General features: G+C 50.5%; 3 protein-coding genes across 19 annotated transcripts; 2 read left to right on the top strand and 1 right to left on the bottom strand.

The window, feature by feature from the left end:
* Positions 1 to 52343: 52343 nt before the first annotated feature.
* NOS1AP (nitric oxide synthase 1 adaptor protein) lies at positions 52344 to 227703 on the top strand. 15 transcript variants are annotated; one of them, XM_073356237.2, is made up of 13 exons: positions 52507 to 52590; positions 64023 to 64129; positions 94518 to 94589; positions 153023 to 153115; positions 170036 to 170109; positions 170969 to 171077; positions 172494 to 172623; positions 181206 to 181369; positions 185207 to 185374; positions 187703 to 187868; positions 189089 to 189238; positions 223935 to 224250; positions 225941 to 227703. In XM_073356237.2, the coding sequence occupies exons 3-13, from the start codon at positions 94575 to 94577 to the stop codon at positions 226452 to 226454; spliced, it is 1899 nt and encodes a 632-aa protein (XP_073212338.2). In that variant the 5' UTR covers positions 52507 to 52590; positions 64023 to 64129; positions 94518 to 94574; the 3' UTR covers positions 226455 to 227703. The 15 variants fall into 15 exon arrangements, with proteins under 15 accessions (XP_073212332.2, XP_073212337.2, XP_073212343.1 ...); XM_073356230.2 differs by lacking the exon at positions 52507 to 52590 and adding an exon at positions 63281 to 63344 and having other exon boundaries at positions 170051 to 170109; XM_073356229.2 differs by lacking the exon at positions 52507 to 52590 and adding an exon at positions 63281 to 63344 and having other exon boundaries at positions 189092 to 189238.
* SPATA46 (spermatogenesis associated 46) lies at positions 202698 to 205648 on the bottom strand. The gene is made up of 2 exons (XM_073358065.1): positions 205543 to 205648; positions 202698 to 203221 (listed from the first exon to the last, which is right to left on the bottom strand). Exons 1-2 carry the CDS (start codon positions 205646 to 205648, stop codon positions 202698 to 202700), a joined length of 630 nt encoding a protein of 209 aa, XP_073214166.1.
* A 9225-nt stretch (positions 227704 to 236928) lies between the features above and the next one.
* UHMK1 (U2AF homology motif kinase 1) lies at positions 236929 to 274579 on the top strand. Of its 3 annotated transcripts, none has more exons than XM_073356226.2 (9): positions 236929 to 237207; positions 241691 to 241983; positions 245513 to 245704; positions 247952 to 248046; positions 249279 to 249355; positions 259091 to 259189; positions 261661 to 261749; positions 262301 to 262373; positions 274045 to 274579. In XM_073356226.2, exons 1-9 carry the CDS (start codon positions 236964 to 236966, stop codon positions 274083 to 274085), a joined length of 1203 nt encoding a protein of 400 aa, XP_073212327.1. In that variant the 5' UTR covers positions 236929 to 236963; the 3' UTR covers positions 274086 to 274579. The 3 variants fall into 3 exon arrangements, with proteins under 3 accessions (XP_073212327.1, XP_073212328.1, XP_073212325.1); XM_073356227.2 differs by lacking the exon at positions 274045 to 274579 and adding an exon at positions 263828 to 270950; XM_073356224.2 differs by lacking the exon at positions 274045 to 274579 and having other exon boundaries at positions 262301 to 270950.
* The last annotated feature ends 11866 nt before the right edge of the window (positions 274580 to 286445 follow it).

Below are 286445 nucleotides of genomic sequence, written 5' to 3'. Positions count from 1 at the left end.
AACCTGTCACCGCAGGAGCTGGGAAGAGTGGAAGTGGCTAGGGCCCAGCTGTGAGGGGAGGGCTGAGGCTGGGACTATTACTTAGCCATCCTGCGGGTTTTGCAGAATACACTTACTGTATCAGCCAAGTTTATTCCATTGTCCTCCCTTCTTCTCCCCCTCCACCCCCAGGGAATTTCTTGGTTTGAAACCCCAGACTTAGTGCTTGTGCATGGGGATTTGTTGCCCATCAAGGGTGCCATAGGGGTATTTCACTAGGAGGGTGGTAAAGCACTGGAATGGGTTACCTAGGGAGGTGGTAGAATATCCATCCTTAGAGGTTTTTAAGGCCCAGCTTGACAAAGCCCTGGCTGGGATGATTTAGTTGGTGTTGGTCCTGCTTTGAGCAGGAGATTGGACTAGATGACCTCCTGAGGTCTCTTCCAACCTTAATTTTCTATTATTCTATTATTAGTTTTCCAGGTTTCTGGGGAGGGTTTGAGCCAGTATTGTCATCAGAAGGAACAGCTCAAAATCAAACCCAGCCCTTTGGGCTGTTGAGAGCACCTGGCAGAAGATTCCAAAAGGACAGGTCTTCTTAGTAAGTCTGTTCCTGCCAGTCCAGACTCTGACTCCCAAGAGGCTGGCAATCTGTGGAGACCCCGTCATGGCCTGCAGTGTAGCCAGCAGCCTAACCACCCGCAGACAGACTCCAAATGAAGTGTGCAATTTGCTTTAAACTCATGAGATTGATGAATATAACCTCCTGATTGGGGATCTAGCTCCGAATTCTCTGCTCCTCCCTGAACCATCCTCGCTCCCCCCCCCCCCCAAAAATGCACGCGACACAGGAACCACCCTCCCCTCAAGCAAGTGTACACATGACACAGAAACTGCCCTCTCCCGAGGCAAGTGCATGCATGACACAGGATGCAAACAGCCTAAAATAGACAAGATGCACTCATGCAAATGGGGCAAGGGGCCCCTAGCTTCCTCCTGATGTGGACTTTCCCGCTCCCTTTTAAACACCTGTGGTGGGCCCTTTCTTTTGCAGGACCCTTCACCAGGCTTTCCTGGAGCTCCCCTCAGTTTTAGGGCTGGCCTATACCACGTTAGGTCAGTGTAACTATCACCCAGAGCTGTGAAAATGTCATGCCCCAAGCGACGTAGTTAAGCCAAGCTAGGCACTGGACTAGACAACGCTAGGTTGATGGAAGAATTCTTCCCTTGACCTAGCTACAGCCTCTCGGCGTGGTAAAGTTACCGCAGTGACAGAAGAGCCCGTTCTGTCACTGGAGTAAGTACCTACACTGTCATGCTACATGCTGCAGCTGTGCTCCTGTAGCATTGCTAGCGTAGACATACCCTTACTTCCCTTCCTGTGAGCAGTGCAGATACTCACACCTCCCTTGCCAGCCCCAGCTCCAAAGGTACCCACATCCTCAGCCAACTCCACTTCCCCCAGCCCCCTCCCAGCAGGCTGCTCCAGCCCCCATTACCTGCTCCAACCCCTACTCCTCCCACAGCTGGCTCTAGCAGCTGCCCTTGTTTCCATTCTGCAGGGCCTGCCCATGTTCTTTCCTAGGCGCCCACCTCCTTCACTTCACTGTGACAGGGTGGGGTGGCTGCAGCCCAAGGCCAGGAGAGGGGGTGGGGAGAGAAGGAGTTCCAGGGCTCTGCCCTGTTCAGGATGCACAGGGCCTTTAGCAGCCAAACCGAGCTCTTGCAGGCAGCTCAGGCAGGATTCTAGACCTGCCGTTTCAGGTCCCAAGGTTGTGATTATCCACCAAACGCAGGCCCATCTGGCAAGAGTGGGGATGTTTCCCTGCGTTTGCATGATGCTGTGTCCATTCACACAGCACATCCCTGGTGGGGCAGCAGTTCTGTGAGCCCAGCCGCCTCCAGGAAGGAACCCAGACCTCCCACAGCTGTGGAGGACACCTAAATTGCTCTGACTGGAGCCACTGTTGTTCGCAGCCTGGATCATTGCTCGTGGGCTGCAAGAACGCCTTTTGCACCAGCACTGCAGTCAATTTAATAACAGGCAGTTCAGGGCCACGGAAACCAAACAAAGCAAAGGCCAGGCTCCATGCCGGAAATGTAGCTTTATAATCAGGGGACAATTGCCCTAGGCACAGCTGTAATTGGTACCAGAGTTCAAGGTGAACAATGCAGCTTTTCAAAGGTAGCATCTAGTACCCTAGAGCACTAGCAAGATGATCTGGGCAGTCCAAAAGGGTCTGAGTAGCAGCGGACCCTGGAAGTCCTACAGCAAACAGCTGCACCCTTCATTCCTAAACAGAACCCACGATCAGCACAGACATGCCAGTGTCACCTCTTGTGGGACACCCAGGCATTTTACTGGCTTATCACACATTCCTGAACAACTCGTGAGATGCCCCACCTATGGTCCCTGCCTGGCGCAGGACCTTGGAACAGAGGGAAAGGTGCACTGAGCTACTGGCCATGCTTTTCTGCTGACTGTCCTTAATACTGCAGTGCCCTTTACTACTCTAAATAGGCCTCATACCCCTCCCTAGCCAGGAGGCAACTATCATTCACTCATCATTAGCACTGGCTGCAAAATGTTGTTCTCCCTCCCCCCTATTGAAAATTTTGACTTTGTGCCTCACCCTCCAACCAGATCACTTAAGTCCTCCCCTTCTGGTGAAATCACAGTCTTTCCAGACCCTGCTGTCTATCTAACATCTCCCACACCCTTAGCCACACCCCCAGTGGCTGGTGGGGGGACCCAGGCCTGCCCAGGGACCCTCCAAACCACAGTCACCTACTGCGTTCCTTTGCCTCACCTACTGCTGCCTGGCACCCTGGACCACTTCCCCACTTCCCCACAGCCCCAGCACCCTACTCAGTCCCAGCAGCCCATCTGTTACCTGCACAAAATTCTCTGTTGGTGCCCTAGAGTGTGACTAACCCTTTCCCAGTTCCTAGGGCTCCAGGCAAAAGGCACCTAACTTTACCCCTCCACAGGCTGTGGGCAAACACCCTTTCCCTGTGGAGTCTGGGCTCTTTTGTGAGTTTACAGGGTCTTTTACCAGGGAAAGAGCCTTACTTATGTAACCCTTCTGCCCGTCAGAGTTGGCAGCAACAAGGGCCGGGTTCAATATCTAGGGGATCCATTCCAATAACACAATGCAAACCGGCTCGAGCCCCCACCCAGTGACCTGGGACAAATATATACCACCCCCGCTGGGCGCCTCCAAGAGGCAATACTTCCCCTCTCGCAAGCACAGAGTCTGAGTGTAGCAAAAGTCTTTTAATAACAGAGAGAAACAATGTGGCATTATGTTGGGGAAACACCACCAACAGGATTCATAACACAACCCATGAGCAAAAACAACCCCACCCCAGGCAAATTGGGGCATGCCCTTTTCCCTTTGGTTCTTGAGTCCAGCAACCCCAAAAGTCCAATGCCCCAAAAGTCTCTGTCCCTGGTCAGGGCAGCCCCAGAGTTCGAAAGTTTATCGGCGGAGCTTTACCTCCCAACCTGGGTGGAAATGGGACGGGGGTAAGAGGCACCTTACGTGATCTGAAGCTAACCGCCCCATAGCTCCATAGCGGCGCTCCGCTCCGCTCCGCCAGCCGCCCCACAAAACTCCTTCGCGCAGCTGCACTCCGCTCCACCAGCCGCCCCACGAACTCCTTCGCTCAGCTGCGCTCCGCTCCGCCAGCCGCCCCACGAACTCCTTCGCTCAGCTGCGCTCCGCTCCGCCAGCCGCCCCACGAACTCCTTCGCTCAGCTCCACGGCCCACAAGCAACTCCTGCCATCCACACACTGCTCCGTGTCGAACTGCTTCGCCAGCCGTCCCGCAAACTGCTCCACAATATATCTTCAGGCTCCCCCACTACTTAACACAACACTCAGTGATTTCAGCGCTTAGGTGAATTCAGCTTATAATAGGGGAGCCCCAGTGCTGGTGCACTGTCAGCCCAAAGTGAGCTCAGCAGCCTATAACTAGACTTCTAATGAAATCAAAATTAGCTCTGATATTCCACAGTGGAGAGAGGAGGAAGTGCAATTAGCATGTAAGGCCCTCACCAAGGGGCCCATGCCACCAAGTATTAATACTTGTCCCCAGCCTCTCTCCCTTCACACAGTTTTGGAACCCATGACCCTTGCCTAGCAAGTGCTACTTAGATGATGGTGAATCCCTCCATCGTAACAAAAGGCCACGTACAGTTCCAAGCACAGTTCCCATAATCAGGGTAATAACAATTTATTCTTCCTGCCCCAATAACAGAGACACTGGGGATCCCACAGCAGCCAAAGTGACCATTTGGGCAGCTATGGTCTCATTCTAGGCGTGGTGGGTGTGCCTATGCAAATGAGATCGGCCCCTGAAGTTCTTTTCCACAACTTGCCACACCTCACCACCAGATGTCAGGGTGGAGCTCATCCTGACACTGCTTACACTTAGTAATATCCTACATAACCTCGATTTATTATCGCCAAAAACCAGAATGGACATGCTACACATAAAATGCTCACCACTTCCAATGAGACAGACTAACTTTTCTGGATGGCCAGTCAGGATCAGGTCCATGTGGGGGACTCCAGTTTCTGCACAGCGTCAGTGTTGATGTTTGGCAACTCTGTTTAAGGCTGTGTCCTGGAGTTGGTTCCCATAGAACTTTCTTTTGGACCCATTTATATAGTGAAACTTGAGCCCTGCTTAGCTATACCTTAACCAATCATTATACTAAAATTTTTACTAACTAAGCCTAGTAAAATTCTCTAACCAATTATATCCCATCCCCTTAATTAATTTACACCTAGCAAAATTACATAATAGGCAGAAACAATCAAAGAACCAGACAGAGCTCATACAAACAACAGAGAATTGGAGACCGTAATGACAAGACAATAAGGAAATGAGGGTTTCACAACCACAACTATTGATAAGTGATTTCTTGCCCGACAGAATGCTATCAAACCAAGTTTTCTTTAACCATCTTAAGATCTGTTTCTTTATCTGGTGATAGTGGGTGCCATTTGGACGGGGTCTCCTTCGTAACAGCCAGATATTACATTGTTTTAATGTAATTTAGATAGAATGTGAGGATGTGACTTCCTGCTTCTCAGCTAATGGCTGCTGCTCTTTTAATCTGGCCACAGACAAAGGCTTTAAGCTTACACATCCAGAGCTCCTAGTCTACTCCCTAGGTCCCTGCCTGCCCAAGATACTACAAAGGGAGGGGTATCACCTACTAAAAACACCATCTTCTCTCCTCCAGCAGCCACTGACCCTACTCTGTCCTGCGGCTCTTCTTATATGGGCCTGCTGGGCCCAGACTGGCTGCTCCTCACAGCCTCTCTCCTATTGGCTGTTTTCCTGTGCAGCCTCCTTAAGCCGCTTTTAACTCCTTACACAACAGTGTGGGGCAGTTGCCCCATCACACATGCCAAAGGGATCTTAGTCATCTGGGGAAATTTCCTCCTGGTCAGGGTCTGTGCTTGCCAGTGTAGTTCTGAAGCTGTGTCTGCCCCATTATGGATCATGGCCAAACTGTCTACAGTGCTCTGGGGTGGCCTCTCAGTGAAAAACCCTGCCCACCTCCTCCTAGCACACACAGGTCCTGTGAGAGTTTCTGCCTTTGATAATTTTGTAATTCTGCAGCCACTCATTGGCTTTGGTGGGGCACTGCCATGTGCCCCGGGAGCACCTTTTCTCCAGCAGTTGCTCTGCTAGCTGCTGGTAGATTCTTGCACTCTAACAACTACTAGGAGTAAACTGAATCTGCTCATCTCCCCAGGGGACAAGGAAGTCCAGGATCTCCTGGCACAACCATGTGGAAGTGTAACCCACAGGCCTAATAGGGAGATATCTCTTTAGGACATCTCTTGGGTGGGCTGGGTAGGAGTGAGTTGTGTCTGAGTCACTGTTGCTAGGCGGATTGAGCACTCCACATACAGAAGCTTCTGGAATTGGGTGTGGTAGATTTGAGTCTGCTCCAATAGGTTCCCTGTTGCTGGGGTCAGAGTCCTGGAGGGCAAGCAGTCAGGGTAGCTGCCTTACTAAGAGCCATGTGCCCTGTGTGAGTTGGGAGAAGCTGCCCAGGAGCAGAAAGCGTGCTGTTGTCCCTAACTCTGAAGCATTTTGCAGCAGTGATTTCAGCAGAGGAAGAGTCTGCATGGATTCCAGTTGAAGATTCCTACAAGCAAGTGGAGGGAAGATGTTTTAGACTCAGCAAACTGTATAGATTTGGTGATCAAAGACTTTAACTGATACTTAGGTGAACTAAACCTAAGCTTTTGGGAACTCTGAATTTCTTCTCACTGTGTTTCTGTGGGGACTGAACTGTTCAGATTTTAATTTGTTTTCTTTATTTGTGTTTCTGTATAACTGTGAAGGTAATGTCTGGGGGTTATAAAATAGCCATGTTATGCTGTAAAAATTAAATTATTATTTGTTTCTCTCTCATAAGATTTTATAAAGTTATTTAATTAAATTCATTCCTTTAGTTCCTTTTGGGACTTGGAAGTAGGGAGGTTGACCCTGTGCAATCCTAGCTGAAACTCCTCAGAAGCTGAATTCTGGGTCTCCAGCTGCTTTTCTATGGGAGCTGGGGGTTTTTAGGCACTAAATAAGGGCAATGAAGCATTCTCTTGCCCACCCAAAGGCTACAGAAGCACTGGAGATGGTGGCTGTAGTGGGCCCACGGTCTGTGAATTTGCCACGTGCTGGAGTCACAAACAGCTATGCTTGAATATGTGCCAGCATTGGGTGTGTTACAGACAGGAAGCATGGTATAGTGGTTAGGATAACCTGGACCTTTGGAAATCTGTATGTTGGTCCCCAGTGTGCTAGAGACTAAGGCTGCCCCTACACTAGGAGCCAGGGGGTGTTTCCCAGCTGGTGTAGACATACACCCAGGGGTGAGCTGGAGCTGGTTGTTAAATTTAGAAGCCCTTTTACAACTGGTTGTTCCGCGAGGGACAGCCAGTTCTAAAAGGGCTTCTAAATTTAATCTGCCAAAAGTGGTGCCTTAGGCGCCGACTCCATGGGTGCAGCACCCAAGGGGAAAATTTGGTGGGTGCCGAGCACCCACCGGCAGCTCCCCGCCCCACCCCTGGCATGGCCCCAGCTCACCTCCGCTCCGCCTCCTCCCCTGTATGCGCCGCCCTGCTCTGCTTCTCCGCCCCCCCACCCCAGACTTCCCGTGAATCAGCTGTTCGTGTGGGAAACCGGGGCGAGCTGAGAAGCAAGCGGTGGCTTCCCGCTCAGGCCCAGGGAGGCGGAGGTGAGCTTGTGCCGGGGGGGCGGCGCGAGGAGGGCTGCCCGCGCTGCAGCAGGTAACCTGGGCGGGGGCACATGCAGGGGAACTGCTCCCCGCCCCAGCTCCCCGCCCCAGCTCACCTCTGCCACCCTGGGCCTGCGCAGGAAGCCGCCATTTGCTTCTCAGCCCTCCCCGGCTTCCCGCCGAACAGCTGATTCGCGGGAAGCCGGAGGGCGGAGAAGCAGAGCAGATGGTGCGTTCAGGGGAGGAGGCGGAGCGGAGGTGAGATGAGCTGGGGCCGGGCGTGGGGCGGGGAGCTGCCGGTGGGGGCTCTGCACCCACCAAATTCTCCCCGTGGGTGCTCCAGCCCCGGAGCACCCAGGGAGTCAGCGCCTAAGGCGCCACTTTTGATGTGATCAGTGGGGGAGCAGCCGCTCCCCCTGCTCCCCCCAAGCTACGCTTCCCCACCCCTAGGAGCCAGAGGGACCTGCCAGATGCTTCCTGGGAGCTGCCCCAGGTAAGCACCTCCGGGACGCCCCACCTCGCCCCCGGCAGGTTCTTCTGGCTCTTAGGGGTGGGCACCCACTATGGTGGCCCAAGAGACTCTCCTGCCTGGTTCTGGGGGCAGACAGGGGAGGAGGGTGGATGGGGCTGGGGAGGGCGTCAAGGAACGCGGGGGGGTGAATGGGGCAGGAGTCCCGAGGGTGGGCAACGACCCCCTCGTGGGGTGAGGAGGGAACCCGTTGTTAAGATTTTGGCAGCTCATCACTGCATACACCTTTCAGCTGAGCTAGGATGCTAAACAAACAATGTACCTGTGGTAGCACAAGCAATGGTGGGATGGGCTAGCAGCTATAAGTACGTTACCCTGGGGCCCAAGTGGGTTGCTACATCGGGTGGCTAACCCATGCTACCATGGCTACACTATTAGTTTTAGCACGCTAGCTTGCTGGAAGCTAGAATGAGTATGTGTGTGCAAGCTGCAAATCACACCCCTAGCTTGTAGTGTAGGCAGAGCCGAACCATGCTTCAGGCAAATCACTTAATCTCTCTGTGCCTCAGTTCCCCATCTGCACAATGGAGCTATAGCCCTGCCTCCCAGGGGTGTTTTGGGGATGGGTCGTGGAAGATTGTGAGGTGCCCAGAGACTATGGTGATAGGGGCCAGATAAGTACCGAGGGGAGCATTTAAACAGTGAAAACGTGGTCAAGATGAACCCAGATCAGTGGAGAGCACATGGGTACCCAGACAGGCCAGGCTAGATGTGAAGAAGGGCAGTGTGGGTAGTGGAGGGAGGAATACCTGAAGCAGTATAGCTCATTTGAAACCACACACCTCTTATAGCACTATACCACCTTCTGACACAGAGTGATGTTACAGCTGGCTAATTACAGTGGACGGGTATCGTATGTAGGCACGAGGCAGTGTAAGCAGAAAACCCTGTCCTGGGCAGGGATGGCCTGAGACATCTAGCACCCTTGGCCCCAGGCTGTTCTGAGCCATATGATTCCAAAGCTCTTAGCACACACATTGGTGCAAGTACTTGGGCTGTGCAAACTGCTCAGGAAGGGGCTGCCATGGCTTTTATGCTCCATGAAATGGAGGCAGGAAGTGATCCAAAATCAACCTGATTTATCACAGTTTCAATAATAATAATGAGCAGCGAGGAAGGGGCACCTATTAGTTTTGGTGCCAGGCAATTATCTGAGTTCCGATTATACACTAATTGCTGCATGTAGCCATCACACTTCTCGCACTGACAAATAATTGCCGCGTCCTGGACGCTTAGCGCAAGATGAAAATGCAGCTCACTGCTCTCAAGACATCTTATTGCTCAGCTCTTAAAACACAAGGAGAGGGACGGGGGTGAGACATTATTTCCCGCACTCTCTCTCAAGTGAAACGCTGTAGCTAATTGGAATCACTATTGATATGTCTGTAATTTGCCAAGGCTTATTTGCTGTATAATCAGACACATAACCCTGTCCTTTAATTGCCTTGTAAACTGACAGCCTGATTCATTCTGACTTCTGAATATTTGCTGCAGGGTGAAATGTGGTGGCTTCTCGTGGCATTGTGCTGAGATGTCCGAAGAAGCCCAGCTGAGAAAGGGCATGTGGTCCGCACTCAAGACTGGGAGCCAGGCTGTTGAGAAATATCTGGTTTTAGAGTAACAGCCGTGTTAGTCTGTCTTCGCAAAAAGAAAAGGAGTACTTGTGGCACCTTAGAGACTAACCAATTTATTTGAGCATGAGCTTTCGTGAGCTACAGCTCACTTCTCGGATGCATACCGATGAAGTGAGCTGTAGCTCACGAAAGCTCATGCTCAAATAAATTGGTTAGTCTCTAAGGTGCCACAAGTACTCCTTTTCTTTTTGAGAAATATCTGCTCCAACCTCCATTGGGGCTGGGCCGCTAAAGATGAGGGAGCTGCAATTAGTTCCCTGCAGCTGCCCCCTCCAGGGCAGCTCAGATGTGGTGGAGAATCAGGGCCGGTAGCTGTACATTGGTTCTCCCTCAGCACAGGCAGCTGGACTAGGTGACCTCTTGAAGTCCCTCCAGCCCAACGTTTCTCTGGCGGTATGACTCTAAGCAGCCCAGGCACACGTGGCTCCGTGTCTTTTGCCCTTTGTGTGAATATGTTACTGTGAGCTTTGTTAAACATCGAATCATCCTCAGCCCCTGCTTTTGGATTTCCCTTACCAATGCTTAGAAGCAGAGAGATGCTTGCAGGAGGGAGAAAAGGAAAGCAGCAGCACCACTCCTGCTCAGGCTCCTCACAGGGCCCAGGGCCCATCACTGCCTAGGGCACAGGCTGCCATTGAATCAGACATTCTCTCATCAGGGCTCAGTGTGACCCTCGCACTCTGTTAGGGAAGACAATTGGGCTCATGCCCTTTTGTGTTTTTATGGGCTACAGAGAGAGCCCGAAGGGGGTTTCAAACCACCTTGTTTTTTCCATTAGAAATAACAGACCTTGACTTCTCTGTTGTTGAAGGACGACTCCATGGAGGAGTGGAGAGCTGGAGCAGGAGCTCTCTCAGCTTTAGTGCAAGATGCAATGGAGGGCTGGGGAAGAGTGGGCGTGGAATCTCACTCCAAGAGCTTTTCTCTCTAGGGTTACTAAGGAAACATGAGAACAAAAATCTTGTAAACAGTCTCACTAAAATCTCTCTATTGCTTCAGTGTCTTGCAATGACATCCTAGCCGTGGACCCTCTCCTAGCAGTTTGTGGGCACATTCTGTTGAATTTTGGGTTATTTTTAACACAGATCTCATTAATCAAGATGTTGAATCTGATTCCCTCATATTCCTCACCCATGTGATAAATACACATGAGATAATGAACAAAAAGAGAAAGAATGTTGTAAGAAGACAACAACAAAACGGTGGGAGAACCTGAGGCTTGGATTAGCATAAAGGGTGTTTCCTGGCACCGCACTACACCCCAGATATCTGAGAAGATACCATGGTGACAGGCACATAAAAAAATCTCTGCAGGCAATTTAAACTGCACATGCTGCCCATCCCACTGGTGCAGGGAATTTTCCTATTTTTAAATAGAATTTGGAAAAACAAAAACAAGTGCTAAGGCAGGATGAGTGGTTGAGCCTCCAGGGATCACAGACACTGTAAATGTCTGCAGCAGCAGAAGCATCTAAAGTGCCTGAAATCTTTTCAGGGGACAGGCAGGTGTACAGGCAATATTTAGGCGCCCTATATTGCAAGATGCAGAGTGCTTCCTGGGAGCTGCTGACGTCAGTGGAAAATGTGGGTGCATGGGGCATGCTGCACAGCACTCAGTGCCTTGCCAGAGGAGCCCATGGGGAAGCATAACATTTAAGCTGCCTCAGATTCCAGAGCCATAAAACCCAGCATGCTAGGTGGGGGGCTGCCTAAGTCAGCCAATGGGGGATTCATAGATGCATAGATTCCAAGGCCAGAAGGGACCATTGTGATCTTCTAGTCTTAGCTCCTGTATAGCACCCGCCAGAGAACTGTCCCAAATAATTCCTAGACCCGATCGGTTAGAAAAACAACCAGTCTTGATTTTAAAATTGTCAATGACGGCGAATCCACCACAACCCTTGGTAAATTGGTCCAGTGGTTAATACTCTCACCATTAAAAATGCATGCCTTATTTCCAGTCTGAATTTGTCTAGCTTCAGCTTCCAGCCAATTGGACTGTGTTAGAACTTTCTCTGCTAGAGTGTAGAGCCATTTATCAAATATTTGTTCCCCATGCAGGTGCTTACAGACTGATCAAGTCACCTCTTATCCTATTCTTTGTTCAGCTAAATACACTGAGCTTCTTGAGTCTATCACTATAAGGCAGATTTTCTAATCCTTTCATCATTCTCATGACTCTTCTCTGAACCCTCTCCAATTTATCAACATTCTTGAATTGTGGGCACCAGAACTGTGCACAGGATTCCAGCAGCACTTTCATCAGAGCCACGTACAGAGGTAAAAATCACCTCTCTGCTCCTACTCAAGATTCCCCTGTTTCTGCATCCCAGGATCACATTTGCTCTTTTGGCCACAGCATCGCATTGGGAGCTCATGTTCAGCTGATTATCCACCCTGACCCCCAAATCTTTTTTTAGAATCACTGCTTCCCAGAGTCACCTATCCTCTAAGCATGGCCTACATGCTTTGTTCCTGGATGTATACATTTACATGTAGTCATGTTAAAATGCATATTGTTTGCTTGCCCCCAGTTTACAAAGGGATCCAGATTGCTCTGAACAGTGACCTGTCCGCTTCATTATTTACCATTCTAATTTTTGTGTTATCAGCAAACTTTATCATCCGAAAAATCATCTGCAAACTTTATCATCTGAAAAATACAGTAACTCCTCACTTAACATTGTAGTTATGTTCCTGAAAAATGCAACTTTAAGCAAAACGATGTTAAGTGAATCCAATTTCCACATAAGAATTAATGTAAATAGGGGAGATTAGGTTACAGGGAATTTTTTTTTTTGCCAGACAAAAGACATATATATATAAACACACATACATATATATATATATATATATATATATATATATATATATATATATACACACACACACACACACACTATAAATTTTAAACAATTTAATACTGTACACCGCGATGATGATTGTGAAGCTTGGTTGAGGTGGTAGAGTCAGAGGGTGGGATATTTCCCAGGGAATGCCTTACTACTAAATGATGAACTAGCAATTGGCTGAGCCCTCAAGGGTTAACTCATTGTTGTTAATGTAGCCTCACACTCTACAAAGCAGCACGAATGGAGGGAGTGGAGACGGCATGACAGACGGAGACAGTGTGTGAGAGAGAGATGAGCATTTCCCTTTTAAGTACGCAGACACCACTCTTAAGTACACTACCTGGTTAAGTTAATCAGCAAGCTGAAACCCCAGCAGCAGCTGCCAGGAAGCTCCCTCCAACCTGAGCCCTGTCGTGTGTTCCCCCCTGCTCTATGGAGATGGGGTAAGCAGGGTGCAGGAGCGGGGGGAGGGGGACACCCTGACATTAGCCCCTCTTTTCTTCCCCCCCACCAGCAAGCAGGAGGTTCTGGAGAACAGCTCCAAGCAGAGGGCAGGAGCAGCACATGGCAGTGGGGGGAGGGACAGCTGAACTGCTGGCAATTGATAGCTTGCTGGGCAGCTGCTGCACAGAGAACTTAGGGCAGCGGGGAGCTATTGGGGGGCTGCTGGTCCACCCTGGTTCCAAGCCCCCACCAGCTGCAATGGGATGCTCTTCCTGCAAGCAGTGGACAAAGCAGGCGGCTGCCAAACGACATTATAAGGGAGTGTGGCAGGTTTTGTACCTTGTCAACCCCTTTGATTCCGGGGCGGGGTGGGCGAGGTTAACCCCACCTCCTGGCTTCTACACCGGTTCTACAACCTCCCCGGTAGTCAGGGCTGTATGCCCCAATGGCCTGAGTCCCTCTAAATCTTTTTCCCCTGATGAGATAGCACGGCCTAGCGGCCAGAGTCCCTATAGTGCACTCCTCAAGCAGTGTGGCCTGAGGGCCAGAATCCCTCTAAGTCCTCTTCCCCTCGTAGGCTAGTGCGGCGTAGTGGCCGGAGTTCATCTATCTCCTTTGAGGTAAGAGAGGGGCCAGTGAACTATGTCATCACAAAAAGGGGTGGGGGGAGTTAGAGACCCCCTGTAGGGGAGCCCGGGCCCACCTGCTTTCACCGGGCTCCAACCCAGGACCCTGTCATTGACGGCGTGATCCACCCAGGGTCAGTGGGGAATCCTACTGCAACACGCTGCCCTCAGATTGGTGGGAGATACCACTCCCTTCCCTGGGTCACTTCCTACCAGTTCTCCAAACATAGCAGTCCCTGTGGCAGGTTCCTCAGCCCCTGGGTCTCCCTGGGGTTCCCACAGCTGCCAGTCTCTGGTCCCACTTCCTGGCCCCTCAGCTCCCTCCTATATGAGTCGCCACTGCTCCTGGGCTGGAGCCTCCACTCGGTGTCCTCCTTCCTCAGCTGCCAGCCCTGACTGAGCAGCTCTGCAGGCTTTTATACTTGACTCTCTGTTGGAGCATGCCCAGCAGAGCCTCAGGGGCGTGGCTTCCTCTGACAGCAGGGAAGGGTTGACCCTCTCATTCCCAGTGCGGGGCCAGTCTGTCCCATCAAAGGGAGCATTGCACAACTTTAAACGAGCATGTTCCCTAATTGATCAGCAACATAACAATGAAACAACGTTAACCAGGACGACTTTAAGTGAGGAGTTACTGTATTATGTTTTCATCCAGGTGTGATGGGTTGAGTCACAGAAAGCCCTTTGGGACTGCCACCTGATGTGCTGAGACTACCTCTGAGCCCGTTTTCCCTGCCAGCGTGGGACTTCAGTACCTTGCCTGGTTGTGCCAGACACACTAGCCTGCTACAAACACAGACCCAGGTCTGAACCACATCCCCCAAAAGATCCATGATTAACTGAAAACAGCTAAAGAAGTGCTCCTGTCTCCAACACACAGATGTCCAGTTCCCAATGGGATCCAAACTGCAAATAAATCCGTTTTACTATGTATAAAGCTTATAAAGGGTAAACTCATAAATTGTTCGCCCTCTATAACAATGATAGAGAGATATGCACAGCTGTTTGCTCCCCCAGGTATTAATTACTTGCTCTGGGTTAATTAATAAGTAAAAACTGATTTTATTAAATATAAAAAGTAGGATTTAAGTAGTTCCAAGTAATAACAGACAGAACAAAGTAAATTACCAAGCAAAATAAAACAAAAACATGCAAGTCTAAGCCTAATACAGTAGGAAACTAAATGCAGGTAAATCTCACCCTCAAAGATATTCCAATAAGCTTCTTTGACAGACTAAACTCCTTCCTAGTCTGGGTCCAGCAATCACTCACACCCCTATAATTAGTGTCCTTTGTTCCAGTTTCTTTCAGGCATCTCTTTGGGGTGGAGAGGCTATCTCTTGAGCCAGCTGAAGACAAAACTGAAGGGTTTCCCAGAGCCTTATATAGTCTATCTCTTGTGGAGAATCACAGCTACAAGATGGAGTTTTGGACTCACATGGGCAAATCACATGTCCATGCATGACTCAGTTCTTTACAGGCCGATGCCATTGTATACATGTTAGTTTGAACGTTCCCAGGAAAGCTCAGATGTGGATTGGTGTCTCTCAAGGTCCATTGTTAGCTAAGTGCTCCCAATTACTTGAATAACCCCTTCAGACTATGTTGACTAAATCTGCCTTATGTGCTTCCTACAGCAAACACTTTACATACAAGCATAGAGCCAATGCTCATAACTTCAGATATAAAAATGATACATGCATACGAATAGGATGAATACACCTTTGCAAAGATACGTTACATGGCATATCTAGCATAAAACATATTCCAGGTATGGCATATTTACACTCATAAGCATATTTCTATAAAGCATTATCGGGTGCAATTTCACACCAGGTCATTCATAAAAATGTTAAATAACATAGGGCAAAGACCCCACTAGAAACACACCTTCTTGATGATGATTCCCTATTTACAGTTGCATTTTGAGACTTCGGTTAGCCAGCTTTTAATCCATTTAATATGTACTTTGTTAATTTTATATCATTCTAGGTTTTTTAATCAAAATGCTATGCAGTACCAAGTCAAATGCCTTACAGAAGCCTAAGTATATTACACCAATACTATTAAGTTTATCAACCAAACTTATCGCCTCATCAGAAAAGGATATCAAATTAGTTTGACAGGATCTGTTTTACATAAACCCATGTTGATTTTCATTAACTACATTACCCTCCTTTAGTTAATTATTAAACGAGTCCCATATCAGCTACACCATTATCTTGCCCAAGATTGATGTCAGACTGCTAGGCCTATAATTCCTTGGGTCATCCCCTTTACCCTTTTAAAATATTGGGACAAAATTAGTTTCCTTCAAGTCTACAGGAACTTCTGCACTGTTCCAAGACTTACTCACAATCAATATTTATGGTCCAGCAAGCTCCTCAGCTGGCTCTTAAAACTCTTGGGTGCAAATTATCTGTACCTGCTGATTTCAAAATGTCTAATAACTTCTGTTTAACATCCTCTAGAGATACTAGTGGAATGGAAAAAGTGTTACCATCACCATATGATAAGACTATATCCTCTGTTTTTCCCCCAAATACTGAAAAGAATTATCTATGGAACATGTTTGCTTTTTTACATTATTATTGATAATTCTACAATTTCCATCTAATAATGAACCAATCATAGAATCATAGAAATGGAAGGGACCTTGAGAGGTCATCTAGTCTAGTTCCCTGCAGGACTAATTATCTAGGCCATTCCTGACAGGTGTTTGTCTAACCTACTCTTAAAAATCTCCAATGATGGAGATTTCACAATCTCCCTAGGCAATTTATTCCAGTGCTTAACCACCCTGACAGTTAGGAATTTTTTCCTAATATCCAACCTAAACCTCCATTGCTCCAATTTAAGCCCATTGCTTCTTGTCCTATTCTCAGAGGTTAAGAAAAACAGTTTTTCTTCCTTCTCCTTGTAACAACCATTTACATACTTGAAAACTCTTATCGTGTCCCCTGTCAGTCTTCTCTTTTCCAGACTAAACAAACCCAATTTTTTCAATCTTCCCTCACAGGTCATGTTTTCTAGACCTTTAATCATTTTTGTTGCTCTTTCTCTGGACTCTCTCCAATTTGTCCACATCCTTCCTGAAATGTGCCATCCAGAACTGGACACAATACTCCAGTTGAGGCCTAATCAGAGTGGAGTAGAGCAGAAGAATTACTTCTCGTGTCTTGCTTACAACACTCCTGCTAATACCATATCATGGTCAGGATTCTTTTTGTTCCCAATGTATTTTAAAAAGACTCCTTATTGTTCTTAACTCTGCTGGCCATAGAGTTCTTCTTTTGTCCCTTTGCTTCCCTTATCAATTTTCTACAATTTCTAACTTCTGATTTGTATTCATTACTGTCAACTTCCTTTTCCTTCCATTTGTTATATAGTTCTTATTTTTTTATAGCTGCCTTCAATTCCCCTCTAAAACGGGTAATTTTTTTTTAACCAATACAACCTTCTTCCTCAGTTGTGGCTTTTGGGGCATCCAGTAAGGTATTCTCAAATGGTTCGTAATTGTCATTCATATTTTTCTGATTTGGCTCACTATTGTTTTCAGCTTTGTAAAATTGGCCCTCTTGAAGTACCAAGTATATATATTACTGATCAGTACTTTATTCTGCTTGCACATTATAAATGTGACCAAATCATAATCACTTGTACCTAACCTACTATTAATTTTTAGTTCTGTGATCAGTTCCTTTTTATGTGTTAGGGCAAGGTCTTATAAAGATTTCCCCCGTGTTGGATGCAACACTTTTTGAGTTAGGAAGTTGTCATCTACAATGTTTAGAAATTCCAAGGATGTTTTAGTACTGGCAGCATGAGACCTCCAGTGTATGTCACTCAGATTGAAGTCCCCCATAGTCACACAGGTGTTTTTTTTCCTGCATGTTAGTGACAGGTGCATAAGAAGGAGGTCATCCTGTTCCTAACGTGATTTGGTGGATGGTAGAAGACACCAACATGTAGTACCCCATGTGCTTTATCTGATAGGACACTGATCCATAAGCATTCAAAACCATTTTCTTCTGAGTTTTCAGTGCCTCGGAAACAGTTGATGCCACTCACCCTCCACTTTTGCACACTCAATCCTTCCTAAATAGGAACCATTGATATTAACATTCCAGTCATGTGAATCATCCCACCATGTTTCAGTAATACCAACTTGATCACATTTATGTTCCTAAATGAACAATTACAATTCCTCTTGTTTGTTACCCACAAGTCTAGCATTAGTGTATAGGCAATTAAATAATTTTTTCTCTTCATGTCTGTGATGTGGTGTACCGGGACACTGGATAAGAAGGAGTTAACCCCAGTCTGGGCTGACCACTGAGGAAGGAAGACACACAATGCAGGCTGCTGGAGCCCCAGACGTTGGAAGCCAGGTGTGCTGAGACCCAGGCAGATACATGGCTGCCCACCGAAGCCCAAGAGGAGTCACAGCCATCAGGAGTTTCACCAGCCAATGACCCCAGAAACCCAAGAGAGCTGTGGATGGCAGCGCTGGAAAACAGGGTAGGATCCTGTTGTGGAACCAGGAAAAAGGCAGCATGTTTTTGACGGATCTCTGCCAACCTAGTGGCAAATCCATTCACTGCTACCAGGGCCCTGGGTTGGGACCGGTTCAGGTGGCAGCCCACTTCCCCCTGGCCACAGCCCTCCAGAGGAGGGCAGCCATTTTGACCCTGGCCGCTAAGCCTCACAGCCCTGTTGAGGAGGACTGCCTTATTGACACGGGTCATTAGGCCATGAAGCCCTGCGGAGGAGAGCAGCCATATTGACACCAGTCATTAGGCCATACTGCCCTGAGGCTAAGGGCGGTCATTTGGACAGTTGGAGAACTCTTTGCAGGCAAGCCTGATTTTCTTACAGTTTGGGTTGAGCTGCCCTCCACACGTGTGTCCCATACATCTCTCCTTTCCTTTGGAGCTGCTGGATCTTTGGAGGTCTCTTTCATAGTTTCCGTGTTGAGGACTTTGTACTGATTTGACGGTTCTAGTTGTGTGGAATTCCTCTGCTTCTTCTCTCTCTGGGGGCCACAGCCTGCCCATCCTCATCTGTATCTAGCTGTGTAGAATGCTGCCGTGATATCTTGCAGTTTCAAGCCAACGGCCTTCTCTCTGACTTTGTCTGACTCTGATACCTTCGTGGCAAGCTCCATTCTTCCTTGAACCTGGGGTACTTGTGTTTTCTGAACCTGGTTGTCTAGGAACTCCTCAACTTCTCTGATTCTCAGTAGCAACTCAATTGCCTCTCCAATCCAAGAATCTTTCCCTCCAGCATAGCCACCAGTTCGCGCATGGAATCCCTTCTGGCTTTAAGCAGGAAAGAGAACAGGACACATCCATTGCAGGTTCCTACCACTGCTGTAAACGCTCATGTTCCATAATCTTAACTTCCTCACTCTCCTGTCCCACCCCGACACCAAGTGGCAGGATCTCCTATCCCCTGAGGAGGGTGAGAAGCCCCGGCGGGCCAGTCTGTATTCCACCCTGGGCTTGCGGCCTGCCGGGGATATTAGCTGGCGGCTCCTTCACTAAGCCGTGAGCATGGGCATGTGTCTGGCGTGGGTCACTCCCCTCCCTGACACCTGCCATGTCTGCAGCGAGAGGGAGACCCTGGTGCACATCTACCTGGAGTGCACCAGGCTGCAGCCCCTTTTCCATCTCCTCTAGAATCTTCTCCTCAGGTTCTGGCTGCACTTCTCCCTGCACCTCCTGCTCTATGCACACCCCATCCATAGCCCCAGGAAGTCACGAGACCTCCTTGCCAACTACCTCCTGGCGCTGGCCAAGGTGGCCGTCCATTGCACCAGGAGGAGGCTGTTGGATGAGGAGGTGCTCTGCACCTGTGGAGCCTATTTCCGATCCTCTCTCTCAGCTCACATCTCCGGGCAGAGTTTCTCTGGGCCACGTCCACTGGCTCTCTGGATGCCTTTGAGGAGCAGTGGGCTCTGTCCGGGGTTCTCTACTCTGTGTCCCCCTCTGGCTCCCTGCTTATCATCTTGTGACCCTCGCTCCCATCATTGGTTTTCATTAGTTGTCCCTCGCATTCACTTGAGTCCTGGATTCAGTAGCTCCTCTCCTTAGGCTGGGGGCGGGTGGTCTTTAGATTCAATAGGAACAATGGCTCACTCCTGCAGTGATGCATTTCTCAGGCATGCTGCAGCAACTCAGCTGCACTGGCTCACCTCTCCAGCAGAGCCTGCAGTGGCTCAGCCCTCAGGCCTACTGCAGCAGCCTGTCCTTGGGCAGGGCCTGGATCAGATGACCCCAGGCACGGATTTCACTCTTACCACCAGAGCCACAAGTTAGTCTGTGTAGCTGCACCGCTCTGCTAGGAACCCTCCTGCTGCCTTACAGTGGTACAGATGTGCTAGGCTTCCAGCCTGCCCTCAATCCTGGCTCTGTCCTGCCTGTGCCCCAGCCTTGCCAAAGTCTTGTTCCAGCCCACTGCGGCCTGTTCCATGCCATATTATGACCTGACTCCAGCCTTGCATCCACCTCCTGACTCCTTGACCCTTGGACTGACTCAAACCCCACTTTGGCTTTTGGCCTGCTTCCAGACTCCTACTATGATCCTGATTTGGCTTGTCCAAAGACTTTGATCCTGGTTCTGACCCACAGCCTGTCCCTGGACCTTGGTTTCAGTGCTACCCTTGGCTCAGTCCTGACTGTACATCCAGCTTTGACCCTTGGTGCTTGTTCTTGACCACTGCTCTAACCATTGGGCATGACCAGTATAACCCAGAGCCTGACACCCCATGTTCTTAGTAACTAACATTTCTTTATTACCCACTGTACTCTCCTGCCTAGTGGAGTGTGACTATCAAAAATCAGTAACTCAGAATATCAAGAGGAGGATTAAAATACCATTATGAACTGTTTGGTCTTTCACAATTAAAGAGACTGTGTATTGTAATATTTCCCCCATGATTAAATGTCAGTACAACAATGGAAATGTCACCTAGGCAGAAGCCCAGGAACCAATGGCAGTTTCTGACACTCAGCTCTCTCCATAACACTAGGTATGGCTTGAAGTTTTTTATCTGTTCCTGAGGACAGTGTGAATCCTGAGTCTCTCTGTGACAAAGAAGTCACTAGATTGACACCTGTCAAAATTGAGCCCTCTGTCTCTCTTCTCTGCAGACAGCTCTGGCTTCTTTTTCCTCCTCACATAGCTCCCCTTTTGCTTGGTGTGCTGTGGCCATTGGCAGGCTGTGTACGTTTCCTTTGCTGGTATGACATGACAGGCATATTCCCACATGGATCCTGCTCCCTTTGAAGTCAATGGCAAAGCTCCCATTTGGTTCCACGGGAGTGGGATGAGGTCTAGTCTAAGCAGGGATCCAGGCGGGCCAGAAGGTGGCATTTTCAAAAGCACCAGGGTGACTTGGAGCAGGAGTCTCATTGACAGTCACTAGGACACAGGCTCCTGAGTCAGTTAGCGGCTTCTGAATCCCAACCAGAAGCTTTAGCTGCCCCCTTAATACAAGCACAACACCTGCAAACATCATGACGCAGTTCTGTCATGCTCCTCTCTGTCAGCGGGGTGCGTTGTGACCATTGGTGGGGTGGGCATGGTCCGGTGGTCTATAGCAGACTCAATGCTTTTTTTGCCTCTGTCTTCACGAACAAGGTCAGCTCCCAGACTACTGCACTGGACAGCACAGCATGGGTAGGAGGTGACCAGCCCTCTGTGAAGAAAGAAGTGGTTCGGGACTATTTAGAAAAGCTGGACGAGCACAAGTCCATGGGGCCAGATGCGCTGCATCCAAGAGTGCTAAAGGAGTTGGCGGATGTGGTTGCAGAGCCATTGGCCATTATCTTTGAAAACTCATGGCACGCGGGGGAGGTCCCAGATGACTGGAAAAAGGCTAATGTAGTGCCCATCTTCAAAAAAGGGAAGAAGGGGAATCCTGGGAACTACAGGCCAGTCAGCCTCACCTCAGTCCCTGGAAAAATCATGGAGCAGGTCCTCAAGGAATCAATTCTGAAGCACTTAGAGGAGAGGAAAGTGATCAGAAACTGTCAGCATGGATTCACCAAGGGCAAGTCATGCCTGACTGATCTAATTGCCTTCTATGATGAGATAACTGGCTCTGTGGATGAGGGGAAAACAGTGGATGTGTTGTTCCTTGACTTTAGCAAAGCTTTTGACACAGTCTCCCACAGTATTCTTGCCAGCAAGTTAAAGAAGTAAGGGCTGGATGAATGGACTATAAGGTGTATAGAAAGTTGGCTAGATTGTCGGGATCAATGGCTCCATGTCTAGTTGGCAGCCGGTATCAAGTGGAGCGCCCCAAGGGTCGGTCCTGGGGCCGGTTTTGTTGAATATCTTCATTAATGAGCTGGAGGATGGTGTGGCGTGTGGATTGCACCCTCAGCAAGTTTGCAGATGACACTAAACTGGGAGGAGAGTAGGGATACACTGGAGGGTAGGGATAGGATACAGAGGGACCTAGACAAATTAGAGGATTGGGCCAAAAGAAATCTGATGAGGTTCAACAAGGACAAGTGCAGAGTCCTGCACTTAAGACAGAAGAATCCCATGCACCGCTACAGACTAGGGACCAAATGGCTTGGCAGCAGTTCTGCAGAAAAGGACCTAGGGGTTACAGTGGACGAGAAGCTGGATATGAGTCAACAGTGTGCCCTTGTTGCCAAGAAGGCCAATGGCATTTTGGGATGTATACGTAGGGGCATTGCCAGCAGATCGAGGGACGTGATCGTTCCACTCTATTCGACATTGGTGAGGCCTCATCTGGAGTACTGTGTGCAGTTTTGTGCCCCACACTACAAGAAGGATGTGGAAAAATTGGAAAACATCCAGCGGAGGGCAACAAAAATGATTAGGGGACTGGAACACATGACTTATGAGGAGAAGCTGAGGGAACTGGGATTGTTATAGTCTGCAGAAGAGAAGAATGAGGGGGGATTTGATAGCTGCTTTCAACTACCTGAAAGGGGGTTCCAAAGAGGATGGATCTAGACTGTTCTCAGTGGTAGCAGATGACAGAACAAGGAGTAATGGTCTCAAGTTGCTGTGGGGGAGGTTTAGGTTGGATATTAGGGAAAACTTTTTCACTAGGAAGGTGGTGAAACACTGGAATGCGTTACCTAGGGAGGTGGTGGAATCTCCTTCCTTAGAAGTTTTTAAGGTCAGGCTTGACAAAGCCCTGGCTGAGATGATTTAGTTGGGGATTAAACTTTGAGCAGGGGGTTGGACTAGATGACCTCATGAGGTCCCTTCCAACCCTGATATTCTATGATTCTATTCTATGAAAGGCAGTGGTGGGAGGGGGCACAAGGCACTAAAAATGTTGGATTAATCTAAATCAAAGAAAATCTTCTCCATGCTGCCTGGCCCTTCAAGGTGAAGCTCTGTCAGCCTCCGAAGCACACTGGCGTCAGCTGTCTCAGCTTAGCGCTGTTAGCAGTGAGACTCTTTGACTTGTAGAGCGCGACTGTGACAGAGTGCAGCAAGTTAAGAGATGAGCCTGCACTCTGACCACTCTGACGTTCATTAGCCCCCCTATTATGATATAGCTAGTAGCTAATAATAAGGAGCTGCCCCCCACCATGATTAGGCATGTAAATTCTCCTGCTTCAGGGAATAAGCCAGCCAGGACCTGCCTTGGGAATTCAGCATCTCAACAGCTCAGGCCGACAGGATGCTGTGGTAGATGGTGAACTGGCATTCAGTGTTCTTACATCATTCTTACTGGTGAACCAGAGGGGCTGCTTAACAGTTGGTAACAGCCCATTATGGGGGTTGTGATAGCGTGCTGAGAGCACACCCCATCTCCACCCTCAGTCTCTCTCTCAGGGGGTGGGCAGTGGGACCTAATTCCTGACTCCAGGCCAGGAGTGTTTAGACATCCCCTCTACATCTGGGCCTTTGCCTGAAGTGGGGCATGGAGCGGACTCAGGCCCTCCCTCTCCACCTGGGCCCTGTGGGAAATAGCACCAGCAGACTCCTCCCTGTTGAGGTTCCAAATCTGCCCCCTTGGCTACTTCCTACCTCTGTGCTCCCTCATTTAACATCTTTATTAATGACCTGGATGTAGAACTAGGGAGCATATTGATAAAATTTGCAGATGACCCTAAAATTCAGAGGGATCTTGATAAATTGGAGAACTGGGCTATAGACAACAAAATGAAATTCAACAAAGACAAATGTAAAGTGCTTCACTTCAGGAAGAAAAACCAAATGCACAAATACAGAATGGGGGATAACTGGCTTTGCAGCAGCACTGCTGAGAAGGATCTGGGAGTTGTGGTGGAACATGACCTCAGTATGAGTCGTCAATGCAATGGTCTTGCAAAAAAAGCTAATGCAATTTTGGGTTACATTAACAGAAGCATAGCATGCAAGTCATGGGAGGTGACAGTATCGCTCTACTCAGCGATGGCTAGGTCTCAGCAGGAGTACTGTGTCCAATTTTGGTCACCAATGTATGGAAAGGATGTGGGGAAACTAGAAAGGATCCAGCAGTGAGTGACAAAGATGATTCAAGAGATAGAATGCAAGCCATATGAGCAAAGGCTGAAGGAACTGGATATGTTTAGTTTGGAAAAGAAGAGATGCGGGGGGGCCATTGACTGCAGGGGGGGGGACACATGACAGCAGTCTTCAAATGCTTGAAAAGCTGCCATAAAAAAAGATGGAAAAAAGGTGTTCTCTCTTACCAAAAGGCAGGACAAGAGTCAATGGGTTCAAAGTACAGCACAGATTTAGCTTAAATCTCAGGAAAAACTTCCTAATTGTAAAAACAGTAGGACAATGGAACAGACTGCCTAGGGAGGTTGTGGAAACGCCTTCACTGGCGGTTTTCAAAAGGAGGCTGGACAGCCATCTGTCTTGGATGGTTTAGACACAACAAATCCTCCATCTTGGCAGGGGGGTAGACTATCTGACCCGTGCAGTCCCCACAACCCTGGATGAACCAGATGATTTAGTTTGGGGCATGGCCCCTATGTCCAAATAGTCAATAGCTTCACAGAAAGTCTAAAGGAGCAGGGCCAGACCTGCTGGATCTGAGACGGGTGCTGGTTGGAGAAGGCCCAGCCTGAGGACCTGATGTGCTCTGTAGTCCCTTCTCAGGCTCCACCTTCTGTCTGGCTTCCTGAAGAAGGATTCCTCTCCTGCAACCTGGTCACCACACTTTGCCTGGGCTTCTGAGTTCCTTTTAACCCAATCCTCCAGCTACAGCATGCTCAGCGGGTCCAGAGGGGTAGGGCTTCCTGGCCCAGTATTGCCCACTGCGGAGTTGTGTATCCCTCCACACACCATCCCCTCAACCCTTGAGTCAGTGTGCCTGGGGCTGCTCCAGGTCTCCTCCTTCCTGTGAAATAAAGGAATAAAGGATGTCCGATGAAGTGGGTATTCACCCACGAAAGCTCATGCTCCAATACGTCTGTTAGTCTATAAGGTGCGACAGGACTCTTTGCCGCTTTTACAGATCCAGACTAACACGGCTACCCCTCTGATGCTATTCACCTTATGGAAATTGATACAGAACTGCACTGACCCATCCTGCTTTGGCACAAGCCCAGCGGGGCTCCTCTAGTCACTGTGCAATTCTTCCACAACCCCTAGATTTAACATGGCCTGGTGGTCCTCGTGCACTGTCTCCCACATCTTCTTCTGAAGTGGCTGCTGGCTCTCGCCCCCCATTCCAGCCCCGTTAGAATGTCCTCAGTCAGGAGAATATTTGCATTGATTTCCATGGGTGGCGACTTCTATAGGCCCGTGGTGCCTGGGCACCAGCACTGTCTGAGGCCGGGTCTCTCCATCGGCCCCGCCCTCCACCCCGGGAGCCCCCAACCCGCACCATTTAAAACAGCCCGGGGCCCCCCACTCACCACTGATAGCGCAGCAGAGCTGAGCGGCTTCCTGCCTACTCGCTCCCCTTGGATGCCGGCCCCTCCCTGCAGCCCCTGGGCAGGGTGGGTCTGTGTCCCTCCCCAAGCACCCCTGCGGCCAATGGGAAGCTGCGGGGGTAGTGCCTGGGGGTAGCAGTACATGGAGACTCGCGGCCCACCCTGCCTAGGAGCCCCAGGTAAGCGCCGCACCCCCCAACCCCTCCCATAGCCTGCATTCCCCCCCTTTGGCCCCCAAACTCCCTCGCAGAGCCTGCACCCCCTCCTTCCACACCCCCTCCCATCCCCAGACTCACTCCCAGAGCCTGCACGCCCCACCTCCAGCCCAGAGCCAGCACCCAAACTCTGTCCCAGAGCCTGCACCCCTCACCCCCTGCCCTAGCCTGGAGCCTGCACTCAGCACCCAGACTCCCTCCCAGAGCCTGCACCCCCCACCCCCAGCCCAGAGCCAGCACCCAAACTCCCTCCCAGAGCCTGCACCCCCACCCCTTGCCCAAGCCCAGAGCCGACACCTTCTCCAGCCTGAACTACAACCGCTATTTTGTTCCCACACCTATAAGCTGCTTTGATGGATGTGGGGCAAGCACCTCCAGAGGAAGCAGCAGCAGGGTTTGGGGAGGCAGAACATCACTACCTGGAGCTGGAGTCTGGCCAAGCTATCAGGGCAATCACTCCCACACTTGCAAAAAATGCCACCGGCTATTTCAAGAGCCATGACCTGACCTGCTCCACCCCGCAGTTCACCCGTGCTCCAAGGTACAGCACCTCCAGAAGCACAGTGCCCCTAGTACTCCCCTGAGACCACCAGAGGAAGAGTGTCCCCTACCACAGTGTTTCCCAGTGGGCAGTCCTGACCCACCAGCAGGTCGTGGGAACGTTCTAGATAGGTCACCACATCCAGGGCCAGATTAGCCCATCACTGACCCTGGCCTAGGCAAACACCACTTCTTCCAGCGCAGCGTGGAGGAGAGGCTGCGGGGGATCGGGATGCTGAAGAGCAAGCCTACCCACCTCACACTCATCTCACAATGGCAGCTCCTGTCCTTAGCAATCTGATGCATGGGTCACAGCATCACTCACTCCAGTTTGGCCCAACTGCGGCTCCATCATGCTAGCGGGGCCCAACCTGAGTGGCATCGCGACCCCATGTGCCAGGCTGCAGCATGCGGAGTGTGGAGCTGGGCCCAGCTTCACTGCAGGGTGAGTGCAAGGCAAGATCATTTTCCATCACCCCTCTCCTCAGGGCTTCCCCCCACACCAGGCAGGGATTAGGAATCCGGTGCTGGGGCAGAGAGTACACATGTAATGGTGGGTTGCAAAAAAGGACAAAAGCCTTAGCAAAAAGTTTGGGGACCACTACCCAACCAGTACTCGTCCTGCAGTGTTTGTGCTCCAGGGACGTCTCCTGGGCAGGTTCTGATCGCTCCCAGCCCCACTTTGCACCGGAGCCCAAGAGACTTACAAGGTTTAGCTATTTGTAAATCAGGCTGATGATGAAAAGCCCTTTACTTGCCAGTGGTAAATATTAATTGTTATTAATAATTTATCATCGTTGCTATTTAACAAGCCAGTGGGATCAGAACAGGATCAATAAACGAACATCTGTGTCACAAAGTGTTCTCCAGACTGACCCAGCAACTTCCTTTTCCCCAGGAACCTTCTGGCCTCTGCAAACTACTTTGAAAATGGGCCCTCACCATGTGTCTACAAAAAATAATAACTTGAACAAAACAAGAGCAAATTGACCCTGGCTGAGCTTCTTTGTCTCAGCAGAATACTGTAAATTAGAAAATGCCAGCAAATTCCTGATTCAACCCAGCTCAACTCGCCACTGTCCTGTTCCTGGGGCTTTTGCTTCTTGTCTGACATTTTCTAGTTAGTTACTAATCATGAGCTTTTATTAGATAGAACAGGCACTGGCTTACCGATGCCTGGCTAACCGATGCCTGGCTAATTATCTTGCATTAGGCCCTTGTAGGTGACTGGGGTAGATGGCATTCATTGCCCCGCTACACTAATAAATGCTGAGGAGATTACTTTGAAAGGAAACAATTTTCATAGAGACATTAAGACTTTGGTTGCCACTTTCCTACCAGACCCCTGTAATAGATCAGGATACGGTGTGCTCTTTAATTTCAGTCTGTGGAAGTATAACATTGTATAAGTATAATGTTGTATAAGGGGACATGCTGGATACATTGTATATGAGAGGGCATGCCAAAACATGTTACAAAGTATCTGAGGGAGCACACATAGGGACAGTTAGCTTTTGAATGGAGAAGCAATTAAGATAGAGCCAGCACGTCTAAGAAGCAGGCATCAGAATGGAAGGTGTGAAGGGCAATTAGTTAAGTTAACTGGAAGCTGTTAAAGAAGATTGTTAAGGGTGGCAGGTAACTGAAGATACGTGACTGGTCTCAGGGATCTCGAAGGGTGGTGACTAAAATCTTTTCTTCTTTTGTCTGTAACTTCTCTGTAACTTGTTCTCCAAAAAACTGTATAAATTAAAAGACACAAGCCCCACTCGGGGGGCTCACTTCTAAATGTATTAGCAGCGCAGCTTTGCTAATAAAACAGAGTGGTCTGATAAATTGTGAGTCTGAGTCAAACTTTGACAAGTCCTTAGACTCCTGCCACCCTGTCAGGCACCATCAAAGGGCTCATTGCTATTAGAAATAATGTCAAGTATTTACAGCAAAGAATGGTAATTGGCTCGCATCTTTCCTATCTCAGGGCTGGAGCGAGAATCAATTTGCTTTACAATTTATTACTTAGAACTGTAAAATCACCCATCTGTTCATTTCCTTGCACAATTGTGGTCTAACATGTTTCACACATGCACCAATATCATAAAAATGTTTCCATCCCTGTATGAAAGCCTTCTTTTTATTCTTGCTTTTTGGAGCATTAGACCTTCAGAGTACATGAAATCTGCAATGTGTTTTCACATAACTATTTGTACCATGCTATTGTGTATATGTGGCAAGTATATTAGAGATGCACTGGGAAATAACTAACTGTGAATAATTTGGATGATTTGCTTTGAGTGCCTTAGCATTAGGAAGAGAGGGTTATTGGTTTCATTGTCTGATGGTAAGCAATTACTGTTGTTTCATTTATGGATCCTGATGAAAATAAATCTAATGTAGCACTTTCTCTCCCACTGCAGATTGTGTGTTGTAAGAGGAATCGGTATCAGATGGAGCAGTGCTTCTCAGAATAATTAATACTTTGAGATCCCTGCATGAAAGGTGCAAGAAGTACAAAATGCTACACAAACATGAGGGGCTAGATTCACAAAGGGTCTTAGGCCCTGTTGTGACGGGTTCGGTCACAGAGACTCCCTTGGTACTGTCACCTGATGTGCTAAAATTACCTCTGAGCCTGTTTTCCCTGCCAGCTTGGGACTTCCAGACTTGTTGAGCCAGACATGCTAGCCTGCTGCAACACAGACCCAGGGTCAGGTCCACGCCCCCAAAGCTGCAGACTTAACTGAAAACAGCTCAGCAGGTTACCTCTCCAGCACGCAGACACCCGGTTCTCAATGGGATCCAAACCCCTAAATAAATCCGTTTTACTCTGTATAAAGCTTATACGGGATACATTCATAAATGGTCCACTCTCTATAACACTGATAGAGAGATATGCACAGCTGTTTTCTCCCCCAGGTATTAATCCCTTACTCTGGGTTCAATAATAAATAAAAGTGATTTTATTAAGTTTAAAAAGTAGGATTTAAGTGGTTTCAAGTAATAACAGACAGAACAAAGTAAGTCACCAAGCAAAATAAAGTAAAAACACGCAAGTCTAAGCCTAATACATTAAGAAACTGTTTACAGGTAATATATCACCCCCAGAGATGTTCCAATACACTTCTTTCACAGACTAGACTCCTTCCTAGTCTGGGCCCAGCCCTTTCCCCAGTACAGTCCTTGTTAGCTCCAGCAGACATCTCAGGTGGTAAGCAGGGGTTTTCTCATGACTGGCCACCCCTTTGTCCTGCTTCATTCCCTTTTATAGCTTTGGCACAAGGTGGGAATCTTTTGTCTCTCTGGTCCCCACCCCTCCTTCTAAATGGAAAAGTACCAGATTTAAGATGGATTCCAGTATCATGTGACATGATCACATGTCCTGTGAGACCCCAGCCTCCATTCTTCCTGGGCTGGCCCACATGTACACAGGAAGGTTAGCAAGTAAACAGAGCCATTTACTGTTCATTGATTCTAAAGCACACTTAATGGCTTCCATTTAATGTTTACATCAATAATACAAGTGTATATCTTATTCTCTTAACTCCAGACATAGAAATAATACATGCAAACAAATAGGATGAACACACTCAGGAGAGTATAAGCTTTATAATGATACCTTACAAGAGACCTTTTACATAAAGTATATTCCAGTTACATCATATTCACATTCATAAGCATATTTTCATAAAGCATATGGAGTGCAACATCACACCTGTGTCCCAGACTTAGGCTATGTCTACACTACCGTGGTAAGTCGACTAAGTTATGCAACTCAGCTACGTGAATAACGACGTAGCTTAGGTCAACTTACCGCAGTGTCTACAGTGCGCTGGATTGATGGGAGATGCTCTCCTGTCGACTTAGCTTACTTTTCTCATTCCCAGTGGAATACCAGGGTCGACCAGAGAGCACTCTGCCGTTGATTTAGCGGGTCTTCACTCGACGCGCTAAATCGACCCTTGCTGCATCGATCGTTGATCCGGCAGTAGTGTAGACATAGCCTCAGCTGTTGCTGGTATTCACAAAACCCCTGCTCTGCTGCAGTCAAACCCTGTAGGTGCATTAATTAAATAAAGAGTCATTGGGCCAGAGAGAGAGAATGACTCTGTAACCTTTCTAGGTAGGACTTCCACCTGGAAGGCCCAGGAATCAATCCCCCTGCTCCAATGACTCTTTCATTTAAATATCCACAATGGAACAGGTTCCACAGGAGAGACTGAGGGAGCCCCCTCCCCCCCCCCCATTAGAATGTCCCATAGCCCAGTGGTTAGGGCACTCTCTGAAGAGATAGCAGATCCCTGTTGAAATCCCTTCTCCTCATCAGGCAGATGGGGGACTAGAAGCAGGCATCTCCTACATCCTGAGTGTGTCACCTTGCCACTTGGCTGTACGTTAACTGCTACAGCTGTGCTGCTTCTTACAAGCAATGCCTTAGACACCTGATTGCAGGAGCGGGTTCACAGCTGTGAATTGCAAACAGATTTAGGCACCTCACTCACTCCTATGGCTTGAGTAGGCCAAAGGACAGTGTGGGAAACTGAGGCAGACTTGCTGCATCAGTATATCTGGCCACAAGGGGGTGTGCTGAAGAGGCAACTTTGTTACAGAGAGTTTTGCTATTGACTAGATAGGCCAAAGCCAAACACTTTTAAACCCCCACTCCCTGTGCCCAGGAAAAGTGGGATTTCTTGGTAACTGTTTATTACAGCTAGAAGGAAACCCATTCTTTTCTTTGGAGATGTGTCCAGGATTTTGTTGCACCAATTTGTGGTTTGAGATGGATTCTGGGGTTAAAGCGCAAGCTGTCTGGGGCACAGAGTGTATTTGGTTCCTAATGCATGCAGCACCCAGCACCATAGGCCCCAATTCCTGTTTGGCACCTGTCATAAATATAAAGGGAAGGGTAAACCCCTTTGAAATCCCTCCTGGCCAGGGGAAAGCTCCTCTCACCTGTAAAGGGTTAAGAAGCTAAAGGTAACCTCGCTGGCACCTGACCAAAATGACCAATGAGAAGACAAGATACTTTCAAAAGCTGGGAGGAGGGAGAGAAACAAAGGGTCTGTGTATCTGTCTATATTCTGTCTTTGCTGGGGATAGACCAGGAATGGAGTCTTAGAACTTTTAGTAAGTAATCTAGCTAGGTACGTGTTAGATTATGATTTCTTTAAATGGCTGAGAAAAGAACTGTGCTGAATAGAATAACTATTTCTGTCTGTGTATCTTTTTTGTAACTTAAGGTTTTGCCTAGAGGGGTTCTCTATGTTTTGAATCTAATTACCCTGTAAGGTATCTACCATCCTGATTTTACAGGGGGGGTTTCTTTATTTCTATTTACTTCTATTTTTATTAAAAGTCTTCTTGTAAGAAAACTGAATGCTTTTTCGTTGTTCTCAGATCCAAGGGTTTGGGTCTGTGGTCACCTATACAAATTGGTGAGGCTTTTTTATCCAACATTTCCCAGGAAAGGGGGGGTGCAAGTGTTGGGAGGATTGTTCATTGTTCTTAAGATCCAAGGGTCTGGGTCTGTAGTCACCTAGGCAAATTGGTGAGGCTTTTTACCAAACCTTGTCCAGGAAGTGGGGTGCAAGGTTTTGGGAAGTATTTTGGGGGGAAAGACGTGTCCAAACAGCTCTTCCCCAATAACCAGTATTAGTTTGGTGGTGGTAGCAGCCAATCCAAGGACAAAGGGTGGAATATTTTGTACCTTGGGGAAGTTTTGACCTAAGCTGGTAAAGATAAGCTTAGGAGGTTTTTCATGCAGGTCCCCACATCTGTACCCTAGAGTTCAGAGTCGGGGAGGAACCTTGACAGCGCCTATGGGTGCTCCTGCAATACAGATATTACAAGGTGATAAATAACAATTAGAAATGAGTCCCACTGTCTCTGCTCCTTTTGCGGTGTTTCTTCAGCCATTTGAGTAGTGAGGCTCAGTAGCCACATCTAGACGTCATTTAAACAAGGCTTTAGAGGAGAGTCACAGCTTCCCACAAGCCCACCTGTTTCCCACTCTCCATTGCTTTCCCCTTTTACAATGGGATACCCTGCTCTCTGCAGCACAGGTGGCCTGGTCCAGCTAGCCTGCCATGAAGGCAATGCTGATGGCAAGTATCATTCTTGTATTAGCCCCACACTGTCGTTTTTCCTTCTCCGCCATCTCTTCCTTTCACCTTCTGCCCTGGAGGCAGCAGGTGCAGAGGTAACTGGGGTGGTGTCCTCTACATCCTCAGACTTACCAGGTCATGCATTGCTTTGGTTCTCTTCCAAACTTGCTAAAAGGAAAATGAAAATTGATTGTTTCATAAAGATTTGATCCTCTCTGTTTCCTGGGCATCAGTAAATAACACTGGTGCTGACAGGATCCCACAATGGGCTTGTCCCAGGGGAACTAGCCCACTAAAAGAGCTGGGACCAGCCCCACCTGTTGCATACTTAGCTCCCTCTCCCAGGGGGACACAATGAGCAGTGTTGAATGACAGGAAGGTCATGTCTCAGGGGTGGAGACAAGAGAAGCCTGTAGCCAGGCAGATGGAGGTTCAGGTAGGAAGCTGCAGAAATTGCTGCTTGATGGAGGCCAGGAAGATGCTCAGCAGAGTGGAGGCTGCATGAGATGTGCTCCCCAGCGAGACTCCCAGGCAGAGGGTCGGGGGGTGCAAGCCTGTAGGAACCTGGTAGGAAGGCTGGAATGTGGGGAAAGCCTCAGCAGGACATGGCTTAGAACCCTGGCCCAAGGGCTGGTAGCCAGCTAGGATGGCTGGTGGGGAGTGCGTGTGTCCCTGTGAACTTTGTGAATAAACCCAGCCCCCAAGAAGGGATGTCACTCAACACTGGAAAGTCTACATCACTGAGCTGTTGGGGGACCCAAGAGGAAGAGGCTGAGCCAGCGGCTAGCCCAAAGCCAGACTGCTTAGGCAGTACTGCTATAGGGATGCATTACCCGGGGGGAACATTTATGTGCACAGGGGCCTCGCATCTCAATGTGACCTAGCAGCTGGAGAAGAGTCGAAGGGGACAGCACCACCTGCCCCTCCAGCTCTCCACACACCACCCATAAGTGCTTGAGAGGGCACAGCTTGGGAACCTCAGGAATAAAGGACATGTCCATGCTGCTGCCCATCCAGCCTGGACACTGGGATAGTGTTCAGTGCCTGGCCAAAAGGTGAGTGTCTCTGGCAGAAGCAAAGACCTTGCTCCCATGATCTATGCCTTTGTCACCTCGAGACTGGATAACTGCAGTGCCCTCTGCATGGGGCGGCCCCTGAACCCTATCTGGGGCAGAGCGCTGGGCCTGCTCGGTAAAAGGTTCTCTTTGCGGGGAGAACATGGCTCTGGGATCTGCTGTGGCTGCCTCTTAGTTTCTGGGTGCAGTTGAAGGAGTTGGGTTTGACCTCTGAAGCTCTAAAGGGCCCTGCACATTGGTCAGACCCCTTCTGTCCCTGGCTGATGCTACCACAGCTGTGCTCAGCTATGGCCCTCAGCTGGATTCTCCTTGATGTGATGGAGAGGGAACTGGTGGCAGAGTGTTCTCCATGGGGGACCTCCACTGCAAAGCCAGCTTCTGCCCTTGGCCTCTGATATCCTGGGACTGCTGGCCTTCAGGGTGGGCTGCCCAAGTGGCAGAATTGGCTGGGCCCTGGCATGCGTTGATCTTCAGGAGTGGGAGGAGGTTTGGTGGGGAAAGGCCCCCCAGTGGGGCTGTGGTGAGGGTGAAGTTTGCTGCTTGGTTTGTTCTTTGAATAATGGCTAAAGCAGACAGGGTGCCAGCTGGGATCTGCTGTTAGAAACCATATTAAACAACAAAGTGGTTATCTCAGCAGGAGATCTGCTCTGGATCTGACAGGGATCTGCCTCTCTTGCTCTGGTAAGTTCCTCCCTCCAGGATCAAAGAGTGGGATCTGATGCTGACTTCAGGCTTCCCCTGCTGTTTGCTAGAGGCAGACAGTGATAGGCTAGAGAAGTAGCTATCAGCTACTGATCAGTCATGGCTAGGCCCCTAGCCCAGGGGAGATGGCCTAAGCCCTGGGATAGTAACCAGCTCTCCACAGCAGGATTGTGCCCTCAGATCTTGCACCCTGCTCTGCTGCCTGGTCCAACAAGGTTTGTCTGTCATCTGGGGGTTCTCTCTTTCAGCTGGGAATGTGCTAGTCTCCATGGCAAGAGAAAGGGTGGAACCCCCACATGAAGGTGACCCCCACTACACTGGCTTCGCCGCTGTGTTGGGTAGGACTCCCAAGCAATGCTGGGTTTTGGCACACGTCCTGCACTTCAGCTGATGTGAGCTCCCTGTTCCACCGGGTCAGGCAAACCTTCTGTGAGCATGAGGAAGAGGCTCCCTATCAAATATACTGAAGCCAGTGGGATGTTGCTCGGGGTTTGGAGCCAGGAGGCCATGAGTTCTGGCCTCACGTCTCCTCATGCTGTTTGCATTGCTGTGCACTTCAACCCTTGCCACTGAGCATGGTCTCATACCTCAGCAGCAGACAGGTGAGTTAACTGAGAGGTTGCACAAGGTCACTTCAGACAGAGCTGAGAAGAGAACCCCAGTTCCTAAGTCTTATCCATGCTGCCTTTCAGAATAAATGTACCAGCTCTATGTGCTTTGCAACCCTGACTTCAACAACCTGCTCCACCACACTTCTCTCCAGGAGCCGAGAACAGAACCCAGGAAAGCTGCTTTCCAATGTGCTCTCCAGCTGTCTAAGAAACTGGGGTGCAGCCCACTGGAACAACATGTGTTGTGTTCCCTTACAGTGGCTTGCCCAAAGGAAGGCTACCAGGTAGCCCTTTAGCTCCAGTGACAGAGGTCTATCCTGAGAAGCTGAAGGCCCTGGATTCAGCTGCTGCTGCTGAGTCCTGTAGGCTCGTTAGGGTTTGCATAGGGTGGAATTTTGTTTCATTTCCTTTTTTGAATTCACACCATGAGAAAGCACCCTTAAAACACTGCACCATTTAAAAAAAAATATTCAAATCTCCAAATTACTATGCGACTCTCGACAAAGCACTGGTGTCCTATCTTGTAGTCATTTGCCGCACATTTCATCTTTGGCTCTTTTTTCTATGGATTCGCAGTTCTGACTTTGGGGGTTCTGTTTCAGGTTCAGAATGCACTGCAGACTCCCTGACCACAACAAATCTTCTGGGCTCAGATGGGGGCAATTTTAAAAGCCTCTTCAGGCTTTTGGAGTGCTGGAGAAGGGAGATAGCCATAGCTATTTTCAGGAAGCAGATTTTGAGTTCTTTTCTATGCTGCATTTGGTTCAATTCCCAGCAGGTGGTGCTGATGTATCACAAACACATTTCCAAATCCGTAGCTAGCAAGAGGTGCACCTCTGCCAAAAAACGCTGGAGGTGTTAGCCGGAGGTGGGTTATGTGGGTTAGGATGACCAGATAGAAAATGTGAAAAATCAGGATGAGGATGTGTTAGAGGGAAAAGAAAGACTGGAAGGCAAAGGAGGAGTGTGTGTGGGGGGGATAAGGCAAGAAACCCCCATACTTTCTGTCTCCCTAGGCTCGGCCTCCCTGTCCAACGTCTGTCATCTGGTGGGTTCCCTTCTCCTGCAAGGAGGGCCCCTCCCACCCCAAATAATGAGGAGTCAATCAGTAAAGGTAAAATCAAATAAAAGGTATTGAAGGGTTTACAACAAAGAATGAGACAAATAAGGAGGGAATAAACGGCAAAATTGTGCAATACAGTGATTACCCCCAAACTCAACCCTATAAAAACAGATATAAAAACCTTCTTCATAGATCAAAGTGACAGCGGCTGCTTGGGACCTCAATCCTCCGGCTAATGGCAAGCCTTTGGAGAGGAGCTCCAAGGAGTCCCTTGATGTTCCTTTGGGACCATGGGAATAAAACTCTCAGGAGAACAGCAACAGATGACAAGAGTAAGTGTTGTCTCTTCTCCTTCTCCCTTTTCTTTACAGGTGAGGAAGCTGTTGGAGGAAAATCTCTAGTTCTTCTATCACTAGAATGGATAGATGTCTGCAAATAAGACCTGGGATTGTCCCTGGCTGCCACACAAATGGACAGCCCTGAGGCCATGTTCGCATCAGCTTTTTATACACTCGCCTGGGAAACTCCTCAGAAAGGGCGTGAAACTCCTTCTGGGAAACCCCATAGGAAAGAAAAAAAAAAACCAGTTCTGACTGGAAGTTGTTTACAACTCCAGGAGAAATTAAAGAGCGGGAAAATTAACCTATAGCTCACGTGGGCACAAAACTCCATTTTGAAACCAACATGGATTCCTGTAGTCACAAAACATACATGAAAGTGGACCCAACCTAACAATCCCCTTCTTGGGGATGTTATAGCCTAATAAGGCATAGCAGCTCTAAATAACATCACTATTGAGCTATTAAAATATCAAACTAGTAACCCTAGAGCATTAATATCAAAAGGTAACACCTTCTTTTTCTTACTCTTATGCTTCAGTCAATACAGGCTAACGTTAAGGCCTATTACATAGATTAGCAAAATACCCTCAATGATTAACAAAACCACAATTGGATGTAAAAGGATGTACCATGCTGACCTTATGTTTCCCATGTCAGTGCTGAAAATTGTTCCCACCAATAGGCAGGGGTAGTCTCATCCCTAATTCTCTTTGAGATACGTTTTATCTCCGAGATAGAATGTTGAACTGTGAGAAGGGTTTTTTCCCTTCAATCTTCAGGTTATTTAGGTACTGAGCTACCTTCTGGTGATGTAAAAGCTCGCAAATGGCTTCTAAATTTGCCCCAATATGAATTGGTGTTAACTCATTATACAGTTTATATACATCATACATGTCATCGATATATACATTATGTACCATTACAGTGATGTCACAACCAGTAATCTGCATAGCTTGACATATACACAAAAGTTTCCTATCCCTAGGTTACTGACTATATAGAAACCATTCACCAAGAAGTGTGAACACAAACTTCGAATACAAAAACAATGAGTGTCTAGACTATTTCTGAGGCTTTGCTGAGGGAATAATGAAATACCTCATAATGACAGGCTCCCTCAATGGGATTTAGACAAGTAGAGTCTTCTTCCCACACCTGAGTAGTACAGGTGTATCCCAAATTGGGTTGATCTACACACGCTTGGAGGTTAATGGGGACATAGAAATTGTTGGCATTTACATGCACCCATTTGTGTTCCTCCACAGGAACCAATAGAGATTGATTGGTATATATCCCTAAAGCAACCAAAGGATGTATCATTTCCTGGTTGGCTGATTTTAAGGTAAGTACCAATGCCATGATGGTATCATTATGCTGGTAGTAGGTAAATGTTAGTAACTGCCACCATTGATGATGAGCTCTGTCAAAGTCATTGGCATCTTCATAGATAATCTTGTTCAATTCCAAAGGCAATTGCTGATTAAAGCCATCCCTAATGATAGATTTAGCTACTGTAATTAACCACTGTTGGGCTTCTGTACAGGCCAGAGCTTTGGAAAGATTTGACTGAAGAATACCCAATGCGCCTACTATCTGCATATGATCCTGTTCTTGGACCTGGAGCCAATAGGGAAGGATCTTGGTGATGTTGAATGTAGTAGTCCCCAGGGCTTGAAATGCAGATGTTAACGGCTCAGAAAGAAAGAGAGGTAGCATCATGTCCTAAATGTCCAATTCGCTGTGCCAAGAGCTGTTGATCCACTGCATTCAATATACCTAGCCTGGCTCTGACCCCTCCTAGGATCTTTGCGGCTAAGTCGCATTTTTCCCTTTGGGAGGAACTGGAGGAAGGAAGTAGCACTCCTTGCACCCATGCCCTCCACTCCACTAACAGTGGCTCAGTATATTGTGCACATTGGTGTAATTGATCACTGCAAGGGCATGATGATTCTTGTGCTAGAGTACTGAGGGCCTATCATTAAGATTCTTGCCACATCCCTTTTCACTGTCAGTGGTCCCACGCAATGAATAGAAGGTGGTGTCACCACTTGTATCTCTATGTTCAAATTCTAGTGGGCCTCGTATAGTCCATAGTCCAGAGTGTATCAAGGTAACATTTATGGTAAAAACACTCATACACAATTCTTTAAACTCATTATTTTCATTATCTGAGATACCAAAATTTGAATTAATGTGATCCTTCAAGGAGATATTATAACCAGATGTGAGAGAGTTACAGGTCAACCTTCGCACAATGTCATTGCAATTAGGAGGTTTTATATAGCTATCTACAAAATTCGTGTGAGTTTGTTGATGATACATTCGAACGCATAAGCTCATTTCTCCAGGCATGGAGGGAGAGGAGATATTTAATAAAGTGCACCTAGTGAGGTCCCTAAAACTGTTCGAAAAAGTCTTTGTGGGGACCTGCCATACACGTTCTGGGAGAGATTTGCATATAGGGCCAAAAACCTGGGTTGAATTCTGCAGCTGTTTGGTGACAGCTAGATAGCACAATCCCTTTGATTTATATGCGGATAACGTGGCCCATTGCCTTTCCTCATCTCTTATTTCTCTTTCAAATCTCATCTCTTTTCTTAGCCCTATATCCTCTATTTTTCTTGGTTTTGCTGTAGCTTTCCATCCACGTCTCCAATCCCTTAGGGGTGTGGTAGTAGGAGGGGAATTTGTTGCGATGGAGATGCTTTCTTCCATGGTTTTTCCAGATTTTGGAGTCCTGCTTCATTATAATTGATCTGACACATCCAGTCTTCATTTTCCCTAATCGAAAAGTGCATCTCTTCAAGGAGTATAATGGGAATTCTTAAAAGAACTATGTACACTGTTACGGTTGAGAGGGTCATTCTTCTTCTTTATAACCTTAGCCTGAAAGAAGAAGAAGAAAAAAATATCACCTCCTCTTATGGAGGCTTCAGATCATTCGCTTTTCCTGCTTCCAGGGGCTTTACTCCTTTCCAAACTTTTAACTGAGAACTATGGAACCATTTAGTTGGCTTGCTCTTTTTCCTATTATTGATCTCAATTTGGTACATAGTGGGTCCAGCCTTTTGCACAATGACTCAGAGGACTCAGAGCATGGTCCTTTTCCGAATAAGATTTTAAAAGTACATAGTCTCCTCTGTTCCACTCCTGGAATTTCAAGTTATTGTTTAAACAGTCATCTACTGCCTTAATGTTGCCTTTTAAGTGAACTGCAGCCACCTTTTGAGTTTCGGTAATAGTTTTAAGGAGGTCTTTGATATATTCATCTGTTGTCTGTCTTGGCTTAAACTCATCTGGGGGAACCCCTCCTGGCATCCACCATGCCTCTGGAGTTCTCATTGGCCTTCCAAAAAGCACTTCATGGGGTGTAAATCCATGAGCCCCTATGGTCGATCTTATAGCCATTAAAATCATGGGCAGATGCCTGTCCCAATCTCATCTGGATGATTCTATCACCTTCCAAGTAGGGCAGTTTTCAGGGTTCTTTGTTCATTCAACAAGCCCAGATGACTGTGGGTAGCCTGCAATGTGAAATCTTTGCTTGATCCCAAGGCCTATACATGGTTGTTTCATTACCTCTCTGGTGAAGTAACTCTCTTGGTCCGAATCAACAATGTTGGGAATCCTGAACCGACTGAAAGCATGTTCTACCAGCAACTTAACAGTATTTAATGCAGTACACCTTCTGGTGGGATACGCCTCTCTCCATTTACTAAACGAATCCACCACAACTAGGCAATGAATATTTCCGTTTCTTATGCGAGGAAGAGACCCTATGTAATCTATTTGAATACAGTGCCAAGGACCTCCTGTAGTTTGATGTAGCAGAGGGCCTTTTCTGATACAGGGGTTGGCGTTATTTGTGGCACATTGAAGACAGTTATTAATATGATATTCTGTGTCCCGTATGATACTAGGCCACCATGCTACTGAAGATAGACGATGTAGGGTCTTCTGTAACCTGAAATGTCCCTGGGCATGCGCCAGTTGAATCAATTCTCCCCTCTGTACTGATGGGATGACCAATACAGGAAGTTGCATTTCATTATCTTTATCGCCTCCTTTTTCTGCCATCACTAGACCTGAACTATGTTGATTAATAGTCCACAGCTTACTTTTGCCATTCTTGAGGAGTTGTTCTATGTCTGGGTCCTTTTGTTGCAGCTTGATGATGTCGCTACAGTCTGGTGGAATGGAATTCGTCAAGGCCTGAATGGTAGATCCTACTTTGTCCCATAGCGATTCAGGACCCATTTTAGCAGCTTGCTTGGCTAATTTGTCTACTTGGTTGTTAAGTATGGCTATCTGCGCCAAGTTTCTCCAATGTGCTCGAACCTTGAACAGGTAAGTATCTCCTGATCTTTGCTCCGCCAATTGCCAGGCATAGTGAAGACACCTGGCACAGACCACTGCGTGATCATTGCTAGTCTTCATGTCCCTTGTTTTCCATACAGGCATCCAGTCGACGAACACTCTGGTAACCCAATCCGAGTCTGTACAGATGGTAATGTTGACAGGGGGATCTGCATTTTCCAGTGCTGATATTAGTGCCACCACTTCTGCAGCTTGAGGTGAATGTTGTTTGATGGTGCCTTAAAACACCTTGCCCGACGCAACATGCATGGCTGTGAATCCCGTGGCTGCCAAGTGCAATACAGTGATTACCCCCAAACTCAACCCTATAAAACAGATATAAAAACCTTCTTCATAGATCAAAGTGACAGCAGGTGCTTGGGACCTCAATCCTCTGGCTAATGGCAAGCCTTTAGAGAGGAACTCCAAGGAGTCCCTTGATGTTCCTTTGGGACCATGAGAATAAGATGCTCAGGAGAACAGCAACAGATGATGACAAGAGTAAGTGTTGTCTCTTCTCCTTCCCCCTTTTCTCTCGGGTGAGGAAGCGGTTGGAGGAAAATCCCTAGCCCTTCTAACACTAGGATGGCTAGATGTCTGCAAGTAAGACCCATGACTGTCTCTGGCTGCCGCTCAAATGGACAGCCCTGAGGCCGTGTTTGGGACAGCTTTTTATACACTTGCCCGGGAAACCCCTTAGAAAGAGTGGGAAACCCCTTCTGAGAAACCCCATAGGAAAGAAAAATAACAGTTCTGACTGGAAGTTGTTTACAACTCCAGGAGAAATTAAAGAGCAGGAAAATTAACCTATAGCTCACATGGGCACAAAACTCCATTTTGGAACCAACATGGATTCCTGTATATGAAAGGCACAAAGCTCACATGGGCACAAAACATATATGAAAGTGGACCCAACCTAACAGATGTGGGGTAATAGGCAACTCTAAAAGACAAAGGCCTGAATATCGAGGCTGTCCCAATAAAATCGGGACATCTGATCACCCTAATGTGGGTTGACATGTGGAACATTACCATGGACAAGCTTGGCCCGTTGATACCATTCAGGTTGCTAAAAAGTCTCATCTTTTATGGAACATCCTTCAAGAACGTCCTTGTAGTTCTTTTAGGGTTGCACAGGCCATTTCTTAATCTCTTGTGCATGGGGATATCTGGACATAGCAGGCCTTTGGCTCTGCATGCAGCAGACAGGTGAGGCAGCCCAATGTTCATACAGCATCATACCCTAGTGTTTACGCCAGAGTAAACTATATGGAGTTAAAACCAATGAGACCAGATGTATGGAGTTAAAAACCAGTCAGATTGGTTACACCACTTCAAAGCAGCCCTGCTAGTGCTTTGAAGTATTGATTATAGGGACAAAAGGCTTCTGACCTGAAATGAAAGGTCTGAGTATAAGAAGCCAAATTTCTCCTGGAGGAATGGTGGATTTGCTAGAAGCCCTGCAGCAAGCAAGAAGAGACAGGCATGAGCCACCTGTGGGGCCTGGGCTATGCTAGGAAAATTAACAGTGATTTGGGTTCATGAAAATCCACCTCATGTCCGGATTTCAGCCTGATTGCTGCCTGCTAGACCATCTCCAGAAGCAGGCTCAGTAAGCTGCCTGCAGTACTACCTGTGGCCCCTGCAGGCTGCTCTTCCTCATGCTGAGCTTGTAGCAGCTGCTGAAACATTGGAGTCATGCACCTAAGAGATCAAAAGTCAATCTAAAAAGGTGACTCGGGCTGGTTATTTAGTTAAACAACATCATTTTAAAGTCAGTCTCGCTATTTGCCAGGGCCTATCTCATGGTTTTTGAGTTCAGCTTGGAAACCACTGAGCAGTGCTGGGTTAATGAGAACACCCACCATCACAGTTGTGAGGAGCCAAAGGAGCAGACTAAGAATCCTTATGCCTCCGGGCATCAGCTGACCCTGAAAGCTGGGGTCAGGAAGAAACTTCCCCATGACCAGGCTAGTCCATAATTACCCACTGAGGGGCTCTCATAGCATCTTCTGACACAGCCAGCCTCAGGCCTACTGCAGCAGCCTGTCTCTGGGCAGGGCCTGGATCAGATGACCCCAGGCACAGATTTCACTCTCACCACCAGAGCCACAAGTTATTCTGTGTAACAGCACTGCTCAGCTAGGAACCCTCCTGCTGCCTTACGGTGTTACAGATGCGCTAGGCTTCCAGCCTACCTTCGACGCTGCCCTGCGTTAGATCGGTCCATGCTTGGAGTCTACTGGGCAAGGATGCAACCCCATGCTCTAAAGAGTCACTAGCCTCTGTTTGCCAGAAGCTGGGAAATGGGTGACAGGGGGTGGATGACTTGATGATACCCGTTCTGTTCTTTCCCTCTGGGACACCTGGCATTGGCCAGGTGTCCCAGAGGGAAAGACAGAATACTGGGCTAGATGGACCATGGGTCTGATCCAGTATGGCTGTTCTTGTGTTCCTTATAGGTCTGATTTGCGCTGGCAGGTCCTGGGTTTGTCGCTAGGGGCTTCGTTGGTTTGCTGGACACCACAAACCAGGGAATTCTCTTTATTAAAGACACACCAAGAAAGTCAAGAAAAAAGTAAAACAGGCACAGACATTTGAAAACTCATGAGTCACATCAACTCATGCCATAAACTCCCTCTCCTTCCTGCACCCCTGGGCTATCAGTTTAGATGGCAGCTCTCAGCTGCTCAGATCCCTCTGTTCCTTGAGGAAAAGGAGCTGAGAGACTGGAAAATACAAAGTCTATCTCTGCTACTGGCAGTTCAGTTGCTAGAAGGTCCCAGGCATGGCAATGGCACGCAACCCAGTTAGCCCCTCCTGGACCCCAGCCTCTCTCACCTTGCCTCAGCAAAACATCTCAACCCCCAAACTTACTCTGATTTTTCATCATGGTCACGGCAAATCTCTCCTCAGCGTTGCCCTTAGCTTGCCATGAATGGTCACAGTTGGCAAGGTTCAGTCTGTGCTGGCTGGCTAAACTGGACACTTACTAAACCAGGGGTCTCAAACTCAAATGACCACAAGGGCCACATGAGGACTAGTACATTAGCCCGAGGGCCACATCACTGACCCCCCAGCTGCCCCAGCCTCACCCCCACTCCATCCCTTCCATGAGGCCCCACCTCTTCCCACCAATCCCAACCTTTTCCCCCGGTGCGCCCCGGGCCAGGCCAGAGCCCCTCTAGGTAAATGGTGGGGGAGCGGAGAAAATAATCCCACAGGCTGCCCCATGTGTTTGAGACCCCTGTACTAAACAGAGGGAGTTTGGGAAGGGCAGGATGGGATGTAGGCATCCAGCTGAGAACACAGCGAGGTCACCTGGTTCCCTCTCTGGTCATACAGTATCAGGGTTGGAAGGGACCTTATCTAGTCCAATCCCCTGCTCAAAGCAGGGCCAATCCCCAATTTTTAGCCCAGATCCCTAAATGGTCCCCTTAAGGATTGAACTCACAACCCTGGGTTTAACAGGCCAATGCTCAAACCAGTGAGCTCTCTCTCCCACCATGGTCTGTTTGGAGCATCCTTGAAGATCAGGAAGAAGGAGCCAGGTGGAGATGGGTGTGAATCCCCATCATGTGATCATTGTAGTAAGTTGGTCGGTGGGATGAAACGCTGGCATGGCCTCTGCAGAAGTACCCAATCCTTACTCGCTCAAGACTGAGACACTTAGGAAGGAGCCAGTCAGCCCCTCTGGGATGGTGCCCAGTGCCGTGTGTCTGTGTGTTGACAGACCTTCAGCCTGAGGAGATAAGGTGAGGACAAGAGCAGGATGCCTGCTCAGAACAGGGACAGGAATTTGCTTGTCCGTGCCTGCTGCATTCATCTCCACATTGAGCTCCACAGCACAAATGTTCATGGGAACCTAAGGTGAAACTCTCAAAGCAGCTCAGATTAGAGGAGTTCTGCTCCTCCACTATCCAACCAGCCCCAGGCCTGGAGCCATGAGCTGGCACCAGGGGAACCTGCACAAGTGATTTCCCCTGAGGAGCCACCTCAGTCGAAACAAGATGGCTAATCCAAGCCACCATCCTGTACTGTGCAGAACTGTCTCGACTCACCACCCCCACCATTACTGTCAACTCCTTGGGGACTGCTGCTCTCTGCCCTGCCCTGAACTGGAGATCCCTCTGAGCTGGGACAACTCCACACAGAACTGGGGGAGATGGGGAGGGACTTGCCACTGCCATTCAGCCTGGACACAGAGTATCTTGGATACACAAGCCCCCTGCACCCCAGCTGTAACCACCCTGTGACACACAGTGGGCCTGTATCCAGCTGGCCCCTGCAGCATCCCATTGACTCTGGGCACTGTGACCTCTCTGGAGCTCTCATTCACTTAAAAGTGTCTACAATCTTCTTCCACTTGGGAGAGCTGTTCCCAAACAAAGCCGTATGTTAGACTGGAATGGCCTAGGAAGCGGCCCCATTTGTACCAATATCCCTGTTCCGTAGCCAAGGAATGGTGCCTTCAGTATTCCAAACCGGCTCTTTCAGTGGAGCTCCCACTGCTGAGAATCCAGCCACAAAAGCCAGTGAGGCTGTGGGAACATCAGGTAGACATGGCATGGCTCAGACAGGTAGACATGGCATGGCTCTTTGCAGCTTTCTCTTCAGAAAGGAAGTTTCCATCTTTTCTCCTGGTGTAGATCCTTGAAAATGTCACAAAAATGCCATGGGTGTGAGGGCTGAAAGCAAACACTCCTGGGCTAGTCCCAGTTCCCAACTGGCACCCACATCTGGTCTTTGGGACCCAGGACACTCACAGAAAGGGTTTCTCATTTGGGGGAGAAAAGGATGCTTCCTGAGCTCCTGCTCCTGACATTCAGTAAGATCAGCCTGGCCTTTGGCCATACAGCAGGCTAGTTTAACAGCATGAGAAACAGCATCGTCAGTGGACTAAGCCCAGCACAGAGAACAAGGGATTCCTGTTTGCTACTGCCAGATGAGTCACTTAATTCCAGAGCAGCCCTGATCATGTTGATTAATCTTTCTGTTCTAGTTTCCTCGTCTGTAAAAGGGGGGACAATACTATTGAGCCTCTGGCCTCTCCCTCCTATGTGGGTTTTGATGAGTAGCTGAGGTTTGGAAAATGCTAGTGTGATGTTATTGACATAAACTGTGACCATATAGATCATTGTTGCAACCACTGTTATATATTTGCTGCAACTATTGTACAAAGGTCGTCATGTGATGTGTCTATAAAAAGGTTATGATTTGCTGGTTATGATTATGCTATCTGTATGTGTATCATTTTGTATTTGAAGTTATAAATATTGGTTATGTACTTGTATCTCAATATGTTTGATGTGTTTTGATTCTAAGTAGCCTCAGTGAAGCATTTGATCAGCTTCTTGAGAAAGGACTATTCTCAATAAGAGCCCAATCAAGAAACATTTAACTGACAATGAACTTTGGGAGACACCAATCCACATCTGAGCTTTCCTGGGAACTTTCAAACTAACATGTAAACAATGGCATTGACCTGTAAAGAACTGAATCATGCATGGACATGTGACTTGCCCATGTGACTCCAAACTCCATCTTGTCGCTGTGATTTTGCACAGGAGAACCAAAAGGTTTCTGCCCACAAGAGTATAAAAGGCCCTGAAAACCCCTCCATTTTGTCTTCAATCCTGCTTCTTACTTCTGGAGGAACCTTGCTACAAACTGAAGCTCTGAACAAAGGACTGAATGACCCATCCCAGCTGTGGATGTACTCCAGAGACTTGATTTGAACCTGCAGTTTATTCTATCACTGCTACTAGCCTGAACCAAGAACTTTGCCATTACTGTATGTAATTGATTCCATTTAACCAATTCTAGCTCTCATCCGTATTTCTTTCTTTTTATGAATAAACCTTTAGATTTTAAAGGATTGGCAACAGCGTGATTTGTGAGTAAGATCTAAGTTGTATATTGACCTGGGTCTGGGGCTTGGTCCTTTGGGATCGGGAGAACCTTTTTTCTTTTACTGGGGTATTGGTTTTCATAACCATTCATCCCCATAATGAGTGGCACTGGCGGTAATACTGGGAAACTGGAGTGTCTGAGGGAATTGATTGTATGACTTATGGTTAGCCAGTGGGGTGAGACCAAAGTCCTCTCTTTTTGGCTGGTTTGGTGTGCAAGAGACCCCAGACTTGGGCTGTGACTGCCATGCTTTAAACAATTTGTCCTGAATTGATTCTCTCTTTTGTGTTCCGCCAGAGGCAGCATCATTACAGCTAGTAGATGGGCTAAGACTCCCAGAATGCCATACAACCCTTCAGTGGTGGGGTCCCAGCAACCCACGACTCCCTGTTTTATATTTGAAAATTGTCTCTTGAAAATGCTACCACAAGCCAGCGCAAGCAACTGGGCTCCAATTCTCTGCACTGGGATGTCATCAAATCCAGCACCCTGTGCTGAGGCAGGACCAAATAAACCTAAATTACCCCAACAGGTGTTTGTTAACCTGTTCTTAAACCTCTAGTGATAGGGATTCCACCACCTCCATTGGAAGCCTGATCCAGAGCTTAACTACCCTCATCGTTAAAAAGTTTGTCCTAATATCTAACCTAAATCTCCCTTGCTGCAGATTAAGCCCATTACTTCTTGTCCTTGCCTACATTTAATGGATAGGAGAACAATTGATCACCTGTCCCAGATACCCTCTTTACATAACTGAAGACTTATCAGGTCACCTCTCAGTCTTCTTTTCTCAAGACTAAACATTCCAGTTTTTTTAAACCTTTCCTCAGAGGTCAGGTTTTTTAACTCTTATCATTTTTGTTCCCCTCCTCTGGGCTCTCTCCAATTTGTCCACATCTTTCCTAAAGTGCAACACGCAGAACTGGACACAGTACTCCAGCAGGGGCCTCAGCAGGCCCAAGCAGAGTGGGACAATTACCTCTCATGTCTTACATATGACCCTCCTGTTAACACACCCCAGAATTACATTTGTGACAAAGCTCTGTCCTTGTCTCCATGGGTCCCACATTTCCTGGCAGATTTCACTAGCCTCAGAGGCTCACTGTGACTCTCCACATAACTCTTCTCTCTCTAGGGACAGGGGTCAGTCTACTGAGCCATTTTCATCATAAGCCAGCAAGGGAGGTGAAGAGAAGCTATCCTTCCTTGCACAGTCTCTGTTGTCTCCCAGTCTCAGTGATTAATCAAGGGGGGGGGGCAAAGGGGGAGCTCAGGCCCACCCCCTACTCCAGGTTCCAGCCCAGGGACCCTAATAGTATCAGCTATGGTAGCTGACCTTTTAGAAACATGACACATACAATTCCCTGGGCTACTTCCCCACAGCAGCCCCCACTTCCGCAAGCTCCACATCACCCTTACCTCAGGGCCTCCTTCCTTGTGCCTGATATGGTGTGTATTGCCTAATCTCTTCAACAGCCCAACTTCCTCCCACAGCTCCTGACCTCCACACCTATCTGACTAACTGGGAGGCTTTTAACTAGTTTCAGCCAGTCCCTGATTGGCTTCAGGTGTCCCAATCAACCTAGCATTCTCCCTGCCTTCTGGAAAGTTGTTAATTGGCCCCAGCTGTCTTAACTGAACTGGAGCAGCTGCCATTTAACTTATCCTGGTACCAGGGATTTGTTTAGCCTGGAGCTAAGATATCTATCTCCCACTACTTTTCTATAGCCATCTGACCTTGCCCCGTTACACATTGTTGACTCATATGCAGTTTGTGATCTTCTATAACCCCAGGTCCTTTTCAGCTGTACCACCTAGCCAGTTATTCCCCATTTTGTAGCTGTGCATTTGATTTTTCCATTGTAAGTGAAGGACTTTTCACTTGTCTTTATTGAATTGAATCTTCCTGATTTTGGACCAATTCTCCAATTTGTCAAGGACCAGCCTGGTACCTGAGAGACAATATTTTGCTAAGTAGTATTCAAGCTATTTATAAAACTGCATTCCTGGGGCATAGAAAAAATTGTGGCTTTTTTCTGGTAGATGGGGTACCCAAATATAATATGTAACAGGATCCAATGAGGAGCCAATCGGAAACGTATGACTTGTAGAGAGATTAAGGAGCATTATGGCCTGGGAAAGACTCATTGAAGATGCTACAGACACATTAAGCAGTCAGCAACAATCATGAGAGCCTTGCCTTGCTTTGCCCTGGCACCTCAGTGACATTACAATTTAAAAAGAAAAGAATAGTCTATTTTGTATCCTAGTTTTACTCCTATGGTGGAGCCCCTGCAGTTGTTAAACACTGTGGGAAGGAGGGTAGAGTGGAGGAACAATACATGAATATTGGTGAGCTATGGAGTCCAATAACTCCCTTATCCTACAACTGGATCAATGCAAATAGATTCCATCACGTGTGGGAATCCTAATGGGGCTCTGACTACATGGACTGGGTCTAACAACAGAATAAAAGCCCCCATCCCTGGTGCATGACTGAGATCTGGCCAGTTCAAAATCTTCAGCACAGGTTACTTTTCCCTTTGCAGACTGTCAAGGCAAAAATCATGAATTTTCACAAATACTGGAGATGTAATAACAGTTCTGGAATCTGAATCATTGGTTTTAAGGCCAAAAGGGACTATTACAATTATCTAGTCCGATCTCCTACATAACACAGGCCAGAGATTTTCATCCACAAATTCTTGCATTAAGTCTATAACTTCTGGTTGCGCTTGAGCATCTATTTTAGAAAAATATCTAATCTTGATTTAAAGACTTCAAGCAATAGAAAATCCACTATCTACCTATGTAAATTGTTCCTTTGGTTAATCACCTCCACTATGAAAAAATTGCACTTTATTTCTCATCTGAATTTGTCTAGATTCAACTTCCAACCACTGGAAATGGTTAGAGTACTTTAGAGTTCTCTACCATGAAAAATTTTCTCCCCAAGAAGAAGATACTAATAGACCATGACCAAGTTGCCTCTTAGGCTTCTCTTTAATAAACTAAATGGATTGTGCTCCTTTAGTCTCTCACTGTAAGGCAGGTTCCTCTTTGAGTGCTTGCTCATGTTGATTCCAAGTAGGCATGTGTGTGCCGCGTGCACAATCATCAGTCGTCAGGTCGGCTCTGGAGCCCCCTGGAGTCACTCCTTCGTGGCGATGTATATAGGTCCCTGCTGATCCGCCAACTCTTCAGTTCCTTCTTACCACTTGTGATGTTCGTTGGAGCTGCTTCTTCTCTCCCTTGCTACAGCAAGCAATCCCCTAGTGGACTTTTCCTATTTGTACCTGTAAAGAGTTTTTACTTAGAGTTAGTGTTTAAGTATTTTTATAGTTAGGTAAGTTTCTGCTGGGGTTTCTCCCTACCACGTTCTTCCCCTCCCAGGGACCGGGGCATGCCTTGGTCTCAAGGCTTCAAACCGTGTGGGTCCTGGCAGAAGCCTATGCCCAGGGGAGACCCTCATGACTCCTTTTTAAAGTGTTTGGGAGAAGCCCACCAGACTGACAAGTGTAAGATCTGCAGAGACTTCCACCCAAGAACCAGTGCCACACAAGGAGCAGAAGACTAGTACATCCCAAAATGCCATTGGCCTTCTTGGCAACAAGGGCACACTGTTGGCTCCTATCCAGCTTCTCATCCACTGTAACCCATAGGTCCTTTTCTGCAGAACTGCTGCTGAGCCATTAGGTCCCTAGTCTGTAGCGGTGCATGGGATTCTTCCATCCTAAGTGCAGGACTCTGCACTTGTCCTAGTTGAACCTCATCAGATTTTTTTTCGCCCAATCCCCTAAATTGTCTAGTTACCTCTGTATCCTATCACTACCCTACAGTGTATCTACCTCTCCTCCCAGTTTAGTGTCATCTGCAAACTTGCTGAGCGTGCAATCCACGTCTCCTGATCATTAATGAAGATATTGAACAAAACCGGCCCCAGGACCGACCCTTGGGGCACTCCACTTGATACCAGCTGCCAACTAGACATGGAGCCATTGATCACTACCCGTTGAGCCCGTCAATCTAGTCAACTTTCTATCCACCTTATAGTCCATTCATCCAGCCCATACTTCAACTTGCTGGCAAGAATACTGTGGGAGACCATGTCAAAAGCTTTGCTAAAGTCAAGGAACAACACATCCACTGCTTTCCCCTCATCCACAGAGCCAGTTATCTCGTCATAGAAGGCAATTAGATTAGTCAGGCCTGACTTGCCCTTGGTGAATCCATGCTGACTGTTCCTGATCACTTTCCTCTCCTCTAAGTGCTTCAGAATTGATTCCTTGAGGACCTGCTCCATGATTTTTCCAGGGACTGAGGTGAGGCTGACTGGCCTGTAGTTCCCAGGATCCTCCTTCTTCCCTTTTTAAAAGATGGGCACTACATTAGCCTTTTTCCAGTTGTCTGGGACTTCCCTGGATCGCCATGAGTTTTCAAAGATAATGGCCAATGGCTCTGCAATCACATCCGTCAACTCCTTTAGCACTCTCAGATGCAGCACATCCGGCCACATGGACTTGTGCTCGTCCAGCTTTTCTAAATAGTCCCGAACCACTTCTTTCTCCACAGAGGGCTGATCACCTCCTCCCCATGCTGTGCTGTCCAGTGCAGTAGTCTGGGAGCTGACCTTGTTCGTGAAGACAGAGGCAAAAAAAGCATTGAGTCCATTAGCTTTTTCCACATCCTCTGTCACTAGGTTGCCTCCCTCATTCAGTAAGGGGCCCACGCTTTCCTTGACTTTCTTCTTGTTGCTAACATACCTGAAGAAACCCTTCTTGTTACTCTTAACATCTCTTGCTAGCTGCAACTCCAGGTGTGATTTGGCCTTCCTGATTTCACTCCTGCATGTCCGAGCAATATCTTTATACTCTTCCCTGGTCATTTGTCCAATCTTCCAATTCTCGTAAGCTTCTTTTTTATGCTGTTTAGCCAGAAATGTCAAAAGCTTTCTCAAGAGAAATAGACACTTTGGGTGGCTGAAAGGGAGAGGTTGATGACTCTGTCCAGACATATGATACTGCCAGAATCAAGCGTTCAAAAGCACAAGTTGGGATCATGAGACTGGCTTAAAAATCAAGAGATTTTAAAAAAACAGATGTAGGGTTCCTTTTATTTGCCTGCTGTTTTCTGACCCTGTAGGAATCACTTGGATCATATTTTCTAACTTCTTATGTAACCCCATGGGCTAGAAAGTCACATTTTTTACATGAAAGCTGAGATTCTCTCATAATCACAGGGTCCTCAACTTGTCATAAAATCATGAGTTGCCAAAACTGTAGGCAGCATTTTCAGCAAGTGGGTGTAAGTGGTATAAAGGTGCCAGGTGAGAGAGAGCAGAAGGGCAGAGTAGTTAAAAGAATGACAGGGTCAGGTGAAAGCAGAGGTACTCTTGGTCCATGCCTAGAGCCCCAGCTCCTGGAGTCATGTAATCGCAGCTTTAATTGAAAGTAAGTGTGTAACCATGGCTGAGCCTATGCGTTTTGTTGCTCAGGGCAGAAAACGTTTCGGGTGACCCCTGAACGGCCAAAGGGTGCACAGGCAAGACGGGACTAAACCACTCCTCAACTCTGATCTGATGCCTCCCGAGGGTGATGTGGTGCTTCGAGGCTGGGGGGGCAGCGTGGCTGCCCCAAGGCTGACCCTGTTTCTGGCCTTAAGAGGCGCTGAGAGTGTCACTGGTCCCGGGACATTCACTGGGAGATACTGGGAGCCCCACGCATCGCAGTGGGGGCTAAGCCTAACTCCCTGCTCTGGGCCCCCCGTCCCCGTCCCGAGAGGATTCTGGGCATTCCCTGGCTGCTGGGGGGCGCTCCTGCCCCGCGGGGCTGGGGAGAGGCGATCGCTGCCGCCGCCCGCACCAACGCTCCGCTCCGGGGCCAGAGAGCCGGCTGGGGCGGGCCTTAGGCTGCTTTCCACTCCCCGCGCGGGGCCCGCCATGCACCCCCCACCCCCGGCTGCAGGGCCCGGGGCAGCCGGCAGCGCCTCGCAGCGCCCGGCCCCGGCTGACCGCAACGGAACGGGCCGGTAGCAGCCTTGCCGGGGCAAGCGGTTCGCCACTGCCCGCTGGGCCCATTGCCATGGCAACCGCCACCCCAGCAACACCAGTGACGCAGGCCCGTGGGGGAAGGGGCTTCCTGGCCGATCCTGCAACGGCCCCTCCCCACGTTCCGGCCCAGGTGCCCGTCCGGCCGGGCTGGTACTGCGCATGCGCCCCGCCCCAGCCCTCCGCCGCCGGCCACTGGCTGCCGGGGCCGGGCGGGGGCTGCGGTCGCCCCGCCCGGGGGAGGAGGGAGCGCGGCGCCGGGCGCGCTGAACAGGGAGCCGGGCGCTCCCGGCCCCACCGCCGCCACTATGCCCGGCAAGTCTCGCTACAACCTGGTCGACGACAGGCACGACCTGCGCGTGCCGCTGCACAATGAAGACGCTTTCCAGCACGGCATCTGCTTCGAGGCCAAGGTGAGGGGCTGGGCGCTGTGCGGTGCCTGGAGCGGCTCGGCGCGGGGCGGGCTGATGCACGTCCAGAACCTAGCTGAGGGAAAAGCCCGTTTCCTGGTCCCGTGCCGCTGCGCCTCCCCAGGCGGGGCCGGGAGCCGCCCTCAGGTGGCGGGGTGCTGCGGCGGCGGCGCCCTGTCCGGAGCCGTGTGCGGCCCGCACCCTTCCCGGCAGGCTGGCGGGTTGCCTTCCCTCCAGCGCAGAGCGCGGCTGGGGGCCGAGCCCGCAGCGCCCTGCGCCTTTCTCCTGGAACGGGCTGGTGCCGCGGGCCGGCGGTCGGCAGGCGGGGAGCGGCGGGCCGGGCACGGCGAACTTCAGCAGGTCGCCAGCGCAGCCATGATCGTAGGACTCGGGCTCTGGCTTATGGTTGATATCAGGTGGAAATGTGCCCTGCTTTGCCTCTCCTAAGCCAGGAGCTCGGCCTGCATTAGGGGCTCGTAGCACGGTGTGACCTGCCACTTCCACTGAAATGTAAAAGGCATTGGAGGATAAGGCTATCTCGGGAAAGGTCAACACCCTAGCCTGGCCTAGCCAGGATGGTTTGCTATGGAACAGTATTAGTCTACTTTTTTAAAAAAGAAAAGGAGTCCTTGTGGCACCTTAGAAACTAACCAATTTATTTGTCTCTAAGGTGCCACAAGGACTCCTTTTCTTTTTACTCTGAAATCTACTTTTTAAGTGACTCAAGAAGCTGGGCTTCCACCACTTCTCTCCGGAGTTTATTCCTCAGTCGAGCTCACACCTTAGGGTAACTTGTACTTCCCTTTGTCCTTGTGTCTAGACACTGAAATGTGTTAATATTCCTCTTTCTTATTAAGCTGTTGGCCCAGAACATCTATGGTCTGGCTCAGGTTTGGAGTAGGTGCAAAGTAACAGCTGAATTGGACAGTGACCATAGAAACATCAGTTTTGCTGCCCCTGTTTAGACTATTGGTTCATTTAGTTTTGGATGCTGTTTCTGGCAATGGCCAGTGCTTGATCTGAATGTTTTCAGAGGAAACCAAACTTTCCCTTTGCTCCATTATGTACCTGGCCAATTTGTATTAACTTTATACAAGGTTGAATGGGGGTGGGGGTTGAAAGATTATCATTTCAGCCCTGTTTTTTGCCTCAGTGGCCAGTGACACTGCCCTCCGCATCACGGGAAGGACTGGCCATTTAAAAAATATAATGCATTTATATAGTGTCTTTTCTTCTCAAGGAATCCCAAAGTGCCTTGCAAACTTAACCCAAACATGTAGGAATTGTTCCTTCCACCTCTGGCTTAGAACATGGCAGGAATACATAGTAAAGCATACTGTATCGACTTGGAGCTGCAAGGTGGATTCTTGAGAAGGCAGAATGGAACTGCCTGGATTGAAATTTTACTAAAACAACTAGGTGAAAATGGCAACAGGAGATTTCACAAGTGATCAGGATCTCTGCTGTCTCTCTTATCTAGATGACCCTGCTGAGGACAGGACAGTTGTTCCTCACCCCACACACTGTTGGCATTTGTTCCATCTGGACTCGGAGCAGAGTGCTTCCTGCAGCATCCATGCCTGCTTCTAGATCAGGGGCGGCCAACCTGACCCTGAGAAGGAGCCAGAATTTACCAATGTACATTGCCAAAGAGTAAAAGTAATATGTCAGCAGCCCCCCACCCATTCCCCAGCACCTCCCGCCTGCTGGCAGCCCCCACCAGTCAGCGCCTACTCCCCCCTCCCCACCACAATCTGCTGTTTCACCTGTTTCACCTGCACAGGAGGCTATGGGGGGGGGGGAAGGAGCATGGGCATGCAAGGCTCGGGGGAAGGGGTGGAGTGGGAGCAGGGCTTGGAGCAGAGCAAGGGGTTGAGTAGTGAGCACATTGGAAAGTTAGCATCTATAACTCCAGCCCCGGAATCAGTGCCTAGGTAAGGAGCTGTATATTAACCTCTGAAGAGCTGCATGCAGCTCTGGAGCCACAGGTTGGCCACCCCTGTTCTAAATACTCCATCCAAGTGCTGCTGACCAACTTGGCTCAAGAGCTGGCAACAACACCACAGCTCTTCATGATTCTGAACTTCTCTGCCCCATTTCCACTCTCTCCCACTCTGAACAGGCCTATGGCAATTTGTAACTTGTATCTATCCTGCTCTAACTACTTTCATTGCCCTCTTCTGGATTAATTCTGTCTCTGCTACACTCATGGAACTAAAGCTTAAGCGTGTTCTTCAAATAAAGGTGCACAATTGGTTTGCAGCAATGTGGTTACAACAGTTTTAGTTCTTCTCCCTTTTTCATGCATCACTTTATGCTCTTTGGTTTTTAATTGCTGCTGCATTGTAAGTGTATGTTTTCACTGATAAAGGACTTGCCTCCATATGCATAGCTCCGGCTGACAGTGGGCTTTGGATCAGGACCCATATATTTTTCCCATGGGTTCCTTCAAGTTCCAAGCTCCTTGGTGCAGAAGGGAAATTTAGTTTGTTTTGGCAAATGAGCTCTGCCCGAATTTCATCTTCTGTCCTGCTCTTTTAACATCCATAGCTGCCTAATCAAAACTGCTTAGTGAAATCTGCCATGGATACTGCCTTGTTCATTCTCTTAATCAATAAAATGTCCCATCGTGCTGAGTGCTGTACAAACTCAGAGTAAGACTTTTCAAAAACACCCAAGTTCCATTTACAAAATCATGTAGGTGCTCAATCTAAGCCCTGTGGAAATTAGGAGCCTAAGGACATAAGTGGTTTTCACTGTAGAATTTAGGCTCCTATGTCACTTAAGTGCTTTTGCAAATTGTACTTCCATCCCTGTCTCAAAGCTGAGATTCTAAAACTCTTGCAGTCTAATTTCTAAGACAAGGCATAAGTGGATTTAAAAATAGAGAGGATGAGGGTAAACAGTGGTAAGTGGTTACACAGGTTGCCTAATACACAATTTAAGGAGTCTGATTCAGTTTCTCTGCCTTTCACTGGTCCCCATTTTTAAACACTTTATTTACTAGTGAATTAATCCCCTGCCTATTTCCACTGTTACTAACTTCCTCCTTTGCTTAGCTTTACTGATTTTTAAACCTTTCTGCTCTCCATTTTTAAAACACTTCTTATAAAAATATTTTCATGTCTTTCATTTAAAAAAATATTGCCTCTACCTTCTTTCCCCTGTTCTCAACCATCCCAAAGTCCAGCTGCATCCCTCTGCGAGTTCAAGTCCCTTTTACCAGATACAGTTTCCCACTGTAACGTAGTGATGTCGGTGGGGCTTTTGAGACGCTGAAACTGGGTACGCAGGGCTCACGGCTGGATTAAGGCATAGTGACTGCAGTCCCATGATATGCTGGGACCTGTGTTGTGGTGTATCTAGGACACTGAATTGCCTTAATCTGATGGTGGGAGAACTCTTCTGGCCTTAACTCACTCTCCCTCCTGGGCAGAACTGGGAGCTGTTATAGACCACTTTTGGAAGGGGTAGGGTCCTGGTCCCATGTGATTGGAGGCAGAGGAGTGCTTTAGTCCTGCTCCCCCACCCCATATTCCCTCTTTGTTGAGGCACCTTTTCTGCTGCCACTGGACAGCCCAGAGGAGAGGTGGGGCCTTCTGCCAGCTTCCTCTGTTCCCAGGGAGGGGCCTAGTGGACTCCTCCCAGGAAGTGTGGGGAACAGTGGGAGCCTTTCTGGCTGGGACTCCTTGCTACTGGTGATAAGATCCTTGCCTCCCTAGCCTTCTCAGCTGCCTCCATAGTGCACTGCCAATCTATCTGTCCTTGTACCTCCTTTCTGTAAAGGTTCAAACATTTGTTATTTGGCAGGTCCGCTGGGCTGTGCATTTTGTGGTGTAGTGTGGGAGGGCAGGGATGCTAGACTTGTGCATTCTTGTTAGTGAATCTGGCAGCAAAAGACCCCTCTGTGTTGGATATTTTTCAGTCTCTTGGCAGATGTGGTCAGTGTTTCACACATTCTCCCTGATTCCCTCCCAGATTGAGAAAAATTTGGTGATTCCTCCCCCATGACCTCTGACCCTGAGCAGGTGGTATTTGGTGACAGTGTCCATAATAGGTATAGCTGATCATGGAGTTTGAAAGGCAAAGGTACGAAATTTTGTCTGCTTCCCAATTCAGTGTGGTGGACAGGGCTGTCATGCCAACAACAGAGGCTCCATCTGAGGCTACTTTCCTTCAGACAGTGTTTCCCCAAGGTTTGATTGATGGGCAGCCGTGACATTTGACTTGTGTTGTCAGTTGGTGGGAGCTAACCTGCAGAGGGACAAAGAGGGTGATGGGATGAGAACTCTCAAGGCTTCTGCAGCTGAAGGTGTTTGCCTTCTTCAGAGGCAAGCCTCTGCTTTGCTGTGCATGGCACAGTCACCCTGCAGCCTGGCCCAGCATGGGCAATTGGCTGACTGAGGACACTGCTGTGGGGGGTGCTGAGCCACAGAAGAATTGGTCTTGGAACCAATCTATAATCTGCTTCTTGACTGTGTGCTGGGGATTGCTGATCATCGTCCACCGGAATTGCCCAGGAACTGAATTCATTCTTCTTTCCCCCACTCCATGGCCATGGTGCTGATTGTTATCCTACTCCCGCATTGAACATCCTGGTCCGCCCCCCCGCCCCCCACAAGAGGTACTAGAGATTGTCTTCCACTCTAGCTCCTGCCCCCACTGAGTGTTCTGCCTTCTCCAAACATCCATGTTGACCTGGGGCGTGGCAGCCTGGGAGCCAACTGTCTCATGCGCAGGGTGATGCAGAGCATAGTACTGGGTCAGCCCATGTTCTTTTGTCTGTCTCTGGATTTCTCCACTTACTCTGCCCCAGCTGTCTGTTGACTCAGTTTCTCCTTGTCACCAGCCTGTCTGTTTCTTCAGAGTGGTGCATATTAACCTTGCTCTCTACAGATATTCTCATTTGCTTCTCTTTCCTTGAAGTATTTTGGGTGCTGTGATTTGCATTTACACCAAGGAGCATCCATTTGACCCTGTCTTCCCAAATTTGTGTGCTGCTCAAGAAACTCCTACTGCCATATTGCCTGAGCCATCTGTGTTCTGCATTTCTCCATCCTCTTATTAGATTGGCAGAGATTAATTAAGTACTTATGCTCCTCTAATTGTTATCCTGAAGGATCCCAAAGCACTTAAATAGCATGGCTCATCCACCTCTTAGGGGAATACAGAAGGTGTTCTGCAGTAGCTTCCCTGCCCAGGAGGGGTGAGAATATCTCTGAATAGAACGGCAGGGAGAATATTAGTGTGCTGGAATGTAATTACCCATGTAGGAGTTTAGCCTGGAGGCCAGGGTTAACATGCCTCTCTTTCTGAGGAGTGTCCGGGGCTGGTTGTTAATTGCTAGCAGTCAGGATCTGTGATTTACAGCCCCTAGGAGGGCAGAAATGGCTCTCGGTGCTTCTGTAGATTAGAATTCTTAACCAGCTTGCTTGGGACTTTGTAGGAGGTGAGCGCAGGCCTGAGTCTGTATTGATTTTTACACTCAGACTAGTGCTATCTGCAGCTGCCTGCAAACAGCACTTGTGTTAAGATACATCTCTTACCTGAAGTAATCAGTACTCTGTTGTACGCTGTTACACTCTATTTTTAATACTGATCAGTAAGCTCTGCCTGAGCGAGGGCCTAGCTGGGCCATTGGGGTGGGGGATTTGAACCCCGGCCTTAGGTCACCATTGAAAACCAGTTTTTTTCGCTCATCCAAGTCCCAGTTTGTCTCCTTTGTGAGCCCACTGCAGGGCCTGATGTATCGGCTGCTGGGGGTCCCACAGCTGGACCAGCAAGAGGTGCCGCAGGCCGCTCTGGCTGCTGGTATTGACTGGCCAATGGGCAGAGCCCCACCTTGCCTTTCTTTAATAGTACTGCTTAGCTCTGGTGTAGCACTCTTTGTCACGAAGGCCATCAGTAGACAGCTTCTGCCCCCCCCCCTTTGAGATGGGGCCTTTCTTTTCCCCTTCTCTCCAGCAGCACCCTGGGGAGAGCAGCAGGTGGTGGGTGAGGAAAGGGGAAGGGCTGGCAGATTGCAGCACCATGGGGCACATTTATGGGCCTCTAGCTCCTGGGGGGAAAAAATGAGGAGTACTTGTGGCACCTTCAAGACTAACAAATTTATTTGGGCATAAGCTTTCGTGGGCTAAAACCCACTTCATCAGATGCATGCAATGGAAAATACAGTAGGAAATTATATATACACAGAGAACATGAAAAAATGGTGTTGCCATACCAACCGTAACAAGACTAATCAATTAAGGTGGGCTATTATCAGCAGGAGAAAAAATAACCTTTTGTAGTGATAATCAGGATGGTCGATTTCAAACAGTTGACAAGAAGGTGTGAGTAACAATGGGGGGAAAAATTAGCATGGGGAAATAGTTTTTACTTTGAGAGTGGATGGGTCATTACACAGTCTTTATCCAAGCCTAATTTAAAGGTGTCCAGTTTGCAAATTAATTCCAATTCTGCAGTTTCTCATTGGAGTCTGTTTTTGAAGTTTTTTTTGTTGGAGAATAGCAACTTTTAGGTCTGAAATTGTGTGACCAGGGAGGTTGAAGTGTTCTCAGACTGGTTTTTGAATGTTATAATTCTTGGTGCCTGATTTGGTCCATTTATTCTTTTGCATAGAGATTGTCCAGTTTGGCCAATGTACGTGGCAGAGGGGCATTGTTGGCACATGATGGCATATATCACATTGGTAGATGTGCAGGTGAATGAGCCTCTGATGGTGTGGCTGATGTGATTAGGTCCTATGATGGTGTCCCTTGAATAGATATGTGGACAGAGTTGGCAACGGGCTTTGTTGCAAGGATAGGTTCCTGGGTTTCCGTCCTACCATCAACCTCACCCTGGACCAGTCCACAGAAGAGATCCACTTCCTGGACACTACAGTGCTAATAAGCAATGGCCACATAAAAGCCACCCTATACCGGAAACCTACTGACCGCTGTACTTACCTACATGCCTCCAGCTTTCATCCAGACCACATCACATGATCCATTGTCTACAGCCAAGCTCTAAGATACAACTGCACAACTGCATTTGCTCCAATCCCTCAGACAAACACCTACAAGATCTCTATCAAGCGTTCTTAAAACTACACTCCCCCCTGCAGAAGTGAAGAAACAGATTGACAGAGCCAGAAGAATACCCAGAAGTCACCTACTCCAGGACCAGCCCAACAAAGAAAGTAATAGAACGCCACTAACCATCACCTTCAGCCCCCAACATAAACCTCGCCAGAGCATCATCAAGTATCTACAACCCATCCTGAAGGATGATCCCTTACCCTCACAGATCTTGGGAGACAGGCCAGTCCTTGCTTACAGACAGCCCCCCAACCTGAAGCAAATACTCATCAGCAACCACACGGCAAAAACACTAACCCAGGAACCTATCCTTGCAACAAAGCCCATTGCCAACTCTGGAATTAATTTGCAAACTGGACACCATTAAATTAGGCTTGAATAAAGACTGGGAGTGGATGTGTCATTACACGAAGTAAAAACTATTTCCACATGCTAACTCCCCCCCCCCCCCCCCCCCCGTTACTCGCACCTTCTTGTCAACTGCTGGAAATGGACCATCCTGATTATCACTACAAAAGGTGTTTTTGTTTTTCTCCTGCAGCCCACCTTAATTAATTGGTCTCGTTACAGTTGGTATGGTAACACCCATTTTTTCATGTTGGGGGTGGGTGTGTGTGTGTGTGTGTATAATCTTCCTACTGTATTTTCCACTGCATGCATCCGATGAAGTGGGTTTTAGCCCACAAAAGTTTATGCCCAAATAAATTTGTTCGTCTCTAAGGTGCCACAAGTACTCCTGTGTGTGGTGTGGGGTGTGTTTTTTTTTTTTTTTTTCTGATACAGACTAACACAGCTACCCTCTGAAACCTAGCTCCTGGGAGAGCTGCTCCCTCCTTTGCCAGTGTGCAGTAGTGCTGAGAACTGCACGTGCTCACAGGGTGCCCTTTCAGTCCTCCTGGGGGCAGAATCAGGCTGGCCCCAGAGCTAGTGCACCGGTGTGGAATTCACCCCCACCTCCCAAGCAGTACTGGGGCCCAAGCAGGGAAGAGGAGGTGGAGGGAGTGAGGAGCTGGCCATCCTGTGATTGCCATGAGGCAGCAGGTGGCCTGGGAGGGCAGGGGCTGCTGGTGCTGGTTGTCAGAAGGAGCAGTGGTGGGAGAGCAGTGGGTTCACAGGAGCTGTTGGGAGAGGGAGAAGAGCCTCAAACTCATTGAGTAGTTGATCTTACTTGGGAGAGCAGAAGTATGTGGGGCGTCCCCAACTGCCAGCTGTAGCTCCACCACTTATTCTGGGCACCAGCTGCTACTGATAGGTAGAACTGTGGGTGGGGGGAGCAGGCTGGAATATCAGCAGGTCAGGACTGAGTTGCATTGGCACAATGATGAGAATGCCTGCCTGCATTTCAGCCCCTTACTATTGTTCTGTTTGTCAGAAGCACCCACAGATTGATCCACCGATTGTGATAACTTGCTGCTCCCACCCAAAACCAAACACAGTACTAGTACACCAGCTCCAAAGCAAACTGCAGCGTCGGAATGTGGCATAGTCAGGGCAGAGCTAAAGAGATTTAATTTGAGTTCCTTGCATCTTCTGAAGCTGCTTGCAACCATATGGTCTGGTTTGGGAAGTCAAACTAGAGTTAAGTATCTTCCAGGGATTATGCTAATCTATTTTCTAGAGATAAATCCAATAGTTGACTAATCCTGCTCCATCTTCTCAAGGACAGCAATACATTTCACACCTTTTGATATGTTTTTATTGTCCATGTCCCCTAGCATCACAGCTCTTAGTGCCTCTGAATTTTTCTTGATCAGGCTGATGGGAAGCAGAAAAGTTGGCTCCAGGGAAAACCTTGTGAGTTTTTAGTTTTGATCTGCACACTGTGGTTTGCATTCTTAGCATGAAATCAAAAGCCAGACCTTTTAAACTGCTGAAGCCTTGAGATAAAAGAACCCTGACCTGCACTTTGTCATGGGGGAGCTGGCGCAGATTCCCCACTCTTAAAGATTCCTTGTTACTCTTTAAATATCCATTTATTTATTTAACAGTGTCTTCTCTGCTTCTCCTTCCTCTTTCTAGCTCCCACAGTTCCTCTAGAGCAGTGGTTTTCGAACTTTTTTGCCTCCAGGCAAAAGGCTCTGTGTCCCGAGGCATCAAACCCACCTATATGTGACAGTGTGACATCTTTCGGAGGGAGGCTACTTTCTGGAAAGAGATGTTTATTAAATCCAGTTCTGACCTTTGTGGAGCTGACACAGACAGGATCTCGACCCTTTCTGCACATGCTGCTGGGAGTGGCAAAATATCCCCCTCCAATGCGCCTCTCAGTCTGGCAAGCCCTTGATTAAATGGACAATTCCCGTTAAAGAAATACAAGTGAATATGCAATAGTAAAACAGATGCCTTCTAAATTGGTGGTCTGCAATGTAAAGTCCTTGTAATAATACTCCAAGGCCCCTGTGCTAACTTATATACCTAGATGTAATTTTTTTCATTCTCACGTGGGTTATTAGCAGGGTTTGAACCAACAGCCTTTAGATGCCCAGCCCTCTTCTACTCTAGCCACAGCAGGGGGAGCATGCTTTTATCCTCTATCCAGGCAGCCCATACAGGGAGACCCAGTATGGACAATGCCAAGTGGATAACACCAGTGCATAACAGCAGTGAGACACTGGGTAGCAGGGTTCTTGATTTTTCTTCCTGGCTCTGGGAGCATTTTGTGGTCTTGTGGTGACAGGCAGCATAGCCAGTGTAACAATGCCCCTCTTTGGGACAGCTGTGGGGTCTGAACCTAGAACCTCTGGATATAAAAGCAAAGACCTGTATCACCTGAGCTAAAGAACTAGCTTCCTAGTATGATTATGGGCTGACCACAGTTTGTAGGGACTAATTGCTGTTGATATTTGGTGGCCTGTGTTTTGTGTAGACCGTTGTGTGAGGAAACCACATACTGCCAGTGCTGAGCCTGTTCTGCAGAGAGGACTGCAGGCTTCAGTGCTGCCACCGAGAGGGATGGAGGCTTCCTACTGGCAGGAAAGAGATGCCTGGCTGAGAAGCAGCAGTACAGTTGGCAAAAGGCATGCCAAGTTGGGCCCCAGGTTACCAGGTGAATGGTGGAAATGGCTTTTTGGAGTAGGACATGAATTTATTCAGAGGTTAGTATTATTTATTGTGAGGCTGGAGTGCATAGGAGTCCTAGTGCCCTGCTGGACCAAGGCCCTGTTGTGCTAGGTGCTGTACGAACACATAAGTTGATGGTCACTGTCCTAGAGAGCTTAGATTTGTGAGAGTGGTGTTGGCTGGGCAGCGGGAGAGGGATTCGTGTGATAAGGGGACCTGGTAGCGTCTCTGTGTGGCAGTGAGCAGGTCTGCCTAGTATGTGGGACTTTCAGAGACATCGAACATGGGTGTCGGCTGTATGTTCTCAGCCGTGGCTCTTTGGTTAGCAAGGGTCTTTGGCGACACGACTCAAGTAAAATGTGCTTTTTAAAGCCACCCCCAAGGTTTATGTGGGACTTCCATGGCCCCCGCCTCCCCAAGACTTAGCTCCCCCCCACTAAAGTGAGCGGATCTGGGGGTGGGATGGTTATACTGCATGGGCTATGGGGTGGTGGAGGAGAAAGGGAGGGGTTTTTTGTATGGGAGATGTTAAGCTCTCTGTCTCCCCAGGTGACATGCACGCTCCTTGTAAGCAGGACCCACTTCCCTGCTGTCTCCTCCTGGCCCCCATTCCAGGTACACTTCTTGCTCCTGGGGTTCCCTGCACTCTCCATGCTTTGCTAGTGTCCTGCCACCCCTAGAAACCTCAACTTTCTGAGAGTGCTGCTCTTTCATCTGCCCCTGTCTCTCCCATGCCCCATTCCTCGCTGCAGATTCCTCCCTCTCAAATCTCTGGGCTGAGCCCAGAAGCCAGGTTACAAACATACAGAAATTCATAATGAGGAGACAGGACAAGAAGAAATGTTATCTCTTAGCTCCCTCATTAACTCTGCCTCAAGTACTGAGATCTGCTCCAGGAGTCCTATGGAACGTAGCAAGTGTGGGGCTTCAGGCCTGGCTGCTAGAGACCAGGAGCCCAAAGCGTGTAACGTGTAAACTACAGCTCCATCTTCCAAACATCTGTATCTTCCCAGGAAGACTCAGGCCTGGGAGGAGATGCAACAGGCAAAACCTCCAGAAAGCTGGATTATTTTTGGAGCGGATGCAGGGAGGGGGGTTTGAAAAATCGGGCTTATAAAGGAGAGCTAACTGCTATCTCAGCTGTGGGGGGAGAGCTCTACACCTAATGCAGGCATTGTGCTTCAGCACTAATCAAAATATAGTGCAAACCCCTAGAAGCTGCTCTATGCCGGTACAGAGAAGTGCATAGACATGTTCTACTTCAGCGTGTGCCCTTCCTGTGCCCCTTTGTAGGTTTCTCTCTTTTCCCCACCTCTCGGCTCAGCCCTGAAGCAGGGGTCAGAAGGGGTCCGAGGAACCCAGGAAGGGAAGGGGAATGGAGCGGGACCTGGGAGGGGCAGGTGAGTAGATAGGTACCTTCGAGACCGAGTCTATTACAGTCTAATGAACAGGGATTAAACTCATATTGAACTCGGGGACTCCTTTGTCTACCTAGGTTTGTTCGGGCTCTTGTATTATGCCTATCTCTGTGTATAGCGAGACATAGTGACCGAGGGAGCCTCTGCCACTTCTGGTCCTCGTTTCTTTTTCTTCTTCGCCCTTCCACTCCCAGGGGGAAAACAGGGTGTGGATTTACAAACCAGCCCTGTTTGTATTAGAGGAAGTAGATGGAAGAAGTGTGATGTGCTAAGGGCAACTCATATTGCCGAGGAGATGCAATGCTAGTTGGAGTTTCCTTAGATGTGATGGTTGTACGCCCAGATACATTGCAGTGGTGTAGCCCAGGTGCGTGGGGACCAAGGCCTGTGTCACTGAGGCCAGCCAGGATAGCACATGCTCTCCTAGCCAACCAGAGATGACCCAGCGCATTGCTCATGGATGCTGCTATGTGGGAGTCTTGCATCAGCAGGGAGTCTGGGAGCTGCCTAAATTGCAGACTGGCTTGTCCATGTGTGACTGTCTTAACTCAGCAACTGGACCATGGCCACAAGCTGCTCCAAGTGCTTTCCTCTGACACCCAGCATCTCCTCTAACTCCAGCCAGCTGTTCTTCATCTATGAGCTGACCTGGCCAAGTTTGAGACCAGCTTGTGGTGGGTGGTGTCACAGGACGGGAAGGATAGATAGACTGGTGGGCATTTGAGCCTCTGATGTCTCCTGAGTTCTCACAGCTGTTGCATATAGGCGGTGGATAAGACCAGAGAGAATTTATCCTTGTCGGATTCTGCAAGTGAGGGCTCCTATAGCAAACTCTGCATCCATTGTAAGGACCCTCCCCACCCTTAAAATGGGCACTATAGAGCAGTCTAATGTAACTTGGCAAGTAGTATGTGACTGAAACTCTTCTCTGTTTTGTACTGGGTGTGCATAGATAATGGGATGCCCTAATATTAAGCCGTTAACAATCTTTCAGCCATCGCTCTATCTTTCCAACAGATGCTGCCCATGTGGATCTGAAGATTTAAGGGGAGATGTAGGATATGTGAGAAATAACATGTAGCCATGTAATAAGCCCCTCAATCCATAATGCACATACAGAGGGTGACTTGGGATTGCAGCTGTACCCAAGCCAGTTTGTGGCTTCAGAGAGCTTCCCCGTGGAACCTTAGTGTTCCTTTTAGTGTTGTTTTTTAATAGTGGCCTGTTGACCATTACATGTTATAATACAGAGGGACAACTACACCTTTCTGTTTTGGGCCTTGCTTCTTGAATCTCCTCACCACCACCACGTCCACAACAAATACTAATTGTCCGTACTTCATCCTGTGTTGACTTCAGGTGGAGCTGTCTGACGTTAGGGTTATTCCCATGGTGCGTCCCGTGGCTGTGCCATAGGGCTGAGCTGATACCCCACTGAAGCTACCAGCCTGGGTTATACAGTCCATGCAGAACTGGATATGCCATTCACACCATCTGATGGGGCAGAGCTTTCACCCATCAGCTGAGCCTGGGGCCCACCACAGCCATGTGGCTAGGCCAGGCTGAAAACCGAAGGACATTTCCATTACCATTCAGCTAGCTGAGGTCCGACTTCCTATTTCTACGAGTTCTGACCGTGCGCCATGTGATCTGACTCAACTTCCCCTCTCCTTCCTCTTTAAACAATCGCTGTATTACTGGGTAGCTAGTCCCTGAGGAAGAGCAAGAGGGTGGCTCAGAGGAATGCACAAATGCAGGGGGCTGGAGTGCTATATAAGCTGCATTGTGCATGTTCCAGCCCAAGGCCATAAATCTGCTGTGGAAGAGGGATCTGTGTGGGGAGGGAGTCCCACCCCTGCTCTATTCTGGAGCAGTGCAATTCAAGGGGCTGCTGTTGGAAGCTGTGCACCTCTTCCTGCAGTACAGCTCTGGAGCTCAGAACAGCTGGGGCAGGGGCTCAGAATACAGCAATTCCTGCGGATCCTGTGACAGCCACAAGCTTCCCTGACTCATACCACCAGCCTGCAGGGGGGGACTGGGGTCAGCTTCTCTCCTTCCTCCTCCCTGCCCTGGCGCGTGCTCTCTCTCTCTGCCCCCTGGGATTTCCTGGTGACCCCATTGGAGCTGGAGCATTAGGCTGACAGTGATGATGGAGTAGGAATGAGAAACATTCCCCTACTGCTGGCTTAGTGACTTCCCAGCTTGCACACCAGAGGAAATCCAGATGACATCACACCTGTGCTCTCCACATGACTGTCAGGTCCCAAAAGCTAAGCAGTGTGGGGTCTGTCCCCCCCCCCCACACACACACACAGCTGGGAGAGCCCCTTGGGCATGGCAGAAAATGCTGGTGATAGAATAGCTGGCTCTCCCTTCTGTGCGGTGGTTCTGAGCCAGTGCCTGAGCTGGGTCTAGGTGGTATTTGTGTTGCTTTTCAGGTGACTTAACCCTGCCATTGTGACCCCTTGTACTAAAAAGCAGGGAACATCTGGAGAACCAGCCTCCTTCAGCACTATGAGTAGCAGTTGCAGTGTGGTTGGGAAGAGTGGGCTGGCACCTGCTTTGCAGTCATGGGGTGGAGGGGAGCAGCGAGGGGAACAGGATTTGCCTCAGGGGTGTGTGAACAGGATGTAAATCTGCAGGCTCTGGTGAAGTTGTGTGTGCAGTGGAAGGCTGGAGCATCTATTTGCTAATCCAGTTATCAAGTCCAGGAGCCCCAAGGCATCAGGAATAGGCTCTCCCTCCTCCCCCACCCATGGCATTGTGTTCGTGGCAAGTTCCCCCAGGCACAGCACACCTGCCCTTCCCACCAGTGGAGCTGTGGGGGAGTCAAGCAGGCACTCGGCAGAGCCACTGGGGCCCACTTTTGGGTGCTCAGGAAACAGGAGTTTTTGCAGCTCAATGTGGAGGGAACATGTTGTTTGGGGACAGAGCAGCCACTGGGGGACTGGTACATGGTATCCTTAACCTGGTGAGTGCTGGCTAAGCCCTGCCTCTCTTGACCAATGTCTGAGCACCTGAAGTGGCCCTTGGACTCTTCTGAAAACACTGGGCCTGAGCTTCACATCTTTGATTTGCTCCATGGAGGGGAGCTACTGAGAGCTTGGACAGACCCAGCTTTGCAAGTCCCTTGTGCATCCAGCCCCTAGATGTGTGATCAAATGACTGCTTGCTCCTGCCCAAAGCCTTAGTGTCCCTTCTAATGGCTCTGTGTGGCACCTGGCATCTCCCAGTGTGCACTGGCAACAGGAGGGGGCTCAGGCTGACCCCCAGGCTCAGGCTGAGGCCACGAGCTCTGGCTTCTTGTTCCTCTCAGGATTGCTCCTTCCTATAGCTTCTTGGTCCTGGGTTCGCAGATGCTTTTCTGCCAGGGTGCTCTTGGATGGGCAGGCCTCCAGCAGGCTGATGTAAACTGGCAGTGTTCCAGGTCTGATCTCTGCACACCGTGCCTGGCTGGTAGGTAGGCAGAGTGCCTCTTTGGTCTGGATTGCCATACTACAGGCTCATGCTGCGCTCCTTCGTGTGACCTCAAGGCTGACTGGGTGAGGTTCTGATGCCTGAAAAGTGAAGAAAAAACTTTCTCTTCACAAAGAATGTCAGAATCTGGAAATTGTTTCCAGTTTGCAGGAATCCAAATGGAACCATTATTTTGGGGGGTGTTCTGACAATGGCTTACAGCAAAATTGGATTTACCAAAAATTTCTGTTTTTGGGAAATGAAATGTTCCAATAACTATTTCAGTAACAGTTTTCTGAAAACAAAAACTTTCTGAAAGTCATTTGCAAAATACCTTGTCTTTTGAAGTTGCTTTTTTGTGGGGACCAGATCAGTGGTTGGGGTCACTAGTGTGGTTAGATGTTCATAGATGTTTGGCTGCGTGTGTGTGTTCCCTCTGTGTGCTGCCCCAGTCCTGCGCAGACAGCACGGCAGACCTTGAGCAAACCTCCCAATGACCACAAGATATGTTAAGGGACGAAGGCACCCAGCCAGGTTTATTGTCGATGGAGCATGGTACTAGTATCCCGCAGACTCTACTAGACCACTAATACATGTATGCCCATAACAATGGACCATCTTAGTGAATGGTGGGACTTTCCATTCCTCCCTAGGGTAGACAAAGATACTTTCTCTGAGATACATCTTTATATCCCAAAACAAACAAGTTAGTACTGCCCCTCTGACATAGTTACTGCCCCTCAACATGGCTAGTTATCACCCATCACCTTTTACATGTTGATTCCATCAAAACATCTCTATTACGGACTGTCATCTTGACCTTATCTTTTAGGAGGGGTCAGTGTGTTCCTGGTTTCCTTGGGGAATGTTTTTGTATCATCCTTGATATTGGGATGTTTTGGTACCACTTGATATCGGGATGTTTGCGTGAGTACTCTGTGCTTGGCACTTCTTAGGAATATATATTTCTGCAATATGAGCCCTGTTCTTGCCAGATTCTCTGAGCAGATCCTGCCTCACACCAGGCCTCTGATACAAGGACTTATGTCTCAGGCTCTCTTCCTACTACAAGGGGGGAAAGTATTTTGAGTAGCTTGAAGTCCCAGTGATCCATGCTGCTTCTGGGAGTCGTTGGCAAGTCTACCCATCTTCCAAATGGTGGTGTCAGGAGACCTACCTGGGCCTAGCTTGCCCTGTGGAGCAACGCAAGGGGGTTGTGCTTTGAATGTGTGGGTTGCTAATTGGCAGCCGTCCATCTCTGGGAGCTAGGAGCTGTGTTGTCTGTTCTCTCCAGCTGCTGTACCTCTCCTTCTCTGGCACTCTCTATGGCCTAATGGACCACCTCAAGAGCCAGACTGTAGGAGAAGGCCCACCCACTCACTTGGCTGGGAGGAGGACATGCTTTGGTTCTAGCATCAGGGAATGGGGTTTGCCAGATGGGCATGTGTGACGAAGTGGGACTGTTCTTAATGTTTTCTCTGAATACTGTAGGGGTGCCTCTGTTTCCCCTATGCATTTCCTAAGTCTCTAGGTGGTGGGATAAGGGAGTGTAATTGTTGCAGAGCAAAGGGCCAGTGTACATAAATGGCAGATACTCTATCTCTTGGCAACTGATGGCCTGGGTTCTTCCCCCCTGCAAGGTGATAGCTAAAGGTGTTGGAAAACAAAGGAATCAGGTGACCTCCTGGCCCGGGAAAGGGACAAAGCCCAGAGGAGGAGGGGCTAGAGGGTGAGTCAGTTTGGGCTGTCTGGGGATATGGAGTGCAATGCAGAGGTGGTTGTCTGGCTCACTGCCCCCCAAAATGGACCCAACTGAGGGGTCCTGTTCTCTGTACATACAAGCTCTGTTCTAGACAGTGTTCCTGTCATCTAATAAACCTCTGTTTTACTGGCTGGCTAAGAGTCATGTCTGACTGCGAAGTTGGGGTGCAGGACCCTCTGGCTTCCCCAGGACCTCGGCTGGGCGGACTCACTATGGGAAGCACACAGGGGGCAAAAAATGCTGAGTGCTCCAAGGTCAGACCCAGGAAGATGGAAGCCATGTGACCTTCTTGCCCTGAGAACAGTCTGCTCACAGAGAGGAGACTTCACCAGAGTCCTGACTGGCTTCACAGGGAGCAGTTCCAGAGCATCGCCCGGGGACTCCGTGACAGCATGTGCCTGCACTTCACTAAGCTAGCTGCGTTCTTCCCCGCTGCGAATATGTACACTCTGCTGTTAGTCCAATTTAATTCCTCTGAGGCCTGGAGTCCTGCCCTTGGCTGGACATCAGCAAGGGGTGCAGCAGGGGTACTCAGCCAGGCCATTCTGGTAGCAAGCACAGTGGTGATGTCAGCAGCAAGTGGGGCTGCAAGTACACCCTGCAGAATTGGTGCTTTGTGTTTGCTTGTCCGTGTCTCTCGGTGATATAGCCCAAAGCAGCTCCTGGGGTTTGCAATGTGACTGCTGCCTTTGTAGCATTGCCAGAGTGCCTCATTATAGAAAAGATTCCCCCCACGGCCCATTCATATGGGGCTTCCTTCTAATTGGAATGAGGGGACGGCTGAACCAGGCGAGGCCTGTGTGGAGAATGTCGCTGCTGGAGACCGAACAGGAGTGCTTGAACATGCCTGGCACTGTGCAGATGAACCCATTGATGCGGCCTCTCTTGGCAGCGCAGGCTGCCAGCTAAATGTGCCTGGTGGCCCTGGCTGCTGTTTTGGTCCAGCAGAATTGCTGCCTGGGGAAAAGCCAAGTACTGCAATAGCAGGTGTGACTCTGGGTTGGGATTGAGCATTGTTGGCAAAGCTGTGTGCAAAAAGTCCTGCTATGCCAGAGTGCCCCAAACTCCCTGCCAACATTTTGAGTGCCTTTTCTGCCTTTTCACTTCCTGTCTCCCACAGCGAGCAGCTTAGAGCTTGGCCTCTGCACCATGCTCCTGGGCAGGGATTAAATTTCAAAGCCTGGTGTCTGTGCTGACTGACAGGAGGTGCCACGCTCTGGGAGCATTGCATGGGCACAGACCTGCCCCATAGTGTGCTGGAGGTAGAGTAGGCCTAGGGGGCAGGGACGCTACTTGGATGCCCCAGCATTGTCCAAGTGACAGCTGCTGCCTGGAGAGATGAGCATGAGGAGTGCTGATGGAGAAGGAGAGTTGGTAGGCTGCCAGCTGGAGGTGGAGCTCATCCAGCCATCTCTGTCCTCTCAGCACCTGGGTACCTGCTTGTCTTGCCGTAGCCACAGGGGCTGCTCTGACCGAACTGGGAAGGCTTGTGTTTGCCCTCTGTTCTCCTCACGCGGGGCTGAGATGTCACCGTGAAGGATCATTTGTTCACAACACATGAAAGGCGTGCCGCCACTTGGCTTTTGCTCCCTCTTGAAATGGGGCTGCGGATTTTAAGGTGATTATTACTAAAAGCCCAGATGTTGGCAAGCCACATCCTGAACCTTCTCTGTGTGCTGTGCACATATGGCTCCTCTTAATGCCCTGCAGGCTTTGCAGAGGGCTGGTTCTTTGCTGGTTCGCTTTGTCAAACCACTTACACACAGAGCTTTATGGTCCTACCTTTCTTCCTGAGCTGCTCCTCTCCTCCTCCTCTTCCTCCCCCAGCCCACTAAGTCCCAGTTCTTCACAGCTCCCTATCTAGCCAGGTCCCTGAAGTCTACAGCTCCAACACTCTGCACACAGTGCTGACGGAGACCAACCAGAAGAGGATCAGGGTCACTGTGAGCTTGTTGAGCCCATTCTTGTCCTGTGTTTACATGACTGAAAGCAACAAGGCATCCCTGGGAGCTCCAGAGCCCCGGGTCAAGGTTCATGAGTGTCAAAGGGCAGGGGCCTCCCATCTTGTAATCTAGCACTAAGATAGAGTGAGCTCTTCACCGGCCCAACCCCACTTTCCGTGGTGGGGCCAGCTAAACCCGCATCCCAGGTGCACCTGTGGCTAGGATATGGACTTTCCTGCATGACCTGGAGCAATGGTTCCTTTTATGGCAGAAGGCAACTGAGAAATTAAGACTGCTACTTTGATTGTCCCATATGGTACTCTGCGTGCCACCAACCCAAAGTCAAAGCGTTGTACAAACACTAGTGTTCTGTCTCAAGCACCCTGTGTGGTAGATGAATTAGCAACAAAAAATGTCGACCATAGTTACAGGACAGAGGATTCTATCCTGGGAAGCAGGGACTCTGACAAAGATTTGGGCATCGTGGTGCTTAATGAACTGAAGACAAGCTCCCAGTGTGACATTGTGGCCAAAAGAGCTAATGCAATCCTGGGATGCATCAACAGGGAATTTCGAGTAGGAGGAGAGAGGTTATTTTACATCTTTGGTTCTGGTGCTACTGCTGCTGGGAATCCTGTGTCCAGCTCTGGTTTCCACAGTTCAAGAAGAATGTTGATAAACGTGGGGAAGGCTCAGAGAAGAGCCATGAGAATGATTAAAGGATTAGAAAACCTGCCTTATAGTGATAGGCTCAAAGAGCTCAATCTATTTAGTTTATAGAGAAAGCTAAGGGGTGACTTGTTCACAGTCTACAAATACCTGCCTGGGGGACAAATATGAAATAACTGGCTCTCCAGTCTAGCAGAAAAAGGTATAACAATCTGATGGCTGGAAGTTGAAGCTAGACAAATTCAGATTGGAAAAAAGGCATACATTTTTAATAGTGAGAGTAATTAACCACTGGAACAATTTACCAAGGGTTGTGGTGGATTCTCCATCACTGACCATGCTTAAATCAAGAAGGGATGTTTGTCCACAAGATCTGCTCTAGGAATTATTTTGGGCAGTTGTCTAGCCTGTTCAATACAGGAGCTCAGACTAGGTAATCGGAATGGTCCCTTCTGGCCTTGGAATCTATGAATCGGTGAATTACACATTACAGATGGGGAGGAAAGTGTCAATCACACAGTATGAACATGAACAAATCAGAGCTGGGAATAGAACTGGAGAGTCCTGACTTGCAGTCCTGTGTTTCAACCACTAGACAGGCGGTATTGCTATGTATGTACATCTCCTGCTTTGGGACATCTGTCTCCAATTTCAGGGAGGGAGATCAGATTTAAAAATGAGAAGCCTCGTTTTATTTTTTTTGCTGCTCGTTATGTTCCCATGTCTCTCCTTTCTGCCCCAGCCACGTTCCTGGCTCCTCACTTCAGTCCTTATGCTTGTGTCTTCCACACCACTTGCTCCCTCTGTGCTGCCACACCTCTTTCCAGCTTTGAGATTCACTGTGGCCAGCGTGAAACCTAAGGGAGCAAAGAGCTGGAGCAGCTGTGTGTATATGATTATCAAATGCAATTTGCTAGTAAACACAGGTGGTTCCTCAGGTGCCCCTCCCCCTTCTCCCAATGATATCTTTTGTGAGTAAATATCAGTTTGGATCTCCCCTTGTTGCATTTCTCACCTTGTGCATTTCTCTGGTCCTTGCTTATGATGAGGCATCCATGGCCAATAAGAAGTAGCCCGTGTTTGTAAGCCTATTAACACCCATCCTCGTTGTAGCTCTAGTTTGCTGGTGGAGGCGAAAGAAGAGGTCACAGAACACTTTCCATTATAAGCTTCTGTTTTCAGAGGACTCCTAACTTTCTGAAACATTCTTTATCGGAGATGAAATTTCTGTGTTTGTTCTCTGTCCTAAAGGCCTTTTCTTTGTTTAAAAATACTTGGGAAATTTAGTTCAGTAGCTGGAGTTTATGGAGCGCAAAAGATAACCTCTTCTTATTTTCTAAGTTCTAACATGGTTGTGTGCAGGTGTTCTGGGCCATGGGGGCAGAGGAAGAGGCATAGGTAGGCTTGCAGGCAGGTGGTGATGCTGCCTCGCTGTAAGTTAATTCCCAGGATGACCGGGGGGGGGGGCGGGTCTGTGAGCAAGAATCATAGAATCTTAGACTTTAAGGTCAGAAGGGGACCATTATGATCATCTAGTCTGACTTTCTGCATAGCGCAGACCAGAGAATCTCACCCGCCCACTCCTGTAACAAACTCCTAACCTATGTCTGAGCTACTAAAGTCCTCAAGTTGTGGTTTAAAGACGTCAGAGTACAGAGAATCCTCCAGCAAGTGACCCGTGCCCCACGCTGCAGAGGAAGGCAAAAAACCCCCAGGGCCTCTGCCAATCTGCCCTGGAGGAAAATTCCTTCCCGACCCCAAATATGGCGATCTGCTAAACCCTGCGCATGTGGGCAAAACTCATCAGCCAGACACCTGGGAAAGAATTCTCTGTAGTAACTCAGATCCCACCCCATCTAACATCCCACCACAGGCCATTGGGCATATCTACTGCTAATAGTTGAAGATGAATTAATTGCCAAAATTAGGCTATCCCATCATATCATATCCCTTCCATAAATTTATCAAGCTTGGTCTTGAAGCCAGATATGCCTTTTGCCCCCACTGCTTCCCTTGGAAGGCTGTTCCAGAACTTTACTCCTCTGATGGTTAGAAACCTTCGTCTAATTTCATGTCTAAACTTCCTGATGGACACAAGAACAAATGGATATAAACTGGCCATGTTGGTACTAAGCTTAAATAATTCTTCTCCTTCCATGGTATTTATCCCTCTGATATATATATATCAGAGGGATAAATAACATGGAGGGAGAAGATATGGTTGCGTGCGCTGTCTCTGTGTCTCTCATTTGTATTAGAGAGTGCACACGCAATCATATCTCCTCTCAGCCTTCTTTTGGTTAGGCTAAACAAGCCAAGCTCTTTGTCTCCTTTCATAAGACAGGTTTTCCATTCCTCGGATCATCCTAGTAGCCCTTCTCTGTACCTGTTCCAGTTTGAATTCATCTTTCTTAAGCATGGGAGACCAGAACTGCACAGAATATTCCAGATGAAGTCTCACGGTACTAACACCTCCTTATCTCTACTGGAAATACCTCGCCTGGTGCATCCCAAGACCACATTAGCTTTCTTCATGGCCATATCACATTGGCGGCTCATAGTCATCCTATGATCAACCAATGCTCCGAGGTCCTTCTCCTCCTCTGTTACTTCCAAGTAATGCGTCCCCAGTTTATAACAAAAATTCTTGTTGTTAATCCCTAAAAATGCATGACCTTGCACTTTTCACTATTAATTTTCATCCTATTACTAATTTACAAGGTCATCCAGATCTTCCTGTATGATATCCTTGTCCTTCTCTGTATTGGCAATACCTCCCAGCTTTGTGTCCTCCACAAACTTTATTATCACATTCCCACTTCTTGTGCCAAGGTCAGTAATAAAAAGATTAAAGAAGATTTGGTCCCAAAACAGATCCCTGAGGAACTCTACTAGTAACCTCCTTCTAGCCTGACAGTTCACCTTTCAGTGTGACCTGTTGCAGTCACCTCTTTAACCAGTTCCTTATCCACTTTTCAATTTTCATATTGATCCCCATCTTTTCCAATTTAGCTAATAATTCCCCATGTGGAACCGTATCAAATGCCGTACTGAAATTGAGGTAAATTAGATCCACTACATTTTCTTTGTCTAAAAAATCTGTTACCTTCTCAAAGAAGGAGATCAGGTTGGTTTGACTCCAGGCCTCCTCCGCCTTTAGATCCACAAGTTCTTCAGTCCAATCCACTTCCCTAACTAACTTCCTTTAATTTTTTTAAGTTAGCCCTTTTGAAATCAAAAACCCTAGACACGGATCCATTTTTGTTTATCCTTCCATTTAGTTTGAACTGAATTAGCTCATGATTGCTCGAACCAAGGTTGTCCCCTACAACCATTTCTTCTATGAGGTCCTTACTGCTCACCAAACCCAAATCTAAAATGGCATCCCCTCTTGTTGGTTCAGCAACTACTTGGTGAAGAAATCCATCAGCTATCGCATCCAGGAAAATCTGAGCCCTATTATTATTACTGGCCCCTGTCCTTCAGTCTATATCTGGGAAGTTACAGACTCCCATAATCCCACAATTCCCATTAGTATTTACTTAATTAAAAACATTACAGAGGTCTCTATCCATATCCAAATCAGATCCCGATGGTCTATAGAACACCCCAAGCACTATCCCAGGGGAGACTCTAGTAGCTTTCTTCCCCAATGTGATATTTGCCCAGACTGTCTTATCCATTCCATCACTTCTTATTTCTTTACAGTCTACCTCACCATTGATATACAATGCTACTCCACCACCTTTGCTTCTATTTGTCTTTCCTAAACAGCACATACCCTTCAATACCTGTAGTCCAGTTATGACGACTATTCCACCATGTTTCTGTCATCCCTATAATACCTGGTTTCACTTCCTGCACCAGTAGCTGTAGTTCCTCCATTTTGTTACCCAGACTCCTCGCATTAGTGTACAAACATCTTAATTTTTGCTGTTTGGCCTCGCTCACATTCTTTACCTAATTAGGCACAGACATTCTACCACCAGTATCATCTATTAGACTGGTATGTACACTGCCCTTCCTCCTTATGTCCATTCTCCGACCCACAGCTGTATTCTTTCTTACTTCGTTTTCTTCCCTCTCAATGTTAAAATCTGGCGTGGAGATTACCTGGACATCTCCAACTATCTCCCCCAGATTCCTAGTTTAAAACTCTCTTGATGAGTTGTGCCATCCTAGAAGTCTGTTTCCCTCTTTACTCAGGTGAAGTCCATCCCGAGAGAACAGTCCTCTGTCCATGAATGCCTCCCAGTGGCCATACATGCCAAAGCCCTCCTTATAGCACCAGTGCCTGAGCCATCTGAGCATCATAATCTTGTCACACCTTTGTTGCCCTTCTCTAGGAACAGGCAGAATCCCACTGAAGATCACCTGAGCCTCCATTTCCTTAAGCGTCTTCCCCAGCCTGGCATAGTCTCCCTTGATATGTTCCAGCAAGAATCTAGCCGTATCATTTGTTCCCACATGAAGGATAATTAGGGGATTCTTTCCTGCTCCCTTTAGGATCTTTTCAACCTCAGGTCTACATCCCGTATCTTAGCACCTGGAAGACAGCATACCCTTCTATTCTCTGGATCAGCTCTGGTTACAGTCCTGTCTATTCTTCTTAATAAGGAGTTCCCAATCATGTAGACCTGCCTTTTCCTGGTGATGGTGTGATTCTCCAGTCTATTCCCCTGTTCCCTCTGGCTGCAAGTCCTCCGATTCCTATTGTCCCTTGCAATCCTCTGCAACCCATCCCGTATCCTCCTGGGGCTCATATTTGGTGTTATCTCCATTGACTCTTGCCCTCTTCCTATAGGACTAGCTGCTCTTCTCTTCTTCCTTGCCCTCTCACCTTCAGTGACCACCTACTGTGCCTCTTCATTTTCCAACTCTGCAAACCTGTTCCTGAGCTTTTTCTCCTTCACTAGCCCGTCTTTTCCTCTGCCTGGTTCTCTTAGTCACATGCTTCCACTGTCCACATTCCTCACCCAGCAGTCTCCACTCAGAGTTCTTTGGTCCTGCTTCCATCTGCAAATCTGAGCTTTTCCCTTCAACCTCCTCATGTCTTTGCTCCATCATCTGCTCAAGCTCCCTTCTAAACCAACCAGAGTTTCCACCTGTATCTCCAATCCTCAGATCTTTTCTTCCATCAGCTCTATCAGGCGGCACTTCATGCAGACGAAACTCTTTTCAGGCACCCCCTCCAGGATCGTGTAAATGCCGCAGCTTCTACATCCAGTATTTTCCACTACTTGAGTTGCTACCACTGTTGTCTTTGTATCTGTCACAGCCTTCCCACCTAAGTCCTGTTAGTCTGGGAAACACAAACCAAACCAAACCCCAAATGAGCACCAAAACGCTGCTAGACCACCACACACTCCCTTCACTAGCATGTCTGTTTCTGTGCCTGGCTCTCTTAGTCTTCCCCCAAAATCCCCTTACAAACTCCCACTCAAACTCCCACGTTTACAGCTCTGTGTGCTGGCTCCTGTGCCGCTGCAGCTGCCGCCTCTTTGGTCCATGCTGGTTAATGCAAGGTTGGTCTTTAACAGAATATCTACCACCCAGGATCTGGTTAAGGGGGAGACCCGGACTTGCATATATAGCTGCAAATCTGATTGGATGGCCCTGCTGACCTACCTTGGTGTAACCATGTCCAGTTTGGGATTCAATGCAGCTTGAGCAAAGGTGGGACAGAATGGGCAGTGGTGTGGCTGTGCTGCTCACATCCACCCTGAAGTGGAGGAGACCTCCTGTTCCAAAGCTAAATCTTATTGTGTCTGTGGTGCATTGGAATTCAGGCCTGGGGTTGAGAGTGATGAAGTTTTACGAGTTCTGGTGCACAGTTCTCCCGGCTGTGCTGCATGCACAGTCCCAAGCCTGTTGTTTAAGTTCCTCTCCACGATGGCTCTTGAGTCACCAAGATGATCTGCACTTGGTGATGTAATGGTCACGCTGCTGGCAGTAGTTTTTAAGTGAGCTTCTGCTTCCATGGCTGCCATGGGATATCCCATATGGTTGCAGGTTCAGCTCCTATAGCAGCTCGTGCATGAGGTAGGTATCAGGAACTGTACTGCTGTCATGTCCTGATCTCTCCCACCTCTGTTCTGAGGTCAGGGCACCCTTCCCTTGGTTGGGTGAGAGACCTGTTCTGGATGGCTTTGAGAAGAGTGGTGTTCTCCCGCTAGGTTGCTCAGAGGCTTGGATGAAGCTTTCCAACAATCTTTTATCTATCACTACTGATAGTATGGTCGCTAGAGGCCCTTATCCCTGGCTCCATTCTCACCAGGCGCTGTAACTCAGGGATGGCCTATGACAGAGGAAGCAGAGGGGAGGAGGTGGTGGTACAACCAGGGTGGAAGACTGTTACTGAAGCAGACAGAGTACACCATAGTGATATTCCACGTTCTGTGCCATGGCTATGTGGGAGGCATAGGAGAGACTGAAACAGGCAGGGCCATCGGAGTGACCTGTGGGCTGGGAATGCCAGTCTCTGAGGCTCTGTGTCTTTTCCCAGCACAACATTCACTCAGCAAAAGGAGAGACCATTCAAATATTACAAAGATCCTTCTTAAAGCCAAGCGTGGGAAATGATGTGGGCCAGGCATCGTGGGAGGAGGTGGATTCTCAGGGCCGTTCTGCCCCTAATCCATGCTTGCATATGCACCTGCTGTCAGTATCAAAGGCAGACTGTGGCCCTACAGGTCACACTGTCACATGTTAGAAGCAACACAAGCGGCTTCTGTGCATAAGAACTGACTGTGATAAAACCTCCAGGACTTGGATTCTAGCAGGGTGGATTTGATTTAAATCATGATTTAAATCACTAGTCAGGAAGGCTTGATTTCATCATGGATTTCTACATTAGTGCATTCTTGTTATAACCTTAATACATATTCTTCACAACTCAGAGATAGATGTAGGTTTCATTTTTAGAAGGTACACTATACATTTTTAAGTGATTTATTTAAAAATTTTCAGATTAGTTTTACAGCTATATCAGAAAATGAAGAACTGATTATTTCATTTACCAAAGGTAATTGAAGCAGATATTTATGAAGTCTTTGGGAGGTGAACTATCTCCAATTCAACAGGTTAATCATTAATATTTGGGGGATTTTCTGGCCATGCTGTATTAGGAGGAGAACATCACCAGGCAGACATTTACATTGTTTTATTTAACTAAAACAACAACGTTGTGTATTCTGGATATTTTTCTTCAACAGCAAACATAGAATATTTTAACAAAACAAGCATATGAATTTTTGAATTAAGTTAAATGTTCAAGTTTTTTGAAATCAGGTTTGTTTTTGTTAAAATTGTTTTTGCCTAAAATAGTTAAATGAAATATTTAAAAAAAAATAATAAAAATTAAGTTGAGACTGTCAGCCAGGTCAACACAAGAAACTTAAAATATTGGCTTCTGCAGCTCACTAAGTCGTCTTCAACTTCATTTTCCTGTTTGTTCATAATCTGGAAAAGAAAAACAAGCTTTCCTGCTTTTTCAGGTCCCAAACGATTTCTCAATTTGGAATGAGTTAGTCCAAAGGAAGAAAATATTCTTTTTACACCGGTAGAAGAAACTACTTCCGTTAAAAGTGAGATTCTCTCTACAACAGTCTCTGAATCCAAGTGCTTAAATGACTTCCACCAGTTCACTGGTGTGACTTTCTTTAAAACATCATCAGCAAACATATTTCTTGAATGGTTCTTATTCCCAAACTGGGTCTCTTTTATGGCCTGCTGCCATTTATAGGTTTTCCCTTCTAGTGAGAGAATGGCATGGTAGATCTCAAATCAGTGAAGGCCACACTCAGAAAGACCTCAAGACTTCTGGAGTATGCTGCTCAAACAGTTTCACTTTTGTTTCTACTGCCTGTCCCTTCCTTCTCACATTTATCTCCAGACATCTTCTTGTCCAGATCTATTCCGCCCCCGACAATCTTCTGTTCATTGAACTTTCTGAAACTTTGCACTTTTAGTGAGAGGTAAGGGATTGACCCTGTGTACACAAATTTGCAGCAGGACAGTAGGGTTGAGGTCTGTTGTTTCTCATCTCTCTCTATATATAATTTATTTATTTCAAAACATTTTTGCTCTTAACCAGCATGCTACCTCTGGAGACACACATCCACAGTTTGAGAACTGCAAAAGTAAGCATCTCTGATGGTATCTTCTAGACTGAGCACTGAGTCCCATTGGGTAGATAGAAAGATTAACCTAAATAATCTATCCAGAAGCCCCTGGAACCCCATAAGCTTGGGTCCCTAATCCATGAACTATTGGAACTCATTTAGAAAACTTTTGTTATACATTACATGAATATGTTGTCTAATACTATAGAATTAGAATTTATAATCCTTATTCCATGATGAGATATCTTTGAGCTATAATGTATCTTAATTAAAACTATCTTTAGATTGGATTTTTTTGATAAAATGCTTTGAGAAAAAAAACCTATTTTAAATAAAAAATAGATTTTTATCCAGCCTGGATTCTGGCAGATCTAATAGGCAGGGCTGGAGTTAGGGGATAACAAAGCTAAACCCTTGGGGAAAAAACATATATTGAAACAGAAGGCCTCTTCTCTGGTGGCTTTGTTTAATATTGCAATCGTATTTTACAATGCTAGGCCACTATTCTGGCACTGCAAGGGAATAGCTTCAATGTTCACTGGCTGGCTGCCTTGCTACTTGAACTCTGGCTACTTTGATTTCAATTAAGAATTCCACTTTCAGGGGAAAACCCCTCTGTGATGCTTTCTTGGGGTGCCCAGGACTGCTTCGCCTTGTTACCCCACTGCCTCCCACAAGAGAGAGAGACAGATTTGCCAATGCTTAGCTGGGTCTCCATTCCCTGATTCTACCAGCCTGTTAGCCACCCATCTCATAGACTTTAAGGCCAGGAAGGACCATCATGATCATCTAGTCTGACCTCCTGCAATAGGTCCATAACCTCTGGCTGAGTTACTGAACTCCTCAAATCATGATTTGCCAACTTTCAGTTAGAGAATCCACTATTTACTCTAGTTCAAACCTCGCAAGTAATCCATGCTGCCGATGAAGGCAAAAATTCCTCCCCCACGGGTCTCTGCCAATATAACCTGGGGGGAAATTCCTTCCTGACCTGAAATATGGTGATCAGTTAGACCCTGAGCATGTGGTCGAGACCCAGTAGCCAGACATCTTGGAAAGAATTCTCTGCCATAACTCAGAGCCCTCTCCATCTAGTGTCCCATGACCGGCTGTTGGAGATATTTGCTAGTAGCAGTCACAAATGGGCCATATGCCATTGTCCAAACAATCTCCTCAGGGCAATGCTAGCCCTCACTTTGCTTTGTAGCAGTCCTTGAGCCCCTGTGAGATCCAACCCCTGTGACTAACTACTCAGTGATATCAGGTAAGGTATCCCCAGGGGGAAGGTATACACACCAGCTTGTTTGATTCAACGGAGGATCAGCTCCTATGTAACATTACAGCACTGAAATATATTTATAGTGAAAACAATTATCAGTTTATCAAAGGTTAAGATTTAAGAATTAGGAAGTAAGGGTATGGGAAAAGGAAAGGTTACACGCAGTACAAAACCAATACCTCCTTTTTGGAGATTAACCTTAACTTTCACAGGCTACCCATTTGTGTAAACCAGTCTGATCTCTCTGAAACCTGATCTCACTCAGTGTCCTCTTGCAGCATTTCCAACCAAGCCTGCTTGGGATCCTGTTTTCATGGATGTAATCACACTGCCCGATTATGTCCTCAGGCACAGGTGTTATACCAATAAAATAAAAACCAACAGGATCTTATTAAAGGGGAAAAGGCAAAATGCCTCTTTTATTGTGAATACAGAAAGAATCATAGTAAGCAGTTAGTTATAGCTATAACATTCTCTCTCTCTCACACTCACACACACACACACAGGTTCTGCAAGGTGGTTGTCATAGTTACCAGCCTTAGAGTTGCTCATGCCAAGCCACTGGCCAGGTGGCCTGGACATGGGGAGGGAGCAGGGCCTTGTCAGATGCACATCTGATGCTCCTGGACGTGGGTTTGCAGAATCAGACCCCAAAGTTCTCACTTTCTAGAGTCCCTTTTTATAGGAATTTATTCCTATGCCAGGTTATGGGAATTGCTTCATCATGCTGTTGCTGAATCAATCAGCAGATGGCACATTCCTGACAGCTCCGTGCTGCCAGATGTTATCTTGTTCTTTGGTTCGCCCATCCTTGAGGCTGTTGGGTGGATTCCAGTCTGCCTTCCAGGGGTCCTCTGGTTATTTCCACTTGACGCCTTCTTCAGCTGATGGACACTGGATTCTTAGGCTGGCACCTCCCTGATCATTCAGTTATTATCCACACCAAGCATCCATCCACATACATCTTCTATCTCTATTTTAATCACAATTGTTAACAAAGCGAGATAAATACAACAAAAGGTCAGGGATTCTCTGTGTGCTGTTTCTCTTGTTACAAAGTATCGCTTTGAGTCTCTGAGTAGTTGTTACAAAGTATTGCTTTGAGAAGAGACTCTGTTTTAGGATGTACTAACATAATTAGCAGCTTGCAAGTTTCACACAGGGAGGGAAACCGTAAAAATAAGAGACCAAGAGAACTCTTAATTAGTAATACCCTGGAATTTAAACTATGGGGAATCAAACTCATTTGTGATTTTAATACACAACTTCTTTAATATGATCCAACACAGGCTGCTTGCTTGTATGTGTTACAATGCAGTCGCTAATTACATAACATTTTTTACAGAAAAACAAACAACAAAACAGGAGTCTGGTGGCACCTTAAAGACTAACAGATTTATTTGGGCATAAGCTTTCGTGGATAAAAAAACACTTCAGATGCATGGAGTGAAAATTACAGGATCCCTGTCTTGTTAAAGCACAGTTGAATGGAGTGCAGTGAATAGAACAGCTGTTGGATATGTATTTATATCCACAGGTTCAATGTGTGTTCACTGTATGCCAGCCAATCTCCACAGCGAGTGAGACATTCTCCATCCAACCCTGCAGAAAAAGCAGCATGTGACCTTGTAATTCAGGCCTGCTTTTTAATGCATATGCACAAGGACACAGAGTTCAGGCTGCCTGTGTATTTCCTGGGTTGGAGTGCTCCCGGTTGTATACGTTTTATCTGGAGATTGTTGGTGGGTAGGGTTTTTAACAAAATTATAGAACAATGGAGTCCCACCCTGTGGAACTATCTGCTAGAGAGAAATGGAAAGGGTTTGTCCTGCAGAGCATGAGCACTTAGTGATGCAAGGACTCCTGCAGTCTCCTGAAGTGCAACATCTGAGCACTGATCATATCTGCTCACCTTCACTACTGTGAAGAATGGTACATGGCCCTGCCTGTTTCAAACACATCTTCAGATACATTCCAAAGGTCTGCATGCCGCTCACCTGCATCTGCGTGAGTCCCCTCAGCTGTAGATGTGTACGGAACCAATAGTATGTTGAGAGAACATATATTGAACCTGAATTTCCACATGGCTTACATACCACACACAGGCACTGCCAACAGTAAGAAATAAAACAACGCTTCTTCAACCACCCCCCGTATAACACACTCACTAGTGCGCATGCATGCACAGTACACTTCTGAACCCTCCTAACCTTAGCAAATTAAAGTAGCTTTTCACTAGGACACTAGAGGTTGCAGCTATGATCTAAGGGCTGCCAAATGGCAAGCGACAACCATGCATTACTGAGATGCTTGAGCTGTTGCCCAAAAGGTCAAGCAAGCATTACTGTGATGGCAGAGGTTTGTCAAAACCAGTTTTCAGTTAGACAAGTTGTTTTGCAGAAAACTTTGACTTTTAATTGTAAAACCAAAATCTTCTTGGATTTCAGGTTTTCAGTTTTTTGATGAAAAGTCTCTACTTTTCATGAACCTGCCTCCCCTTCTCCCCCAGTCTTCTGACCAGTTGTCTCCTCCCTTCCCACCCCCATGCTCAACCACAGCCAAGTTTAAAAACAAAACTCTGTTTCAGGAGTTTAGACTGAATAAGCAAAATTTTAGCAAAAACAGTAACTTTTTGAGAAAGTTGTTATCAAATAGAAATGGGGCTGTTAGGATGGGAATGCACTAGAGCTGTTGCTACACGCTCTGCTGATAAAACACCTGTAATGCATACATTGTCCTTTATAACCAGCTTTTAGAAGGAAATTAACCTAGACACATTGTTGATGTCTCAGATTATATCTGTTGACTTTGAGCACAAGATGGTAGGGTGGGTGAATGGTTCCTGGTGGAAGGATAATTTTAATTAATAATAAAATCTAATTTTAGTGAGGGCTGCCAGAACATTTGAAATATTGTGGTAAGCCGATTCATAGCTGTAGGTACTGTGGTGGCATGAGGCCAAGCCCGACAGTGTGAAAGAGTCATTGCTCCATATTTCATGCCCTGTTGTCTTATTGCTTAATTTCAGCATTATGATTCATACACCAGGAAATATTGTAACATAGTTCAGGCTTTGGGACTTAATCTCTCTAAATCCAGGATAGTAACAAAGGGGGTAAGGGGAGCTGTGCAAATCAGAAGTTTACTGTATGTTACTCAAAGTTCATTTATTTGCTCTTGCCTATGATAAACCAAGTCCAGATAACATCATTCCAGCACCGCCATACTTCTTGGGGACAAGAAGCAGCATCTGCCCAGAATATTCTTGGTTCTCTGTCTTTCAAATGTTTTCTTCCAGTTTGGGAAGAACTCTCTTACCAAAAGTCCGTGCCAGCTTTTGGCTATGGTGCAAAACTAACATCCTGATTTCTTGGGTTACTAAAGTTCCCGTGGCACTTTTCTGAAGAGTTAAGGAGCTAAGTTCAGTATCTCAGCCAGGTTTCCTCCCCAGTGATTGCATTCTGCCCCGTACGTTCCCCATCAAATGGCTTTTCACTTCTGTCCAAAAGTGTTGTATCATGTTGCTATGCCCTGTTAGTCAGCTGACATGCAGAGCCCCCAGAGATGGCTGCATTTCACTGCTGACTAAAGTGATAGGATGGTTTAGGCGGTGTTTTAGGATCCTTCAGGATGCAATTTGCTATAGCAATATACTGTAAGACCATTTTCCTTCTTGGAGTTGTGGAGGGTGGGGGATAGAGGTGAAAGGGTATTGCTTATGAATGCACAGTGTTCCCCATGGATTTTAGCCAGCCAGCTGAGGCTGCCAGGTGCCCAATAACCAGGCACGTAGGCCTGTGCAGGCCTCTGTTGTCTAACTTTGTCGAAAGCAATCTGTATGGCTCTTTTCATCAGCTTGGGGTGGGGGGACCCACCAAAGCAGGGCAGGGCTCCAGGGTGCTTCCTGAAAAAGAGGGGAGAAAATTAGAGCTCCCTGGGAGATACACATCAAGCTTTGTCCAGGGGCAAGACAGTGCACAGAAAGTCATGGACAGCACCACTGCTGAGCTAATGGTGCAAGGGTTTTGAAAGGGTTACCTAGGTTAGGAAAGTCTAAGGCAGCTTCTTGCGGAGATGGTGAAGTCCTCTTATCTGTCCCAATCCCTAAATCAAAGGGTAAATCCTCCCAGGGAGATATGGGAAGGAAGTGCCCTTTGTACTACATGGGAGTGGCAGGCTAGTTCCAGACCATTAGTGGGATGACGAAAATGATTGCCCAGCTCAGGAGAGGGAGCAGAGCCCCTGGGGCAGGGGATGGAATCTGGCTGCCTGTGGCGAAGGCCTGTGCACTCTAATTCGGCAGGCGTGTTGCAGGGACAGGCTTGGTCTCTGTAACCCAGCCCTGCAGGGAATTCTGGAGCCTGCCAGAGTCCCACAGAAGCACCCTGAGAGAGGCTGCCAGGTGGTGTGGTTGGGAGACTGCATCAACCATCTTGGGGTCAGAGGCCAAAACATCCTGCCTGGACACACAAGCCCTCTATAGAGAGGGAAGAGATGCCTGTGGCGGCTCCCAGTGGCTGATTTGAGGGAAGGCAAAGCTCCAAAGGGACAGGAGAGTGATGCCATGGCACAGGATTGGTTCAGGGTGGATATGGTTCAGCCTTGGAGCAGACAGTTGGCTGGGGGAGTCTCTGTTGATCTCGCAGGGAACCCAGGAGCAGCAGTGGGGGCCCAGGGTCAGGGAGGAGCAGTGCCACCCCCTCTGAGGAGGGGACCTCTGTGCACAGAGTAACATTGCGCTTCCAGACAGGAGTGATCTGTGGTGTGAGGCATTGAAGTGGGAGGGATGCGTGCAATGCACCCAGCATCTCAACTCCCACCCCTGGGTTCTGTGTGCATTGGGTTGGGAGGAGGAGGAGGGCAGTGCTATATTGGGGAAGCATTGCCATGGATACGGGGGCGCCCACACCCTCAAAACAGGGGCCTGTGTGAGTAATTCCTCACCCCTTCCCCCTCATCCCCAGAGCAGCATTCCCTCACCTTGTTTCCATGCCCTCAACAAGAGAATAGGATGGGACAAGGGGGCATGCATCTGTGGCCTGAGCAGCTGTTACTGTATTTAATCTCTAGCCTGATGCCAGGCTGCAGACACTGAGATACAGCTGCAGGCATCATCCCCCAGTCTCGCAGCTGGAGACATTTGGACTGGCCACTGAACCGGGGCTTTCCTTCTTCCAGGGTGGCTGCATCGTCATAGCACAGAGCCATAAAAGCAGCCATTGTTTGTTTGGCTTCTTCTTTCATCCCTCAGTGAGAAAAGCAGGCAAGGAAGGGTTAGTCAAAGGCAGTGTGAGGTCCCTAGTACTACCTGGTTAGTGCTATCTGTGCGGTGCTGGACTCAGCATTGGTAGCCGAGGAGACTCGGCTTCTACACATACCGAGATGGACAAGCCACTTAGTCTCTGTGCCGTCGTTCCACCTGTGTGATGTGTAATAGCACTGCCTTCCCCCCCAGGAGGTTGTCAAGTGCTCAAATACTACGGTGATGGGAGTTGAATAGCCGACTGCTGCATCTTCCCAGATAATACAGGTCACCCCCTGGATAAGGAAAAGCCAAGGCCACCAGACCATCTCTTCGCTCTTCAGATCCAAATCTCTGCCTGAGTTTCCAAGATCAATCCAAGTTACAGAGGGAAGTACTTAGGAGTTGGCAGTGCCAGAGTTATGGGCTCTGTGCTCCCCGTGTGTGTGTGTGCAATGCAGGCTGTGACCACATACTGTTTCTCTTTCAGGACCCCAGTCTGGGCCGGGGCTGAGCTATTTCAAAGCTGTCCAGTGGCTCATAGACATTTTAATGGGACTTCGGTGCCCAAATCCCTGAGGTGGCTGGAAAAATCTCAGCTTCCATGTGTGTCTCTAGTTTCGGATCCCTGCCCCTCAGCTCACTGTTGCTTTGTAATGTAACTGGTCCCATTTACCTCCCTCTGTGCCCAGCCCTGGTGAGCATCTGTGTCCAGCTGTATCTGTTGGATAGCTGCACTGGCAACTTAGGCCTGGTCTACACTACAGGGTTAGGTCGAATTTAGCCACGTTAGGTCGATTTTAAAATGAATGTGTCCACACAACCAACCCCATTCCGTCAACTTAAAGGGCCCTTAAAATTGGCTTCTGTACTCCCCAGCGAGGGGAGTAGTGCTAAAATCGACCTTGCTGGGTCAAATTTGGGGTAGCGTGGATGCAAATTGATGGTATTGGCCTCTGGGAACTATCCTAGAATGTTCAATTGTGACCACTCTGGACAGCACTTTGAACTCCGATGCACTACCCAGATACACAGGAAAAGCCCCAGGAACTTTTGAATTTTATTTCCTGTTTGGTCAGTGTGGCGAACTCAGCAGCACAGGTGACCATGCAGTCCCCCCAGAATTCCAAACGAGCTCCAGCATGGACTGAAAGGGAGACACTGGATCTGATTGGTGTATGGGGAGAAGCATCTGTGCAGGCAGAACGCCGATCAAAAAGAAGAAATGCTAATATATTTGCCAAAATCTCATAGGGTGTGTTGGAGAGAGGCTACAACAGGGACACACGGCAGTGCCACGTGAAAGTTAAGGAGCTGAGGCAAGCCTAGCAAAAGACAAAGGAGGCAAGTGACCTCTCCGGGTCAGAGCCCCATACATGCCACTTCTATGATCAGCTGCATGCCATTCTAGGAGGGGACCCTATCACTACCCCACCACTGTCTGTGGACACCTGCAAGGGGGGGATTTCGCACAACAGGGAGGAGGATTTTGTGGATGAGGAGGAGGAGGAGGAGAATGCTCCTGTATTCCGAGAATGTAGATTGTGAGCTCTTCTGGTCTGGTGCTCTGTGTGGATGCTACTAGAATGCAAGTAGTAATAGCACCTGACCAGAAAACAGTGCTCAAGTGGGAGCACTGTGCTCAAGGGCTGAGGGGAAGGAGAAGGATCACAATACTGCTATTAGCCTCCCCTCAGTCCTTGAGCACTGTTTTCCCATGCCATGCAAATGCCAGTTCTTCTGTGTTGTAGGGCATGTCTACACTGGCAGAGTTACAGTGCCGCTCAGAGAGCGCTGAAGGGAAACCACTGTTGTGTGTTCACACTGTCAGTTTGACTGTGCATTAGTGTGTTCACGCTTGCGGCACTTTCAGTGATATTTGAAGAGGTGCGCTTTGGGCAGCTATCCCACAGAGCATCTCTTCCTCTTCTGCCGCTAACCAGTTTGGTGTGGGAAAGTCAATCGTTGGACTCGTGTTGATGGAAGTGTGCAGGGCCATTAATCGCACCCTGCTCCAAAAGACCGTGACTCTGGGCAACATGCATGACATTTTGAATCGCTTTGCAGAAATGGGCTTCCCTAACTGGGTAAGGGTGATAGATGGCACGCATATTCCAATTTTAGCACCAGACCACCTAGCCACAGAGTACATTAATCGCAAGGGGTATTTCTCAATGGTTCTTCAGGTGCTTGTAGATCACCGTGGGTGTTTCACAGACATTAATGCAGGCTGGTCCATAAAGGTGCATGATGTACGCATCTTTCGGAACACTGGCCTGTTCAGGAAGCTGCAAGCAGGGACTTTCGTCCAGGACCAGAAAATCACTGTAGCGGAAGTCGAAATGCCCATTGTGATCCTGGGAGACCCCCCACCTACCCCTTAATGCCGTGACTTATGAAACCATACATGAGGCAACTTGCTCAGCCTGTTGTTGAACCATTCCTTGCTGCTGTCAAGTGCAGAATGACTGAGTGTGCTTTTGGTCGTTTAAAGGCCCGCTGACGCTGCCTCTCTGTGAAGCTGGACCTGGCCGATTACAATATTCCTATGCTTATAGCGTGTACTAAACGCTCCATTATATTTGTGAAGGAAAGGGTGAAAGCTTCATTCAAGGCTGGACCACTGAGTCTCAGTGCCTAGAGGCTGATTTCGAACAGCCAGAGACCAGGGCTATTAGAGGGGCGCAGAGCCTTAAGGATCAGGGATGCCTTGAGGCAGCAATTTGAAGCTGAAAGCCACTAATATTTGTTGCTGTGCTCAGGAGTGCAGTGTTTGTAATGCTAGGAGGTGATTGTGATTGGTGCGGACGATGCAATATGAAGGTCTGTTGCTTTGCAGGACTCTGTTTGCTTTCAAGTAATAGAATAAAGATTGCTTTCAACCCAACACAATTGTTTTATTCAACAACAACTGGAGGGGAGAGTCAAACAAAAAAACACATCCCCAGTGAGAGGTTGGGGGAAGGGAAGGTCCCAGGAGGAGGTGGAGTCCCAGTATGGCTAAAGATTTGTGTATGTCCAGGGATCGTATCCAGCCTTCTCCTTTGGAGTACAATGCAGCAGGTTTTGTACTTCAGCAGGGCCAAACTGCAGAGGGATGGGTGTTGAGTGCAGTAGGTAGTGGGAGTCCACAGTGCTGAACTGTGAGGAGGGAGGAGTGGAATGCTGAGGGTAGAGAGTGGAGCCAGGAGGTTGATAACAGTGTGGTGGTGGTGTGCATGGGGCGCATGGGAAAGAGTTTTGCGACAGTGACTGCAGGGGAGGGCGGGCACGGAGCTGCTCGGTTTGAAGAGCTAGTATTGCCTGGAGCATGTCCACTTGGTGCTCCATAATGTTTAAGAACCGTTTCGTGGCTTCATTCTGGCGTGCCACATTCTCCTTTCATTCCGTCTTCTCTCTGTCCTGCCACTCCTTCAATTCCTGTTTCTCGGCAGCGGAGAGCATCATAACCTCACACAGAAAGTCCTCCTTAGTTCTTCGTGGCTGCTTTCTAATTCTGTGCAGCCGTTCTGCTGCCGATAACAAAGAGGAGGCTGGGCTCCCAAGGTCATCTCTGTGAAGTTTAAACACAACATTGTACAGAAGCAGTATTGTTTGCAACACAGAGACCACTGATTCAGCGATTTAAAACACAGCCAGTACTCTCACACCTGTTACTAACTGGCTGACCCCAGGCAAGCACACATGAGCTACAAGACCCCCAAAATGGTGAGTAGCCACAGGGGCAGGGGCAATCGCTCTTCCTGGACCCTTCTGTACACTGGGCACGTGGCTTTTGGGAGAGCCAGCACTGTAGGGGGGGCTTGATAATCATTCCTGTCCCCACATTTTCCACAGGATGTGATCATTATGGAAGATATCTCACTGATGAGGGTGAGCAGGGAATCAAGAGAGGGTCTCCTCCAAGACGGCGGCTTCTGCCCTGACCCTTATACAGCTCTCCTGTGTGCAGCAATGGCTTTTCCCTCCACTTCACCCCCATGGTGGCACAGGAAAGTTACCATTAGTGGGGCAAGAAACAAAGCAGCTCTGCCCAAGAACCTGTGGCAGCGGATTGCCCAGTATCTCCACGAGAGTTTCCTGGAGATCTCTGAGGCAGATTCCCATAAAGTGAGAGAGTCAATCAACACCCTGTTCCATCGCTCAGACTAGGCATGTGGTGGGAGACCAGCCTGCTTTCTGCAACCCTCCTGCTGCCAACAACATGCTTCAGCGATTTCCAAAATCAAATCCACTTACCAGGGGCCTCCTCTCCTGTTTGCGTTTCGCCAACATCCAACAGCTGTGACTGGCTGGCCTCCCCCAGAGTAGAAAAGAGCTCCTGGCTGCATGCATCTCTGACCTCCAAGTCATCCTCTGCCTCTGGGTCCCCCTCCCTTGCCACATCCTCTTCCAAGATTTCCTCCTCCTGGCTTGGTCTACTCTCGACTGGAATGTGAGCCACCGAAGTATCCACAGTGGTCTTCGCAGTGCAGGTGGGGTCACCGCTGAGTATCACGTCCAGCTCTTTGTAGAACTGGCAGCTTGTGGGCACAGCATCGGAGTGGCGGTTTGCCTTGTGGTAGGCATTCCACAGCTCCTTCACTTTGACCCTGCACTGCAGTGTGTCCCGGTCATGGCCTCTTTCTGTCATACATCATGAAATCTGTCCATAGGTATCATAATTCCTACGGCTGGAGTGCAGCTGGGACTGCACAGCCTCCTCTCCCCAAATGCTGATGAGGTCCAGCAGCTTGGCATTGCTCCAAGCGGGGGATTGCCTGGTGCATGGAGCAGGCATGGCCATCTGGAAAGATGCGCTGAGACCACTGCACACATCGCCAAGCAAACAGGAAGGGGACTTTCAAAATTCCAAAGGAATGTACGGGGTCCAAAGGAATGTACAGTTGGTCACCTGAGGGCAGGGCAGTAGAGTTCAAACTAGAGAGATAACAGGCATTGTGGGACACCTTTATCCCCTTGGCAGCCAGAGGTCTAAGGGCACCCAGATCATGGGGTTGCATCCCTGATCATCTTGGCTAATAGCCATCAACCTATCTAGTTCTTTTTTGAATTCTGTTATAGTCTTGGCCTTCACAACATCCTCTTGGAAAGAGTTCCACAGGTTGACTGTTATGTGAAAAAAATAGTTTCTTTTGTTTGTTTTTTAAACCTGCTGCTTATTAATTTCATTGGGTGACCCCTAGCTCTTGTGTTATGAGAAGGAGTAAATAACACTTCCTTATTTACTTTCTCCACACTAGTAATGGTTTTATAGACTTCTTTCACATCCCCCCTTAGTCGCCTCTTTTCCAAACTGAGAAGTCCCAGTCTTATTAATCTCTCTCATATGGAATCTGTTCCATACCCCTAATCATTTTTGTTGCCCTTTTCTGTTCCTTTTCCAATTCCAGTATATCTTTTTTGAGATGCGGCACCCAGATTTACATGCAGTACTCAAGGTGTGGGTGTATCATGAATTTATATAGAGCCCATATGATATTTTCTGTCTTCTTATTTACCCCTTTCTTAATGATTCCCAGCATTTTCTTAGTTTTTTGTTTGTTTGGTTTTTTTACTTGCTTGCACACTGAGCGGATATTTTCAGAGAACTATCCACAATGACTCCAAGATCTTTCTTGAGTGGTAACAGCTAATTTATACCCCATCATTTTATATGTGTAATTGGATTATGTTTTCCAATGTGCATTACTTTGCATTTGTCAACATTGAATTTCATCTGCTATTTTATTGCCCAGTCACCCAGTTTTGTGAGATCCCTTTGTAACTCTTCACAGTCTGCTTTGGACTTCACTATCTTGAGTAGTTTTGCATTGTCTGCAAATTTTGCCACCTCACTGTTTACCCCTTTTTTCAAGATCATTTATGAATAGTACTGGTCTCCATTCAGATCCCTGGGGGATACTGCTATTTACCTCTCTGTTCTGAAAACTGACCATTTAATCCTACCCTATCTTTTAACCAGTTACTGATACATGAGGGGACCTTCCCTCTTATTCAATGACAGCTTAATTTGTTTAAGAGCCTTTGGTAAGGGATCTTGTCAAAGGCTTTCTGAAAATCTAAGTACACTATATCCACTGGATCCACCTTGTCCACATGCTTGTTGACCCCCCTCAGAGAATTCTTGTGTATTGGTGAGGCATGATTTCCCTTTACAAAAGCCATGTTGACTCTTCCCCAACAACTTATGTTTATCTCTGTGTCTGATAATTCTGTTCTTTACTATAGTTTCAACATTTACCTGGTACTGAAGTCAGGCTTGTAATTGCCGGGATCACCTCTGAAGCCTTTTTTTCAAAAATTTGGTGTCACATTAGCTGTCCTCCAGTCATCTGGTTCAGAAGCTGATTTAAATGATAGGTTACAAACCACAATCAGTACTAGTTCAGCAATTTCACATTTGAGTTCCTTCAGAACTTCTTTCAATGGAAGACTAAAAAATTAACACTATACAAAATGACATTGGCTTATAGTAAAGGAATTAAAAACTGTCTGCTGAAAGATCTCATCAAACCATAATTTTACTTGGGAAATCCTCATCCCATGGGGTGATGGAGTAGTCTGTTCTTGACATAATAATACTCAGTCTTTATCAATGATCTTGAAGAAAATGATTTCAGGTAAAGTTTATAGAGGATATATGTTGATGAAGTAGTAAATACTGAGGACCGGCCGGTTTTAGAGTGGTCCGGATCTCTTTATAAGCTGGATGCAATCAGGTAATGTGTTTTAATACTGCCACCTGCAAGGAACGATATCTAGGAACAGAAAAGGCCACTTACAGGACAGAGGACCACATCCTGGAAAGCAGGGACTCTGAGAGACCTAGAGGTCATGATGGAAACCAGATGAACATGAGATCCCAGTGGGATGTTGTGGTTAAAAGGGCTTATGCAATGCTTGGCTATCTAAGTGGATGACTATCGAACTGTATATAGCACTGGTGAGATCATTATTGGATACTGAGTCCAATTCTGGTGTCCAAATTTCAAAAACAATGTTATAAAATTGGAAGGAGCTCAGTAAAGAGTTATAAGGACGATTTGAGGTCTGGAAGGCCTTATAGCGAGAGACTAAATAAGTCAAATATGGTTTATACAAGGGAAGTTTTAAGGGGTGACTAGATAATCTCCTATAAGTACCTATATGAGGAAGACATTTCTGAGAGCAAAGGGCTCTTGAATCTAGCAGGCAAAAGTATAACAGGATCCAGTGACAGGAAGCTGATGCTTAGCACATTCAGAATCAAAATAAGGCACACTTTTTTAGCAGCAAGGGTAATTAACCATTGGAACAACTTAGCTAAGGACATGGGAGGGGGGGCTCTCCGCACTGGGGATCTTACGGTGAGAAGTCTTTCCAAAAGACCTGCCGGACGATATGGGTTTGATGCAGGAATCACTGGGTGGAGTCTCTGTCCTGTGCTATGCAGGAGGTCAGACTAGGTTGTCATAATGGTCCCTGCTGGTCTTAAAACCAAAAATGAAGACCGTTAACTATGTGGTTTGATGAAATGCCTTGCATGGTAGGGAGAACGAATAATCTGCAGATATGTGAAAGATGAAAACATCAGGCCAATAGATGGGGGGGGGGATTTAGGATGACAGCCTAGGAATAATGGGATGAAATTAAGAAATGGAAAATTTAGGATGAATATCAAGGAAAATTTCCTGACAGATGGATTAGACTGTGGAATAGTTTCCCAGGGAAAGTGACAGAACTGTCATTGTCTAGGACACGTAAAATAGACTGGACAAAGTGCTGTGATGTCTAAGGAGAAATGCTCCTGCATTGGCAGGGGGTGGTTTAGCTGCTTGGTGGAAAAGTCCCTGCATGTCTGTGCTATTTTACAGACATTGGAGCTGTACTAATCCTATATTCTTCTTTTTGCAGTACATTGGAAGCCTTGATGTGCCTCGGCCAAACAGCAGGGTGGAGATTGTGACTGCAATGCGGAGAATCAGGGTAAGTGTTGCAAAGGGTGTATGTTTCCTTGTGTGTGCCACATGGTTAAAGAGCCCAAGAAGGGGCACTGGAGGGCATGGCTGCCTGATGGATTCTGTGCTCTTGACGAAACATTAATGTTTCTCGTAAGTTGGCTTCTTTGATGATCTTTCTGACTCCACATGTTCTCACTGTAGGTTTCATGTCTTTGTCTATGTTGTCTTGGATGTTGGAAGACTCCCATAAAATACGGGTTTTTTTTCTTGGTGGGGTATTGACTGGCATGGAGGCATCCAGTGCCTACCATGTGCCAGTGTCTTGACTTGGGTTTGGTGGGGTTTGAGTGGCTGTCTCAGAAGCTGTCAGCTGATAGGGAGGGAAGTGTAGAAGGAGAGCGTGGTTGTGCATGTCTGTCTTGGTTCCTGAAGCACAGACAGATGCATGCGCAACTCTTAGATGAAGCCGGGCATGTGTTGTGCAGAAGGCTCTCCATGAAGCATATGTGAATGGTTGAGCCCATTGCATTTCCAGAGTTGTTGTGCTATTGCACCACTTCATTATCAGAGAGGAGTGGTGGCCCTGGAATCACAAGTGGGTCTGTTCTGGGTACCTGTGTTGTTATCCCTGTGATTTGTGCCTAGTTTTTTTTTTATCATTGAAGGCCAATTTTAACCGTGTAGTCGGCTGGCCAGTGGCAGTAAGGTGGTGAGTGGTATTTACTCTTACAATTATGACACTGTCATGTTTGGAGATTTCCCTGGGATCTGCAGGAATGACACCTAAGTTATACCCCAGAACCACAGCCTGGCACTGCTCTGAATTTCTCCAAGGGTGGATTTGATTGAAATCATGATTTAGATCACTAGTGAGGAAGACTCGATTTAATCATGGATTTCTACATAAAAGTGCATTCTTGTTGGTTGTTATAACCTTAATACATATTCTTCACAACTCAGATAGATGTAGGTTTCATTTTTAGAAGGTACACACTATACATTTTTAAGTGATTTATTTAAAACTTTTCAGATTAGTTTTATAGCTATATCAGAAAATGAATGAATGATTGTTTGGTTATTTCATTTACCAAAGGTAATTGAAGCAGATATTTATGAAGTCATTGGGAGGTGAAATTCAACAGGTTAATCCTTAGTATTTGTGGGATTTTCTGGCCATGCTGTATTAGGAGGAGAACATCACCAGACAGACATTTAAATTGTTTTATTTAACTAAAACAACAACGTTGTGTATTCTGGATATTTTTCTTCAACAACAAACATAGAATATTTTAACAAAACAAGCATATGAATTTTTGAATTTAAACATTCAAGTTTTTTAAAATCAGGTTTGTTTTTGTTAAAATTGTTTTTAACTAAAATAGTTAAATGAAATATTTTTAAAAACAAAACAAAAATTAAATTGACTGTCAGCCAGGTCAACACAAGAAACTTAAAATATTGGCTTCTGCAGCTAACTCAGTCGTCTTCACCTTCATTTTCCTGTTTGTTCATAATCTGGAAAAGAAAAACAAGCTTTCCTGCTTTTTCAGGTCCCAAACGATTTTTCAATTTGGAATGAATTAGTCCAAAGGAAGAAAATATTCTTTCTACACTGGCAGAAGAAGCTACTGCTGTTAAAAGTGAGATTCTTCTTTGAGTGATTGCTCATGTGTGCGTGCTTGCCACGTGCACTGGTGCTGGAAGTTTTTCCCCTAGCAGTACAGGTAGGGGGGAGCGCCCTCCCCGTGACCCCTGGAGCGGCGCCTGCCTGGTGCGGTATAAGGAGGGCTGTGTTCCCCCCACCCTCAGTTCCTTCTTGCTGCCAGTCAAGGTGCATCGGAACTGCTCAGCTCCAGCTTTGCTGCAGCTCGTCCCCAGAACTCTTCATTTGTTCAGTAGTACCTGTAGTTAGCTAATTCAGTTAGTTTAGCCATTCAGTTAGTCATTGAGCCTGGGCCAGGGTATGCCCCACGCCCCAGGCTTTAAGTCATGTGGCTCTTGTAGGCGTTCTGTGCCAAGGAGCGACCCGCACGCAGATTGTCCGTGCTGCTTGGGAGAAACCCATGTCAGCGAAAGGTGCAAGATCTGCAAGTCTTTCAAGCCCCGGACTAAAAAATAAAGGGACTTTAGGCTCCAGGCTATCCTAATGGAGTTGGCGCTGGCCCCAACCGTGGCACACTGCTCCGAACCGGGACCTGGCACCGCGGCATTGGTATGTGGAGACCCTCTGGTACCATCGTCCAGTCGGCACCGCTCCCTGTCCACCGGGCACGCCAAGAGGACCGGAAAGACTCCCTCTTTGTAATGGCACCGAGGGAAGTCTGGGACAGAGGCTAGGCCTATGTCGGGTAGTCCTTGATCCCCATCGGGCCCGAGGCCTCCGACTCATGTTGAGCGGAGTAGCCTGGCCCCTTCAGAGCAGACCTCTCTGGATGCCATCTACGTCCGAAGCCCTCCAGGCAGCCTGGGACGTCATGTCCATGCCGGTGCCCAGAGCTCTGCCAATGTTGGCCCCGTGCTCCAGAGGCAAGCTGCCACTGGGATCGCCGCAGTCGCCACCGGCCCAGTACCAGTCTCGGTCAAGGGAACGTTCCCGACACCGCCCAGCGACGTTCAGGGCTCAGTCTATGTGGATCGCCCTCGACACCGGCCAGACTGTCTGGATGGGTGCCGTCCAACCGGGACTCCCAGCATTGCTCGTCTTCGCAATGAAAATATCGACGGAACCATGGTGGATGTCGCCAACAGTCCTAGTCTCGCAGGAGATACTGCAGTCAGTCGTGGCACGATTGTTGACACCATTCCCGCTTGGACTCCCGTTCCAATCTCCTTCCTTAGATATTTTTAAGGTCAGGCTTGACAAAGCCCTGGCTGGGATGATTTAGTTGGGGATTGGTCCTGCTTTGAGCAGGGGGTTGGACTAGATGACCTCCTGAGGTCCCTTCCAACCCTGAGATTCTATGACTCTATGATTCCAAGTCTCCACCAAGGCACCGTAGCCCCGGGCATCGATCGCTGGCATCCCGCAGATGCGGGTCCGCCCATCGAGGCCGTTCGCGGAGCAGCTACTACTGTCAGTGCCGCTCCTCCACGTCAAGATCGTGGTCCCGTGGCCTACGTTGATCCCGGCACCGCAGATACTCTCGGTTCAGAGGCAGCTGTGGATCATATGCCAGCCCGGCCTCCCCTCACAGCCGTCCATCTACAGGCCAAGCTAGTCAGCCCAAACAGCCGGCTCCGCCGGTGCCTCAGCAAGCGCAATGGCACCAAGCATCGTGGCCAGCCCAGTGGTACCAGTGGGCACCATGGCCTCCAGTGCAGCCCCCAGTGGGGGCTCGCTCGGTGGCCGGGACCTCAGAAGCACCATTGGCGTCCATCTTTAGACCGCCAGAAAAAAGGTGCCTGGTCTCGCCCCGTCCGGAGGAGCTGATTGTGGCCCCATCCCCCTCTGTCCCGCAGGAGGACTACACCAAGACTTTCTAAAAAGCGTGGCAGCGAGCCTCCACCTCCAGGCTGAGGAGATGGAAGAGCCCTCAGACTCCCTGTTCAATGTGCTGTCACCGTTCAGCACTGGTCAGGGTGGCCTTGCCACTCCATGAAGGGGTGGCAAGAATTTTGAATGCCCTGTGGCAAACTCCAGCCTTGTTAGCTCCCATCTCTAAAAAGGCGGAGTGCAAGTACTTTGTACACATGACGGGACACCAGTATCTGTATACCCACCTGACGCTCAACTCCTTGGTGGTCGAGTCAGTCAACTACAGGGAGCGGCAGGGGCAACCAGCCCCGACCCCCAAGAAGAAAGACTCTCGGGGGCTGGATGCTTTCGGGAGAAAAGTTTATTCATTGTCAAGCTTTTAGCTACAAGTAGCAAACCATCAGGCTCTCCTGGGTCGCTATGAGTTTAACGTCTGGGAATCTCTCCCCAAGTTTGAGAACTCTCTCTGGGAGCTCAATAAGGAGTTCAAGGCGCTCGTGGAGGAAGGGGCGGTGGCTGCAAGGTATCCCTGCAAGCCGCTTCGGATGCAGTGGCCTCGACCACACGGTCCATGGCCTCAGCAGTGTCCATGAGATGGGTGTCATGGCTTCTGCTCTCTGGGCTCTCCAGTGAAGCACAGTCATCAATGCAAGATCTCCCTTTCGACAGGAAGGCTGTTTGCTGAAGAAACGGACACAAGGCTGCATGGCATGAAAGACTCCCACTCGACCCTCCAGACCATGGGCCTCTATGTCCCTCCTCCGGCAAAACCCAAGTTCAAGCCACAGCAGGCTCCTACCCAGGCCACCCTCCGGAAGTACAAGGCCACCCACAAAAATCAGCGGGACTGTAGAAAGCGCCCGCAATGGCAATCCCAGCCTGCCCCCCAGCCTGGATCTTCTAAGGTCAAGCAGGTGGGCAAAAGACGTTTTTGACGGGATGCTTGGGGGTACCTTGCCAGTTCTCAGCAGGGACCTACCCACAATAAAACTCCCTTTCTCCAATCGGTTGTGTGCTTTCCTTCCAGAATGGTCGCAGCTCACCTCAGACCAATGGGTCCTCAACACCATCTCCCGAGGTTACACCCTTGAGATTACCTCCTCCCCACCCAACCGCCCTCCGCCCCCGTCCCTCCTGGGGGACCCCCCTCACGATGCTCTGCTCGAGCAGGAGGTGGGGCGGCTCCTGGACCTAGGAGCGATAGAGGCAGTGCCCAAGGAGTTCCTGGGCAAGGGGTATTACTCCCGGTATTTCCTTATCCCTAAGGCCAAAGGGGGGCTCAGGCCCATCATGGACCTGCGGGATCTGAACCAATACATGGTGAAACTCAAGTTCCACATGGTTTCCCTGACCTCCATCATCCCCTCCCTGGATCCCGGGGACTGATCCCTTGATCTGCAGGACGCGTACTTCCACATCCACATATTGGAGGGGCACAGACGCTTCCTCGGTTTCATGGTGGGACAGAGTCACTACCAATTCACGGTCCTACCATTTGGTCTGTCCACTGCCCCCAGGGTCTTTACAAAGTGTATGGCGGTGGTAGCAGCCTACCTCAGACGCCAGAGGGTCCAGATATTCCCATATCTGGATGACTGGGTCAAAGGCACCTCTCAGTCACAGGTGAGGGATCATGTGGCGCTCCTCCTGTCCACATGTACTGCCCTGGGCCTGTAGATAAACAATGCCAAGTCCACGTTAGTCCCGGTCCAATGCATACAGTTTATCGGGGCACTACAGGACGCAACGTCGGCCAGGGCCTCTCTCGCACCAGACAGGTTTGAGACCCTGAAAGGGCTCATCGACTCTGTCACAAGGTTCCCGGTGACGACAGCCAGGGCTTGCCTGTAACTGCTGGGTCACATGTCTGCGTGCACATATGTGGTCCGTCATGCCAGACTCAGAATGAGGCCCCTCCAGCTCTGGCTGGCCTCGCAGTTCTCCCAGGCCACAGACAGAATGGACAAAGTCCTCACTGTGCTGAACACAATGATCACCTCCCCGCAGTGGTGGTCCACCCCAAACAACATGCTCCAAGCGGTTCAGGGACAGGGCCCCGTCGTTGGAGCTGGTGTCCGACATGTCAGACCTGGGTTGGGGGGCACATGTGGTGAACTTTCAGACCCAAAGCCTGTGGTCTCTACAAGACCTACCCCTCAATATAAACCTCAAGGAACTCAGGGCGGGTGTGACTGGCATTGTATGGCCTTCCGCTCGCACCTGGAGGGCAAGGTGATCCGGGTGCTCACGGACAACATGACCTCGATGTTCTATATCAACAGGGCCTCTGCCACGAAGCCCTCAGTCTGTGGGACTTCTGTAGAGCCCCCAACATCTACCTAAAAACCTTCCACCTGCTGGGCACCTGGAATGTGAGGGCAGATCTCTTGAGCAGGGATTTTTCCTCTCAGCACAAGTGGTCTCTACACCCGGAAGTGGCTCACCAGCTCTTCCGAAGGTGGGGTACTCCCAAGGTGGACCTATTTGCGACTGGGCAGAACCAACAATGTCCCCGGTTCTGCTCCGGGGGGGGCTTAGGGAGGGGCGCTATCTCGGATGCCTTTCCCCTGTCCTGGTCAGGCCAGCTCCTCTACGCCTTTTCCCCCTGTTCCATCTGATCAGCAGGGCCCTGGAGAGAATAAAGATGGACAAGGCCAGGGTCCTCCTCATTCTGCCAGCTTGGCCCAGGCAGCACTGGTACGGGACCCTCTCAGGGCTGGTGGTAGCTCCACCCGGACCTGCTCTCTCAGGACCAGGGCCGCCGCCTCCATCTCAACCTAGCAACGCTTCACCTCACGGCATGGCTGCTCAGTGGCTAGGTGGCAAGGAAAGGACATGCTCGAAAGTAGACTACCCTCCACTTGCCGCTCCAGCTTATTCTTGATTACCTCCTCCACCTGAGGGCCCAGGGACTGGCGCCCTCGTCAGTCAGGGTACACTTGGCGCCCATATCGGCCTTTCCCATGCTGTGACCGGCCGGTTCCTTAAGGATTTGGATCATGTCTAGCCATATTCCAAGCTTCTGGTTCCACAGTGGGACCTAAACCTGGTGCTGGATCATCTCACTGGCCATGTGTTCCTGGTCGCACCTCTTGTGGAAGGTGGCCTTCCTGGTAGCTATCATGTTGGCCAGGCAGGTCTCGGAGCTCAGGGCCCTAACCTCCGAACCACCGTATACGGTTTTTCATAAGGACATGGTGCAGCTCCGCCCACACCCCATGTTCCTCCCGAAGGTGGTCTCCGCCTAGCATATGGGTCAGGACATTTTTCTGTCAGTCCTCTGCCCCAAGCCTCACGCAACTGGTGAGGAATGCCATCTCCATGCGCTCGACGTGCGGCGAGCTCTGGCTTTCTACCTCGAGCGGACCAAGCAGTTCAGAAAGTCTTCGCAATTGATCATCACTTCGGCTGAGTGCGTGAAGGGTCAGCCGATTTCCACTCAGCAGCTTTCTAAGTGGATCACTTCGTGCATCCATTCCTGTTTATGAGCTGGTGGAGGTTCCCACACCGCCCATTGTGAGGGCACACTCGACTCGGGCTCAGGCCTCGTCGGCTGCCTTCGTGGCCCACGTCCCCATCCAGGACATTTGCAGGGCCGCCACGTAGTCTTCGGTTCACACGTTCACCTCGCACTTTGCGATCATCTCCCAGGCCAGGGATGATGCCGGGTTCGGCAGGGTGGTACTCCGTCCCGAGAACTTGTGAACGCCTACTGACCTCCAACAGATATAGCTTGGAATCACCTATTGTGGAATAAACACAAGCAATCACTTGAAGAAAAGACAGTTACCTTTTCTGTAACTGGTGTTTTTCAAGGTGTGTTGCTCATGTCTATTCCACATCCCACCCTCCTTCCTCTCTGTCGGAGTTGTCTAGCAAGAAGGAACTGAGGATGGGGGGAGCGCAGCCCTCCTTATACCGTGCCAGGCAGGCGCCACTCCAGTGGTCGAGGGTGGGGGGGCACTCCCCCCTACGGGCACTGCTTGGGGAAAAACTTCCAGAACCAGTGCACGTGGCGAGCACGCACACCTATTGTGGAATAGACATGAGCAACACATCTTGAAGAACACCACTTACGGAAAAGGTAACTGTCTTTTATCACTTCAGCAGTCTCTGAATCCAAGTGCTTAAGTCACTTCCACCTGGTGTGACTTTCTTTAAAACATCATCAGCAAACATTTCTTGAATGGTTCTTATTCCCAAACTGGGTCTCTCTTACTGCCTGCTGTCATTTATAGGTTTTCCCGTCTAGTGAGAGAATGGTATGGTAGATCTCAAATCAATGAAGGCCACACTCAGAAAGACCTCAAGACTTCTGGAATATGCTGCTCAAACAGTTTCACTTTTGTTTCTACTGCCTGTCCCTCCCTTCTCACATTTATCTCCAGACATCATCTTCTTGTCCAGATCTATTCCGCCCCCAACAATCTTCTGTTCATTGAACTTTCTGAAACTTTGCGCTTTTAGTGAGAGGTAAGGGATTGACTCGTGTACACAAATTTGCAGCAGGACAGTAGGGTTGAGGTCTGTTATTTCTCATCTCTCTCTATATATAATTTATTTATTTCAAAACATTTTTGCTCTTAACCAGCATGCTACCTCTGGAGACACAAATCCACAGTTTGAGAACTGCAAAAGTGAGCATCTCTGATGGTATCTTCTAGACTGAGCACTGAGTCCCATTGGGTAGATAGAAAGATTAACCTAAATAATCTATACAGAAGCCCCTGGAACCCCATAAACTTGGGTCCCTAATCCATGAACTATTAGAACTCATTTAGAAAACTTTTGTTAAACATTACATGAATATATTGTCTAATACTATAGAATTAGAATTTATAATCCCTATTCCATGATGAGATACATTATAGCTCAAAGATATCTTAATTAAAACTATCTTTAGATAAGTTTTTTTTCTCAAAGCATTTTATCAAAAAAATCTGATTTAAATAAAAAAAATGTGATTTATGTATTTATTACATTGATTTTTCTCCACCCTGATTTCTCCCAAGAGTAGTTGTTCCCGGTGCATTGCTAGCCAGTGCCAGGGGGTTGGGGATTGCTGCCTTTGTGTTAACGTTCTGTCGTGCTATACAAGGGGGGCTGTGCTGCGCAGACAAGGATGTACGCAGAAGCTAGGTGTAGTAGAGAGAGTGAGCCTGGAACATAGGGCCTGGTGCAAAGCCTGAGGCCTAAATCAAAGTTAAAAAAAAGTCAGGCCCTGTCATAATGCAAACACCTACTTACAGCTTCACTACCTGGTATGTGAACTTGGCAAAAGCCTGGCTGGCATTGGTAAAACACAGGCATTCTAAGTACTACTAGGCGCTGGGTATTCATGTAAACACATTCTGGAAGGCTAGCACAGGTCCACCCCAACGTGGAGTTATGGCATAACCCCAATCATGGGTGATGGCACAGGAACACACCGACCCCAAGTAACACAGGGATGGGAGGATGATGGTGGGGGATGTTTTGTTTGAATGAGCTGGTCCAAGGTGTGGGGTCAGTAACTGACCACGTCAGGAGTGTGGTACGTAACCCGTTCCCATCCATGTATACAAGAGAAATCCTTGGAGGGGCACCTTTGTCCAGCCGAAAGTGCCATTGCTGAGTGAGCTGAGCCCATTATGACGGGCATACCTGTTAGTGTCCCTGTAGCTCCTGCGGGGCACTAGGACCATGCTCTGTTGACAATAAATCTGGCTGAGCGCCTTTGCCACAGAACTCAGATTGTGGTCTTTCTGGGCAATGCTGTCGGGTTTGCTGAGCCAGCTGTCTGCGCAGCTTGGTACAGCTTACTGAGAGAGCATGTGCGCACACCAGCTGCCAACAGTAGGCACCTGAGGGTAGACGTATTGGACCTGTATATTGGGTATATGTAATACTGAGTGCTGTTTGACTCCCCTTTAAATAGGAAATTAGTCAAAGGAAATGAGCAGTGCACAGGAGAAGGCTGATTACTACTTCCCTGCTGGATGAGCGTTTTAGCTACACAAAAGACACGGTCTTGATGTTGTGCTTATGGGTGTGGGAATATGCCTGTGCAATGACTGGTAATGTGCTAGTTACTGTATCCAATTGGAGAATGCACAGCAGGGGGGTCTGTAGGGACCCTACTGGGGTTTTGAGGGTGTTCCAGTTTTCCTGATGTTAGTAGTGACTGGGGATAGGTTCAGACATCTTCTGGGTTACCCTGGCCGAAGATGTTTGGGTATTTGTCCAAAGATCTCATGTTCTGTTCTGGCTGAATTAGAATGGCCATGAGAGAAGTCCACCTTCTGGCGGCTCTGCTGTCTGCCTCACTTGAAACCAGAAAGTGCAGAGGGGCATGTACGTGGAAGTGGGGTAGGGTGGGTGGGGGCTAGGAAGCAAATGACTCAGCCCTTTGGGTTTGGTTTGATTCTGCCATATCCAGCCTGCCCTCTAAGCTGGCAGCTCAACATCTCCCGCAGCCTTCATGGGATGTGGTGCTAGGACTTGGAGTGGTTCAGTCCAGCTGTTACTTCAGATGTTGATGTTTCAGAATTACCACAACTGGCAGTAACCACCACCCCCTCTTGTTGGCAGCCTGAGCCTAGAAACCAAGGACTAGAGAACGCTTGGGAGGGAGGCATCCTATCTCCCCTGGAACAGTGCTATCTCCCCGGCTCCTTGAAGTACCAGTTCCGTCAGTCTCTGTGCGTGTGGTTCATACTGAGAACTTGCTCTGTTGGCAAACAAGCAAGCTCCTCTCACCATCCGGGAGCATTACCCAGTGGCAAGAATCCTTCTAATTAAAACACAGTGGACACATCTCACATCACTGACTTATTGGATTCTAAGCAAAGTTATACGTAGTACCCTGGCTTTTGGTTTGTTCCCAGTAGTACCTGCAGCGTGCTTAGTGCTATACAAGCATAAAGGAAGGGCTGGTCACTGGCCAGAACAACTTAAGACTAGAATGTACTCCCCACTGGGGACTGATTTAAAACTTGTCCTGTCCACTGATCAGTGAGATGAACGCTGATGAGAGCCCACCTCCCCTGGGAGAACCACAGAGGGAACAGCGCTGCGATTCCAAAGAGCTAATAGATCTCCCCCGAACCTCTGCTTTGTCTGCATTAATCTTGCAGTGGAGTCCTCAAGTCTTCCTTCATTTAGTTTATTTCAAAATGTCCCAAAGTCCATCTCTGATGGCCTAAGCCAGTGAAGCTTCTCATTGAAACCTGACAGATAAAACACATGCCCCTTCCAGAATGTTGCACAACAGGTGAATCCTCTGTACTTCACAGATCAGTCGTGTGTAAATACCCTGTGGTGAGGTGTGGAAGGGTGCTGGTTGAGAAGCCCCTAATCAGCTCCTGCCAGTCCAAATCAAGGGGAATGGCTTGGGGCTGGGTGAATTGCCCTATGTTTGCCTGGTAACTGACCACATCTGTCAGCCTCATTAGCAGGCGCTATAAGGCTTGAAAGAAGTGAGAGAAGGGGAGCGGGGAGACTAAGAGTGGGAGGTTAGGCTCATAGGGAGTAGGAGCCTCCTAGTCTGTTGCTAACCAGGTCTGTGGTAGGCCAAGCAGTTGTAAATAGTCAGAAACTGATGGTGGGGAACTGATCACAAATAAAGAACACGGGTGTTGCACCAGATTGAAGTGTCCCTGATTCACAGAGGAGTGGGGCCAAGGGGCCGAATACCCAGGGGTGCAGCGTGAACCCCATTACATGAGGGTCTGCTTCTATCCTGATCAAATATAATCTTATGCAGTGCTGGACTTTGCCATTTTCTCCTGTACTAAAAGGCCAGGTTGCCTGCTCACTACAAACCCCAACCATAAACAATGAGCAAAGAAGAAGAATTTAATGCCCTTTAGACACTGATTTTGTGGGCACTTCATTGACGTTTCCATCTTCAGCAAGACAAAAGTGGTGGAGGACTGACTTTCGTCAAGAAGGCTTCTTTTCACAGCTCTCTTCAGTCCATTAACAATTGACACCCCGACCCAGCCACAACTTGCAAAATCATTTTAATGTGAAATTTGTTCTCCTTTTTCAGTATGTCTGTGCAGCACTGAATGAATGGTTGTTTACTGCTGGAGGAATTTTGCATCACTGCGCATGCACAGAATTCATGGCCCCCCACAGATTTCTTTGCTTCCCCACAGAAAAATGACTTCTGACCAGGAAGTAAAGGGAACCCACAAGAGTAGTCACCACCCCTCCCCAGCAGTGCAGGCAGGTTGGTTTGGGCATCTGGAGCAGCCGGTAGAGATGTAAATCACCGTCAGAGCTGGGGGGCTGGGCAGTCATTCCTTGCTATTGTGGCACGCTCAGGGTGGAAGATCAGGGCTTTGGGGTGTTTCTGAGGAGGTAGGAGTGGGGCAGGCTCTGTCCCCTCAGGCAGAGCAGAATGTAGCAGCCTGTTGGCTTAGTGAATTGTTCCCGTTGTCCTTAGTGAATTCCCCAGGAGTTTAAAACGTGTAAAAAATTTTAAGGCTCCTTTACATTGCCAGAGTGGTGTAAAGGAGCCTTATTGTAAAGGACAGTATGGCCTTATAAATGCTTATGGTGCTTTAGTGATTAGAACCGGTCTAAATTTTTGGATTGAAAAAAATTCTTATCAAAATGTGCTTCGTGAACTGTTTGTTACTGACCTTTCTGGAGATGGTCAGAAGGTCCAGGGACATCTATATTGAACACATCACCGGCCACCGACAGTACCAGGAGGAGTGAGCCGGTACGACATTGTGCACACACTGTGGGAAAGAGACTGAGAGGCCTTCCCCCTCGTACCGTATGAACTGGAACCGTAAACCCGCTGAACATTAAACCCCACCAAATGAGGGTAGACCCATCCCCACCCCCGTATTCGCTCACTATACCCAGCATACTGAACATAGCTGTTGTGTGGATAACTTACCCCATATCTCGATGTCTGTACTCTGACCGGTTAAACTTTTCCCCCAGGCGGGGAGATTGCAGATTATTATGTGATCCTTGCTCCACCAGCTCCTAAATCGAGTTTTGCACCCCTTGATAATCTGTACCTTATCCCCTGACAACCAGAAACTTCTATGCTTGAACTCTGTACTGTTCCTTATTTCAACATTACCTCAATAAAATTATTAAGTTGTGAGTTTGAGTCCCCAGCCCTCGCTTGCTCCTCAGTTACCTATGATGTAACACTGAGCGTATGGCTGCATATATTTGTTGACTGATAACTAGAAATAAAGGGTCAAACCTAGCTACATTACTATTAGAGGGAGCTTGGGGATTTCCTCCAATGCTCCCCACTTCCATTCTCCACGCATTGTACTGTAGTTGAAATAAATTACCAAAGTAATTGAAACCAGCGTGATTATATTGCATTATTTTAACAAATAAAATATGCAGAATTTTAAAATATTGTGTGCAGATTTTAATCTTTTTTTTATGCAGAATTCCCCCAGGAATAACTGTTATAACTTGTTTCAGAGTAACAGCCATGTTAGTCTGTATTCAGAAAAAGAAAAGGAGTACTGGTGGCACCTTAGAGACTAACCAATTTATTTGAGCATAAGCTTTCGTGAGTTACAGCTCACTTCATCTGTAGCTCACGAAAGCTTATGCTCAAATAAATTGGTTAGTCTCTAAGGTGCCACAAGTACTCCTTTCCTTATTGTAAGGAGAGTGATCACTTTACATAAGCTATTACCAGCAGGAGAGTGGGGTGGGGGAGAGAGAAAACCTTTTGTAGTGATAATCACCCATTTTTTCATGGTTTGTGTGTATAAAAACATCTTCTGTATTTTCCACAGTATGCATCCGATGAAGTGAGCTGTAGCTCACGAAAGCTTATGCTCAAATAAATTGGTTACTCTCTAAGGTGCCACAAGTACTCCTTTTTTCTTTTTGTTATAACTTGTTAGATCCTGCAGTGGTATGTGTTCATGGAAAGATATCTCTACTTCTCTCTTTTCAAATACTCTGATCCTTAGCCTTCTTTCTAAATGATCTCCCACAAAGAAACCCTTAATGAAAAGTGTTCTGAAAGGAGTATGGACACCAACCTAAAAGAGACCATGAAATGTTCATAATTATGAGGGGGTGAGTGCAGGTGTTTGATTATGAAAATTAATAAACTAAAACACAATAAAAAATACAAAAAGGTAAATGACTTACAGGAGAGTTTCTCAAACTGAGGGTTGTGACCCCTTAGGTGGGTTGCAGGTGGTTACATGGGGGTTGCAAGTTGTCAGCTCCATGGGGCTGACAGCCCCAATCTCCCATTAAATTACTCGCTCCCATTTTTAATTTATATGGGGAGGTGTCCTATTCAGAGACTTGCTATGTGAAAGAGGTCACCAATACAAAAGTTGAAAAACTGACTTACAGCCTGTATGTGTTTCCACGTACTATGTGCCTCTCCAATGGAATTACGTGATTACAGTTGTTCAGCTTGTCAAAGCTGCAAGACCAGACAATACAAAACCAGACAAAACTCCATTGATGTAGCACGTTAGGGTGGGGGTTACAGTAATAAAGAGAGGTTTCAGAGTAGCAGCCGTGTTAGTCTGTATTCACAAAAAGAAAAGGAGTACTTGTGGCATCTTAGAGACTAACAAATATATTTGAGCATAAGCTTTTGTGAGCTACAGCTCACTTTATCGGATGCATTCAGTGGAAAATACAGTGGGGAGATTTATATACATAGAGAACATGAAACAATGGGTGTTACCATACACATTGTAACAAGAGAGAGTGATCACTTAAGGTGAGCTGTTACCAGCGGCGGGGGGGGGGGGGGGGGTGGAACGGGACGGGGACCTTTTGTCATGATAATCAAGGTGGGCCATTTCCAGCAGTTGACAAGAATGTCTGAGGAACAGTGGGGATTGGAGGGGGGGAATAAACATGGGGAAATAATTTTACTTTGTGTAATGACCCATCCACTCCCAGTCTCTATTCAAGCCTAAATTAATTGTATCCAGTTTACAAATTAATTCCAATTCAGCAGTCTCTCGTTGGAGTCTGTTTTTGAAGTTTTTTTGTTGAAGAATTGCAACTTTTAGGTCTGTAATCGAGTGACCAAAGAGATTGAAGTGTTCTCCAACTGGTTTCTTATTGTTATAATTCTTGACATCTGATTTGTGTAATAAAGAGGAGGCAATACATGTGAATAGAGAAGGAGGGGGTTGGGACAGGAGAGCAATGGGGTTAGGTGGGATGGCAATCTGGCATTCTTTGAGTAGTCTCAACATTTTAATCCAAATGTGGCTAGAAATGGAGGGCAAATGTCTTTAAATTCATATAATTGCTCTCTACAGCAGCAAGTCATCCTTTATTTGGGTGATAACTCGGACAGATCTTGAATACCACTGTCTGGGCATGATCCTACTCTTCCATTTTTGTAAAATCACACGCTTGGTGATGATTGCAGCTTTCAAGAAACAAAGTTTTCCCATGGAGCTAAACCCAGGTTAGCAGTTAAATAACCGTTATCTAGGATATAATCTCTGGCTGAGGTTTGGATACTGAAATAAAGCACCACTTTAACTCTTGTTTGGTGCTGTAACAAATTAAAAGGAACCCTGATGCATATGCGATATCTGTCCAACACTAGGGCAGCTGTGGAAAGAGGAGGACATAGATTTTAGAGGACTAAATCAAAAAGGAATATGCTTAAATCCTCCTTGAACAATATAAATGGACTGGCGAACCAGTTTGGCTGTCCACGGGCAAATTTTGAAGTGTAGAACAGCCCGAGAGATCACAGTAAAGAATAATAGGGATTTCTGGTGAAAGGTGTGAAATTTAAACGAGAAAGGGTCATGTACCTATGGTCTAGTACAGCCTGGGAAAAGAAGAAAGATATTAAGGTGATATCTTCAGCTTACAGATCACAGTTCTGCCAGCGATGCATTTACTTTTCATTGCTACAAGTTAACACTCAGATGGCAATTGCTGAAAGAGGTCCGAGAAAGCAAATATTAATCGAGTTTTTTTCAGTTTGTGGCTTTGGCAGCACAGTATATATAGCCCTTTTCCTGTTTCCCCGTGCTCTTTGTGGGTCTTTCACACAGCAATAGTGGAGAGAGAAATTCTAACATGTAGGATAACCACAAAAGTTAGCAAGAGGACTCTAGGGGCCAGCATAATGCCTAAGACTGCTTACAACTGGATAGATGTCAAGGTGACTTGTGTCCCTTTAGAAAGGGCAGCGTAGTCATGTGCTGTGCTTTAAAGAATTCAGACTTTTCTTTTCCAAAGACTCTTGTCAATGAGCAAAGGACTATGTGGAAAATTATGGAGCAGCTTGGGGATCTCAAATGCAAGGAATCATGCCGGCAGGTGCTCTGGTGTGTGGGCTCCAGAAGAGATGGCAGCTAGTCTAGTGAGACTGTGTACAGTATCTGAACACAGTAGCTGGGCTTGAAGCCTGGAAAGTTCTTAATGTGACACTTCGTTTAGAGGAGTGCTTTGGAATTGGACCAATGAGACAGGAAGCTCTACAAGCCTGCAGAACAGCCTCCTAAGGGAAGCACTGGGAGCCCATCCCTGGCCCCAAAGTACTGGTCTCCTGTACCAAAATACGCTGCACTTGCTGCCCAGGCTGGGCTCAAGCAGCTGACAGGCCTCTATTCCCAGGATCCTATTGTGAGGTCTCTCATAAGAGACTAGTGAGGTGCTGTGCACAGTGATGTCTCCTGCCGGGCTGCTGGGCGTAGCTCTGCTGCTGTCATCACTAGGAAGGGGAATGGTCACAGGTGAGCTGTGCTGCGACCTGTTAGGAATCCCCCTTTGATAGGGAGCAGAAGTCATGTTCCAGTGGAATTCTTGGGAAACATGGGCACTATCTTTAAAGTCAGGACCCAGAGAGGGAGAGTGGAGAGACTGCACCAAGTAGGGCCTTGGGCTAAGCCACTGAGATCCTAAGGGTACATATTCACTACCCGCCGGATTGGCGGGTAGTGATCGATCCATCGGGGATCGATTTATCGCGTCTCATCTAGATGCGATAAATTGATCCCCGAATCGACGCCTGTACTCCACCTCTGCAGGAGGAGTAATCGGAGTTGATGGGGTAGCTGCCATGGTCAACTCGCCGCTATGAAGACGGCCAGGTAAGTCGAACTAAGATATGCAACTTCAGCTATGCTGTTCGCGTAGCTGAAGTCAAAGTATCTTAGTTCGAACCACCCCCACCCCCACCCCCCGTGTAGCCCAGGCCTAAGTAACATGCCAAAGGAGGCCAGGAAGGAGCATATGAACTTCAGTGGGGACCAGACATATGGCTCCTCCAGAAAAACAGGTAGGCTGTGCTTTGGTCTGGCATCTTCTGGGAAATGTTCTGTGCCATGCTGAATGCAGTTGGGAGCTCTATATGAGGACGGCACATTGGAGTGAGGCAGGGAACAGTCCACACCTGAGCCAATGCAGTTGTGTTAGAGGTTTTCTTAGGCCTGCCTGCTGGCTCTGGTATTGAGCGGGGTCGCACCTTGAGCATCGGAAAGGGCACCGAAGATCGAAGGAGGCAGGAACCTGGAGGTGAAGGGGTTGTTGAGCTGGAAGTGTTGGATTCCAGCATGCGTTTTGGTTTAACAGGACTCTCGGAAGTCTGACAAGGTTTTTGCCATGAAGTTACTGGGATGGGTTCCTGAATGGAAAGCTGCTTCCTGGGCTCTGCTGAGAGGCAGTGGGGAGCTCAGCACAAGTCAAGGGCCCCAGGAGAGGAAATGCAGCCCTGGACGCTGGCTGCCCTTGGGAAAAGCTGTGTGGCTGTGAGGAGCACTGGGAACGGGGGACTGGAGAAATTTGCTGTCTGTCTTACTCTCCTGTTGGATGGGAGAGTGAGAGTGGAGACTCCAGCTTGCTCTGGAGGAGAGGAGAGCGCAGCCTGCGGCTCTACCTGTGTGTGCTGCTCCAGTGGCAGAGGAGCCCTCTGGGCTGGGTGGCAATGCCCTTTTCCCTGTGGAACATAGGGAGGGTTTCTAGTTGCCAGGTGTTAGTTGGGGGCTGTGGCCTGTGGAATAGGGAGATTTCCAGACACTAGGAGGTGAGTCACACAGGGGTACCACTCCAGGGAGCAACACTCCTCTCCTGGCCCTGGAACACAGCTTGACTGGCTCCCAGCAGGCCGGCAACCCCAGAAGGCATGGGCAGAATGGGGAAGGCTTTTCCTTAATGGAGGCTCCCCATTCAGCTGCTCAGCACAGCCAGGGGCACACTACCCTCTTCTGCTGCTTCCAGCGATTGCATGACTGTGACCAGGTCACAGGAGCCTATGGGGCTATCCCTGTCCGTCAGGTGCTTTGCTGATCCCTGATTGGTTCCTGACTAATCCCTGCTGTAGCTGCCGGTAGGGATGAACAAGACAGAGGGGGTGAGACCATGGTGGGATGCAGTATATGCGTGACAGGGCCATGGTCCACTCAGCCTCCTAGCCAGCAGGACTGATGAGCAATCTCCAGCTCCCACTGTCTGGGAACAGTCATTCAAACAGAAACCTGACCCACTGCGGGGCAAAGAGAAAACAACACAGCAGGCATTGCGGGGATTCCTGCCTGCTGCCCTGGATGCCAACCTCGCATCCCCTGGCTGCAGGGGGAGCCTCCAGGGCAATGGGCTGTGGGCAGCAGATATCTACATCTAAACAGGAGAAGAACTGGACAAATGTTAGAAAAAGTAGACTTGCAGTCTATTGTGTGGATCAGGATTGAAGGGCCCCGGCAGAGCTGTATGTACCCACACATGGTGGTGGGATTGGACTTCAGCCATGGGGTGGTGGGCAACAGGCTCCAGCCGGGGTTTGGGCTCCGTCTGCTCAATGGCAGACTGTCCCTGGCTGCAGGGCTTGGGTCGCGGGCTCTGTCCCCCGGACATGGGGCTTTGGGGTCTGGCTTCAGGCTCCAGCCCCGGACTCACCACACCCCCGCATTGCCCCTAGCTCCTGTTGCCTCCCTACCCACCTCCACATCCAGGGCTTAATTTGTCTCCCTGCTTGCCGGGGCTGAGTAAATCTGCTATGAAAAGTGATGTGTGTTTGTTAATATCCCCTTTCACAGCAGACTTAGTAGCTAGCTGGGAGGCTAGCAGAGCTATGAATTTAAGCTCCCAGGCTCATCTTCTGAAAGTGTCATGCAGATTTCCTTTGAGGATGAGGACTGATAGGTCAGAGATAGTGATTGAGTTGTGAGGCTGTTCACTCACAGGGCTTTTATTTTTACCATTTTGATGTGTGAGTTCATTCCAGAGCCTAGTCAGTTAGTCAACAGTTCAGGTAACATGGTGATATCTGAGAAAACTCAACCAATCACCTCTACAGATAATTTGCATGCATCATTTACATTGACTGTGATGTCTTAGCAGTATGAGGAGACTGAATGCCTGTCTGGCATTTCTCACTGACAGACTACATGGCCCACGCGTCCCTGGGGCCCCATGCTGGCATGGGCACCAGTGCCTAAAAGGCTTCCCATGGCACTGTTGCCTCGGCTCCACTGCGGTGAGGTGCACTGCCAGGGATCTAGGCAGGAGCACAGGGCGCCCTTAGATTGCAGGGACTGGGCTTCCTCTGCCCTTCCTTCCACCGAGCACTAACACAGCTCTCTAAGCCAACTGCTACCAGAGTCATCAGTGCACTTAGTGGCTGTGCACTGCTCTGTGACGCAAAGCAGCTGTAATCACAGTTAACTTGGCAGTGCTCCAACTGTCCGCCTTGTTCTGGTGGGCCAGGCCACCTGCCCTTAAAAGGTTAACACTGAAAAAATTACATGGTGTAAGTTCTCCTTTCTGTCTTTTTCCAATGTGTCCTGTGTTACGGGGCAGGAATGACTGTTCCCGAAGTGGGAAGTGTTTAACTTGGTGGCTTCTGAAGAAATGAGGAACTAGGCAGAAGCTGGCTCCTGGACTAGGGGGGAGGCTGTAAATGCTCTAGTTTTCAGCTCTTCCATGCTTTCTCTGCAAATCTCTTTTCCATCCTCCCCATTATGAAGAGAAGACCCTTCATTATGTATTTCTGTTCTCACATCCTGAACTCCAGCTCCTACTTCACCTCTACCACATGCCCAAGGAGAGTCTAAATCTGTCAGGTCAGTTGGAAGAACATAGGAATTGCCCTGCCAGATCAGACTAGTGGCCTATCTGGTCCAGTATCCTGTATCTGACGGGTCAGTATTTGCCGCGTCAGAGGGATATTCAAGAACCCCCCCGGGGGCAGCTCTGACCACCTTGGCTGGCTGGCTTAGGTGCCTAGAAGCCTACCTGGCACTGAGCGGGCATAGTGGAGTCTCCCACCTGCTTACCCTTCCGATGAAAGCAATTCCTGTCTCCCCATTCCTGTGGGGAAGCCTGGCCCTGCTCTTGCTCTTGCTCTGCGTACATGCCTGGGAGGCTGGGGTAAGTTGTGCTGTGGGGGAGTCACAGGAGCCGCCATTTTGTTCTGTGCCAGGTACCTAAGCACACGCTGCACTGTGTCTCATGGGTTAGGTGGCCCTGCTGCCTAATGAACGCATCCACAGCCTGTAGGCTTAGGCGCCGCTCTTAGACACAGCCCCCCAGGTGAGTGCTATGAGTGCTGAGCCACAGGCAGGAGTTGGAGAAGGAACAGCCAGGCACCCCATGCCCTACTGCCTGGTACCCCATAACTCTGCTTCCCAGCTGCTTTGAGGCCTTTTCTGTTCTCTGGGGAGCCTCTCTAAGTGGGATGAGTTCTCCCAGTGCCTGGGAAGCAGAGTGATCCCTTCTGCCCCCAGCAGCTGGATTCAGGGCTGTCATTCTTCAGCATTAAGGGTTAGTATCATTCTCCCTGAGCTTGTGATCACTGTCTGCTGGGAGCTGCCACCCACTGGAGTATGGGAGACATGTCAAACACTTCTGCCCTGCCCCTTTCCTTCCCTGGGAATCCACGTGGTTCCCAGCTCTGCCACTCACACTAAACTCGGGCAACTTATAGAACAAATCAGCAGCCACCTGTCCCTGCTGCTGCTGCTCGTCCCTCAGCACTCCTGGCCCTGCTGCTTCTCTGCCCTGACACTGTTCTTCCTGGTACCTGCTTTCCTTCCTGCTATTGAAAACACTGCTGGGAAGGGCTAGCTTACCACTGGGCTGAGCACTGCATGGGGAGGGGCAGCAGTACCTGTTGGAAACTACTCCTTTGGCAGGGTCCTGGGGCTGCCAGGCTGAAATCAAGGGCTAATAGCACTGCACCTGGCATAGGTGTCGAAGCAATACCTTGCTGCTCTCAGAACACAGCAGCAGCCCCAGACTGGGCCCTGCGTGATGTTGTCTCCTCCAGGCATGAGGAAGAACCTGGAGGAGCAGCAGCCAGGCTGCTTCACGTAGACCAGGAGCCGTAGAGTGGAGCTGGCAGCCAGCTGGGGTGCGACCAGAGAGACAGGACTGAGGCAGCATGGAAGCCCTGAGTGGGGGAGAGGGGTGTGGGAGCAGGACAGCACCACTGAGCATGAGGAGCAGGGCCTGGAAAGCAGCCCAGTCTCTGTGTGATTAGCTCTCTGAGAAGGACATGGCACATCACCTCAGGTAGTCACAGATGAGCACCTCCCAGGCGGGGATTTTCCATGTAGCACAAGCTGTGACTGTTATGGCAGGTGGTGTGACTGGAATGGGCGGAGATGGTGCCTGCTGTTGTGAGGAAGAGGGGACCGGCTCCAGCAGACTTTCTGATTACTAGCCAGAGCATGAACTGGAAATCTAGTCAGTGTTTTACGGTGCTAACACGCTCTGCCTGCCTGATGTACTTAACTAACTTCCCTTATGGTCACTCTGCAAGGTACCAATCCTCCCCACAGTCCGGCTGGGCAGGGCTGTTAGCCCCTTGTGCAGAGGGGAATGGAGGTACAGACTGAGTGACTTGCTCCACAGGGAGACTGCTGACAAGCAGAGACTTGAGTCCAGGTCTCCCTATCCCAAGCTAGTACCTTGCCCGCTGGGTCAGCCTTCCTCTGATCCTGTGGCTGTGAGGCCTGCCCTGGGCTTCCTCTGCCGGCTTTGAGGCCTTACAATCACATTTCTTTATCTCGTGCTGTTTGGACTTCGCACCTGAACAGAAGAGGAAACTGACTTAGGGACCCACCCCTGCCACAACCTGAGCAGGAGCTGTCACATTGATGTCAGTGAGGCTGTGCACAGGGTGCCTGTGGGTTGGCAGAATTGTGGGATAAGTGCCTAATGGGGGCAGTGAGCAGGATTGCTCCCGAAGCACTGTCACACGTGCAAAATAACAAACCCACATGCCAGAGGCAGGGTTTTCTCTGACACCTTTCAGGTATAGGCATGACAGGGTTTCTTGTAAGGACAGTAGGACAGAGGTTCCCAAACTATGGGGCACACACCCCTAGGGGGTCGTGGAGAAATGTTTGGGGGTCATGGCTGGGGCCTGGGCCAGCCCTCATGTGGGGTTTAGAGGAAGTGCCACCCAGCTCCGCTCCTGGCCCCAGCCCCAGCTGCTGGCCCCAACTGCCAGCTCCACTCCTGGGGCCCCAGCTGCTGGCGTCAGCCCCCGTCTGAGGCTCTGCCCCTTTCCCCAGCCTTGGCCCCCTTACCCCTGTCTGAGCCCCCCCTCCCAGAGCTGCAGCCCCGCTCTTGGCCCCAGCTCTCACAGGTAGTAAAGGTAAAAAGTTTGGGGACCACTATAGTAGGAGGTAATTGGCCAGAAAAAAGGCAATTTTTGAGGTGAGGGTGAAGTCTGTCACGTGACCAAAATTTCTTTAGGTTAGTCAAGAGCAACCAGTGCCACCCCTCGGATGAACCGTGATATCTGTGTAATAGTCTCCTGAAACGCTGCCCAGTCATGGACAGGAGGAGTTAATTTGTGGAGCACAATGTAAGGCTCTGATCTGGGCAGGGGATGCGGGCAAACACCCTTTCTGGAGGAGTAGCACCACCAGATCTTTAATATGAGCAGGAGTTGAGATTCAATGCCTCATGGGGGCCATGGCCCATCTCCTTGCAATGTCCATCCCTCTATGTCCAGGAATCTTGGGTTCCATTCTGGGCTGTAGAGGGGAGTGTGGTCTAGTGGTCACAGACGTTTCTGCCTGTTCCTTGCCTCCAAGCTTGATCCTTTCTGCTCCAACCTGTCCCAGGTCTGTCTTTTCCCCAGCCCAGCCCCTTATCCCTGTTCCATTCTTGCTTCCCCAGACCCATTCTCTACTCCTGTCTTCTCATCCCCATCCTCTTGCCCAGCCAATGCCCCTTCCTCCTTCTATCTGGCTCTCTCCTCCCCATGGCCTCCAATCATCCTCTCACCCCCCACTGGCTCCCAGTCCCACCCGCTGCTCCTTGTCCTTGTTTCTTTGCCCAGCTGTCCTTGTCTCCCTCCATGCCCCCAGCTCCTAGTCTAATCAGTGTCACCCCCCAGCCAACTGGCTTCCAGTCCCCCTCCTGTTTCCTTTACTGGCTCCCAAATCGCCTTTTTTCATTATATTTTTTTATTCTTCAAGTGATTGCTCATATCCATTCTAAGTGGATAGCAGCAGGAAGTCCTTCACTAAAGCCACGTATCTGGCAAAGTGGAAAAGATTTTTATGTTGGTGTGACCAGCGTAGCACACTCCCCCTCCAGGCACCGGTATCACTCATCTTGGAGTACCTCCTGTGCCTGAAACAGCAAGGCCTGGCGGCACCCTCCACAAGTGTTCACCTCACTGTCATCTTGGCCTTCCACCTGGATGTGTCTGGCCGCTCGGTCTTCGCCAACCCTATGTTTGGTCGCTTTCTCAAAGGCTTGGACCGTTTATATCCTCAGCTCTGTCAGCCTGTCTCTGCGTGGGACCTTAACCTGGTCCTTTCGAGGCTCATGGGGCCCCCGTTCGAACCATTGGCCACATGCTCCCTCTTGTCTCTCCCCCTTGTCTCCCTCTTGTCAGCATCATTCCTGACCTAGGTACCGATCCAAGAAATCTGCAGGGCAGCGACTTGGTCCTCAATGCATACCTTCACCTCGCACTACGCCATCGTCCAGCATGCCAGGGACGACACTGCTTTCAGTAGAGCAGTGCTACAATCAGCATTCCTTAACTCCCAACCCCACCGCCTAGGTAAGGCTTGGGAGTCACCTACTTGGAATCGATATGAGCAATCGCTCAAAGAAGAAAAAAGGTTACTTACCTCTCGTAACTGTTCTTCGAGATGTGTTGCTCATATCCATTCCAAACCCACCCTCCTTCCCCTTTGTCAGAGTAGCCGGCAAGAAGGAACTGAGGGGGCACCGGGTCAGCAGGGTCATATATTGAGCAACATGAAGGTGCCACTCCAGGGGGCTCCACAGCTGACCCGACGGATGCTGCTAGGGGAAAAAACTTTCCGACGGCCGTGCACGTGACGTGCGCACGCCTACTTGGAATGGATATGAACAACACATCTCAAAGAACAACAGTTACGAGAAGTGAGTAACTGTTCTTTCTCTTTGGCTGCTTTCATTCCCCCTCTAAACCAGGATTATTTTTTAACCAATATAGCTGTCTTATGTGATTGTGGAATGGTAGCTTTTGGGATATCTAATAAAAGTTCTTAAACAATTCCTGATTATCCTTCATATTTTTCTGTTTTAAGTTTTTCTGCCCTGTCAGTTTTACTCATAATTATTTAGCTGTGGTAAATTGGCTTTTTTAAAGCACCAAGTATAGGTATTGTCACAGTTCCTGCGCTAACTATACCTCTGACCCCTTCTTGCTCCCCACATGTGCATCCTCCCTGCTCAGGCTTCTAGGCATCACGTGAGCTGGTGCTGGGGGGAATTGCATGATTCTCCTCTCTGACCTGGTCTTGGGCTGCAGTCTCCTGATACTAACCGTGATTGGCTCAGCAGGTCTGACTTTTGACCAGACCCTGTAATTATGTTCCTTGGGGCTGGGACAGTGGTAACCAGTGACCAGACAGCCTTCTTCAAGCAAAGAATTATTAGAACCAAATATTTTTAAAAACAGATCTTAAAAACCATAAAACATGCTCTGGGCATGTCGAACCTACCAGCAGTTAAACTGTCTCCCTAACTCCCCATAGACTCCTTTGCAGAGCCTCACCCTGTCAGAGCTCAGTCACATTCTCTAAGCTGCCCCTGGTGAGACTCGGCCCCTGTCAGGATTCCCTCCCCACTCTGAACTCTGGGGTTCAGATGTGGGGACCCACATGAAAGACCCCCTAATCTTGTATTCTACCAGCTTAGGTTAAAAACTTCCCCAAGGCACAAATTCCTTTTCTTGTCCTTGGATAGTATTGCTACCACTACCAAGTGATTTAAACAAAAATTCAGGGACAGGTCACTTGGAATCCCTATTCCCCCAAAATATCCCCCCAAGTCCCTTCACCTCCTTTCCTGGGTAGGCTTGAGAATCATATACCAACCAATTACTTACATTAAAGTAAGTACAGACCAGACCCTTTATCTTTAGGACACTAAAATCAATCAGGTTCTTAAAAGAAGAACTTTATTATAAAGAAAAAAGTAAAAGAATCACACCTGCAAAATCAGGATGGAAGATAACTTTACAAGGTAATAAAAAGATTTAAAACACAGAGGACTCCCTTCTGGACTCATCTTCACAGTTACAAAAACAGGAATAAAACTCCCTCTTAGGGAAAATTCACAAGCTAAAATAAAAAATAACCTAATGCATTTCCTTGCCTTACTTACAATTTTTGTAATCTTAGATGGTTCATTTCAGGTATGTTTTCAGGAGATGTTGTACCTGCCTGGTATCTCTCTCCGTCTGGAGAGGGAACAAACAAAGAGAGCACAAACAAAACCTACCCCCCCTGAAGATTTGAAAGTATCTTCTTTCCTTCTGGTCAGGTGCCAACCAGGTTATTTGAACTTCTTAACCCCTTACAGTTAAAGTGGTTCAGTACAGCTGCCAAGGAGGGATTTTATGCTACTCTTTCCTTTATATTTATGACAGCCCCCCATCTCAGGAATCAGGCTACCGTTTAACCCAGTGGCTCTCAACTTTTCCAAACTACTGTACCCCTTTCAGGAGTCTGATTTGTCTTGCATATCCCCAAGTTTCACCTCACTTAAAAATGACTTGCTTACAAAATCAGACATAAAAATACACAAGTGTCACAGCACACTATTACTAAACAATTGCTTCCATTCTCATTTTTACCATAGAATTATAAAGTGAATCAATTGGAATGTAAATTTTGTACTTACATTTCAGTTTATAGTATATAGAGCAGTAGAAACAAGTCATTGTCTGTATGATGTTTTAGTTTATATTTACCTCACTAGTGCTATTTATGTAGCCTTTTGTAAAACTAGTCAAATATCTAGACGAGTTGATGTACCCCCGGAAGACCTCTGTGTACCCCTGGTTGAGAACTACTGGTTTAACCATTCAGAGCCCTTTGATCTGGGAAAACAAGGTTTGCAACTTGTTGGAGACAGAATCTTTGAATATAAGAGCTTACCCCATTGTGGTGTGCAGTGTAGTTGTAGCTGCATCGGTCCCAGGATATTAGAGAGACAAGATGGGTTTACTGGACCAACTTCTGCTACTGAGAGAGGCAAGCTATGGAGCCACACGGAGCTTTTCCTCAGGGCTGGGAAAGGTACTCAGAGCATCCCAGCTAAATGCAAGGTGGAACAGATTGTTTAGCATAAGTAGTTAGCACATATTCTAAGGCAGTGTTTTTCAAAGTTCGGGTTGTGAACCAGTACTGGGTCTCGACATGTAAGGCACTGGGTTGCCTTGCTCAGCACCCAGGGATCCCAGGGGCTCTGGTCAGCATCACCGACCAGGAGGTTAAAAGTCCCATCAGTGGTGCTGCCCATCTAAGGCAGGCTAGTGCCTACTTGTTCTGACACTGCGCTGCGCCCCAGAAGTGGCCAGCAGTGGGTCTGGCTTCTAGGCAGGAGGGCAACAGGACTCTGTGCGCTGACCCCACCCCAAGCACCAGCTCTGCACTCCCATTGGCTAGGAACCAGCCAACGGGAGCGGGGCGGGGGGGAAGGGTGGTGCCTGAGGGCGAGAGCTGTGCGGAGCCACCTGTGTACGTCTGCCTAGGAGCCGGACCTTCTGCTGGCCAATTCTGGGGTGCAGCGCGATCCACAGTGCCAAGACAGGCAGGAAGCCTGCCTCTGCACCCCGGCTGCACCACTGACTGGGAGCCACTGGAGGTAAGCTCGCACCCCAACCCCCTGCCCCAGCCCTGGGCCCCCCCCCAAACCCCTCATCCCCAGCCCCACCCCAGAGCCTGCATTCCCAGCCAAGAGCCCTGACCCCCTCCCGCACCCCAACCTCCTGCCCCAGCCCTGAGCCCCCCAAACCAGAGCCCCTCCTGCACCCCAAACCCCTCATCCCCAGCCCCACCCCAGAGTCTGCAGCCCCAGCTCAAAGCCCTGACCCCATCCCACGCCCCAACCCAGAGCCCCCTCTCACACCCTGGACTCCTCATTCCCAGCTCCGCTGAGTCGCGGGCATCAACAATTTTCTTCAACTGGGTCCCCAGAAAAAAAGTTTGAAAACCATTGTTCTAAGGAACCATTCAAGGTAAAGTTACCCATTAACACCCCTGCAGTCATAGGACAAAAAGAGGAGGTTAATGGGTAGTAGATTGTTGTAATGAGCCATAAATCCAGTGTCTCTGTTCAGTCCATGGTTTTTAGCATCTAGCAGAGTTATGAATTTAAGCTCCCAGACTCGTCTTTTGAAAGTGTTGTGCAGGTTTCCTTTGACTTGAGGATGAGGACTGAGAGATGTTCACCCACAGGTGTTGTGGTGTCTTTGTCTTTTATCACTTTCCTGTGTGAGTTCATTTGAGGGCGGAGTGACTGACTGGTTTCATATACATAGTTTTATTGGGGTGTTTAGGGCACAGGATGAGGTATACCACCTGTTGTGATAGGCATGTGTAGGACCTATGGATTTTGAAAGGTGCGTTGTGAGGGTGTTGATCATCCTAGAAGTGGAGATATGTCTGCAGGTTTTGCATCTCTTGTTCTGGCAGGATTTGGTGCCGCTTTAAGTTGGTGTGTCCTAGTCTGTGGGGGGCTTGCTTCCGAAGCTGAGCTTGGAAAGGTTGGGTGGTTGTTTGAAAGCCAGAAGTGGGGGTTCAGGAAAGGTTTCTTTCAGGATGGGGTAGTAGTCGATGTGCAGAGGGAAGGCCTGGGGGGAAGGTTGGAGTGTGAGCCCACCTCACACTCACCCTGCAGTGGCAGCTCCTGTGTCCTGCGGGGCTGGGCTTGGCTCCCTGCTCCAGATGTGGCAACCTGGTGCATGGGGTCGCAGTGCCGCTCACTCAGATTTGGCCCAACCCCCCCACCCATCATAGTGCTGGGGCAGCAGGGCTAAAACTGAGCGATGCTATGACCCTGTGTGCCAGGTCACAGTGCCCAGAGGGGGGAGCTGGACACAGCCCTGTGGGACACAGAAGTCACCACTGCCCATGCCTGGGACAAGTGAGGGATGAGTTTGGTCTCTGGCCCTCCCCTCACTGGGCAAGGATTGAGGGCAAGGCCAGGGCAGAGAGTCGGGTGGTTGATGGCCTCTCATTTGTCAGGACATTTTTATCAAAAATCACAGAGAAATCACCAAATCTGGACTTTCTCCTAACTTCACCATCGTGCTGTGTGATTTTGATTTAAAAAAAGTTGTGACAAACCTGCAGCCCTACTTGTAACCCACCCTAGTTATGCAGTAACTTCACCCCACTGGCCAGGTGATGTACAGTGATCATAAAGACAGGTTTCAGAGTAACAGCCGTGTTAGTCTGTATTCGCAAAAAGAAAAGGAGTACTTGTGGCACCTTAGAGACTAACCAATTTATTTGAGCATGAGCTTTCGTGAGCTACAGCTCACTTCATCGGATCCGATGAGCTGTAGCTCACGAAAGCTCATGCTCAAATAAATTGGTTAGTCTCTAAGGTGCCACAAGTACTCCTTTTCTTTTAGTGATCATAAAAGGGTTAAATCTCTGTATTTAGAACATGACCTGTTGCCATGTCTGTCACACATATAGTATTGGCCAGGGCTTCTCTGTTCACACATAACAGTTGTAACCAGGTCATGACCATTTGCACCTAGGCATCCACTAATCTGTAACTCCATGCTCAGTCCACCTCTGTCAGGCGGAATGAAATAGAAGTAGAATTACCCCAAGTTGAGTGCAACATTTTTTTGTGTTAGGAAATTATTTATCTTTCAGTTTTAGACACTCTAGACTGCTTTACTGCTGGCAATATCAAGCCTCCAGCACACTCTCCCCTGCATGCCTCCCCTCCCGTTTCCAATCATAAAGTTTTTTTTTTAAGTTGTAGATAGAGGCTTAAGGAGCTATTTTCGACTCTCCTTTTCGCTTGCTGGTCTGTGATGAACCTCGGCTCCTGCCCCTTCTTGTGCTTTCTCACTTAAACATTGATCCATTAGCATCCCTGACCCTGTGTTGTCATTAACTCCAAAGCAGGGAATGGGATCTGTGATAGAATGTGCCTCCTCCCTTCCCCCATTGGCTCATCTATGCTCCCCAAGTAGAGTGTCCCAGTCATTTTCACGTTCTAGTCATGTGATTCCTCCCACCACAGTAATGTCAAGTAGGTCAGATTTCTTCTCAAACATGGTTATTTCCGGTTCTTCCTGTTTATTACCCCAGCAACTGCTATTGCTGTGTGGATAGCTAAAGGATGTATTCCTTTCCACCCCTGACACCTTGATTTGTTACTCTCTGGACACCAGGAGTCTGAGTTGTCTGGGCATTTGTCCAGTGCTTTCCATGTGTAGCTGGTCTAATGCTCTCCCTTCTCATCTAGCTAGGTGTGACCCAGAAGACTGGTTCTCCTACTGTTAAGATGGAGGCTGCCTGAACTGTACAGCCCCTCTTCCAATAAAACCAACCTGCTCTGTTGGGCACCACTTCCCAGGCCTCTGGGTCACCTCTGGTGTCCTCTGTGCTCCCTCACTTGTGGAACTGGAGAAGGAAGTGCAGAAACCTGGCGCCCAGCCCAGCCAGCAGACCCAAGCTTCTGTAGAGGGTTGCTTACAGCTGTCTGCAGTGAGGATGCTGGTGTGATTGAAGGCTGCTGGGAAAGCTAGCTTACAGGCTTAGGTCATAGATTCCAAAGCCAGAAGGGACCATTGTGACCTGCATAGCACAGGCCAGAGACCTGCCCCGTGTCGTCAGATGTTGGCTGTGTGCATGTGTTCTTTCTGCGTGCTGCACTGGCTTCTGGCCAGATAGCCCGTACAGCAGGCTCCAATCGAACTGCTCAATAAGCCCATAAGACTTGGTTTAGTAGCAAAGGCACCCGGGCTGGTTTATTGCCAACGAATCATGGTGCTAATGCCCCAGCTCAATGGTTACAGGTCACACTAACACATGTATGCCTGTGACAATAGACCAGCTCAGTCAGTGGCGGGACTTTCCACCGCTCCCTAGGCCAGTCGAAGGGTTAAAGCAATGTATCCCAACATTTATAGACTGAGACAAACAATCTGGGATAAACAACTTACCTATCACTTTATACGTTTCATGACATGTTTGTTATCTCCTCATGTACTTTCCTCCTGATCTTTCAGACAAAACATCCCTATTCACCACGTCTTTGTACCTTTAATCCTGATGTTTCAGACAAAATATCACTATTCATCACTTTTGTCAAACCATGCTAGGCTTGGGGGTGCTTGTGCTGGCCTGCTGGAATGTGTTTACACAGTCAGTGTGTTTTAGCACTGCTAGCAATACCAGTGCCGAGTTCGTGTACCAGACACTGACTTGCTGGCAAGCACCCGCATTTGACAGGGCCTGGCAGTTGCTCATAGCATAACTTTTGCTGACTTTGTTCAGGCTCAGGCTTTGCACCAGGCCCATGCTCCAGGCTTTCTCTTTCTACACCCCAAAATAATTCCTCGAGCAGAAAGAAATCCAATCATATCTTTAAAATCCCCAATGCCAGGGAGTCAAGCACATCCCTTGGCAGGTTGTGCCAGTGGTTGGTTGCTCTCACTGTTAAAAATTCATGCCTCATTTCCTGTCTGAATTTGTCCAGCTTCAGCTTCCCACCCTTGGACCACGCTATTGCAGGGCTTGCAAAGCACCATGTAGCTCAGAGCCTGTGCCAGCTCCCTCTGTGTAGTCTGTCGATCCCATAGATGTCCCTGGGCTCTAAGATAGGAGAGCTCTCATTAGCCTCCCCTGTCTGGGAGGGCTACCCTGCAGGCTTGTCCCTGGAACGGGGTCTAGCCCCCACGCTCTGTCCATGTGTGCTGAGGCAGTGCTCCGATGCACCAAAACAGTCATGCTGCTTCTGAAGGCTAGTGACACTGTGCCAGCAAAGCTCACCAGAGGGGTGCTCTAACTGCCCTGTGGAGACCCTGCCGGTGCTCGCTGAAAGATACCGAGTTTGGGATGCATAGGCCTCTTTCAGACAGGACTCGGTACCTTTTAGAAAGTGCTGGTGGGTCTGCATAGGGCAGGGAGAGGACAGCAGGGCCCAGACCCCACCCCTGTGGCGCACTTTGCAGCTGTGTAGACAAGCCCTGATGTCGGGTGCTGGTGGCTCCCAGCGCACCTTGACTGCCACTGCTGGGTGTCACTGAGCCCTATGGGCTGGGGGCATTGAGCAGGGTGGGAACGGCTTGTGGGGAGAAAGCCTCGCTGGAGCTCTCCTGGAACATGGGGCTTGCAGGAGAGACCAAAGGGCAGTTCTAGCCATACTGTCTGTGCTGGGAAGTGCCCCCGTGTGAGGGATCCAAACCAGACTGTGGTGAGAGCCCTCACCAGTATGAGGACAGCTGTGCCGTGAGGGCCCGTTGCTGCCCTTCTCCGATGGAAGTATTGCTGTGCATTTGGATCTTTCCTCTCCTCGGTTCTCTATTCCTGAGGCCGTGCTCTGTGAGTGACCTGAGCCATATTTCACTCCCTGTCTCTATTCCACGTTGTGCAGCTGCTACAGCTCTGGGTCCCTCATGGCATTTCAGAGCCATGCTTTCACTGCCCTCACGGAGCCCCTGGGATCCCACAGGAGCAGAACATGGTGCTGTCAGTGCCCAGGGCTACTCACCAGAAGTGTCAGAAAGCAAAAGGCCCTTGCCCCAGGGTGGGGTCCTACTGGCCTGGGCAGGGCATGTGGCATACTGCCATGGTTTGGCAGGGAGTGTGCTTTGGATTCTTAGGCTGGGATTTTCAAAGCTGCCTAAGGGTTAGATGCTCAGTTCCCACTAATTGGCATCCAGATCTCCAAGGCAGCTTTGGCCATGATGTTAGGGAGAATGTTTCCAAGTGGCGGGCAGTTCTATGCTCCTGAGCCCCTCGAGCAGGCTGGGGGCAGGGCTGGGACCTGGGTCCTTGCGAGCAGAGCACTGAGCCAGGTTACAATGCAGCAGTACTCCCATCAGCAAGCCTTTGGGAAGGAAGCGGCTTGTACTTGTGAATGTGTTTTGACGACTCCTTTGTTGGAAGCACCGGGGCCAGTGTGTCCCTGGTCATGAGGGAGAGTGTCAGGGTGGGGTGTTGCCAGGGCCAGGCACCCAGCAGCACCTACTCATTTACTCCCCTTCTTGTACCAGCTCTAGCCCCGTGCTGCCACCCCTGCAGTGAGAGGTGGCTTGGCTGGGTCCAGGCCACTGGGAGCGCCTGGCTCTGTGGGAGAGGCTGAGCTTTGCCAATGGAATGTCCCAGGATGCAGTGGGGGGGGGGGGCACGCATCACTTTCCTAAGCCCTTCCTTACCATGCTGCAGAGCGCAGCTCCAGTGTCAGGAGAGCCAGCCCCTCCTCTTCCAACCAGGAAAAGCACTTGCCTCCCCTTCCTGTTCCCTGCCATCTGTCTCTCCTCCTGGCCCCAGCTCCAGCCCCTACTGGTCCTGGCAGAGCAGGAAACATGCTCCCTGCCTGCTGCTGAGCAGTGCTCATTCTGCTGGAATGTCTCCATCCCCGCTGTGTACACAATCAGACCTTTCACCTTCACCTGCGTCAGGAGCCTCTCCACCTCCGCTTCCGCTTCCAAGCCACTCTCATGTTCCCTGGGGCTGCATGGCCCAAGACAGTTCCTGGATTTTCTGGCTTCTGCCAATTCCCCCTCCCCCCATCCCCGCCCCGCCCCTGCTTTGCCTCAAGGGAATTTTACTATTCCTGATAAGTCATAGTGATGCCTAGAGGCAGGAGCCGTGCCACTCAGTCCTAACACACTGCCCTGGGATTCCAGACCAGGGAATGGGATCCTCACAAACAGCTCCCCACCTTCCCCTCCATCCTGCCCCAACCCCTGCTATTCCAGGCCCAAGGTCCCCTTCCCCACAGCTCTGCCAGTGCCCCTATACCCTGCCCCACCCCCCTGCTATTCCAGACCTGGGGTCCCCTTCCACCCAGCTCTGCCAGTGCCCCTGCATCCTGCCTCAAACCCCTGCTATTCCAGGCCTGGGGTCATTTCCACACAGCTCTGTCATTTGCCATCAGTCCTGCCAAACCCGCTGCTATTCCAGGTCTGGGGTTCTTCCACACAGCTCTGCCAGTGCCCCTCAGTCCTGCTGCACCCCCCTCTGCTATTCTAGGCCTGGGGTCACTTCCACACATCTCTGCCAGTACCCTCCATCCTGCCCCAACCCCCAGCTATTTCAGACCTGGGGTCCCTGCCACACAGCTCTGCCAGTGCCCCTCCATCCTACCCCACGCACCTGCTATTCCAGACCTGGGGTTCCCTTCTACACAACTCTGCCAGTGCCCCTACCCCCTGCCATGCTAGGGGCTCTGTAACCTCCATTCCCCCCCAAATACTCCCCACTGCTATTAGGGCCTCTTTTTATCCTCCTCCTCTCCCCGCTCCATGTCAGGGGCTCTCTAAACTTCATCTCCCCCGCATGCCTGGGCCTTTGTGTAACCACCATCTCTCCCCCCACATGCCAGGAGCTCTGTAACCTCCCACTCCTCCCCCATGCCAGGGACTCTGTGTAACCTCCAACTCCTCCCAATACCAGGGGCTTTGTGTGACCTGAATCTCTCCTCCCCCACGCCAGGGGCTATGTGTAATCTTCCCCCTCCCTCCATGCATTGGGCTCTGTGTAACCTCCATCTCCCCTGCATGCCAGGGCTTCTGTGCATCCTCCATCTCCCCCCCCCCCATGCCAGTGGCTCTATAACCTCCATCTCCCCTGACCCTCCTCCATCCCAGGGCTTCTGTGTAACCTCCATCTCCCTCACCATGCCAGGGGCTCTGTAAGCTCCATCTCCTTCCCACGCCAACGGCTCCATCCTCCCCCTGTGTACCAGGGGCTCTGTATAATCTCCTTCTGCCCCATGCCAGGAGCTCTGTGAAACCTCCATCTCCTCCCCCCTTTCCTATGCCAGGGGCTCTGTGTATCCTCCGTCTCTCCACCCATGCCATCGGCTCTGTGTATCCTCCATCTCTCCACCCATGCCATCGGCTCTGTGTATCCTCCATCTCCCCCCCACTTCCCCCCGCCGTGCCAGTGACTCTATAACTTCTGTCTCCCCTCCCCCGATGCCAGGGGCTCTGTGTAACCTCCATCTCCCCCACCATGCCAGGGGCTCTGTAAGCTCCATCTCACTCCCATGCCAGCGGCTCAGTATAGCCTCTATCCTCCCCCGCATACCAGGGCTCTGTGTAATCACCCATCGTCCCATGCCAGGGGCTCTGTGTAACCTCCAACTCCTCCTGATACCAGGGACTTTCTGTAACCTCCCTCTCCCCCATGCCAGGGGCTCTGTGTAACCTCCATCTCCCTCTCCCCCATGCCAGGGGCTCTGTGTAACCTCCATCTCTTCCCCTCCCCCCCCCCCCCCCATGCTCGGGGCTCTGTGTAACTTCCATCTCCCCCGCGCCTCCCCCGTGCTAGGACCTCTGTGTAACCTCCATCTCCCCCACCATGTCAGGGGCTCTGTGTAGCCTCCATCCTCTCCGCGCATGCCAGGGGCTCTGTGTAATCTCCCCCCACCCTATGCCAGAGGATTTGTGAAACCTCCATATTCGCCCACCCCCACATGCTAGGGGCTCTGTGTAATCTCGCCCCATGCCAGTGGCTGTGTGTAATCTGCATCTTCCACACATGCCAGCAGCTCTGTGTATCCTCCATTTCCTCCCCCTCCCCCCGCCATGCCAGGGTCTCTGTGTAACCTCCAACTCCCCCACATAACAGGGGCTCTGTGTAAGCTCCATCTCCCCCCCATGCAAGGGGTTCTGTGTAACCTTCATCTCCTCCCCCCTCCTGATGCCAGGGGCTCTGTGTAAATCTCCCCTATATGCCAGGGGCTCTGTGTGAACCCCTATCTCCCCACCCCATGCCAAGGATTCTGTGTAACCTCCATCTCCCCTTCTCTCCCCCCTACCCCCCCATGCCAGGGGCTCTGTAACCTCCATCTCCTCCTACTCCCGTGCCTGGTGTTCTGTGTAACCTCCATCTCTTCCCCCCTCCCCGCCATTGGCTCTGTGTAACCTCCACCTTCCCCCCCCATTCCAGGGGTTCTGTGTAACCTTCATCTCCTCCCCGCTGCCCCGTGCCAAGGTTGCTGTGTAACCTCCATCTCCTCCCCCATGCCAGGGGCTCTATGTAATCTCCCCCTCCCTCCATGCCACGGGCTGTGTGTAATCTCCCATTGGATCTGGCTGTGTTCTGAAGGTGGCTGTGCTGTGGGTTCTTGTATCTACAGGGTGTCTACACTGTCACCGTGGCACTATAGCCCTGGCGCAGAAAGCCGTACGCCTCTCGATGGGGTGGTATTTTTACAGTGCTGCAACTAAGCAGTTTCTGCACACTAAGTGGCTTGGCAGTGTGTATGCCTCAGGAGTTACAATGGAGAATGCTGCTTTACTGCGCAGAAACTTGCCAGTGTAGACAAGGCCTAATTATACACACCTTCAGCTCTCATTTTATAATAATGTTTAATTCATCACATAGATAAAGTATCTTTTCAAAGAGCTGGAAGAATCTCTTCAGATCTATGTCCTCCTATATCTCAAAATGACCTCATCTTGAGTTAGGGTTAAAGTCTAAATTTCTCTCTGTGGCATCTTTGGGAATGGAAAGAAGTTACACTTACTGGATGTCTCATCAAAAATGTTCAAGTTGTACTGATCCATGCTCTGGTGAAGCAATATAAACATTAGCATCCATCGGTTTTACTTAGCCACATGGCCAGAGGACTGTTTTAGTCGGGGCCATTCTACCTGGGACTGGGACATTCATTCCCCTGTTTATATGGGTTTCTTTGTAATCAGTCAGTTACTGATTAATGAGGCACCTCTGTCTGGTAAAGCCATCCCCTCCTTGTCTTTATGTCTAAATAACATTAAGCTGTTTCCCTAATGGTGTTCCTTTTCCCATATAAAATCTAGTAGTGTATTTTGTATGTCATTGAGATGAATATTGATAAAATCTGGGCAGCATGATAATCTCAGGAGAGATATGCCTCCCAGCCAACATTTTGTATAATTTTCCCCAGTTTTCTTTTGAGACTATGATGCATAATGTGTGTGCATGTGATTTGAATAATTAGCTGTTATATAATAATTTATAATTACATAATATATAATATAATCTGAACAATAATTCAAAAATTGTTTTTTATTATTTTTTATTTAAAATATCCCTAAATATTTTACTACAATTTTGCAGCCATCAAAATCTGAATGTTTCACTCATATCTTGTCCATGTCGTTCAGTTAAATTTGCCCTTAGCATTTCTGATTTAACGTAGTTGGCATTAAAAGCTAGAGACTTTTCCAAAGCAGTGAATGTCCTCCATCAGTGATGGGAAAGTTTGGTGTGGGTTACATTTATATGCATTCAGGTATGATACAGGAAAGTATCAAGTATTAAGCTTTTGCTTAATTTTAAGTATGTGCTTAAATGCTTTGCTGAATCAGGGCCCAGTTCCTTGGCTAGGATCCTTACAACTGAGTTTATTGATGCAGAGAATGGCTTTCATGATGAACATCCTATAAGGTCCTTTCCAGGTCTAGAACTAATGATGGTCAGAGCCTAGGACCTAAGTTCCCTCTAAGCTGTGCGGTCGCACAGCAGCTCATTTAAGTGCCGCACAGGCACTCAGGGGTGCGATTAGGAGAGGCAACCCTCCCCCAGCCCCAGCCCAGTCCAGCGCAGACAGTACCGGGTTTACAATGGTGTCATGACACCAGGCCCACGCTCAGCAGCAACCCCGACGGCCTGGCTTGGCACTTCACTTCACTTTCATATTGGTGCACATAACAAAATTCAATCCACATATGTGTGTGAAAAATTAGAGGGAACATTGCCTAGGACTGGTATTTTTCTCTGTTAAATTTATTTATGAGAGGACCATGGAAAGCTTCTTAGAATATCATTAAACATTTAAACAGTAATCTGCCCAGGTCTAGAGCTTTGCTATTTTTCATACCATTTACAGCTGATAAAACTTTGGATTGTTCAAGCATATCTATGGTTAATTGAAACATGGAGAGTTCGCTCTATTTAAGTAAAGTGTAATTATTTTTTTACTAATGCTGGGTAATCCACTCTGAGTTTTATAACAGGCTGAGAAATACCTTCTGCTTCTCTGTAATGTATAACCATTTACCTTTCTGCTTTCCGAATTTGGGGGTTGATAGAACCAGGTTGCATTCCTTTACATTTCTGTAGTGCAGGGGTGGGCAAACTTTTTGGCCCGAGGGCCATATCAGGGAATAGAAATTTAATGGCGGGCCATGAATGCTCATAAAATTTGGGTTGGGGGGCAGGATGGGATGTGAGCTCTGGCTGGGGATGAGGAGTTCGGGGTGTAGGAGGGTGGTCTGGGCTGGGACAAAGGGGTTCGGAGGGCAGGAGGGGGATCAGGGCTGGGCCAGGGGTAAGGAAAGAGGTGCAGGTTCCGGCTGGGGGTGCAGGCTCTGGGGTAGGGCTGGGGATGAGAGGTTTGGGGTACAGGAGGGTGCTCTGGGCTGAGATTGAGGTGTTTGGAGAGACTAAGGGGGATCGGGGCTGGGGCAGGGGGTTGGGGCATGGGGAGAGGCTTAGGGGTGCAGGCTCTGAGTGGCGTTTACCTCAAGCAACTCCCGGAAGCAGTGGCATGACCCTTCTCTAGCTCCTATGCAGAGGCGCGGCCAGGCAGCTCTACATGCTGCCCCATCCGCAGGTGCTGCCCCTGCAGCTCCCATTGGAGCAGGGCCCAGCCACGTAGTGCAGCCCTGACCCAGCGCCCCGGATGGCATGCCGGAGCAGGGCCGAGCTGTGTGGTGTGGCCCCTGATCCAGCGCCCCAGCTGGAGCGGGGCCAAGCCGCATGATCCGGCCCCCGACCCAGCGTCCCGGCCGGAGTGCCGGACCAGGGCCAAGCCGCTGGTGCGACCCTGACCAAGCGCCCAGCCAGTACCAGATTTACCATGGTGCCTTAGCACCTGGCCCAAACTCAGAAGGGGACCCATAGCACTCGCTTCCTCCCCTCTCCCAACGCTGCAGAAGCGGAGCAGCAGGGATCCAGCATGGGAGCTGAGAACCCAAGGGGCCCTGGGAGCTGTAGTTCCTTGGCCAGCTCCCTGCCTAGAGAGCCAGCCTTGGAGCAGGGACGGAACTACATTTCCTAGCATTCCCTTGGCTGCTATCAACAGGAAAGGGGAGCTGGCTGCTAGAAGGGGGTGGCACTGTGAATGGGGAACAAGTATGCCCAAGGAGTAGAAGGCTTTGGCCCAGATAGCACCCTTAGAAGACTTCCTCAGATTGGCTTAAGGATGCTGGTGTGACTTCACCTGGCAGCCCCCAAAGAAATAACTAGGTGGAATGAATGGACAGTGCACCTCTCTATCTGAAGCCTAGCAGGCGAGGTATGGGGACCCCACCAGGAGAAGTTAAAATGAAAAGTAAGGGAGGGGAGGCTCTACTAGAGGACCTGGGCAGCTTTAGGTACAGTACCAGGCACGCAGGAGGATTTCCACTTCTGAGCCATGGAAGCAGAAATTGACTTCTCTTTTCCAGATTTATCCAATATTCAGAAAGGGAATCTAGCATATGCCTTCCAGATTTGAACACCCTCAAAATTCAGGAGTGCTCAAGCTCAATTTGAGCAGCTGTTACTTCATTTCTCCCAAATCAAATGTACTGATCCACTGTAATTTGCTGTAGAAAAGGTAGGATAAAATTGAGCAACAAATGCTCGGGTCTTCCCAGTGCTAACTAGGACTGGAATTGCTATCTTCAATAGCCATTGCCATTTTTTTTTTTTTTAGTTTTGTTTGTTTAAAAAGAAGACCATGATGAAGACCATGATATTGCATTAGCAAATTCCCCACGGAAATGAAGAGTGGAAGAAAAGAATAACAAAGGCACCTCAACTTTTCCTCATTTATGTAGGACAGTCTTAGAATACGGATCAGATATCCTCCAGTCACATAAGCTGAAAATTGTTCCACTTGACTGCAGTTCTGTAACCGTGCTGGAACCAGTCCTGTCTGTGTTCTGTGCACATCCAAAATTCTTGCTGAATTCAAAAGTGCCTTGCTTTTGTAACCATACTACCTGATATTTTCAGCCCTGGTAAGCTAAGCAGGAGGCCTCTCAGAAAAAGTTAGGTGCTGTAGGAAGTGTTGCTTATTCACTAGGTAATGTGAGACCTTCCTGTTACAATAGTAAACCAGTGGAGCATAGAATGCACTTTGCTCCTGGAGTCTAGAACGGGGTCCTTTACTTCTATACGCAGCCCATTAAAGACAATGAAAAGACTCCCATTTACTTCAACAGGCTTTGGACAGAACTGGTTATACACGGAGTAACTCCACTGTCTTCACAGGGTCCTGGTCCCACAGCGGAGGGGGGGGGGGGGGCATGTGAGCTTGTTGCAGAGCTGCTGCTCAGGGATGGGAACCTCCTGGCACTCCAGCCTCCAAAATCATTCTGGCTGCACTTTCTGCATGACTATGTGCTAGCTGAGGGGTGTGTGGGAATTGGTGGCCTCTGCTGCAGGTGATGGGCATCTCAGGTACTTTAAGCCATGGCCTAGAGAAGGGAAGTGCCTAACTCCAGAGTCTGCAGCTGCCTAGGGCCAGAGCTGAGAATTTAGAACCCCCTAATGCTGCCATTGCAAGGTTCAAGCATGCTCAGCCTTGGAATTGCCACCCCTCTCTTGCTAGCAGCTGTAGCTGTCTAAGGCTGGCCTCTGGCAATTGGCCACATGGCTGTAGCCAGAGAAGCTGCAGGTGGCTCTGTGACTACTGGGGGCCATTAAGCTAGGAGCGGATAAAGAAACTGGAGTTAACCTCAAGGAACAGAGGTCACCAGTAGGAAAGGAATGTCAAGGGGATCAGGGAAAAAGGAAGCAGATCAGGCTTGCAGGGGGAGAATAGCCCCAGATGGCTAGGGAGCATGTCCAAGGTAGCAAGGAAACAAGCATAGGGAGAGGTGGTGGTGACCAAGTAGTAGACTAGTATGTAGATGGGAGCAGAGGGAGAAAAGCTGGTGACTTCAGGTTCCCAGGGGTTAAGTCCTCACTTTGGGGAAATGGTGTTTGCAAGTGGCTTGCGCAAATGGCAGGATGAGCGTTGAGGGAGGGATTTGTCAGAATTGATCAGGTATCTGCTGACTATGAAACTTTATTGAGCTGAGGCCAGAACCACATACAGTGACAGGAGACATAGGGTGGTACTGGAGACATGGCTATAGAAGGTCTGAATGAGGAAGGAGATAAATCTGTGGGGAGTTTCCCCTGATCACTGTGAAATTACTGCTCATTGTGGACACTGGTAAACCCACATATACAGCTTAATGGGAAAAACTGGGGGCTGAGGGAGCTGTGTATAGCAATGCATATAGTCATGCAGAGGTGTGTGATCAAAATGAAAAATGTCTCTGAGATTCTGTACCGGGTATACACCAGGCCCACACTTGGAGCCCACAACGACTACATGGGGGCCCACAAATATGTTTGGCGCCAGGGCCCACAAAAGGTTTATCCACCCCTGGCCCCAGCCGGTGGTGCAGCTCGCAGGCCAGCTTAAAACGGCTCTGGGCCGTGGTTTGCGCACCCCTGCTGTAGTGCATGAGAATAAGATTTTGTCCCTTTAATTGAGAGCCCTCTAGTGACGTTCGCCATGTTCCATATTTTAGACGTCACCAAAGCCCAGTCATATCTAGGACTTGCACATTTATGTATATTGGGCTCCAGTTATGCATCTCTGATTTCTTCACATTGTTTTGTTGGGTGAAGAGCAAAATAGAGAACAATGTCCTGGTCAGAAGTTTATCCCCTTTATTTCCTTTCCATAAATTGTTAGATTGTCTCCCATGCTAGTAAGCTGGCAAAGGATTGTATTGGAATCATTTGTTTGTAACGATGGAATTCTCATTCTGAATCTCCTTTTCCAGCTTCAGTCTGTCTTGTAGACTCTGTTTTTTAATTGGGAGGCTCTGATAATAAAGTGATCTCCCATTATTAATAATTTGTATCATTTATTTGTATTTCATTAGTGTCAGAGGCCCCCAACAAGCTTGGTACCCCATTATGCTAAGTGCTGTGCAAACACACCACTTTTCTTTGACTCCTTTTGCATAGTGTCATTGTGTTCAAAATATTGGGTAATATTTTTTTAAAATAGCTATGTTCTATCTGGATCCTAGATCACCTGCAAAGTTTAAGTAAAGGGAGTTTTTCACCCAAATGAAGAATCGGTGCTGTTGGAGCATGGTCTGACATATTTCTAATGTTTGTTTGTGCTTATAATTTATTGAGGGAGAGCATTCATGATTAGAATGAAATCTCCCTTTCTACATTTTATATGGAGGAGAATAAGATGAGATCATTTTTATTCCGGTGAAACTTTTTTCAACTGTCTGTAAACACATGACAATGAATCTAAAATAGATGCTGTCCTACATTGTCATCTCTTTTGTTAGTGTCTTATCTACCCAATCTAGGATTTACAGTAGTAAAATCTCTGTCTAAAATTATTTCTTCTTCACAGAAGGAGTCCAGAAACAGTCACAGAAGGGGAACACATTTTTAAGTGTGTCGATTTTGCATAGTTTTGACACGTACTGTTCAGTCCCAGATGCATACGTAATTTTAATATAAATTGCCACTCTTATATACTTTCTTTATTAAACTACATATGTAACTGTATGCTTACCAGAATATTGTGCTGTTAATTGATATACAGTCAAATCTGCCTTAGCAACCACCTGTCACGAGCGACTACTTGCAGAGGCCACAGAACTTTTCCCCCTATAATTTAACTGTGAAGAGCGATGACCTGTCATCTGCAACCAGTGACCACATTTTCTTACACCCTTCAGAGCTGGGTACCTAGCCAGCAGCTGCCACGCTTGGCTCTGCCCAGCTCTGAAGGCAGCGCCGCTGCCAGCAGCAGTGCAGAAGTAAGCGTGGCAATATCATACCTTTGAAAAAAGACCACCTCTCACAAGCGACCACTTTTGCTAACTCCCATAAGTGGTCTCTCTTGGCAGGTTTTTCTGTATGTATCAAATGAGAATAGTTCCTACTTAACAGTTTCCCTTTAAAGAAAAATATTTAAACCCTAAACTCAAGATACAAATGATACATTAAAAAAAAAAACAACCAATCCCTGAGTCAGAGTTCAGGTGCTTGTGTTTTGATGAAATATACACTTCCTTCTACTTCATATGGATAATGTATTTATTATGTGGGTTGTGTAGGCTATAAGGTACACTTAACAATTCATTTCCTTGCTTTTAAGTGCTTGGATTTTGTAAGTGATCAGATGGGTGAGTATACTTTTGTCCCTGAGGCCTGGTCTACACTTAAAAGTTAGGTCGACCCAGCTGTATTGCTCCGGGGTGTGAAGAGTCCACCTGACCTAACCTTTCCCATCAGCGTAGGTAATGTCTACACTGAAGTTCTCCAGCGGCACTGTGTCTCCAGAGACAAGCCCTGAGACAGCCTTAAGTCTTCTTTGAACCAAGAAGTTTGAGCTTGGAATAATCAAATTCTTCCTATAAACCATCAGTCAAAGATTTTAACTCGTTCTGGTTTGTGGGAGCTTCACCCTGAGATGATAAAGATGTAGTGGCCCTGGGAACAAATAAATTGGATTTTTCTTCCTTGATTTGGCCTCTTTTTAGTGTCTCTTGCTAATATTTTTGGTGCAGTTGTATTTCTGTCAAGACTGAATCCCCACTCTGTCACTCCAAGTGCAGAAGTGGGGGCCTGCAAGGATTTTAAAAATTAATACTTGACACTCCAAACACTCCCAAGGTTACAGCTTTTCTCTGACCTTGGCTTAGTAAACTCTGCCACCACCCAAATGCAAAACCCGCCCCTTTGAACCCAGGAAGGAGCACTTGGGAATTCCTCCCTGTGGGGTACCCATAAGCCTCCCCCCCGCCACTCCCCTGGGGAAGAGCTCAGAAATAAAACAAAGGAAATTAACTGTGGCTACCAGCTAATCAAAGAACATGCACAAACCTCTTAGGACACCAAAAATCCAATCCTGTTCCTAAAAAAGCTAAATTTTATTAAAAACAAAAAGGAAAAAATTACATCTGAAACTTAGCCTTTTGCTAAATTTTAAAAGAGCAATTCCAAAAATTAAGCACCCAAAATAGTTTTCTTGGGGGTTCAGCTTAAAGGTTACAAGCAAACGAGCATCTGGGGTTAGTACAGAGGAGATCCACAAACCAAAATAAAAAAGAAACCTGATTTGTGTCTGTCTAAACATTTCTTATCCAAATAATTTTTTCTAGGTATGAAAGATGAATGTTCATACCTGGCTCAAGCCTTACACAGCATTGCTGCTCTGTCTCTGCAGCCCAGAGAACAACAGACAAAGGGAAAGTTTCTTTCCCAATTTTAAAAAGTTCTACCTTCCCATTGGCTCTTTTGGTCAGGTGCCCTCTCCTTTTCTTTTACCTGTTGGCTTGTTAACCCTTTACAGGTAAAGCAAGCAGAGAACAGACCAAGAGGGATTTTACAGCTAACCGGCTGGTTGGGTGTCCATCAAAGGGAGCTACCCCCCACCCCCATCACAATTCCGTTGAGTTTATTGTACAATTTTACACAGAAATTGATATGATGGTGCTTTCTGTAGTATCATCAACCTCAGGTATTCAGGAATCTTGCCTCAGAAAGTCATGAGATTGGTTTAAATAGCATGAGATTAAAAAAAAACTTACCTTTTGGGTTCTATGTATTTGGGCGTCTGGGTTTTGAGCCTTTAGGATCACACTCAGATTACATTTTCAAGCTTTTCTCTCCAATTAGGAGGGCTAGGAGTTGATTTCTTATAAAATGAATGTGGAGATTCTCCTGCAGTCACCGGACTCCAGGAGCCAAAGTTTTAAAAAAAAAGCACCAGATGGTGTGAGATTTGCTTTAAAATAGCGAGATTGGTGGCACGCAGGATTTCAGTATTGCATCAGGGGTGCAGGAGGGGGCTCCAGACTGGGGTAGAGTGTTGGGGTGCAGGAGGGGGTACAGGGTGCTGGCTCTGAGAGGGGGCTCAGTGATGGGGGTTGGGGTGTGGCCTGTTAGGATATCGATATTCAGGCCTCTCTGCAAAGCCTGTACTTTAAGAATTTAGGTACGTGTTTATCATTTAGCTAGTTATAGAGGTATAAAGGAAAGAATCAAAATCACTGTCTGCCTGTATAAGGCCTTTTCTCACTATGACAGTCTGAGGCCCTGTTCTTAGGCTAAGGCCTCTGGCTAAGCAGCAAGGCAGCCATAAACTGGGAAGCATATGGTCACATCCTTATATTCCAAACTGGGCACATTGAAATAAGGTGCTATTGGGCTGTTAGGCATTATCAGGACAGGACTGTATTCCTATCACCTCCAGAGAAAGGGAAGTGCCTAGAAGATGTAAAAGGAAACTTAGTTTAATAACATCCTGTCTGGCAAGAACTCGCTTATCAATAGCTGGGATGTGAAATCCTCATTTCTTTTTCTATCACTGTAGTCCCCATTTCCCCATTGTTTGTCTGTATAATCTCTGTCTGGTTCTGTGATTGTTTCTGTCTGCTGTATAATTAATTTTGCTGGGTGTAAACTAATTAAGGTGGTGGGATATAATTGGTTACATAATCATGTTACAATATGTTAGGATTGGTTAGTTAAATTTCAGTAAAATAACTGGTTAAGGTATAGCTAAGCAGAACTCAAGTTTTACTATATAGTCTGCAGTCAATCAAGAAGAAAAGGGGGGAATGGGAACAGGGAATTGGAATCATATTTTGCTAACGGGGGGGAATGAGACCAGGGACACAGGCAAGGTTCTGTGGTGTCAGAGCTGGGAAGGGGGACACTAAGGAAGGAAACTGGAATCATGCTTGCTGGAAGTTCACCCCAGTAAACATCGAATTGTTTGCACCTTTGGACTTCGGGTATTGTTGCTCTCTGTTCATGCGAGAAGGACCAGGGAAGTGAGTGGGTGAAGGAATAAGCACCCTAACACGGCCTCCCACTGGGCAGCACTTACCTCTGGCGGCTCCCGGTCGACAGCGGATGCAGCGAGGCTAAGGCAGGCTCCCTGCCTAGTCGGGCACCACACGGCTCCCAGAAGGGGCCAATACGCCCCTGGGAGGGGCAGTGGGCACATGGCCCTCTCTGCAAGCACTGCCCCCGCAGCTCTCTCTGCTAATGGGAACTGCAGGAGCGGTGCTCGCAGGCAGGAGCAGTGTGGGGAGGGAGACCCCTGGCCACAGGGCTGTGCTGTCCACTTCTGGGAACAGTGTGGGACCTGGGTAGGCAGGGAGTCTGCCTTAGCTGCAGCCACACTGCATCACTGGAGATCACGATCGATGAGTTGATCGCGATCAATCGTTTGGTGACCACTGCTTTAGAGTGGTAAGAGTGGGGAGCTTCTGCTTGCTGCTCTCTCCACCCCATCCCACTGACTGCCCCCCTTTCACAAGTCTGTCCCTCCTTGTGGATTTCTCCTGCAAACATCTCTGGTGCAAGCTGAAGAGGAAGCAACAGTTGCCATGGTAACTGCATCTGCATAGTCTCCTTGGCTCCTGAACAAAGTTTTCTCCTCTCTGGACTGGCTGAGGCTGATTTTGCTGGGTTTGCTCCCAGGCAGCCTGAACAAGGAGTGTGAGCCTCGCACATGGCCAGCCCCGGGCTTGCTTTCCACTGGGTGCTGACGTAGGCACAGCATTAGTGGAGGCATCTTCGCCCAGGACAGTGCTTGCCTGGCATCTCTCTGGCCCACCAGCTGAGTGTGACTGGCTTGAGCCATTGACTCAACCACCCTGCCTGCACAAGCGTGGCCTGGCCTGGCCCTGATAGTGTTTTGCTGTTCAAAGGGGGTCTCAGAGCACATTCCATGGGTTGTAACAGCCTTATGCCTTGTGGGGCAGGAGATTATCATCAGCCCATTTCACAGAGGGAAGACGAGCATGGAAAGGCTGAAAGCAGTGGTTTTTGAAGACATTTCTGTGGCTGCTCAGTGGAGCTATTGATTCCATCAGGTCTTTCCCAACAGCCTGGCAGCGAGGCATGTACTCAGCCACAGAATTGCATTGTCCTTCCATGCAAGGCTGACCACTCTCTTGCCTCCTTCCCTACCTGTCACAATCCCCTGCTCTCACCATTCCCTTTCCAGCTTCTCTTCCAAGCATCCAGATCCCCGCTCCATGTGGCACCTGTGGACCACAGTAACATCTCAGGCTCTAGCAGTAGCTACCGGGAAAGGGCACCCTGGAGAAGAATGGCAGGGCAGGGGTTCTACAGAGTGCATCTCGCAGCTCATCTGTTGCTCTGTGCCCTACTGCTGCAGCGTTGGAATGTGACCGGGACAGGGTGGGTTCCTGGCTGGAATGACCAGACTGGTACATTTTCAACAAACACTTTCACTACAGAACACTGACTCCACGGTCAGCACAGCTGCAATGAGGAAATGTCCCCAGAAGAGAGAGCTCATCGTAGTAGGTGAAGATGGGGTTTTACTCCGGTTATTTGAATTGGGCACTGGAACCAGGGCATCCCGACGTGCTTCGCTCAATGAGGCACACACCAGAGGGATGTGCTCAGACATTTTTCTTCTGAAGATGCCAGTGTCCGAGAACCAGACTGGGAAATAGCAAGTGATGCCCTGTCCCAACTCCCACTCCTTCGTGTTGCCCAAGTTGCATGCTGTTCACATTGTTAGGCAGCTCTTCAGAATGCAAGTCTCTCCTCTCTCTCATGTTCTTTGATTAGCAATTGAGAGTTAGCGATGCCCAGGTGTTTAATACCCCCATTCAGAGATGGTACCGCTGTGAGCATCTAGTCCAACCTCCTGTGTAACACAGGCCACGCACTGGAGCAGTTCAGAAAAAGGGAGTGTCTGCCGCCACAGGCCACTGGATAGGTAGAGAGCAGTTGTTTATTCTGCAGAAGAAAATCCTAACTGTACCAGGGAACTGACTCAGAGCCTTTTGCTGCCTTAGGCCTTGTCTACACTGCCACTTACAGTGCTGAAACTTTCTTCGCTCAGGGGTGTGAAAAAACACGCCCCTGAGCAATGCAAGTTTCAGCGCTGTAAAGTGGCAGTGTAGACAGGGCTGCAGCACTGGGAGCTATTCCCCTTGCTGAGGTGGTTTGATTACAGCGCTTTAACGTCGGCCATGCAGACGTACCCTTGGTAGAGGCCAACTGTACCAGAATCAAACAGAAATGTCTATAATGAGACTGAAACCCTCCTGATCAGGTCCACAGCTGGTGTGCATTCATCTCTCTCCACCCAAGTCCGTGTGCCTTCTTTGCACTGCCATCTCCCCAGCTGCATTGGCTAGTGTCTGAAAACCCCTCTGCTGCACGCTTGGGCATGATGAACATGGGAGCAGGCTGCAACCACTCTACTGAATTGCTGTATTATTTAACTCTCTTCCTGGTTGATTTGTTATTAAATTATGGTTAGTGTTTCATTAGCAAGCCCCCTTGGGCATGTGGCTTATTAGTGAAATATTGGCTAGATCTTCGCATGTGTATCCCTAGAGCTCAGCAGAGGGATTGTGCTGATGAGCTGCTGGAGCAGATGGCTCTTTGGGCATTACAAGCCAGATTTGCAAGACAGCTCAGCTCCCACTTAGGCATCTAAGTAAGGAGCCAGGCTTGCCAGGGAGCTTGGCAAACTGGGCTGCTGAACTCTTTGGAGAACATGGCTCACATAGCCCCCAGCAGTTTGGTTGGAGATCTGTCACAGCCCCATCTTCCCGAAGCTTTTGGCACTTGCTGCAGCAGTCTAAGCACCAGTGACCTGGGGCATGAGTCCCTTTACCACTAAGCATCCTTGTCTATGGCACTCTGTTGAGCCTCTCTGGAGAGCTTCATATCCATTGTATCCTGGTAATCTACCATGTGCTTCATTAACACCTTTACCATAACAGTACACTGCCCTGGACTCACCACTTCTGTGCGACCCAAGCAAAATAAAGTCTCAATAACCCAACAATCATAGTAACGTCAGGCTGAAAGGAACCTCGAGAGGTTGTCTAGTCCAGCACCTTGCACCAAGGCAGGACTGAGTAACCCTAGACCAGCCATGACAGCTGTTTGTCTCACATAAATGTTTGAGAAAGCAAAGTTTCTCAGAAGTCTGTCTCTTATACAGAAGAAGCCCAAATTAATCAGCACTGTGCATAGGCCAAGACAGGAGACATCGGACCCCACCATGTAGGAATCTGAACTCTACTTGTGTCATTACCCACTAAGAGCAGTGAATCAGAAAGATGGGTCCTAGCACTACACCATGCAATTTCGTAGCTTGTACAGTGCACTGCAAAGCAGCCAAGATTATGCGCAGAGGTGGTCTTTCGCATTGGTGCATCAATCACCAGATCCTCTTGTCCACAGCCTATCCTCCTGGGACACAAAATGTACTTGCAGACTCGCTCAGCAGAAATTTTGCAATAGACCACAAGTTGGAACCTCACAATTCCATAATTCAGAGATCAGACCAGAGATCACTTTGCATTGTAGATGAACAGCAAATGTTCTACATACTGCTCCAGGGGAGGCCTTGGTCTGGACCATCACTCCCAGGGTGTCGCTCTCCTACTCCCCTGGTCAGACCAACTCAGCCATGCCTTCCCTCCTCTACCACTTCTGTCTTGGATGCTGCACAAGGTCCAACGAGACAGAATGACGGTCATTCTGACCACAACATGCTGGCCCAGACAGTTCTGAAAAAAGAAAAGGAGGACTTGTGGCACCTTAGAGACTAACCAATTTATTTGAGCATAAGCTTTCGTGAGCTACTGCTCACTTCATCGGATGCATACTGTGGAAAGTGTAGAAGATCTTTTTATATACACACAAAGCATGAAAAAATACCTCCTCCTTACCCATAACTATTTTACATTTGGGGACAATGTATACCTTCAGATCAGCGGCACTGCTATGGGTACCCACATGGCCCCACAGTATGCCCACATTTTTATGGCTGACTTAGAACAACACTTCCTCAGCTCTCGTCCCCTAACGCCCCTACTCTACTTGCGCTATATTGAAGACATCTTCATCATCTGGACCCATGGAAAAGAAGCCCTTGAGGAACTCCACCATGATTTCAACAATTTCCATCCCACCATCAACCTCAGCCTGGTCCAGTCCACACAAGAGATCCACTTCCTGGACACTACAGTGCTAATAAACGATGGTCACATAAACACCACCCTATACCGGAAACCTACTGACCGCTGTTCCTACCTACATGCCTCCAGCTTTCACCCTGACCACACCGCACGATCCGTCGTTTACAGCCAAGCTCTGCGATACAACCGCATTTGCTCCAACCCCTCAGACAGCGACAAACACCTACAAGATCTCTATCAAGCATTCTTACAACTACAATACCCACCTGTGGAAGTGAAGAAACAGATTGATAGAGCCAGAAGAGTTCCCAGAAGTCACCTACTACAGGACAGGCCTAACAAAGAAAATAACAGAACGCCACTAGCCGTCACCTTCAGCCCCCAACTAAAACCCCTCCAACGCATTATTAAGGATCTACAACCTATCTTGAAGGATGACCCAACACTCTCACAAATCTTGGGAGACAGGCCAGTCCTTGCCTACAGACAGCCCCCCAACCTGAAGCAAATACTCACCAGCAACCACATACCACACAACAGAACCACTAACCCAGGAACCTATCCTTGCAACAAAGCCCGTTGCCAACTGTGCCCACATATCTATTCAGGGGACACCATCATAGGGCCTAATAACATCAGCCACACTATCAGAGGCTCGTTCACCTGCACATCCACCAATGTGATATATGCCATCATGTGCCAGCAATGCCCCTCTGCTATGTACATTGGTCAAACTGGACAGTCTCTACGTAAAAGAATAAATGGACACAAATCCAATGTCAAGAATTATAACATTCATAAACCAGTCGGAGAACACTTCAATCTCTCTGGTCACGCGATTACAGACATGAAAGTTGCTATATTACATCAAAAAAAACTTCAAATCCAGACTCCAGCAAGAAACTGTTGAATTGGAATTCATTTGCAAATTGGATACAATTAACTTAGGCTTGAATAGAGACTGGGAGTGGCTAAGTCATTATGCAAGGTAACCTATTTCCCCTTGTTTTTTCCTACCCCCCCGCCCTCCGTTCCTCAGACGTTCTTGTTAAACCCTGGATTTGTGCTGGAAATGGCCCACCTTGATTATCATATACATTGTAAGGAGAGTGGTCACTTTAGATAAGCTATTACCAGCAGGAGAGTGGGGTAGGAGGAGGTATTTTTTCATGCTTTGTGTGTATATAAAAAGATCTTCTACACTTTCCACAGTATGCATCCGATGAAGTGAGCTGTAGCTCACGAAAGCTTATGCTCAAATAAATTGGTTAGTCTCTAAGGTGCCACAAGTACTCCTTTTCTTTTTGCGAATACAGACTAACACGGCTGTTACTCTGAAACCAGACAGTTCTGGTTTCTCAATCTCCTCTGCATGTCCTCCTGCCCATTGATTCCCATTGCCAACTTCCCCAATCTGACCCAGTACAAGGCAAGAGCCAACATCCCAATGCACACATGCTACACCTCAGAATGTGGTATTTGGATGAGCATCCACTTTAGTACAGACATGTTCTTCAGCTGTACAACATGTTCTTTCCAGCATCAGGAAAGAGTCCACTGGGCAATGTTACCAAGCCAAGTGGAAACGCTTCGCAACTTGAGCTCAACGCAAAGGAGTCTTACCAGAATCCACAGGGGTCCCCCTCATTCTGAACGAAATTCTATCCTTAAAGTCATCAGGTCTCACCCGCAGTTCTTTGAGAGTCTACCTGGCGGCAATTAGTGCATTCCACCCTCTGGTGGAAGGTTGCTCTGTCTTTACACACCTGCTAACCGCTAGGTTTTGGAAAGGCCTCCCACCCATCCAACCAACCGTACCCCAATGAGACCTGAATCTAGTTCTCTTTCTGCTGATGAAGCCATCCTTTGAGCCATTAGCTTTGTGCTCCATGCCCCTTCTTTTCATGAAAGTCACCTTCCTGGTTGCAATTACTTCCTCAAGATAGGTCAGCAAGCTCGGAGCTAAGATGGTGGACCCTCCTTTGATGATATTGCACAAGGATAAAGTCTCCTTAGGGCTACACCCCAAATTTTTGGCAAAGATGGTCTCCCAGTTTCACGTAAATCAAGCCATTCACATACCTGTTTTCTTCCTAAGACCACACACTTCTGCAGAGGAATGTCAACTCCATTCCCTCAACATACAGCGAGCTTTGGCCTTCTGCCTGCAGAGAACTAAACAAATCAGAAAATCCCCTAGACTGTTTGTTGCAGTATCAGAGAGACTCAGCGTGGGGTGGAGGGGGGAACGGGACAGGTCATCGCCACCAAGAGCATTTCCAAATGGATTTCCAGTTGCATTATACACTACTACCAAGTGTCAGGCCTACCTCCCCTTACAGGGGTGCAATCTCACTCCACGAGAGCTCAGCCTTCAACTACGGCCTCCCTTCAAGATGTTCCATTTGTAGACATATGTAGAGCAGCCAAATGGAGTTCGGTTCACACCCTTGCAGCACACTATGCCTTAGTGCAGGACTCAGCGGTAGATGCCTCCTTCAGCACAGCAGTTCTCCACACGACCATTCCATCCTCATACTCGCACTGTCCTCCTCCAACTTAGGTACTGCTTGTCAATCACCCTCAGTGGAATACAATAGGGACCATCACTCGAAGAGGGAAAGGATGTTACTTACCTGTAACAGGAGGTTCTTTGAGATGTGTGGTCCCCATTTGTATTCCACTCCCCGCCCGCCTTCTCCTCTGCTGTGGATTGGTCAATTTTCAGTAGAGAAAGAACTGAAGATGAGGTCAGTCTGTCCCGCCCTTTATCACCTCTGATGGAAGCACAAGGTGAGCCAGGGTGCATGCGCAGACCAATGGACACTAACATCCAAATTCTCCAACTCTGGACACATGGCACATGCGTAACCCCTCAGTGGAATACAGACAGGGACCACACATCTTGAAGAACCTCCAGTTACAGGTAAATAACCTCTTATGATAAGGCCTAAACTTACTGTAAAATCATTTCAATTAAATTAAAAAATATTATTAAGCAATATATGTTTGCTGCTGAAGTTTTACTGCTAGAAATCACTAGCTTAGCACCTGGAACTAGAGTCTGCTGAAGGGCTAACCTAGCTTTTCACACCAGTTAGAGTGAATATTTTCGTCATTTTAGTTTATTCAGTTAGTTCAGTTTAATGATTAGTAAAGTAAAGAAAACAATTGAGAATTGAAAAGGCAGGAAAGCTTGTTTTCCTCTTCCAATCTATGAATAAAAATTAGGTGTGAGAGGATGAGCTCTACTAGTTCTAAAATATTGAAGGACGTGGTAACCAGAAACAATCAGTGAAATCTGCTAACTATAGATAACACTGAATTCAAATTTCCATCTGAATTGAGCTGGACACACATGAGAAGTAAAAAATTCATTATCTAGTAAATGACAAATGCATCATTCGCCATAATAAAAATATAAAAATGAAGAATCTGAATACATAGAATTTAAGCTTTATAGTTGCTTAAATAAATGTGTATAGATACAGTGTATCCTCCTGGTAGCCAAAAGAAACACCAAATTTGGTGTAACGGCTGTATGTAGTTGCAAATCAACATGTTTTAATGTCTACCAGATAACGAGAATCAGCCTTTCATTAGGAAAATAACTAAAAGTACAAATACAAAACAAGATTAAAACTAATTATTTAAATCGAGGTTTCCTGCTTACTGAATTAAATCATAATTAAAACTCGTGACTAAAATCACTTTAACATAAATCAGTCTGCCCCGTGGGATAACCCTGGCACCTGTTTGCCGGAGAGGGTACAAAAGATGTGTGCGCGCTTTGGGGGCAGGGGAGTCTGTGCTGTAAGCTGGGCCCTCTTCTCTCTCAGTAATGGGCCACTCTTCTTTTTGCCCCAGTTACTGTGGAGCTTTGGCTTTGGGACAGGCTGTCAGGGCAACAGAGAAGTTGTGTGGCACTTACTAGCCAAGGGTTCTTTCCTTTAGTTTATGGATTTGCTTTAATTTAGTCCCCACAGCAAGTATCTGAGCAGCCTGATCCCCCCACAACATTCAAACTCCGCTTCACACATGCACGCACACACACCTCTGCCCTGCCTTGCCTGGTCCTGCCTTCTCTCAGCTCAAGATCAGACTGCTTCACTAGCTCTTCCTAGCACAAAACACAGGGGCTCCTCCCCTTCCCTCTCGCTTAGAGCCCAGCCATACAGTGACAATTAGGCCATGTCTATTCCCCCCCCCCCCCCGAGCAACATACATTTCTCCAGCGTAAGTGGTAGTGTGCTCCGCGCTATGTCGGCAGGAAAGTTTCTTTCACTAACAGAGCTACCACCGCTCGGTGGGGGTGGTTTAATGATGCCGGCGGGAGAGCTCTCTCCCATTGCAATAGAGCGGCTACACAAGAGGTTTTACAGCGGCGCACATGCATCTGTACAGCTGTGCTGCTATAAGCTCTGTCGTGTAGACATAGCCTGAATCAGTCTCTTCTGTTCCTCATTCATTTCAAATGCTCCCTGGCACTCACAGACATCAGAAAGAGTGTGTTCTGCAGCCAGCTGGGCATGAAAGGGCTTTGGGGCTGGGGGTTGCAGTCCAGGTCCAGTGGACAGGTCTCCGTGTCAGTTGAAATCTCACCCCAGCTGGCCCCTTTGTTGGCAGTCTCAGCAGAGGGGTCAAGTCTGAACTGCCCTCCCCCACAAAAGGTGTCCCAGGAGGGTGAGGTGTGTCAGCAGTGAGCAGCGTGTAGGTGGGAGTCAGACTGTGCTGGGGCAGATCGAGGCCCTTGCGATGCAGTCACGCCAGGCTGGCAGCACTGCACCACGCCAGGAGCTGTTCATTTGCTCCAGCCTCCTGGCTCGCTGGAGGCAGCGGAAAGGTTTAGAAGCTGTCACTCTCATCTGTCAGATTCATCTGTATCTCGCGTCCATCAGTGGGTGTTCAGTGGTTTTGGGGAATTGTACTTTAGTGCTGTTATTGTGAAATTGCAGGCTGAGCCGGGGGTGGTTTCTGCCTTTCAAGTACTGGCTGTCGAAGCCAATGCCTCAGTGCACACTGCTAATGTCTCAGGAGGGTGCCTACTGCTGGGGGCAGCCTTTGAAGCTGGGCTGGGGTTTGTATGGGTGACTAACCAGTGCTCTTTAATCTGGGCCTCTTCTCCCTGCAATGGGATCAGTTCTGAAATACACCATGCACCAAACTCCACTTCCCGGTGTGCTCTTGTAACAGGGGTGAGCATGTGAGTGCAGCTGTGCTGCCCAGCTCACATGGGGTGTGTGTGTGTGTTGGTGTGGGAGAGTGTGTGTGTGTGTGTGTTGGGGACATGAGCAACAATCTACCTGTCCCTTACCCCATACTGCTCTACCTTCTTCAACACTCAGCCAGTGCGCAACATGCAGGGTACTGTGGAACAGTGGTTCTCAAACTTATTTGATCACGCCCCCTTCTTTGTGTTCGCCCCTACACAAGTACATACACTAACAAAGAACATCCACATTCAGCTCTCACGAAATATGAAAACCACTAAGGCACTGATTCAAACAGAGCCATTTAAGTATACAGGAAAGTGAGATGCTGCTTACGGGCATTGATCACTGTTGCTACTAGTGTGATGGGTGCTTCTGGTTTTTGGAGCAGAGCAATTCCACAAATAATCCAGCGATCCATTGTAATAGGAGCAAAAGCAAAACTCTGATTGTGGTTGATGCTGGGGTGACCAGATGTCCTGATTTTATAGGGACAGTCCCAATATTGGGGGCTTTTTCTGATATAGGTGCCTATTACCCGCATCCCCATCCCGATTTTTCACACTTGCTATCTAGTCACCCTAGTCGATGCTTACAATTATATGTGCACACTGTTCCATAACAAACGGATTAATGTACAGATAGCAACGACTTTGTTTAATGCTATGCACGCTTAACAGAAATCCATCAAAATGCACAGCGCCACCGGAGGACATGGTATATCTGGAGGAATCAGCTTTGCTAGTTATTCATTGCTGTGAATAAAATGCGTGCAGTACGTTTTTTTTTTCCTACGCGCGCCCCCCCACCCCCAAGAATACATTGGGTGCATTTGAGAACCTCTGCTCTGGCACACGCTGGAACGACCAGGGCGATTGCCTCTCAGCTTAAGGCATGTAAATGTGTTTGAGGCAGACTGTGATTTCCTGAGACAAGGCTCAAATAATCCCAAAGGGGTGGGGACACTGACCAGCCTGCATCAGATTCGGAGTTACTCTCTGTCGGTGACATAGCGATATACTGTACTACCCGCCTTCAGCCATTAGTATTTCGTATTTATGTTGTGGAGTCCCTAGTGACCCCCAGGCCTGAACCAGGACCCCATTGTGCTAGCGCTGTACAAACACAGCACAAAGAGACAGTCCCGGCTTCAAAGAGCTGGCAACCTAAGGACAAGACAAGAGACAGACAGACAGATGGGGAGAACAAGGACACAGTGAGACGGATTGGTCACCACGATAGCCCGTGGTCTCAGATAGCCCGTGGTCTCAGCGCGCCAGAGCCTGACAGTTGTCAATACCTTCTGTCCCCAAGGGCCTCCAAGTGCTTACCACGCAGAAGTGCACGTCAGCACCCCAGCACAGCAGTGTGGGCCGAGAACTGCTTACAGTAGAACCTGCAGGGGGCTTGGAGAGGCCGAGCAGGAATTTTCTGGGTCTGAGTGGCTAGTTTAACAGCCAGTCAACCCCCCTTTCCATTTGTAGAGATCAGTGTCTGAGGGGTTCTTGCTGTGCCACATCTTTCTAGAGATCAGTTCATGGAGCTCCAGTGCTACCCGACCCACAGTCACACGGACCCCTCCCCACCATGCTGACCCACCTCTGCCCCTGTTGGTGCTCACATAATGTCCCTGCCCTGTGGAGATGTGAGAGCTGGGACATGTTTCGTGTAGTTCTCATTGCCTCTGTGCTGGTCAGTGTAGCCAGTTAGTTCATTCTATCATCCACATATCATTGTATTAAGTGATGTTGTGGTCAGTTCATCTACAATCTATGTTAAATAGATTGACGTTGTAGGATTATAGATGTATAGCATTGACAAGTATTTAGCAGTGATGAGTGTGTATTAGGTTGATAAGGAAAGCAAGGCTGAAATGCACGGCCTACAGGCTGAGACCTGTAAGATGTCAGCTTAGTCATAGGCATCAGAATACTTAACATGAGTGAGTGACCTTGGGATAGCCCTATGCCCATAAAGTCATAAGGTTACTGTAAAGATGGGCCAATAGGTGATTGCAACAGACCACAACGTATTGTCTGAGACCACAAGACACCTGATTGTAACATCAAGGAAAGTCTTTGTTGACCATATGGTATACTTGGTGCATAGATGCTAATGAGAATAAGAGGAACTATAAACAACCTATAAAACAGGGCACCCTAATGTTCCTGGGGTATAGAAGTACAGATTAGGAAAAGAGGGCTGACACCTTCATGCATATGCATAAGGCATTAGGCATAGGTAGAATTGCAATGTATAAAGGGTTCCTTGGTTGGGTAAAAATGGGAATATTCACAGGCAAACCCCAGCAGTAGCTCACCCCCTACTGATGATCAGTTGGTGAGAGGTAGCATCGTTCCCACGAATGTCATTGAGGACACGAGGATGACTGCAGGTATAATTACTGCATAGGTTTGTGGAGGGTTTCTATAGGCTTGAGTAATTGTAACTTTGTTTAGTGCTTTAATAAAACTTTGTGCTGGTGATTGTCTCTGCGGTTGGTATCCTTGGACTTTGCGTGTCCCTAGAGCCTCCCCTTTTGAGAAAAGCACCAGAGGCAATTTTGCTATGTTGAGCTTGAAACTGTTGTGGCTAGAGCCAAACCCACAGTGGTATAAGACAACATCACTACATTCACCTTAAATGAAAGGGTACATTAGCCACTGGTCAAAGCCAGCTGCGTGGGGCAAAAGGCCAACAAATGCTCCAGGGACACATAGTGATCATTGGATGGCAGTTTGGAAAGCAGCGGGGTGGGGTGTGGGTATGGACTAGCCCTGGAAGGGTATGCATGCTCTGTGGTCCTGCCCTGTCGGCTAGTACCCCAATTTATGAGTGACTTGTTTACATCTTTGCCTAGGTACTTTTTTTCTCTGAAGATTTGCAATAAAAGTGGATGATGAATGTAACATCCCATCTCCCCCAAAAAGGTGTCACCGTGTCGTTAGTGCAACCAGGAGTTGGCATTGCAGCCAGCCAGGGTACGGAGGAGGGGGCTGCCTTTCTTGAGCTTCCAACACGGGATACTGGTGTAGTAGTGGTGTTGGTCCCAGCTGGTATGGCATACAGTCACTCTTCGCTTAACGTTGTAGTTATGTTCCTGAAAAATGTGACTTTAAGCGAAACAATGTTAAGTGAGTCCAATTTCCCCATAAGAATTAATGTAAATGGCGGGGTTAGGTTCCAGGGAAATTTTTTTCACCAAACAAAAAAACTGTGTCTGTGTGTGTATAAACACACACACAGAGTATACATTTTAAACAAACAATTTAATTCTGTACACAGTGATGATGATTGTGAAGCTTGGTTGAGGTGGTGAAGTTAAAGGGTGGAAGAGGGTGGGTGGGATATTTCCCAGGGAATGCCTTACTGCTAAATGATGAACTAGCTTTTGGCTGAGCCCTCAAGCATTAACACATTGTTGTTAATGTAGCCTCACACTCTACAAGGCAGCACGAAGGGAGGGAGGGGAGACAGACGCACACCCTGTGTGTGGGAGAGAGAGAGAGATGCACGTTGCCCCTTTAAGTACCCTGACCCCTCTCTTAAGTACATTGTCTTTTTAAGTCGATCAGGAAGTGGAGACAGCAGCTGCTGCCCCAAGCTCTCTCTGTCTCTCTCTGTCTGTGTCCCCACCCTGCTGTATATGGAGAAGGGGTAAGCGGAGTGCAGGAGCAGAGGGACACGCTGACATTAGCCCCACCCCTTCCCCCCTCTGCACAGCAAGCAGGAGGCTCCTGGGAGCAGCTCCAAGGCAGAGGGCAGGAGCGGCACATAGCGGTGGGGGAGGGACAGCTGAACTGCCGGCAATTGATAGCCTGCTGGGCAGCTGCTGCACAGGGAACTTAGGGGAGCAGGGAGCCGATAGTGGGGCTGCCGGTCCACCCTGGTTCCAAGCCCCCACCAGCTAGCTCCAATGGGCTGCTCTTCCTGCAAGCAGTAGACAAAGCAGGCGGCTGCCAAAGGATGAGGTTAAAAAGGAGCATTGCACAACTTTAAACGAGCATGTTCCCTAATTGATCAGCAACGTAACAATGAAACAAGTTAACCGGGAGGACTTTAAGTGAGGAGTTACTGTATTGTGTATCAGTGTCCCTGTTGTATGCTCTGTGTGTGTGTGAGAGAGGAGCAGGAGACTGACAAGGAGAGCAAGACCCTTGTGGGCTAGAATGTGCGTGCTTCTGTTTGCACGTGTGTGTGTTTGCCTGTGTGTGCGAGTGTACGAGAACCTTCCTTTGCCCTCCGCCCCCGCGCCGGCAATTGGGTGCTGCTTGGTGGGAGGGCGCAGGCAGGTGGTGCAGGGGGTTCACTGGCCTTTCCCTTGCCTCCCCCAGTACGAGTTTAAAGCCAAGAACATCAAGAAGAAGAAAGTGAGTCTCCTGGTGTCAGTGGACGGGGTGAAGGTCCTGCTGAAAAAGAAGAAGAAGGTAAGACGCTCCTCACCCCCACCCCCCCCGAGCCAGTGGTGCCTGTGTGGTGGGGTCCCCTCCACCTGCGGGGACATGTCTGGGCCCCTTAGTGTGAGTGATGGGACTATGGCTGTTGTAGGCTCTCGAGTATGTCCTGCCAACTGGCCTCTTGGGAAGAGGGGTGGGGGAGTTGCCCCTGCAGCCCAGTGCAGAGTTTTGGCTAGCTGTGCACCTGGCGTGGAAAGGGCCTGTCTGTTTACTGAGGCTTTGCAGGGAACAAGCCCTTTGGCTGCAGGGGGCCTAGAGGGACTGCAGGGATTGACCAGGCCCAGCCTGCAGCAGACACACTGCTTGCCTCAGGCTGCAGCTAGTTCTCTGTGGGAAGCGAGTGGTCACTGCCCTGGTACCAGGCCCAGAGGGAGGGGGAATTCATACCCAACTCCTCTCTTTTCTGCCAGGGCAGCCTGTGGGACTGTGGATGAGGGAGCTGCATTGTCATAAGCAGAAAGCGGCGCAGGGGAGGGAGCGAGCCTCAGCCCCCAGGGTTACACTGGTATCTCCCCAAGAGCACCCTGGTTAGTATGGGCCAGCCCTGGCCTGGGGGGGACACACCTTTCGCATCGCCCCATTGGCTGAGCCCGGGAAGTACCAGTGTCTGAGCAGCACCGTCTGGGAGTGGTGGCTAGTCAGCTGTGGCCGGCCAGGCAGGAGTGAGGGACATGGTCTGCCGCTGACCCCTGCGAGGCCTCACTTTGCTGCCTAGCCCAATGTCACCATGGGCACCAAGGCAGAGTGCCCATGCAAACCCTGCTCCCTCCCCCCCCCCCCAGCTGGCTGCATTGTACCCTGCAGTGCCCAGGTGAGAGTGGGGATCCAAGGGCTGAGTAGTGTGGGGGTCCAGCCCAAATAGCAGGATTCACCTTCCGCCATGGCTACACTAGTGTGAAGGGGCAGGAAATAGCCCCTGTGTGGCTGGAGAGTAAGTGCTGGCTCTGCCCTCCGGCAGAAAGTGTCCTGGTGGGCGGGTGTGCTGGTGGGAGGAGCTGAGGCAGTCCAGCGCTGCAGCGGCTCAGACAGGGCCCTGGCCCTGGTAGCCCCTGGCTAGCAGTGGTGTAAGCTGCCTCCCCTCTGTTCCAGTCCTGGAGTGAGTGAGGCCCAGGGAGCAAAGAGAGTGGGTTTGCACTGGGGAGCCCACAGTGGGCCAGCTGTGTCCCTCCTCCCCAGAGCAGGGCTGGCCATGCACACTGGAAGGGAGCAGTGCTCCACTTTGGCCCAAGCAAGCTGGCCCATTGCATGCTGGGAACAGCACCTTAGTAGTAACAATGAAGGTGCTGACAACCTGCGTCTGTGGATCGGCCAGGACTGGGGGGCCCTAGCCAAAGTGGACCCCACAGAGGAGGCCAATAAGCCACAACCAGTGAGACCTGTGGGACGTGGCCTGCGTGCCGCAGGACGGTATGAAATATGTCCCAGTGAGCTGTACAGGGTTGGGGAACGGTCTCCACAAGGGAAGTGATGGAGGCAAAATATAAACATGATCATCAATACCTTTTAATGGTCCGTGGCTCATGGGTAGTGCCCTACCGAATTCACAGCCAAGAAAAACCCATCACAGAACATGAAATCTGGTCTCTCGCCATGAAATCTAGTCTTTTACCCTATACTATACAGATTTCACCAGTGTTTCTCAAACTGAGGGTCTTGACCCAAAAGGAAATTGCAAGGGGGTTGCAAGGTTATTTTAGGGGGGTCGTGGTATCGCCACCCTTATTTCTGCACTGCTGCCTTCAGAGCAGGGCGGCCAGAGAGTGGTGGCTGCTGACTGAAGGCCCAGCTCTGCGGGCAGCAGCGCAGAGGTAAAGGTGGCAACACCATACCATGCCATCCTTACTTCTGTGCTGCTGCTAACGGGCCTCTGCCTTCAGAGCTGGGCTCCTGGTCAGCAGCCGCCGCTCTCCAGCTGCCCGTCTCTGAAGGCAGCGCCGCCACCAGCAGCGCCGAAGTAAGGGTAGCAGTACTGCAACCCCTCCTCCAATAACCTTTTGACACCCCACATGCTCTTTTTGGGTTAGGACCCCTACAATTACAACACCATGAAATTTCAGATTTAAATAGCTGAAATCATGAAATATAATTTTTAAAAAATCTTATGACCATGAAATTGACCAAAATGGACCGTGAATTTGGTAGGGTCTGTAACGATGCTGCCTCTGGTGGGACACAACTGAGAGCATTAATTCAGGACAAATTGCTTAGGGAAGGGCAGTTACAGCCCAAGGTTGGGTTTCCTTTACTATCAAGGCACACCAAATCAGCCAAACAGAGATGACCCTGGTTTTACCTTACTGGCTAACCAGAAGTCATACAATTAATTCCCTCAGACACTCCAGTTTCCCAGTATCACCACCAGCAGCCACTTCTTATGGGGACAAATGGTTATGAAAGCCAATACCCCAGTAAAAGAAAAAAGGTTCTCCCGATCCCAAAGGACCAAGCCCCAGACCCAGGTCAATATACAAGTCAGATCTTACCCACAAATCATGCTGTTGCCAATCCTTTTGAATCTAAAACCTAAAGGTTTATTCATAAAAAGAAAGAAATATAGATGAGAGTTAAAATTGGTTAAATGGAATCAATTACATATAAAAGGAGTACTTGTGGCACCTTAGAGACTAACCAATTTATTTGAGCATAAGCTTTTTGCGAATACAGACTAACACGGCTGCTACTCTGAAACCTGTCAATTACATACAGTGATGGCAAAGTTCTTGATTGAGGCTTGTAGCAGTGATGGAATAAACTGCAGGTTCAAATCAAGTCTCTGGAGTACATCCAAGGCTTTGATGGGTCATTCAGTCCTTTGTTCAAGTTTCAGTGTAGCAAAGTTCCTCCAGAGGTAAGAAGCAGGATTGAAGACAAAATGGAGGGATTTCCAGGGCCTTTTATATTCTTTCTCTTGTGGGCGGAAACCCCTTGGTTCTCCTGTGCAAAGTCACAGCAACAAGATGGAGTTTGTAGCCACCTGGGCAAGTCATATGTTAATGCATGACTCAGTTTGCAGGTGGCAGCCATTGCTCACATGCTACCTTGAACGTCCCAGGAAGACTTCTCATATGTGGATTGGAGTCTCCCAAGGTCCATTGTCAGTTAAGTGTTTCTTGACTGGGTACTTAATCTTCAAATTCCTTTCTCAAGAAGCTGACCAAATGCTTCACTAATGCTACTTAGAATCAAACACATTGAGATACAGGTACATGGACAGTATTTATAACTTCAATTACAAAAATGATACACACATACAGATCGCATAATCATAACCAGCAAATCATGACCTTTTCATAGACATCTCACACGACAACCTTTGTACAATATTTACTACAAATATATAACAGTGGTTGCAACAATGATCTGTATGATCTGAGAAAACAGAGTTAATGAGACACATGCATCTTTAGCCATACTACTGATTATATAAAAACTAACAATATTTTTACATTTTAAGGATGATTTTAACCAGTTGATTCTGGGAAACTTTCACGGGAGAGTGCATCAGCCACTTTGTTAGAAGCCCCTGAAATGTGTTGTATTTCAAAATCAAAATCTTGGAGAGCTAAACTCCACTGAAGAAGTTTTTTGTTAATTTTTTTTGACTGTATGAAGCCACTTCGGTGCAGCATGGTCGATTTGCAGGTGGAAACGCCATCCCCAAAGGTATGGGCGTAGCTTTTCCAGAGCATACACAACGACGTAACATTCCTTTTTGGTGATTGACCAGTGGCTTTCCCTCTTAGACAGTTTTTTGCTGAGAAACACGACAAGATAGAATTCTTGATACGGTCCTTCTTGCATTAAGACTGCTCCCACACTGCACTCAGACGCATTTGTGGTTACTAGGAAAGGTTTGTCAAAGACTGGGCCCTTAGCACAGGGTTAGACATGAGTGTCGCTTTAAGCTGATTAAAGGCCTTCTGACGCTCTTTAGTCCACTGAACAGCATTTGGCTGTTTGGTTTTATTTGGTCAGGTCTGTCCGTGGTGTAGTGATTTGGCAGTAGTGCAGTACAAATTGCCTGTAATATCCAGCCAAGCCTAAGAAGGATTGGACCTGTTTCTTTGATTTTGGGACAGGCCACTTTTGGATAGCATTAACTTTGGCCTGTACGGGGTTGATAGTTCCTTGACCCACCTGGTGTCCAAGGTACGTTACTCTGTTTGGGCTTATTTGACACTTTTTAGCCTTAACAGTTAGTCCTGCCTCCCTTATGCGCTCGAAGATGTTTCGTAGATGCTCTTGGTGTTCTGTCCATGAATCAGAAAATATGGCCACATTGTCAAGGTAGGCGACTGCAGATTCTCCCAATCCCGCTAGGAGACTATCTACAAGTTTCTGGAAGGTGGCAGGTGCATTTTGAAGCCCGAAAGGGAGTACATTAAATTCATACAGCCCGACGTGTGGTGAAGGCTGACCTTTCCTTGACGGATTCATCTAGCCATACCTGCCAGTACCCCTTGGTTAAGTCCAAGGTAGAGATGAACTGGGCCCGTCCCAGTTTCTCTAATAGTTCATCTGTGCGTGGCATTGGATAGTTGTCTGGGCGAGTTACAGCATTTAGCTTATGGTACTCCACGCAAAAGCATATTTCCCCATCTGGTTTGGGAACGAGAACCACTGGAGATGCACTTTCAGAGGGGCGGATTACACCCATCTGTAGCATATCCTGGATCTCCCGTTCTATAGCAGTTTTGGCTTGAGGAGCCACCCGGTAAGGTTGGGCTCCAATTGGGCAATCATTACCTGTGTCAATGGGGTGGTATGCCTGTTCGGTCCGTCCTGGGGTAGCTGAGTACATCGGTGTGAAGCTAGCGCACAGCTCCTTGATCTGCTGTCGCTGCATACGCCCAAGGGTCATGGAGAGGTTCACCTCTTCCATGCCACCGTCACTTTTCCCTTTTGTAGTAGACACCTTCAGGCCACTCAGCATCACCTCCTCCCTGGGCAGTTAACTGACAAACCTTTAATTCTCTGGAATAAAAGGGCTTTAGAGAATTAACATGGTATACTTTAGGCTTTAGATTTGAGATGGGGGATGCTATGAGAGAGTTAACAGCTCCCAGAGGCTCTTGGACCGTAAATGGCCCTTCCCACAATGCTTCCATCTTATGGGCCTGGAGCGCCTTCAAGACCATGACTTGGTCCCCTACTTTGAAGGAACGCTTTCTGGCATGTTTATTATACCAGGCCTTTTGCTCTTCCTAAGCATCTTTTAGGTTTTCTCTAGCAAGGGCTAAAGAGTTTCAGAGGGTGTTTTGTGGGTTGTGGTCCAGAATGTTACTTCCTGGAGAAGGCGTAAACCCCTCCCATTGCTGTTTCACCAACTGTAATGGGCCCTTAACCTCGTGGCCATACACAAGTTCAAATGGTGAAAACCCCGAACTGGGGTGTGGTACAGCCCTGTAGGCAAAAAGGAACTGCTGCAACACTAGGTCCTAATTGTTGGAGTGCTCATTTACGAATTTACATATTATGGCCCCCAAAGTTCCATTAAACTTCTCCACCAGGCCATTTGTTTGATTGTGGTAAGGGGTGGCAACCAAGTGGTTCACCCCCTGAGCTTCCCAAAGGCTTTTCATGGTCCCTGCCAGGAAATTAGTTCCCAAATCTGTAAGGATGTTGGAGGGCCAACCTGTCCTGGCAAAAATGTCTGTTAATGCCTGGCACGCACTTTTAGACCTAGCGTTGCTTAGAGATACTGCTTCCGGCCATTGGGTGGCAAAATCCATGAAAGTCAGTATGTACTGCTTTCCTCTGGGTGTCTTTTTCGCAAAAGGACCCCAAATATCCAGAGCTACTCACTGAAATGGAACCTCAATGATGGGGAGTGGCTGGAGAGGGGCTTTGACCTGGTCTTGGGGTTTTCCCACTCTTTGGCATACCTCACAAGACTGGACATAGGTAGAAATGTCCTTGCCCATTCCCTCCCAGTGGAATGACCTCCCCAAACTGTCTTTGGTCCTGTTAACCCCAGCATGGCCACTGGGATGATCGTGGGCTAAGCTTAAGAGATTTACCCGGTACTTAGTTGGAACTACCAACTGTCTTTGAGGATGCCAGTCCTCCTGGTGCCCACTAGAAAGTTTCCTTGTATAGAAGTCGTTTTTCTACAACAAACCAGAATTGATTAGGAGAGCTGAGAGGCGGTGGGTTGCTCCGAGCCGCTGTCCAAGCTCCCTGGAGGCTTTCATCTGCTTATTGCTCTGCCTGGAACTGTTCTCTTGATGCTGGAGACATCAGTTCCTCACTGGATTGTAGACTTGGGCTTGGTCCCTCCGGAAGCGATGTAGGCGATGGAGCTGTTTCCTTGGACTGTGAACCCCTCTCTGTTGGTGCACTATGTTGTATTTCAGCCTTTTGTGCAGGTTTAGCTGCTGCTCCCAGGTCAGGCTTGCTGGTGCCCTCTGGCATTGGAGGTGTAGATGGGGTTGCAAGCGCTGGATTCAGTGCTGGCAATGGTTCTGGTGCTGTTTGCTCCTCCCGTTCCAGTTTTGGGGCTGGTTCTGGTTGAGTCTCTGCGACTGGATTCACTACTGCTGTTGCAGTCATTGGCAGGGGATCCGGTTCCACCACCTCAGTTTGGGGCTCTGGTAACACAGACTTGGCCCTTGTAGAAAGCTCAGGGACAGGGATAGGTGTGAAGGCTTGCTTAGCCTGGCTGCGGGTGACCATTCCCACCCTCTTGGCTAGCTTCACATGGTTGGCCAAGTCTTCCCCAGCAGCATGGGAATGGGATAATCGTCATAGACTGCAAAAGTCCACTTTCCTGACCAGCCCTTGTACTGGACAGGCAACTTGGCTGTAGGCAAGTGTAAAGAGTTTGACTTGAAGGGTTGAATAGTCACTTGGGCCTCTGAGTTGATGAATTTGGGTCCACTAAGGATTGGTGGATAGCTGACACCTATGCTCTAGTGTCCCCCCATGCGATAACCTTCTTCCCACCCACACTCACAGTTTCTCTTCGCTTTGAGGGTATTTGGGAGGCATCTGGGCCTGAGGACCTTTGGTGTGATTCTGGTGTAATGAACTGCAATCTGTTGGGGTACTTGGGGTAGTTGGCCTTTACATGCCCCAGCTCATTACATTTAAAACATCGCCCAGCTGACGGGTCACTGGGGTGGGGTGGGTTTCTGGAGACTGGTGTGGTGGGACGATAAGGTATTTGGGCCTTGGGCTGACCCCGGTGGTAGGGTGTTGTTTTGGGTTGCCCCTTCTGATATCTGCTCCAACTGCTACTAGCTTTTTTCTTTTCTGCTACCTCCACCCATTGGTTCCGATCTCCCCCATCTCAATTAGTTTTGGGCTTCCCATCTAGGATGTACCTTTCTATTTGCTTAGGAACACCCTCTAAGAACTGTTTTGTTTGCATTAGGAAAGACAACTCTTCCAGAGATTTAACACTTGCTCCTGATATCCAGGCATTCCAATTTTTTACAATGTGGTAGGCGCATCGGGAAAATGCCACATCTGGTTTCCACCTTAGGGCTTTGAACCGCCAACAGGCATGCTCGAGTGTTAGCCTCATTCAAATTCTGGCCTTTTTTAAAACAAGTTCTTAGCTGTTCATGTTTTCTTTAGGCATTTCAGCTGCCACCTCTGCTAAGGGTTCACTGAGCTGCGGCCTCAGCTCCACCATATACTGGTCTGTAGAGATGCTGTACCTAAGGCAGGCCCTTTCAAAATTTTCTAAGAAGGCTTCTGTATTATCGCCTACCTTGTAGGTGGGGAATTTTTTGGAATGGGGAGTGGTACCTGGAGAAGGACTGTTAGGGTTATCTGGTAGACCAGTTTAGCCCTTTCCAGCTCTAAGTGCTTCAGCTCTAACTCTGTATCCAAGCGTTTTGCCTCTGTATCCAATTGCTTTGCATCTTTTTTCTCCTGCACCTCCAACTCCAAGTGCTTGAAGTCCATTTGTCTTTTATGTTCCTTCTGTTTCGCTTCAGCTTCCAATTTGGCTAATACCGTTTCTTTTTGACCTCACTTTCCATCATCTTTGCTAGCCTTTCTGCCCTTAGCCTAGCCTAGCCTGAGAGCTAGAAAAAAAAAAAAACAGCTTGTGAATTCCCTTGCTATAGCTTAACTACTCTGCCCTCAGGCAAAGAGGAAAAAAAAACTCCAGCTGCTCTAAGCTTGAAAAAAAAAGTGTCCTTTAAAAACAAAAACAACAACAACAAACCTCCCTGGTTTTCAAGCAGCTAAAAGAAAAAATGTGTCCTTTTAAAATCCTGAGGTCTGTGCTTCTGGTTCAAAATGATCCCACCGCGCTGCTGTTACACCCCAATGGCCCCCTGTAACGATGTTGGTTCGGTGGGACCCAACTGAGAGTGCCAATTCAGGACAAACTGCTTAAAGCAGGGCAGTTACAGCCCAAGGCTGGGGTTTCTGTGCACACCAAGGCAAACCAAACTAGCTGGACAGAGAGGACTTTGGTTTTACCCCACTGGCTAACCACAAGTCACACAAGCAATTCCCTTAGACACTCCAGTTTCCCAGTATCACCACCAGTGCCACTCGTTATGGGGATGAATAGTTATGAAAACCAATACCCCAGTAAAAGAAAAAAAAGTTCTCCCGATCCCAAAGGACCAAGCCCCAGACCCAGGTCAATATACAAATCAGATCTTACCCACAAATCATGCTGTTGCCAGTCCTTTAGAATCTAAAATCTAATGGTTTATTCATAAAAGGAAAAAGATATAGATGAGAGCTAGAATTGGTTAAATGGAATCAATGACATACAGTAATGGCAAAGTTCTTGGTTCAGGCTTGCAGCAGTGATAGAATAAACTGCAAATTCCAATCAAGTCTCTGGAGTACATGCACAGCTGGGATGGGTCATTCAGTCCTTTGTTCAAAGCTTCAATCTGTAGCAAAGTCCCCCCAGAGGTATGAAGCAGGATTGAAGACAAGATGGAAGCGCTGCAGCAGTCTTTTATAGTCTTTTGTCATGTGGCCTCCTTTCTTTGTTCCAAAGACATGCATTGGGGCACATGGCAAGAAAAAACCTTAGAGTTCTGTCCATAGGCATGTCCCTACATGCCTTGCTGAGTCACAAGGTGTATCCGCCTTCTTTCAATGCGTCAGTTGTATAGCTGATGGTCCTTAATGGGCCATCAAGCAGGCTAGACAGAGCTGACACCAACTTGTCTGGGGTGTTCCCCAGAAGCATAGCACAAGTTTGAAATACAGACAGTATAGAGCCAATATTCATAACTTCAACTATAAAAACAATACACATATACAGATAGCATAATTATAGCCAGCCAATCATAACCTTCCCGTAGACACCTCACACCTTTGTACAATATTTGCTGCAAATATATAACAGTGGTTGCAACAGTTACAGATTCTGTCAATAACGTCACAGCAAGACACATGGAAAAGAATTCTCTGTAGTAAGTCAGAGCCCTCCCCATCTAGTGCCCCATCTCTGGCAGCTGGAGATATTTGCTGCTAGAAGTCACTAGGCAGTCCCATCAGACCATCCCCTCCATACACTTATCAGGCTCAGTCTTGAAGCTAGTTAGGTTTTTCACTCCCACTGCTCCCCTTGGAAGGCTGTTACAGAACTTCACATCTCTGATGGGTAGAAACCTTCATCTAATTTCAAGCCTAAACTTGTTGATGGCCAGTTGATATCCATGTGGTCTTGTGTCCACATTGCACTTAACTTAAATAACTCCTCTCCCTCCCTGGTACTTATCCCTCTGATGGATTTATAAGAGAGCAATCCTCTCTCCCTCAGCCTTCTTTTGGTTAGGCTAAACAAGCCAAGCTCTTTGCTGATATATCCAACACTGGTGGCAGAGAATCTACTGCCATAGAGCCCTGGTGGGATCTTCTCGGGAGCCCAGGAAGCACTCTCATATGCCTGAGACTAAGTCTGCCTTGAAATCCACTTCGAAGAAGTTAGGACATATGAAGCCCTCTTGGGCTGAGGTGCTGGGCTTGCTTAGAGCCACATCTAAATCCCAGAGGCTTGACAAAAAAGCCCATAAACATCAAGCTCTGTCAGTGCTGGAGCACGACCCATGAGTACTGTCAACCTTGTCACCTCCCAAACTTTGGGTCCCTCAGCCCCAATGAAGACTGTTCACCGCCTGCACCATCCTCATCAGCACCCTCTCCAGTTATGATGGTCTGGACAGAAACAGCCCCTCTTACTCCAGGGAGAATTGAGTCTTGTGCACCTCCACGTGACATCTCCGTATTCCTGGATCCAGAATACCCTCCATCGGGTCCGTTCCTGTCCAGTAATGTCAGAACACCACCTGGGGAGTCGACAGCTCAGAGAAAAAGTTTATCACCTGGTTCTTCCTGGAGATACAACTTCCCTCCAGCCACTGAAAAGACTTACGCTACCTTGGGACGAACCTCAGCATTTAGCTCAGCGTAGCTGGTACCCCATGAAATGGGGGCCTCCGCATCCCCCTTTTGATCCTTCCTCCTGGCCATATTGGGACCCTGGAACCAGTACCCCCCTGAAGAGAGTCTTGTCTGCTAGAGAGTAACTCCTCCTAAGGAGGCACTTAGGCCCCTCCGCCCCCTGGATCCTTTCAAAGAGGAAGAGCAAGACGTATTGGATCCAGTGGTTCCACTGGAACCTGCAAAACTGCCATCATCTCCAGACAAAGCAGTGACCCCTATGTCTCTCTCCTCTGCCGATGATGTCAGGTAGTTCCAGGATCATCTTCGTAGAGTTGCTAGTGAGCTTCAGATTCTTCTGGAAGAGGTTCAGGAATCCCAGCACAAACTCCTGGACATCCTTCACTTATCTGGATCCAACAAAATAGTGTTCCCTGTTAATGAGTCTATAATGGAGCCAGGTAGGGCTGTTGGCACACCCCCCGCTACCTGCATTCCCACCCCCAAGAGGGCAGAAAAATATTCTTATGTGCTGGCAAAAGGGGCTGAGTTTTTTTGTTTTCTCACCCCTCTCCCAACTCTTTGGTAGTCCAAGCAGCTTCCAAAAGGGGTAGACAGCAACACCCCCCACTCCCCCCCCAGTCTACCCCTGTGAACAAAGAGGGTAGACGTCTAGACCTACTGGGGAAAAAGGTCTTTTCATCATCCAGCTCCAGTTTAGGATAGCCAACTACCAAGCACTACTGGCCGAGTATGGCTTCCTGAGCTATTCCAAGTTGGCAGAGTTCACAGACAGCCCTCCACAACAGAACAGAGCTTGTTTCAAGGCACTGATAGACGAAGACAAAGACCGCTCTCCAATCTGCAGTGTTGCCACAGACATCTCTAGAGCCATAGATATGGCCATTATTATGTGCAGAGTCATGGCACCATGTATCAGGGTTCCCTAAAGAGGTTCCAGAATACTGGGGAGGACCTCCCCTTTGGTGAATCATAGTTGTTCAGTCAGAAGTCAGACAAGTCCCTCCATACCTTAAAGGACTCTCTGTGAATATATACACCTATCCCCAAGGGAAAGTTCCATTGACAGTCATATAGAGTCTAGACTTAGACCCATGGCTCAACAATTTTTTCATCAGAGGCCCTACAAATCACCACTCAAAAGGCAGAAGGTTCAAGGGACCCGTGTCCCTACATCTGTGGCAACAGGCTCAGCTTCCCAATCTCAGCCCCCAACAAGGCACTGTTTTTGACAGGACCTCAAGAGCTGCTGCGAGCCACTGAGTCTGACATCGCCCAACCATGTCACACCACTTGGAGGTCATCTAACACTCCAACACCTGGAGTGCAATAAGCACAGACCAATCTGTGCTGAATATCATCCTCTCTGGTTATACGATTGAGTTTGCATCTCTGCACAACCCCACTCTCAAACAAGAGGTACACTACCTATTAGACCAAAGAGCAATAGAACTTATCCCTTCTCAATACCAAGTGAGTGGCTTTCACTCAACTTACTTCATGATACCCCAAAAGAAGGGCAGATGGAGACCAATTCTCAACCTCCACCAACTAAACGGCTTCAGGTCCCGGAAAAAGGCAAATATAGTGCCCATATTTAAAAAAGGGAAGAAAAAGAACCCAGGGAACTACAGAGCGGTCAGTCTCACTTCAGTCCCCAGCAAAATCATGGCGCATGTCCTCAAGGAATCCAGTTTGAAGCACTTGGAAGAGAGGAAGGTGATCAGGAACAGTTAACATGGATTCACCAACGGCAAGTCATGCCTGACCAACCTGATTGCCTTCTATGATGAGATAATGGGCTCTGTGGATATGGGGAAAGCAGTGGATGTGATATATCTTGACTTTAGCAAAGGTTTAGATACCGTCTCCCACGGTATTCTTGCCAGCAAGTTAAAAAAGTATGGATTGGCAGAATGGCGTATAAGCTGGATAGAAAGCTGGCTAGATTGTCGGACTCAATGGGTAATGATCAATGGCTTGATGTCTAGTTGACAGCCGGTATCAAGCAGAGTGCCCCAGGGGTCGGTCCTGGGTCCAATTTTGTTCAACATCTTTATCAGTGATTCAGATGATGGGATTAATTGCACTCTCAGCAAGTTTGCAGATAACACTAAACTGGGGGGAGAGGTAGATACGCTGGAGAGTAGGGATAGGGTCCAGAGTGACCTAAACAAACTGGAGGATTGGGCCAAAAGAAATCTGATGAGGGTCAACAAAGCAAGTATTTGCATTTTAGTACATTCCATAGCTATAGCAGTATGGTTTTTTATTTTTATTTGTTTTTGTATTTTTGTAGCTGGGACAGAGACCTTAATTTATTTTTAATTACCTGCACTTAGGAAGGAAGAATCCCATGCACCTCTACAGGCTGGGGACCGACTGGCTAAGCCGCAGTTCTGCAGAAAAGGACCTAGGGATTACAGTGGACGAGAAGCTGGATATGAGTCAGCAGTGTGCCCTCATTGCCAAGAAGGCCTGTCAGTAGATCTAGGGAAAGATGATTATTTATTATTATTCCCCTCTATTCGGCACTGGTGAGGCTACACCTGGAGTATTGCGTCCAGTTTTGGTCCCCCCACTATAGAAGGGATGTAAACAAATTGGAGAGAGTCTAGTGGAGGTCAATGAAAATGATTAGTGGGCTGGGGCACATGACTTATGAGGAGAGGCTGAGGGAACTGGGGTTATTTAGTTTGCAGAAGAGAAGAGTGAGGGGTGATTTGATAGCAGCCTTCAATTACCTGAAGGGGGGTTTCAAAGAGGATGGAGGTAGGCTGTTCTCGGTGGTGGCAGATGACAGAACAAGAAGCAATGGTGTCCAGTTGCAGTGAGGGAGGTCTAGGTTGGATATTAGGAAACACTCTCTTTCACTAGGAGAGTGGTGAAGCACTGGAATGGGTTATGTAGGGAGGTGATGGAACCTCCATCCTTAGAGGTTTTTAAGGCCCGGCTTGACAAAACCTTGGCTGGGATGATTTAATTGGGGTTTGTCCTGCTTTGAGCAGGGGATTGGACTAGATGACCTCCTGAGGTCTCTTCCAACCCTAATATTCTATGATTCATTCACAAATTCAAGTTTCATGTGGGCATGCTGGTCTCTATAATATCATCCCTAGAAAAGGACATGTGGTTTACAGTTCTGGATATGAAGGATACCTACTTTCATGTCAATATTTATCTCACTCACAGGTGCTTCCTCAGATTCATGGTGGGCCCCGACCTTTTCAGTGCAGCATACTCCTTTTCAGTATAGCAATTAGGACACCTGTAGCCAATTGGGAAGCTGCTAAAATTAATTAAGGCTAATCAGGACACCTGGTTTAAAAAGGCTGTCACTCCAGTTAGTCAGGTGTGCGCCTAAGGAGCTGGGAGTGAGAGGACGTGCTGTTGGAGAACTGAGGAGTACAAGCATTAACAGACATCAGGAGGAGGGTCCTGTGGTGAGGACAAAGAAGGTATTGGGAGGAGGCCAAGGGGAAGTAGCCCAGGGAATTGTAGCTGTCACGCAGCTGTTCCAGGAGGCACTCTCGACAGCTGCAGTCCACAGGGCCCTGGGCTGGAACCCGGGGTAGAGGGCAGGCCCAGGTTCCCCCCAAACCTCCCAACTCCTGACCCAACACAGGAGCTTCCACCAGAGGTGAAGGTCTCTGAGCTGGTCCCCGACCTACATGGTGGATCAGCAGAAACTGCAGGGATTGTTCTTACTCTTTTTTCCCCAGGCTGGCCAGTGATGAGGTTATCTGAGTGAACGGCAGATTTGAGCCACGAAAGTGGCCAAACTGAGGGCTGCCATGAATCTCTGAGGTGAGCAAAATCCACCAATAAGCGCAGGTCCCACCAAGGTAGAGGAGGAACCTTCTCTCAGTACATTCTTTCTCTAAAGACATCTGGCCTATCCATCAGCTCCTCACTAGTCCACCTGGCAGTGATGAGTGTGTGCCATTCTCCCGTTCAAGAGCACTCAGTCTTCACTCACCCACTGACCACCAGATTTTGGAATAATCAAAACCATCCCCCCCTCTTCCCAAGCCTGTCCCTCAGTGGGACTTGAACCTTGTTCTGTCTGTACTCAAAAGGCCACCCATAGAGCCCCTAGCTTCCTGCTCCATGTCCCTACTCTCAGTGGAGGTTGCATTTAGCCATCACCTCAGCCGGAGGGTTGGTGCGCTTGGAGCAATGATAGCAGATCCTCTGAACTCCGTGTTCCATAAAGATAAGGTTTTGTTATGTTTACACCCCAAATTTTCTTTCAGTTTCACTTGAACCAATTGATCCACTTACCTGTGTTCTTCCCTAAACCACACACTTCCTGACAGGAGCAGAGATTTCACACCCTTGATGTGTGGCATGCCTTGGCCTTTAACCTACACAGAACACGACCCATCAGGAAGTCCCCAAGACTGTTCATTGCGATAACAGAAACTCGGGACAGGCGAGCTCCACCCAGAGGATCTCCAAATGGATCTCTGGCTGCATTCTGCTCTGCTATCAGCTCACAGACTCTAAGGTCGGAAGGTGTCATAATTATAAAGGGAAGGGTAAACACCTTTAAAATCCCTCCTGGCCAGAGTAAAAGCCCTTTCACCTGTAAAGGGTTAAGAAGCTAGGATAACCTCGCTGGCACCTGACCAAAATGACCAATGAGGAGACAAGATACTTTCAAAGCTGGAGGGGGGGAGAAACAAAGAGTCTGGGTCTGTCTGTGTGATGCTTTTGCCGGGGACAGAACAGGAATGGAGTCTTAGAACTTAATAAGTAATCTAGCTAGATATGCGTTAGATTATGATTTCTTTAAATGGCTGAGAAAATAAGCTGTGCTGAATGGAATGGATATTCCTGTCTTTGTGTCTTTTTGTAACTTAAGGTTTTGCCTAGAGGGATTCTCTGTGTTTTGAATCTAATTATGCTGATTTTTACAGAGGTGATTCTTTTTACTTCTATTAAAATTCTTCTTGTAAGAAACTGAATGCTTTTTTCATTGTTCTTAAGATACAAGGGTTTGGGTCTGTGGTCACCTATGCAAATTGGTGAGGATTTTTATCAAACCTTCTCCAGGAAGGGGGCTGCAAGGTTTTGCTGAGGATTTTGGGGGGAAAGACGTTTCCAAACGACTCTTTCCCAATAATAAACCCGGTTAGACGTTTGGTGGTGGCAGCGAAAGTCCCAGGGCAAAAGGTAAAATAGTTTGTACCTTGGGGAAGTTTTATACCACATTTATACCACTCAAAGGATGTCTTGTAAGACGAGCATGTCATTATCTTGTGGAACTCACTGGCACAGGATGTCACTGAGGCCAGGAGCTAAGGAGGATTAGAGATCACAGGGATAGGGGAAACACCCATGGTTACAGGAGATGGGACCCTCCTGCTTCGGGCACGAGCCCTCTACATACTGGTGGGGTCAGGAAAGCGTTTCTCTGAGGGGCAGGGTAGTAAATAATTGTCCACCAGCCAGCTTCCTGCCCTGTCCTTTGAAGTAGCTGGTGCTGGCCACGGTCAGAGTCAGGACAGTGGAGCAGTGGATTGTGGGTCTGACCTGCTTGGGCACATCCTAGCTTCCTACTCCAGGCCTGGGCTCGTATGCCTCAGCTGCTGGGAAGCAGTGTGTCCCACTGCAGGAGCCATCATGTCTGGGCACCTTGACTGCCCACCTCTTCCTAGTGTTGACTTGGCTTCATTGGCCTTCCTGGGAGCAGCAGGTGCATTGCCCCTTGTGCTGTTTCAGTGCTGGGGCTGCGACACCCAGAGCTGTGGGCAATGAGTGAAATCAATGGACAGGCCTCTAGGCAGTCCCTTGTCTGGGGTGGGTTTGGAAAGCACCTGGCACACTTTGGGGTCTGCCCAGACCCCTCGCAGAGCTGGGGATGTGGCAGCCAGTGCTCCCAAGAGGCTCAGAATGGGGACAGTGGGCGGCTGCGGGTCAGAGCTGTGGGGCACTGGCATTGCTGTGTGTGTAAAGGCTCAGGGCTCTGGGTCAGCACTGAATAGCTCAGCAGTGCTGAGTATGTGGAGCCCAGGGCTGGAATGGTGGGGGGCTGAGGGGCATTGCCAGAGCTGTATATGTGGATCGCAGGGCTGAAATAGCAGGGCAGGATTGTGGTGCGCCAGTAGATCTCTCTTTGGGAGTTGGCACAGCACCTGGCTATGCTGTCTGGCTCTTTGCAGCACTCCCACCAGTCATATCAACAAGCACGGAAGTGCCCCCCCGCCACCTTTTGATTTGCCTCTCAAAGCCGAGAGTGCCTTGGAGCGCAGGCTGGCCCAAGGGATGCCTACAACTCCGCTGACACCTGCCATCTGAATCAGAGGGGGAGAACACAGGAGAGAAGGCAATTGCAGAGAACAGGAGTGATGCCTGGGCAGATTGGAAGTGGGCCCAGGTCACACATTGTAAAGAAGGGGCAGGAAGATTAAATGTAAAAGGAAGGCAAGATTTAGAGGGCCCTGTACTGCGCCGTGCTGATGAGCTATGGACAGCACCTAACATCCTCATTTACAGATGCCTTCATTGCAGAAAAGAGAGTGGACCTGGGACGAGAGCAAAATGCTGGTGATGCAGGATCCCATCTACAGGTAAGAGCCCCTCAAGGTGGAATGCAGCTCCCCTGGGCTCTGACGCTGACCAGCGAGTGCCCGGGGGTGCCTGGAGCTGCCCTGGGCTCTGACGCTGACCAGCCAGTGCCCTTGGGGGTTCCTGGAACTCCCCTGGGATGTGATGCTGCCGAGCCACTGACACACAGCCCACTGGACCCTATACATAGAACCCAGAGGAGGATTGTCTGCAATGCAGATGCTGGAATTTTAGGGCCCCCAAGGTCGCCCCAGACAGGCAGCTGAATCAGAGCCAGGCCAGGAATCACTGAGCCCCTGTGAACGAGCCGCTTCGAGGGAAAACCGTTCTCTGGCAGGGATTAGAGCCGCCCACTGGTGCCCCTCCAGACCTGGGGCAGGGGAGTGGAGTGGCCCTGGACCCCAGCAGGCCTTAGGCCCACTGGGCCTTGTCTGAGACAAGGAGCTCCTGCAGCGGGAGGGAAGGGCAGGGCTCCGTGCTCTGCCAGCGACTAAGGCAGGGGTTAGCATGTGCTCTGTGCCAACCCATTGCCTTCCCCCGCTGGGCACCATCATTGCCCGACTCTTAGCTTGCCCAGGGAGCTGGCTGCTGTGGAGAGCTCCTGAAAGGCACATGCCCCAAATCTGCCCTCTGGCCCGGCAGGGGCAGGGCTCTCGGGGGCTTCTTCCCCCATCTCTGCAGCTGCACTGGTAGGGCTGGGCTAGCGGATGCTGCTGGCTCGACGAGGGGCAGAGCCCTGTGGATCGGCTCAGTCATGCGTACTCCACCTGCCCCACAAGTAGCGTGGGTGAGGCCTCCCGGCCTGCTGAGCACCACAGATGGGGCTTGGATTACAGATGTCCCTCCCCTCTCTCCCTGCAGGATATTCTACGTGTCCCACGACTCCCAAGACCTGAAGATCTTCAGCTACATCGCCAGAGATGGCTCCAGCAATGTCTTCAGGTGTAATGTCTTCAAGTCCAAGAAGAAGGTACCTGCGGCAGGGATGCGGGGTCCCTGGGAGGTTGCAGGGAGGGGTGTGGCAATGCAGCTGACTCAAATGCGCTGTGCCCATGGGGAGGTCCTGGGGAATGGCTGTTTCTTGGATACCCTGTAGCTCCCGGATTCTCCCTCCAGTGCCACCACAGCTCCGGGTGTGCCTTGCCTCGAAGGCATGGTAAGGGCAGCAGCACTCAGCCCCCTCCTCACACGCTCTGCTGCCCAGAGCCTTCTGGCCACTTCCTCAGGGACTGGCCAGCAAGGAGCTGCCCAACCTCCCCACAGCCATTGTCCCACCATGCACTGGGCAGAGCCAGCAGGGTCCTCTCGCTGCAGTGGAGGATTCTTTGTGCCGCACCCCCAGGGTCAGCTTCCTCAGCAGATTGGCCTGGCCTGGGCTGCAAAGCCATCCCCGGCTCCTCACTGCTTCTGTCCCCTCCCATCACCTGATGCAACTCACCATGGGCAGGGCAGGGGTGCTGATGCTGTGACTGATGGGTCAGAGGGCACAGCGGGTGGCCAAGCTATTCCCGTCGCACAGGAACTGCAAGGCTCGGGCTCTGCTCTGGCGAGCTGCCATTCCCCAGGCCTCAAAGGGACTGGCCATGCCGGCTGGTTTGGATGTGCAGGAACACAGGATGTGAGGCTGACAGGGCTGCGAGACCCCTTAGGGCAGGACCATGCTGCCCTGGCCTGCTGTTCTCAGAGAGCTGTGGTCACCTCTTCTCCTGTCCCCTCCCTGTCAGGGCAGTGGGGAAAAGCCCCCAAGCTGTTCTCCCCCTCCTCCCCCGCCCTGTGCACCAAGGCAGAGCCCCTCACTGAGAGGGGATGGGCAGCAATGGATCACACTGTGGGGCTGCACCAGGAGCCTGTGATATTTAACATCCTGCTAAAAGTGATCCTCAACAGCTGGGAGTTGACACCCACCAAGTGAGGGGCAGAGTGCTTAGAATGACACCTGGAGCCAAAGCTGGACAAATGCCAGCAGAGGCCAGTGGAGACATGATCTGAACTGTGCAGAGGGCAGAGCCGGGCAGCGGGGGCCAGAGGCATTCGGGACAGAAATCACCCACTGTTGCGAACTCAAGTACAGCTCCTCTGAAGGTAGCACTCAGGGCTGAAAGTTTGTTCCTAGGAGCCTTGCTGGATTGGGGCCTTAGAGACCATGATGCCAGAAGGCCCCAAGAGAGATCAGAGCTCTCCCTTTGTGCATGGACTGCGGGGCCGGGGGGCTGGGATGCAGCCCTTTGCAGAGCCCTGGGCCCTCGAGCCATCCAGGGCTCCGGCTCAGCCTCAGGGTTCTCCCAGGGGTCTTGGTCAGCAAAGCCTCCCATGCTGTCAGCAACTGCAGCGGTTTGATGCACAGTCCCTACAGCCTGTCATCACAGCTCCTCTCTCCCCACTCCAGAGCCAGGCCATGCGCATCGTCCGCACTGTGGGGCAGGCCTTTGAGGTGTGCCACAAGCTGAGCCTGCAGCACACCCAGCAGGATGCGGATGGGCAGGAGGATGGTGACAGCGAGGACGTGGGTGGTCCAGGTACGCCGCAGCAGGGGGGAAAGGCTCTGTGCTCGGGACTCCTGCAGAGGGCAGGCCCTGGCCTCCAGTCGTGCTCTTAGCCGGCAGGTGTTTTGTGGCTCGCGCCGGGAGAGAGCCACCCCCCGGAGTTGGCGCCCCCCCCACCCCCCAAGAGCAATGTACAGGTGCCAGGTATTGTAGGGACGCCGCAGGGGTGTGAAGGCCAGCAGTGTCTGAAAGTGCCGTTCTGCCCCGGCTAATGGAGCACTGTGAAAACAAGGCATGCATGCGTCCTCTTCTTCTGGGATGTGGGCCCAGAGCAGGGAGTGACATTTGCTAGGTCCTGGCCTTCATCCTGTGGACCTTCCACCCCACTGGGAGCCCATTTACAGGGCTGCGGATTGTGCCAGCTGCGAGTGCTCAGGGTAGACAAGCCCCTGTTGGGGATGGTTTAGGTGTGCCTGGTCCAGCGTTGGTGTGGGGCAAGGAACTGGATCGAGGGCTCTTACAGCCCTGCAACCCTGGGATTCTCGTTTGTAGCCTGTAAACATTTACTTGGCGCACACGTAAAGCGAGAACATTGTATTAAAGCAACTCCTGGCCCCGAGCAGCCCTTCCACCTCCACCCTGGGGCTGGCCCCAGGGAATTCTCTGCTCCAAGTCGCAGTGAGCACCAAACAAGCAGCTCCTGAGCCGACAGAGTCTCAGAGGAGTCGCCTCAGCCAGGGCCCAGAAAACGAAGTTACACCGGTCACTGGGGTTACAATATGGCAGTGTGTGAGGAGGGGGCATGCTCGTCTCCTGAGGAGGTGCCAAGTGCCAGTGCCGTGGGGCGGTGAGGATCTGGGAAATGGGATATGCCCCTCCCCATATGATGGACAGAGATGGCACAGACTGGTAGAGGTGACGTGTGGGAGGCATGCGGGGTCACATGCCCCCGCAGATTGCTCGGTCACATGGTGTGGCTGGGCCCCCTCCCTGTGGGGCAGCTGAGCCTGTGAGCTGTGCTGGGCAGGGAGAAGAAGAGGCAGGAGGAACAGCTGGGAGCTGCAGGGAGGGGCTGCTGCTTTCTAGAGGGGGCGTAACTTGAGCTGTTCCAGGATTGTGCCCCCCACTATCAGCAGGCACAGGTCATCTCTGCAGACTGGATTTGGGGTGTACCACAGGTTGGGTTTGAGGGTCTTCAGCAGAGCTGTGGGGGAGGGAGGCAGCCCAGGGCTGGGGTAGCATGGGGCTGCAGGTCAGGATTGAGGGGCATTAGCAGAGCTGGGGGTGGGGAGTCCAGGGCTCAGGTAGCAGTGGGATGTGGGTCAGGATTGAGGGACAATGACAGAGCTGGGGGTGGGGAGCGCAGGTCTGGGATAGCAGGGGGCTGCAGGTCAGGATTGAGGAGCACTGGCATCTCTTCTAGGCATGGAGCACGCCATGATTAAGTGAGTGCATTTCATGAGGAGTCAAGCCGGAGCCAGTTTGGCCTGTTCTTCCCTATGTGCCAGGCTGGGCACTGCATGCATTTCTCTCTTGTCAGTCACCCTGAGGAATGACTCCTGTGATGCATTTGCCAGGGCCCCCCGAGCACTCAGCTTCAGGCCCATCCCCCAGCTCCACTCCACCTCAGCACCCTGGCTCCTCTCAGTTACATGCTACACCAAAGTCCCAGACCATTTGGAGGGTGCCCAGTCCCCCTTCTGTGCTGATCTCCTTGCCCACCCCGTCCTTCTCTCTCTGGAACTAGGCCTGCAAGGAGAGCCAGCGACCTCTGCTCTGTGTACTCTGTCTGTCCCACCTGGTTCTCTGCTCGCCCTCCTGCTCACCCTGCCAGTGCTGAGACAAAGCATCACATGGGACGTCCCCTCAGCACAGACCTGTGCCCTCAGTGACCCACTGACAGGCAGCCCTGTTGCAGACTCGTCGCCTCTTTCTCCCCTCCTCCTAATACTGAGCTCTTACCAAGGGCTGAACTCAAAACAGCATCATTAGGTTTCAGAGTCATCCCAGCAGGACGTAGGGGGCAGTTCCTACGCTCAAACCCATTGACATCCAGTCGGACAAGGGCCCCATGCAGAATAGGTTCTTCACGCTGTTCCCCTAGAAGTTATGTCAGCAAGTACTTTAGCTCAACTGCCAGCTCCAGCGTCGGCCAGCACTGATGCCTGCTCCTGCCCTAATGTTGGCCAGAGCCCATGTATCCTGCTCTCCTGCTGCCCAGTGATTGTCTGTGCAATCCCTCTGCTGTACAGCTGCACTCTGTGGAAGGTGGCTGCCTGCCCTTCTCAGAGGAGAGTTCTCCAGAAAGTGAGCCAAGCACAAAGCAAGATAGGGCTGCATCCTGAGCCTGCCCACAGCCTGAAATCGTCTTTTGGAGGGCTGTGAACCACCCACCCACCTCCGTCTCAGAGGGGTGACCTGGAAGCCTACTGCTGACAATTTGAATTTTGCCATGAAATGTTCACCATCAATCGTTTCTGCAGGAACAGCCAGTGAATGTGTTCCTCTTGCATGCCCTGCTCTCCTCTCCTGCATTTCCAGGAGCCAAGAGCCCAGGTAGTGATACCGTTCCTATCCAAGGGCATCGAGAAACCTGCATGCGGTGCCAGCCATTCCCCGTACTTCCGCTCATCCTGGGTCTCTTGTGGCTGGCTCACCGTAACGCCCTTCTCATTTGGCACAAGCTAAAATCTCACAATTCTGTCAACAGCACTGCTTGACCCCAGGAAGTGGGCAGCACGCAGTACCCCAGCAGTCACACACCAGGGTAGCTGGCCCCGCAGAGCCGCCCACTGATTCCGGTCCTCGACTTCCATCCAAATACAGCAACTTCAAAGATGTCATCAAACCGCCTGCAGGCACCTTGCCCCACACAGGGACTATGGTTGCCCAGTCGAGCTACAACTAGGGGCAAACATTCCCTTCAGGTGTATGGACACCATGTCGGAGCCTGAACTGGCCACACTCTGCTCCAGCTAGCCAAGGGCTTTATTCCTAAATCCACTTTGCCTGCCAGAGCCACAGTCCTTTTTCTTATTTAAAAAAAATGTTGGAAGCCTCAGACTATCAGGCCCTGAAGCAGGTCACCATTAGAAACCGATACCCATTACCACCAATCCCCAAGCTAATGGACCACGTGAGCACTGCCCGGGTACACACAACGCTAGCCCTGCAGGGGGCACGCAACTTAGTACAGGTTAGAGCTGGGGACAAATGGAAACCCTCCATTCGAACACATTATGGGCACTTTGAATATCTCGTGATGCCCTTTGGTTTGACAAATGCTTACAATGTTTCAGCATTTATTAATGATGTGCTCTGGAACATTGTGGGCCAGTACGTGGTAGCATACCTGGGTGACATACCGATCTTTTCAGACAGTGCCAAACAACACAGCATGTACATCTGTTCCGTCAGGTCTCTATATGAAGCTAGAAAAATGTCCTGATTTTGTAGGGACAGTCCCAATATTTGGGGCTTTTTTTTTATATGGGCTCCTATTACCCCCCACCGTCCCAATTTTTCACACTTGCTATCTGGTCACCCGAGCCTTTGACCAGTCCTCCATAGAATTCCTAGGCTCATCCTATCTCCCGCGGGTACTGAAATAGACCCATGGAAGATAAAGGCAGTCCTCGAATGGGGGAGCACCATGGAACGTTCGTGAACTACAGTATTTCCTGGGGTTTGCAAACGTCTGTCACCAGTTCCTCCTAAAGTTCTTGGAGCGGATCGCCCCTCTCACTGCCTTGCTCCTCAAAAACACCAGATTCCTGTGGTCTCCCAAGGCCCTGCAGGCCTTCAAGCAATTAAAACTTGCGTTTACCACCACTTCCAAAGTGGTCCATCCTGACACCACACAAGCCTTCATCATCAAAGCGAGAGCTTCCAACCTGGCAGTCAGAGCAGTTCTATCGCAAAGGCACAATCCTCAACAACTGCTGCACCCACACGTCTTCTGTGCCAGGAAACTTACCAGCGGAGCCAAACTATGAAATTTTGGACAAAGAACTCCGGCAATTAAGATGGCCTTCGCAGAGTGGCACCACTATCTAGCAGAGGCCTGATATTCTGCCCAGATGTACACCGATCATAAGAACCTCACATATCTGCATAGGGCCAAGGCCTTCAACCAACAACAATTTTGGTGGGCCTTATTCTTTTTGCACTTTGATTTTGCAATCTCCTGTCATCCAGAAACCCAAACTAGCAAGGCTGACACTTTGTCCCAGAAGGGACGCTGATCTTAAAGATTTGAACCCAAAAACCTCCTCCATCCTCAAGCCTCAGAATTTTCTGGGCCCGGCTCCCCACCAAGATCTGCTCACCCTCATATGATCAACCTTCACCCAGGGAATCCCTCCAGTCGAGCAGAAAGCCATAAATAAGGACCCCCACGATGTCTGAGACAGGGTAACCTACTAAATGAGCGTATATATGTTCTCCTAGGCCTCCAAGGACTACAGCCCTACCAGTATGCCATGACTTGCCTGGCAGGACATTTTGGCTGTTTTAAAACTCAGCACCTTGTCTCTTATATCTTCTGGTGGCCTCACATGCAGGCCATAGTGCAGGCCTGTGTTGCAATGTATGTACCCACTCCAAGGCGCCACACAATAAATACCTGGGAACCCCTTGAACTCCTGCAGCCCCTTGAGACTCCCCCGGCCCGTGGACAGTCATTGCCTTAGATTTGCTAGTAGAACTATCCGAGGCCGGTGGGTTTTTTACCACTCTGACAGTAGTGGGCCACTTCACCCCGGCACTGGCCTAACCTTCTCCCAGGAAACGGCCCAGCTCTGTGTGGACCAAGTTGTCTGCCTCCATGGCCTCCCACAGCACATGATCTCTGAGCACCATGTGTGATTTATCTCTCGCTTTATGTGAGAAGCTCTCTGGATTTTGGGCATCTGCTCCTGCCTCTCTTCCACCTACCACCCTTAGACAAATGGTCAAGTGGAGAGAACCAACCAGATCCTGGAGCAATACCTTCAACACTACATAAACTTCCACCAGAACAACGGGTTCTTGCTGCTACCTCGCATACAGTAACGCAGAATATGCTTCTACAGTGCAAAGCCATTTTTTTTCAAACTATAGATTCCATCCTTGGTTTTACTTGGAGCTAACCACAACTTCCCACAACCCAGCAGCCCTGGACTGGACTGGACTGGACACAAGATATGTCAAACCCAAGATGACCTAAAAGTTTACCTGGAGGACACCTAGAAAAAAGAAACAACATGCGGACCGTCAATGACAGGAGGGGCCTGCCCTTTTGCTTGGCCAGAAGGTATGGCTCTCAACAAAAAATGTACACACAAACAGGCCATCCCGTAAGTTGGACTACCAGCTCTTTGGCCCCTACCGCATTCTCCAGCACATTAGCCCAGTCACCTTTGAATTCAACTTGCCCCGTTCTCTCCAAATACACCCAGTTTTCCATACATCACTCCTGAAGCCCCACATTCAGGACCCATTCCCTCACCGCTCCCAGCCATCGCCCCACACCAGTACATGTTCACAACATTGATGAGTATATTCTCCGTGAGATCCTTGATGCCAGAGTCAGACGGGTTAGACTCTGGCATCTTATGGCTTGGGAAGGCTACAGTCCTGAAGAGCACTCCTGAAGAAGGACCTGGCGAAGAATGTCCACACTCCTGACCTGGTAAACACATTCCACAAAAACCAGCCTGTAAAACCAAGCCCCTACCTCCCAGGAGAGGGGCTGATGTGAGGGATCCTGGGCCTTGAACCTCGACCTGGGGGTCCCCAGGCAGGGGTCACACCACAACCACCACTCAGCAGCTCACCTGAATGATTGCAGAAGGGGCCAGCAAAGCTCTGCCTCACAAAGGGCCCCACAAAGCTCCAGACTGGGGGAGACTTCTGCCCCACTGATTGGCGGTGATGCCCTATTTAAACCAGAAACAGGAAGTTGTCTGAGCAATTAGGTCAACCCCTGGCTGACTGCTGCTGCACTGGCCCCTGCCTACTGCCCTGAGCCTTGCCTCCCAACCTGTTCCTTCCCCCTGCCCTCCTTCTCCCAGACCCCCACCTCTGCCTGGTTCCTGTCTCACTCCTGGTCCCAGCTCCTATGGCCTACCCCTGATTCTGACTCCAACTTCAACCCCTGGCTTGCAACAACTGTCTCTGGCTCTGACCCCGGCTTGGCACCTAACTCCAGGCCCCGGACTCTATCCACTAGGTCTGATTGCCTATGCCCCAGTACCTGCAGAGACACCTTCTCAGAGCAGTTATGCCGTGACACAGCAAACATTGAAAACAGGATACTGTGCTCCAGCATAAAATGACTGGAATTGAGCATCAGATAACAGCAAGACTGTGGTACCATGGCATTATCGACACCACACCCCACGGAGCTGGTCGGGAATTTAGCTGACACTTCCCCCAGCACTCCCTCTGCCACCCAGAATGCAGGGTTCTGACTGGAGTGGTAGGAGCAGTCCGGGGGCCCTACAGGCTTGGGGGAAGGGATCCTGTGGATTGACATGCTATATGCCAAGGGTGGCCAAACTGTGGCTCATGAGCCACATCTGGCTCTTTTACAGTTAAAGTGCAGCTCGCAGAGCCCCCCGTTCCCTTCGCCCCCATTCTCCGCCTACCAGACTGGCGGGAGGGGGGCCTTGGGGATTCTGCCCTGCAGTGGGGTGGTGGGGCTAGGAGCTTCTGCCAGAGGGGACTGGTGCCTGCTGAGAGTGAGGGTGGAGGGGGCACAATTTCAAGGTTAGGCCTCCACCCAACAGCTTGAGTCACAGGCTCCAGGCACACCCTGCAGCTCCCAGCTCCAGCGCCAGCAAAAGCAGCAGCTCCCCCTGCAGCTCCCAGCTCTTAGCTGCTGCCTCTCCCCAGGCTACAGCTGCCGTACAGGGAGGGGGCCCAGCAGCACCACATGACTGAGTGGGCCTAGCTAATCCTGGCAAAAATCGAGGGGGGGATGTGACCCCCACATGTGTCGCCTTTGGCTTCTGCCCAGCAGGGGGGGCCCTCAGGGCTTCAGCCCTACAGGGCACGTCAGCCAGGGCTTGGGGCTTCAGCAGGAGTGGGGCCGAACCAAACCCCAGCGTGCACGCCCTGGCTCCCGAACATTTGAAGATTGTCATATGTGCCTCAGAGGGTCAGTAGGCTTGGCCACCCCTGGGCTATGCCATGTGCCCCAGCCTGGGGATCGGAAAGGCTGGGTATAGGGAATCCCGCGGGGACCATATGGGCATACAGGTATTGGGCGTTTTCCTTTCTCTGCCCATTCCCTTCCCCATGAACCCGTTCTGTCCCTCGCTGCCCCCACCACTGAGCTCAGGGTCCATGTTACCAACCAGGCAGTTGGCAGCTTGGCAGGAAGGTGGAGACAGGCTGCCCTTTGTCCCAGGGGATGCTGCTGCCCTGGCACAATGAGCTGCTATCACAGTTGCTGGGCCAAACCTTCCGACTCTGGGGAGAAGCTCTCAGGATGCAGTTTAGATCTTTTGCTCTGCAGCCCCTTCACCACAAGAGTTCTTTTGACCTCCGGCACAGCTGAGCAAACCCCAGCCATGGCTCCTGCAGCTCTGTGCCTATCATCTGGTGCAAATTAGTTAATGAGCTAATTTACACTTTTGCAATGTTTGCATGTGGCTAACAACTTCAGCATAAGTCATCGGCGCCTCTGTGGAGGTGATGGGGGCCCTGAAATGACTCCCTCACTGAGACTGACAACGGTTTTAACCTCAGCTGGGAAGAACAGAGGCCAACTGAATGGGATGAGTGAAACCATGTGCTCAAGGGGGCACCAAGCGGGGATATCCACCAGCACCCACTGCTCCGAGAAGAGTGGAGGGAGCTAGCAGGCAAAGTCCAAAGGACTTCCCCGGTGTGCATGAGAGAGCTGGGGTAAACAGCCCCCTGGTCCCAGAGAGCCTCTTCGGTATCAAGCTTTCTCTTCCTGGATGAAACCTGGCCAGTGCCAGGAGCATAGTGGGACCAGGATGGGGTGATTATAAAACAGGGGACAGCGAAGCTGAAATCGGAGGCGGAGGCAGAGGAGAGGCTGCAGTCTGTTGCACTGTTCCTGGTTCTAGGAGCAGAGTGCAGTCCAGTGATGAGAAAGCGTAGCTAGGCACATAGACTTGACAAATTCATTCTGAAAGGCACTATAGCAAAGTGGGTGAGATTTGGGTCTCCCCGATTAGAGAGCTGAGTTCTGGTCCAAGCTGTGCCTTCAGTGACCAGTCAGCTACCTTGTTTATAAAATGGGGGTGATACTTGCCTGCCCCCTTGAGGGTGAGGCCTAGGGCAGGAAAGAGGGCTGAGAACTGCACAGAAATATTGACCCTCGCCAGTAGAAGAGATGGGCCCAGATTCCCTGGTTCAGACCTGAGTGCACTTTCCCCTAGGCCTCAGGATATTTGGAGTGTCCTCTCAGCTCTGTGCGGACAGGGCTGCCTGCTAGGGATGCGTGACCCATGGCAGGTGTGCAGGTGCTTCCCCCACAAGGAGGAATGGGCCTTGTCTGCTAGCCAGGCCGACGTTCTCTCAGCCCAAGGAGCTGGGCTGGGGCAGTGTTTCCGTTGTCCCCTCTCACCTCTGACCATGCCGTTGCTGCCCCCTCCCAGCCTGCCACCCAGCCAGAGCTGAGAATGCAGCTGCCCCTACAGAGGAGACGGATATCGATGCAGTGGAGATCCCTCCACCAGGGAGCAGCACCCTGGAGTTCAGCCGGGGGGTGACAGACCTCGACGCCGTGAGGAACGACTCCGGGCACTCTCTGGACACCAAGGTATGCCAGCCCCAGCCAAGAGCAGCTGTGCCCCAAAAGTGGCCTTTGAGCCGTGGTGCAGGCCCAGGGTCCCCCCAGATAGCATGGTTTCCCGAGCATGTGTCCAAGCAGCTTTGCTATATGGCTTCAGGAGCAGCTCAAAGGAACCTTTGGGTTTCACACTGCCCTGCAGTGGGGTAGAGAGGGAGCTCATGTCTAGATATGGGGCTGGAACAGCCTGTGGCAGCTCTGCGGGGGTGATCAGATGGGGGGACCACGGCGTGAAGCTGGTGCAACAGCATATGTCCTCATGGCAGCAGCTGGCATCCCCCCCAGCACTGCCCGGGCATTAACAAGGGGAGCCGAGGGGCTGGCCACCACAGGGGAAATGCCTCTTCCCTGAGCCGCCCCGCAAACTAGGGCAAATTGCCTTTGCTGGGGCCCTGAGGGAGGCCAGGTTCACTCCCCTCTGTGCACTCTCATGTTAAGAGCTAGTGTGTGTGCCCACAGCCAGACAGGGGGAACCGAGGCACCACAGTGTCCCCAGCAAACACACACCTTTCCCCATTGCCGGTCAGCGCAGAGCTCTGAAAACCCTGGGAGGTACTGAGCCCTGAGGACACAGGCTGTGGATCTGCACGTGGCAGACCCAGCTCCGGTCCCTGAGGGTGGCAGTGCCCGGCTCTTGTTGTGGGGTGTGCTGGGCAGGGCAGCGCAGGGCGGGAGTCCAGCTATCATGCTCCGTTACTCACTGTTAGGGGCAGTGGCCCTTCCTTGATCCCATCTCCCAGTAGGGGAGGAACCCCTACCCCCACCCCTCCAGTTAGCCCCCGACAATAAAAGAAGCTCATAGTCACTGGCTCCCCCTCATCCTGTTCTCCCCCGAAACTCCCCCAGCACTCAGCCTCTCCCCTGTGCCCTGCACTGCTCCGGTCCAGACACAAACTGGTCCCTGTGTCGCCCCCTCGCTCCTGTTGGCTGTGGCATTTCCTGGGAACAGAGCAGTGTTGGTTTCCCAGGGAAAGCAGCAGGAGTGGAGCTGCGTCTCCCTCTGCCTGACCACACAGCTGCTGGCAGGAGAGAATCACCTGGTGCATTAACCCAGCACGTCTGGACAGTGTCAGAGGCCAGCAGAGCACAGTCGCCCTTTACCCAGGAGTTCTGCTTGTGCTTCAGAGACCAGGCAACCAGCAAAACCTAGGACATTGGCTTTCCACTCGCCCTGCAGAGACTCCGAGCATCCCAGAGCCATCCCTGCAAGTGGGCAGCCGTGCTGCTAATCCACCTAGGCAGTGGTCCTGCGCATTTGTCCCACCCGCTCAGCCCTGCCAAAGCTGGGGCTCGGTCCTTGGCCAGGACACATCAGGACTGAGCGAGTGCCATGGCGAGGGAAGAGTTGGCCAGAGCACCATCTTGCAAGGGGGGTTCAGAGAACCAGGGGCGCCCCAGGATGATGATCCTCTCCCCTCCCCTAGCCCCGCTTCTCGGAGATCACACAGCAGTGTACAAGCTTGCCCCAATTCAGTCAAACAAACCCCATCCAAGGTATGTGAGTACCCACTGGAGTGTGGGGAAGCCGAGACACGGAGCAGGCCGTGGCTCACATGACAAGTTGGTAGCAGTGCTAGGAATAGAAGTCAGATGTCCTGGTTTCCAGTCCCCTGCTCTAGCCAGTGGGCCCGAGTCCTCCTCTGTCAGGTGACAGAGCTGGCACACAGAGAGGTACTGACGAAGGGATGGTCCCATCGCTCCTGCCTGCACTGCATCCCCTAGAATGGCTACCCTCGGGGAGTGAGAGCTGAATAGTCGGGATGCAGGTACATGGGCCCTGTGTTCATGGCACCGATGTAGCCAGCTATGTGGCTTGTCTGGTAGGGAAAGCGCCATGTGAATCCCCAGCTCACGACCACGCAGCTCTGCTGGGCTCTGCCAGTGGTCCCCCATCGTTCCTGGCTCTCCCCTTCCCTCGTGTTGGGGGGGCTGAGCCTGCGACCGCTGCACTGTACTGCTTAAACCGCTCTCCCAATGCACCAGCGGCTGTGGAGCCCTTCGCACCAGTGCTCCCAGCAGTGAGCCTCTTGTGAGTTCGGCCAAGTGCATTGAGGCTTGAACCCTGTGTCATTAGTGGGGTGCCACGGGGTTAGCGGAGGTAAGACTCGTATGGCTCCTCTAAGGCTGGGGGCCATCTGCTCCACCCAGGGTGGGGCAGGGCAGTCCCACTGCTGCCCAAAGTGCTGGAGGAGAGAGGAATGGTGCGACGTAGCATGTCACGGAGCCAGCAGAATGGCTGGCGTGAAGAGTCAGGATGCTGCCTATGTGATCCAAGCCTGCTTGGTGTGGCACTCTGTCCCACTCTTGTGGCACCTACACCAGCCAAAGTAGCGGTTCTCAACTTTTCCAGACTACTGTACCCCTGGAGCCTGAGCCCTGCTTCTGGGTGCTGAAACATGGAACAGCATTACAGGGCCCTCTATGGCGTGGTGTCTACACCCCAACTCCAGCGCTGCACTTGTGACTTCCCCAAAGCCATCCCACAACCCCCAGGTTGAGAAACACTGACTTAGATGAGTTGATGTACCCCCTGGAAGACCTCTGGGTACTCCAGGGGTGCTCCTGGTTGAGAACCACTGAGCTAGAGAGTGATGAGCTAGCTACAGCCTTGGCTAAAAGAGCTATGTTTGAACCCGTCCTCCAACAACTGAGTGTGTTGGCATTACACATAGCCGTGAGACACCAAGAGCCTGTCTGGGAGCCAGTCCCCCAGGGATCATCTTGCCAGTGGTGCCAGCTCTTGCTGTTTTATCACGAGTCTCTCGCTATTTGGTGTGTTTGTAAAGCCCCAGCTCCTGGAGGCCCGTGAATACATGACAGTCTCACCTTCCATTTGTTCAGAAGAGGAAGCTTCTGGTCTCCCGGGTTGCAGAAGAAAGTCAGAAAATCCAACCCAGGGAATCCAAGGGCTCACAAGCCAGAAGGCGAAGAAACAGGTTGCTGAGGAGGGTTCACACAGGGAGCTGCCTCCTGCCCCCAACCCTGGCAGCTGCCAGCAGCTAGAGCAAGGCTGTGAGCCGAGGTGCAAATCTCTGACCTCCACCCACCCCAAGTGAGGTTGGGCCAACCCTTCTGGCTCTGGCTTTGGAGCATGTGTTGGCGGCTGCTGGCTCTGTGCACAAAGGTGACCCAGGCTGAGAGCATTGTGCTCAGGGCAGCTCACCAGGCTGAGTGGAAGTTCAGGGGGCAGCAGTGAGCGCCTGCTGGAGCAAAGTCAGCCTAAGCCACCGAGCCAGCCCCAGCAGCAGGGAGAGCGAGCACCTATGTGTCACAGTCTGTTACAGGGTGTCTGCCTCCTGCTGGCCTGGCCAGTGGGTTGCTCTGCACACAGCTGGAGGACAGAGCTGCTGCCCAGGAAGGTCAGTTCCTTAGGCTCCTAGCTTGCACTGAAGTCAGAGGTTAGAGACTAAGCTCCCTATGGTTGTTCTGGCTCAAACGCATTAGCCTACAGCTGTGTGATGCTTTGGAACGGCAGAGCTGTGTGACTGCTAAGGATTAGTGTTGTCATTGTGATTAGCTATTAATGCTGTTCTCGCACACAGCAGGTCTCGCTGGTGTGTACTGGTGTGGGAGGTAGGCACTATGTACCCCTGCAGGTCTGGGCTACAGTCCCTGGCCCAGAGAGCTGATAATTGAAACAGGTGGCTACAGACAGACGGAGCCAGGGGAGTACAGAGAATGAGGCACCGACCCGCCCGGCCCGCAGGGGTCTCAGCTCAGCTGGGAGCGAGTTACTAGAGTGTCTGTGGGATGTTGAGGGGCAGCACGCAGAGTGGATCAGGCTTTGCTTTTCTCTATATTTTCCAGGGCTCCCTCCACCCCGAGAGTATCCTGACTGCATCGCCCAAGCTGCTGCTCCCCTCCTCATCCCAGCTGCCGGACCTGGGGACTCCCCTCTCCACTCATCACCAAATGCAGCTTCTTCGGCAGCTTCTGCAGCAGCAGACGCAACAGACACAAGTGGCCGTGGCCCAGGTGCTGCCCGCATGGTGGTTGTTGCCCCAGCATGCCGAGCACAAGCGGGGCGCGGGGCTGTGCAGGCGGCAGCATGTGCGCAGGGGGCCATGTGGAGGGGCTGGTGTGCTGGGAGGAGTGGGGTGGAAATGGACACGGGCGAATAAGCCAGAAGTGGCAGAGCCCTGGAGGCAAAGCCAAGTTGCTCGGCCTAGATGCAGGAAGGGAGGAGCAGGCAGAGGAGGGGGTCTGAAACTGGGTGGAGATGGAGGGAGGGTAGCTGTGTTCTGAACGTCTGGAGTGACAAGTAGCCATTGGGTTATGGTGATGCAGGCGGGCCTCGGTGTGGGCCTGGACAAGGGGATAGGTCTGATTTTAGCCAGGGCTGAGGGGTGGAAGTCAGGTATCACAGGAGGAAAGAGCCCAGGGTCACCCCGGGTGGGGGAAGGGAATTCATGAGGGACAGTCCGCGGGGAGGGAGAGGGCCTGGCAGATCCAGATGGGCCACGGCACCGGTCAGTTTGAGGGGAGGCAGCTAGGAAGAGAAGTCAGGGAGACAGCGAGTGCTGTGGGATTGAAGGAAGGAGTAGAGCTGTCCCCCATACGCACTCTGCCAGGGCCATCGGGGAACCCACAGACATCCTTCCCCACACCACATGCCCTGCCCCTGGCCCAGCTGCCCCTGCAGTGACTCACACATAGCGCTCCGGGAACCTCACTGTGCTGCAAGCCAATCCCCTGTGCTATGGGTAGGGGCAGGCAGCACAACAGGCCCCAGCACTGCTGGCCCCACGGTGTGGAGGCACACAATGGGACGCCACACCCCAGGGGCCAGAGGGGCACACAGCCTAGCCTGGCCCGGCCAGCCTACTAGGACTGACAGTCAGGGGCTGGCTGGCTAATGTGTGCAGAGTGTACTGACCCTACTGTCTAGGTCTCACACCTGATGAGTGCTGAGGGCTTGTTTGCTCTGTGTGGTGCGTGGGCCAGTGAAATATCATGGGTATCAACTGTCCTTGTCTCCTGGGCAGGGGCCCGGCCCAGCTACGACCCTCATTCAGAACAGCGCAGCTCAGCAGGAATGTAAATGCAGCCAGGAATTGTCCAGACTGCCATGGCTTGGGCTGGGCTGGGCAGGGCTCTTCTGGAGCAGGGCCCCACATTCTCCGATGCTCAGGGTTGGCCGTGGACCTAGAGGTCAGGGCACGCTGCTGCAGGGGGGAATCAGCTTCAGGTCTCAGTGGGATGGTCTGCACTGCATTTAAACCCCCACAGCCGGCCCGTGCCAGCTGACACGGGTTGCAGGGCCAGGCTAAGGGGCTGTTTGCATTGTAGACATCTGGACTGGGGCTGAAGTCTGGACTCTAGGACCCTGCAAGGTGAGAGGATGCAAGATCCCAGCATCTACCTTGCAAATGGCCGGTGCCTAACTGCAGTGTGGGGACACCCAGAGAAACTTGTTTCACTGGCAGCTCCAGGGAGCCATGGTTAGGAGAGTCTGTCTCAAGATGAGCTAGCCTAGCCCTCGCCTGCAGCTGAACGGCCTTTGAAAACCATGGGGCTGCCCCTTTGTGTGGGGACAGGCAGCTGTCCCACTGGGAACTTCCAGCTCCCCTGCTCCTGACAGCACGCCTTGGTGCCTGCAGCTTTGAACTACAATTCCACCACTGCCAGCAGGTGCCAGTGCTCCTGCTTCCCCTGCCCAGTCTCAGCACAGCCTCTGTGGGAGTTCTTTCTGCTTGGGCCAGACAGATCTGTCCCATGGCTAGGCACCCTGGTATGAAGCAGAAGGGACTCCATGCTGGATGCAGTGTGGACGGGGGACAGATGCTAGCATGCTCCCTGTCCCATGCTGCCCTGTGGCTGCAGGGTCCCTGTGAGACTGGAATGGGGAATGGACTTACCAGCACTCTGGGCAAAGTCTGGAAGGGCTTTGTGGGTCCAGGACTTCTGCAGACTGGTATAAATCTCTCCCTCCTTCTCCTGCTTGCTGTCCTAGAGCAGAGCAACTGGCGACATCCCCAGCCCAGAGTGACAGCTCCCAACACTGGGATGGCTCCCGGGGGAGAGTCTCTCTGAGCTGGACCTGAGCTCCCGCTCTGCCAACAGCCACCACTGTGCCTGGCTGAGAGAACAGGTGGCTAAGGGGAGTGGGCATCTGACTGGCGGCACTGCAGGCTGGGGCTACGGGCGGGCTTGCTCTAGCAGCCAGCTGGGGGCGCGGGCGGGATGCATGAATCTCACTCCAGCAGCAGGCTGGAACTCCAGGCTTGGACCCCCGGCTCGGCACAGGCAGCCTGTCCTGGCACGCACACACCCACTCGCTGTGTCTCCACGTCTCTCCGACAGGTTCACTTGCTGAAGGACCAGCTGGCTGCAGAGGCAGCAGCTCGGCTGGAGGCCCAGGCGCGTGTGCACCAGCTCTTGCTGCAGAACAAGGACATGCTCCAGCACATCTCGCTGCTGGTCAGGCAGGTGCAGGAGCTGGAGCTGAAGCTGTCAGGAAGCAACACCAGTAAGAGCTCCTTCCCCAGCCTTGCTGCGGCCCCCAGCCAGTACAGGGACCCAGGAGCACAGCATGGAGGTGCTTGTTGCTGAGCTCCGTGCTGATTCACCAGGGCACAAGGGACTTCCCATCCCTCCCCGTTCTGCCCCGCTCCGGCGGTGTGCCCGTGCCATGGTCCCCAGCACTCCCTGGAGAGGGGATCCCCGTGAATGCCAGTGGGAGGGGGTCACCGCAGAGTGTGCATGGCACAGCCCATGGCCAGGGTGGGTGTGCCATGCACACACATCAGCCCAGTTCCCAGGGGTCAGTGCCCCGACTCACTGCCTGACTCAGGCCTGCAGTGACCACATCCCCTTGTGGGGTGGGGGGGTGACCCACGGCAGCTAGACAGCCCCACCCCTTTGCACCCCAGGGTTTGTGGCATGCAAGAGACTGCCCCATGTCTCCTGGTCCCAGCGCCAGGATGCCCAGGGAGAGAGAATTTATAATGGGCACCCTGCGGGGAGAGTCCCTGCGTGTACTTTCCTCAGCTGTGCGGGGGCAGCTGTGGGCGCAGGGGCTGGGTGTTATTGGGGCAGGGTCATGTCAGGGGTGAGGGGGTATTTCTGTGTGGTGGGTGTGCGGCATCTGGGTGTTACCAGGATCATGTGCACATGTCAGAGGTGTGGGGGAGGATGTTTGTGTGTGGTGGGCATGCGGGGGATGGGTGTTATTGGGGCAGGGCCGTGTGCACATGATGGGAGTGTATGGGGGTGTTTGTGTGTGGTGGGGATGTGGGGGCTAGGTGTTTTCAGGGCCGTGTGCATATGTCAGGGGTGCAGGGGCAGTTCACGGTGGGTGTGTGGAGGCTGGATGTATGGGGCAGCGCCGTGTGCACGTCAAGGCTATGGTTGTGTATGGTGGGCGTACAGGGGTTGGGTGTTATTGGGGCAGGGCCGTGCACACGTCATGGCTATGGGGTTGTGTGTGTGCAGGTGTTGGGGGGGGTGTTATCTTTGGGGGCTGTCCATGCTTTTCCCTGTTGCTGTTTGTTCAGCTAGATCCTCACCTACCCCTCCACCCTCCATCAGCTTCAGCTCCCCATGTGAACAGCACTGATCAGGGTGGGCTCTTGGCCATGGGTTGAGATCTAGAGCAGGCCTGTGTGCCTGGTGGCTGTCTGCCAGCCTGTGTGAGGGGTCAGTGATGCCCTAGGCCGTTCCCGCTCTGACTGCCCTCCTCTCTTCCAGTAGGTTCCCAGGACAGTCTGCTGGAGATCACTTACCGCTGCAATGCCATGCCAGTGCTGTGCGACTCCATCACCCCGAAGCCTGAGGACCTACACCTGCCGCTGCTGGGCCCTGGCCTTGACTCCACCCATGCCCTGGGCAGCCCCATAGGTAGGAGTGACTGCTTGGTGAAGCTGGAATACTTCCGCTTCCCGCCGGGCACCACGTCACCGTCAGAGCCGCTCCTGGGCAGCCTGGAGCTCATCAAGTTCCGCGAGTCGGGCATCGCCTCGGAGTACGAGTCCAACACGGACGAGAGCGAGGAGCACGACTCGTGGGCCCAGGAGGAGCCACTGCGTCTGCTCAACGTGCGGCACAAGCAGGGCCTGGGGGACAGCCTGGATGATGAGATCGCTGTGTAGGAGGGTGGCTGTCTCCAGACCAAGACAGGGAGGAGACAGTCTTGGGGAGGGAAGCAGCTGCTGGAGGCCAGTGCTCAGTTCAGGGCTTTAGGCCAGGGTAGGCAGTAAAAGTTCCCTCTCCGCCCCTGTGGCAGGACAAAGCCAGGGCTGTGCTCCCTGCAGCCCACGCCATCCCAGCAGGCTCTCAGAGCTGTCAGGGCACGCCCTGGCCTTGCTGTGAGAGAGGAGGAGACTGAGTGTGCACAGGCAGGTATCCCTCTGCTAGAACAGTCAGCGAGCAGTCCCACCCACCCAGCCAGCCACAGAGCGGGTACAGACACATACCCTCCTTCGATGTGCAGTCACTTTCGCAAGACCCTCACCGCGCTGCCCCAAGGCTCTGCCAGCCTGGCACAGCTTCTGCTCTGATCAGACTCCATAGGCTATGGCCAGCAATGTGTGGCTGTAAGTCCATGGCATGGCTTTGTCCTCTGTAATGGAACTGGGGATATTTTCATTAGCCATAAAATCTATAACCCTTTTCTGAATCCTACCAAGTTCTTGGCCCTATAACATCCTGTGGCAAGTAGTTCCACAGGCTCACTGTCCATTTCCCTTGGTCAGCGTTAGATTCATTGCCTTTCCTCATCAGTGTACCTCCCCTGGTTCTCACTGGGACGGCATTCCCACCTCTTTTCTTATCCTATTCAGTCTTTGACATGGCCCTGTCATGTCCCCTCCTGTTCATCCCCTCTCCAAACAGAGCAGAGTCAGGGGGATGGTCACAGGAGCTCAGTGTAGGGGTAATCACCTCTGCTCCCAGTGGAGTCGAGCTATAGATTTCAGTGAGAGGCCACCCAGTACTTGAAACTCCCCATCCTCAGATGGAGCCTCTTGGCATTGTGGGCACTTGCCTCTGGGGCCCCTTTGATTCCTGGGGGCCAGACCTGATCTCTCTATTGCAGGTCAGGGAATGCCCCCTGTCTGTATAACAGATCCTAGCTCTCTGAGCTCCCCACGCAGCCGGTGGCAGCGGAGCATGTCCCAGCCGTACTGTATTCATGCCCACACCCCCCTGGGAGGCCAGGCAAAGCTATTGCCCACTGTACTGATGGGCACTGAGGCACAGAGCCCAAGTCTGTGCTGTACAGGGAATTGAACCCGAGTCTCCCAGGCAGGTGCCAGCCTTGCTCTCCATGGTACCGGTTTTGGAGTTGGTCTCCCTTCCAGTCTTGTGCAGCTGTTCTGCACACTGCTGAGTGATGAACTGGGATACTCGCTGTTCCAGTCATGCCCGGGTCGAACCTGAGCCATTCAGGTCCATCTCAGCCCCCCGTGTATTTTAAAGAAGCCTTATTGAGGGCGCAGGAACAAGCCATCGCAAAGTGCAGAAAGAATAGCAAATATGGCAGGCAACCAGCATGGCTTAACAGTGAAATCTTCGGTGAGCTTAAACTCAAAAAGGAAGCTTACAAGAAATGGAAACTTGGACAGATGACTAGGCAAGAGTATAAAAATATTGCTAGAGCTTTCAGGGGTGTAATCAGGAAGGCCAAGGCACAGTTGGAGTTGCAGCTAGCAAGGGATGTGAAGGGTAACCAGAAGGGTTTCTACAGGTATGTTAGCAACAAGAAGAAGGTCAGGGAAAGTGTGGGACCCTTACTGAATGGGGGAGGCAACATAGTGACAGATGATGTGGAAAAAGCTGAAGTACTCAATGCTTTTTTTGCCTCGGTTTTCACAGACGAGGTCAGCTCCCAGACTGCCACACTGGGCAACACAGCATGGGGAGTAGGTGAGCGGCTCTCAGTAGTGAAAGAACAAGTTAAGGACTATTTAGAAAAGCTGGACGTGCACAAGTCCATGGGTCCAGATCTAATACATCCAAGGGTGCTGAAGGAATTGGCTGATGTGATTGCAGAGCCATTGGTCATTATCTTTGAAAATTTGTGGCAATTGGGGGAGGTCCTGGACAGTTGGAAAAAGGCAAATATAGTGCCCATATTTTAAAAAAGGAAAAAAGAGAACCTGGGGAACTACAGAGCAGTCAGCCTCACTTCAGTCCCTGGCAAAATCATGGGGCAGGTCCTCAAAGAATCCATTTTGAAGCACTTGGAGGAGATGAAGGTGATCAGGAACAGTCAACATGGATTCATGAAAGGCAAGTCATGCCTGACCAACCTGATTGCCTTCTATGATAAGATAACTGGCTCTGTGGTGGATGTGATATATCTTGACTTTAGCAAAGCTTTTGTTATGGTCTCCCACAGTATTCTTGCCAGCAAGTCAAAAAAGTATGGATTGGATGAATGGACTATAAGGTAGTTAGAAAACAGGCTAGATTGTCGGGCTCAACTGGTAGTGATCAATGGCTTGATGTCTAGTTGACAGCCGGTATCAGGCGGAGTGCCCCAGGGGTCAGTCCTGGGGCTGGTTTTGTTCACCATCTTTATTAATTATCTGGATGATGGGATTAATTGCACCCTCAGCAAGTTCGCAGATGACACTAACCTGCGGGGAGAGGTAGATACTCTGGAGGGTAGGGATAGAGTCCAGAGTGACCTAGACAAATTAGAGGATTGGGACAAAAGAAATCTGATGAGGTTCAAAAAGGACAAATGCAGAGTTCTGCACTTAGGAAGGAAGAATCCCATGCACTGCTACAGGCTGGGGACCAACTGGCTAAGCAACAGTTCTACAGAAAAGGACCTGGGGATTACAGTGGACAAGAAGCTGGTTATGAGTCAGCAGTATGCCCTTGTTGCCAAGGCCAATGGCATATTGGGCTGCATTAGTAGGAGCATTGCCAACAGATCGAGGGAAGTGATTATTCCCCTCTATTTGGCACTGGTGAGGCCACATCTGGAGTATTGCATCCAGTTTTGGTCCCCACACTATAGAAGGGATGTTGAGAAATTGGAGAGAGTCCAGTGCAGGGCAACGAAAATGATTAGTGGGCTGGGGCGCGTGATTTACGAGGAGAGGCTGAGGGAAGTGGGGTTATTTAGTCTGCTGAAGAGAAGAGTGAGGGGGGATTTGATAGCAGCCTTCAACTACCTGAAGGGGTTTTCCAAAGAGGATGGAGCTAGGCTGTTCTCAGTGGTGGCAGATGACAGAACAAGGAACAATGGTCTCAAGTTGCAGTGGGGGAGGTCTAGGTTGGATATTAGGAAACATGTTTCACTAAGAGGGTGGTGAAGCACTGGAATGGGTTACCTAGGGAGGTGGTGGAATTTTCATCCTTAGAGGTTTTTAAGGCCAGGCTTGACAAACCCTGGCTGGGATGATTTAGTTAGGGTTGGTCCTGCTTTGAGCAGGGGATTGGACTAGATGGTCTCTTGAGGTCTCTTCCAACCCTAATCTTCTATCATTCTGTGAATCACAGATCAGGCATTACCATGCACTTGTTGAGACATTTTCCCCTGCCGTCACACCAGCCATTCTCACTCGAATAGGGCTTGTTGGCCTTCCTAGTCTTGACTAACCTCGGTATTGTGTCATCTTCCAGCACACTTTCTTTGTCCTCAACTCTCTAGGGGTGTGCAGCGAGAGCAGGGTGGAAGCAGGAGATCCCGGCAGCAGAGCAGCTCCGCATCACTGGCTTCTTCATATTTTCTTTTTCCTTAAGTAAATCCAGGGAAATGAAATGCCAAAGCTGATGTTAATGCAGTGATGAAGTCAGGAAATTCCACAAGTTCAGGGAGCCAAACTCTTCAGTGGCGTGTACCCCACACTCTCCTGGCAGGCCAAAGTCTCAGGGCTTGCTTCACGTTTTGGGCAGATTGGCTGCACTGGCTCCCTAGCAGATAGGCCCCACTTCCTCCTGTTTGCTTTCAAGCTGTCTGGTAAGTTCTCCAGGCTGTGCAGCCTGGCTGGGTCAATGGTGTGGAGAAGGCTGTACTGATGGGCCTTGCTGTCATGGGAGTGGTTGCTTGCTGTCCCCATGGGGCTGCGTTAACATTTGATTGGAGGGGCAGAGCAGATTCCCAGGGAAAAGGCTTTGCTCGGAGGGCGCAAAGGCTGAATGTGCCTGTCAGTAACTCAGTAAAGCTTGGCGATCTCAGAAAGCAGATGGGAGCTAGTTCATTAGGATGGATTGTCTAGCTGTAGCACCCAGGGCCCAGGACAGGATCGGGCCCTGTTGTGGCTGCACTGGCTATGCCCTGAAGAGGTGGCAGACTGAAAAGACAGGAAGTTGACAAAAGCAGGAAGAACAGGGCTCCAAAGGGTTGCATGAGGGGCTCCGGCAGTGCCCTACCCACAGATCTGACCCCTCTCTGGGGCTTGGAGTTACCTCCAGTCGCTGCCTGCTCTCAGCTTTCCCCTGACGATTCGCTGTGATGCCATTAGCCCTGACACTAGGGCAGGGCCATGTGCAAACTTCCCTGCTGGGCCTCCTGACCGTCCCCGGAGTCCTGCGAGCCTTTGGGGTTCAGAGCTGGCTGGGGAGCAGCTTCTCTCTGGAGCCACTAGTAGGGAGAGCGCAGTGAGCAGGGAACCTGGGTCCGTCTGCGGGAGGGTGAGGGGTGAGTTCATGGGGCAGTAGCAGGTGGGTTCCAGGTGTGTGTGGCGGTGACGCGGAAAGTGTGTGTGGGGGGGGGGTGAGTGCAGGGGTGCTGGCCATGGAGAGAGCTGTGGAGTGGGGGGGTGAGGGCAGGGCTGGAGGACTGGAATGGAGACAGGACAGGAACCTTAGACTGGCTGGGGAGATTCTACGGGCTCAGAGCAGAGACGTGCTAGAGCAGGAAAGCAGGGCTCCAGAAGAGCAGCACAGTGATGGGAAGCAAAGGCTGCTGCATCCTTTCCCCTCCTGGTCCCAGCTTGCCCTGCCTCACCCCCTCTGGGCCCCAGGCATTGCCTGCTGGGCCCCCCTCTCCTGGCTGCCTCTGCAGAAAGCCCAGCCTGGACATCCACATCAGCTATGCTTGTTCTGTCTGAATTACCTGGCACGTGCAGTGCGAAACTCAGAGCCTGCAACCCCAGGGCAAGGCCACCATGTCCCCAGCACTCTGGGTTCATTTACGACGCTCTCAAGGGCAGTTGTGAACAGTTCACGCCGCTCCCGAGGACTGACACGTCACCATAACACTGTCGATTAGCTCACCCACTAGCTGCTGGCTGGAGGGGCCTTCGGCTAAGGGCCATTCTCCCCATCTCTGTGCCCGACACATGCTGTGTCTTACAGCCAGCAGTCGGAGCTGCACTGATGGGTGGAAGCCAGGAAAGGCACCAGTCATGATAAGGTTTCTTGAGGATGGTTCTGGTTCCACTGGAGTGGATCTAACTGGCCTTTTAGACTCATATCAACACCAGGACAAATGGGGCCAAAATCTCTGAAGATTCTGCCTCCCAGTGGTCAAGAAAAAATCTGTGATAAATCGTGAAGGTTTCTGCAGTCTGGTCAGCTGCCCGCATTCAGAACTCAGGAGGCAGGCTCCAGAGACCATGAGATTGGCTTTCAAAAATAACTAGGGCTCTTTTTCTTTGCTTTCTGATTTCTGAGCCTTTAGGGGGCACTTGGATCCTGTTTTCAGGCTTTTCTCCACAACTGCGAGGGCTAAAAGCTTGCTTTTTTTTGTAAAGGAAAGCTAAGGTTCTCGCGTCATCACATGCCTCCAAGATCTGGAGCTTTATGACTCAGATTATGCGAGCTGACAACTCTGTTTGTGCACACAAATGCACTTGCAAATGTGGATTTTTGTTTATGCAAAACGATGCCCTTGCAAGTGCAGATTTTTGTAACTGAAAGGGGATACACTTGTGTGCATGCAAATAAATGTGCTCTTAGCCACTGTGAAGGCAGTTTGGGATAACCTTTGGGAATGTGGCCCTGAGATCTTTGGAATGCTCACTCGCCTGAGGGAGTATTTTGAAAACCAGTTTCCTGATTACAATAATTAGTTGGCTTTTGTATACCCAATTTCTGTGCATTATTTTGATTTTGAATGATGACTTGAACATGCAGGTGATTGAAGTCTGTGGGGGCGTAAGGGGCCCTCTCCTAAATTGGCTTCTAAATAAGTTACAGATGGTCATGAAATTCCAGTCGTGCCCTTGCACGCCCAGTGCTGCCGTGCCCCAGTACTGTGAGCTGCCCCCTTGCCTCATATCACAAGCTGGGACGCTCAGTGTTTGAGCTAACCCAATGCAGGAGGAAACCAGCCAGAGCGCCAGGGAGGATGCCAGGCCAGGCCAGGCCTGGGCCAGGTTGACAGACCCTGTTGACAGAGCCCTACACGTGTGAGGGAGCTGTTCCCCGCCTCCTCCCCTCCTGCATCCTAGTGAAAAGCTGTTACATCATACCACTGTCTCCACCAATCAGGTCTGGGACCCTGCTGACCAACAGCCTGTCCCAGTGATGTCCCGCCAGAGTGCCCACAGTGGGATGGCTGTCCCGGGGCCCCAGGCTGGAAGGTGACCTCTGCCTGAGACATCCCTCCAGCCCTGACACTCCCATGTGACCTGCGGCTCTCCCTTCCTGTTCCTGAGGCTGTTGGTCGCAGGACCAGGAGTCAGGACAGGCACTGACATTCCCTCTGCTCCCCTGAGGACATGGGGGCTGGGGAATGGATTCTTCCTCTCTCTTCCCCTCTGCTCCCACTGCTCCTCTGATCTCTCTTCCTTTTCGCCTGCACCTTCTGCCTGCTCCTCCTGAGTCCACCCCCAGCACCACCTGCCACAGGCACCGTCTGGTGGCACCTTTGGGGAACGCTAACGGGCAGGGCCCCTGGCAGTGAGAGCCACTATCTCTGGCACAGGGGGTGTAGAAGCCACTGAGATCTGGCCTGTGAGCTGCTGTTCTGTGGGGTCAGCGCAGTGAGGAGCACAGGGCTGATGGGCCCCCCAGCAGGTGGGGGCTGCAATCCACACTAACTGCAGTGCAGGCATGGGGGGGGGGGGCCTGAACCACAGTCGTCAGCTGGTGTCTGGAGCTGGGGGCAGCCATAGGTGGGAGGGGTGTTTAGCTGATGTCTGTGTGTTGAGCTGCAGCGAGGTGTCCAGGAGCGCCCTGGCTGGGGCTTATTTGACCCACTGGATGGAGGGCGAGGTGGTGGCAATGGCTGTGTCTTCCCACCAATGTCCCCTCCTCTCACCAGGGCTGGGATTGGACCAGGTGCTGTCATTCAGACAGGCAGGGTAGTGGAGAGGAGGGCCTCCTGGCCAGATGGGCTTCTGAGGTACTGTGAAGCTGCAATGCCTGGCGTGGTCCCGCTCAGAGCTCAGCTGGGCTGTTGGGCTGCCGGGCAAGAGGCAGGGGTTGGGTGGGTTGAGCTTGCACCCATCCCCTGCAGGCCTGGAAGGGGCAGGTGGGCACTGGCAGAGGGGGTGGGAGGTTGGCCAGGCAGCACTTCAGGTGGGAGGGGATGGGGACACCAACAGCCTGGCTAGGCCTGATGCATGGATAGGAGATAGGATGCGGAGCTGGTTGCAGCTGGGAAAGGGAAGAAGAGAGAGATGAGAGTGCAGGGGGATAAGGGTAAGAATGGCAGCGGGAGCTGAGGGGACTCCCTGGGACCTTTGGAGGGGCTAGAGAGGGGACTTGGCATGTGAGAGAGTTAATGCAGCAAGGCCTGTGGGGGGTGGGGTGGGCTGGAGAATGAGCAGCATTACCAGATGCAATAGGCAGGAGTCAGGGTCTGGCTGGCTGACACATGAGGGAGGGGCAGAGAGCAGGGCAGCGGGAGGGAGGGAGGGAGGAAGGAAGGAAGGACCTTATTGTGAGGCTCTCACCCTCCCTTTTGCTTGTGGCAGGATCAGTCCTGTTCCCCTCTCCTCCCCTTGCCCCAGGCCTCTGCTCCCTAGCTCAGACCTGCTCTGCACAGCACAGGTAGGAGCAGGAACAGCCAACCCGGAGGGAGCAGGCGTCCTAGTGAGAGACCCATGCCCCTGGGAGTCACTCTTGGAGCCATGGCACTGGGACACCCCCACAGGGACTAGGTGCCTGCAGGCAGCTGGCTCACTTGGCCTGCTTCCAACTCATCCTTTTTCTCATCACTCTTGTCTGCTTCCTCTCAGGATGGGGGTAGGGACAGGGTGGCTGCTGTTGGTTCTGAGAGCTGCCCCTTCTCTTGAGGGCCACCTTTGAACGTGGTGTGAAGCAATGTGAAGGGGCATTGCTGGAAGGCTCCAGTGTGCATCTCATAGGCGTCCCAGGGCTGGGCTGCAACTCTTTCCTGCATCGTGCTGGGCCCTGGAACTGGACAGCTGTAAATTCTCCTCCTCCAAACTCCATGCTGCCTAGGAACCTCCTCTCCAGCCTCACACTGTGGTGGTGGGTCTTGGCTGAGGATCAAGATAGATCTATTTTTTTGTCCTTTCCTTTCCTACAACTGTTGTGTTACTAACTGTGTATTCAGTCGATCTGGAAAGCCAGCCTGTCAATGTAAGTGCACTTAACCCCTGGATGGTGGTGTTTATCTATTGGCTTTTGCTAAATAAATCTTTCTATTTCTCAAGGCTTTCTGTCGTCTCTTCTTTCTCTCTCTGTCTCTGGATCACTCCTTCCACCTCCCAAACTTCGGGGCCCAAAGCAGGGAAACCAGTTATACCCCAGCGGCCATCCCTCTTGGGAACGGACCTTTCCAGCAGGGGGCTGGAGCAATATGTGTAATGGGGGTGCTGAGAGCTATTGAACCAAATAGAAAAGGAGTACTTATGGCTCCTTAGAGACTAACCAATTTATTTGAGCATAAGCTTTCGTGAGCTACAGCTCACTTCACTGTAGCTCACGAAAGCTTATGCTCAAATAAATTGGTTAGTCTCTAAGGTGCCACAAGTACTCCTTTTCTTTTTGCGAATACAGACTAACATGGCTGTTACTCTGAAACCTGAACCAAATTGTAAACCCTGTATCTGATGGAAACCACTTTAAGCCAGGGGGCAAGGCAGCACCCCTAGTTCTAGCCCCTATGCTTTCCAGGCAGTGAAATGTGTCCCCACAGAGCAGCAAAAGGTAATTGGACCCAGTCCCTGGGGCACTGCCAAACACACACAGCTGCTTGTCAGAGGTGGGTCTCGGTACAGATTCCGCCCCAGACACAGGCCCCTCCCATACTGCTGGTGATGACAGCCTTCCACCCTGCTTCAGTTATAATGCATTGGAATGGGTCTCTTTGAGGCAGGAACTGTGGGGGCCCCGATATCACTCAGGATTTGTGCAGCACCCAGCACAATGTGGGCCCTGATCTCCATTAGGGTCTATGCAGCTCCCAGCATAATTGGGGCCCTGATCTCGGTCAGGGTCTGTGCAGCACCCAGCACAGTGGGGGCCTCATCTTGGTCAGGATTGGTGCAACACCCAGAACAATAGGACCCGCTCTCATCTGGAGTCTCTGCGCAGTACGGGAATACACATAGTCAAGTACAGTAATGATGAAACACTTGTAGGATCCCCCTTCCTTGCCCCAGGGAAGCAATTTCTGTCTGTCCCCTCTTCTGCTTGCTACTGACATCAGCTGCTGTTGGGCTCTGGGAGAGAGAGCCTTCTTGCCCTCCTGCCTGGCATGGCCCCACTGCCATTGTTCCAGGGCCTAGGTCACAGAAGGGAGGGCTGGATCCTTATTCAGACACGTCTCCCAGCAGACTCTGGGGAGAGCAGGCTTGGCCCAGTGCCTTCAGCCACTGGCGATATGAAGAGCCCAGCCTGCTGACCAGGCACTGACCTGTTTGAGAGGAGTAAGGGGCAGCGTCCCAGCATGGTGAGCGGAGAACAGGCAGCATCCCAACATGATGCCCTCATCTTTGCTGAGAGAGAGCTGAGTTTAGATTGCCATGAGTACTGCTCTGCACTGGCATGGGCCCATTGGGCCAGGCATAGTCCGACAGCACACTGGGCTCCGTGCTGACCCTTGTGCAGGCTGGTGCTCATGCTGTCCGTTCAGTGGCGTGACCCACACATCCCCCTCTGTGCCAATCGCAGAGGCTGGGAGCCTGCCAGAGACCCAGCTGGGGAGCTGCAGCTGCTCATGAAAGGTTAATGTTGTGCCAATATTTAAAAAGGGTAAATGGGGTAACTCGGGTCATTATAGGCCTGTCAGTCTGACATAGACCTTGGGTAAGATAATGGAGTCGTTGATATGGGACTCAATTAATAACGGAGGGTCATTTAATTAATGCCAGTCAGCATGGGTGTATGGAAAAAAGATGATGTCAAATTAGCTTTATCATTCTTGGATGAGATGACAAGTCTGGTTGATGAAGGTAATAGTGTTGATATAAGAGATTTAGACTTCTGTGAGGTGTCTTGGAACTGCACAAAATTGTGGTTAAAAAACTACAAAGATATAAAATGAACATGTTCAATGCTGGCTAACTGATGGGTCTCAAAATGTAACTAAACAGGGAATCATCACTGATCAGGGGTGTTTCTAGTGGTGTCTTGCAGGGATCAGTTCTTGGCCCTAAACTATTTAACATTTTCATTAGTGATCTGGAAGCAAACATAAAATCATCACTGGGAGGGGCAGGGTGGTAAATAGTGAAGAGGATGGGTCACGGGTAAAGAGCAATCTGGATCACTTCATAACCAGGGCGCAAGCAAACAATCTGCATTTTAATATAGCTAAATGTGTACATCTGGGAACAAAGCATGCAGGCCATACTTACAGGCTGGGGGACTCTAACCTTGGTAGTAGGGACTCTGAAAAAGATTTGGGAGTCAGGATGGATAATCAGCTGCACATGAACTCCCAGTGTGATGCTGTGGCAAAAAAGACTAATGTGATCCTGGGATGCAGAAACAGGGGAATCTTGCGTGTGAGTAGAGAGATTATTGTACCTCTTTATCTGGCACTGCTGCGACCTCTGCTGGAATCCTGTGTACCGGTCTGGTGCCCACAGTTCATGAAGGATGTTAAGAAGTTGGTAAGGGTTCAGAGAAGAGCCCCGAGACTGACTGAAGGATTAGAAAACCTGCCTTATAGTGATCAACTCAAGGAGCTCAATCTATTTAGCTTAACCAAGAGTGGTTAAGGGGTGACTTTCTCACAGTCTATAAGTCTCAACATGGGGAGCAAATGTTTGTTAATGGGCTCTTCAGTCTGGCAGAGGAAGGGGCAACACGACCAAATGGCTAGAAGCTAAAACTAGATACATTCAGACTGGGAGTAAGTGAGAGTTATTAACCACTGGAGCAACTTACTAGGGGCCATGGGAGATTCTCCATCCCTGGCCATTTTTAAATCAAGACTGGGTGTTTTTCTAACAGATCTTCTCTGGGAATTATTGTGGGCTGGTCTCTGGCCTGTGTCCTACAGGTCAGACTAGAAGATCACAACAGTCCTGTCTTGCCTTGGGGTCTATAGATCTGTGCTTTTAGCCCTGGGGGTGCCCTGTTTAGTCCCAGGGGGGCGGGCTGGCCAGAATGGTGGCCATCACCCCAGCAGAGCTCCCCAATCAGTGCTGAGGGCCTGCCGAGCTGCTCGTTGTCACTGTTCAGCCAGGGCCGCTGCCATTCAGTCCTACACAGCACCTGGCTGGTGTCTAGAGTGATACAGAACAGGACCCTTCTAAGCATTTACTGCCCTCACATGGGTGACTGCAAACCACGATGGCTGAGGAGCTAACCTCAGCAAATGGGAGATCCAGCTGGGACCTCCCATTGCGTTCACTTCATGCCCTGCCTTTGTTACCAGAGCGCCGTACCTGGTGGATGGGAATATACTGCTACTGCTTGTCTGTATGTCTCATAGCCAGCCCTCCAGTACCATCTTGCCTGTCCCCAAGCCAGATCCCCCAGTTCCCAGCACAGGGCAACCTTGGTTCTGGAGAACAACCTCTCCCTTGGCCTGTAAAACGACGCGGAAAAGGACAACTTCTTATAAAACAATGAATTTTTTGTTTCCAACGCCAAAGTGGGAGTGCACTGTGGAAAGGCACCAGGCCATCTTCTCCCTGCTCCCCGCTGGCCTAGACATCTCAGACAGGGAGTGGGCTTTAGAGCCACCCCAGTCATCAGTTACTGGGAATCCAGATTGCAGGAGTGAGGAATGAAAGCAGCAGCCTCCCTCGGGCTCCCCGTGCATCTCAGACCCACACCCTTCCCAGGGCTCCCCAGCTCTCCCTGGAAAGCCAGGCCAGTCTGAGACTGGGCAGCAGCTGGGACAGTGCACGGAGAGGCTGCTGTCTGAAGCCCTTGCAGGATCTGGCCTCACCCCTCTGCTCTCCGAACCAACCTGTGTCTCCCCCTCCCCCCCCCCCCCCCCCGCAGCGACCCACCCGCCAGCGGATCCCAGCATAGCTTGTATAACATTTTGACCCTTCCTTTCAACTAGCCTGGCGTTGCCCGCCCTCGCTTGTTCAGGGGACCTCTCGGGGAAGGCTCTTTTCTCTCATGTTTGGGAAGCAGCCCAGACTTTGGCTAAAGACGTCCATTCCCTCGCATTCGATGTAAGGGTCCTTTGAAGTCTCTGCCTGGTTTTCGGAAATGCCCCTCCCACACTGGGCTAGTTCTGGGGGGACACGCTTCCCTCAAACAGGTCCCGTGGGATCGGTCGCCAGCACGCAGCGGCTCAGCTGTTGGCACTTCCGGCCCGGGCTGCTGGGTGATAGCGAAGGCTGGTGAGAGTGGTTTCTCTCCCAGGGTGTCTGGAACGAGCAGCCCCAAGAAGCAGGCACCTGAGCTGTCGAGAAATGGCTTTCCGGAACCGCTCCTGAAGGGATGTTGGCTGGGGGATATGTGGGGATCTATGCCTGGACTCTGATCAGCGCAGAGTGACAGGGGAACAGGCCTTTTCACCTTAACAAAACTAGGTGCAGACAGATCCCTTGGAGCGGGGCCTGGGGTGCTGGCTCTGTGTCAGGGTGTGCAGGACTCACTGTGCTAGAGTGGGGGCCTGCTGGGAGGGTGGGTGGAGGGCTGCGGGGCCATGGAGGGGCTCACCCTTAGGGGCTCATGGAGGGGCTCAGGGGGGAGGGCCAGGGGCCCATGGCAGGCTGACTAGGGGCTCACTCCTTAGGGGTCCCACAGCTGGGGAGGGGAGGCTGTGATCCAGCAGGGAGAGGCGGGGGTTCACCCAGTCACATTCCAGGAGGAGGGCCGGGGCTTGTGTATCCCTGTAGGGTAGCGCCTGCCGGGCCCTGTTTAGCCCACGGTGGCCCCTGCCACAGGGTTCTCTGCAGAGTAATGTTGGCTGGTCCTAATAATCTGCTTTATTCAGGTTCTGCTGTAGGGAGCGTAGAGCGCTGGCTGCCCCCAGGCGGCACAGGCTGGGGGCTGTGCATCCACTGGGTCACTTGGGCGTTTTGCAGCTGCTGAAGGCCGGCCGGTTGTTGGGCTGGGCCACGCGCTCCTTCTCCCACAGCACTTTGAGCCTGTGGTAATACACCTGGCAGCTAAAGCCCTCCTTGAAGCCACACTTGACGTGGGTCTTGAGTGAGTGCAGGGTGGGGAAGACGCGGCAGCAGGCCACGCACTTGTAGCCGTTCTGCGGTGCCGGCTGCCACTTGGAGGCCATGAGGATATCCCGGGACGTGATGCAGTCCCTGGCCTCCACGCCGGGGCTGGCTCTCCTGGTGCCCTCGGTGGGGCGAGCCTTCTCCAGGGAGCAGGAGGAGGAGCAGATGCTCTCTGGGAGCTCGTCGGGCTGGCCAGTGTCCCTGGCGCTGGTCACCAGCATGTCCGGGAAGCTGCAGGCCTCCCGCTGGCTGGCCTTGTCCATGCACATGAAGTAGCTGTAGGGGGAGAACCAGGGCCGGTAGATGGTGCAGTTGCGCCCCAGGGGCTCGCTGCTCTGGCCGTCGCTGGGGACACAGGCTGCCAAGAGAAGAGGCTGGGATGAGCCCCTGGCCCAGTGGAGGGCTGGCTGTGGGGAGCAAGGCCATGGTCTGGGTTCACCTTGCCCACCCCCTTGCCAGTTTCCCTCCCCTTTGGGCACCGCTTGGGTCGGTGTTCACCCGGGAAGGGAGATCTCCAGTGGGGGCCTCAGGCCCTTTCCCCTCCTCATCTGAAGGCACCTGGGGAGCACCCGCCTTGCCAGCTTATTGGCACTGGCCTGGTGCTCTGTCCTGATGCTCCTGACCCGCCTGCCCCACCCCCAATCACAGGGCTCCTGCTGGGCCAGACAGTATGGACATGGGCTGGCAGCCATGTCTGTCACACATGGGTAAGGCTGCGAGTCTGTCATGGAGGTTGCAGAAGTCATGGATTCCATGACTCTCTGCGACCTCCGAGGGCCTGGGCAGCGGCTGATGCGGCTGGCCCCAGGGTCCGCCCGAGTAGCGACCAGTGCGGCTGGCCCCAAGTACAGCCCAGAGAACGGCCACTGTGCCTGGCCCCAGGATTGCCCAGAGCAGCAGCACCCTGGGACCCCCAGCTAAGATTTAGTCAGATATTTATAGTAAAGGCCATGGACAGGTCACGGGCTGTGAATTTTTGTTTACTGCCCATGACCTATCCAGGACTTTACTAAAAATACCGGTGACTAAATTGTAGCCTTATACGTGGGAACTGGCAGCATCTCCTGGGGTTTTCTCTGTGCATCCCAGGAATGAGCATCACCTGCAGTTCCTCCGACACCCCCACATGCTCAGAACCCAGAGGGGGACAGGCACAGGTGCTCAGAGAGCACAGATAGATACACAGACAGTGGCTGTCTGAGTTTGAACGCACACAGAAGGCCCCCACCACATGCTGCTGTTGTGCTGTGCCAGGGGGTGCTGGATGGGCACAGGGGGCATTGCTTGTCCTGGGCTGGGCCCCTTCGGGATAGATGTTTTGGAAATTCCTGTGTTACAAATACACAGAGAAAAGCCAGTGAACCAAAGGGGCACCAAGTGTGTGTCTTGGGGGGGCAGAGAGGCCCCAAACAAAGGGGTAGCATGGGTCATGGCAGCAGAGAGGGGACCCTATGGTGCCAACAACTGCTCTGGGCTTGTCTCCAGCAGTCAGTTCCCTTCCCAGAGAGCCACACTGGTGCTCTCCGGGATGGGAAGCTGGGTCAGTGTGATACAAAGAGCCCCTTTCTGTCCCCAAGGGAAACGCACATCTTGTGCCTCTGCTCCTGCCCCACTGTGTCTTTGTGCCCCCAGTCATCCCCTGCTCGGCTCTACTTCGGTGAGCACTGTATGGAGCCTCTGTAGTGTAATGGAAGAGATGGCTGGGCCTGTGTGGGGCTCAGTGTTTGTGGCCCCAGGGCTGGGGAGCAGGGGGTGCCGTGTGGTGCAGGCCTTCTCAGGAAGTGGTCAGACCTTTCCTCTCCCTGCATGTGCCACGGGCAGGGCAGGGGCAGAGCTGTCCAGCTGCAGGTCCTGGCCATTCACCCGCTGGGGGGCTTAAAGGGCAGCGCTGATGCCGAGCAATGGTGGCACATGACAGGCATCAAGGCCTGGCTCAGGCACAAGCCTGCGGTGAGTCAGAAAAGCATATGAGCGAGGGGGGTTCTGTGGATGAATAGCTACTGCCCTGGCCTGAGGTCCTGCACGAGGCATCTGGGCACATGAATGACAGGCCCATGCATTTTCCCTTGCCCCTGTTTTACAGCTGGGGAAATGAGGCCCAGAGCAGGGTGGTGCCTTGCCCAAGGTCACCTGCCAATGCCTAGCTCTGCTGGAAGTAGTTCACTGGTTTCCTGACTTCCTGGACCTGGCCTGGTTGGCTGTGTTTTGCCTAGGAAAGGTGGCATGTGTGACCCAAGGCGGGGATCAGAGCTGGCTCATCTCCCGGCCTCTGCTGCTGACTCACTGTAGGACCTTGCCCAACTCACTTAGGCCACAATTTTCAAGAGAGGCTTCTGGTTTTGAATGGCCAGTTTGGGACAGCTGGCCCCTGATTCCAGAATTGCTGGGGACCCACAGCTCACATCTCAGTGAGTGCTGTGAGCGCTCAGACCCACTGCAAAATCAGTCCCCAGGGCTCTAACAATGAGTACCCAAAATCAGAGCACACTTTGGAAAACATCAGCATCTGTGTGCTTCAGTTTCCCCACCTTCATATCCCTCCTCCACCTCATGGGCTGTCCTGGAATGCTGCTGGTAAAGTGCCCTGGGGCAGATGGTGAGGATGCTGGAGAAGTGCAATGTCGTTCTGTTCCATGCCATGCGAGATCTGGCTGCGGGCTCTCACTGTGGCCCCATTACCTGGCAGACTGGGTGTGCTCCTGGGGGATGGCAGCTCACGTACGCTCTTCATGGCACAGCTGGGCAGACGAGGCCCTGAGATCGTCAGCAGGGAGAAGTTCTCCATTCCCTCTTGAGACGGGAGCAGAGTTTCTGGGGTTCTGGACAGCCTCTGGTTGGATTGCCCAGGGGCTTGGCTTTGTGACATCACCAGCTGACCTCACAGTCACCAGGTGGGTCCCCCAGCTCCAGGGAGGGATCAGTGTGGCTCTGGAGGAAAGGAGCGGGGAGCATCTGGCCTGGGTGTTTGAATGGGTTTAAAGAGGTTTTGTAGCAGCTGTTCTTGGGACTTGGCTCTCAGTAAGTTTTGGGGCCTTTGATAGTGCGTACAGCTGCCTAGCAAGGACCACGCCACAGCCCTGAGGTATCAGTGACTGCATCTGGAGATGGGCAGAGACAGGCACATTCCAGTCTCATGGTATACACATTGACTGCATCCAAAGTACTCGCGTTCACTCTGCCCCATGCACCCAGCACTCCCGCACATGTACAGCTACTTGCCATTAGTTCCTGCAGCCCCTTTCATCTTGGACCATTTGTTAGCACTCAAGCACTTGGATTATCCTGGAGCAACTCTCTTCAAAGCCACCTGCTGGCCTCCGGTGCAGGACCCTCCGGCTTCACACACCTGATTGTAAAGAGGTATTTGAAAGGGCTCTTGCTTGTTTTCCCAGCTGCTTGTGAGTCCCCCCAACCCCTCTTGGTTTAAATCTAACCCTCAGGAAGCTGAGGGAGGCTCTGTTTGCACAATGGGGAGAGTGCTTGAATTGTCTGTCTCTAAAGACTGCAGCCAAGAGTTTCAAAAATGGGGGCCCAAAGCTAGGTTGTTATGTCCCTATGTAGGCACCTGGCTAAGCAGCCAGATTTGCACAAGTGCTGCACCCACCAAAGGCTGACTTGAGACCCCCTGGTTGTGCAAAGCTGGCTCTGCCCCCTGGGTGGCCATGGTATCAGCCTGGAGAGTTAAGGAGATGCGAGCCGTGATGATGAGGCCCCCCACGTGGTGGTCCATGGCGATGGGTGTCCTTCCCCCACACTCTGCCATTCTGACTTTAACCATCTGTTTTTTCCCCAGCCCAAGCACGTACCCAGAGCAAGCTACATTGCACCATCTATAGGTTAAAAAAGCTGGCATCTGTTATCTAGTTAGGACTAAACCTATTTACAGATCACCTAGGGCATTTGTGCCATGTAGAGAGAGCTGCAGGGAGAGAGTTGGTCTCCGCTCAGCAGTTGTCTAAGTGGACCAGATTCCACTAGGAACTTACAGGTATGGGTCACAAGCCAAAGGGCTTCAGACACCTTGGACCAGGTCCAAAGCTGCTTCTGTAGCATGTCTCAGAAACACCAGTCTCTGGGCATTGCTACGCTGCAATTAGACACCCATGGCTGAGATCTGCCTGGAGTGCAAGTCAGACTTTTATGCAGCGTTGCTCTCAGCTTCACAGCTAGATCTGCTTCCAGGAGGAGAACACTGGTGCCATCCTATTCCTTATTCATAGAATGGCCAGGTGAGGTACATGCCAGCTACAGCAGGCCTTTGAATAGCTTGCCCCTTTAGAAGGGCAGGGTTCCCTTCCCCAGCACTCATTGCTGCAAGCTGTCCTCACACACTCCCCTGGCAAGTGCAACACCATGTGCTTTATTGACAGTGTGCCATAACAAGTGCTTCTGCCCTGTGAGGCTTTTACACTTTCCCCAGAGAGAGAGGGGAGAGCTCATCTCCCTCAGATCCTGGGCTTCTCTGGCCCTTTCTTCCAGCAGCTCTTCCTGCCTCTCTTTTAACTGTTTCCAGCTGACAAACTGAATCACCAGCTAATTAGCTAATCACATAACAACATAAGAATGACCATACTGGGTCAGACCATACTGGGTCTAGCCCAGTATCCTATCTTCTGACAGTGGCGGGTGCCAGGTGCTTCAAAGGGAAGTGAAGAGAAGAGGGCAATGATTGAGTGTTGTCCAGTCCCAGTTTCTGGCAGTCAGAGGTTTAGGGACACCCAGAGCATGTCCCCCTGACCAATAGCTATTGATGGACCTATCCTCCATGAACTTATCTCATTCTCTTTTTAACCCTGTTATAGTTTTGGCCTTTACAACATCCCCTGGCAAGAAGTTCCACAGGTTGACCATGCGTTGTGTGAAGAAGTACTTCTTTATGTTTGTTTTAAACCTGCTGCCTGTTAATTTCATCAGGTGACTCCTGTTTCAGATGCTATTGAAGGGATAAATAACACTTCCTTATTCACCTTCTCCACACCAGTCATGATTTTATACACCTCTGTCATATCCCCCTAGTCATCTCTTTCCTAAGCTGAACAGTCCCAATCTCCCTCTTGAGATGGAAGCCGTTCCATACCCCTAATCATGTTTGTTGTCCTTCTCTGTACCTTTCTCAATTCCAATATATCTTTTCTGAGGTGGGGTGACCAGAACTGCATGCAGGTACATTCAAGGTGCAGGTGTACTAGGGATTTATATAGTGACATTATGATATTTCCTGTCTTATTATCCATCCCTTTCCTAATATTCCTAACATTCTGTTATTTTGGCTGCTGCTGCACATTGATACTCCTAGGGAAATTCTGCACCACTGCAGCACAGCAGAAAAATGCCTCCGCCTACCCACCCGCCTCCTGCAGCTTTTCTTTGCTTCCTTGCAGAAAATGGTTTCTGTGGGGAAGCAAAGAGAAGCTGCACCAGTGCTCGCTCACTGCTCCCCGCAGGTCTGTTTGGATCTGTGCAGCCAGGGGGAGAGGTAAATCACTGGAGGGAAAGGGGGGTCTGGGGATGCCCTGGCCACCCAGGGACATTAGTCCCAGCTGGGTGGAGGGGAGATGGAGTTCCTCTTCCCCCTTCCCTGCACATAGCAGCCAAAACTGGGTCAGATCAAGCCCCAGAAACTTCCCCTGGCTGCAGGAAGCTCTGCACCTCAGTGGGGGTCTGGGGGGGGCGGGGTTCCAGGTGCGGGGGTTGACGCTCAGTGGAGGGGTTGGGTGCAGGGGGGTTGGATGGACGGGGGAGCAGCTCCCTGTACAGTGACTCCCTCCCCTCACGCACACACCCAGAACCCTCTCACACCAAGTCCCCCTGCATCAGGAGCCCCCCGTGCCCAGAATCTCCCCTTCAAGCCCCCCAAACCTCTACTCCACTGAGCCTCACCCCCTACTACAGGAGCCCCCCACACCTGTACTCCCACCCCACTGATCCCCAACTAACTGCACCCTGTCCCCCCGAACCTAACAAGCCCCACTCCCCCCACTGAGCCCTAACCACCTTCACCTGGGCTTGCCTATAGAGTTCCATTCCCCATGCACCCAGAACCATGTACTGAGCCCCTGTTCATCCAGATTCCCCCCTGTATCCAGACCTCCCACCGAGCTGCCCACACCCAGAGTGCGCCACACAGAACCCTAGTACTCTTGAGGGAATTCTATGCCAAAAAATTAAAACATTTAAAATTCTGCAAAGTTCTGTATATTTTAATTGTCAAAATAACACAGAAACACAATAACAATATAATCACACCATTTTCAATTATTTTGGTAATAATAGTTGTCAGCAAATTGAAAATGGTGTGATTATATTGTGTTATTCTGACAAAATACGCAGAATTTTGCAGAATTTTTAAATATTGTGCACAGAATTTTTAATTTTTTGGTGCAGAATTCCCTCAGGAGTAACATTGAGCAGATGTTTCCAAAGAATTATCCGCCACTCCGAGACTTTTCTTGAGTGATAACAGCTAATTTAGAATCCATCATTGTGTATGTATAATTGGGATTATGTTTTGCAATATTCATTACTTTGCACTTATGAACTTTGAATTTCATCTGCCATTTTGTTGCCAAGTCACCCAGTTTTGTGAGATCCCTTCATAACTCTTTGCAGTCCGCTGTGGACTGAACTATCTTGAGTAATTTTGTATTGTCTGCAAACTTCGCCACCTCACTGTTCACTCCCTTTTCCAGATCATTTATGAACAGCACAGGTCCCAGTACAGACCCCTGGGGGACCCTGCTATTTACCTCTCTCCTTTCTGTAAAGTGAACATTTATTTCTACTCTTTGTTTCCTGTCTTTAAGCAATTACTGATCCATGAGAAGACCTTCCCACTTATCCCATGACCTCTTACCATTGTCAGTTCTTGGCTGTGTTGTGTTCTATCTGTGTGCTGCACCAGCTCTGTGAGGTAGCTGGCCTAGCAGACCTTGATCAAACTGCCCAAGAAGACCACAGACTCAGTTCGGTAGCAAAGGCACTTGGCCAGATTAATTGTCAACAAAGCACAGCCTAGTGTCTGGCAGACTCTACAGGGCCACTAACACGCCTGTGCCCATCACAATGGACTCGGCTCAGTGAGTGGCTGAACCTTCCTCTCCCACCTCGGCCAGACAACCCCCTCAACGACCCCTCTTTTATACAGTGATACAAACCAGTGACATATTGGCCCTCTGACGTGGCTAGTTATCATTTACCTTGTACCTGTTGGTTCGATCAAAACATCTCTCTCCATCACACTGTCATCCTGACCTTATCTTTAGGAGGGGTCAGTGCATCCCTGTTATCTTCAGGGAGTATGTTTATACCATACTAGGTATCGGGATGTTCTGGCACCATCCTTCTGGAATGTGTTTATATGCACCCTCTGTACCTAGCACTTCTTCTCAGTTTTTGCAATACTAAGTTTTTGCCAAGTTCATGTATCCGATAGTGAACCTTCAAGCAGGCATGTCTTGTAACAGGGTCTGGTTTTTGCTCATAGCCTGACTCTTGCTAACATTGCTTTATAGTATCAGGGCCTGACTTTAATTCAGGCCTTAGGCCTCATACCAGGCCCTTTATACCAGGTCTCATGTCTCAGGCTCTCTCTTTCTACTGCATTTACTTTGCTTAAAAGCCTTTGTGAGGGACCTTGTCAAAGGCTTTCTGAAAGTCTGAGTTCACTAGATCCACTGGATCATCCTTGTCCATGTGTTTGTTGACCTCCTCAAAGAATTCTAGTAGATTGGTGAGGCATGATTTCCCTTTTAAAAGCCATACTGACTCTTCTCCAGCAAAACATGTTCATCTATGTGTCTGATAATTCTCTTCTTTACTATAGTTTCAACCAATTTGCATGATACTGAAGTTAGCTTAACAGCATGTGATCTGTAGCTGTTAAAAAAGCATCTGGAGCCTTTTTTAAAAATCGATGTTACATTAGCCACCCTCCAGTCATCAGGTCCAGAGACTGGTTTAGGTGATAGGTTACATACCACAGTTAGTAGTTCAGCAAGTTCATATTTGTGTTCCTTCAGAACTCTCGGGTGAACGCTATCTAGTCCTGGTGACTTATTACTGCTTAATGTGTCAGTTTGTTCCAAAATCTCCTCTAATCTGGGTCAATTCCTCAGATTTATCACCAAAAAGAAGGTCTCAGATGTGGGAACCTCCCACACAGCCTCTGCAGTGAAGACTGATGCAAACAGTTAGCGTCACTGCAATGGCCTTGTGTTCCTTAGTACTTAAACTATTGCCTCTCACTGTCACACTCCTACAGACCTGCACCCTTGGTTCTCCTTCCCCACTTCTTCAGAGCTTGTTCTGGGGTTACTGACTATGAGGCAGGAACAGAGAGGCCGCCCCTCCAGATGTGGTCAGGGCATGGCCCTTTCTATGTTCTGATCCGTGCATTGAGATTTCATGATTCGGTCCATGGGCTGTGCTCACTCGGTGTTCTGACTTGGGACCTGGGTCAGAGACATTGGGGGGACAGGGAGCTCCCTTTGGAGGCTTCTGGAAGAGCTGCAGTTACTGCCCAGGGCCTGTAGCCCCGGCTGGGGAGGGCTCTGCGGCAGACCACAGCTCCACCAGGCTGGTTCCTGCCCTGCTGGGGAGAACTGCCCAGTGCTGGTGGGGCCGGGGCGCACTGGGCTGCATGGAGCCGGGTGCATGCACTTGAGTGTGTGTGAGCGTGCCAGCAGGTGTACAGATAGGGCCTCATGGCTGAGTTTTTAGAAGCCCTTAGTGGTAACTGTGGAACAGGCAGAGTCATTTCCAGCTCCCCTGGTGTGGGCAAGGCTTGGTACCAGCGGGTGGGGGGAGGGGGGCACTGCTGACAGCTGTGTTAGGGAGCAAAGGGCAGGCTGCTGGCTCCAGAAGAGCTAGAGCACCCCCGACCTGCCCTCAGTCCTCACCTGGAGGGAGCCCAGGAAAGGCGGAAGGGGGGGTCAGTTACCAGTTCCACTTCACGCTGGCTCCTCAGAGGCACATGTTCCAGCTCCTCCCCACGGGATTGAGTGGCTGAACAGGCCCAATCCCAGAGCCGCTCTGGGCTCACTGCGTGGACAGGCTGTTGGTCAGTGTGTGGTTGCACCATGCCATGCTCAGTGTGGCAGCTGGTACCAAGCGGAGTGCCCCAGGGGTCGGTCCTGGGCTGGTTTTCTTCAACATCTTTATTAATGATCTGGATGATGGGATGGATTGTACCCTCAGCAAGTTTACAGATGACGCTAAGGGGGGAAAGATAGATATGCTGCAGGGTAGGGATAGGGTCCACAGTAACCTAGACAAATTGGAGGATTGGGCCAAAAGAAATCTGATGGGGTTCAACAAGGACAAGTGCAGAGTCCTGCACTTAGGATGGAAGAATCCCATGCACCGCTACATGCTGGGGACTGACTGCAGAAAAGGACCTGGGGATTACAGCAGATGAGAAGCTGGATATGAGTCAGCAGCGTGCCCTTGTTGCCAAGAAGGCTAATGGTATATTGGGCTGCATGAGTAGGAGCATTGCCAGCAGATCGAGGGAAGTGATTATTCCCCTCTATTCGGCACTGGTGAGGCCACATCTGGAGTATTGCATCCAGTTTTGGGCCCCACACTACAGAAAGGGTGTGAACAAATTGGAGAGAATCCAACTGAGGGCTACTAAAATGATCAGGGGTCTGGGGCACATGACTTATGAGAAGAGGCTGAGGGAACTGGGCTTGTTTAGTCTGCAGAAGAGAAGAGTGAGGGGGGGATTTGATAGTAGCCTTTAACTACCTCAAGGGGGGTTCCAAAGAGGATGGAGCTCGGCTGTTCTCAGTGGTCGCAGATGACAGAACAAGGAGCAATGGTCTCAAGTTGCAGTGGGGGAGGTTGTCACAGGGTTCCCGCAGGCTTTCTCCCTCTTGAGCCTGTGCCCTGTGTTTAGGCTGGTATAATAAAGACTCTTCCATGCCTTCTTTTGCTGGATCACCCAAGTGTCTTTATTTACAGTGTTTGTGCAGTTCCCAGATCCCCAACAGCTAGTGCCCCACAGACCCTCCCCAGGGTCTCCTGGCTTTTGAGGTTCCGTCTTTGGTAAGGAGACAGCGATACCACCCTCCTGTCTCCTCCCAGACTAGCCTCCCCACTGAACTTTGCCCAGGGCTTTTATAGCTCTCTCATGCCTCAGCACTTAGCTCAGCATGTTCCTCTGAGCCAGCCCTCATTAGGGCTTGCAGCTGGGCTCCCTGCTGAATACCTGTGTCTCTACCCCGGCCTCCTGTCCAGAGAGCAGGCTGCAGCCAGCATTTTGGCAGGGCCTTAAAGGGGTTTACCCCTGCCCTGCCACAGAGGTCTAGGGTTGGATATTAGGAAACACTATTTCACTGGGAGGGTGGTGAAGCACTGGAATGCGTTACCTAGGGAGGTGGTAGAATCTCCATCCTTAGAGGTTTTTAAGGCCCGGCTTGACAAAGCCCTGGCTGGGATGATTTAGTTGGCATTGGTTCTGCTTTGAGCAGGGGCTTGAACTAGATGACCTCCTGACGTCTCTTCCCACCCTAATCTTCTATGATTCTATGCTCTGAATTCAGTTTCAACCAGGCTTAGTTAGGTCGACTGGGAGTCACTTGTATCTAAACCCAGCCAAGTGGCGAACAGAAGACAGGCAAACAGAGGGAGTTTGCCTGGGAGTTCACCTCAGGGGAGTTCCCACAGAGTGTTTTTGCCTTTCAGGCTTCTGCGAGCAGTAAATACAACATCTGAAGAGGCTCTTAGAAGGAAAACCTGGATAGTGAGCAATCAGCTGTTGTGACCTGCACAGGATGTACCATGTTCGTCTTTCTCCCAGAGGATAGAAGCGACTTTGTCTATACGAAGTGTAAGCTTGTCTCCATATTGGAGGAGAAGGTTAAAAGACTAGAGAATCAAGTATCAACTCTCCGTTGCATCAGAGAAAACGAAGACTTTCTGGACAGAAGTCAACACCTGGTACTGCAGGCACAGCATGCTGAAGAATCAGAGAGGGCAGTGCAGAACGGGGAAGAAAATTGGCAGCATGTGGCCTCCAGAAGAAGGGGATATCCCATACACCCCCAATGCAGACAGACGTAAGAAACCATTTCCAGGTGCTCTGCACAGGTACTTCAGCAGAGAATGGTTTGGAAGAGTCCTCTGAGGGAAGGGGTCAGAAGGAGACCCCATCGACTGGAAGGCATGGGATGTGTTGTCCTAGGGATCGGGGTTTCACGACCACCACTTCCAACAGGAGGAGATGGATGATGGTGGTCGGGGACTCCCTCCTACAGGGGACAGAGTCATCCATCTGCCGTCCAGATTGGGAAACTCGAGAAGTGTGCTGCTTGCCTGGAGCTAGAATTCAGGATGTGATTAAGTGTCTGTCGAGACTGATCAAGCCCTCGGATCGCTACCCCTTCCTACTTCTCCACGTGGGCACCAATGATACTGCCAAGAATGACCTTGAGTGGGTCATTACAGACTATGTGGCTCTGGGAAGAAGGATAAAGGAATTTGAGGCACAAGTCGTGTTGTTGTCCATCCGCCCTGTTGAAAGAAAAGGCCCAGGTAAGGACCATCGAATTGTGGCAGAAAATATGTGGTTACACAGATGGTGTCAGAGAGGGGGCTTTGGATTCTTCAACCATGGGATGTTGTTCCAGGAAGAAGGATTGCTCAAAAGAGATGGGATCCACCTAATGAAGAAAAGGAAGATCATCTTCTCAAGCAGGCTTGCTAACCCAGTGAGGAGGACTTTAAATTAGGTTCGCCAGTGAATGGAGACCTAAGCCCTGAAGTAAGTGGGGAAGTGGGATACCAGGCGGAAACACAAGGAGGAGGGTGCAACACGGGAGGCCTCCTGATCCATACTGAGAAAGTCAGCTAGTTATCTTAGATGCATGTACAGGAACGCAAGAAGCCTGGGAAACAAACAGGAAGAAAAAGTTCTGGCACAGTCAAGGAACTATGATGTGATTGGAATAACAGAGACTTGGTGGGCAAACTCACATGACTGGAGCACTGTCATGGATGGGTATAAACTGTTCAGGAAGGACAGGCAGGGGAGAAGAGCTGGAGGAGTTGCACTGTATGTAAGAGAGCAGTATGATTGCTCAGAGCTCCAGTATGAAACTCGAGAAAAGCCTGTTGAGAGTCTTTGGGTTAAGTTTAGAGGCAAGAGCAACAAGGGTGATGTCGTGGTGGGCATCTGCTATAGACCACCAGACCAGGAAGATGAGGTAGACGAGGCTTTCTTTGGACAATTAACTGAAGTTTCCAGATCACAGGCCCTGGTTTTCATGGGGGACTTCAATCACCCTGACAACTGCTGGGAGAACAATGTAGTAGTACACAGACAATCCTGGAAGCTTTTGGAGAGTGTTGGGGACAACTTCCTGGTGAAAGTGCTGGAGGAACCAACTAGGGGCCATGCTCCTCTTGACCTGCTGCTCACAAAAAGTGAAGAATTGGTAGGGGAAGTAGAAGTGGGTGGCAACCTGGGCAGCAGTGACCATGAGATGGTTAAGTTCAGGATCCTGACAAAAGGAAGAAAGGAGAGCAGCAGAATACGGACTCTGGACTTCAGAAAAGCAGACTTTGACTCCCTCAGGGAACTGATGGGCAGGATCCCCTGGGCGGCTAATATGAGGGGGAAAGGAGTCCAGGAGAGCTGGCTGTATTTTAAAGAAGCCTTATTGAGGGCACAGGAACAAACCATCCCAAAGTGCAGAAAGAATAGCAAATATGGCAGGCGACCAGCTTGGCTTAACAGAGAAATCATCAGTGAGCTTAAACACAAAAAGGAAGCTTACAAGAAGTGGAAACTTGGACAGATGGCTAGGGAGGAATATAAAAATATTGCTAGAGCATGCAGGGGTGTAATCAGGAAGGCCAAAGCACAATTGGAGTTGCAGCTAGCAAGGAATGTGAAGGGTAACAAGAAGGGTTTCTACAGGTATGTCAGCAACAAGAAGGTCAGGGAAAGTGTGGGATCCTTACTGAATAGGGGAGGCAACATAGTGACAGATGATGTGGAAAAAGCTGAAGTAGTCAATGCTTTTTTTTGCCTCGGTCTTCACAGACAAGGTCAGCTCTCAGATTGCCGCAGTGAGCAGCACAGTATGGGGAGGAGGTGAGCAGCCCTCAGTGGTGAAATAACAGGTTAAGGACTGTTCAGAAAAGCTGGATATGCACAAGTCCATGGGGCCAGATGCAATGCATCCGAGGGTGCTGAAGGAGTTGGCTGATGTGATTACAGAGCCATTGGCCATTATCTTTGAAAATTTGTGGCAATTGGGGGAGGTCCCGGACGATTGGAAAAAGGCAAATATAGTGCCCATATTTTAAAAAAGGAAAAAAGAGAACCTGGGGAACTACAGAGCAGTCAGCCTCACTTCAGTCCCTGGCAAAATCATGGGGCAGGTCCTCAAGGAATCCATTTTGAAGCAGTTGGAGGAGAGGAAGGTGATCAGGAACAGTCAACATGGATTCACCAAGGGCAAGTCATGCCTGACCAATCTGATTGCCTTCTATGATGAAGTAACTGTGACGCGTCACATAAGCCGCCTTGGGACTGCCTCCTAATATGCTGAGACTACCTCTAAGCCCATTTTCGCTGGTAGCATGGGACTTGAATACCTTGCCTGGTTGTGCCAGACATGCTAGCCTGCTACAGACACAGACCCAGGTCTGAACCACATTCCCCAAAAGTTGCAGGCTTAACTGAAAACAACTTAAGAAGTGCTCCTGTCTCCAACACCCAGATACCCAGCTTCCAATGGGATCCAAACCCCAAATAAATCCATTTTACTCTTATACAGGGTAAACTCATAAATTGTTCGCCCTCTAGAACACTGATAGAGAGATATGCACACCTGTTTGCTCCCCCAGGAATTAATTACTTGCTCTGGGTCAATAAGTAAAAAGTGATTTTATTAAATATAAAAAGTAGGATTTAAGTGGTTCCAAGTAATAACAGACAGAACAAAGTAAATTACCAAGCAAAATAAAACAAAAACACGTAAATCTCAGCCTAATACAGTAGGAAACTAAATGCAGGTAAATCTCACTGTCAGAGATGTTCCACTAAGCTTCTTTCACAGACTAGACTCCTTCCTAGTCTGGGTCCAACAGTCACTCGCACTCCCATAGTTACTGCCCTTTGTTCCAGTTTCTTTCAGGCATTTCTTTGGGGTGGAGAGGCTATCTTTTGAGCCAGCTGAAAACAAAATGGAGGGGTTTCCCAGGGCTTTATATAGTCTTTCTCTTGTGGATAGAAACCCCTTGTGTTCTCCTGTGCAGAATCACAGCTACAAGATGGAGTTTTGGAGTCACATGGGCAAGTCACATGTCCATGCATGACTCAGTTCTTTACAGGCCAATGCCGTTGTTTACATGTTAGTTTGAATGTTCCCAGGAAAGCTCAGATGTGGATTGGCATCTCTCAAGGTCCATTGCGAGTTAAGTACTCCCAATTACTTGAATAACCCTTTCACACTATGCTGACCAAATGTGCCTTTTGTGCCTCCTACAGCAAACACTTTAAATACAAACATAGAGCCAACGTTCATAACTTCAAATATAAAAATGATACATGTATACGAATAGGATGAATACATTCAGTAGAACATAACCTTTGCAAAGATTTGTTACATGACATATCTAACATAAAATATATTCCAATTATGTCATATTTACACTAATAAGCATATTTCTATAAAGCATTATGGGGTGCACTGTCACAGTAACTGGCTCTGTTAATATGGGAAAAGCAGTGGATGTGATATAAAGCTTTTGATACAGTCTCCCACAGTATTCTTGCCAGCTAGTTAAAAAAGTATGGATTGGATGAATGGACTGTAAAATGGATAGAAAGCTGGCTAAATTATCGGGCTTAATGGGTGTCTAGTAGGCAGCCAGTATCAAGAAGAGTTACTCAGGTGTTGGTCCTGGGGACAGTTTTGTTCAACATCTTCATTAATGATCTGGATGATAGGATGGTTTGCACCCTCAGCAAGTTCACAGATGACACTAAGCTGTGGGGAGAGGTAGATGTGCTGGAGGGTAGGGATAGGGTCCACAGTGACCGAGACAAATTGGAGGATTGGGCCAAAAGAAATCTGATGAGGTTCAACAAGGACAAGTGCAGAGTCTTGTACTTAGGATGGAAGAATCCCATGCACTGCTAGAAGCTGGGGACCGACTGCCTAAGCGGCAGTTCTGCAGAAAAGGACCTGGGGATTACAGTGGACGAAAAGCTGAATATGAGTCAACAGTGTGCCCTTGTTGCCAAGAAAGCTAACAGCATATTGGGCTGCATTAGTAGGAGCATTGCCAGCAGATCGAGGGAAGTGATTATTCCCCTCTATTCGGCATTGGTGAGGCCACATCCGGAGTACTGCGTCCAGTTTTGGTCCTCCCACTACAGAAGGGACGTGGAGAAATTGGAGAGAGTCCAGTGGAGGGCAAGGAAAACGATTAGGGAGCTGGGGCATATGACTTGTGAGGAGAGGCTGAGGGAAGTGGGGTTATTTAGTCTGCAGAAGAGGAGAGTGAGGGGGGATTTGATAGCAGCCTTCAACTACCTGAAGGGGTTTTCCCAAGAGGATGGAGCTAGGCTGTTCTCAGTGGTGGCAGATGACAGAACAAAGAGCAGTGGTCTCAAGTTGCAGTGGGGGAGGTCTAGGTTGGATATTAGGAAAAACTATTTCACTAGGAGGGTGGTGAAGCACTGGAATGCGTTACCTAGGGAGGTGGTGGAATCTCCATCCTTAGAGATTTGTACGGCCCTGCTTGACAAAGCCTTGGCTGGAATGATTTAGTTGGTGTTGGTCCTGCTTTGAGCGGGGATTGGACTAGATGACCTCCTGAGGTCTATTCCAACCCTAATCTTCTATGATTCTAAGCTGCTCTGAAATCCGAATCAGAGTATTCATATGGGGCTTTGCACCAGTCTGAACAGCAGTATAAGTGAAACTGGTGCAGCTCTCCCATACTGACGTGGTCTTAGCCCCAGCTAGTGTAGCACATGGGCACTTTCCCACTTCTCCCTGACTTCTGCCGGGCAATTGTGGTTGCAGACAGCGATCTAGGGAGGGACTTCCCGCCCTCAAGCGTCGGCCCAGTAAAAAGAGCAGTCTCATGGCTGCACCACGGTGCCTGCTGCATGACGTGCTACAGACGTGTCTGTTCATCACTGATGCCCAGCTGCCAGCCAGAACCATCTCGCTGGGTCTGCCTAGCCCACTGAGCAGTGGTGCCAGCAGAGGGCACTGCCGGGGCTGGCTCCGGGGGAGGTGTGCCACACAGACAGGTTCTTCATTGCAGGAGACTCGTGGGTGCAGTGGGGGGAGACTGGGGACTTCCCTCCAGAGACACCAAGCTGTCTGCTCTGGAAATCGCTTCGCTTTGTTTGCAACCTGCTTCCCGAGTCATGTTCAGTGTCAGGGAAGAGCTGATCCTGCTGAGCCCCCTGCGCCCATGTGTCTGTATCAGAGTGAGCATGCCTTCCCCCCTCACCGCCTTCCTCCTGCCCTGCCCACTCCCACCATTCACCCCCGGCCCCAGGTGGCACTGAGCCACAAGCTGTTCATTGCAGTGCCCCAGGGTGCCTGTCTGTTCCCAGTCAGTCTGAGATGGGGGCCCAGGTGCAGTTCTCTGCTCCTAGGAGGGGGCGTCACCAGCCAGCCAGAAGTCTGGAGTTCTTTGGGTACACACCCAGCAAGGGGCAGGCTGAGAGCGGCCCAGCCTAGCTCAGAAAGGGGCTAGCCCGAGGCCCATCCTGTGGCTGAGGCTAACTGGCTGATGCACTCTGGGGAACACAAGAGCTCCCTGTTCTGCTGGCTTGTCTCTATCCACGCTGGGTTTCAGAGACAGGGAAGCTGCCTGGAAGAGATTTGGCCAGTCTCGGCCAGAACCCCAGGAGGATCTCTGTGCTTAACGTTGTCACTCCCCGCCCCCCCCGCCCCCCCCACACACATCCAGCCCTGCTGAAGGTGCCCCATTAGAAACAGCAGCTCAGCAGTCAGAGCAGCAGCAGTGCGCCCTCCCCCTCCCCCGCGCCCTCCGATGCTCCATGGCTGTCTGCCACAGGGACGTCGGGGCAGCTGCAGGCTTTCAGATCAGCAGAGGCAGGGAGCAGGGAGAGGACAGAGGGACCTAGAGGCAGAGAGAGACCAGAGACTGATTTGTCATGCAGAGACCCTTTCTCCCTAGGAAGGTCATGGGGCCCTGGGCTGTATGGGAGCCTGGAACAGGCTGCCAGACATTAGAGCAGCCAGAGGCCACTCTGATTTCTGCCAGGGGGCATTTTGGCAGCCAGCGCAGCCTAAAGATGTATGTGCAGTACAGTCCGATCCTGGCCCTGGGCATGTCCTCCTTTGCCTGGATGGCTCCTGCCTGGACCAGGTCACTTGGACAGAGCCCAAGGGCTGTGCTTGGGGAGGCGTTGCTGCTGTAAGTGGCCAGGCTGTTCTCAAGCAGCTGAGTAACCCACAGGCTGATTCCCCGCTGCAGACTCTGGGCTGGCTGAACTGGCCCCTGTCCTGTAGCACTGAGTCTCATTGTTGCCAGGGTCTTGTCCGCTGGCTTGTTTGTGAAACCCAGGAACAGATGCTGAGAGGGGTTGCTGAGTGGGAGCTGTTTGCAATAACACTCACAAGTCAGACTCTTCTCCTAGCACCCCCATGGCCCTCTACAAAGAAGAGGAAGGAGCACATTACCCATGTTACAGATGGGGAAACTGAGGCACAAAGCAGGGGAGTGACTTGCCCCAGGTCACCTGGGGGTTGGTGGCCAAGTTGGGAACAGAATGCAGGCTGCATGACTTCCAAGCTAGCACCTAGCTTGTGAAGCACGCCACCCCTTCCCACAGGAAGTCTGTATTCACCAGTGAATGGAGGGGAGTGAAGAGTGTGTCTAGTGGCTGGCGCAGAGCTGGGTGCTGGGTCCCCTGGGCTCTGTCACTGACTCACCATTCAGCCTTGGGCAAATCCTGAGGCCCACCCAGATTTTCACAAGTGGCCAGTGGTTTGGGGTACTGCAGTGGAGTGCTCTCAGGCTCTGTTCTGCGCAAGCGCCCTCCTGCCCAGCTTCTGTGGGCACCTCAGTGCCACTGAGGAGCAAAGCCTGGGTACCAAGTCTCCATGCCTGTTCCTGACCCTGCTCATTCCAAGGGAACAAGCACCCTCAGCCAGTGCCAGGAGGCCCTCCAGGGGCCCAGAACCCCGCCCCAGAAGCCAGGGCCTGGCTGAGGGAACCAGAGAGCTTTCTGGGAACATCAGCCTCTCAGTGTTTGTCTAATGGGGTATATCTCTAATGCCAGGCTTTCATGGGCTGCTGGCATGCCCCTTAGGGCAGTGCCTGGGGCAGGGGCTGCAGGAGCTGGAGAAGGGCCGAGCACCACACAGGTCCATGCCATGGCTCCTCTCAGCCTCGCTGCCTCCCACAGTGACCCCCGTGCTGCCTGTGGTGATGCTCAGCCCTGCCTGGCACAGTGCAGCTACCCTCTTGCCCAGTGTCACTGGTCACAGGCCCCACCAGTAACCCTGGCTGTGGGACCTGCTGTACCAAGGAACTGAGCTGAATGTCCTTACATGCATCCTCCAGTTCCCCGGCATGTCAGCAGTGACACAAGAGTCACTGCTCTTTTCTTTCCCTAGCCCATGGCTCATGCCCACCAGGCGGGTAAATCCTCCTAGGGCACCGGAGTGCCTGACAGTTACACTAGCGCTCGAGCTGGTAGCACGAGGCTCTGCAGCCATGGGGCAGGGCCAGCCTCTTGGACTTGGGGTCTGCCGCTGGGCATGGAGAACTGAGTGACAGGGAGGGGTGCAGAGCCCCAGCTAGGGGGCAGTGGCTGCCACTGACATTAGGGCTCTGCCCTGCCATGTACTGGGCAGAAGCGTTTGTAGCCTCTAGGCCCAGAGCAATGCGCCTCTGTGTCTGACAAGAGCCCCATCTCGCTGGGAAGCCTGCATGCGCCAACCCTGTGCGTGCGCCCCTCTGCCCCATGTGCCATCCCCTTCCATGCCCACCACCTCCCCACACGTCAACCCCTCCATGCATGCTGCCCCTTGCCTGCATGCCAACCGCTCCCTGCATGCCAACCCCTGCCTGCATGCTGCCCCCTGCCCAGGTGCTGCCCCCTGCCTGCATGCGCTGCCCCTTGCCAGTGTACCAACTGCTCCCCCATGAAGCACTTAGAGGAGAGGAAAGTGATCAGGAACAGTCAGCATGGATTCACCAAGGGCAAGTCATGCCTGACTAATCTAATTGCCTTCTATGACGAGATAACTGGCTCAGTGGATAAGGGGAAAGCAGTGGATGTCCTTGACTTTAGCAAAGCTTTTGATATGGTCTCCCACGGTATTCTTGCTGGCAAGTTAAAGAAGTATGGGCTGAATGAATGGACTATAAGGTGGATAGAAAGCTGGCTAGATCATCGGTCTCAATGGGTAGTGATCAATGGCTCCATGTCTAGTTAGCAGCCGGTATCAAGCGGAGTTCCCAAGGGTTGGTCCTGGGGCCGGTTTTGTTCAATATCTTCATTAATGATCTGTTTCAGAGGAACAGCCGTGTTGAGAGCTCATTCTTAATCTTTCCCTGTTTGCTGTAGAGGATCTTGATCAGGTGATTAATGATCTGGAGGATAGTGTGGATTGCACCCTCAGCAAGTTTGCAGATGACACTAAACTGGGAGGAGAGGTAGATATGCTGGAGGGTAGGGATAGGATACAGAGGGATACATAATACAAATGAAAGGATTGGGCCAAAAGAAATCTGATGAGGTTCAACAAGGACAAGTGCAGAGTCCTGCACTTAGGACGGAAGAATCCCATGCACCGCTACAGACTAGGGACCGAATGGCTAGGCAGCAGTTCTGCAGAAAAGGACCTAGGGGTAAAGTGGACGAGAAGCTGGATATGAGTCAACAGTGTGCCCTTGTTGCCAAGAAGGCTAAAGGCAGATTGGGCTGTATAAGTAGTATTGCCAGCAGATTGAGGGACGTGATCGTTCCCCTCTATTCGACATTGGTGAAGCCTCATCTGGAGTACTGTGTCCAGTTTTGGACCCCACTCTACAAGAAGAATGTGGAAAAATTGCAAAAAGTCCAGCAGAGGGCAACGAAAATTATTAGGGGGCTGTCTTATGAGGAGAGGCTGAGGGAACTGGGATTATTTAGTCTGCAAAAGAGAAGAATGATGGGGGATTTGATAGCTGCTTTCAACAACCTGAAAGGGGGTTCCAAAGAGGATGGATTGAGACTGTTCTCAGTGGTAGCAGATGACAGAACAAAGAGTCTGAAGTTGCAGTGGGGGAGGTCTAGGTTGGATATTAGGAAAACCTTTTTCACTAGGAGGGTGGTGAAGCACTGGAATGCGTTACCTAGGGAGGTGGTGGAATCTCCTTCCTTTGAGGTTTTTAAGGCCAGGCTTCACAAAGCCCTGGCTGGGATGATTTAGTTGGGGATTGGTCCTGCTTTGAGCAGGGGGTTGGACTAGATGACCTCCTGAGGTCTCTTCCAACCCTAATCTTCTATGATTCTAAGCTGCTCTGAAATCCGAATCAGAGTATTCACATGGGGCTTTGCACCAGTCTGAACAGCAGTGTAAGTGAAACTGGTGCAGCTCTCCCATACTGATGTGGTCCCTTCCAACCCTGATATTCTATGATTCTATGCCACCCCCTGTCTGTGTGCCAACCAATCCATGCGTGCCACCCGATTCATGCGTGCCACCCACTGTCCATATGTCACCCTCTGCCTGCATGCCAGCTCCTCTGCCTGCATGCCAACCATTCCATGCATGCCAGCTGCTGCTCACATGCCATTCCCTCCACACTCACGCCAGCCCCTTCCCACACACTGCCCGTGAGCCACCTTCTCCTCACAGGCCAACCACTCCATATGTGCCACCCCATCCCCGCACGCCACCCCCTGCCTGCGCACCACCCACTGCCCGCATGCCACCCACGCACCAGCCCCTCCACACATGCCACCTCATCCTCATACACCAGCCACTGCCCACATACCATGCACTTGCCCCTCTGCCCAAGTGCGCCCTTCCCCTGTGCACCAACCCCTCCACCCTTCTCTTCTTTTCCAGTTGACCAAAGCATGTTTGAGAATTCAAACACAGACCCCATGCCAAAGCTGCAGCTCAGCCAGTCTGTCTCCAAAGCCTTGCTGGGTCCCACCCTTGAAGGTCTGCCAGCTGCGGCTGAGCCTGGACTGCGGATGGGGAGCAGCCAGCACCTCAAGAACCTGAGCAAGGCTGTCGGGGCCAAAGTCAACGACTTCCTGCGACGGAAGGAGCCCGCCAGTCTGGGAGAGGTGGGAGTGACCGAGGTCAATGCCAGCGCGGGGGCCAAGCTGTCGGGCGGGACGCACGCATTGCTGGGGGACCAGGCCCATGGTGCAGGGTGAGTCTCCCCTCAGGCGTTGGCTGGCTGACTGAATGCTGATATCTCCCCTCCCCACCCCACCCCACCCCACAGCTGGAGTATACACTGGGACTGCAGGGCAGTGCTGCAGCCACAGCACAGCAGCCCTGGCTGGGGGAGGCTGCGCATTGCTGCTCCCACCTCTCTGAGCCCCTCCTGTCCCACTTTCCCCCTCGTTCATGCCCTGCCCTTCCCCCTCCAATGGCACCTGGGACAAGCTGGCTGTGGGGAGCTCTTCCTGCTGAGAGGGGGTGGCTCCTGGCCCAGATTGGGACTTACTGCAATGTCCGAGGAGGAGGGGAGCTGCCGCACAAGGGCAGAGCTGTGCAAGGATAGCTACAAGGTCCTGCCCTTTAGCCCCTTTCCCATGAACCCATCCCTACATTGAAACCCCATCTCTCCAGTTGGAAGCGAGGGCTGTACCCCTTTATAGGGCCAGCAGCAGGAACAGATGCACCCCAAGATAGCAGGGAGGGATTTGAAGCAGTGGGTGGACGCAGTGAAGAAAAGCAGCCCTAGGAACTATTTGACTTACCAAATTATTTCTACACCAGTAGTTTCTGCTCCCAGAGCCTGCCTGTCCAAGGGGCCTTCACAGCAGCACCCTACAGATGGGAAACTGAGGCACAGAGTGGCTGAGTGACTTGCCCAAGGTCACACAGGGAATCTGTAGCAGAGCAAAGAATTGAACCCAGGTGTCCTAAGATAGCATCCTCTCCTGGCCCTCTTTCCTCTCTGCCATTCAGTCTGTGTGGTCAAAACTCAGCAATCATGAGTCGTCCTGCTGCTGGGAGTGTGCTTGTGTCTGTGTGAGCTGATACCACACTGATGCCTTAGACCAGGGGTGAGCAAACTACGGCCTGGGGGCCACGTCCGGCCCTCCAGACATTTTAATCCAGCCCTCAAGCTCCTGCTGGGGAGGAGGGTCAGGAGTTGGCCCCCCTCCACGCATGCCATGGCTCCACACGGCTCCCAGAAGCAGCGGCATGTCCCCACTCTGGCTCCTACACGTACGGGCAGCCAGTGGGCTCTGCACACTGCCCCTGCCCCAAGTACAGCCCTCGCAGCTCCCATTGGCCAGGAATCGTGGCCAATGGGAGCTGCAGGGGCGGTGCCTGCAGGACGGGGCAACATGCAGAGCCGCTTGGCCATGCTTCCACATAGGAGCTGGAAGGGGGACATGCTGCTGCTTCCAGGAGCTGCTTGAGGTAAGTGCTGCCAGAGCCTGCACCCCTGCCTCCCTCCCAGGCCCCAACCCCCTGTCCCAGGCCTGATCCCTCTCCCACCTCCAAACCCCTTGGTCCCAGCCCCACCCCAGAGTCGCACCCCCCAACCAGAGCCCTCACCACCCCACCCCAACCCCCTGCCCAGAGCCCCCTCCTGCACCTTGAAATCCTCATTTCTGGCCCTACCCCAGAGCCTGCACCCCCAACCAGAGTCCTCACCCGCTCCCACATCCCAACCCCCAATTTCATGAGCATTCATGGCCCACCATACAATTTCCATACCCAGATGTGGCCCTCAGGCCAAAAAGTTTGCCTACCCCTGCCTTACACCCCATCAAGCTGGCTCAGCCCTTGGATGGGAGCACATCCAGGGAAACCCCGGGCAGCTGTCAGCGCCGTGTCGGGTGTTATTGTCGCTCACCGAGGGGCCGTTGTGCTTGCAGGCGTATGCTGTTGGAAACCTTTCCCCGGCTCGACCCGCCACCCCCGGCAGCCAAGAAGCGCACACCCCGGGCTTTGAAGACCCCTCTGGACATGCTGATCTCCTCCCAGCCGGTGGTGGGCAGCCTGGAGTGCAGCACCGAGGCGCTACCCGAGCAAGGCCAGGAACATCCCAAGCAGGCTGCCCAGGGGGAGCAGTGGAAGGTGGCGTGGGACATGTCTCAGCCACGGGGCAGTGCTGAGCTGAGTGCTCATAGCACAGCAGTGCCAAACGGGGATGGGCCCTCCCACAGCAGGGTCCTCTCAGTGCCTGACCTCATCCATGAGGAGAACCTGGAGGGCAAACTCAACGCTGCAGACAGGCGGACAGCCTCCCCGCCCTGCCCAGAGAAACCCGCCGTCAGACTCAGCTGCCTGCTGGAGTACCAGCCCGCCGTGGACGATGGCCCGCCTGTGGCACAGCCCTCTGGCCTGGAGAATGAGGGGGCCCACCCAGACCTCCTGTCCTTTGAGTAGTAGCCCCCATGTACCAGGGGAGTCAGCCACTTCCCCACTCAAGAACACCCCTCCCCCTCTGCTGCATTGTGCCCCTTTGCCCTGCAGGCATGGAGGTGGAGAGGGAGCATGCTGACTGCACTCTGGGGGTGCCCAGCAGTGTCTCCTGTCCAGGGGGCTTGAAGAAAAGCCTAGCCCCTGCCCATTTGTCCCCTCAAACAATGGCAGGGTGTGGGGGTGATCCTCGAGGCAGTCCACACAGTTACAGCCTATCCTCCCCGGGCCTTAGCGCAGGCCGTGCCCGTGAGCACTGCTCACCGTGGCCAGGCCAGCACAGACACCCTGGGAGGGACTTCTGTTCTCTCCCATCCGGGTCTCCAGCCACACCCTGCACTCCCTGCCGCCCTTCTGTCCCAGTGCCTTTCTCTCAAGCAGCCCTGGGGCTGATGGCAGGGGCAGGAGGCCATGTGCCATTTGCTGCAGGTCCCTCTCAAGTCCCTCACTACACGGTTCCTGCTCCTACGCTGGCCGGCGGCAGTACCTGCATCTCCAGCAGCACCTTTCCCTGAGCTATGCAGGGCATGGGACACTGGGCCTGGTCTCTCAGGGGGAAGCCAGTCACCCCTTGCACACAGACCGCCCCACTCTAGGGCTCCCTTGGGCTGCTCTAGTCCCTCTGGGCCACACCCCGTCTGTAGCAGGGGCTGGGAAAGTGGAAATGACTTGATGATGGCTCACATGCCTTGAAGGCCATGGCCCTGAGGCATAGCCCACAGACGTGGTGTCTCCCACTTGTGCTGTAAAACGCCCGGCAGCTTTGCAAGCTGGGGCATGTGCTCTCTCTCAGCTACAGAGGCAGGGTATCCCATTTCTGCCTGAGGGAAATCTCCTCCCACTTGATCCATTACTCTCCCAGCATGCACTGGGTGCCACTGACAGGGCAGTCTCTGTCCTATGCCCCTTTCTTACACTGCACTGGTGCCAGCGTGAGCTCCCCTCGTTAGGGTTGCAACTTTCTAATTGCAGAAAACCAAACACCCATGCCCTGCCCCTTCTCTGAGGCCCTGGCCCTGCCCCACCCCTTCTCTGAGGCCCCTTCCCCCCACTCACTCCATCCTCCCTCCCTCCATCACTCGCTCTCCCCCACCCTTGCTCTCTCGCTCATTTTCACTGGGCTGGGGCAGGGGATTAGGGTGCAGGAGGAGGTAAGGGCTCCAGCTGGGGGTGTGGGCTCTGGGGCAGAGCTGGGGATGATGAGTTTGGGATGCAGGAGGGAGCTCTGGGCTGGGGCTGGGGCAGGGGGTTGGGATGCGGGAAGGGGTGCAGAGTGAGGGCTCCAAGATGGAGTTAGGGCACTGGAGGGGGTTGGAATGGGGGCAGGAAAGGGGTGGGAAGAGGTGGGGCGGGGTGGGGCCTCATGGAACGGGTGGAGCGAGGGCAGGGCAGCGGGGGGGGGGGTCAGTGATGCGGCCCTCGGGCCAATGTACTAGTCCTCATGTGGCCCTTGTGGTCATTTGAGTTTGAGACCCTGTATTAACCACTTACTCTGGGTTTATTAATAAATAAAAGTGATTTTATTAAGTATAAATAGTAGGATTTAAGTCAGGGGTGGGCAAACTTTTTGGCCCAAGGGCCACATCGGCGTGTGAAACTGTATAGAGGGCCAGGTAGGGAAGGCTGTGCCTCCCCAAACAGCCTGGCCCCCCGCCCCCATCCACCCCCTCCCACTTCCCACCACCTGACTGCCCCCCTCAGAACTCCTGACCCATCCAACCCCCCTGCTCCTTGTCCCCTGACCGCCCCCTCCCAGGACCCCCCGCCCCAAACCACCCCTCCGGGACCCTCCCCCTATCCAACTCCACTGCTCCCTGTCCCCAGACTGCCCCAACCCCCATCCGCACCCCTGCCCCCTGACAGGCCACCCGGGACTCCCATGCCTATCCAACCCCTCCGTCCCCTGACCGCCCCCCCGAGAACATCTGCCCCATCCAACTGCCCCCTGCTCCCTATCCCCTGACTGCCCCTCCGGGATCCCCTGCCCGTTATCCAACCTGCCGCTGCCACCTCCTCTTTATCATGCAGCTCAGAGCAGCAGGAGCTCACCGCCCGGCCGGAGCCAGCCACACTGCCCATGCGGCGTGCTGAGGCTGCAGGGGAGGGGGAACAGTAGGGGAGGGGTTGGGGGCTAGACCCCAGGCCAGGAGCTCAAGGGCCAGGCATGACAGTCCCGTGGGCTGGATGTGGCCCACGGGCCGTAGTTTGCTCACCTCTGATTTAAGTGGTTTGAAGTAATAACAGACAAAACAAAGTAAGTCACAAAGCAAAATAAAACAAAACACGCAAGTCTAAGCCTAATACATAAAGAAACTGATTACAGGTAATATCTCACCCTCAGAGATGTTCCAAGAAGCTTTTTTCACAGACTAGACTCCTTCCTAGTCTGGGCCCAATCCTTTCCCCGGTACAGTCCTTGTTAGTTCCAGCAGACATCTCAGGAGGTAAGCAGGGCTTTTCTCTAGGCAATTTCATTTCCGGTTCCCATGCACTGGCACAATGCTGCAATGTCTCGGTTGCAAACACCGCATGGAGAAAGTTTACTTCCAAACCAATCAAACTGTTTTAATTGAAATTTATTTTAGATGTCATGAAACATTTCTATTAATATCCCATTTTGAAAAACCTGTGATCATTATTACTGTTAAGCAAATCTTCACTTTTGTGCCTAAACTACTTATCAAGTCCCTCTGAAGGGCAATATTGAAGCACTAAGCAGTTCATTGGTTATTGTCTTCTCCAGCACTGCTAGCCTTCCCTCTGATCTGCATTGGTTTTTATGCATTTATGGATAAATGCATTTTATGGACTGACAGCCTCTTGAGACTGAAGTTTTCCATTAATTCACAGAACTGTTACAGTACAGGCAGCTGCTGCACCAGAGGGCCTTACCCTGACCTGCAGGAACCAGTTACGCAAGCCAGAAAGGCATTCGGTTTGCCTGGCCTGCTCAGTCCTTGGTCTCTTTTTGTTGCAATTGCCTGGAACTTTGTCAGCTGGTACCAGTGGGGGGATGGGGTTTCCATGTGACATGGATTCCTGATCACTAGAAACTGGATTGAGACCCACTAAACTGCATACAGGCCACTGAGCAGCATAGATCATCCCACTATTGATTCAGATAGCTTCTGCTCTGTTCTGGTTTCCCTGTGTCCAGCAGTTGTAGAAGTGGGCTGCCTCTTTTGTCCTGTTCCACCCCCTTTTATAGCACAAGACAGGAGTCTTTTGTCTCTCTGGGTCCTCACCCCTCCTTCTAAATGGAAAAGTACCAGATTTAAGATGGATTTCATTATCAGGTGATATGGTCACATGTCACTGTAAGATACCTAGTCTCCATTCCCCATGGTCTGGCCCACACGTACACAGGAAGGCTTTCAAGTAACTAAGGCCATTTACAACTGATTGTTTCTGAAGCACCCTTAATGGCCTCCACTTAATATGTTTACATCAGTGATACAAGTTTATATATTGTCCTAACTCCAAATATAGAAATAATACATGCAAACAAATAAAATGAACACACTTAGTAAATTACAAGCTTTCTAATGACACCATACGAGGGGTATTTAGCGTAAAGCGTATTCCAGTTATGTCATTCTCATAAGCCTATTTCCATAAAGCATATGCAGTGCAACGTCACACATTCCATCCACATAAAGGCCATGCACATCCCGGGGGAACAGAACTTGCTAGCAGATCGCCTCAGCAGGTCCTTCTCTCACCACAAGTGGTCTCTCCACCCGAAGGTAATCCAGCAGTTGGGGACTCCCCAGGTAGATCTGTTTGCCACAGCAAAGAACAAGAAGTGTCGCCTCTTTTGCTTGAGACTTGGCCTGGGCAGGGGCGCACTATCCAATGCCTTCCTCCGTCCATGGTCAGACAGCCTGCTGTATGCTTTTCTGCCAATTCCTCTGGTTCACAAGGTGCTCCTGAAGATAAAAGCGGACAAGACAAAGGTCATCCTGATGGCCTCACCAGCGTTGGTTCAGCATGCTCCTGGACCTTGCAGTCTCAGTCCCGTGCACTCTCCCACTCAGACCAGCCTTAATCTCACAGGATCAAGGATGGCACCTCCATCTGAACCTTGCAGGTCTACACCTGAGAGCAGGGCTGCTGCATGGCTGAATCTGGAGGGGTGAGTGTGCTCTGAGCAGGTGCAGCAGGTCTTGATAGGTAGTAGAAAACCCTCTATCAGGGCAACCTACTTAGCTAAGTGGAAACGCTTCTTGTGCTGGGCAGTCGAGTGGGGTCTTTCTCCGATGCAGACATCATTGCAGTCCATCCTAGACTACCTTCTCCAAGGCCTGTCACTGTCTTCTATAAAAGTACAATATTAGCATTTCATCATGGCAGGTCAGTCTTCACACAGGAAATGACGGGCAGATTTATCAAAGGGCTAGAAAGACTCTATCTGCAGGTTCGTGCCCCCATCCCGACTTGAGACTTGCATCTGATGCTGTCTAGGCTCACCGGACTACCCTTCGAGCATTTGGCATCATGCTCCCTTCTGCTACTCCAATAGAAGGTCACTTTCCTGGTGGCGATCACTTCAGCAAGAAGGGTTTCTGAGCTATGGGCTTTAACCTCTGAACCCCCTTATACCACCTTCTTCAAGGACAAGGTCCAGCTGTGTCCTCACCCAGCCTTTTTGCCCAAGATGGTGTCGCAATTTCACATCAAACAGGATATCTTTCTGCCGGTCTTCTGCCTGAAACCGCACAAGTCAGAAGAAGAATGGCGTCTGCATTCTCTGGATGTAAGAAGGGCCCTAGCCTTTTATATTGACAGGACAAGACCCTGTCGCAAATCAACACAGCTTTTTGTTGCGGTAGCGGACAGGATGAAGGGCCTTCCAGTGTCAGCCCAGAGGATCTCCTCCTGGATCACAGACGGGATCTGTGCCTGCTACAAAAAAGGGGTCCCCGCCTCCGACCATTAGAAAGGCACATTCCACAAGAGCGCAGGCATCCTCAGCGGCCTTCCTGGCATGTATACCAATACAGGACATCTGCAGGGCCACAACTTGGTCGTCAGTGCATATGTTTGCACTGCACTACGCCATCACCCAACAGGCCAGAGATTACGCCAGCTTCAGCAGAGCAGTGTTGCAAGCCGCACGTCTGTGAACTCAGAGCCCACCTCTAGGGATGCTGCTTGTGAGTCACCTAACATGGAATCAACATGAGCAAGCTCTCAAAGAAGAAAAAATGGTTATGTACCTCTCGTAACTGTTGTTCTTCGAGATGTGTTGCTAATGTTCATTCCAAGACCTGCCCTCCTACTTCGCCATCAGAGTTGGTGGCAAGAAGGAACTGAGAGGGCGCAGGGGTGGAGGCACCCCTTATACCACTGCACGAGCGCGAGCCTCCAGGGGTTGCGAGAGCCAGCCCTATGGATACCACTAGGGGAAAAATCTCCAGCAGCGGTGCATGTGGTGCACGCATACCCAGCATGGAATTGACATGAGCAACACATCTAGAAGAACAACAGTTACGGAAGGTAGGTAACTGTTTTTTACACACAAAACTGTGTTACAGACACAGATAGGAAGTGCCTGTGTAACCTATTGCCTGGGCACTGCCACTGTCACCGGACATTGCTGGTGCTGGATATGCCTACTCTTTGCTTCCGAGAGAGTTGCATCACACTCTACACACACACACATCTCTGACAAGATGTCCTTTTGGGTGGGTGGAGGGAGGGGGAGAAATTCATCAGATCCAGCTTTGCTGATGAGTTCAAACTTGCACATGTGAGTAAGGGTGGGTAGATATCTCAAACTAACAACAACAGACTCTCACTGAGGCCTCGATCCCAAGCTTCACTTCATATGAGTCACCTCATTGCCTTCAAATCCTGTGGTGGTGTTGCACTGGGGATGGGGGAACATACAGCAGCTCCCCAAACTTGTTCTCTCTGTCTCACACACACAAGCAGATCACTAGCTTTCAGCCAGTTCAATAAAGCAGACAGCTGCATGTTCAGTAAGTACAGGACAGTATTGCCAACCTGATCCATTTCAAAATAGTGAGTTGGGTACCAAAAAATCATGAGGTTGCTTAAAAATCATCAAAAAAAAACCAAACCGGAGTAATTGTGGCATCTTAGAGACTAACAAATTTATTTGGGCATAAGCTTTTGTGGGCTAAACCCATTTCATCAGATGCATGGAGTGGAAAATACAGTAGGAAGATACATATACGTAGTACTTGAAAAGATGGGGGTTGCTGATACAGACTAACACGGCTACCACTCTGAAACCTGTTAAAAATCATATTTAAAAGAAACCATCAGTGTTGGGCTCTTTTTCTTGGTGTGCAGATTTCTGAGTCTTTAAGGATCGCTCGGGTCATGTTTTCAAACATTCCTCCACCACCTGGTGGGCTAGAAACTTATTTTTTAAATGAAAGTGGACACTCTCCCCTAATGACAGGCCTCCAGAACCTAAGGCCTTAAGAAACACAATTACCAGAAATGGCAACATAGGAGTCTCTGGAGGCACAGCGGATATGGGAATTGCAGACAAGCATAGGGATGGATGAGGGCAACAGAGTATTGGGGTTTATAGGCACCTATGGGTAGTGTAGCAGGTATGGGGTTCTAGGGTGGCATAAGTGTAGGTGTGTGCTACCTGAAATTGGGCCAGCTAGTAAGCTCAGGGAGGACTAATGACCCACCAGAGTTTGGCAGAAAGCAGCACGCTTATTATACTGATAGCTAAGCTCAAAAGAAATGGGGGGTCACACTCACACTCACATACTCACGCTCCCAGGACAGGCACGACACTGGAGATGTCAGGATTCTTCAAGGTAAGTCTCCCACAGCGCAGCAATGGATGGTGCGATGAAGGCAAGTCTTCCCGGGGCACGATGGAATGCAACGTGGCAAACCACTGGCCAGGTGATCCGGGCAAAGGGCCTTTACGGGAGGTACAATTTTGTGAGTGCACTCCTGAGCACATGGCCCCTTCCCCTTTTAAGGACCTGCTCCTTCTTGACCTGCTCACCGGCTCAGATCTGTGACCGCAGGCGGACACACCAGATCTACTATGCTTCAGCTTCTCAGCTTCCTATGCTGTCTCCGGTAACTCTCCACCTGTGTGAGTGTGTGGGTGCATGAGGGTATGAATGCGGTGAAAGTGTGCGTGCATAAATAAGTGCCAATCTTTTCCGTTTGATCCAATAGCGGCATTTAATAAAACCAATATAAGTGGGGAAACTGAGGTAACAGTGGGGTTATAGGATAGTGTGAGGTATAGGGATCTGAGGGGATGCACCTATAAGGTGGTATAGGATGGATATTGGGGTGCACAGCAAGTACAGTAACTCCCCACTTAACGTCCTCTTGCTTAACGTTTCGATCTTACGTCCCTGATCCATTACAGAACATGCTCATTTAAAGTTGTGCAATGCTGTGGTATAACGTTTGGCCGTCTGCTTTGTCCACGGTTGGCAGCCCCCCTATCAAATCCCCTACGCCCCCCTTCCCAAGCGCCTCCCACCCACCGGTGGACCCCGCAGATCAGCACCTTTCCCCTGCTCCCCCTGCCTCCTGCCTGCGGCAATCAGCTGGTTTGCCGCGGGGGGAGCAGGGGGAAGGTGCTGATCTGCGGGGTCTGCCGGCGGGTGGGAGGCGCGGGGCGTGGGCTTAGGGGAGCTGATAGGGGGGTCTGCCAGCCTGTTTAATACCTGTATTAAATTGCTTGTTTAAAATGTATATAATGCCTTTTGTCTGGCAAAAAAAAATTTCCCTGGAACCTAACCCCCCCCCCCATTTACATTAATTCTTATGGGGAAACTGGATTCGCTTAACATCATTTCGCTTAAAGTTGCATTTTTCAGGAACATAACTACAGCGTTAAGTGAGGAGTTATTGTATGGAGCTTATGGGAAGTCGAGGGAATACAGAGGTTATAGGGGTTATAAAGGCAGGCAGGAGCTATGGAGTATTGGGGTGTATGGGGGCTAATGGGCATTTTAGAGGATATGGAGGCAGTTGGAGCTGTATTGAGGGATATAGGTGTGTAAGTGGAGGGCAGAATATGGAGGTATATAGGGGCTGGTGGAATTTATAGTGGGTTATGGAGTTATTAGGAGTATAGGATCTGGTGGTGAGGGTGTCAGTAGAGTTAGGCAAGGGTCCATAAAGTGTACAGGTCTGGTGGTGAGCCTATAGGACCCAGTTGGGGGTGTATAGGCTCTGGCAAGGGATCTATAACGTCTATGGAGCCTGGTAAGGGATCAATATGGTCTGGTGTTGGGGGGTATATAAGGTGTTTAGGGTCTGGTGGTGGGTGTCCAGGGTCTATAAGGTCTGCTGGGGGTATAGAGCAGAGGTGGGCAAACTACAGCTTGCAGGCCAGATCCGGCCCAAGGGACCCTGCTGCCTGACCCCTGAGCTCCTGGCCCGGGAGGCTAGTCCCCGGCCCCTCCCCCGCTGTCCCCTCAAGCCTCAAGCACTATGTCACTGCTGCCGCAACGCTCTGGGCGGCCGGGCAGCGCAGGTGCAGAGCCACGGCCTGACCCGGTCCTCTGGGCTCCCCCATCAGCCGCCAGTGCTCCAGGCAGCGGGGTAAGGGGACAAGGGGCGGGGGGGGGGGTTGGATAGAGGGCAGGCAGTTAGGGCAGGGAGCGGTGGGGGGTTGGACAGAAGGCAGGGCAGTTGGGGCAGGGAGCGGGGCGGGGGATTGAGGTAGGGAGCCGGGGGGGGTTGGATAGAGGGCAGGGCAGTTGGGGGAGGGGGAGGGGGGGGGTTGGATAGAGGGCAGGGCAGTTGGGGGAGGGGAGGGTTGGATAAAGGGCAGGGCAGTTGGGGCAGGGAGGGGGTTGGATAGAGGGCAGGGCAGTTGGGGGAGGGGGCGGGGGGTTGGATAGAGGGCAGGGCAGTTGGGGGAGGGGGCGGGGGGGTTGGATAAAGGGCAGGGCAGTTGAGGCGGGGGGGTTGGATAGAGGGCAGGGCAGTTGGGGCGCTATCTCAGAGTATAAAGGGCAGGGCAGTTGGGGGAGGGAGGGGGTTGGATAAAGGGCAGGGCAGTTGAGGCGGGGGGTTGGATAGAGGGCAGGGCAGTTGGGGGAGGGAGGGGGTTGGATAAAGGGCAGGGCAGTTGAGGCGGGGGGGTTGGATAGAGGGCAGGGCAGTTGGGGCAGGGAGGGGGTTGGATAGAGGGCAGGGCAGTTGAGGTGGGGGGGTTGGATAGAGGGCAGGGCAGTTGGGGGAGGGGGCGGGGGGGGTTGGATAAAGGGCAGGGCAGTTGGGGGAGGGAGGGGGTTGGATAGAGGGCAGGGCAGTTGAGGCGGGGGGGTTGGATAGAGGGCAGGGCAGTTGGGGGAGGGGGCGGGGGGGTTGGATAAAGGGCAGGGCAGTTGAGGCGGGGGGGTTGGATAGAGGGCAGGGCAGTTGAGGCGGGGGGGGGTTGGATAGAGGGCAGGGCAGTTGAGGCGGGGGGGGTTGGATAAAGGGCAGGCAGTTGAGGCGGGGGGGGGTTGGATAGAGGGCAGGGCAGTTGGGGGAGGGGGCGGGGGGGGTTGGATAGAGGGCAGGGCAGTTGGGGGAGGGGGCGGGGGGGGTTGGATAGAGGGCAGGGCAGTTGGGGGAGGGGGCGGGGGGGGTTGGATAAAGGGCAGGGCAGTTGGGGGAGGGGGGGTTGGATAGAGGGCAGGGCAGTTGAGGCGGGGGGGGGTTGGATAAAGGGCAGGGCAGTTGGGGGAGGGAGGGGGGTTGGATAAAGGGCAGGGCAGTTGAGGCGGGGGGGGGTTGGATAGAGGGCAGGGCAGTTGGGGGAGGGGGCGGGGGGGTTGGATAAAGGGCAGGGCAGTTGAGGCGGGGGGGGTTGGATAGAGGGCAGGGCAGTTGGGGGAGGGGGCGGGGGGGTTGGATAAAGGGCAGGGCAGTTGAGGCGGGGGGGGGGTTGGATAGAGGGCAGGGCAGTTGGGGGAGGGGGTGGGGGGGGTTGGATAGAGGGCAGGGCAGTTGGGGGAGGGAGGGGGTTGGATAGAGGGCAGGGCAGTTGAGGCGGGGGGGGTTGGATAGAGGGCAGGGCAGTTGGGGGAGGGGGCGTGGATGGGGTCGGGGCAGTCAGGAAGGAGGGGTGGTTGGATGGGGCGCGGGGGGCCCTCAGGGGACGGGGGGGGTCGGATGGGGCAGGAGTCCCAGGGGGGCCGTCAGGGAGCAAGAAGCGGAAGCGTCGGACAGGAGGCGAGGCCGGGGCCCTGCCCTCTATCCGACTCCCAGCCCCTTGCCCCCTAGCCGGCCCTCCATACAATTCTGGAAACCCGGTCTGGCCCTCAGGCCAAACAGCCTGCGCCAGCCGGCAGCCTGCGCGCTCCGACGAGGGCGCGCGGGGCCCCGTGGGAGGTATCGAGAGGGTCCGAAAGGGGCGGGGCCAGTGGGCGGAGTCCTGGGGGCGGGGCCAGGGCGGCAGGGCTGGTCCTGTGGCGGGGGCGGAGTTCCGGCTCGTTCCCGGCGGGCGCTGAGGCGATGGCCGGGGTCCCGCTGCTGGAGGCGCTGGGCCGCCTGTGGCAGGTGCAGGCCCAGCTCGGCAGCGGCGCCTCCGCCTCCGTCTTCCGCGTGCGCTGCTGCGGGGACCCGCGCGCCCCGCTCGGCGCCGTCAAGGAGTTTGTGCCTCCGGCGCGGCCCGGGCCTGCCGCCCGCAGCGCCCCGGAGTACGGCTTCGGCAAGGAGCGCGCCGCGCTGGAGCAGCTGCGGGGCCACCGCAACATCGGTAACGGGATCCCCCCCTCCCCCCCGCAGCATCGGTAACGGGATCCTTCCCCCCCCCCCCCACACACACACATCCTCCGCAGCATCGGAAACGGGACCCCCCCACCCTACCCCACCGCAGCATCGGAAACGGGATCCCTACCCCCCCCACACACACACACACCTCACCACAGCATCGGAAACGGGACCCCCCCCACCCTACCCCGTCCATCACAGCACTGGTAACAGGATCCCGCCACCGCAGCATCGGTAACGGGATCCTCCTGCAACATCGGTAACGGGACAGCCCCACATAGGTAATGGGACCCCCTAACCTACCCCATCCATTGCAGCATCGGTAACGGGATCCCCCCCTGCAACATTGGTAACGAGACCCCCCCATCCTACCCCCTGCAACATCGGTAACAGAATCCCTACCCCACTACCTCCCACAGCATCGGTAACGGGATCCCCCATCCTACTCCCCCCACTGCAGCATCGGTAACGGGATCCCCCATCCTACTCCCCCCACTGCAAGATCCATAAGAGGACCCCCCCCACCGCAGCATCGGTAACGGGATCCCCCCAACCTACCCCCCCACTGCAACATCGGTAACGGGACCTTCCCGCCCACCCCTTCAACATCAGTAACGGGTTTTGCTGAGACAAGCCCCACACTCCCCCAGCAACACCAGTAACCAGGTTCACCCTGAACTCTCTGGCCATGACCCCTGAGTAACTGGGATTGGAACAGGACCCCCATGCAGCACAGGTAACCAGGACCCCGGCATTCCTCTCCCAGGCCAGCCCCCCCCCCCCCCACATACACACATCAGTAATCAGGACCCCCAGCACTCCCTACAAGCCAGGCCTCCCTGATCATGACCCTTTCCACAACATCCGTAACCAGGATCCCCCACGCAACATGGATAACCAGGACCTCCTCAGACCGGGACCCCACTCATGGCAACCAGGACCAGCTGGGGCCTCCCGCATCCCTGGACTCTCCTGCAACATTTGTAACCAGGTCCCTCCCTGCATCCCACAACCTGGACCCCGCCCTTATACTCCCCCACCCCAGTAACTGGGACCGGATAGGACCACTTCTCCTAATCCCCACAACATCCAGGATTCTACCATTGACCTCCTGGCCAGCACCCCACCCACACCCCCCATACTTCCATCCCCACAACTTCAGTTACTGGGCTCAGACCCATCCCCCAGTACCTCCAGCTGGGACCCTATGCAGAATTGGTAATCAGAAACCCTGCTAGTCCCCTGGGCTAAAACTCTCTTGGGCCCACTACTTCCACCCCCAGTAACCAGGACAGGGCTGGGACAGGACCCCCTTTTCCTCCCCCACAACATCAGTGATCAGGATTCAGGACCCCTGCATGCCAATCCCCCCAGAACACTGCTAACTGTGGTACCCCACCCTCCAGGACAGAACCCCCTGTCCCGACTGCAATATCAGTAACTGGGGTACCTGCTGCTTTGTGGACCCGAACCCCACAGGCCTACCACAGCATCAGTAACCGGGATCCACCAACCCCACTCCACAACAGTAGTAACGGGGACCGTTTCAGCCCTGGCCCCCCTCTTCCTGCATCCCCATTGCATCAGTAACCGGGACCCTGGCCCCCCTCTCCCTGCCCCTCCACAGCATCAGTAATGGGGACCCTGGCCTATGCCAGCCCTGGTCCCCGTCTTCCTGCCCCCACTGCCCACAGCATGTAATGGGGACCCTGGCCCCTGCTAGCCCTGGCTCCCCTCTCTCTGCCCACCCCACGGCATCAGTGATGGGGACCTGGCCCCTGCCAGCCCTGCCCTTCCCCCTGCACCACCACAGCACATCCTTCTCTCCACATGCTGCAACATCAGTAACTGGGCCAGTCCAACTGGGCTGGAACCCACACCACCGTATCGGTGACAGGGCCAGTACCCCCACCAAGCCTGGCCCCCTCCCCATAACATCAGGGACTATGACCCTTCAACAGCATTGGTAACTAGGACCGCCTCCCTCACCAGCTCACAACCCCGTACTGCCAGGCCAGCGGCGCTCTATCTCCAGCTATAATGTCAGTAATTGGAACAGAACCCCTCTTACTGCATCATGAGGTAACTGGGACCCCCTACATGGACTGGGACCTCCCCAAGATAGAGACTGCCACTCCCCCACTGCAAAATGGGCAACCAAGAGTCGTCCGTCCGTCGTGTCCCCCCCTCCCCCCCCGGTCCCGTCCCCCTCCGGTCTTTGATCCTTCACTGCAGTATCAGGAGCCAGGACCCTACTGCTCTGGGACAGAGATCTCCCCCACTATAGCAACACAAGTAACCCAGACCCCCTCCATTCCCTGGGATCTCTCACCAAGCCGAGACATACCCCAACTGCAGCATCAAGAGCCAGGACCCCTCGACAGCAATGACAGGGACCCTGGCTCCCCCTCACCCCTGGCCTGGCCATGCTTCCCATCCCCCTCCACAGTGCTGGTAACTGGGACCTCCCGCAGACTGTGTTAGGGGCCCATAGCCCCTCTCTCCCAGCAACATCTATAACCGAAACTCTCCTGAGCCAGGATGGAGACTCCACCATCCCTGCCCCAGCGACATCCTGTTGGGGCCCCCACTGCAACATTGGAAATGGGCTGGGACCCCTTCCTTGGGAACTGGATATATGCGCTCCCCATGGCAGCCTGAGGAACTGTGCCAGGGTCACCCCCTAGGGCTACCGACCAGCTCCCTGCAGCACTAGGCATGGGAACTCCCTCTGCACAACTCCGCCACTGCAGCAGTGGTAATCAGGTCAGACCAAGGACAGGCCACCCCACAACCTCCAGTTACTGGCCCCAGCTCTCCATGTGGGCGGGCTGTGCTTTGGGCCAGGGTGGGAGCTGGAGCTGGTGGGCACTTCGTACCCTCCTGTGTTCTACGGCTTTTCTTCCTGCAGCATCTGGCAGATTGATGTGGAGGAGGGTCTGCCCTGACACTAGGTGCCACCTATATGGCTGCTGCAGGCTGCTATGCCCTGCCTCCCTGTGCTGGGTGGGGGAAGGGAAGAGTGCTGAAGTGTGCATCCAACCATTGGTAGAACCAGTAGGAGTTTTGAATAATCTGCTGGCTCCTTGCTTGGAGTCCAAAGTGCAACTGTAGCAAGAAAAGGGTTAGCAGGCTGGCTCTGTATACTCCCAAACCAGCCCATTCCCTCTTCCCCTCCCAGCCATGGCAGGGCAGGTGTCCTGTGTGGGGAGAGGCAGGCATCAGAGGACTGTTTGTACTGGGGGTTTTCCAGGTCCAGCTGAGCTGCCCTCAGACCAGGCGGGAGCTGTGCTGCAAAGCAGGTTTGAATTAAAAGGATGGTAATCCAAGTCTGCATGACAGCTCTAGGGATCCACCACCAAGCCACTTGCCCAGGGCGGGAGGTGCTCAAACACTGTGGAGCATGGAGGGGAGCCTGATCCTTGTGAGTAGAATGAAAAGCTGTTGGTCTGTGGGGCCCTGAGCCCATCCCTGCGTCTCCTGCACATTCAGCCACGTGCTTGGAGCCCACAGGGTCGTGCTCCAGTGTGGGAATGACAAGGTTGGGGCGGTGTGGAACCATGTGTGCGGAAGAGGGCCTCTCCCTCTCTTCCCCCACAGCCCCATGCAGAGTCGCACCTCATCCCAGCAGCACCTCCCGCAGTTGCACATGTGGGCAGTACAACTGGGAGAATATGGAATGTCTTAGCTAGGTGCTTCACTGGAATATGTCTGCCTCAGGGTCTGCTTCTGCTCTTTGGGCCCCCCCCCCACCCTTTCCTGCTCTTGTTGTGTTCCCCTGCTGCTTGGAGGCCTTCTCTCCTGGGCATGCTGCCTAGCCACCCAAGCCTCTCCTCAGACAGGCTGGGGGACTGCCCCAGCCCCTTCTTTACCGGCCATTCCTCTGCCCACTAGGCATGGTGCCCCCCCCGCTTCCCCAGGCTTGCAGGCTTCTCTGCAATGAGGCTGCGTTTGAGTAACCATGCTCCTGGTAGGTTACACCTTCAATCGGTCATTGAGTCTCTTGACTTAACTGTTTACTGTAGCTCCTAGAGGCCCAGCTCCCATTAGGGCTGGTGCTACACAGACACATAGTGAGAAACCTTTCCCAGAAAGCTTACAGTGGGAATGGACATGATGGGGGGAGAAATGCATAATTGGCCCTTTTCTACAGATGGGAAACTGAGACTCTGGCTAGACTAAGTGACTTGCCCAAGGTCACGCAATCTGGCTTAGTCCAGTGCCTTAACCATAAGGTGACTCTTCCCTCCCCAGTAACCCATTCCAGACAGCTGCAGAGAGCCCTCTCACAGACAGCGCCATTCTAACTGTGTTGGGATTTGGAACTTACAATGGGACGCGCTCTGACGCACGTTCTATGCTTTCAGCCTCTGTACGCTCCCTCACTGATCTAAAGGGAAGCGGAACGGGTATGATGCACAACTCGGAGTCACTTTGAATTCACCAGCTTTGCCCTTGTCTGATTCCAGTGACGCTGTACGGTGTGTTCACCAACCACTTCTCTGCGAATGGCCCTTCTCGCTGCCTCCTGCTGGAGCTGCTGGACATCAGCGTGTCAGAGCTGCTTCTCTACTCCAGCCATCAGGGCTGCTCCATGTGGATGATCCAGCACTGTGCCCGTGATGTGCTAGAGGCCCTGTCTTTCCTTCACCACAAAGGCTATGTTCATGCAGACCTCAAGCCACGCAACATCCTTTGGAGCGCAGAGGAGGAGTGCTTTAAACTCATTGACTTTGGGCTTAGCTTCAAAGAGGGGAATCAGGTTTGGAACGCTGTTTATAGGAGCGCTTAATTCTGTTTCACGTCACTGTGCTGTGCTCCTGCCAACTCTCTGCAGCTATGTGGATTTGCTTGGCTGGGAACATTGAGGGGACGGTGACTCTTTAGGGGTTACCCGTCTCTGTGGATCATTACTGGGCCAATGGTCCAGTTCAGTAGGAATGTAGGGATTGCAGACCCAGTCGGACCAGTGGTCCATATTGTGACCGATAACCAGATGCTTCAGAGGAAGGTGCAGCTAGGAAGTAGTCGGTCCCTAGGGTCAGTTTCTTCCTAAGCCCAGATAGCTAGTGCCTGGCCTATGCCCTGGAACATGAGCTTGTATCTCGTCTAACAGAATGCAGATGTTCCCATTATCCATGTAAATGTCTAATCCTTCTCTTGATCTTAGTCTTTTGATACCTCGTGGCTGTATATTCCTCAGGGTGATTAAACATTGGGTTTAAATGCCCTTTTTAAGTGTGTTGCTTTTCAGTTTCACTGACAGTCCCTTGTTCTTGTATTGTGCAAGAGGGTAAATGAGCGCACAAATATACAGGCTCTCCTCTAGCATTCATTATAGGCACTGACTCTGTGGGTGTTCCAGGGCTGGAGCACCCCCGGGGAAAAATTGGTGCATGTGCTGCACTCCCCGGCAGCTCCCCGCCCCAGCTCGCCTCCGCTCTGCCTCCTCCCCTGAGCGCGCCGCTGCGTCCTGCTTCTCCCCCTCTCTCCCAGCGCTTGCACTGTGAAACAGCTGTTTCGCGTGGCAAGTGCTGGGAAGGAGGCGGGAGGAGGAGGAATGCGGTGCGCTGGGGGAAGAGGCGGGGCTGGAGTGTGGATTTGGGGAGGGGCCTAATAAGGGCAGTGAGGGGGTGGAGTCGGGGCAGGGCTGGGGCGGGGGGGTGCAAGCACCCACTGGCACCAACGAAAGTTTGTGCCTGTGACGACCATTACCTATGTCCCTTCTTATTCACCTCTTCCTTAACAACCTTCATCTTTTCAGTCTCTCCTATGAAAATCTCACTGTCACTCAGTTTTCACCCATCTTTTGACCTCTTTCTGCTATGTTCCTTCCAAGATAGGGTGATGCTATTAATGAATCCTTGTGTTCTGTTTGATCTTTTGACTGCCGCTTCACATAGAGCAGATTTTCATTGAGCTCTCTGCAAGGATGCCCTGGTTCCTTTTCCATATGACTAGCGTTAATACGGAGCCCGCCCACCCCTGCCCCCAGTGTATGGGCAGTTCAGATTATTTATCCTGATGTGCACTACTATGCATTTATCAACACTGACTCATCTGCAACCATGCAGCCTCCATTCAGCCAGCTCTGTTAGACCCTGTTTGGTGCTTCAGGCTTTACGTGTCTCAGCTAACTTAAACCATGCTGTCATCTGTAAATCTTGTCCTCTTCCTGGGCAGCCCCTTTTCTGGACCATTCATGTGTTAAACAGCACTAGTCCTCCTAAGAAGCTGTAGAACACCTCACTGTTAACATATGACACTAATTTACCTTTCATCCAGGACTACTTAGCTTCCTTAATAGCCTCCTCTGAGGGGTCTATCAGAGGGGTTTTGAAGTCCAGATCGCCTGTCAGCTGGTTCTCATTCATCCACGGTGTGGCTGACACCCACTAAGAATTGAAGTAGACAAGACGGGCATGATATTCTTTTTCAGAAGTGGTGCTGGTTTGTCCCTGTTGTATCCTGTTCATCTAGATGTTCTATGATTCAGCTATTTCAACCACTTGGCCTGATACTGAAAGCAAGGCTCACTGGTCTGTGATTGCCAAGGTCATCCATTTGATTTGCTACCTTTGAGCTCTCTGGTACAGTAGCTGATTTTAATGAGCATATTTTAGTTAGCGGCATGGCCAATCTGCTCTGAAGTGCTTTCGGGACCTGTGGCTGTGTCCCATGCTGTGCTAGTGACTTGTTACTCTGCCTAGCAGAATGTGTTGAGGTTTTCCTGTCCTTGTCTGTTTGCTGTGCTAATTCCCTCTTAACCATCTTAATTCGCTTCTTGTATTTGGGCCTTTCTGTTGAGCTGGATTTCCTGGTTTTGGGAGCCATCCAGGCTGACCTGAATAACCTTAAGTCTTGCCATGGAAACAGACTGAAGCTGGCTTGTCCTCTTTCCACCGTTGTTTATGTGCGTAAATGCCTTCTGTGACCACTAGGACTGCTTGTCTGTGATTTTTAATTTCCTCACTTCTGACTCTTGGGCCTTTTTGACAAGATTCTCCTCTTTTAAATAAAAATATCTCTTTCTATCACTTAAAGCTAGGGGGTGCTCGTCTTTTGGAGAGGTTCTCTGGTAAAATGAGGTCTTGACCACTTGTGGTTACCAGCAATCTTGGCTCTTCCCGATGGCAGGGGTGGCTAAATTCCAGATTTGGGGATTATATTTGTCCTATGTCCTCTTGGTTTTAGCTAGCCACTGTTCTCTTTCTGCCCTAAGATGCTGTTTAGTTGGGTGGTTAAACCTCGGCTGTGTTTTGCTTCAAACCTGTCTGCACTTAGTGGTGGGTGAAGAGATCCTTTTATACAGCTCATATGTCAGTTTGAAGTTTACAAGGCACTTTGTGAGAATAAATCTGCAAGAGATGTACAGTCAACTAGTTGAATTGAAATGAATTCTCTTTGAATGGGTTCCTGGTAAGGTTGGCTGGCTCCACGCTTTGCCTGGAGAATTTAGTTTCAAACTCCTCTCTTCTGCTGTAATGCCCTGGCTTGCCTCTAAAACGATGCTCCTGAGCAGCCCTATAAAAGCAAGGAGGTATTTAGTTTATTTCCTCTGCTGCTACCTCTCTTTTCTTTGAACAGGTAGCCTATAGGCATTTTACTTTCTCTTCAGTAGCAAAAAGTGGAGCTTTCGCTGCTGAGCGGGAATTGATTGCTACAGATTTTTCTGACTGCGGGGAAGAGGAGAGGTGGGGGGAAAGTATATTTAAGTTCCCTGCCTGCATATTACAGATGTCTGTTTAATATTTTAAAGCTAAATCCTAGTATTTGAACAGAAGTCTTTATCAATCCTCTCTGCTCTATGACTTAAGCTGATCGTGAGCTAGGCCCAGAAGTCCTCCCTGTGCTTTTCTATTAGCTTTTGGAGGAGCATTATGCGGACTTGACACCTTACTCTGAAGCATCTAGAATTCTCCCTGGCAAGAGACTTGATACCTGTTCAGATGGTCATTGAGCTGGTCTAGGATGACACTGTTTGCATTGATATTGGTGCTCTGCCTTTCACTTTCATCTCCAATAGAAATCATTCATGTGAAAATGAGCCACTAGTTTTCTTACTGAGAGGTGGTTCTCTTTTCAAGTGTCTCACCAAACTGCTGGCTGGGCTACCAAAACAGACTGAACTTTCTAAACTTGGCTGGCTGTTTAACACCTGGAGATTTAGCAAGTTTTTGTTAAGCTGCCTTTCTGGAAAGGAATCTGGAAGCTGGTATAAAGGGGCAGGGGCGAGTGATTGGGGAATTGACTGAATCCTGGTTCTATAGCATATGTTTGATTTTCCTTAGGATGTGAAATACATTCAGACAGACGGGTATCGGGCTCCAGAGGCAGAGCTGCAGAACTGCCTGGCTCAGGCGGGGCTCCAGAGTGAAACAGAATGTACCTCTGCTGTAGATCTGTGGAGTCTAGGAATTGTTTTACTGGAAATGTTCTCAGGAATGAAACTGAAACATACTGTCCAATCTCAGGAATGGAAGGTGAGAAAAAACTGCTCTTTGGATCCCCAAATCCAGGGGTCATTGTTCATGCTGGAGGAGCTTGTGTTTCCTTGTTTTATCCTGCTTATATGATGCTATTCCCAATGCCCAGAAAATGCACTGGAACCGTCCCTTTAGTTCTTTCTTCAGCCTTCTTGGGAGTTGCTGTTCTGGAGCACTAAAATTGCACCTGTCCACAGGATGGGGATGTCTTTTTGGGACCTGAATTCGCACTGTGGGACGGGTGAAATGCTGAGGCTCCAGGACTGTGTTGGAAGCCTAGGGTCTTGTCTAAACTGCAGAATTTTGTTGCCAAAAGGCAGCTTTTGGCAACTAAACAGCAAAGGTGTACACACTGCAATGCCACTTTTGGCAACAAAACTCTTCAGTTTTGGTGACAAAACCAAACCACTTGGACGAAAGGCAGAGAGCTTTTTGTGGCAAACTTAAAGCAACAAAGCGTCAGTGTAGATGCTGCTGTTCATTATATCACCCGAACTAGCTTCCCCCAGTATCCCACAATGCCCGCTGTGACTGCTCTGTTCACTATTTTGAACTCAACTGCTGTACAGGCATGCACCCCTCCCTTTTCAAAACTACAGGAAGTTCTGACAGCTGAGCATGCCTGCAACAAAGAGAAAATTATTAACATAGAATGCTGCTGTCTCCCACACTACACACAGAGGCAGGGGCGTGTGTGTGCGTGCATGTGAGAGAAAGAGACTGCTGTGAAGAGCCAGGGAGGGAGACGAGGGCTGATGTCGGGGATGTCCCCCTGCATCAGGACTGGTTGCTTCCGGCAGCTGTCTGAACTTACACACCCTGTCACACACTGCCCCCCTACCCACAGACACATTTCAGTTGAAAAGCGGCTGCCAATCTAGTAGGATGCCCAAGGAACCTGCATCATATGATGCTGTACCTACCCCAGGAGGCATTGCAAACCCTTCCCAAAGCACCCTGCAGCCAGTTGCACAGAGGGATAGCTACCCACAGTGCGCTGCTCTGTGTCAATGCAAGAGCTGCTAGTGTGGATGCGCTCCACTGACACAAGGAGCATAGTCTGGATATGCAACAGCAGCTTAATTAGAGTGGCATCACTTTTGTCGACAAAACTCAGTAGTGTATACTTAGCCTACATCTTAGCTCTGTTTGTAAGACTGCCAGCTTTGGTGTAACACCAGAATGGAAAATGAAATAGATCAGTTAAGTTTCTGCCAACTAGTTCAGTGGCATGGTGACAAAGCAGTAACTTCCTCTGGCTTTTAGTGCGACTCTCACAATGTAGGGCTGTTTATTAACTCTAGAAGTGTGCTGAGGATGGGAGAGGGCTGCAAGGCATGTCTGACTGACTCCACATTTCTGCTCTGAAATGGTCACTTTTATTTCCAGCTCCTCTCTTGGCAGTAGGCATCAGTCAGAAAGACTCCCAGTAAAGAACTGAAAAATGTGTCACAGATGGTGAAATAAGCCCTTCCCTGTGAAATCTGATCTCCCCGTGCCACTGGAAGCGTCCCAGCTGGAGGCTCCTAACTGCTAGTCCAGGCTGGCCTGGGAAGGGACAGGACTTGGTCCTTCCCCTGCACAGCTTCTCTCAGTGGGGAGATCAGACCTACCTCCAAAGGCAGCACAGAAGTGTGTGTGGTACACCCTCACTTCTGTGCTGCAGCAGCCGTGTAGCTGGACTCGGGGCTTCCACCCCCCGTGGCTCAGCGTGCTGGTGCTTGCCCCCCTCCCTTTGGCTCATGGTGCCCAAATTGGCCAGGACCCATGCTTTAATCCGCGACTGGCCAGTGCTAGCCTCTAGTAGCCCCTGGCTGGGGTGCTCCCACTAGCACAGGGAGATCAGACTTGCCTCCACTTTTGGGAGCCTCCTCCTGCTGCAGGAACCCCTGGGGCTGCTGCCTTCAAAGCCCAGCTCTGCAGGTAGCACAGAAGTGAGGGTGGCAATCCTATGACCTTCCTACAACAGCTTTGCGACAACCCCTCCCCACCCCCCCTACCCTCCCGATCCCCTTTTAGGTCGGGACCCCCATGGTTACAACAACAAGAAATTTCAGATATAAACTTCTGAAATTGTGAAATTGACCAATTTTAAAACCCTCTAACCATGAAATTGACCAAAATGGACCATGAATTTGGTAGGCCTCTACCCATAGGAAATGCCTCCTCAGTCTCCAGTGTTTTGGTGAATGTTCACCCCAGGATTTTATTTTTCTTCTAACCCTGGCTGCCTTTGCTTTCCAGACAAACAGTTCTGCCATCATTGATCACATTTTTGCCAGTGAAGGTGTGGTAAATTCAGCCATCCCAGCCTATCACCTCAGAGACCTTATCAAGAGGTATATTGCAAATAGCAAATGTGTTACATGTTACTCTGAGGCACATGTATGCTGATCCAAGCAGTACTGTTCTTCTTGTAAGGGTTTGTCTTGCATTCAGATACCGAGGAGCCTTGCAGTGCTCGCCTAGGCTACCTGCTCTCCTGAAACTTTCCCCCTGTTGTGCTGGCAGTGCAGCTCCAGGAGTGCCTGACTCCTTGTATTCTAACTACTGTGTGAGCAGGGCTGCACAAGTGAGTGCAGAGAACATTGGTGGCCTGCCTATACTAGCACTCCCATTGTTGCCATCCAGGAAGTGGGATGATGGGGAACTGGTATAAAAATATTGATGGTGATGAGGCTTTGGCAGCATTTCTTTAAGCCAGTAGATGAAACATGTTTGGAAAAATGCCTTCCCCCTGTGATGTCAGTAAGGTCCAAATAGGAGCATCTGCATATCCTAAGTCAGTAGAGGAGAGGGCTCAGCGCTGCTGCTGCTCAGATATTTCCCAAGTAACAGCAGAGTAAATGAATAACTCTAGCAGCAAAGAAACTGACTTGACCACCTGGTGGGCTGCAATAGAGCTCCAGTCATGTCACTTAGCTGCTGCTCAGAGCTTCCCCCACTAGCAGCAGGGGAGTCAGAACTCCCATGGGGAAGAGGACATAAATATGGAGGCTGGGAGAGGGGATGGAAGTTTGTCCCTGAGCATCCAGTGTTGTGAGCCCCAATGATCACAGCTTTCCAAGGAGGTTCTAGGTCACCGTGGCACAGTCGCCTGCCATCCCATAAATGGGAATATGCAGAGGCTTTTCAGAGACCAGCCATCTCACTGTGAAAGGGTAGACTCTGGAGCAGCCATAGGGCAGCATCTGTAGGAGAATATTCGATCATGGACCTGTAGCTAGAAATGGTTATAACTGATTATATAAATGAAACCACTCATCAGCGTGGGCCTGTGCTAAAATCTAAGTGTCACTTTCCAAACTCAATTTTGGTAGAGGAGTCTGGAAAAGTTACTCACCAAACATTCCTGTAAGAAGCCCTTTAAGGGGCTTGTAACACCTAAATTCTCACTCTATGGACAAAAGAAAATGCACAGAAATCCAAAGTGTGTGAGTGTTGTAAGGGGGAAGACATGCTGTGGGGTTTGTATGTGAGGTTCTAGCCTCACTTGAAATGCAGATCTCATCACTGCCTTTACTGTGGGGCTGCTGTGTGCAAAAACTTAACATCTCCCTTTGTCTTCTAGCATGCTTCACGGCGACCAAGCAAAAAGAGCCACTGCTGCAAAGGCTCTGTGCAGCCCCTTCTTCAGCATTCCCTTTGGTAAGTTATGTAGTTCCATCCACCTCAAGCTTCTAATATCCAGGGCAAGGAGCCCATGTGTCCAGCTGGAATTGTTTTGCCCCTCAGGTTTTCTTCACTTATTCTCCCTGGGTTGGTCTTTTGTGCCTGATGGCAGCCACCAGTCCTCTGCAACACAGCTGCTTCAAGCTTTGCCCATGCTTCACCCCATGCACAGGGCCCGACCATGGCCTGTCTCCCCAGCTGGAGGCCACAGAGCATTGGTCTCCCTCCAGAAGGGAAGGCAGGCAGGCACTTCTCACTGATTCTGCTTAACTTAAACAAAACCAGCATTTACTGACCATCTTGGGGAACAAAGAAGAAGGGTAACCAGTAATATGTGCCTGTTATGGGTACTATGAAAAGCCCTTTCAGGTAGTCTTGAGCTCTAGATGCCAGGGTAAGCAGATAGGTTACCTTGTTCCCCACTTAGGCCTGTTCTACACTAGTAAATTGGGTCGGTATAACTACATCGCTCGGATGTGAAAATCCACGGCCCCTGAGCAATGCAGTTAAACCAAAATAACCCCGGGCACAGCCGTTAATGGGAGAATTCTCCCACTGTCTTGGAGAGGTGGATTACCTACATCAGTGGGAGAAGCCCTCCCATCAGGGCGTAGGTAATGTCTTTACTGCACTACAGCGGCGCAGTTACAGCGTTTTGAGTGTAGACAAGGCCTGAGTATGAATCTCGGGGCTTTTGAAGCACCGTGGTGGTGGGGAGTAACTGTCTGAGTGTGTGAGCAGTGGGGGGCTGTCTGACTTTGGGCAGGGGGAGGGGGGGCTTCTGACAGTGGTTTCTGTTAGTGCCTCATCAAATTAAGCTTGTTAGCAGCTGAGCAATGTCAATACACTGCTAACTGAAGGCAGCAGTGTGGTCCAGTGGATCAGGCACTAGTGGGAGTCAAGTCCTCCTTCTGGGGACTGCATAGCAAATCACACTGCATGCTGGTGTTGGGGTCACTTTGTTGCTCAGTCAGCACTGCCCCCTCGGATCCAACAGTGTGATTTCCTCTTCAGTTGAAATGGAGAGGCCATCTGCGCCAAATTGCACTCCTGGGTTACAAGCTTCTAGCTGGAGAGAAGTCGGGAACACTCCTGCCTCTTCGGAGTCTTGACCCTCCCCATGTTATGTCCAATTACCCTGCCTCAGCCCCCAGTCCTCCCCCAGTATGTCTGTCAGTGTCTGTGTCCCCCCCGGTCCCCTCCGGAGCTGCACACATGTCTTTGCATTCTGTTGCTTTAACTCTTTAGGCAGCACAGCTGTACCCCTTATTCAATAGTGCCTGTGTAAATTATTAGCAGGTGTGGAGCCTCTCACCTCTGGGCTGGCAAGTGGCTTCTGCTGAGTCTCTGCAGTTTTTCCTGAGCTGCATGAAGTGTGGGGTGGAGAGGCTCACAGAAGAGGAAACTTCTCAAAGCTCTGAGCGGCCTTGGAACATAAGAACTGTCATATTGGGTCAGACCAAAGGTCCATCTAGCCCAGTATCCTGTCTTCTGACAGTGGCCAGTTCCAGGTGCCCCAGAGCGAATGAACAGAGCAGGTAATCATCGAGTGATCCAGTCCCTGTCACCCATTCCCAGCTTCTGGCAAACAGAGCTAGGGACACCATCCCTGACCATCCTGGCTAAAAGCCATTGACAGACCTATCCTCCATGAATTTATCTAGTTCTTTTTGAACCCTGTTATAGTCTTGGCCTTCACAACATCCTCTGGCAAAGAGTTCCACAGGTTGACTGTGCATTGTGTGAAAAAATACTTCCTTTTGTTTGTTTTAAACCTGCTGCCTATTTCATTTGGTGACCCTAGTTCTTGTGTTATGAGAGAGTAAATAACATTTCCTTATTTAATTTCTCCACCTCAGTCATGATTTTATAGATCTCTATCATATCCCCCCTTAATCATCTCTTTTCCAAGCAGAAAAGTCCCAGTCTTATTAATCTCTTCTCATACATTCCATACCCCTAATCCATACCCCTTTTCTGAACCTTTTCCAATTCCAATATATCTTTTTTTGAGATGTGGCGACCACATCTGCATGCAGTATTCAAGATGTGGGCGTACCATGGATTTATAGAGAGGCAATATGATATTTTCTGCCTTATTATCTATATCTTAATGATTCCCAATATTCTGTTCACATTTTTGACTGCCGCTGCATTGAGTGGATATTTTCAGAGAACTATCCACAATGACTCCAAGATCTCTTTCTTGAGTGGTAACAGCTAATTTAGACTCCATCGTTTTATATGTATAGTTGAGATTGTTTTCCAGTGTGCATTACTTTGCATTTATCAACATTGAATTTCATCTGCCATTTTGTTGCCCAGTCACCCAGTTTTGAGAGATCCTTTTGTAGCAATTCACAGTTTTGCTAGTTTTGTATCATCTGCAAATTTTGCCACCTCACTGTTTACCTCTTTTTCCAGATCATTTATGAATATGTTGAATAGGACGGACCCAGTACAGACTCCTGGGGAACCCCCCTATTTACCTCTCTCCTTTCTGAAAACTGACCATTTATTCCTAACTTTTAACCAGCTACCAATCCATAAGAGGACTTTCCCTGTTATCCCATGACAGCTTACCTTGCTTAAAGGCCTTTGGTGAGGGATCTTGTCAAAGGCTTTCTGAAAATCTAAGTACACTCTATACACTGAATCCCCCTTGTCCACATGTTTATTGACCCCCATCAAAGAATTCTTGTAGACCTTGGTAGAACACATTGGTTTATGAGGGCTCAGGCCAGTAGCTTCATTCGAGCCGGCAGCCTTGAGCTGAAGACAGCTGCTCTAGCTGGGCAGTCTCAGTGCCTGGCTGGTTGGGGAGTATGTTAACAACTTTCCTGTTTCGTGAGGGATTTGGGTTTCATTTGAAGTCTTATCTCCCCAGCTAGCTGGGAATGCTCTGCCTGTCAGACTCCTTGAGCCAGGGCCCCTTTCACTTGTAGAGAGTACAACTTCTGCATCTCAGGGTCATTTTTGGCCCTTTCCTGCTGAAAGATAGCGGCAAGCTCTCGATGGCTCTTCTGTCCACCTGCCTCCAAGGGCATTACAGTCAGACTGCGCAACAGTTCTTGAGCCTGGAAGAATGAAGGCATGTGGTGACTCGGGGCTTTGGGAAGGCAAGGAGCTTTGATCATTGACACTAGGGTGTTGTGGTTAAAGCACTGGACTGCGACCCAGAAGATCCAGGTTCGGTTCATGGCTGGCCGAAGGTTTCCTCCGTGACCCTGGGAAAGTCTTGTCATTTTTGTGGCCAGTTCTCCATATGTAAATTGGGCTCATACTTCAGAAGGATAAAGCTATGACTGTTTGCAACACTACAGCACTGGGGCTGTGTAAGACCTAGTGTAGACTCATAGCGTTTTAAGGCAATTAGGACGCTCTGGGCTGCCCACCTGATAACACAGGCCATACAGTTGCGCTAGAGCAGATATTTTAGAAGGCTGTCACTTAGTCATGCTCTAAAGACTCCAAGTGCAGAAGACCCCAGTGTGAGTTGTTCCAATGGCTCAGCCCCCGAGGTGTTTCAAAACCCTTGTTATATTTTCAGTTTGAAATTTGCTGATTTCCATTTCCAGCTGGAGAATCTTGTTCTGCTTTTGTCTGCTAAATTAAAGAACCTGCTGCTCTCAGGAGTCTTCTCCCTACGCAGGGTAGATCTACGCTGCACTGAAAAACCTGCAGCACAGAAGTCTCAGAGCCCAGGTCAACTGACTCGGGCTGCGGGCACACTAGGGCAATCCAACCATGCGGAATGTGGGCAGCCCTGGCTGAGTCTGGATCAGTCACTTCTGACAGTACACTTAATTCTCCTGTTTTGTCTGCGTACACCAGAGACTGTCCCAACGTTTGAGTGAGCTGGAACCTGGACAGAGCTGGCTTAGCGGTGACCGGGCTAAGATCTGAGAGTATCCTGGCAGGGAGAGAGAAGGCGTGCCAGGGGCTGGACAGATAGTGGACTTGCCCAAGCACTAAGCCAGCACTGGAGAGTTCTCATGATGGACATGATGGGCTCTCTGCCCCCTAACCCCCAGGGGCTGCAGGGATGTGGTGTGGCCGCTTCCCGGAGCAGTACGGTGCCATGGAGGTGGCAGTCCCGCGGGCCGGATCCAAAGCCCCAAGGGGCCGGATCTAGCCCACGGGCCATAGTTTGCCCACCCCTGCCATAGGGACTTGCAGACCATGATCCAGTCATCTGCTAACCTTTTCTTCAGTAAACTAGACAACTGTTAAATCGGCTTTCCAGACCGCAGATTATCCTTGTAGCTCTGTTCTGAACTGCTCCATTTTGTAGCATCCTTGTTGAGGTGTGGACACCAGAACTGGATGCAGTATTCCAGTAATCATCTCACCCATGGCTTGGTGCCGTTGAACATGCAGTGGTCCAGGGCTTTTGAATTGTGTCCATGTAGGAAAGACACTGGCACACCAGCTGAGGCCTTCTGGCAGGTTGGCATGTTGGTGCCAAGCAGCAGAGACGCTTCATCACAGCAGTGTTACTGGTCTCTAAAGTGGTGAGCCTCTGGAGAAATGCCCAGGGGCTGAGGTCTGAGCTGTCTTCTGAGACATCTGGTAGCTATCACCATTTAAAGCATCATCCTCACTTCTCCAGTGCTCTGAGGTGCTCACCAGCTGAGGCTTTTATTGTCACAGCAGTGGTACAATGTCCTTTGAAGTGCTGGACAATGGAAGGCAGCACAGATACATCTGACTCTGCATACCAGCCAGGCTGAGCTACAGTAATGACTCAACAGGAGAAGTCAGCTGAGCCCCTAAGAGCCAGGTCACTGCACCCAGCTCTGTCGGATTCTGCTCTCAGATGAGCACGGAAAGCAGAGAGGTAAGGCTTTCCAGCACCAGGAAACAGGCTGCAAGAAATCCACCTTCCCTGAGCCACCACCACATAGGAGCTATGTAAGCTCTCCAGAGGTCTAGGCCAGTGCATATCTCGTTAACAAAGCAACTGAACAGTATTAGCTGGCTAGTGCTAAATAAAAGAACTTGCATCTCCACAGCCTGAGATGCAGAAAAGCAGCACTCCTGCCAACTCTGACCTGCCAGCTCAGCCCTGGGTCCCATTTCAATCAGTGGATAAGTTGCAGCTCTTCACCGTCAAAGCTCCTGGTGCCTGATTCACTGACGTTTTGGACACCATTATGGAGGCAGAGCCTCCTTGGAATGATAGCAGTGGGAGTCCAGGAGGGCATGGTATTGAAAACTTCCCAACAGGAAGAATTGTTGATTTCCTTTGCTTAGCGAAGCACAGATGCTTGCATTCTGGAATTAGGAGTTGCATTCCACAGCATTGTTGAAGGGGCTGCGCATTGTGGGGTCTGCAGGGGCCCCATGTGGGATGAAGCATTGAAGATTTCAACCTGGGAATGTTGTAGGCTTGGTATTTGATGCTTTTGTCCTATTGATGGAGCAGCAGAAGCACCCCTTCCCCACCAAGACCCTGACTCAGGATAGTAGACCAATAAGTTCTTCCATGTCCTGATGCCATGCAGGGTGAAGTTTTAGGAGTATGTGTGTCTATGCTGCCCTGGGTCACTGGCAGAACTCCAGGGGGACCAGCATCTCAACAGTGGGCTCCAGGCACTGTTTTACTCAGTGACCCCTCTGTCTTCTGGGATCACTGTGTGGCTGATAGGTCAGTGCTTCAGATTGTGATTCCTATATTGCAATTCAATTATAGCTTAGTTCCTAGCTCTGCTCCTTGTGACTATCTGGTGGTATTCAAAGCCTTCCTCTGCCTGTTTGCATGGTGTGAGGCGGTGCTGCAGAAGGGAGCATTTATTGGTGCTTTCTCAGGGAGTTAATCTAGAAGATCTCTTGAAGCTTTCACTTTCGACACAGTTGGGTCAGAGCTCCCTACAGTTCAGTTCTTCTGGGAAGTTTCATAGATTCATAGAAGTTGGCTGCACTGGTGACAGACTTGTTATCTATAATCACATTGTGATACCCTCACTCCACAAGTCAGTTCATTGTGCTGGAGCTACCCAAGGGTAGGGCCCTACCAAATTCACAGCCATGAAGTATGCGTCACAGACCATGAAATCTGGTCTTTTGTGTGCTTTTACCCGATACTATAAAGATTTAATGGGGAGAGACCAGCGTTTCTCAAAATGGGGGTCCTGACCCAAAAGGGAGTTGCAGGGGAATCACGGGGTTATTTTAAGGGGTCATGGTATTGCCACCCTTACTTCTGTGCTGCTGCTGGCTGCAATTCTGCCTTCAGAGCTGGGCTCCCGGCCAGCAGCTGCCGCTCTCCAGCTGCTCTGCTCTGAAGGCAGCGCTACCAGCAGCAGTGAAGAAGAGTAGCAGAACTGCAACCTCACCTACAGTAACCTTGTGACGCCCCACCCCCCAAGCACAACTCCTTTTTGGGTCAGGACCCCTTTCAGATTTAAATAGCTGAAATCATGAAATTTACCGTTTTTAAAATCCTATGACCATGAAATTGACCAAAATGGACTGAATTTGGTAGGGCCTTACCCATGGGTATGGTACTGTTTGCTGTGAGCTGTATTGTGGGCTGGCCCCTCCTTAAGACAGGGACTGGGGTTGGAGACACTTAGTAGCTAGCTTCTGAACTAGGTAACAGTGGGTCTCTGGAGAAATGCCATTTCTCTGTCATTTACCTGTAGGAGGAGCTGCTAGTTGGCAGTTCATGGTGCTGGGCTGTTCCATGCAGTCTGTGTCCTCTGTCCAGCAGAAAAAGATGCACCTGTATACCTGTTCTCCATTTCTTTGGTAGCAGGGGTCCTGTCCAGGAGTGAGAGACCATCTGACTTCAGTTCTGTACTTACCTGCGTGTTGCCTCTCAGTTCAGTTGCAGATGTCAGTGACTGGTCCCATAGCAATGAGGGAATGATCACAGCGTCATTCAGCATCTGGCTACTCCAGATCGGCAGTGCTTCCTGCCAAGACAAAGCTCTCTGGGCATGGCTCAGAGTGTTACATGCCTTGTAGCTTCCTGCCACCCATGAAGGAGTCGTCCAGGTCACAAGAGAGAATTCATGGGGTGTGGTGCCACTCAGCCATGTCTGACTCGTTCCAGTGAGTCAGAACCTCGCAAAGATGTTGAGCGTCTGGTTTGAGAGGTTCATAGTCCTGTCTCAGCAAACTCAGAGCTTGTCTACAGGAATATTTTATTTATGGCAAGTTGGGGTGTGACTCTACCCCATACTAGCCTACCGCAGAGTAACTGTCCACATGGACCCTGCTGAAGCACATGAACAGTTTATTAGTGCACTTTGATCTAGTCCACTTTGAAATGGGACTCAATCAAATCATGCTAACGAACTGTTCATGCGAATCAGCAGAGTCCACATGAACATTTAGTCCATGGCAGGCTAGTGTGGGGGTAGATTCACACTCCAGCTTGCTGTGAATTAAATGTTCACATAGACAAGCCCTCTGACCAGTAGTTTATACAGGAGCTCTTCCCCTTCTCCGCTGCATTCGGAGTGACTCTTAAGTGTTTGTTCCTAAATTGATCGGCTCCCTTTGGAAGCAGCCATTGCCTGTTAACTCTTTGTTCCTTCCACTCATGCTCTAGACTGCAGCACCTCCTGACACAGGCCTAGCAAGGTGGTGGTGGTCTGGAGTCATTCTAGGACAGATAGCTGCTTAGCTGGTTAACGTTCTCCTTGACACCTCTACGCATCCATCCTAGAGAGGCTGCCCCCTCCCACTTTAATTGGGAAGGCCCTATGGGTATGTCTTACATGGAATAGGGCCCTTAAAGGCGCTCATCTCCAAGCCTTTCCTGGACCCCAACTAGCTGGGCAGAGTTAGAGCTGAGTGAAAGCTCCAGGGACTGCCTCCTTGCTTTCTTGGCTGCTGTAACCTACAGATCAGGGCCTTGAGGGAAGGTGGGCCAGACTGCCATGGTCTCAATCCACAATCCGCCTTGTGGTCTGTTAGGGAATTTACCCCACCTCATACCTTTGAAGGCATGGGAGGTTCTTGTTGTTTTAGGGTTTGTTAGAGGTCTTGGTTCTCTTTTGACAACAAACCATTCTTTAGGGTCTTGCTATTCTGTGCTGGCCTGCTGTCCTAGCTGGTCACACTGCAGCAAGAGTGCACATGGCAGGATTTCTAGGCATCCCTTGAGCTTCTTGTTCTCCAAAAGTGGGACTCCTTTGGCAACTTGCCTTTAAAGAAGGGAAGCTTACTTTGCTCAGTGAAGAGCTCACACAGGGTTCTCACTCACCTGTCCTTCCACCTCCCCAGAATACACTAAGGCAAAGGGTTGCATTTAAAAAAAACCAGCACTTTTCTTTCACCCTTGATACCATAAATTGTGCAGTTCTCATGCTGTAGTTGTGCACAGCTGGATTTGGAAGGGAGCTCTTACTTCACATGCATTCAGGAACTGACAGCAAGTATTCTTGGGGGAACTGAGGCCATGACATTGAGAATGGAAGGAGCTTGTGCTGATCAAGGGAGTGTGTAGGCCCTCTCCTGCTTGAACATGGTACCCGCGGGTGGGGATTCTGCAGCAATGGAACGTACAGAGAGGTAGAATTACAAGATGAGTAACTGTCCTTTCATGGACGGGGTAGAAGGGCTTTATATCCTGCTATCAAGGCTGAATCCCCACTCTGTCACTCTGAGTGCAGGAAGTGGGGGCCCGCAAGGATTTTAAAAATTAATACTTGTCACTCCAGGCTTGTATTAAACTCAAAATTAGCTGTTGCCCCCAGCTAATCAAACAGCATATGCACAAACCTCTTAGGACACCAAAAATCCAATCCTGTTCTTAAAAAAGGTAAATTTTATTAAAAACAAAAAGAAAGAAAATACATCTGGAACTTAGGCCTTTTGCTAGATCTTAAAAGAAACAATTACAAAAATTAAGTATCCAAAATAGCTTTCTTGGGGGTTCAGCTTAAAGGTTACAAGGAAACAAAAGCATCTGGGGTTAGCACAGAGGAGATCCACAAGCCAAAATAAGAAATAAACCTGACAGTGTTTAACTAAACATTCCCTATCCCAAATTATTTCTTCTAGGTATGGAAGATACTTTTTCATACCTGGTTCAAACCTTACACAGCATTTCTGCTTATAGCATTGCTGCTCTGTGTCCCTGCAGCCCAGAGAACAACAGACAAAGGGAAAGTTTCTTTCCCAAATTTAAAAGTTCTAGCCTTCCCATTGGCTCTTTTGGTCAGGTGCCCACTCCTTTTCTTTTACCTGTGGGCTTGTTAACCCTTTACAGGTAAAGCAAGCAGAGAACAGACCAAAAGGGATTTTACAGCTAACAGGCTAGCTGGGTGTCCATCAAAGGGAGCTACTCCCCCACCCTTCATATATAGCAGGTGTGATACAAGTAACATCTGGTCCAGCTACCTAGGCCATGGGGGCCCTTGTCAATGTCTGAATCCAAGATGAATAGCAATAATTTCAGGCTTGATTCACACTGCTTCTGTGCCTTTAAAATTACTTTCAGCCACTGTCTCTGGACAAACTAACCTTTGGGTCTCAAAGGTTGCACTCAAAGCCTTCCTCTGGAAGGGAGGTTGGTCAATCTGCAGATTGAGGCCAGATGCACATAGCATGGCTACAGGGTGTAATGCATGTATGTGGTGAGGGGAAACAGAACTGTAGCTCCAAAAGTGTAAATACTGATACAGCCTTTCTCCCCTCTCCCTGCTTTCCCATTTAATGCCTTTCCTTCCATGGAACTGGGTGGTGGCAAAGCAGCTCCCCATATTGAAGATCTGGTGATGCTTCCGACTCCTGTGCTAAGGCTGCTCAATGTCTTGAATGACACTTCTCTTCAGAGTGAAGAAGAATATGAAGGTTGGTATCTGTATTACAGACTGCAGTGCAGTAATGTTGTCATACAAATCCACATCCCAGAGTGCTGTCAGGATCAGAGTGGGGTGAGAGTTTAGAGGCATAAGGAAAAGGGAGCTAAGAAACTTGGCTGGGATTTGAAACAGGTACAGGAAGGCTATTCCAGATGGCAGGAGTTGCAAAGAATGCTCTGAGAAGAGACTGGGCCTAGCTGATTAGAGAGGGTGACATGGAGACTGGAGTAAGTTCATGGATGGCTAGAAGGGCAGCTTGAGCACATAATCAATGGGTCAAAGTGGTGCCAGACTCCTGCATGAGCAGAACAGGGCGGAAGGAGGGGGGTTTGCTGAAATGCGTTGTCACGTCATTTAGACATCAGCAAAGATTTAAAATAACCTATTTGTATTGTGAGATATTAGCAATGTTGTGTACAAAGTGCAGACACTCGGAGAAAGCTAGGAGAGCCCCCTCTGGGGGGTAGGGTATGGGATGAGCTCTCCTCACAAAGAGCCTGGCTTGTAGCAGCCAGGTTTCCTCCCTGCTTTAAGTGACATTATAACCCAGTATAGAGCACTCATGGAACTTCTAGCTGTGCGAAACAATCAGTGAGTGCACACACCAGGGAACAGGACTGGGAACACACCAGGGATCCCCATTCCTTTGAGCAAGCAGTGCAGCCACTGGTGTCTAGTCCATGGCACTAGTGCCCCAAGTGTTTCCCCTCTGGGGGACCCAGGCTCTCACCCTTGTCTTAGACAGTGCTTGTTTCTACTGTGATGTAGCAGAGACTTGGTGACTGAAGGACATAGCGCTCTGCTAGACCCTCTAGGTTGTCTGTCTGGAACAGAGACCCCTTTAAATAACAAGGTTTTTCTGCTGATGCTTCTGGGACAAGTAGAATCAGTGGGTGGCCCACTGAGTGCAGGCCATTTCTGGGGGCTGGGAATACTCCAGGTACAAAAGCCCCCTTGCCGTGTATTGGGAACAGAGAGCAATGACCCCTCCCCAGCCTCCATGCTCCTGGGTCTGACACCAGGTTGCCGCTGCCTCCCAGAAGCAGCTTTGTCTAAATGCTCCTGTACTTCTCCTGTGGCAGTCTTCCAATCGCCTCCCTCTCCTGGTGGGCAGGCATGGGGACAGTCAGCACCAGGGGAGGCAGACAGCAGCATGGCCTTTGCCCCTCCCAGGTAGCAGGGCAATGGAGCAGAAAAGTCATTGAGACACCCCAGCTCAATGCACCCCAGCTGCTAGGCAGTTCCCCACCCCCACATTGAGGCTTTCCCTGCAGTGCTTGACTTCTGGTGGGGAAGGTGAAGTTAATGGGGTTCAAGAAGAGCTGGAGGATCATGGGATAAGTACTTTCCTGGGCACCATGATGGGATTGCTGCCTCAATCCCTGAGGGGGCCATTTAAGGATCTGGGGCAAAAATTGGGGATTGGTCCTGCTTTGAGCAGAGGGTTGGACTAGATGACCTCCTGAGGTCCCTTCCAACCCTGATATTCTAGGATCTACTATTCATGCAAGAGTGTAGGGTGCCTCAGGACCACCATGTGCCCAAGTGGGTAGCAGGAGGGAGCTGGAGCTGGACTTCATGCTCCCCGTAGCACCCCAGAGATCCTGTGCTCCCTAGGGCCTCCCTCCCAACACAGTGCAGAGTTCATGGAGAGCACGCTAGCTGAGCAGACTCCCTGGCTCCCCAGCTGGCCTCCCTGTTTGCCACCTGCTTCCCCAGGTTCTCTCCCAGGACTCTTGTTTTTGGTCCCAGACTGGCCTCTTTAAAATCTGTAGGAGCTACTGTGGGCCACATTGAGCACTTGGCTGCTCCTGCGCCTAGTGAGATCTGCAGAAGATCCTATAGATCGGGGGAAGTGGAGTAGGTATGAAGATATGAAGGGTGGGGAGAGCTGGATGGCTGCTCTCTGAAATTCCCTCCTGTAGGCCCAGTGCATCCTTCCAGTATGTGTTCTTAAGGAGCAATGGCAGACGTTCTGTAGGCTAACCCTGATATTGCCCCTTCCTCAAAACTTGCAGCAGAAGTTCTGCCAGTTTCAAACCAGGGGCCAGCAGAGAATTTTTTCACCAAACTGGAGGGTATTTGGGCAAGTCATTTTTATTGAGGTGGCATTTCAGTCCATCATGAGAACTCTCCAGTGCTGGCTTAGTGCTTGGGCAAGTCAGTTCACTATCTGTCCAGCCCCTGGCACGCCTTCTCTCTCCCTGCCAGGATTCTCTCAGTCTTAACCCGCCAAGCCAGCTCCATCCAGGTTCCAGCTCACTCAAACGTTGGGACAGTCTCTGGTGTACGCAGACAAAGCAGGAGAATTAAGTGTACTGTCAGAAGTGACTGATCCAGACTCAGCCAGGGCTGCCCACATTCCGCATGGTTGGATTGCCCTAGTGTGCCAAGCACAGGCTAGAGTGAGACCACGCACACCCCCACCCCGCCCATACACATGGCTTTCTCTTCCCTCAGATGTGCTGGAAGACATACGAGAGGAGTGTCAGAAATACGGCCCGGTGGTATCCATGCTTGTTCCAAAGGAGAATCCTGGCAAAGGCCAAGTAAGTGTGGAGGGGAAGGGGCTTGATATTTACACTACCAGCCTCACTGTCTGTCATTAATGTTGGATGAGGGCAGTGCTGTGCAACTAGAAGTACCTGGTTCTGTTGTGCAGCAGCATGAATTTGGCAAGGTGGGTCAGTGTTTCCTAGCCTAGGAGATGCCAGACTAGTTTTAGGGGAGGGTTTGGGGTACAGGGCGGAGGATGAGGAAAGTGGGGTGAGAAAGGGGTGTGTTAAGATGTTCAGCACCAGGTAACTATCTCCCAACTCGCTAAATATCTAGTCCAGAGAAATGAGGAATGGTAGGTAGAATCTTAACTGTCCCTCCCTACAGACTCAGGGACTGTGTGACCCCCTCCCCTGCTGTTCTAGTCCCATGGGGTCTGCTGAGGGCACTCTGGAGCTACAGGCGAGGAAAGCAGTTCGTTAGGGATAATTCCTCACTAAGCAGGAGAGGAATAAAGCCAAACTTACCCAATCAATGGGTGATGGATGAAATCCCTGGGGTCTGTGACACAGCGGCAGTGACGGTCTTGTCTCTGTCTTTCCAGGTCTTTGTTGAATATGCAAATGCTGGTGATTCCAAAGCTGCCCAGAAATTGCTCACTGGAAGGACGTTTGATGGCAAGTTTGTTGTGGCTACGTTTTACCCCCTGAGTGCCTATAAGAGAGGGTATCTGTACCAAACATTGCTCTAGCAGCAGCAGCCGCCATCAGGAAGGTCGGCAGCGTCTCTTCCTCATTTCAGTGTGTTCTGCAGTTGAATGTACAAAGAGCTTCCTAGCCCTGCTTTTGAGTAGTTTTGAAAGGAGATCTGCACAGGACAGAACTGGGCTTGTGCCCTCTAGTGCTGCTTTATGCTGTACAAAGGTAGCCCATGTGACTTCAAAATGATCTGTGTTCTGCTTGTTTGGTTACATTAGAGACATGGCTCTTGGCTGCCCTGGACGGCTCTCAAGTGACTGGAGTAAGTAGTGGCATGGCCATCACAGGAGACTCCCTATCTAAGCAATTGAGGTTAAGTCTGGTTCAGACGGTTAAAAATCTTGCTTCAGTGTCTTGACACGAACGACTGACGAATGTTTTGGGGAGGGATCTCTCCATTAAATATTCATCATCGTGGAGTGAGAGCCCCCCCATACACATGCTCTGAGACACCCAGGAGGCCCTCCAGCAAGAGCAGGGAAGACTACACTTTTTTTTCCCCTGTTATCTAAGGTAAAAAGACAAGCAGAAGCCCCTGTATCTCTGGAGGCTTCAGGTCTTTCCACCCCATAAAGTAGTGACCATCTGGTCTCTGGGGTTACCCTGTCACTGACAAATGGCCCAGGGAGACCCATAAAATTTCCTCTGCTCTAGTGTCAGCTGTTGTCTTGTTGGGAAACTGATTGTCGGTGTCAGTGAAGACAAACTGCTGTCTGAGATCAGGGCACCTGCAGCAACGTGAGTTCACTTGTATGGACAGGCTGGGTGAATGTGGAATCCATTAAGCATCTTTGGGGAAAGGACCAGTGTTAGTCCTGACCCCTGTAACACCATGTAATCTAGAGGTTACACATTGCCTGCAGTATGGAGTCATCTATCGCAGCTGACGTCCATTGCTCTTAGTATCGGTGCCAAAGAGTGCATAATGTGGAGGCATTCCCCAGCCAGCAGGATTCTTTAAGGGTGTGCTAGAGTGCACAGCATTCCTTTCAAGAACTCAGCAGGATGTCTATTCTGAAGACTTTAAAGGGGGAGCAAATTTGTACCTGTTGTCGTTTCCTTGTTTGGCTTCTGTTGTAGCATGTGTGTTGTTTTTTTGCTTTAGCCAGTGTTGATCTGTTGGAATTGTGGTAGTAAGCAGGAAGCACTGACACTTTTGGCTCTTCATAGGGTACACAAAGGGCCTGAGACAATCCAAGATCCTTTAGAACAAGGATCCTTGAAATAATCCTACTTGACTGCTAAGGGCCTCCTCCAGGGTGATGCATTCTAGTGCCAGAGGGACTGTGGGGTTAGCAAGCACACTAGTTGAATGCTGTTAGGAAAGAAACAGATTGAATGTGGACCGCGTCACTGCTTCTCTCTCTTAACAGGAAAGCTAGTAGTTTAAACTGCAGTGCTACTGTCCTGTCTGCTGCTGTCTGCCAGGCTGAGCCACAGGGGGAGGACAACAAGAGCTGTCTGCACTGATGATATCATCCTGTTAATTAACACAACATTCCAACACTCTGTATGTGAAGATGGCCCTGTTCAAATCATTGTCAGCTGGCCTGACTTCACACTCATGTTCACACTCTGCTTAGACCCAGACCATCCTGTTTAAATGTGACCCTCCCCAAGGCTGACTAGCTCTGGCTGGGTGAGCTGTGCTGTGATGGGAGGGCTGTGAGGAAGGATGGGGGTATGGACTGGAGAGCACATAGAGGGGTGGCATGGGCTTGGGAAAGGGCATGCATGGGGGGAGGGGGTGATGGGAGCACAGAAAGGGGCCGTGAGGAGGAGACAACAGGGCATGCACAGGTGTGGCAGGAACCCAGGATGGGGGTACCCAGGAGTGCAAAGGGACCATGGGGTGCCTGGCTAGCACAGAGCAGGGGTGGGGAAGATGCAATGTTTTGTCCATGGTACCTTTAAGTGCTCCGTCATCTAGATACCTACCTTGAGATGCATAAAGTGTCCCCATGCTAAACCTCTCCTTGCCCACCCCCAGCCCTGATGGGCACCCAGGCATAGCCACAGCACACCTTGCGGTGGCCTGAAGCAGCTGGCTCTGGAGGGAGCACTGCTTCACCATCCCCATGGAAACGGGCCTTGTTTGGGAAACCCAACACTTCCTTCCTGGGAGAGTGTCAATGGGATCCAGCCACACGCCAGCCCCGATGTCGCAGGGACAGGGAGCTTTCCTTGGGGAGCAGGTCACTGGCGTCTCCTCAGTCTGCCTGACGGAGGGGGCAATTTGGCCCCACAGTCCAGCGAACCTTCCCCCCCCCCCCCCCGCCCCCTTGGGATTTGCTCCCTCTCAGCCAGTCTCCATGTCAGAGAGGCCCCCAAGACTCCCTCAGGTCTGTCCATCTCTCTGGCTGTCAGACCATGCCCCACCCCTTTGGGGCCTTTTCGCCAGCCATTGGCTGCCCCGAGGGCAGTCCACTTGTGTACCCCATGTGGGCTGTGTGCCTGGGGAGACCTTGACAAGCACCACCACTCCCCCCAGCTCTCTAGCAGAAAGCTCCCCGAGGTTGTGCCCCATCATGGGTCTCTCCCTTGCTGGGAAGGAGGCAGTCTCTGTCCCCCAGCTTTGCCCAGCATTCCTTGATTTCCATGTCCCCATTCTGACTGAAATTTGGAACAGGCTGTGCTGGGTCTGTCTCTTCTTCTTCTCCCCCCCCACCCCCCCAATACCCCATTCAGGGCTGACCATACCCTGTCAGAGTTACAGGGTTCAGCCACTCCCCCAGTGCCAGACATGCCTTCGCTCAGTCACTGTCTTGCCCACCTGAACTCTGTGCCCCCTACAGGATGCAGAAACAGAAGCAAAAGTCAAAATAACAATTTATTAGGAGACTGGAATCCCATTTCCTGTCCCAGGGGCCCATCTCCTATGACCTAGAGACTCACCTTGACCTTGGAGTATCTTACAAATTCGGAGGCCCAGCTAAGCCTGTGTGGGATGTAATGAGTAGGTGAAGGATTGTACAGCGGGGTGGGAGACAGCGGCTGCTTCCCAAAACTGGCCATTTCCAGGCCACACAGTGCTGGGGCTTGGGTGCTTTGCTAACTGGATCCCAGCTTCACTCCTTTACAAGGCCCGGTTTTGTTAGGCGCCTGTTCTAAGTAGTAGAGCCAAGCCGTTACTAACCCCTAGAGGGTAGATGGGGCTTCATGGTGGAGCATAGAGGACATTCTTGTTCATTTTGGCTGAGCTAGCTACCAAAGATGCTGGCTGGGTCTTTGTTTAATAGCTTTAATAGATTTGAACCAAATAAACCTGCAAAATGCAAACCACTTTTACAAGCTTTTGTCTTTTGGATGCCCTGGGAAAGCAGGGCCTGAGCCAGTAAGGATCCTAGGAATTTGTTTCTGGATGTTAGTCCTGGCCACACCCCAGTGTGAGCCTTTACATTCTGCTCCCTAACCTCCCTCTGTGACTTCAGCTACATACAAACATTGCTAAAGCAGAACCAACACTGTGTTGGAGGGAAGCCTTCCCAAGCACCCACCGAGTAAGCCCTTGGTCGTCTTTACACATGGCTTTCCTGTTTGCCTTTGAGCCTTGCTGTGGAGCCGTCGGGTTAAAACCAGGTCTCTCGGAAGAGCATGTTGATGGGTGTACCTATGACTGCGGTGGCACTTGAGCATGATTAAAGGCAGCAGGAGTCTGTCTCCTGTACTGATGGATCATAGCAGAGCCAGGCCCCCATTATAAGCAAATGCATTAGCTCTCCTGTTCATTGACTGATCCCTGGCAACTCTCACTTTCTCTGGTTTCCAAACAGGCTGTGCACACAGGCCACGTCTACACTACAGACCTTACAGCTGCACTGCTGTACTGCTGCAGCTGCACTGTAAGGCCTCCTGTGTACCTGCTCTATGCCCGCAGGAGAGAGCTCTCCCGTCAACATAATTAAACCAGCCCCAATGAGTGGCAGTAGGTAAGTCGGCAGGAGCGCGTCCACACCGGCGCTTCCGTCAGTGTAACTTATGTCGGTCAAGGTGCTGTTTTTTCACACCCCTGATGGACAGAAGTGCTAGTGTAGACATAGCCAAAGAACGCTGCTGCCAAAGCACTTTTCAGCTGAGCTTTTTGCTCAGAGCTGGGGTCCGTGTAGACACAGCTCTCTTGGCAGCCAAGCCATTCCATTCCTACCAGTGTCTCTGGCCTGCTCTCACCCTGGTTATATGCCGTGCAGAACCCCAGCTTGCTGGGCACAGTCTGTATCTCCTTGGAGCTGAACATGGCTCTAGGGATGAAAGAGAACATTTAGCACGATTACAGCCTTGTAAAACATCAGGGAAACTTACCACACTGCCCTTATCACAAATACCATCAGCCCCCTCCTGGTCTTCTATCTCTATATCGTTCACTCACTGCTACTAACTCCACACTTGCTCAGACGCACTCCACCACACTCCCCTCCCCTTTGCCCCAGGTTCCCCTTGGCCGCCCCCCCCCGCCCCCCAAGACAAAGCAGTTCTCTCCCTGGCCCCACCAAATCACCCGCCTCTGTGTCTTCAGAGCTCAGCGGCCACCATAGCCTACTGGGACTCAAGGTTTCCCCGCTGGCAGGAGTCTCCTGTCTCCTCATCCCTGCTCTGCTTCCTCTGGCATGGTGGATTCAGTGTCATGTACCTACAGTAACTCTCCTTGCCTGGGCCTAGGGAGGGGGCGCCAGCTAGGAGGAGTCTGGGGTGGGTAGTAAGGGCTTGCCATGACTCCTCCATTGACTAGTGCTGAGACAAGAGATGGAGCTCCCCCTAAAGGCCCTGTTTCGTAACAGCAGCCGCTGCACTATTCACACTTCATTCTCATTTAAGGTTTTCCCTCCAACCAGCAGGACTAGAAAAATACTCTAAAATGAAAACGTAGTTTCTGCTGCATTGGCCATGCTCAGACTGGGCAAGTGGGATTCAGCCAGACGGGACTATCATGTGCTACATGCGTACATCAATCAATGTTACAATGCTGTGTGGCCACTTCAAGGAGAGCTGATTGCTGAGTCAGGTACTTCAAGCTCTCCAAAGAAGAAACCAGGACTTGATTCTGGAGATCTTGGATGCTCTTCGTTGATCTCCAGTGCCTCAAGTCTCTGCCCTGTGAGCTGTCATGTTCTCATCCCAGCCCTTTGCAGCCTATTGTTCTGCTCTGGCGTGTGTAGTTCTGTGCCTGAAAGTATCGTGTGCAGACATCACAGCTTCAGTCCTAACCTCTGGGAATTCTGGGACCACGTAGAGCAGGTGTACTGGGAAATTGTTGATCCTCTATCTGTGCCATGTTTGTTAGATCCTGCTGGCCATCAGACATTCAGTGGCGGCTCAGACTCTGAAGTTCCCATATTATATACCATGTTCGTGCTCTAGAGGGCTTTGTAGTGCCCATAACCTTCAGCTAAGACTGTTCTCCACCAAGAACCTCTCGCAACTTCACTGATTGCTCTCAGGGTGGTGAATGTGGAGTAGAAGATATTTATTCACGAATAGCCATACGTAAAATGCATTCCACTAATGTAGTTTAACATGGGCATGATGGGCCTAGGTATAGGTATAAAGCTGGCTAATAGCCATGGCACACAGTCTTTAGGGACTTATGGTCAATTAGACGTGACCTTTGGGATAGTGCAATACTGCGTCAGCAAAGAGAAAAGAATGGAGCATCAGCTCATGCGCTGCCAATGTGCTGAGGAAAGATGTCAGCCATAGATGCAATGCTGTGCTTGTAGCACAATACTGTTGGAATATGTAGGAGACTTCCAGGGGTTCAGTGAAATGGGGAGAAAATCAGGGCAGCAGATAGAGTTCACTTTCCATGGTTGTGCTGAGACAGTCAACAAAGGAGTGTTTGGGGCAGAGGGATACGTGCACGGAGAGGGAGTGGAGTGAAATGCTGTCACCGGTTTGTACAAGGGAGATTGGGTCGGCAGAGGGAAGCTCTCAGCCGGGGCAACAGTCTCCTGGCCAGTCAGGACAATGGGCATCACCCAGCTCCTGCTGCGGTTTGTACAAGAGTTGTCTGGACTAGAGCAGAACAATGGCCGAACCCCCCCACCCCTCCCAATCTCTGCAGCACGTGATGCTTCAGGCAGGATTTTCACATGTCACTGGTGGGGTTTGTATTGCTGGGGTAGTGGGGAAAGGATACCAGGTGACCTTTGAATGAAGCTCTGATTTATTCTTTGAGGTCCTTTGAATGGAGTCTGACCTGCGTGAGGGGCAGGGAGACTTCACCAGCAATGAAGTGCACTTTGGATGGATTTCTGACAGTGTTTGCACTAAAATGGGCCTGGCGCTGGCATGCAGCGCACTTCTGTAATACTATCACTGGGTTGGTGTTTGCTTTGCCTGCTAGAGACTGGAACAAGTGGAGACCATTGCTCTTATTACGCTAAACTAGCTAACTAACAAAATACCTGTGCTTTCTTAACCACTCTGTCCTCTAGGCTACCTTGTCCATAATGCGGGACTTAGTGTACAGAGCAATGTGACTGGTAACTGTGAAGCAGCAAGGCACAAGCTGTGGGCAGTAAACAGTGTCTTGGAAAAAATCTGCCTAAGTGTAACTGTAAGTAGAGGTGTGTCTACTTTAACAGCTCATTGCTTGTGGGGTTCAGTGCAGCTGTGTTAGGGGAGAGGCAGAAACTGGTGTTCCCTAACCTGTCCTCATATTGATGAGGGACAAGGATGGGGAGGTAATATTTTATGGGACCAACTTCTGCTGCTGAGACACAAGCTTCGGAGCTACTCAGAGCATATCTGAAAAGCCCTGTGCAGCTCTAAACCTGTCTCTCACCAAGTGGAGATGGTCTAATAAAAGAGATTCCCTCCCCCACCTCCTCTCTCTCAGATCCTGGGACCAACAAGGCCACAAGCCTGCAAACAACAGAAATATTGGTTCCATGTCTTTTTTCTTTTTTTCTTTTTTTTTAAACTGCTGGGCCAGTGGAAATCCCTCCCCAGAATATTTTGGGGCCCTGTCTAGTTAGTATTGAAGTATGACTCTAGCCTTGAAATGATGAATGTGCTCCTAGCTTAGGCTATGCCTACACTTAAACCACGTCAGCAGCACCGCTGCAGCTCTAGAGCAGTTTAAGAGCAGACCCTTACTACAGTGATGGGGGTGGCTCTCCCATCGAGGTGAGTACTCCACCTCCCTGGGAGGTGATAGAAGAACTAGTGAGCTGAATACTTTTCCTCTTTGTGCAGCAACAGAATTGACTCTGCTCTTGTCCCTAGCACCTCTGCCAATCCATTGGAGGTTGTAGCATTGCTCGTGTAGAACTGAGACCCTGGTTTGGCCTACAGAGCCATTGTCACGGTGCTGAAGCAGGAGAGGGAAGGAGCCCATCTTGGCTCTGAACCCAGGCACGATTTATAGGGTTACCTGTTGGAACACTTTCCTTGTAAACTGTTTCCATAGGGAAATCAAGGCAATGGTGTGGGACCAGCAGTATCACTGAGTCCTGGTTAAGAAGAGAACTTGAGGGAATGTGCAGTGTGCTCTTGTCTGTGTAGATTTCCTTGGGATCATACAACAGGAGTGTTTGAAACCATCTGCTCCCTCCCAAGTGTGCGTTGACATTAAAATGTTTGGATGTAACTGTTTCTTGGCCTCGTCCAAATCTGGCAACCTAATCAGGCAAAAAATGTCAAACCTGAGCTGAAGGCAAGCCTCTTCTGTACGTGATATGAGAGCACGGCCCTGGTTTTGCTCTGATTTTCTCACATTGCTTCCGCCCATGCATGGTGTTCAAAAATATTTGAGAGCCAGGGGTGCTCCCCTCTCTGGGGTCACATCGCGTTCTGTGAGCTTGTGCCATCTCCAGTGACCAGCAGGCTCCTGGAATGGAAGTCTGCTACCTGTGCTCAGGCAGTCCAACTGCTGATACAGCAACTGGAGAGAGATGATGAACCAAAGCCAATGGGAGGGAACCTGCTTGTGCTGTACAATCCTCAACTACACCGCAATGTGCCACAGCTCATGCTGGAAAGATCCATTAGGTCCAGCTTGGTTTCTGGCTGATGTTCCTAAAGAAGGGGAACCTGCCTTAGCTCTCCATTATGTGGTACTGACTAATGACCCCCTGATTACTCCTGTGCCAGACTGTGACCTAGAGGCTACTCCACTGACACCCCAAGGTAGCTGTATAGCAGCACTCAGAGATGCAAACACTCTGCAGCCTGTTTGTCAGGAGATGCAAAGGCTGTGATTCTGGTTGAAGAGCAGTGTAGCTATTCGCTGCCGGTTACTCCTCAAACCAAACACAAGCCCGAGCTGGTTTAATTTTGCTCCGCACTAGCCTCCATCCACTCTTCATGGGAGCACTACATCTACTGTGATAGTCTCTTAGCCTGTTCCTTATCTTTCCTTTTTGCTGTAATCTGGTCTGTAAACACATGCCTTTGTTCAGATTAGATCTAAACTGATGTATCTCGTTATGCACTTTTGCTGAGCTGATGTGTGCTTGATAAAGGTGATTTAAAAAAATAAAGCTTCACTACAAAGAAGTTAATTCATTCAGTCTTTCTGAAACCAAGCATTGTTGAAATACCATGTTATGGGCTCTCTGATTGGCTAGCTTCGGAGGTTCCCTGCCTAGTGTGCTGGCTTTTTGCAAATCCCCTTCTTAGGCTCCTCTCTTCCCCCCCATTCCTTGTACAGGGCGTCTAGATGTCAAACTCAGGCTGTGAGGATCCCAGTGTGTTCCTGTGACTTTTGTAGGCACCTATATAGTTAGTCATTGCAAAGCAGTCACAACACCTCAGTCCCTTTAGGGAGCCAGGCCTGCCTTTTCAAACTTCAGCTTTAACTCTGCCCTGTAGTGGTGGGGGAAGGGCAGTGAGGAGAGAAAAGCTGCTGGCTCTAAAACTCAGGGCAGGTCTATACTACAGTGGGGATCACACTCTGAGATCGATCCACTGGCGCTTGATTTAGCAGGTCTAGTAACACCCACCAAATTGACTGCAGATTGCTCTCCAGTCGACCCTCTGTACTCTACCCCTGACAGAAGAGTAAGGTAAATTGACAGGAGATTTTCTCCCATCGACACCCCCCACCCATGATGTAGGCCCCGCAGTAACTAGACCTAAGGTACATCGACTCCAGCTACGTTATTTACATACCTGGAGTTGCGTAGAGTAGGTCAACTTACTGTGGTAGTGTAGACATAACCTCAGTGTGATCTAATCTGGGACCCCATATGCTAAATACCTTCGTCCTAGTCATTCATATGGCTGTAATGGGAAGTCACTGCAGAGCAGAGCTAAAGTTGTTTGGCTACCCTGACTGTGCAGTTCTAGACCTTGACATGTTTGGATTTAGGTTGTACCTCAGCTCTCAATTTCCTGTATTTGTAGTCCTTGTTCTTGGGTTAATTACATTAGTTATATTTTACCCTAACATTTCTAATGACGCATGCTTTCAGTCATACCTCCATCTGAACGTGGTGTGTCAAGGAATATCCTAGTACAAGGAGGGAGAGTACCCTCTCCACTAACAGCAGTGGCTTTGCTGAACACACCTGAAACACAGTGGGCATGTCTGTGCAGACCACTACAGTCACTGGGCAATAGGAAATGCTGCCCTAACAGCTGTATTTCCTCCCCCTCTTCTAAAACAAAGCACCATTACACGGTTCAGTCACTGAGCAAAGAAACTGAAGGGGGAAGAGGAGGGATTGATGCCTTGAGTTTCAGCTGTAGGGATTAAATCAGCGTGCTGTAAACATGAAGCAGGCCCTTGGGGTGGTACATGCACCTGAGACCAGAATAAAGTGCACAGCAAAGGGAAGCTTCAGCTGAGAAGTCAGCTTATAAGCTTTGTATGATTTTTTTTTTCTGTCGCATGGTTGATTTGTGCTTTGTCCTTGTCTTTTGGCTCCTTAACTCGCAACTGTCCCTGCGTACTAGGACAGCCCAAGAAGTGGTGTTGTGAGTGGGTCACTCAAAGAGCAGCACTGTACTAGGTGTGTGGTCTCACTGTGGGTAAGTTCCTCTTCTTGCCTGAGGAAAGCCAGATTCTGCAGGGTGGGTAGGTCAGGTCACAGAGGGGCCTTTTGCTTTCTGGCCACTTGGTAACTAATATTACTGCTGTTCTGCACAGGGCGCTGCCCTACCACTGAGGAAGCAGAACGTTCAGAATATCTGCAGCAGAACGTCAGTGCTGGGACAGCGAAAGGAATCATCCAAGCATGGGCGTGTTTGGCAGGCTCAGATGGGCAGCCCAGGCAGCAGCCCTCAGGCAGGCAGGTGCTTGCTGACCTTGGGGAAAGGTTGCCCAGTTTGCTGGAGAAGCAGCAGTACTGGAGAGCTTTCTCCTTACGGCCAGAGCTCAGGCAGCAAATCCCACAACTGGAAATTGCCGCAAGGCAGAGCCACAGCAGTAACTGGCCGTTCCCACCCCCTGTGGGCCCAGGGTGCACTTTAATTCCAACGTGTGGGGGGGAGTCAGCACCATGCCAGTGTCGGAGCACTCCTGGCTCTGCCCTGCATGCTCTCAGCCCTGCTCCTGCGGGCCCAGCTGAGTCTGCCCAGCCACATTATCCTCCTGCGTCACCAATAGGATCGTTCACTGACCAATGCGAGGCCCCGACGGCAGGGGCCTGGGTGTGTCCCCAGCTGGAACTGGAGGCAGTTTGCCTGCAGAGACAGTATTACAGTATTTGAGGAGGGAGAACCAAGCTTGACTGTTTCCAGGTAAATTGACATTTGGCCTGGCCCCAGTCCTGAGCAACTGGGCCTCCTCTGCCCTTTTCCCCAGCACCAGTGAGCCAGTGGCTCCCCTCCCTCACAACCCAAATGGCTCTGGTGCCCCTGCCCAGAGTTGTCCCACAGGGTTCTTTTGGCTCTGCCCTAGAGAAAAGCTCCAGCTCAGTCCCCTCCTCCCAGCAGCTGGGCTCTGGCTGGCTGGAAGACAACAGTTTAGAGAAAGGCTCGGCCTGCCTCAGCCCACATAGTCAGTGGGGCACATCTCCTGCCTTGCAGGCATGATCCTTGGAGCAATCAGTAGGGACGGGTAGAGCAGCAGCAATAGGGAATGAGAGCACTTGTTCATGCTCCTGCCGGGGGCAGCTGGTGGGTGCTTTGGGGAGGTGAGCGTGAGCAGGTCCCTCACGCCCATCCTGAGCAACAGGTCGCATAGCAGCACCAGCAGCCAAGGTGTCTCATCAGCATGCCCAGAACCAGCATAGGGGCATCAAGGAGGGAGGAGGCCTCTGGTGTAGTGGTGCTGAGAGACTGGAGGTAGGGGGTGGGCCCCAGCCCAAAGGGGACAGCATGTTGACTGTGCTGTGTGCATGGAGCGCAGCCTGTGACTCGGCCAGACCCTCTGCACCTGTGAAGCAAAGACTGCCCTTCTCTCCCTGCTGTTTAGTGCCATTTGTGGAGCTGAGCGAGACCTCCTTCCCTAGACCCTCCTTTCTCCCCCTGCCTGCCACTCTGCACGCAGTTGGGGAGCATCAGGCAAACCAACATGATTCACTCTGACCCCTGGGAGAAATGGAACAATGAACAGATGTGGGTGTGATGGATTTTGTCACAGAGACCCTCTTGGGACTGTCGCCGGATGTGCTGCAACTAGCTCTGAGCCTGTTTTCTTTGCCAGCTTGGGACTCCAGAACCGTCTTGGTGAGCCAGACACACTAGCCTGCTTCAACACAGACCCGGGATCTGAACCACTCCCCCAAAGCTGCCGACTTAACTGAAACCAGCTCAGCAAGTGCTCCTGTCTCCAGCACCCAGACACCCGGCTCCCAATGGGATCCAAACCCCAAACAAATCGATTTTACTCTATCTGAAGCTTATACAGGGTAAACTCATACATTTTCCACCCTCTATAACACTGATAGAGAGATATGCACAGCTGTTTGCTCCCCAGATATTAATCACTTACTCTGGGTTAATTAATAAACGAACGTGATTTTATTAAGTATAAAATGTAGGATTTAAGTGGTTTCAAGTAATAACAGACAGAACAAAGTAAGTTACCAAGCAAAATAAAACGAAACACACAAGTCTAAGCCTAATACATTTAAGAAACTGAATACAAGTAAATCTCACCCTCAGAGATGTTCCAATAAGCTGCTTTCACAGACTAGACGTCTTCTTAGTCTGGGCCCAATCCTTTCACCTGGTACAGTTCTTGTTAGTTCCAGCTCAGGTGGTAACTAGGGGTTTTTCATGCCTGGCCACCTCCTTTGTTCTCTTCCACCCCCTTTTATAGCTTTGGCACAAGGCGGGAATCTTCTGTCTCTCTGGATCCCCACCCCTCCTTCTAAATGGAAAAGCACCAGGTTTAAGATGGATTCCAGTTCAGGTGACGTGATCACATGTCACTGTAAGCCCTCCTTCTTCATTACCTAGGAGCTAGAAAACAGGTACACAGGAGGGCTTTCCGGTAAGCAAATCCATTCACAGTTCATTGGTTCTGAAGCCCCCTTAATGGCTTCCACTTAACATGTTTACATCAGTAACACAAGTGTATATCTTATTCCCCTAACTCCAGACATAGAAATAATACATGCAAACAAATAGGATGAACAGACTCGTAGATCATAAGCTTTGTAATGATATCTTACAAGAGACCTTTTGCATGAAGCATATTCCAGTTACATCATGTTCACACTTATAAACATATTTCCATAAAACATGGAGTGCAATGTCACAGTGGGGGCAGGATGAGAAACCCACCCTGGAGACTCGGAGAAAACAAAGGAAGATTCAGGAGCTCTGAGTGAGGGCAGAGAGGAAGCAGCTTGGAGAACCGGCCGCTGGCGAAGGGGACCCAGCCTGGACCTGATAGGAGATGAGACCATGTCACCGCCCCACCACCCTGCGCTCATACCACACACTAGCACCAGGGCAGAGTACAGACAGGTTGGACTGACCCAGTGCGGGAGGGATCGCACTGGTGCAGGGCAGAGTCTGTGTGTGTCTAGCGAGGCATGGGGGGTGGGGGCTGCTTTGCTGCATGCTGTGCTGGGGCAAGGGAGACTGTAGCCCCTGCCAGAGATCCTGGGTCTGATGAGGGAGGTGCTTGTCCCTGTGTTAATGCTGACCCCCCCCCCCGGGAGGGAGGGCTGGTGTGTGTGCCAGGGTGCATGGCTGGGACCTGGGAGTCCCCCTCTGATAAGGGGTGACACAAACAGGATTTGGGGACTGTAGGCAAGGATCCCTGGGGACCATGGCAGAGGCACTGGGGGCATCTTTGAGTCAGAGGACTCTCCCATTCCAGCCTAGCCCCTCTTCCTGCCAGCTCTACACCTGGGGGACCAACCTGGGAGATTCAGAGACCAAACGAATGGAGGAGCCGCCCTGGTGCAGTGCAGACCTGGCCTGATGACCAGACGCCCACCACCGCAAATATTTTTAAGTGGCCAGATTGGATTTATGGGCCTGCGGCCCACTGGAACAAGTGAAAGCCTTTTGCTCAGGCCCAAACACCTATCGAGACACACAGGGCCTTTGCTAGTCGGCTCCAAGGGAGCCTCTGCTGCAATACTTCCCTGGCCCAGGGCCTGGCATGGAGATGGGCAGGCAGGCCTGTGACCCTGGTGCTCAGCAGGCTTTGCATTCCCTGGGGGTCCCACAGCCTGACAGGGGCTTGGAGTTGAGTGCAGTTGGGTCACAGACTCCTGAGAGCCAGGACTGGGCGGCCACCCCCCTGCCATGCTTGGGTTACCTGCACCCAATCCTTGAGGGCCGGATGGGGAAGGGCTGACGTTTCCCAGAGAGACCCACCACATCACCCCCAGACCCTGAGGCAGCCTGGCAGCAAGTGGCTCAGCTTTCAATATTGGAACTGGGGTCCCCCTCCTCCACTCCCCCAGGACTGGCCCAAGGGAATGGCTGGCTGAGTTGTCCGGACACATAGAGGCTCTGAGCACACAGCTAGAGATGCAGCTGCAGAGACTGGCCTGAGGCAGTCTAGGGCAAAGAGCCAACGATCAGTTCGCCCAGGATGGCCAGCACCGCTGCTGGGAATGCGGGAAGCTGGCCACAGCATGAGGGTTATACTGCCCAGGTGGAACCATATCCTGGCCCTGTGAAAACCTGACTGTGGTGGCCTGCAGCCTAGTCACTGTCAGGAAAGGGGTGCTGCCAGTGAGAGGCCTGAACCACACGCATCAGCCCGTGAGGCTGTACCCCACTCAGGTCATTGCAGGGGTCCGCACCTTGTCTGGGCAGCCATGGTGATCCCCAGAGAGAGACCAAACATGGGAATGTCCCCCAGTTTCCCTGACATACTGCATTGTTACCCAGTGGGGGTGAAAAAGGACTGTTTGCTTAGGGGAGCCTACGATATGTGGATATGGGTGTCACCTATCTGTCTTGGCCTTAGGCTCCATATCAGTGGAGCATCAGCAAAAACCATGGTAAATCCAGTTGCCCAGACATTGATACCTAGCAACCCATGACCCAGAGGCATTTGGATCTCCCTGTGATGGGTTGGATCACAGAAACCCGCTTGGGGCTGCCAACTGATGTGCCAAGACTACTTCTGCCCTTGCTTTCCTTGCCAGCTTGGGACTCCAGCACCCTGCCAGTCTGCTCCAACACAGACCCAGGGTCTGAACCATGTGCCCCAAAGCTGCAGACTTAACTGAAAGGAACTGTCTTTAACACTCAGATGCCCAACTCCCAATGGGATCCAAAGCCCAAATAAATCTGTTTTACCCTGTATAAAGCTTATACGGGGTAAACTCACAAATTGTTCGCCCTCTATAACACTGATACAGAGATATGCACAGCTTTTTGCCCCCCCCCCCAGGTATTAATACATATTCTCGGTTAATTAATAAGTAAAAAGTGATTTTATTAAATTCAGAAAGTAGGATTTAAGTGGTTCCAAGTAGTAACAGAGAGAACAAAATGAATTACCAAGCAAAATAAAATAAAGCACGCAAGTCTAAGTCTAGTACAGTAATAAAACTGAATACAGATAAAAATCTCACCCTCAGAGATGTTTCAATGTTTCTTTCACAGACTGGACACCTTCCTAGTCTGGGCACAATCCTTTCCTTCCTAGTCTGGGCACAATCCTGGTACAGCCCTTGTTCCAGCTCAGATGGTAGCGAGGGGATTTCTCACGATGGCCACCCCCTTTGTTCTGTTCCACCCACTTATATATCTTTTGCATAAGGCAGTAATCCTTTGTCTCTCTGGGTTCCCACCTCTCATTCTCAATGGAAAAGCACCAGGTTATATGTGGATTCCAGTTCAGGTGACATGATCACATGTCACTGTAAGACTTCATTACCCACTTGCCAGCCCACAGGTATACAGGAAGACTTACAAATAAAACAGAGCCATCTACAGGTAATTGTCCTGGTTAATGGGAGCCATTAAGATTCCAAACTACCATTAATGGCCCACACTTTGCATAACTACAATAGGACCTCAGAGTTATATTTCTAGTTTTAGATACAAGAATGATACATTTATACAAATAGGATGACCACACTCAGTAGATTATAAGCTTTGTAATGATACCTTACAAGAGACCTCTTGCATGAAGCATATTCCAGTTACATTATATTCACACTCATTAGCATATTTTTATAAAATCACATAGAGTGCAATGTCACACTCCCCACCTCTCTGCACAGGGGCTGAGCAACTTTCCCCAGCTGGAGAACAAAGGCCTGGTAAGGTGTGAGATGGGCGGGATGAGGGCTGGCTGCTGGAAAGCATCAGGGCTCTCAACTGGAGTCTGATGAAGAAGGTCAGAGGGAGGGTTCACTACAGCTTGGCTGTGCTCTGGGCTAGCCCGAAGGGACGATGCTTTAACCACCAGTTCTCTAGACTATTCTAAGGACTTCCTATGCTGTGTTCCAGTTAACAAATAACCCCGCTGTCTTGACAAAGCTGGGTGAGCGTCACTGCAAATACTGGGTGAGGTGCATTAGTCCCTGCAGAGCATCCCAGTCTCGACCAGGGTCTGGCTCATGTGGACTCGCTCAACAGAGTTCACAGCGTGAAGCAGGATACTGATGGCCCAGTCTAAGGAGGCAGTGCAGTGGAGCCGTGTGATCTGCCCTGGAGGAAGAGCCAGAGCCTTTGGGGGTCTGGCACTGTGAAGGATTCCCCCTAGAGCAGAGGCCCCGGGGGGCACAGAGGAACTTTCGGGGGAGGCAGTGGGGCCTGGGCCAGACCCCCTGGGGAGCAGGAAGGGAGCACCACGCAGCCTCTCACTGGCCCCAGCTTTGCTCTGTCCCACCCGCAGTTGTGTCCCCAGCCTCCACAAGTGCCAACTTTTCCCAGCGCCGGTGGGTGCTCATGCCCCCAGGCACCGCCCCCATTCCACCCCTTCCCCAGAGTCCCCACCCCCAACTCCACCCCTTTCACGCCCCTATTGGACCCCTCCACAAATCCCCACCCCAGCCCCACCTCCTCCCCTGAGCACGCCGTGTTCCCCCTCCTCTCCCCTCCTTCCCAGCACTTGCCGCGCGAAACAGCTGTTTTGCAGTGCAAGCGCTGGGAGCCAGGGGGAGAAGCAGGACGCAGCGGTGCGCTCAGGGGAGGAGGCAGAGCGGAGGCAGAGATGAGCTGGGGTGGGGGAGCGGGGCGGGGAGCTGCTGGTGGGTGCTACAGCCCCGGAGCCCCCACGGAGTTGGTGCCTATGCGAGCCACGCTCCCGGCCCCACCCTTGGCGCAGCTCCACTCCTGTCCCCAGCCTCAGCGCAGGTCCACTTTCAGACTCACCCCAGCCTCGGCTGCTGTCCATGGCTCTGTTTCTGGCCTGGGGGCAGGAGCGGGACTGGGAGCAGACCTGCACCAAGCTGCTGGCCCAGCTGCTGGCCCCTAGCACCTCCGCTCCTGGCCCCACTCTCGGCCCCAGACCCATCCCCAGCTGCAGCCCCCTTATCCCTGACCATGCCCCCCGCCTCAAACCGCATCCCTGCTCCTGGACCCTGGGAATGGGGCATGGATAGGGATTGGGAGGGGGCACAGCCCTCAAAAGTTTGGGGACCATTGCCCTAGAAATTATTCCAAAGCTGGGGCCATAGTACTGATCCTGTGAATCCGTGACACCCCCATTGCCTTGCAGAGCAGCATTAGCCAAGGCTTGGGAGAGGCCTGGCTCCAGGAAATAGACATGGGCGCTGTGCAGAACAGAGGGACCATCTGACCCAGCTGATTCAGAGGCACTCAGTTGCCTTCTCCAAGCAGCTTGCTGACTTTAGATATGTAACACATCCAGCATTGGGTCACCACTCCCTGATCTGAGAGACAAGCCTTCTGGAGAACATCTTTGTACACTCAAAGACGTACATGGTGACAAGTTTCAGAGGGGTAGCGGTGTTAGTCTGTATCAGCAAAAACAACAAGGATTCCTTGTGGCACCTTAGAGACTAACAACTTTATTTGGGCATAAGATTTTTGTGGGCTGTAACCTACTTCATCAGATGCATGGGTGAAAAATACAGTAGGCAGGTATAAATATACAGCACATGAAAAGATGGAAGTTGCCTTACCAAGTGCGGGGGGGGGTCAGTGCTAACAAGACCAATTCAATCAGGGAGGAAGTGGCCCATTCCCAACAGTTGACAAGAAGGGGTGAGTATCAACAGAGGGAAAATTACTTTTTGTAGTGACCCAGCCACTCCCAGTCTTTATTCAGGCCTAATTTGATAATGTCAAGTTTGCAAATTAATTCCAGTTCTGCAGTTTCTCATTGAAGTCTGTTTTTGAAGGTGTTTTTTTTTTTTTTTAAGAATGGCCACATTTAAGTCTCTTATTGAGTGTCCAGGGAGATTGAAGTGCTTTCCTACTGGTTTTTGAATGTTACAATTCTTGATGTCTGATTTGTGTCCCTGTATTCTTTTGCATAGAGACTGTCTGGTTTGGCCAGTGTACATGGCAGAGGGGCATTGCTGGCACATGATGGCATATATCACACTGGTAAATGTGCAGGTGAACGAGCCCCTGATGGTGTGGCTGATGTGGTTATGTCCTGTAATGGTATCCCTTGAATAGATATGTGGACAGAGTTGGCAATGTGGCTGTTCTTCAACAAAAAAACTTCAAAAACAGACTTCAATGAGAAACTGCAGAGCTGGAACTAAGGTGCCACAAGAAGTCCTCGTTTTTTCAAAGACATATGAGGACCTGAACCACCTGGATGTTCATCCAACTAATCTAATATGGATTGAAGAGCAAACCCTCCAAGTGCCAGTTCCTGAAGGAGAACATGGGATACCCGGCCCATGTTGTGACAGCAGAGGGAGTATTCCCTGAACTGGAGAAAGTGCAGGTCATCAAGACATGGCCAATGCCCACCACAGTACAAGATGTCCAGATGTACCTTGGGTTCATTGGATATTACAGACGTTTTATAAAAGACTTTGCCAGGCAGGCAGCACCCCTACAAACTCTGTTACAGGGCTCTCCAAGGGCAGGGCTATGCAGAAGTGTCCTCTGAACTGGGATGGGGGCTGCCAAAGGTCCTCTGAATGCTTGAAGTCTGCTCTGGTGAAGGCACCAACAGTGGCCTACCTGGGCTACGCTCTCCCTGTATACAGATGCCAGTAACCAGGACTGGAGGCTGTACTCTCCAGGTTCAGGACGGGCAGGAGGGGTGATCATGTAGGCCAGCCAGGGATTGAACGCTGAGCAGTACAGCTCCTTCAAACCAGAATTCCTGGCCCTGGTCTGGGCAATTACAGAAAAGTTTTAGGGCTACCTGGCAGCCACCTGCTTCGCAGTATACATAGACAATAACCCCGGTACACATTAGCTCCTCCACGCTGGATGCAGTAGAGCAATGCTGGGCAGTGAGAATGGCCAACTACAACTTCTACTCCTGGGGGAATTCTGCACCAAAAAAATAAAAATTCTGCAAAATTCTGCAAATTTTATTGGTCAAAATAACACTACATAATCACGCCAGTTTCAATTATTTTGGTAATTTATTTCAAAATACCCATCAGCAGGTATGTCTGTAACAATACAGACCAAAAAAATATTCCTCCAGGAATAGAAAGTTAAAGAAACGCCTATGACAACCCAGTTCCTATTTTTCTGTCCCCTCCACTGCAGAGCCCAGTCATGGGGCTCCCCCTCAGCCCATACACCTGCACCCTTTCCTCCCCAGAGCCCAGCTGCAGGACCTTCCCAAGCCCAGACACTCACACTCCCAACCCCCCGAGCCCAGCTGTGGGGTCTTCCCTGGCTCAGACACTCACACTCCCCTTACTCCATAGAGTCCAGGGATCCAGAGGGAGAAACAGTTTGATGCTGGGTCCTAGGCCTGCATGGAGTTTTCTGCATGCCACGATCTCCTGCCTTCAGGGTGTGCTGGGAACAGCAGCTGCCAGGAACCCTTCAGTTTCTCCTCTGCCCCCCCCCGCACTGGGTCCATTGGCCCCTAGTGATAGCCAGCAGCACTGTAGCCCATTTCGGGGGATGGGGAGCGGGGGGAGAAGGAAATTCTGTGTGCATGGTAATTTCTGCAAAATTCTGCATTGTGCACCATGCAGTGGTGCAGAATTCCCCCGGGAGTAAACTTCTCCATGGAATTCCAGTCTAGCTGGAGCAACACCAAGGCTAATGCCCTATCCAGACTGCTGACAACCCAGAACCAGAAACACTGGCCTCCGCGAGGAGTTAGGGATGTTACCATTTGTGGACAAGCGGTCACTCCTGAAGCGGTCCAGGCATGCAGCTAGGCAGCGGCCATCACCCTGGGGCTCATCAGGAACCCACAGAAGAGCTGGAAGAGGGCAAGGACCTCTGGATCCAGAACCAAGACTGCAGCCCTGTTGTTTGGAGAGTATTATAGATTATCTGGCAAGGCACTGGGCTTTCCACTGTGGATTGGAGTGCTCTTCCCCCAACAGTGACTCAGCTGCTTTCTGTGTAAAGAAGAAGGCAGACTGATATGCAAGACCTGAGACCCAGGAACTAATGAAGAAGTCCCCCAAATGGTGTTGCCCCAAAGAGTAGCCAAGATGGTGCTTCAGACCACTTTGGCTCCTAAAAGACTCGCATGAATGTCTGCAGGAAGTTCTGTGGGTCGGGGATGGCCCAAGCCATGCAGGAGTGGTGCAACAACTTCTCAGTCTGCACCAGCAAAAGAAAGCCTGGGGAAGGGGACAGGGCCCCCCTCCAGCCAATAGAGACCAGCGCACCCTTGGAGTTGGTAGCATTGGACCACTTGGAGCCAAGTGAGACCAGTGCATCCTGCATCCTGACCATGGTGGCTCATTATACCAAATTCCTTGGGGAGATCACCACCAAAGCAACCACAGAAGCTGCCTGGCAATACTTTGTCAAGCTCTATGGCTCTTCCCACTCCCTCCCCCCTCCCAAGGTGCTCATAGACCAAGGCATTCCCTTTGAGTCACAGATATTCAAAAAATTGTACCCTCTTTGTGACAGCCACATGCTAAGGACAACAGCCTGCCAACCCACTATGGACTCTGTGACCAAGCCAGCCAGAGGCTGCAAGTGGGGCTGAGCACCTGGCAGAGACCCAGTGGAAAGGCTGGCCTTCCTACCAACCAGAGCTGACCTACAGGTATAACAACACTGTGCACACCCCCAGCAAATACACCCCTACTTCCTGATGTTGGGAAGGCATGGCTGGCTGCCAGTAGACATGACTTTGGGCATCTGATGAGGACCCCAGAATGAGTCCATGAGTATCACCAACACCTCCACCAGGCAAGCTGCATCATAGCCACTAAACAGGCCAAGCCTGAGACACACAGATAAACAGTGCTGCAACAGACGTGCTGGTGCTGGGGGATTGGACTCTACTCACGAAGTAGAGGTGCTCCAAACTGGATTCAGCCTGGGGACCTGAACCATTCATTATCTGTGCAATCCCATACCCAAATGGCCAGTATATAAGATCTGATCAGAGTCTCCAGGTAGACCAGAGAAGGGGGCCCACCAGCACATGCTCGGGCCTTGCCACTTTGATCCCAAGCCACAAAACTGGGTGAGGGGAGGAGATCCTAATGGTAGTAGCAAGGGTCTGGAAGGAGTCACTGGGCTCCCACAAGGGGGTGGGGGTTGCATGGGCTGGGGGGAATCGCCACCAGAAGTACCCCAAAAAAGCCAAAGTGTGAAGCAAAGAACCTCCTCAGTTCGTGCTTTTAGCTGGATTCCCCCAACACACGTGGGGAGTATGTGGCCCCACAACACAGGTGTAAGGGGTAAGTGCTGCCTACAAACAGGGCAGTTCCACCTCTGAATGTTCCTGGGTTTGCCATGGAAAGACACAGCTACAAGAAATCAAAGAGAAGGAAGACGAAATTCTGCCTCCTCATGGTCTCCAGGTCCTCTTCCATGAGGGCTGCCTCATTGCAACACAGCTGACCGGAAGAGGGAACCTGTGACATTATATGATTAAAATATGACCTTGTTGATCATTGTTGCTACCACTGTTATACAATTGCAATAAATCTTGTACAAAGTATGTCATGTAAGGTGTCAATGGAAAAGTTATGGTTTGCTGAATGTGATTATTCTATTTATATGCATGCATCATTTTTGTATCTGAAATTATAAATATTGGCTGTATACCTGTATTTCAAATGTGTTTGCTCCTGGGTAACACCCACAAGGTATTTACATCCAGTCTAGCCAACAAATTGTGAAAGGAATGTTTAAGTTGACAGTCCATCAGTGAACACAATGGGCCGTGAAAGAAGCTTATCCACACCTGATGGACTTTCCTGAGGACATTTCAGCCAGACTGTGGGTAATGGCTGCTATGACTCATTGAAGCATGCAAGGGCATGTGACTAGATCATATGGTACTGAACTCCATCTTGTCTGCCTGTACTTTTCCACAAACTGTGCTGGGGGCTTTGCTCAGAACAATGAGTTTCCCACCACATGGCAGAAGCTACAAAACGCCCTGGAAGCATCTCTGTTTTGCCTCTTTTCTGCTCTGCTCTCTGGATTTATACTAATGGGTAGGTTGACCATATTTCTCTATACTGCATATGGGACACTTGGTAAAATTACTCATCTTCAAACGAGTTCAATGGCAATCAGTTAGAACTAGGCAGTACAAATGTTCAAATTAACATCAACTTGACTGAGCCCCCGTTAAAAATAAATACTGCATAGCTGGATTCTTTTTATTTACTTTCTTATCTTTAAGGCTTTAGAGTTCACACGCATATCCCTCTCTCACACAGGGGTGGGGGTGTGATCTACTGACCCTCCCCTCCCTTCCGGGCGCTCTCCACCCAACATGTCTGAGTGGGCCACCAGGACTTCCTGAGGCAACGTTGAGGGGGGGGGGCACACAGGGTCACATGCCCCCCCAGACTTCTGCAGGGTTCAGACCAGAACAAGGCCAACAGCAGGCTTTTGACACTGTGTGGGAGGAGGGAAAGAATGGGAGCTGCTTCCAGCCGCAGGGAGGGGGAGGCGGTAGAAGGGATGACCTGGCCCATGTCTTTGCAGAGCTCATCTCTTCTCCCTCTTCCCACCTCCCCTGTTCTGAAAGCAGCTTGTCCCTTCCTGCCCACAAAGGCAGCTAACACCTCCAGGCTGCTGCTGGTCACTGACATAACCCAGCCGCCTCCTGCCCCCAGCTACCGCGTGGGCAGGAAGGGGTTAAGTGGCAAGGATGCATTGTGCACCAGCGTCCAGGGAACCTGACTGCAGGAGCTTCAGTGAACCCAGACAGAGAGGTGGCTCAGCACGGGAGGGTGGGGACAGATCAGCCCGGTGCTCCCTGGGGGCAGGACCCAGGGCTGGGGGTGGAGGGGTTGAAGAGGACCTCTCTGGGGGGGCTGCTGTGGACCCTGCAGGGTTGGGGCACAGACAGGCTGGAAATTGCTTTTCCCCCCACTCCAGAGCTTAGCTGAGGGGTGGAGAGGCTTCCCATGCCAGCGCTGTGCGGGACTTTGGCATATGCAGGGCTTGGCTCCTCCTGGCCAGCGCCGCGGGCTGGGGGGTCTTGGGCACTGGCCCAGCCAGAGGCAGTGGGGGAAGGCAGGAGCCTGCCAGCCAGGCTGTTGGTGAGTTGGTAAGCGCTCCGACCAGGGGCTGATTCTCCACACAGCACTGGGAGTGGGACACTCTCTGCCAGTGGGGATATGGAGGAGCAGCAGGGCTGGGGGGGGGGGTGAAGGGGCAAAGCAGGGAGAGGACAGCGAGAGGGGGATCATGTAAAGGGCGGATGGGTGGGCAGCAGAGGCGACATGTAACCAGCTGCCACCTGGCACCTGCCCGCATGCACCAACCACCGCAGCTGCCAGCCGGAAATGGGATGGGGAGGGGAGCTGGGCTGGGCTGATGGACCAGCAGGAGGAGCAGCTGGCCCTGCGTGCTGCAGCTTTGCTCCACCAGCAGCCTTGCACACCCACTCCCGTTGTTGACCACTGGACCCCCCACTCACCGTTGGTGGGTGGGCAGCTGGCAAGCAATGATCTGGCCAGCAGTAGGACCTACCAGTACTGGGGGGGGGGGGGGGGGGAGGCAGAAAATATGGGACAATTTGCCCATTTCTAAGAAAAAGTTGGGAGACCTGTAGGAGGGCTTAAATATGGGACTGTCCCTTTAAAAACAGGACATCTGGTCACCCTACTAAGGAGAGCATTCTAACCAAAGGACTGAGGACATTCCAATCAGTTTGTTGGTGACACTGGGCACTACTCTAGGTAACGCGGGAGGGTGGAAGACCACGAGTGTCGATGAAACCCTCTTGCTCTAGGCCCAGGCAAACTTTCTGTGACCCTGCACAACTATAAGGAAGTTACCACACAAACAGACAGGTTTGCACATGGCTCGCCAGCCAAGGCCAGCTTTGGCCTGGAAAACGTATAAATAAGGCAAAAATGTTTAGGAAAAACTAGTAACAAATAAAACCAAATAAGGCAAGGCTCGGGAACTGCTAATGAAGAAAAACATAACTGGCTGCTTTAGCTGATTGGCTGCAATATTGTACGGGGCAACAGGTAATTGGTTGTCTAAGCTTGTGTAGTAAAGTAGGCAAAAGGTGTAAATTGTATACTGTAATCTGCATTCGGGGCTGCA

Source organism: Lepidochelys kempii, chromosome 8 (genome assembly GCF_965140285.1).
Source record: "Lepidochelys kempii isolate rLepKem1 chromosome 8, rLepKem1.hap1, whole genome shotgun sequence".
Lineage (NCBI taxonomy): Eukaryota > Metazoa > Chordata > Testudines > Cheloniidae > Lepidochelys > Lepidochelys kempii.
This window is presented reverse-complemented; position numbering and strand designations above follow the sequence as displayed.

Bases quoted from the DNA above. Each gene is read 5' to 3' on its own strand.
- NOS1AP (XM_073356228.2), top strand. From the start codon at position 63,284: ATGCACGCTCCTTGTAAGCAGGACCCACTTCCCTGCTGTCTCCTCCTG. The intron at 171,078-172,493 runs GTACCTGCGGCA...TCCCCACTCCAG, and splicing joins TCTTCAAGTCCAAGAAGAAG to AGCCAGGCCATGCGCATCGT. The intron at 185,375-187,702 runs GTGCTGCCCGCA...TCTCTCCGACAG, and splicing joins CACAAGTGGCCGTGGCCCAG to GTTCACTTGCTGAAGGACCA.
- SPATA46 (XM_073358065.1), bottom strand. From the start codon at position 205,648: ATGGAGAACTTCTCCCTGCTGACGATCTCAGGGCCTCGTCTGCCCAGC. The intron at 203,222-205,542 runs GTAATGGGGCCA...TTCTCTTGGCAG, and splicing joins GAGCACACCCAGTCTGCCAG to CCTGTGTCCCCAGCGACGGC.
- UHMK1 (XM_073356224.2), top strand. From the start codon at position 236,964: ATGGCCGGGGTCCCGCTGCTGGAGGCGCTGGGCCGCCTGTGGCAGGTG. The intron at 248,047-249,278 runs GTATATTGCAAA...TTTGTCTTCTAG, and splicing joins CTCAGAGACCTTATCAAGAG to CATGCTTCACGGCGACCAAG. The intron at 259,190-261,660 runs GTTGGTATCTGT...CTCTTCCCTCAG, and splicing joins GAGTGAAGAAGAATATGAAG to ATGTGCTGGAAGACATACGA.